This window comes from Gallinula chloropus (genome assembly GCF_964237585.1).
Source record: "Gallinula chloropus genome assembly, chromosome: 1".
NCBI classification, from domain to species: domain Eukaryota; kingdom Metazoa; phylum Chordata; class Aves; order Gruiformes; family Rallidae; genus Gallinula; species Gallinula chloropus.
Window position 1 is genome coordinate 150,094,242 of NC_140085.1, and position 240,342 is coordinate 150,334,583.

The window sequence follows — 240,342 nt, forward strand, 5'->3', positions numbered from 1 at the left end:
CGTGCACTGCTGGCACAATTCTGTTCGGGGAAATCAGAAGTCTAGCGAATCGGTCAAGGTCATTGTTATGATGATGCTTTCTTCCTTCGTGCCCCTGCTGCTGAAGGGATGCCTGCTGAGGTAATGAATCAGATTAAGTATCTTGATGACACTTTTGATTATGCTCCTTTCCCAGAAAGGTCATCAGATTTTGGCTGGTAGGTGGCAATCAGCTTTGGAATAGAAGCAAATTTCAGATGCACAACCTGCCCCTTTTTGATACCGCAGTGACCTAGTAATGGTAACATACACATTTGGGGCCAGAAGGCTTGATTAGTGTAATTCTGTCTTAGCAGGACATTTTCAGTGCCTGCAGCTTGCAGAGGGTTCAGAAGCATGTATGCACACTGGAGTAGGCATCACTACCTTCATGTGAACTATGTTTTTGCTAGGGCATTACCTTCACCTCAGCCAGTGGAGCTGCTCCATAGTCACTTACCAGTAGGACTCTTCAGCTGGACTGGGACAGCATTTGGGAAGCAAAATCTTACATCTGAAAGGCAGCTCTATCCCCATATATTCCTCTGTTATGTTAGGCATTTGTTAAGGAGTCAGTGACTTCGCCAGGACCCAACACACACACACCACGACTCAAGACATGAGGACACAACTAGCTGGGTTATGTGGCAGAGATACATCCACTTGGTTCAGGAGGGTCATGGTGAAACATTACTGCTGCCTTTTTCTGCAGCTCCTCTGAGCAGCTGCCAGCTGAAACAGCATGGCCCCACAACCTCTCTCAGGCTTCTTGCCATGCCCCCATGGGCATCACAAGCTGTCAGAGGACCAGTCAGCCCACCTTGTCACCTTGGGCACACTTCAGGGCTCTAGCTCTCTATAAAGGATGTCTGAGATGCAGGGTTATCAGGAAGGAATAGTGAAGCCACGGCTGTTTTTTGGATTTAGTGCATCAGGTGGGCATAATGTTTCAACTGAACAGGCAAATGTGGGCTTACCTTGTTGGCCCTTAAAGATTCATCCAGCTTTACATCTGGCTGAGTTTTTCCATACTGGAAGTTTGAACTACTCCACAAGTAGATACTTCGGCTCTCTTACTTGAATGACTCCAGGCCAATAGCTGTTAGTCAAAAACCTGTTCTTCCACCACCGCTGGGTTTCCAGCTCTGTCATGCCCTTTGCTTGTTGGGCAGTAAGGGCATTTGGACAAAATCACACAGACATAGGTGGGACCCGAGGAAGCACATCTATTAAAAAATAATATCAAACATGCAAAAGTTACCTTTGTAGACACCGAGCAGGTGTAGACTTTGCATGTGCAGAACAGGTTCGCAGAGTTTCGAGAACATGCAAATCTTGAGGCAAGTTTCCCAAACTTGCTGTACTTCCCTCGTGTTCAGATCCCAGTGATTTAGTTTCGCAGAAATTTTGCACCTAGATTAAAACACTTGAGGACTGTTCACATCCCTAGTGATACACAGTGTTTAAATAATTTCCTAAACCAGGAACAAGAAGCAGATACATTTAACTATATTTTAAAATTTCTTAAACCGAAATTATGGCATTGCCCAAGTGCTTTAGAGGGAGGAAATTTGTGGAAGAGTATGTGTGCCCTGGCCATCTTGAGTTCTGGAGTAACTTTTGTTGCACTGGCAGATGGAGTTTTATTCGTAGTTAAGTTGCTGGGTTGCTGTTTTCACTTAAAACTGCACTCAAATACTGCTGGCTATGTGACTGCCCTGTTCTAGGACCACAATGCAAGAGCAATCCACAGGAACAAACACAGTTTCTCCTGTTCCCAGTTAACTTATGTGCCACAGGACACACAGAGAAACAAACCCACTGGTTCAGGATGCAATTAGTGTGCTGGGTGAGTACAGACACAGCTGGAAAAGGCACTTTGTGCTTTAGTCCCGAGCAACATCTTCAACATCTCATCACTAGATGGCGGCGACCTTCACAAATTTCTAATCAATGAGAGCTTTATTCTCAAAAAGCGCCTGCCCAAACCCTTGCTTTCTCTCTTTAAAGCTTACTAGCATCTCCTTCCCTTCTATTTTATACACTTTTCTGCAGAATGCCTTTGCAAACAACAAAGTAGGTCTATTTTCAGCACACATATTTTTGGAAAATAAAGGTATGTTTTGCTAAAACAGCATTATGTCTTTGGAATATATCCTATCTTGCTGAACAAGGAGCAGTAATGCTGTTCTGAGCTTACACCAAATTTCTTTAGGAGATACCTCTTTTCATATTCAATTCTGTGTGAACAGAGTGTTTGCAGGATTATTTTCTTTACCCTGTGTTACATTGATGGGGCTACCCTATCAGGGAAAGCTCTGTGAATTTTCCTAGATGTTTGCAAAAGGGTCTCAGTTTGTAGAAAAACAGGGACACAATACACAGAAAGAGCACATTGGTGTAGGTCTCCCACATCTCCTCAGGAGGTCCTTTGGCCCTGTCTAGCAGACCTACCAAGTGTCACACCTTACGTGTGATATCCACCTGGCCCAGCTTCACATTCCCTCCTGCCCTCTCTCTGCAGGCCTGGGAACTCCTGCACCCCACATGCAGTACTCTCACTCCAGCACCACAAGCACCAATGTTTCATTGACATATCAATCGAGGTACCTCACACATGAGACCCTGGGGCTGAGAAGAGGCTGCAGCACTGTAGAAGCCCAGCACTTGGTGCCTCTTAGCAGGGACACATAATCTAAGGAGCCTTGTTGGAAGATGTATGCGTCCGAGTCGCAGGCTTCTACCACAACTCCTCCATCCCATCACCTGACCTAACTTAGAAAAGGCACATCCTCTTCATGGGGAAGAGGTCCTGAGCCTCATGTACTGGGTAACGACTGATGGGCATTTAGTCTTTTTTTTCCATGCTAAAGATGAAGCAAACTAACACAGAACAATTCTCCACAAGTGTCAAAGGGACTGAACAGCCCATCAGATCTGACCACAGTACTGAGATCACATCAGACCTGGAGCCAATTCAAAGTTCAGACCTGGATACCACCTTAATGACATCAACCTCAGTGCAAAAAAACTTTACTGGGATCAGAGCAGAAAGAACGCTTGTCTAGAAGAAATTCCACTCCTGCTGAGCAGGAGGCAAGCATTGAAAATATATGGTAAGATCTAAATGTAAGAGTAACAAACTGAAAGAAATAGCATTTGTTAAAATAAATATATGTTGTATTTCTAATGTTTTCAGCATGTTATCATGAAAGGTATGCATAAGACTAAAGCTTAATCTGTTGAACAGTAAATCTTTTCACTACATATTTACAGTCTTGTAATGTCACAACTATCCCATGTTTAACAAAATGATAGTAAATAAATGCACTTAATTTAAAGACACTGTTAAGTTGATGTTTATGGCTAACAGTAAGAACAGCTTACTGTCGTATTATGCAGCAAAAGTTAGATTTCCTTTAGTGGTGTTTGTGACATCGGTGTCCATTGATTATCTGAAGACTGAGACTTTTGAGACTTTTCTCAAAGTTTGTCACCAATCCTCCCCAACTTAAATATCTACTTAAGATCAGTTGCAAACATTTACATAGGTAAGAATGACCGTTGCAAGTCAGGGGACAGGCCCAGTCACCGGTGGCTGATGAGATAGTGTGGGAGTAGCCCAGGAACACATGGAGTGAAGAGTGCAAAAATGCCAAACCAAGCATGAAGTGATCCTTCTTCCCCCAGAGTGCATAGGCTCATGTAACACAGATGCCTGCAACTGGTGAGCCATGGACCTAGCTCACATTCATTGAGAGGGAAGGCTTACCAATGTCTGCCCAACATTTCAGTTGCTGGACATTTACATAGTCAATGCAGTGTAACAATGTGATAGTTCATATCTCAATTCATGAGGCCTTCCTCTCTTTCCACTTCACTGTAAGCTTCTAAGAGACTGCCTAGCCTGGGAACACAATTACCTCCTTTGCTGGTGGAATAAATCTCCCTCTCAGAATCCCCTTTTCATCTCTTCATTGACTACAGAGACTGCTTAGGATGACTCTTCATGTGGGCACCTCTCTGAGGAGCCTGAAGTTAGAAGACCTTAACACCTTTCTGATACTGCACTTTGCTTTCAGCCTCTGTGAATAAGCATGCATAATTTATATACTTTTTTTGCACTGTAAAGCAAATCTTAACTAACTTCAAGGGAGAGCATTTTTTTACACTGAGCAGAAAATCACAGGATGGTAGGGAGGGACCTCTGGAGATATCTAGTCCAACACCCCTGCCAGAGCAGGATCACCTGGAGCAAGGTTACACAGGATGGTGAGTAAGCAGGTTTTGAGAGACTCCACAAACTCTCCAGGCAGCCTGTGCCAGTGCTCTGCTACCCTCACAGTGATGAAATTTCTTCTCATGTTTAGGTGGAACTTCCTATATTCAAGTTTGTGTCCACTGCCTCTTGTCCTGTCACTGGGTACCACTAAGAGTGACCCCTTCCTCCTGACACCCACCTCTCAAGTATTTATAAGTATTGATAAGACCCTCCCCTCGGTCTTCTCTCCTCTAGGCTAAAAAGTCCCAAATTCCTCAGTCTCTCTTCGTAAGAGAGACGTTCTAGTCCCAAATCATCTTTGTAGCCCTTTTTTGTACCCCCTCCCTCAGCTCTGTGCCTTTTTTGAACTAGGGAGCCCAGAACTGCATTTACCAGTGCAGAGTGGAGGGGGAGGAGAACCTCCTTTGTCCTCCTGGCCACACTTTTCTTGATACAGCCCAGGATGCCAATGGCTTTCTTAGCCATGAGGGCACATTGCTGGCTCATGGCTAACCTGTTGTCCACCAGGAGTCCCAGGTCTGCAAGCCTCCTGTAGAGTATTAATTGCTCTTTTCAGGATTGCAGCAATGTACAAGGTATTTTTATTAGGAATGGCCCAAAGTGAAAAGGTTTGAGTTTATCAAAAGCCAAGTGTTTCTGTTGTTCAAGCTATCATTATCATCAACCCTCTCAGACAGTTTCAACTCCTTGGAAGTCTGAAGTTTTGTTTCCTAAACTTATGAACTGACCCCTATTGCAATAAGTCACCTTATTTCAAAAAACACAAAATGATACAAGTTGTGATAGTCAGAAATTGTGAGGCAATCATCCCTGCAGCTTACTCTAACCTGCTCCTTTGTTTAGCAAGGTGAAGCCTGATATGAATTTCTCCCCTTTTGATGTACAAACTTTCACAGTGGTCCTTTTTTTTTTGTTTTACTTGTAGGGTAAAGTCTTGGCTTCTGCTCTTACGTGTGCCTTTGCAGAATAAAAGATGCTGATGCAAAACTCCTACCCATTAGGAAACTTAGGTATTAATATGATCTACATGGTAAAATATTTAGGCATCACAATAACCTTTAAAGTATTTTTGTTACAGAACATCTCTTCAAAGTACAAAAGTATTTTTGTAGCAATGAAGTAAATAGTCTCCAGAATCAAATATTCTCTTTTTCCCTCAGAAGGAACCAAAATACCCATGGCAGTTTGTATATTTTATAGCCCATAAATATTTCTAGTTATATATGTTATTTTATAATGTGATATAGCCCTCTGATACCTGCTGTGATCAAAGCTGGATTGCTGCCTGTCCCCTTAAGTACAAACTGGTTTTGCCTGTATTGTTAAGCCAAACGCTAAACATAGCCTGAAGAAAAGTGAAGCAAATTAAATTGAAAAATTTATTCAAGCAGCTCTGTGGCATTTGTCTCATCTCCAGCTCAAGTGGAAGGATAGATAACAATTTTTAAAGCCTCAATGTAGATTAAATCATTCTTCTCCCACCCATCCCTGCCATTGTTTGCTTCTTTTATGAATACATTGAAATCAGCCACTTCTCTCAAAATTAATTTTGCAGGCACCAAATATGTGTTGTTTTCACCTCCTTTCATACAAAGGGTTCCACTGTTTCTCGACCAGACTCATAGACTCCTGCCATGCCAATTCCAGCTTGAATTCACCGTTTTTCTTAATGCTCTTAACCCTATGCAATTATTATTTAAGAACAGCATATAGCTTTCCTATCTCACTATCTTCTTGGCATTTCCATTCTGTACCAACACCGTGAGCAAGCTTTCCACCTCTCACTTTCGGTCCCTAAGAAAGGGTATGGATATATGCCCAATTATTCTTGAATACCATGCCAGTTTCTGCATTTGCTGTTCTATTGGCTAACACCTTCTCCTGAATCACTGGTTGACTCAGTCAGGAGGCAGACCACAGTGCTGAGCAGCACCAGCTGGTCTGCAAGGTTTGTTAAGGTGAGCATCCGTTTCTTTCTCCTTTGCCACTGATCAATCCGACAGTAAAGGTCAGCAACCCACCACAGCTCGTGCTTCAAATGCAACTCCTATTGAAGCCCAAGAGAAAGACAGGCCAGCAGTACAGAAGTTAGTTATGGGGGACAGCAAAAGGAGGTAGACCTTAGAGCTAACACCTAAGTCTCGCATCCCACATATACTCCTTTCTGGAACTAACATGCTGATTGAAAGGTTTATAGTTTATTGGGTGGTGCTATAAGGCTGGAGGCAGTATGCAAAGGCCTCTACAAGCAACCTACAACACCAAAAAGTGGGATTCGGGAAGGGGTTGGAGAGGGATGGGGTAAAGAATGAAGAAACGTTAAACCATTTCTGATGTGAGTCCAAGGAGTGAATAAGCCTCCGGGTAGGAAAAGTCACTGCAACAGGATACCCACAAAGGAAGATTACACTTGTCTGAAGTTCAAGGTCATTGTTAACCCTCCTCCACCTTCAACACACATGCTGAATTGATGTGTAGGCTATAAAGGGATAAACTTTTTGCCAAATGTTGAGCAAAAACAGAAAGGAAAAAATATTTATAGATATCCTTGTGTTATTTTAAAACTTAAAGCTACAAACGGATACATACCCAAAAGACATTCTCAACCTCTGTCTTATTGGACTGGAGTACAGGCTCCAGAGTTTCTCTGATTTCTTCAATGAGTTAACATGCTGAAAGCACCATCCTGAAGAAGGCCCTGACATAACCCAGTCAGACAGCAGTGTCACAGCCCACAGGTTTGCCAAGATCTGATTATAGCACCAACCTCAGCCAAGGATGGCAATGGTCGGATTGCTAGCACTGTTCCATAAATATAATGGAAGGATGCTATGCCCACAGTGGTAAAAATTATGACTCAAATCACTAAGTCAAATACATCATAACTAAGGCCTTTAAGAAAAGCGAACAGTTCAGTCAAATAAGAATCAAATGGCATCATGGGAGATGGAAAACAGCAAGACTTAACTCCTACTGCTTTTCAAACCAGCTGTCGGGTGAAGCTCTGGTAAGAGTCTTAACCAGCTCAGTTTCACCTCTCTTCACATATATGATGTCCAGCAACACTCCCTAGAAAAACAAAGCAAGCCAATTGTTCAGTTAGCAGGTAAGGCTGTTAGTAAAACCCCAAATCCTCAGTAAATATTTTTGCAAAAGCTTCCTTCTTTATCTCACTGGACTTTATTTTCCTTGGGATAGTCCCAATATCTCAGATTCTAGTTACTTACATATACTTAAACCTAGTTTTCCTGAGTTACAGTATTATTGATATATTTATCAGTTCTATTTCATAGGAGATTTACATTTGTTTTCAGCAATGAAGTTTTTCAGGTGAACATCAATACTTTCAAGACTGAAGCCTAGGAACTGCTGTTTTTGTTTATTTATTTATTTTTGCCTGCACTAAGGTGATAGAAAAACAAGACGTTGTGAAAGAAAACAGTTGATTGGATGAATCTGCTTTCCACATTTTGCAGAAAACTGAAATAATAATATTTGTATGGATCATTCACTATCTAGTGAAAGTGTCTGTGTGGTTTTAGTCTCCCATTGCATCTTTTCTATTACACTGTAACTTCTAAGGCTCTGGTCCCGAGAAAGGAAATCCCATGATGTATCAGAGGATTATTTCTCAATTGGGAACTCAGCCTATGAGACAAAAATGAAAGCAGGATGTCCTTGAGCTACAGTTCTGTGAAGCACAGTACATGATTTTTCAACTCCAAAACTTCAGCTTTTAATTGTAAGTTTTCTTATGGAAAATATCCTCCTGCTGCCTTCAGTGCTGCCCAGAGATCAGTTGGACATAGACTGCTATTTGTTTTGGCTAAACTGCTCTGGTGCGACTGAAATTCAAGATTGTTATTTTCCCCTGCAAGAATCATAACACTCAGAGACACCAAGAAAACTCAGGTCATGCAATGAAGTTAAACCAAAACTAGGTAATCAGTTCTTACTACCTCAAATCCCCATCTGGAATCTCGAAATCCCTCTATATAGTTGCTACTTGGTTTTGCTGGATGGGCCCTGACATCTCATACCTTGTAGCTGAAATTACTTACTTCAAAACTTTAAGAGGTGCTAGACTTCCAGGTAGCTCAAGAGATTAGATGTAGCTCATAGTGAGAATGGGAAAATCCTATTACTTTAACAGGAAATGGGACTTGTGCTGAAAAGCTGCTTTGGGGAGTAATACAGGCTGAGATTTTAGGTCACTTCTTTGGTAAAAATAAAGTAAATATAAAAAGGGAGGAGGGAGGGAATTGTGTTTTTTTAAAAAAGAAGCCGCCACCATCACTTCCAACTTCTGATTTTTCTGAAAACTTCTAAAATCTTCCTTTTTCATACATGCAGAGAAAGCTTTCAGAGGCATAGCAGTGAAAGTGATTCTATATTTCCCCCTCCAGCTAGTCATTTGATATTCAAACTTAAAACAGAGACAACAAAGAAGTCTTTATAATCAATTAAATCCTTTTTTAAAACTTTTTTTCCTTTTTTTTTAAAGCTGATCATCATGTATACATAAGGCTTTTGCTAAACACCATTTCCTTGCTTTTAAAATGTTTTTCTGGTCAAATCAATCAGAAATTAAAACCAGGCAAATTTCCTCCAGGTGTGATTTGAATTATGTTATTTGGAGCACTTTGATACTTCAGCATGTATGAAATTATAAAGCTGTTAATAGAGGAATATCACTGTTGTGTGTTGGTGTCACTCCATGAATGCCCACGCTGGCAAGTCAAGACATCTCTAGCCAGCTGAAACACCCATGCCAACGTATCAGGAAAGCAACTGCAGGCTAACAAGTAATCAAGCCACGTGCATGACATGGGGCACTGAGTTCCTTCAGATGATGTTAGGTGATGCAGGAAAATGGCAGACAAGCCAAAAGAACTTCCCACAATGCACATGTGCCACGTTTGTCCAGAAACAATGGACAAAATGAACAATGATTTCTGTAGTACTGGAGTGCATCACTTTCATCCATATGCCCGTGAACAGGAGTGGATTATCCCCATTTTTGCGGATGTCTAAAAGAGAAGTTAAGGACATCTTTCTAATCTCAAAAGAAACTAAAAACCTGGGGACTTGATCTAAATAGCTTCAAGGAATCTGGCATTAAGAATTCTGACATGGTCACATTGGATGTTGGGGAAGAACAGAAAGATCAACCACATCTCCTGACTCCCAGGTCTAACCATGGGATCACCATTCTGTGGATGCTACAGTACAAAGCCTAAATTTGAATCCATCTCAGTGTGAAGCAGTATAACTGCTCTTGTACCTGTAGCTGTCTAGTGTGACATTTCAGAGAAGGGTAAAGGAGATCTTACCCCTGTCTTGCCACCAGATGACTTCATACGCACTCCAGGACTTCATATGACAGCTGGGGTTGCACAACTGTGACATGTAATGTAGCACTCTTGCATCTCCCAGTCAGGTCATGGCTGTGTTTCCCCTTTCTCCTCTTCCCCTGTCACTACTCTGCATTAGTCCATAGTCAGGCCTACAGAGATGCTGCAACATCAACGCAATAGTCCAAAAAAATAAAACACTGAATCACTGAAACAAGAACAAACTTAAACTCACCTGACACTGAAAATTCCCTGCATTTTCCAAACGATAAGAAAATTGTCCAGGTTCTCATTAGATGAGTAAGGAGAAAAACAATTGAAAACAATTATATTAAAGCATTTAACTGGGTTAATAGACTCGGGAATATCAGCACCTATTAGCTTAGTTTAAAACAGCTATAGCTTCTCTAAATGAGCTGATGCATTATAAGAGAATTATTTTGTACAACCTTAATGTAAACAATAAGTACAAGAGTTCAAAACAAAAGCAAACCTATTCATTAAAGACACGTATAAGACAAACTTGCAGGGTAACTGATCCTTCTCCCTGTACCATAACTTTTTTAGACACTGTGAAAACCAGAGAGGTGGTTCAGCCTGTGTTGCAGTGGGATTCCCTTGACTCCATACCCCACTATGAAATGAAATAAATGCTTTTAGATATGCTACAAGGATGATACCCTCTGTGGAGTTTCAATAGCTGCTATTCACACTCCCTCTCCAGCAAGCACTCTCTAACATATCTTTGGTCTGCACATGAAAAAAAAGTACATCAGTTAAAGCTCTAGTTTTTTATGAGGTCTGTCCATACAGGTTGGTAGCCTCTGGAACTCCAAACAGTGGTAGAAAGCAGTAAGAACACAGGCTGTGAGCAGCATTACTGACTGTTCATCCTGCACTCACATGAAATTTGGTCCCAGAAGCTAAACGCGCACAGACAAGCTCTATTCTAACTCTCTCACCTTCTCTTCCCATCCAAACACTCAGTACTTGGTGTACACCTGTTTTCTGACAATTGTTTTCTCCTACCAATGCCAGGCTTAAAAATAAAGCTACCCCCATTTTCAGAGCATCCTCTCTATGGATGACCTCCTTTCACTAAAAGATATCAGCTAATCTCTTGTTCCCATTACACCACCTCTACTGAGAGCAAGGAGGGAAAATGGGAGCTCACTCATTTTGGTCGTTCTCAGCACCTGCTGCAGCCTGAGCACACTGTCCCCACCTGCTCCTCACCTTCAGCAGTGCAATGCAGGAAATAACCTACCACCTGTTGAATGGATTAGAATTACAGAATCACAAGGTTGGAAAAGACCTTTAAGATCATCGAGTCCAACTGTTCCTGTCCTATGCCAAACCATATCCCTGAGTACCTCATCTACCCGTCTTTTAAACACATCCAGTGATGGTCACTCAACCCCCTCCCTGGGCAGCTTGTTCCACATCCCTACAACTCTTTCAGTGAAGAACCTTTTCCTAACATCTAATCTGAACCTGTTCTGGTGCAGCTTTGTGCCATTTCCCCTTGTCCTATCACCTGTCACCTGGCTGAAGAGACCATCGCCCACCTCTCTACAACCTCCCTTCAGGTAGTTGTAGGTGGTGATAAGGTCTCCCCTCAGCCTCCTCTTCTCCAGGCTAAACATCCACAGCTCCCTCGGCCGTTCCTCAAATGATTTGCCCTCCAGCCCCTTCACCAGCCTGGTTGCCCTTCTCTGGACTTGCTCAAGGACCTTGATGTCCTTCTCATGGTGGGGAGCCCAGAACTGGACACAGCACTCGAGGTGCAGCCTCACCAATGCTGAGTACAGGGGCACAATCACATCCCTAGACCTACTGGCCACGCTATTTCTGTTACAAGCCAGGATGCCATTGGCCTTCTTGGCCACCTGGCTCATACTCAGTTCGCAACGAATGATGTGTTTTATGTAAATTTCAGAATTAATTCCTTGAAGTGATTGGGACAGCTGATGGAACTATATTGCTGTAGAGATTTACTTTTTCCCTGTTCTTCAATGGAAAGACCCCCTGACTGCCTGGGCCCAGCCCAATATTTTGCGTAACAAACAGATGCCACCGTTGCTAGCACTAAAGCATTATGCAGTCCAGCTAAGTACACAATTGGCTGTATGGCAATTACATGGCCTGCCCAGGTAAGCAGAGGCAAGCTTTGTTTTCAGTGATACTCATTGTCTTTCCACTATGTGAAATAAGAGCACAACTTAACTCGAGCGAAACAAAGGCTTTCTAAAGTCCTTCTTAACACAAAACATTGGCAAATTCAGGACATGCAAGTTCCTGTAAACATCTCACTGTGGCTGTCACATGCTTGGTGTCAACTTCCTATGGCAGTAGAAAGTTATTACATCATTTAGATTTTCACAAGTGGCACAAAATGTCACCATTGTGCCTGCAACTACACGCTGAGTGCAACCACACTAAGAGCTCCAGGCTCCCACTGTTTGATTCTGTCTGATCAGAACTGACACTCTCCAAAAGGATAAACAAAAAAGCTGTGTAACACTTCTGACACTTCAGCACTATCGATCAATAGCTTTCTCTTTCTGCTGCACATTAGACCAATATTCTTTTCTCAGTATTTCTCTGTTGCTACCGGTACATTTCTGATGCCTTTTGCTAGTTATATCTCATTTTGTTCCTCTGGCATTTCTGATGTTATCTTCCCCTGTTTATGCTACCCTTTTATCCTCTCCTTTAAAATGAGATGCAGTCAGCCTGAACTGTGTTGTTCCCTTCTGTGTAGCAGAAGTCAGATTTTCCATTGTCTGTGTTTTTCAATGAACCTTCATCTTTTTTGTCACTCCATCTCTGCCCATCATGACCATTACTTTTTTATTCTTTTGTGTATAACCACTAAGGTTTATCTGTGTTTTCCAGAAATCCTGACTCTGCTACCATCTTCTAACTGCTTCATTTTTGCTCCAGCTTCCTCTCTATATAACACCTTTTAACTTGTTTCTTTTTGAAGCACATTTTTTCATCATCTAAGTATATTTAGCTTTCCAGGTTAAGTTTTCCTTTCCCTGTAGTGAGCTCATGAGAAAACTGGGACTGTTCACTTTCTTGACTGGTAGGGAGGAATTTTTCCTGCCCTATCTTGTATCTCAATTCACACTACTGGGACAAACCGTGGTTCAGATGCTATTCCTCCAACCACAGCTACTTAAACATTTACAAATGCCAAATGTGTGTTATATCACTGCTGGACAAAATGCCACATAGACTGACAGTGCTTTAAGGATTTACCTTGTTTCTTGAAGTTGGTTGTGCAGGGGTTGCAAGTATGTACCTTGGTGAGGTACAAGGTCAAAGGCTCCACATTATATGTGATTCACTTACATGAATCACACCACTTATATGAATCATGCAACTCTGTCTTGATGTCTTGCATTTGGAAGAAATTGTCTTTATAGGACCCTCTGTCCACAGGACAAAACTGAGAACTAGCAGATGACATATAATGGCAGACAGAGAAACACTGACGTAGTCCAACAAAGACCTGCTCCGTACCTTACCTTGAACAACTGAATGCAATCACATGTTTCTGGAGCATGTTGCTATTACCTGGAAAGGATGGGTCACCTGGGCACCTCAGACTTTCAAAGGCTCCTTCAGATTTCTACCAGATATAGCACTGGGCGGTTCACTGCTGGATGCATTCCTCTGCTTATCCTTTCCTCATAGTGGACATGCAGCTTGAATCGTGAACTTCCCACGTCAAGCAGAGCTAACAACTTCTGAATCTGCCTGTCCAACTCTGTGGTTGCTTAGCAAACACCTTGTCCTCAAGAACAGCAAAAGGTGGGAGGACGCAGATAATGCCACTGTTACTAGGTCATATTCCCACCAATAACATCCCGTTTTGTTTCCTAACGGTTCCTCTATCGTGACTTCATAGTACCATTATTTATCTGCTCCAGCACAGAAGCACACACCTCAGTCCCAAGTTCTTTCTAATGCAGACTGGAGAAGCTGATTAAATACTGCCAACAGTGTAAACAGCCCAGTGGCCCAAGTCAAAGATGTTTATTGTATGGCACCTTCTTTTGCATTCAAGAAGTCCTATACAGCTTTAGCTCTGAAAACAACTTACTTCGATCTCAAAAAAAAAGAAACAAATATTACATACTCTATGCAGAGACAAGAAATCTCGTTTTTCATAACAGTTTTCTGGCCAGCTCCAGTTTTATGACATTTATTGATGTACCATGTCATCTCTGCTGTTTGATTTGTTCATGACACCCACCATAACTGGTGTTCCCAGGTCACAATATTCCAGTGTCATTACAGGGCACAGTCAAGGACATGGAGGGATGTTACAGCACAGGGAGCAGCTTAAACTGGAATCTCCTCTGGGGGCTATGCTTTTAAGCAAAGTCAGTAGTAGTTCTCTTTAGAGAAATTACAGAAAAGCAATCACAAATGAAAACCACATGGGTCATGTTTTGAAATGTACGCTTTAAAGGGTTGGATCTTCAGAGAGGGAAGGAAGGTACACGTTGTTTGGAAACCAGATATTACAATTACTATTTAAGGTCACAAAATCTCAGTTGGTAGTTTCATACTTGTGAGACTTGCCAGCTTCTTATCTGTACCTTTTTTTTCATCTTATTTTAATACATGCTAACAAAACAAAACAGTATTCTTGTATGAATCAGGAAATACCATTTCAAAGTTTTAAAAGATCATCAAAAAAATCCCAGAAAGGGAGAGAATAAGGATTCTGAAATAATACTGCAGCCATCTCCACATCTATCTCCCCTTTCAGGAAAAACAGCAGAGCATGAGGGTCTCAGAAGAAAAATTACTTTTTTTTCCCTATAGCTTTTTATTTGATCAGTGAAATAAGATAAGCATCCACAATATGTAATGAAGTTTGGTATGAAAATGTAGAGCCTAAGCCTCAGGAATTGTTAAAACAGATGACTGGCGTGTACTTGGGCAGTTTTCTGTAAAGAAGCATAAATTTTAACCCAGCAATACTTTAGATGTAGCACAGCCCATGGCTTTATCCAGCTGCGAGTAAGAAACCTGAAAGCTTTTCTAGCAGATTGGCAGTAAATAAGGTGTTGCTCCATTTTGAGCAAAAGCAAAAACTCAACCAGGGTTCTGTTGTACAACAGCGAGGAATTATTATTGCATATTACACGTTTTAAGGGGGGAGGGGAAGTCTGCCTTAGGAAGATCCATACATAGTTATGTAGGCTACAAAAATTAATCCAATTCAGTGTAATAAAGAAAATTAACACCCAGAAAAAGTAGGGTTGTGAAGTTTCATGGTGACCTAGAAGTGGAAATGGCAGCAGAGACAGACATCCTGGGCTCTTTCACACCACACAGTCTGTGGAGAAAAGCAGACAGTGGCATCACTAAATTCTAAGCACCATAAGACTGAGAACAATAGTGCTGCAACATAAACGGGGCTTTGACTATAAAATGACTTAAGAATCTTTATAAATATTATGTGTGTCTCCAGATACTTTTCTTTCAGGCTCACACCGAGGTGCTTTCTGCTGAGTAGTGAAATAACCGCAGTGCAGAATAATGTTTAACGACCTGTTTCAGAGCACTCATAGAACGCAGTGCTATTAAACTTCAATACTTTCTGATTCCTTAATGCTAGACCTGTAACATTTGGTAGCGATGGGAAAGATTTAACACTCCTGTCATTCAGAGATACAAAGATTTCCATGGTTCCCGTGGGTCTTAATGAGCAGGTGAACGTAATTCTGAGACAGATATACAACCCTGCTTTGCGTACCATGCTCCATAAGACATGGGCACAAGACAGCTACCACTCAAAAGCCAGGCAGCTGAGTGAGGAATGATTCCCTGATCTTGAGATAACCAATTTGGAGAAGACTGCTACCGCGTGGAGTTGCTATACCTTCATTTAGGCAACCAGAAGACGAGCACTCTACAGGTGATGCCCTCCGCACCTACAGTTGATGGAGAGAAGCAGGCATCTCCAGCAAACAATTCCTTTCACTCCAAAACTAACAGGACGAGTGAACTAGTTCCTAAAGGAGCCTATTTCTCCATAATATTTATAAGAAGTTCTGGGTGATTAGCTCAGAGGTAGGCCTCAAATGTGGTGTGGGATGAACTCCACGCATAGTTAACTACAACAGCAATCTACAAAAACAATCCTACCCATAATGACCAATACTCTACCATTACAAACCATTTCTATTTCCCAGTTTTTTGTAAAAAGAAATGTAGTGTATTTACTCTAATACCGAAATGGCTGCTAGATAGCATTTAAATCAGCAGGTCTTCCCCAGAACAGGTATTTAATTCAGCACTGCGATGTTCACACATCTCTGCGCGGCTGTATTTGCTGCAAACACACTCAGATGAAAAGGAAAGCATTAATCCATGCCATGCAACACTGTCAAAACCCACTGACCTCACTCTTCTCTTCCAGTGCAGCTTGACAGCCAAAGGAAGAAGAACAAAAAGCTCCCACCAAAGCTGTAGTAAAAAAAAACCCCACCACATTTTCTCATGGTGTTGCTATGGCCTTTTATAGTTCCCCATAGCGACTGACACTGTCTTTGAGAGCTGAGCAGAGAAGCAAGAGGAACATTTCTGGTTCTGCGTCACCTTGGCGTTAGTGCTCTGTTAATGTGTTTTCCCTTTCAAGTCACTGTTGAATGGAGAGCACGGTGCTCTTGAACTAATTTCGCCTCCCAAATAACAGGTAGAAAAAGCAAAACCATCCTGCCTCACTTTCTTCATGCAGAAAATAAAAAGATCCTCTGTACCCAGAAAAATTACCCTCAGAAAAGGACAGTGGCATCAAAGGCCTCGACGTGCCTCCAATATCAAAACACGTTTTGCATGCAAGCAAAATCAGAATATTATCCTGTGATATGGATAAGAAATCAGCCAGATACATGCCTTTTTCTGTAAGTCCACTGAAATGTAAAGTTTGACTAAGGAAAATGGGGCAAATTTCTGGCAATGCCTTTAGGATGAATCTTTTTCTCCCTGCTGTAAACCAATAGTATATCTACACTATTCCATTCTACTGGAAAGATATAGCATTTTTCCACACAGGCAGACAGTTCAGAAAAGAAACTAGAGCATCCATTTAGGGTTTAAAGAGCTTGGCATGATCTACCACAAGAGGTCCTGTGCTCCTCAGGGCCATATTTTCTTTACTGCCATAAACCAAAGCAACAGGAGAAACGTACAGCTTACTAAAGATGATTAGTTAAAATGTGGTGCTGCCTTCCCAGTTAATATTAAATCACTCCTTTTGAAAATATGATTAAAATCTACAATCATTTAATGTATTTTAATTATTCTGAACAAATAGCAGAGTCCTCCTGGAGTTCATATAATTAAAATTGGAAGTTTATTTTGGATTCGAAAAGGGAATAGACTTGTAAAGATTTAATTACTGAAAATATTCTTGACCACAAAGTGCATTCAGCTAAAAGGTGAAGGAACACAAATGGAGGCTCAATGTTTTCTCATCTGGAAGATTGACTGGAGAGAGAGTCTAGAAGCACATTTATTTTTACACTTCTGGAAGGATTATGTATCAGGTACTGGTGCATCTTCATCAGGAAGTTGTCCTACTACTATAAGTCATATACATGTACTTCTATAAAAGTATATGGTATTTTATTTTAGGTATTATATTCCAAAATACAGTTTCTTCTCCTGCAAATCTGTTGGAAAAGTTATTTCTCTGACATGAAAGACCAGGTTAAACACTATGGACAAGTTGAAGGAAAGCGAAGTAATTTTATTTGATGACAAGGAGAAAAAACAGTTCCTTTGTTCATCTAATATTTTCTGGATTTGTGGAACCAGAATGGGAGTAACATCTCACAGCTACATTCCTTTGCTGAGAGTATTCACAGCAGCTCAGGCAGGAGACACCATTGCATACCACCACGCTGTCTGTGCTGTGAATGTCAGTGATAACAGCTTTCAATGAAGGCTGCTGTACCATTTAATCAAATATTCAAATTGTTGCCATTGATGTTTGCTTTTCCTTTTCTTTTCTTTTTTTTTATGTCTGGTAGTAGAGAGCTACCAAACAAAACCAAACGTTGATGTAAATTACAGCCTTTTGGCTCCCTGAAATCAAATTTACTGAAACAAAGATTCCTTTGACATAATGATTCTGACATCATAAATCCCATGGGAGGTTGCTGTGCCAGAGCGACAAGGGAAAATGCTTTACAGACACCTTTGTGCATCTGATGCATATGTCCCTGTCCCCTAAGTAGAAGTTTCACCAAGGTGGCAGGGAGAATTGTTACAGTGATGTCCTAAGAAATGCCTTTTGTAGGCAGGCCTGTCAGATCGCTACCCTAAAAAAAAGTTATTTAGGGGGGTATATAAGTGCATGCAAAGAGTGGGCTGGCACCAAGCAAGGAGCCCTAGGAAAAAATTCACCTGATCTCTGTCTTTCTCCCCCACAGTGAAATGCTCTCCTCACTGGCGAGTGCACAAAGGGTGTGACATAAGGGAGTTGTAGTCCATGTGCTGTACAGATACTCCAGTTCCTCCTGCTGGTCACAGGATCACAGAATTGTAGGGGTTGGAAAGGACCTCCAGAGATCATTGAGTCCAACCCCCTCAACCAAAGCAGGTTCCTTACGACAGAGTTGATTTGTGGTCTGCTGCCTACGTAACTGGACACTGAGTTGAGGGCTCTCGAACACTCTGCGCGATCCCTGCGCTCCTCAGGACCAGCCAGTGACTGTCCACAGTCACAGCTTACAAACCCACCCCCACTTCTGAACTCACAGCACATGTTTGCCAAGCCCCACAGAGCACCAGTATCATTTATTGCAAACCTTCACATTAAGAGAAAGGAAAGGAGAGGACAGAGATATGGATCCATACGAGGGTGAACTGGGAGAAAGAAAACAGCACAAGTTATTAAAGGAAGAAAGCCCTTTGAGAGGTGTGGGTGGTATAGACACAGATGAACACATGTGATATACTTACCTAAACCCAGAGCAAAGCTGTGGCACTCTTGTTCGCCATCCAATTATCCATGATAAGACAAAGGACTGTTAGTTATAAAATATAAACTCTACTTCAGCAGATTATTTCATAACATGCCACTGCAGGCTGGCAACAGCCTAAAAAAGCTTACACATCATTACAATGGAGCTGGTTCTACTACTGCTTAGTTTAAAAGTGTTATTCAAATGCGGATCGTGTGTGAAGTCTGGTGCAATGGGTAAGCAAAACGGGAACGATTTACGTTCCTTTGGACCCGCAGCCTCCTCAAGACACAGTGAGATAGCCCGTCATAAATATGTCCCTGGAATAATATGAAAACATTGTCTAGTCAATGTGCATTCAGCAGCAATATTGCATTCATGTTATTTTCATTTTATTAATTTTAATATGGAAATCAGAGCTTCATTACCGAGCCCCGAGAAATACACAATGATATAAAATTTCAGAGCGCACAAATAAAACGATGCCTTTCCCAGCTTTCATTTCCCCACAGCGCTCTGCAAATAATACAAACAGAAGTAGCGTTTCAGGATCGGTGTGGCATAACCAATTTTGCCCAGGCGGCGAGCCAAGAAAACACAAGTTCTAATCCCTACCCTCGGGCTCTCGATTCCCCAAGGCACTTACGTCCCGATGTGACTTTAAGAGAAAGCAGCGCTGTTGAGCTCGAGGAGCCCACTTCAGCATATTCATGCTCCTTTCGGAGTGCTCTGCTCAGCTGAGGGGCTAAGCTCCTTGATATGTCATTTGTTTCACTTGTAACAGGAGCAATACTTTGTCGCCACAGTGCTGCGTCGTTGCTCGGCTGTATTCCCGACGAACCGCTGCTGCCTTAGCACCACGGAACACCAAGGTTTCCCAGCCTTTAACACATTCCTTTGTTAACATCACTTCCATTTTACTAAAATAACGCCTCCTGACTTTAAGCAATGCTGAGCGCCTCTGTCTCTCCTTCACATCGTCCATGCTGGAGATGTTATTACAAGAGAGCAGCTGAATTCCCTTCCCACCCTACCTGTCTTTGGTGAAACCACCTAAACTCTGAGGCAGTCCCTCAGCTGCTGTGAACCCGCCATTGCTGTCTTCCTCCTGAGCTTGTACTCGAGGTGTTGCCTGTCTATGCAGACACAGCGCCATTTTTGGGGATCTTATTAATGTTTATAAATATCTGAAGTGTGGGACACAGCGGGAATGGCCAGACCCTTTTCAGTGGTCTGTAGGGACAGGACAAGGGGCGATGGCCTCAAGCTGGAGCACAGGAAGTTCCGCACCAACATGCAGAAGAACTTTTTCACAGTGAGGGTGACAGAGCCCTGGGACAGGCTGCCCAGGGAGGGTGTGGGATCTCCTTCCCTGGAGATATTAAAGACCCGTCTGGACACTTCCCTGTGTGACCTGTCCTAGGGAACCAGCTTTGGCAGGGGGTTGGACTTGATCTCTGGAGGTCCCTTCCAATCCCTACAGTTCTGTGATTTTAAAGCTGGACCAGCCCTGCCAGTGCTGTGTTCCTACAGATCTTCAAGTCTCTCCCTCCTGCTTTGTACTAGCTCTTGTCCCAGTTCCAGGAATTTTCCCCTTCCTGCTCTTCACAACAGTCACCCCAGACCTCATTAAATGTATTCAGGTCACTCTTACTAGGATAATCTTTCAAAATCATCATCCTGGCTGCTCTGATCCACTCCAGCTTGTCTCCATCACTTGAATGGCAAGCTCTCGTTTTAAGGCCACCACCACACGGAGCACCCCGGTTCACCTCTGATCCTCACCCGATCCCTGACAGTAACAGCAATGCCAACAGAGTTTTCTTGCTTCTGTCTGAAGTACTCCTCCACTTTTTCAAGCTGTGCTAATTGTGTTTATTTCCTTGCTAACCTCTCATTACCTCTGGCAAATCCCTCCTTAAAGCCATCCTCCCCCTTCTGTCATCAACAAGGGAAAATATGAACTGAAAACTTTGTTCTTCTGTAAAATTCAATGTTACCCTATGCCCTCATTCACTCCAACTTACCTTTTCTGTTTCTTCATGATTTTGCCTTACGTGCAGCTGACTTGTTTTGAGGGGTAAGATCTATCTTCTTGGTTGCTTGTGGCTACAGCAATATCTGCAATGGATCTCCAAACCACAGTTAACCTTCATAAAGCTCTGTGAAAAAGTCACCCACAATTTGTTGGGTCCAAACCATTTTCTCACTGCCTCTATTCCTCCCCAAGTGGCATCCTCTGTTGGATACTACCAGCATGTGCTGTGCTAAGAGCAAATGCTACTGTCCAGCTGAAGATTACCAGGAGCTTACTCCTCAGTGTCACTGGGGTGCTGTTATAAGCCCATGGCTGCTATGTATGTTTTATTTTGGTGAAATTCAAAGCCTTTCCAAAAACTTTCAGATCTATAACTAGATGTAGAAGCCTGTAATGTTTGAGAAGTTAGGCTGGAATTGATTCAAACGTATCCTAATGAATAGTAAAGCCCTGCCTATTAATTTTTTTTAAACTGCTTGGTTCTATATATGCTTTCAGAGTTCAAAGCACTGCAAACCTGCTTGCAAAACACTGATCTTCACCATAAATGTTTGTTACGTATTTCAGTTTTGCACCAGAAGTGGCAAAACACTGTCAATAGTCAAGGCCCATTTCACATATGAATACTGGATTTGTTTCACAGCCTCACAGCAGGGCAGTTGTACCCTACATCTACTTGGAGGCGATCCTCTTTCAGACATCTGGCCTCATTACTGCAGCTGGACTACTACCCATGTTTTAGTGAATCCCTAATTGGCTTTGATGTGTCTCTGTTCAAGACAGCCTTACATTTAATGACAACTTCTTTGATGTAATTTAAAAAATTAAGGTAGGCTGACTATAGACCCTCAGAAGTACAGTGCTGACAGCATGACTACATCTTAGAGGTTGTCTTCAGTGGGAACTAATGGGCCAGCCAAGCAACCCACCCTACTGTGGTTTGCACCCATGTAACTCTGTGGATCTCCTGGAAGTTTCACTAGCATATAATCAGCACAGGGAAGAGAAAAATCAAATTCACTGGCTTCTCTGCTATCCAGAGGAGCTCAAGAGAACACACAAGATGTAGCTGCTACATACTGACATGGCTTGCATTCACAACTTACAGTGTGCAAACAGAGGAGGAAAAACAGCCTTCAATTTTTAGCACACTTCCCAGTTTAAGCTCACGACATTCCCTTTATTACAAAGCTTCCACCATAAATGAGACCATAAATAAATGAGCATCTGTGCACAGGCCTATGTGGCTGTATGCACCCTGAGCAGCAGCAGAGCACAAGAGTGCTTGAAGCATTGCTTCACTTCAGCAATGAAAATATTTCGGCCCCTGGTAGGCAGAGGGACAGGAGTTCAGGATCAGTGTTTCTTCTGCAAATAAGAAAATATTCACACCCTGGGCTGTGTTAGAGACAGTGCTGTCAGCAGGTAATGGAGGTGATCCTCCAGTGCTGGTCTCCCCAGTGCAAGAGGGACAGAAAAGAGCCACAAAGATGATGAAAGGCTCGGATCATCTGTCATATGAGAAGAGGCTGAGCTCAGCACCATATTGGGCATTTTCTCAGGTACAGGGCACAGCATTTCAACTACAGAACGATTTCTAAGGTTTCTTCTTTCAAACCAACCTTAACATTGCATTCCCAAACTAACTCCTCTCAGAAAACACAGACACCATCGAAAATGAAAAGAAAACAGGACCTCACTAACCTCTAAAGTTCTAAACTAATCCTTGGAACCTTCACTTCTCCACTGTGAAGTTTGGCACTGGACAGAAGTGAGTCATAAAGGTTCAAGCATCACAGTGTTAAGTTGCATTTGTCCTGTTTTTCACCTTCCATCAGGTTGGACTTTATTCTGAGTGTTCTGGGAGCTCCTAGCCTAGGCAGGCAATAGAACTGTTGCCCTCATTCTCATAGAGACCAGTCCAACACTCTATCACATGAGGGACTCATTGGGTCAAGCCTCCAAAGCATATAGAATTTAGTACATTGAATAACATATTATCCAAACTCTTCCAGTTCTGGGAAGAAAAATAGCATCTCAGCACAGCCCTCCATCTTTAGATTTATCTTTTGTGCCTCAGAAACAGGATAAGACTGCTTGTATGTTATTTTTTTCTCTTTTCCATATGGTCCACTCCTGCGCAATCAATACCCTCCAAGACCAAAGGTCTGTCATCCAACCTCTGACAAATCTACAAGGGAAACAGAAGGCAAAGTAGACAATAAAAAGAGAGGTCCTAGATGCCTCTCAAGAGTTGAGCTTGTGGACTCATGAGTAGAGAGGGCTTTTTACACTTCATGAAATAATAGGGCAGAAAATACAGTAGAGCCTTGCTTGAACCTGAAAGTGGTAAAAAAGTTTTGCTACACAATAAAAAGCTTGGAAAAGCTGAAGGAACAGTAGTTAATAGAGAAGAATACCATGGGAATAGCTTTATAATCAAATACACTCCATCAATGTCCTCCTTCATCGATGCACAGTGGTTTCAATCTTTTTTCTATCTAAAACCACCTTATGACCCTTCATGAGCCCTAAACCCAGTTGTCTAACCACAGACAAGCTGCCTTGGCACAAGAGGGATCTTCAGCATATCAGCAGCTGACTGGACAGTCTCGGCAGCACAGTGGTAATGGTTTTTCCAACTTATAATACAAACTTTATTAAAGTTTTAATTCATAGTTGCACAAAGTTCTGTAGTGGAGATTCCTTCACAAACTTTCAATAGTGCTCTATTAAACACGAAATGAAGAGCATAAGAATATGGTCACAATCCATAAAAAGAGCACTCCTGATTATGATTGTAATATTTTATATTCCTTCTAAATATTTCAGTTAACACCTGCAGTTTTTCTATGAAATATTTATCATAATTTACATTCACCAGTTTGAGTCCCAGTTTTCAAGGTTAGCCTCAAGATAGGCATATGTGTCACCCTGATTGAGAATACCTGGCTCAAACTGACCTTCATTACTGAAGAGTCTTGCATCAGGTACCTTGCAGTACTTTTCAAAAATCCCATGGGCACAGAACAGTCCCCTTGCATTAGCCCCAGCAAAGGATGAGGGCTCAACAGCTCATGGGATTTTTGTTTTTAGTGCCAAGTTTGGAAAACCCTTGGCATCTACAGACAAAGATTTTGTTTCTAGGTGAACTCTGCTTCTCCGTGCATCATTCAAACAGCCCACATGCTACCATGTGTCTGCAAGGAGACTTCCCCACAAGAACAACTGATAGAAGCTTTTCATATAAAAGAATGACCACTACCTGAGAGAAAGCTTGTAAATTTTCACAACACATTGTATTTGCAGGAAAAAAAAATAGAAAGTAATGATGGAAAAGCAAGCTTTGTTTCCTCAGTCCTCAGCAAGCAAACTTTCTGCTACCTTCAGCTGAGACATGAAAGCGGGCAATTAGTCCTCAGGCTGGCAAACAGGTTTCTGTGCTGAACAAAGAGAAGTCATCACTCATCACGACTCCTCATGGGCTAAAAACCAAGCAAAGTGTTTGCAGAACTGCAGTATAATGCGCCTAATGAATTCATTCCCTTCACTACTGAAAAAAATAATTAAGACAAACAATTAAGCCATTTCCATTTTAAAATTAATACTGACTATGTAAGTGGATGGTTTTCACAAGTCATTTTCTAAATTCTAACAACTGCTGTTCATATAAGTCAAACGCAATTATAGATGAGCTACGGTGCAAAGGTAGAGAGCAGGTGTTGCAAGCAGTAATTCTCCTTTCTTACCATGTTCTTGTTGCATTTTCAAATGTTCCCAAAAACCAAACACCATAGCTCCTGAAACACTCAGGCATAAGAAATTAAATTCCATGTTGGTTTTTTAGGTGTGAAAACGTGGCTCCTGCAGCAATTAAATGGAGGTGTCTGTGAAGATAAACCAAAAGAAGACTACAAGTAGAGAGTTACATATATTCCTCAAGTATTTTTTTTTAGTGTCACCTTACAGACAGTATGGCTATTATCTTTTTCTAACAACTACAACAGAATATGGGATACCTATACTTCCCAAAGTAGCATATTTGCAAGTAATACATTGCAACTACTATTTTTTTAAATTAATTGCTCATATTTCTTCCTGGGATCCAGTGATGGGATGGGTGGGAATGGCTGAAAACTGCTCCAGGGGAGGGGTTTTTTGACATTAGGAAGCATTTCTTTACTGGAAGAGTGGTCAAAGATTGGAAGAGGCTTTCTAGAGAGGTGTTTGATGCCCCAAGTCTGTCAGTGTTTAAAAGGCTTTTGGATAATGCCCTTAGTGCCATGCTTTAACTTGGTCAACCCCAAATTGGTCAGGCAGTTGGACTGAATCTATATCCTACATTGTAGTTCCCTTTCAACTGAAATAGTCTAGTTCTATTCTATAGAAATTGGCTATCACTAATTGTGCCATCTATTAAACTATCATTGTTGGATCATGTCTCTTATTGTGTTTGATATTACACCGACTTGATGAAAATAAGAACATTTCAGGAATATTCCTACTGTTGGTTACAACACTCCTCCATTTACAAGCCACAGGTTGTTTCTAACTACTGCTGGGTTTTATCATGTGTATTTAAGAGAGAAATGTTTGAAAAGTTAGCCTCATCTGACTAAGAGATGTGAAAACATGGCAATACTACTTAGCTTCAACGTACATGGGGAAAAAACTGATAGAGAATAAAGCTGATGGGAGTAATTTGCTCAAATCCATTTTCTTCCCAAAGTAGAGGGTCACGAGAGCATCCAGTCTCAATCAAGAGCAAGCTAGGAGATGTGCATGTTTACGCCCTTTAGCTTTTTGCATCAGGTATTTTTGATTACAGAAAAATACATGGCTCATCGGAGAAAACATTTTTCACTCACAAATGCACACTGCTCATTGAAGGGTGATGAGCAGGTTTTACTCCTCAATGAAGCAAAAGGAAGTTCCTGGCATAACATAAAACATCTTCAAGGATGTGATTCCTCAGTTAAGACAAATATCAAGACTACCACCCGAAAAACAATTTTAAAGATTTTGTCTTGCCGTTCTTAGATAGGTATCTTAAATTAGTGTCTCAGTTCCCAACACAATCTTCATGCTAGTTACAGAGTAAGTACCCACAGATGCACAACAAACCACGTGGTAACCCAGGGTCAGGAGAGGAAGAAGTGTGTATTAACAACCAGCAATGAGCAGGAAAGCTGTCTGACAGGCCACAAGATATTTGAGACCATGCCTGTACTTTGAGCTTGCCACGTGAATGCTTATAGGTGCTGGAATCCAGTAATACTCACACACTTATTCATAATCCCTCCTGCGGCTCTGAGCTCCAGATGAGCACAACATTTTTACTGGCATTACCAGCAAGGTGCCCCCTTGACACTAAGTTCATCCTCATCTGTATTTAATTCTTCCCGGTGCTGGAGACTAGGATGAATCTGCTACTAAAACGTGAAAATAGGCATATGGAGAAAACACAACTTCCCTGTTGCTTCGACAGGCCGTGTGGTGGTGTGCCTGCTGTGTGGTTTGACAGAAATCCAAAGTCTCTTCTGATGCTCAGACACATCTTCTGTGAAAAGCGTGCTTAAAAAAAGTACTGCAGGACCCGGGACTTAGAGATTTTCCCCAAGTGCTCAATTTCTGAAAGACATCACACGAGAAGCAACTTCTCTGTTGAACTTTCTGCAGATAACCCGTTCAGTTGCTGTGTTCATTCAAAGAAGTATTAGCTGATTTAGTACATCACCTTTCTTACTTCAACTTTCTTCAAAGCCCCGTGTGCCAGCAGATCTAGCATCTGCTGAAACATGCTCAGTGTTTACTTGAAGTACTAAATCGTGATTCAGCCTTAATAACATCTTAATATGAGCCCAAAGTACTCTGACTGCGCTGAAACAAGGGCCTTTGTATCAGCTGAGTAAGCTAAACATCCTGAACCTGGTACTTCACGGATTCATGGCCCCCTGTGTAAGTTAGAAACCAGCTTTTGCAGAGCTCCATCCTTCATGAGAGTATGAGTCAGTAAGATGGAAAAGCTCTCTTCTTGCTATCAATGAACAGCTGAAGACACTCCAGAAGCTCATGCCCACAAATACATCAAGGAAGCTAAAGATGCTTTGCCAGTGTCACTGCAGCATCTTCCAAGCCGGTTTGAGACCACGTAGTTACTGTAAGTTCACAGTGGCACAAGGCTGTCAACAGCCTCAAGGCCTAGTAAGACATGGCAGGATTTAAAGGAGAGAAAAACAATGTGGAGATTCGTCCTCTTCCTTTGCTAAAAGCAAGAGGCTTGAGCATCAGAAGAAACTAATCTCTGTAGAGCTCATAGGATCCCAAAACTTCCTTGCCAGGAGATAAAGCAAAGCCAGCAACAGAAGAGAGATTTAAATTGCCCCAATTTAGAGAGGCGATTGCTTCCTTCTTGACCAATTTCTGTATGCTTGCTGGCTTTTCCTTTCCCCAGAGAGAGATTCAGGCAGAAGAGACTCAGTGCTTCCCTCTCTTCTTCCTCAATATTAAAAAGGAGCAACTCCTGACAGCATTTTCCTCTCCTCCTTTAAGGACCCAGCCCAAACTACATGAGCAGTAGTTTCCCTCCATACACCACAAAGCCAGTCCCATTTGAGGACGGTGCTGGTGAGGAGGGGAGCACACCATTAGTGTTCTGCACAACCCAGGCATGGGGTGGCCTAGGCAATGCTAACTGCCATGCAGCCAGCCAGTTCCTTCTACCCACCCTCAGCGCAAAGGATGATGCACTACCACACAAGGTCAGCATCCCCATGACATGCTACCAAAACCACCTGGCAAGCCCTTGCTGCTACTTTTCACAATCAGCTTCAATGGAGCATAGGACATTAGCCCTTCATCTATCCAGAGGAGCATTACTGCATTAAGCCAGCAGATATTTCTCCCTCTGGCAGAATGAAAATCATGGGAAATGCAATGTCCCCTGGATGCTGAGAACAGAAATGTAGTCTCCAGATAACAGCCACTACAATACATGACTGGTGCTAGAGCTTAGTAACTGAACAAATATCCTTCTATCTTTAGGTTTCCAAGTCATAACCAGCCTGGAATGAGAGCAGGTGTAAATTATTACCACGTATGATTGTGCCATGGGCGATCCCTCATGAACAGTTAGTCTCAAAGCATTTCTGTTTGTCAACATTACCCAGGAAAATAGTCGCTGGTGACTTTCCCAAGCTGAGAAAGGAAAAGAGCTCATAGGCTTTAGAATCACGTATATTTCACAACAAAACAGATAGATCCATCCTTTCAAACAACAAGCCTAATACGCCCTTCAGAGATAAATCCAGTAATGCAAGGGTTTCAATCTCTGTCAGTTTTGTGCAGTAACTGTCACCCTCTCCCAAGTTATGTGGGAAATTAATGAAGCCCAAACAGTCTTTTATGCTCTATTCAAGGGTTATTTGGGAATTTCCTTAGCTTTGCCAGACCCAAGTCATAAACTGTGCAGTGATAAGAGGTCACTAACTACCTCCCTGAGTCCGCACTACCCACCACACATTGGTCACGTGCTGAATAACGTAATGAAGAGTTCTCTGCTTCAGCACATCTGACCCTGCCAGGCAGAGACAGCCTTCAGAAGCACAGAGCACATCCACAGAGTGATGTCCATTGCCCAAGAAAAGACACGTTCTCGGAGAATACAATAGGAAATTTGTGAAAGTTCACAGAGCATTGCCAGCTTCTGCAGTGGCTTCTAGATGGAACTGTCAGCAGCCTTTCATCACCATAGGTGTCCTTCGGTGCAGGTTCTCCGTACACAGCTACACTCTTACTTTCAGACAGCCCATTATTTTGAAACCATGGACTCTTTGCAGCGTAAAGACTCTTTGCTTCTTTGAACAATATTTTTCCTTTTGCTGCGCTGCCATCTGAGGCAGCCTTTACACACAAAAAAGCTTGATCTCCAGGGACAATGTGAATTCAGTGTTCCAAACAGTAAGGTCCTTTACTAAATTAAATACTTTGTTTTTAGCTTTAAAAATAACTGCAAAGTTCATCTTTCTAAGCTCTGTATTCAACGTTGAGAAGCATACTGAAAGAGGATCAATGCCCTCTTTCTCCTACTCATACAAGTCTCACTACAAATACCCAGCTAGACAGAATTTCTATAGGGTGATATACTGGTGCTAATCTGGAGGGGGTTGACATCAAAAAGTTTACTCAAGCACAGTTTTTCAGGAGGATAAAAATTCAGACACTTCAAAAGTTGGATTTTTTTTTTTTCCACCTAGTACCATAAAAGTTCTGGTCTGTCCTGGATTAGGTAAATGTTGAAATATTGAGGCAGAATCTTCAGCAAAATGCTCTTTTGTAGCAAATACAAGACAAAAATTGGTCTCCTGAAATTTGACTTTAAATGGTGAGTTTCTCACTAGATTAGAGATCCATATCAAATGGACCCTTTTCTATATCCAGCCAACCTAGGACATCCGCACTCAAACTTCAAGATTTACAAGGATACAGCAATGTCAAACTCTCCAGTGCATGCCTCTAATTCTAACTAACTCAACTCACATGTTCTTATTCTATTAGACAAACCAGAGTATTAGTTGATTTCAGGTACTGCAATGCTTCATTTAAGATAACAGGCGGTACAGTCATTCAAACTCCCGTCCTGGTTTGAAGGCTTGTTAGAACTGTTCAATTTGTTTTAAAAACTCACCACACTGAGTGTTCTTACAAGCTTTCAAACCATTTTAATGGTTTCTGTGCAGTTATGTCAGCTTATGTATCGTTAATCAGCAGTCCATTATCCATTTTATGTATTTGTGACACAGCCCAATAAAGCAAGTGTAAAGTCCAATACCATTTTATCCTCTAACATTTATTGGCACATTTGCATTGGTTTCGTTAAAAATTCTCAATTAAAGCAACGCAATGTCTCATTTCCAATATGATTCAAACCCAACATTTTCACATTTCCAACGTGGTTAAGAACTCCTATGAAAGGCCTTGATGAAAGCTTAAGACCAGCTCCAAACAGACACTAGAGATCAGCTCTCAAACACATAAAATCAAGGCATGTTTTACTCGCTGCTGTGGGGTATGAAATATTTGGTGTGCTTCATAAACGCTTCGCAGCTGGATGTTCCATTTCCCAGGAAGGCTGAAATTACATTTTTGTGACTCTGTAAGTTTTGTGCCTTGGCTGATTGGTAGGAGCGGAAAGCTGTGCTCCTTCCTCAGTGTAAGCACTGTATAGAAAAAGGCTATTTAAGTGTCTGTGGACAGCTGTTTAATACTTCAGATGTGCTGTCAAGCCTAGCCCTGAAGATGATTACCCAAACACTCTGAATAATGACTGTTCTTAAAAGTTTTCCTTTGGCTATGTTGCTACATAGTGGATGCATCACTTACATCTTGCTCCAATTATTCTGAGACGGTGGCTATTTCATTGGCTTCACTGTGGCAGCGATGACATGACTTTTTCTAGGCTCCCTTAATGCTACCAGGCATGGCTGGCTTAGGGAGAAAAACAGAAAAGTCACTCAACTTCAAAGCTTTTACACTTGACAATAAAGAAAGTCCACCTGCAAAACTTCTAGAAAGCTAGCATTTCACTCTGAGAGCAGACCTGATTTCCCAGTGTTTCCCATCTCCTTCTTACGGGCACAGATCTGATTTCAAATTAGTTACAGAGATTTGCAAGTGATGGGATGCTCTGAGGGGGGAATCAGGACCAGTTCTTTTAGCAATGACAAGCTATAATTAAGAGAAGATGAAATGGTTTTGCATTGAGGTCAGAAAACCAGTGAGGAAAAAAAAAATTCCACGGATGGAAAAAAAAAGAAGAAAAAAAAACTATCACAAAGGCACAAGTAAATTTAGTAAAAAAAAAATAAAAATCAAGTATTTCATGCTGTGTGGGAGTCTCCTCTAGATTCCAAAAAGCTGTCAGTTTCTATTTCCTCCCCTCAGTGTTGTACATACTCAATATACCAAAGAACTATTGGTCTAATTTTGCCACATGCATTCTCGCTGCCTGGTAGCATGAGAGATGATGCCGGAAATATTTTTAGAGATCATTTGATCAAGGATTTACTTCCTTAAATGTCTGAGCCTCATTCTTCACAGCTGAAGCAAAGTGACTTCAAACTCCCTACAGCTGCAGCGGGCACTTATCTTACATTTACCCAAGTAGCATGGTGGGGGGTTGACTGTGGCCCCAGAAACCTGCTGTGCCCGACCACCCTTTCTTCCACCCTCACCCCGTTTTATAACCTAACCAGGAGGATGCCCTGAGCTTTGAACTGCAATTGCAGCTGCCATGTCAACCTGTTTTGTACCTCCTTTCTGATATCACCAGAAAATGCACAAAGTACCAGACAGAGGGTAGGTAGGATCTTGGTTTCCCATTTGTAACAGCAAATGGGGGACTTTAGCTTCAGCCCACTGTTTAGGTGATTTTCCTCTGCTTATTTCCAGACCATTTTGAGCCCCTAAAGTGGGACTCCAACTTTCTTTCAACTCCTGAAGCCCTTTGAAGTAACCTGACTGCCAGCAAAATATTTTACTTCTATTGACTTATTTGTACTGTACATGAGACCCTCGAAGCAGAAAGATGCTGTTCCAACTGTCTTTAAGAACAGCCTTAGTAAAATGAGTTGAATTATACAGTAAAATAAGGTTACCTTCAGGGCATCACATGTGCTGAGAAAACTTGAGGGACCAGCTCTCCTCATAGAGTAGGCTCCCATTTCAAAGCCAAATATTGATATTTGAATAGCTACAATAAGAATCTGCTCTGTTTTGGGTTTTTTTCTGGCCACATTTCCGAACAAGAAAAATAAGAATGTGTTAGAATAGGTAACAATCCAAGGCTTGAGCACTGGAAAGCAAAGCCTTGTTTACAGAGCTCTTCCTGGATGTCTTAGTAGAAATACTCAAAGCTTTTTGGTTTACATATACCACGTGGGTTCAAGTACACCGGTATGGCAGAGTGCACTGAAAGCTGAGAAAGCAATAAAAATTGAAACCTGCTAACCTTATATTTTGGTAGAAAACAGAAAGTCACTCATAAACAAGCTCTCAGTTTTCAAGGATTGAAGTAGAGAGAGAGAAGAAAGTATTGAAAGTTTGTGCTGCTCTGAACTTTCATCCCTGCAATTTACAGAAAGAAGTTCACAAAGCATTTAATGAAAATCCACAAAAGTTTAAGCAAACATAAGAATCAGAAAAGCTAAAGCAGGAAGGCCCCTGAAACAGCTCCCTGCAGACATTCATCCACAATATGGGTTGCAACTTGTCACCTTCATTAACACCATTATTGATAAAAATTCTTTCATATATTTTTCCACTTTATTATTATTTTTACACATTTAAAAGCCTATCAGATCAGTCTGGTCTCAGATCTATTCTAACATCAGAATTCTAATATTAATAAATTATCCAGATATGCCTTTACTGAATACTCAAAGAAACCAAACAAAAAAAAACCCAAAACCAAACAACCCCCCCTGGATGCAAACACAGCCAAGGTGGCCACAAACTACTTGAATTACAAGGCTGAAAAAATTCAATACAGTTTGTGCAGAGAAAGAAAATGTGTCAAAATACATTCACAAGTTCTCCCACTTAGACTAATCTTACTCTTAATTCACCTTGTTTGCCTTCTTATCTTAAAGGTCAGCTCCCCACCCCGTCGTCTCTCCCAGTGGTAGGATACATTCATTAAGTAAAATTAAAAACAATAATTAAGATCAATTTGTTTGCCTTACTTCTGTAGGTAAATCCTACAGAATTCATGCTCCAGCATCAGCAAATCCTGGACATTTCAAGGCAAATGTACAGTACATCATTCAACCAACTTTGTCAACAGTGGACAAATCTAATTTGTGCTTTGTAATAAGTAGCATGTAATTTATGACTGCATAGACTGGAAATGTGTCCCCTTGTGAACTTACAAATGCTAATTGCAACTGAAAATATCAACTTTCATGAGTTACCGTGGAACAAAAAAAGTTAACATTGGTAGACATCATATTCACTTCCATGTATAGTCTAACATAGGCACCAAGAAATGAGTTTGGAGGTCTGAGAGTGATTCACTGCTGGGTAATAACTCATAATTCATAATACTGCAAAATAACAGAATAGTACTTGGGCATGAGATGTACCCGCATTTCTCACATGGAAAGCTTATACTTTCTTTAGCATCCAGCTGTCCCACTCTGGTGTTATCAGCCTGGGAAATATCTAATGTTAGTGACATTTAAAGACTGAGCCTGCTTTTGAGGAGGTTTATGCACATACCAGAGCTCCATTAAAGCACCGTACACCTAAGTGCAGCATCCTTTCTGCATGACTCCCAGAACAAAGCATGCATTTCCATGACAAAGGTGAATTCAGCATCAGAACCATTAGGAAACATATTCCACTTCAAACACATTCAGTAAATCTTATTTAAATACAGTGAGGGAAAGCAAACCCATGCTTTCTGAAGCTGTAGATAACGGGGATCCTCTGGAAAACTTCTTGTACCTATTTGACCTGTTTGGTGCTAGGATAACAGCACCGTCCAACTACAACCCAAATCTTTGCTCCTAAGGAACTCTGATAATACAACATACTGCAACTCTGATAAGCCTGTAATTAAAAAGCTAAAATCACCATCACATCTGTCAGTTAAGTAGTCTCCCAATGAAACAAATGCCAACACCATATTGCTAGATAGTTTATTTTTCAACCAAAGAAAAAGGGTGGTTGTATTGAATAGGCTCTCTGTTCTTGCATTAGCAAGTACCAACAAATGCTCTATTATATGCTAACATGCATTTCATCCAAATGCACTCGAAAATTTAGTTGTATCATCTTTCTTTTAAACACAAGCAATATTATTTATCTCAATTCATCTTTGGATGCAATATACACCAGATTTTCCAGCCGTGAAGCAGGCTGGAGTTGAGTGCATGCTGCATTTTGTCTAACCAGCATCTACCCGCAAAAACAATTTTTAATTTTTGACATTTTCTTCTAAGGAGAGCTAATCCAATGAGCAACACAGATGTTAAACACACATAATGTGCAAAAATATTACTCCAATTACAGCAGTAAAACACATACCAGTCTTAAAACACTTTGAGAAATAAAACATCGTATTTCTGAGAGCCAAACACAGAGGTATGTTAAGTGAATAATAAAAACACACTTGTGTGTACTAATTGGATAATGACATATCTTGCTTTGACTGTCAGTTACCACTGTGCCTTTAAAAGTTCCCTTTGTTAAGCATGTAATTTCACTGTTAAAAATGAATAAAAACCTATGCAACTGCCTCAAGACAGCCTTACATATGGTACAGAAATAACTTCAACGTTACTTAGAAAATAATCCCCACTGTAAGTCTTTTCTCTTTGCATTCCCGTTTACTTGATATCTGCCTAGGCTGTGTTGTGGTTTAGGTGGGGGTTTTTTAAACTTTTCTGAAGCCCTGGGAAAGTTTCTGAGGAGAACAATACATCTGGTATTAATCCATTCCTTACTTCAGTTAGAAAGAGTGGGGTTTGCAGAGTCCAGATTACAAATCCCTTCCCTGTAAGAAAGCCCCCGTGGCAAAGCTGCTTGTGATGTGCCATCAAGACACAGTCAGTCTGTCCTCTGGTCCTCCCCACGCAACTGAAATCCACAGGTAATGGCACAGGTTTGACCTCCCCAGGCACTCTGACGAGTGACTCCTATCACCCAGACAGGGAGACGGGTCAAAATTAAACTAAATCCTGAAGCAATCTCTCACCTCAGCGTTGGGGAGACTGATCAGGTCTGCATCTCGCATGTAAACAGACCCCAAATCAGCATTTTTGACTGTCTGTGTCTGCATGCAATTTCTATTTATCGTTTTTTATCACCGCCCAGAGCTGAAGACTACCAAGGCTATCAACAATTTAAAAGCATACTCTGAGGGAGAGGAGGGGGAGGGAGGTAATTTCAGGTACTCAGAATGAAGTTTAGCCTCCACTCCCTGCGAGCTGAGGCAAAGAAAAAGTCACCGCAGACAGGACGCGCTCCCAGAGTTTTCCGCCAGCCTCCTGCCTCTGCTCACACAGCCCATCTGGGGAGCAGCATCCTCTGCCCATACTGATACCTTCAGCACCGAGTCGCAAAACACGGGCGTGACAATAAGGTACATCCCAAAATGCGAACAAGCACCGGTGCCGGGTCGAACCTCCAAAGGATCACCCGGCTGGTTAAGAAAAACCCCACCGAACCCCGAGGCAACATTTCCAAGAGCAACCTCGCCATGCAGATGGAAACCCTCACTCCTTGCCCCTCACGTCCTCCCCCAGCCCCTGCTCAGCTCCAAAGTGACTGAGCCCACACCGTCCTCCCCGGGGCTGGGAGCCCGCTTCCCCCCACCACACCAGCGCTTGGGGGGGGAAAAAACCCCAGCCAAGTTCGCCCACCATGCTCTCCACAGCCCCGCTGCACGCCTTTAACCTTACCCTAAAGAGAGGGCAGGCAGCCTACCTCCCCGTGCTCGGCAGTCCGGTTGCGTGCAGGGCGCAGAGTGATGGAGAGCAGGGAACTCTTCAGTGATAATCAGCGCTGAGAGGCTGCTCCTGTGAATAGTGTACATCCTGTAGCAGCAGGCTCTGTTTCTAGCAGCTGGCAGCAGCCTTCGCAGGAGCAGTGATGAGCACAGCTTGAGATCTTCCACAATTAACCAAATATTGTATAGCAGCAACAAATCAACAACTAAAACCCGGCTCGCAAATAAAAGCAAAGTACAATTTCAGATGGGAGCTGAAAGCTTAAGTCACCGAATGCTACATTTCTTCTTCAAGATTATTCCAGCAAGCTCCTTCTGCTATTTTTACTGTACCATAATGCACTAGGTCTGGCTTTTACCCTATTGAAAGAACATGAATATATTATTATCCACACAAAAGAGCAGGTTATTGTTTATGAATTACCAGCCTTCCCAGCAACAAAGGCTATTTTCATAAGAAAACTCAATTTCATTTTAGCTCCAATTTGATTACCAGCTGAAGAAAAGCAGCCCTGCGCCTAAACCTCAAAGGATTTTTATTCATACCATTGAATGGGCTTTATTGCTTCCTTTTCAAAACTGATGTAGAAAGCTTTTAGAGTAAAACATTGACAAAAAATTATTGCGCTGCTATTTTGTGCAATAACAGAGCTGAAGAGGGGCAATGATTTCTCAGTCATCCTTCACTGTACTTCAGAACAGTAAAGGCTGGAATTAATGACAGACCATAGAGAGGAGCTAAGCCAAGGTCTCACAATGCATGTCAAATCTAAATGATCACTATACATTGAAAAGACCCAAAAAAGCCTGCAGCTGATTGATTCATGGCTTTCACAAGAAAGACAGGCTTGAAGAGTTTATTGCACCACAATTTACTCTGAATTATCATAAAAATGAATGTAGAGGCTGAATGTCACCCCGGCACACTCCAAAAACACACATCCAGGGACAAAGTTCACCCAGGAATTATAGCAGTGCTGTTCATGCTACTATAGTTAAGGGTCTGTCACTTTTCTCCTATTATAGGGGGTTTTAGCTCAGCTGTAAAGCTGTGCTCCAGAATAAAACTTGGCACAAAGGTCTCATTTTGAGGGAATATAATTTTTTTAAACAAATGTAAAAGAAAAAAAATAAAAAAGAAAAAAAAACCCTCTTCCTGGCTGTTTTTAAGTTAAACATTTCTAAAAGGTACTTGCTAATTTCCGAGGCTTTTTAACAATTGTATAACTCAAGACTGGGTTTAGGATTTGGATAATTTTTCTTCTTTAAGATATAAAAATTAAGCTGTCAGACCATGAAGGGCACAAATTGGTTTTGCTGTATCAGACAAAAAGATTTTTAAATTATTGATTTTTTTTTAAATGGTTTATAGAACATCTAGAATAGAAAAGTGGAATTGAACTGTTAGTACATGGACTTTGCCAAAGACACCTGGATGCTGCATTATGAAAGCAGCCTCTGTACCACTATGATTCGAATTGCCTCAGTCACTAAAGGAAATAGTCTCCCAAAAAGCTCACATACAGATCAGAATGACCCAAATGCAGCAGGCTTAAGACTACCGATTCCAAGGCAATTTCTGCCTCCTTTCATAGCTACAGTAAAAATGCAATTATCTCATGTTCATCTTTCGATGGTTTGACATCAACTTTTGCAAAGCAAAAGGGGAAAATAAACTGCAGTTGCTGCTGTAAGTCCCTTCGGGGGCTCTTTGACTAACACAGAAACTTTGAAACCTGAATCAGTTTGAAAAGAAAATGTAAAATTCTCAGTTCATGCTGTATTTTAATTCATTGTGCATTTTTTAACATTACCTGGCCTGAGCAAACATTCACGTTTAAGGTAGTCCTCTCAATCTCCTATGGATTTCAGGGGGAAAAAAGGATGTCTTCTGGTGTTGGCCATTCATAAATAAAGCAAAGCCCAAACCTGCAATTTGCAGAATGATCTGACCTTCCTTTCTGGTTCTCTTGCAGGATGGACACAGCTCACACTGAAGAGCTGCAAGAGTTCTGCTGACACTAAAGGAAGATGAGACTCCTGAGGTCCAAATCTGTTAAAGGCTAAAGGAGCTTCGTTCCAGATGCTAACATCAGTGAGTCAGAGCTTCTGTACTGGGATGATCAGGCTGCAAAAGCCCTTTGTGAAATGCAACTAAGAAAAAAAACAAAAAAATATATAATCTGTTCTTGTAAATTTTGGCAAGGAGCGCTTTCACTGGAAAATATCTAAAGAGCTTATAAAAGCAAAAGTGGCCTGAAAACCCCTGCTTCAGCACAAGAGAGAGTGTGTATACATCAAAAGAACTATGTTTTGAGTAAAATATCATAGTTTGCTTTTGTCAGAGCTATTTCTCAGAGTCAGGCTGCTACCTACAAAAATCAGTGTACTTGCAGGCCATTGTCAACTCACAGGAGCCGAGTACAAAGAGGTATTTTAAAATTCCAGTATACAGCTATACATGCTACACAGTCTCATCCTACTCACACCTTCAAGTGTTCTCGTTATTTCATTTTCATTTCTACAGTGCTTGGAACATTTCTGAAGAGCTGGTGGGAATGGCTATGCATTCCCTCGAGACACAGCTCAATGCTGTGGGAAACACAGGAGAAAATGGTGTCTGGACCAAGGGGAAAAAAAATAAGAAGAATGAGAATGGCATAGACCATGAACAATTACTCAAGTAATCTTCAAATTCAAAAATTTCTAATCCCATAGCTCCATAAAGCATTGAGAAAGTTGCATGGCTGTGTAGGTGTGCCTGAGTAGAGAAAAGGCAGCTACGACCACTTACATTTGGAAAAATGGTAGCATTTTGGGAAATATGCTGTAACTATTGAAAGATACTTGTTCAGATGCAGCGATTGCAGCTCCTCTTCATGAGGATTGTTGGTACATCAAGGCTTCAGAGCATCTGTACAATACCACTACCCAGGGAAACAATTTTTTACCACAAATTCTTGTATTATATACACAAATTCTTGTCACTATTTCTGTGTGGAAAAGCTACTGAAAATCAGAAAAGTACTGAGCATCCAAAGAGATCTACCACCATGGCAGAAAGTATTTAAATGCACCCATGTGGCACATGCAGCCTACCACAGTGGTCTCCATATATACCCACACACAAAGCCTGGCCAGTTTGGCAGTGCTCTCGTGACTTGTGTGCATCTATTCCATGCAGTCAATGCACACACGCATGTTTGTGTTTACAGCAGATGCTTTCTGGAAATATCTTTTGTCTCTAATCCCCCATTTTTTAAACATAAATCACCTGACAAGGCTCAGGAGGTCATACACGAAGGCAGCATTGTACCGCGCTACTGTACCAGGCTGAGCTGAGGCAGCGTTTGGATCCTCCTGGCAATGGCTGCACCCTGTCCCTTTTCCCACTCATTGACATTCACTATCGTAGCGTTGAGGGCAGGTGTGAAAAGCCCCTTCACATAAGGCAGACCAGCAACAAACTGGTGGTTGAGTCACCATCCCTAGACGTATTTAAAAGACAGGGAGATGAGGCACTGAGAGATACAGTTTAGCATAGGACAGGAATGGCTGGACTCAGTTATATTTAAGGTCTTTTCCATCCCAGTGATTCTGTGAAACAGCCTGCTGCTGCCTGTTGTAAAGTCCCTTCTGGAGAGATGTGGCAACATCTGACACGGCACTAGACCAGCGGGCAGCTTCGTTGTGTGAAGGAGCAAGTGGAGGTGGGAACCCCTGGTGGATTTCAGTGCCTCAATGTACACAAGCACCTGACATGGTAGAGGAGGGAGATGTCCTTCAATGCAATAGTCACAGAGGTGTATTAAGTGCTCTTTCAGGAGAACAGTAAGCAGGTAAATTGCCCTGGGACTTGTCCACTAGAGCATTGCACAAGGAAAGCAAGAGAAGCTGGCAAATCATCAGATGTGGCTTCAAACAAGAGATGTTTAAACAAAATGGACTTGCTTCTACCATATATTCCTCATTAATCTTTCCACAAATATGGACAGGGTCATCCCTTATACCTTCATCCTGCCCCAGGCTTCTTCATGCTCCCATTTCATTTTGCCACAAGTGTTTCCCTCCTTATCAAGTCCAACTTCAGCAGCACCCTTAAACCACCTCCCATCACACCTTCCCTCCAAGCAAAGGCTGTGTTTTGACTTCCCTGCAGGTGCTGACCTTCCTTTTCCCTTCACCAGCTCTCACTTACTAGACTACAATGGAGTAACCTAAGACAGGAGAGAGGGGAACAAGCACCTCTGGCTGTGAAAGCTGTGCTTACTTAAAAATAAAAATTAAAAAAAAGGAAAGAAAAAAGGCAAAAATAAAAGCTAAAGTGATTGACCTGTCAGATCTTGACTAGTAAAATCACTGGCCAATAGTCACAGAATTTTAGGGGCCGGAAGGGACTTCCAGAGATCATTGAGTCCCAGAAAAATGGTGTCCTTCTTTAAGAGAGGTTAATTAATGAATTGACCCTTTCCTATTCCCATCTTCTTTTGTGTGCATGTGCTCCCTAAGAAAGGCCTGAGACTTTTCCCTAACCTAAAACAAACATCCTTTCATATTTTTATTCCTCCCACAGCTGAGCCTTCCCTGCAGCCTTCCAGCCAGCAATGCTGCTCCCTTGCTCACCACTTTGGGACCAAGCTCAGGAAGAGACCAGAGACATCCATCCCGTCAAAGTCCATGAAGAAGAGATAAAAAGCAGTAGAAGCTGTTACAGATGAGCTAAAAGTACTAGCATTGTGGTCATGAAGGGATAAGTAGGTGTTCATCAGTACTTTGGGTTTTTTGGATGTGGGAGCAGGAGGAGACATGGCTATATTGTCGGTCAGTGCTATTGGCAGTGGTCTCCCAGCACATCAGGTCCTTAATCACATTCATGTTCTTGCAAGTAATCCCAGAGACGCTGATTTTCGGATGGAATTTGGATCACAATGTGTTACTGGTAGAAAGTAACCAGCTTTCAATTGGAGGGGGACAGGGAAGCATACATTACCCGCTATGCAGTCTCATTAACAAAGAGATGGTCAGATAATGTGAACCTAAACACCAGTTTAAGTCCTTGTAAGGATACAGGCAATTGTGTGTCCCTTGGCAGAAATCCCCTCTCCCTAACCAGTGAGGTATTTACTTTAGAAAAGTAAATACTATTTATTAGACATGCTATTTAAAATCAGAAAGCGAAACTCTCTGAGAGTTAGCTGGCAGGAAAGCCCACGCAAAATAATGTAAAAAGAATGTAAAGAAAGACTAGCTGTCAGTGGGAGGAGTATTCAAAGACAGCAAGGAAAAAAGGGAAGCTGAGTTCCAAGGAAGGTTGTGGTAAGTGGCTGCCCAGAGTAGATTTAAGTAGAAGATGGCGACTTAGAGACGCCAAAGGAGACTAATGCAGAGGAAAATGCACCTGAACAGTAGATAGGTAGTTAAGAATAGTTTAAAAAAACCACAGCAGCTGTTTTGGGCCAGTCCTTCATTTCTAACAGGAAAGGATTCCCAAAGAAAATGATTCTCTGTAATTTGTCTTAATTGTGACACCGGGCAGGCAGTGGCGTCCTGCTTATCTGACTCTTCTCCTCCGCATATTAACATGCTGAGAATGGGTGTGCTTGACAAAAACGTACTCACTGTGGCACTGGTCCACTCTTTTTACCTTTCTTTGTAGCATCTCAGGAAGAACAGACCCAGGAATACCTTTCCTATTGATCTTTTGGAATAAAAGACGGTTCTCTAAACGTCACAGATATTGTTTGTGACAGGATGCGGGGACGTCTGGTGCATTGCCACTGGAAGGAATTACCTTGGTTTGTAGCAGAAAGGTCTTTTCTTGAAAATGAACAAGGAGAATTAAAGAGAAATGGAAAAGGAAGCTGATAGCAAAGGTTGAGGAAAACACAAAGGGCCTATTGGACAGCACTTCTATTCTTCTCTGTATGGTGCATTAAGTGCATTATAGCAAAAATGAAGGAGATTTCTTTCCTTCTCTTTAAAGTCCGTTATTGAACTTGAAACCTGTAACTGTGAGCAAAGCTGTGGTTTTTCTTTAATACAATTCTGCTATTGATTTCTTCATGCACTTCATTGGAATGATTCTGACAGTTTAAAAAAAATACATTACCTTGATGAAAGATACAATTTTTCTCATGGAGAAAGGCACTTGAGTAGGTATGTGTGATGTACGAGGCATGTGAATCTTAAATATCTCAAATGATGCTCTGAAGTAACAAAAAAAAAAGAAAGAAAAGAAATTTTAAACAAAGGTGATCCAGTATTGAGACTCTGCACAGACAAGTCCCACACTGCATTAGAGAGGTTCATCTTTTTCAAGAACAATCACCTCTTCTTTTCTACCCCGTTCCACTATCCTAAATTCTTTTCTGGTCTGCAGACCTCTTTTCTATTGCTTTTATCTCCCTTTGCTTGGCCTTTTTCATTGCAACGCTGCATTAATTTCCTCCTTATGCAATCCATGGAGTTTTGCCTTTGCTTAAAGGGGTACATTTAACATGTCTTAATGTCCTAGCACAGAAACAACCAGCTACACTTCTACCACCTCACACCCAGTATAGAAAACAATCCTCCTATTTCCCAATTGCACATGTGCTCACTCGAGACACTCTACACCTTTAGTACATGTTTACAAGGCTCCTTCTCTTGGAGAGAGGAACTAGGTGAAACCCACAGACTTGAAGGGCAAAACCAATCATCTTGTCCAACCCTGGGCATTATGCACACTTGCAGATTTTCCTGGTATGCCTTATTTCAAGATCAAAAGGCTTTCTTGAACCAGAATATGTGCCTGAATTCATCTTGAGTTGAAGTTTGTGCAATGAAGGGCATTGCTGCCCTTGATAAATTACAACCAATATTGAGAGTTTCCTTCACTGTCCCTTGTTTTAAATCAGAATTAGTCTTTCAGCCATTGAGGAGAGACTCTTCTGAAGCCACCACAGCAGGAACATGTCCTGGTTTTGGTCTTATTCTGAGGACAAATTCATCTGAATTTGCAGTGCTGCCATCAGCCTCTTTTTTTCCCCTCCCCAACACATTTGAGTGAATGACTTGTCTTCCCAGTGTGCTGCCAGATGACCAGATGTAGGTCTCAAGTGGTCTGGTAGAAGCGTGGTATGATATCAACAAGACCCAAGTTTGAGAAGATATAATTACAGTTTTCACTTTTACAAAGTTACCTCTGTGAAGGTGGCATAGGAAAGGATTCCCCAAGCAACCTTAACTAGCCCATTGATGCTCTTCCGTGAATCAGTATAAGAAATCCTACATGTTTTCATTCCAGGAATAGTAAACTGACTATGATGCTCCTAAGAAGAAAATTTGAATATTTTCCTAAGAATATTAAATGATTCCATATCTACTCTCAGGAAGAGAAGAGAACGTGTGTTTGGATGAACTCTGCTGGGGGCCTGGAGCAGAGATTTTCATTTTCATTATGAGATGTTCACATACTCAGAAACAGCTGCTCAGACTGCAGTAATCAAAGTTCAGCAGTCTTTAAGCCTGTTATTCTGCTATCCCACCCACCTCTGTGTAAATGTAGAAGCAAGGAAGAAAAAGAATCAAAATCATACCTGGGAACGTGCGTGTCCTGCTTTTTAGCTGGTATAGAGCTGATTTTTCAGAAGGACCTGGGAGGTGGAACAGTCAAGAGAGCTGACTTGAACTAGCCAGGGGGTATTCCATACCATGGCACCATGCTCGGTATACAAGGGGCCAGGGAGAAGGGGGTTGCTGGCCAGGGGTAGGGACTGGGCATCAGATTCCTGGCAATGAGCAAACCCAGTTTGCATTGTTGCTGTTATTTTCCAGTGGGTGAGCACCACATGTTGCACAGCCACTGGCTGGGGCTAAACCTCAGCAGTGCAGCACGGGATGTGGGGGACTTTGCTCCCTTTCAACACTTCCCACTCCAAAGTGAGAAACCAAAGACTGTGCACACAAAATATTCCTCTTAGAGGCACTTCTTTTATCTTGTTATGTTCCCTGAGACTTTTCTGGACTCACCCACCTATCCCGTTGAAGAATCAATGCTGTGAATGGACACATCATGGTCATTTCAAAATGGCTTTCAATCCTTTCTTTCAATCAGCCAAGCTAAAGTTACAATCAAACACTGTTTGACCCTCCTAAAACATCCACTTTGTGTTCCATGGAGGCCTGTAGAATGACCCTTTCTGGGCTACCTATTCACTCACACCACTGCTTAAAACAGTTCCTGGCCTGGTTTCACACCTTGCCTCTACTTGTGGGTGAGCACCAAGCCAAAAGTGCTTCTGCTTTACTGAGCTGCCAAGCAAGGAACACAGAGCCTCAGGCAGGACAGACCAAGTAATGAAATACAAACTGATTTTGTGTGTGCAACTCAAGTCTGGGGAGTACACAGCAAATGGAAGATATCCTGTGCAGAGAGGTAACATGGAAAAACGTGAATGATGGAAAGCCTAAGACAACATGAACAGATGCTTGAGTCTTGGCTGCACATGAATACAGAGCCACTGGCAACAAGTATGTAACCAGAATAAGACCACTAGCTTGTCACAACCTGATACTGAATGCCCATTTTCTTCCAAGTGGATTTACTTAAACTCTGCTCAACAGGAATAAACTTCTTTATTCTGGGTAGAAACCCTCTATTAAAGCTGTTGCCAAGAAGTAAGTAGTGCATCTTAAAGGCTTTCCTCATCCTTGAAGGAGATTGTCTCCTTGGAAGCACACTCCAGTGGAAGTTCCCATTGAATTGTTTGGAAAAGCCTGCTCTCCTTCAAGAAACAAGTCAAAACCTCAGCATCTTTCCTTCTCTGTCGTTCTTATTACACCAATAAACCCAAACCCACTACCTGAAGCATTCCCAATGCTAGCAATTAGATTTTTATGAACACACTCTTAAAAATCAAGAAATAATTTTTTATTTTTCCCAACTTAACTCACAAAACCTTTAAATTCTGTGTACAATTACCAGTGCATCTGAAGAAGTAAGCTTTCATTCTTCCTGTCATGAGCTCGCCTGGAAAAACAAATTCATAACTGTCTTATGGTGCCCTTATAAAACTGTTCTGATAGGACATTCTTGCAACATAATGCTTACAAAAGTCTTGACAGAGGTCCAGAGTGTTGAGGTTACCCAGTTTTACTGTAGTGTTACTTCAGTGATGCTCTTTAGTCCTCAGGAGACAAAAGAAAGATAAAACCCCAAAACTAATGAGGGCAGGAGCCCATTCTGAATAATATCCTGTTTCTGATGTTATCTGGTAGCCAGAAATATTTGTCCCCAGTGTGTACTCCCAGTCTCACTGAGAAGCACAAGGATTTCCCAAGGAAAGGGTCACAGTCAAATAACTACTTTCAGTAGCCCAGACACAGACCTACCCTACCTTCTCTACATCTTTTTAAGTAAATATGTATTTTCTATTTTAATGCATCCTGTGACAACGTGTTACATGATTTAATTATACACCATGTTTGTTGTAAGGACATGATGTTGATTTAGCTCTGTGCTCTATAGCCCTTCTTTGGTGACAAACAGTGAATAATAATTGCCTTGACATCTTTTTGGTCCACCTGTAATTTTAGTCTTCCATTCCAAGTCAGTTGGAGTTGCCTATCTGTAAACACATTATACATGAAATCTAGAAGATTAGCTGGACTCTTGACATCTAATTTAAGCTTACTCAAGTTAAAGAAGAACACAGAATCACAGAATTGTAGGGGTTGGAAGGGATCTGAGAGATCATTGGGTCCAACCCCCCAAGATGAATCCTACCTTTTACAGTCCTGAAAAAGATTGTCTGAATTTGGCTACTGGTACTATATGAACACTCTGTTTATCTTCATAATTTTGGTGACTTGCATGAAACCAATGAATCCCCCCAAGGTGTTTTGAGAGCACTGGAAATTAACACAGGATGTGATACCTACAAGCTGCTATGTATTCTATTGACCAAACAACTAACATACTATGTGTACAAACGTGTGCATTCAGTACAGAAACATGAACTTCTTTCATACCTATATGCCAGAAAGTACTACAGAAAAAACAAATGTGACCTTCTATTCTGCATTACAGAAACCTCATTGTCAGCATGTAATGTAAAATATCTTTGATGGGAATTCAAATTAAAGATCAGATTTCCTTTGTCATCCATCTGGAAATACATAAAATACCATGTTAGATTAAGAGCTGACGAGCACTACTGCGTCTGATTAAATAAGAGGGATGCATAAGTTTCATGTCATCTTTATTCAATATAAGTGTTCCTACAGTCGGCAACAATTTATAAAATTAGACCTCACTGCAGAGCAGAGGCACTGTGGTTTGTTTGGGGGGCAGAGGGGGGTGGGGGCAGGGTCATTGCAGGCATCATTGCTGCTTCATGAGGATGCCCAGCATAGGGTACCTAGCCCTGAAGTGCCTTGGTTGGCACTGTAGACTGAGCCAGGAGCCTCCACACAGACAGCTCCAAAACAGCCACTCAGTCCAGGATTCCTTACTGTGGGTTTTCACACAAGGCAGAGTTGTCCCAGCGTGCACTGCACAAACTTGTTCCTTGAACACTGGGCCCTTCATGGGCACGTAGCTGATAGACCAGGTGATCACTTACCTCCTTGATCTGGAGAACTTCACAATGAACTTGGGATTCAGGCTGAGACACCCCAAGTTGAGTGGGTAACTAGGAAGAAGTAGCTAGTGATGCAACATTGGATGTCAAAGCCTTAAAATCTACCTTCATTCCAGTTTATATGTCCCCATGTGCTGTAATGAATCCTTCCCCCAGTTACATGGATGCTTCAGAAATATTGCTTGCTGCTTGAATGTCTTTGCCCCACAGAAGCAAAAGGTAGGAGTGAGGAGACATTCTGCACAGTGCAGAAACCCAAACTGATTAAGCCTATCCATTAAAAAAAAGAGATTTTTCATAATAATATTAAGATTGGCATGAATGGAGAGAGAATGGGCACGCCTGGGTGTGGAAGCACCAGGAAGACAGAGACATAGGCCTGTAAGAATAGCAGGTGTTGACAGCACCCAGGTTATCACATTTGCAAGTTCCCAGCACCTGGACACACAACTTCCCAGAACACCCAGATGGAGAAAGCACCCAGATTTAAACAAAAGAAGTCTGCATTATGAGGTAATGACAAAAAGATAATGGAAAGGACTGGACTGTTAAGACACACAAAGATAAGGAACTAAGTAAGGGGAATAAATCCTAATGACTTGCACGAGTGGGTCAGGATGTCTCAAAAGACCACGACTGCTACCGGCTCCTGAGAGGCACATTTTGGTGACCTCAACTTGTTGACCATGTGCTGAAGAAAGTAGGAGATATGGGGGGGCAGAGGACATAATCATAGAATCATAGGGGTTGGAAGAGACATCAAGATCATCAGGTCCAACCCCCTATAACTTCCACCCTTCATCATCTGCACTAGCCAAACCCTCTGGACATGCAACTCAGTACTTGTGAATAGAGAAGCATGAGTAGAATTAGCCTTTTTAAAATGCATTTTCTTTTTTTAAAAGTCTCATGATGAGCTTTTCTGCAGTATCTCCTGGACTCTCTCTCACCAGCATAACCTCGGGGTTTGATTCCAGCTCATCCTCCCACAGAAGCTCTGAAAGCACTGAAGGTCCTTCAGTCTTCTTGCCTCTGCATTTCAGCCCACATCTTTCCTAGGTAAATGTTGAAATGAGGCATGAAGCGATTCACAAAGCCAGCCTGTCTCACAAGGGGAAGCAGATATCTCATGGAGGCACAAATCACAGGAATTATTTCTTGCCTGACAAATGCGCAGCTATCAAGCTTCCCATTTTGGAGATCGATTGCTGAGAATCTGGTGGTTATTCAGAGTTTTCACAGTAGATCAGCCAGCTGCTGTTAATTAATTTTGGGGGATTGTATGCTTTATACTTAGGAGGATACCAAATTATTCTTGGTCATCAAGGACTGACTCCCTGCGAGGTCAGAGTCGGTCACCGTCAGGTTAATGGAAAGGAAGCACTGGGACAGCTGGTAGCTGCTGCCATTGCTCTCTAGCTGTTTACAAGCATTACATTTGCAATTTGTCCTGTGCAACTCCCCATGAGCAAGTTAAGTGCATTTGTGTACCTAGGCTGTATTTCAGCTGTGAAGTGCTACATGCCCAGGCTAATGGGAAAACAGTCCCCGAGCCTTCAAGTGTATTTACCTGTGGTAAATTAATCATTTAATATAGGTATACATTTATGTAATATTTGCCTAAGAGTTGCTCTGAAATTCTCTTTGAGTAATACACAATTAGATTTAAATGGTTTCCTCAGTTTTCCTTTCATGAGCATATTTTCCGAATTTTCTCCGATAATTCATTCCATAGCTGCATTTCAACTGGTTTGTTAAATTTTACTAACTCACAAAGATATAATTTGCATAGAAATGAAATACAGACAAAAATGCTGAAGAAAAGAGAAGGAGATTTAAACTAAGTATAGCGTCACAAACAATTTCTTTCATAGGTGCTTTCAAGTGCGGTTGGAAACAGTCATTTAAAAGAATACTATCAAAGAACATGCTGTACCAAGAAACAGTATATTATAAACCCAATTCAAGCAGCCACATCTAAATTCCACATTCATATGGATTGAATGATTGACTGATTATTACTGGCATTTATTTCGCAGAAAGAGGGCAGCTTAATAAAAGTGTATTATTCAGTCAATGGTGTGCTATGATGGATAAAGAGGTGAAAATCACAAACATTTAAATCTGACAAAAGGAAGAAGCCAAGGAAAGTGGGAAGGGAATTCATCACTAAGTGATCATCTTTTAGACCAGCCTATTGATGGTCTACTCTAGCAACCAGTCCCCGAAAACAGAACAACAGCTTGACTTCACAGTCCAACCTGGGAGGAAAAGCTACAATGAATTTCTAGTCAATAAAAATACATCATACTAGTCCTTGAGCAGTCAAAGCATAGGAGTACCTTCTTTTTAAAAAAAAAAATAATCTGTACTTCAAGGTTTAAACAGAAGCACGTGCACAAACGTGCCTGGGACAGAATTTACAAATTACTATTGGGCAAGAAGGAGCAGCAGTTCCCTCTTTCTTTCTCTGTATTGTATCTCTGCTCCCATCAGTCTTTATTTTACTGGTAAGAAAGGTCTTTGTTGATTAAAACTTGCATGGGTTTCCTAAAAGCAAATAAAGTTAGAACAAATGTTGGTCTTGCATGTCAGGGAGCTGATGTGCATGTCAGCATATTGCATCATGTAAGCCAAAGGCAATCTTCAAACAACTCTTTAAAGCAACATTTCTCCATGCACAGAATTCTCTAGCTCACTTAAAAGGTGAATCCAGAACCCGAGTTGTGCTCCTGGAGGCATCTGGGGTCACCATTGCCGCTTGCAGGTCCCAGGAGTTCACGAAATCCATAAGGATGTCAGCTACATGTCTCATCCATGCTACATGTTCATATCATCTGGTGTTCAGACAAGAAGTGACTGACACCCATGGCCATTCTCTCTCACAGCCAGCGAGTTGAAGTGCTTGGCAAACACCTTCCCATTGATCCCTCCTTTCCCATGAGCCCAGCAGCACCCTGGGTCCCTGCAAAGCCCTGTCATCCCTCTTGTGCTTCTACGTGTCCTCCTGCCCGTCCCCCTCTGAGGCCAAGTATTGAAGCACACAAGGCAATGAGGGTACAAGACTGGCAAATAGCTCCCCTCTCAGCCACTCCATGGCTATAAAACAATGTCCCAGCACAAACAGCCCTGTTGCACACCAACTGATACCACATTCTGCAACAGCACTGCGGGCTTTTCTTGCTGGGGATATCCTGAAATATCTGCACATTTCACATCTCTCCTGCTCAAAAAAAAAAAAAAAAAAAAAAGAAAATATTTACCAGAAATCAGCTGGGAGGACAGAAAGGACACTCTAAACTACATGCTAGTAAAAGCTTAGCATGAAGAAATACAAGATTTGCCCACAAATATGCAGTGATCCATCACAGACCAAGGAACAGGCCCAGATCAATTGCTAAAAAATGTCTTTGTGTAGAATTCATTACACACTGATTTAGTTCAACCTGCCCTTAAAGCACAAAGGAAACAGCTTACCTCCATCTAGATCAAAACCACATTGAATATTTATTTCGAACTGAACAATTTTTTCTATTTTAACCTAACATTTCCAGACACAAAGAAGTCTTCTTTCACACACAACACAGTTTCTGAACAACAAGCACTGATTTCATCCCAGACCTCAAATTGTACCCACACTCTACTGACAGATCAGAGTAATTGAATAACCTGCAAAATGCAGTTCACGTAAGTTCAGGAGTTTGCAGTGTTCTCAGAATTGGTCTTAGGGAAGGATAGAGAAGATTTACTTTACTTTCTGCTTGCTATTCCAGTGCTTTCTCACACAACGCTCACACAAAGGAAGTTTAAAGAGCTGGTTATCTGAACAATGCTTCATAAATTCTTCCTAAAAACGGCATCTTCCTAGTATAACATTCAAGTTCTTCTCAGGAGACTTGTTTTAATGTCAAAACAAAAAAGAGATGCTAGAATTGCAAAGTGAGGAAAATGCAGGATTCAGTTTTATATTTCCAGTTACCTCAGCCTATTTGTGAAATATATACCACTACAATAAACTCTTGCATTAAAATTTAAAAACTAAAAAAAGAAGAAGTGACAAACCCTTTACAGGACATTTCTCATGGTAAAAGAATGGACCTGGGAGAGGTGAGGATGGCAGAAACTGATACAACTGACAAACTCCACTGCTCAGCTTTGAGCTCTTAACATTAACAGTCCCCAGTACTAAAAGAGATTATTTCCTGTATATTCCTTTAAAAATGAACCTGGCAAAGAAGCCCTGAAATGCATTGCCAGCTACATGGATCTTTGCAATAGTTCTTTCTTCCAACATTTTCTGGATACAGTTGGAGTTAACAAAGAATTTTCATTGTTGGCTTTTTCCTGTCAGACTTTGCATTGAAAGAAAAAGTTGGACCAGGTGATCTTTCAAGGACCCTTCCAAGCTATGATGCTATGAAATGGTCATTGTATACTGATTTCTTTTGCTTAATGGATGTTTATTTGGAAATTGCTGCCCTCTGTAAGTCTCCTTTTCGGTGAAAATTGAAGTGGGATGCCCATTTTGTCCTCACTTAACTAGCAGTGGTACATCTCACCCACTTGTCCACTCCCTCCAGAGGGGTAGTGTTCAAACTAGGTGTATCCTTGTGGTTATGCTATTGGTTAAGTCCAGGATAATATTTTATATTTTCTTTTCATCACAGCAAGCAGCCCAACAAGCAGAAAAAGAACAAAGACCAAATACCCATGGGGGTGTGGGGGTGTCTTATTAAGCATAACTAACATGAGCTAACAAGGACACATTATTTCAGTCTCTTACAAGTTTTCTATAAAGAGTCTGATGCTTTTATTATAGTGATAATACATGTTGCTCCTGTTTCTCCGGGTCATATTGTGAAGCTGGATCCCTGCAAAAAAATTTGTGAAAAACACTGATTATCTGCTCCTCATTCAGGAAGAAAGTAAGACCTTGAATAGACCTGAATGAAAACCAGAACGCAAGATTTGAGCAGAAGCTGGCCCATGCAACCTTACTGGGAGAAGGATATAGCAACTGCTGTAGATAGAGCAGTGATTGAGAAAGCTGCATGTCAGAAAAATACAGGACACAAAGGAAGAAATAATGAGAATACAAAGTATTTCAAACACAGAAGTCCAAGCAGACAAATCTTTGAAAACAGGCTTAGGTAGCCTTCACACATGAAGTTGCCTGGATATATTCCATAACTCACATTCAATTCATATGTTGGTTGTATGTAGACACAGCTGCATCAGAGAAATATTGTGTTTCCTCACTAGTTTTGCTCCTTTCCAAATGAAATTGTATTACATGCTCTATTTTTCTACCTACCTTCATTGCCCCTTGTAGCTCACCACACTTACTCATGCAACAGGCTCCTTTAGCAAGCAAAGCTACCATAACTGTTACTGTTGTGGGACTCAAAGAAATCAGAAGCCAGTTTGTTTCCACAGACCCAGAAGTCCAGCAGCTTCTTGGTCAATTAGACCTGCAGCAGTAACTTGAGAGAGAAGGTGCAGTCAAGCACACACAAAATGCACTTTTACTTAATAGACACTTAAGCCATGTGAAGCTTAAAGTTATATCCAAAAGGAGTGGGCAATGTTCTTGTTCTTCTTACGTGCTTCTTTCTCTAAAACAATGTCAGACTTCACCCTATTCAATGTGAGCAAGAATGACGTGAAGTTTGTCAGCTTCCAAACAAGTCCCTATCAATTAACACAGATTTTTCAGATAACATAATAAGAAGCCAAACTTTATTTTCTCACAATGACCCACTGCAAGAGTCATTTAACATCCCATTTAATACAACTCCAAAACTGCTCAGGTCTAGGAATTAAAAGCCACATCAGAAATAGGTATTGCAGGGATTAGCAGCCAGCAATACTTCAGAAGAGGTTGGAACTATTCGATGAACCTGAAGATTTCAGATGCCAGCTGCCAACACAAGGTCCTTTTCAGGAAACAGTCTGGTAGTGACAAACCCCCAATAGGCTGGAGAACACCTACAAGAAGGACTCTTGGCAGCAAGGGAGAAGCTAGTTGCTCTCAACATCTGGCCTAATGCTACCTGATATAGTGGAAGGTAGCTTCTGCTCCTGGGAAACATTACTGACCACTACCATCAACCTGTGCAGAGATAAGCAAGCTGCAGACTCCTAGCAGGGAAGGCAAGAGCACTTCTCTTTGAGCTACTGCTCTTTGTTGGGCTTTTGAAACATTGGGAAGGAAGAAAGGTGAAATAAATCCCTCTCAATTTGCATTCCACCTTACCCCATGGAAGTGAGAAACACGATTGGAAAAAAAAATAGGAAGAAATGCAAGTGTATGCACAAGGAAAGGAAGAGTATTCCTGAAGATTAGGGATTCAGGAAAAGGACCAAAAGGAGATCTTGCAGCCTCACTGAACAAGGAAATGTGTGGGAGTAAGATAAGAATGGGAGAGCCTGGAGAGGGATGGTGGAAAGACTGGTACAGGACAGATTCAAGATATCACAGAAAACAGTAGACAGAAGAGCACATGCTGCCCCTGCTCAAAGCTGAGGAATGTCACCACACCTTTGCTGTCAACCATGCACATAAGACACCTCTTCAGTCTCCAAACCCTGACCTCACTCATTTAGACAGTTACAGTCTGCTAGTGTTGCACAATACTTGGTTCATTCAATGGACAGTGTCTGCACAGGTGATTTAGTTGAGCCTGATGATGATCTATTACTGCTGACACTTTTCTACATTTCTGGAAGGCATTTTATGGGTGGTTGGTTTGGGTTTTTTTAATGGGGTTGGGTAGGTTGTTGGTTTTTTTTTTTTTTTGGGGGGGGGGGGGAAGTGGTCTTTTAAAGAGTCACAGGAAGCCCTCTCTCAGATATACACATATACAACTAAAGCATGTGATTAGCTGCAAAGTTGCACATGTTGTACTATGGATGTGTTGAATTCACCTGCAGCACTTCTGTAAGGCTTTGCATGTAAGGACTATGAGCCCTCCTTCCATCATCAGGATCTGTGTATGGTAGGACCCAGGTGTATGTTGCACCCACTCCATTGCACTCTGTTTTGCATTTCCACTCACAGCACTCTGAGATGTTAATCACATCACACTCTCATGCCAGCCACCTACTTCTGATATTGCCTCCTACCCCACAAGTTCAAAGCATACATTTCATCTAACAGAAGTGTCTAAGCAGCTAATCTTTTGGGATCATCTTGTTTAAGACACTGAGACGTTTATTCAAGACAAACAAAGCTTTCTAGAAGAGAAAGAACAACAGATCAAGAGGAGCTATGGTTTTCAGACAGTTATTCTAGCCAAACTGAAAGCTGTCTGCTTGTACATGTGAAGGCAAGGCCTGTTGCTTATGGCCAAGGAATGGGTGAGGAGCATTCAGTGTACCTTTGCACCTCCTGGGTTTTTTCAAGTTGTTCCAGTTCTTTTATGGACATGCTGACAATGTTGTAAGTTATGAACCTCGGACGTAGGTCCTTAAGATCTGTTCCTCTCTGAATAAGGACAGATCCTGAGAAAGGATGAGCAGCCTTCTCCACCCACATACACCATCAGGAATAAATGGAGCAAAATGTGTTTCCAGACAGGAGACCAATGCATCCTGGCAATGACAAAGCAAGAAGCAACAGCTACAGCTTCCCGAGAGAATGGATATTTCAGTACATTACATGGTCTGACTTTAAACATGAGATCCCCTGCGTTAGCTAAGGGTCTCTTCACTCCCTGCCCCCTCCCCGCTCCCCTCTCCAGACAGCCAAGTTTGGCATGTTCCACACTGGGGGTTTCTCTCTGCCATCCATTCTGTAACACTCCACACCTGGGCTGCCCCTTAATTGATAATGTAATTATCAGCATAGTCATATTACTTCACACTACGCATTTTCAACCATTTATCACAATGTTGATCTTTATTTTAAATATAAATCAGGCAATCATTTATGTCTTTTATCTTCTTTGTATTTATTCAAGAATATTTAACTGTAGACAAAAGGTGACTTATTCATTATTCATCCTGAACAAGGCAAGTATGGCAATTTGAAAAGCCTGACATTTGAGCTTTTTGCCAACACTAGCAAAATTATATCCTTCCCATTGTAAATCAATGAAGTAGAATCATTGTGCACAAAAGAATTAAATTGCCTTGTCACTTTAATAAGGCCACCTTATATACAACCTTCAACCAATGCCATTGTGCAGAAAAAGGGTGCATCCTTTGCCTCAGCTGCCTCAGATCTCAGTAGGCTTTCCAATTAAATGAACATCCTCTTAGTCTTTCACTCCACTCCACTCTTTCTCTTTTTTGAGAGGCGATGTCAGAATGTCATAGGCATAACTTGCTATCAGTGGCATGCACACATCAATGCGAATTAACTTCCTCCAACTCCTGCTTTCTTTTGGCAGCCTTTTTAACTTGTTTGTCAATTCCAAAATGATGGAACACCAAAGAAAGGGGATTTTTTTTTCTTCCTTTTTTTTTGGTTAATTGTTTACTGGGCTGGGATAAAAGCTGCAAACAGCTATCTGCAAAACAAGAAAACTAGACAAACATGTGACTCCTTGGCCAGCAATGGAGATAATGGGAAATGGCAAAGAAACAACGTGTCCAATCAAGCAGAACACAAGTGGCGCGCGCCAGAAAGGGCCCAACTTCGCGCCGCCTCACTTCACGGGCCAGGACCCTATTATTACAATCAGACCTGATTTTTTTTTCCCCATCTAACACCCCTTGGATGCATTTTTTACCCTGTGAGCAGAAACCTTTAAACCAGCCACTTCCAGGCTGTTAAATGACTATCCAGAACAGCTATTTCATAATTCAACAACAGATGCCTGCCTGGCAGCCGCACGCCCATCCCTTCCTTTCAGTCCTAGCCTGAGGAGGTTGAAAGGCTAACTTCAGCCTGGATCCCTCCCTCCAACCCCCCCCCCCCCCTAAGAAATGGAGAAATGAAAACAATGAGACAAAGCTGCGGAAGCCAGGAGCCAAAACAGAGCAACACGCGCAAGTCTTGCTATTTCAAAACATGCTCAACACTCTGCAGCTTTGCAATTGTTTTGGAGTCTCAATATTTGGTCCTGTTTTGATAGTTAACTGAAAGGTGGATGGTAAAGAAAAAGCCCAGGCAAGTCTAGAAACGGTGACGGTGTTCTCGACGGCGTTAACATTTTGAGTTTAGTCAGAAAATGTTAATAACAAATGACCTTTTTCTGAAGGGTATTTTTAAGGAGGCCAAGCAATTTTCTGTAATGTGGTTACCATAGTGATTGGCCCTCTAAAAAGACCAGGGGGAAAAAAAAAAGGAAAAAAAAAAAGAAAATAAAAAGATGTACATCTGTAATCAACCAGCTACTGCAATTACAAATGGTCTGATAGAGCAACACTCTTGAGTTTAATTCCGAACCAGAAAGATATTGGCTTTTGAAGTTAAGTACAAAAGAAACTATGGGTGGAAAATAGGTCCTCTAGTAACTGCTAGAGAACATTTCTGATGACTCAGAAGGGATTTTCCTTGAAAAATACATTACTGCACAATAGATTCTTCTTTTTTTTTTCTTAGAAACTACTTCACCCTCTGTACTGTACTGAGTCATTCAGAAAAAGAGCTTAGCAAGCACCTGGGGATGGCAAATAGGAACCTCTGCCTCCTCCACTGACTCTCTCTTGCCTTTCCTAGAGCATAGGTGGAAAATCAGCAGTTGAAAGAAGTGCTATGGTTTTAAACATTTCTGCAACTACACTTACAAACTAACTCCTCAAACTTTTCAGCCTCCTCCCTTGGTAAGGTTGGTGATCACCACAGAGCAGTTAAGGACAGGAACTTCAGATGTTTGAATACAGATCACATAACTTGTCATTGAAACACAAAATTAGAGTTTTAAAACTTTAGCCACCTTCCTAAATCTCTTCACTGCTGCTTAACTCCTGGCCAACACCACAGACATCACATTTTCCATGATAAAGTTCCCTGGCAGCCTGACATGATATGCCTGCCCTTACTCTGTGAAGCCCTTGTCATGCCAAGGTGCTGCAGCCCGAAACCACATGATGCCCAGCACCAGATACCTCTCCCTTCATAACCTACAAGCCTTGGGATGTATCTAACAAACCCCAGAACAGCACTGACAAATATTAAATAACTTGTTTGCTTTGTTTTAAAGCATCTGTAACGAAATTATAAAAGCAAAAAGTAGATCTTCTTCTAATTGTTAGCAATGCAACACAGAAAACGAACGCAGCACAGCAGCCCACCCTCATGGATGGGCCTTGGGCTAGTTCTCAGCTGGGATGGTTTATGTGACAGAAGGTCCCACAAAGGAGAATAAAGAGCAATAGGAGGCAGATAAACACTCCCAAGCACAGACACCCTGTCCTGGTCACTCCCAGGGCTGCCCCAGAAGAGCCACAAGCCCTGGCATCCAGACATGGAACCCACCACAATTAGTCATTAGGAGCGTCTTTCCACATTCCCTGGGATGTTGCTTCTGAGGGCTGGGACACGTTATGAGATGCAGGGAAAGAGAAGTCTGGCATTATCCAAGAATTACTATGGGACGCTTCAGGCAGGAACCAAATGTGGAGAAGGGAGGCATCTAGGTGATCTGGGGAGAAACCAGTTGGGAAAACAGAGAGATAAGCAGGTAAGAGGGGCTGGATGCTTGTGTCTTGGTTTAACACCAGCCAATAGGTCAGCCCCATGCAGCTACTCACTCACTCCTTCCCAGAGGGAAAGGGAGAGAATCAGCAGAGTAAAAGTGAGAAGACTCATGGGTTGAGATAAAGACAGGGAAAAACAAGGATTCATTCCCCACTTCCCATGGGCAGGCAGGAGTTCAGCCACCCCCAGGACAGCAGGGCTCCACCACATGTAACCATTACTCAGGAAGACAAACACCATCACTCCAAATGCCACCCCCCTCCTCCTTTTCCCCCCAGCTTTATATGCCAAGCATGGTATGGAATATCCCTTTGGTCAGTCAGTCGGGATCTGCTGTCCTGGCTGTGTCCCCTTCCAACTCCGTGTGCACCTCCAGCCTACTCACTGATGGGGTGAGAAGCAGAGGAGGCCTTGGCTCTGTGCAAGTGCTGCTCAGCAGCGATGAAAGCATCCCTGTGCTATCAGCACTGCTCTAGCCACAAACCCAAATCACAAAGCCCCGTCCTAGCTACTATGAAGAGAAGAACTATTCCAGTGCACTTTGTATCTGTCTGGGTTGACCCACGTAGCAGGTCAAATGCTTTAGGTTGGAAGGGACTTTTACTATTAAAAATTGAAGTGAAGCATGCATTCAGTACCAGTGGGATGGGCCATTTCTGAGCTTAAAGGAGACAATCCTTCAATATCAACTAACTCTCCTGCATGTCTTTTATCTCCAGGACCATCTCTCATGGGATTATTCCAAGCAGATCCCTGAAAAGGCTGAATTCTAGGGTTGTCTAGCTTTTTGACCTGCTCCTTCTTATAAGGATCCTAAAGACCACTTCTTCCAGTTTTGCAACAAAGCTTCATCTTCTACTTCTTCCTGACCAGGCAGTGTATAGCAGACACCTGCTGCAACATCACTTGTGCTGGTTTGCCTCCTAACCCATACCCATTAATGCTCTAAGCTGGCTCATCACCCTCTCGCAGGCAGAGCTCCACGGAGTCCCACTGTTGTCTCTCATCAATGGTATCTCCCTCTAGGTAAAAGCTTTCCCCTCCATGCTGTCCTGTAGGCACTTCTTTAGTTATGTGCATACCCTTAGGATGAAGCCCTTTCAATCCTTTTTGCTGTTTAGAAGGTCTCTCTTGTCTGTATCACCCTGCACCCTTTGCTTGCCAACCCAGTTCACTTTCCCACTTGAATGTGGTTGTCCTCTCCCTCTCCTGTTATTTCTAGTTTGAAGCTCTTCACATTAGGTTAGTTAGTCTGTTTGCTGAGATGCCTTTGCCCTCCCCTTGGTCAGGTGGATCCTCTCTCCTCCTAGCAGCCCTTGATCCTCAAAGAGGTCCCATGTCTTAAAAAATAAATCTCTGTTGTAGGCAGCAGCTGTGGAATGGGAAGTTTCAGAAATGGCTAGGTCTGAGCTGTTTCCTGCTTTTAACTAAAATAGGACCACCAGGTACCTCCTGAACTTTCTTTCAGATATGATGTTAGAAAAGCTCTTCCTTTTGTGGAGTCTCTCTATATTAGGGAAAAGAAATGTATGTTCTTTCCTTCCATAAAGCTGTTGATCCCACCCTTACCATCTTGAAGTGGTCAGCTTATGTTTATTAGTCTAGATGACAAATTACACAATCTAGATGTGATGTGACTCCACAGATAAGCATTCTGGGCAGACAGATAATGGACATTTAGTTTAGGAGCATAAGAACTTGAAAAACCCTCTCTGTTTTCTGATAACAATAAATAAATTTTTGTGACTTTGGACAGATTACCAAGGGTCTCTCTAGAGACCCTTTAAGAGTTCTCTTTAAGGAACATGAGTTTTCTAAACAAACATGAGTTTTCTAAACAAGTAAAACAAAGAAACCCTGGAATTCACTGGGGACGTGAGCAATGTGATTGAATACAAGTCAATGTTTTAACAGCCATCCCATTATTTTCTTTTCCAGGCATCATTTAACTGACCTTAAAAACAACCATTTATTTGGATAAACGTTCAAAGTCTTACTATATGGTATTTAATCAGGCATTAATGATGAGTTTATTACGAGAGTGTATCATGCTGCCAATGTTGTTATATTAGTTTGACTTGATCTGGTACTAAACTTCTCTGGATAATTTGATTATTTCAGTATCAAAACATGTTTGGTGAAAGTATATCGTTGGAATGATTGCCAAGGTCTGTGTGTATGAAATGAATGTCAATTATGGATTTATGTTCAACCACAAAACAAGTCCCAGTCTTTTTTTGTTAACTCACAGAGACTTTTCTTTTTAACTAAAATACCATGGTTTTCATTTTCCATGGGTGCCCTTCATGCATGGTGGCCTGGTTCTGGCCAAGCCAGAGTCAACCTCCCCAAGCAGCCAGCCCAGGTGAGCTGAGTCAGCCCAGGCTGTTTCCACACCACCTGACATCACTGCCCCATAAAAGGGGCTGACTGGGGAGGGGTACTTCTGGGTGCCTCCAAGACAGTCTGAGTACAGCTGGAGTGTTGTGCAGGTCCTTGTGTTATTGTTGGGTTGGTGAGGTACCTCTTCATTGAAGACATGGTGAGGTGGCCAAGCAAGTGGACAGCTATGGAGCAAGGTATTCAATACTTGAGGAGCTTCTCAGAGAGAGGCAGTTCTGCACAGCTCTGGTACAACAACGGTCCTCTTTTCAGTACCCAAGTTGGGGCTTGAGTTCATGACCCTAGCATTAGGAGTCCCATGCTCATCCACGGCCCCCAGCCCTCTGAGCCCCCTTTGAGCTCAGATGTGAAAAGTCAGTTTCTGCAGAGGTTCCCAGAATGAAAAAACAGCACAGGAGAAAGGTACACCCTGAACTGCTAATATTTAAAGAGTAGAATGTATACAATAAATAGGAATATTGAAAATGAGAGAATGACCAAAAAGCAAGATAAAAGCAGGCCTGGCATGACCTCAATTTCTGGGATTTTAATTTAGCCTGTGTCTCTCAAACAAGGAGGAAAGAAATTTTCTAATTATCTTCAATGCCCACCCCAAATAGGATAGGTTGTGAGCCTCGTTTGTTTTTACTAAGGTTAGGGTAATTAACTGTTATTGTGGACCTTCAGGACTATTGAAAAAACAGACAAAAAGAGAAAAGAGAATTCCTGAAATAAATCAGCAGCTTTTTTTGTTCATTTATGAAAGGAAAACAGGGAGGCAGGGTGAATCTTCAGGAGTGTACAGGGTTTGTGCTGCAAGGTTTTGGTAGTGAGGGGGCTACAGGGGTGACTTCTGTGAGAAGCTGCCAGAAGATTCCCCTGTGTCTGACAAAACCAGTGTCATCTGGCTCCAAGATAGACCCACTGCTGGCCAAGGCCGAGCCCATCAGTGACAGTGGTAAGTGCCTTGGGGATAACATAGTTAAGAACAGGAAAAAAACAACAAACCCCCACAACAACAAAACAAAAAGGAGCAATTTTTTTCATCTAGAGAGAGGAGTGAGAACATGAGAGGAACAACCCTGCAGACACCCAGGTCAGTGAAGAAGTAGGAATAGGAGGTGCTCCATGTTCTGAAGCAGATTCCCCTGCAGCCCCTGGAGAATGATGGGGGAGCAGGTATCTACCTGCAGCCCATGGAGGACCCTACACCAGAGCAGGTGAAGATACCTGAAGAAGGCTGCAACCCCATGGAAGGGATTGTGAACTGTAGCCTGTGGGAAAGACTCACATTGGAGAAGTTCATGTCAGACTGTCTGCTGTGGGAGGGACCCCAGGCTGGAGTAGGGGAAGAGTGAGGAGTCCTCCCCACGAGGACGAAGAAGGGTCAGATGCAATGTGTGATAAACTGACCCCAACCACCATTCTGCGTCCCCCCCCCCCGCCACTCAGGGCGAGGAAGGAAAGAAATCAGGACGGAAATGAAGCCCACAGAGAAGGAAGAGGGAAGGGTTTTTTTTAAGATTTTGTTTTATTTCTCACTACTGAACTCTAATTTGATTGGTGGTAAATTGATTTTCCCCAAGTTGAGTCTGTTTTGCCTGTGATGAACGATCTCTCCCTGTCTTTACCAGGACCCATGAGCCTTTTGTTACACTTTGTTTCCCCTGTCCAGCTGAGGAGGGGAGTGACAGAGTGGCTTTGAAGGGCACCTGGCCTCCAGCCAGGGCCAACTCATTACAAGGAGATGAGAAGAAAGTGCCAAAACAGGAGGCAGCATGAGAGAAGGCACTGAAAAAACCTTGCCATATCCCAAAAGCGCAGAATCCCACTTCAGAATAAGAAAGACTGGCCAAGCATTCAAGAAGTGAACTTAGCAGAGCAGTAGAGGAGACTGAAGTACAACTAAGCCCTCTACCTGTGGTACTTTTCACCTTACAAAGCCTGGAATATAGTCCATATCGTAAGATCAGCATCTTGATCAACAGAAACGAGACTAAGTCAGGCTTGAAGAACAGAACTCCTCCAAAAAAAAGGCACCATACTGAAAACGTGTCTGACCATAAAGCATTACAGATAACCATCAAACATGGGTTGTCCCCTCTTGACATTCCATTAAGGTAAGATTTGTGGGGAAAGATGTTTTATAACACCATCTGATGAATTTGAAAAGAAAGGTGAGAGCTTTTAGGTACATAAACCCTTCTTCAGATCTGAAGAAGCAGCACACTTCAGCCTAAAGACAGAACGAGCACAACACCTGTGAGTTTAAATTAAATATGTTAACTAAATAGTTAGAAGCAGTTGATACCCACAGAGCAGAGGGAGGCTGGCAGCAAAAGTGGAAGACTAAGGCAAAGGGGTGGGGGGGAAGGTAAATACCCTTTCTGGAAGGCAGAGACCATAACAACAGTAGACTGCAGCAAAAATTGCAGTGTGGAGAAACCCAGATTTGCTAATACTTGGTTTAAGTAAGTTGTGTAACAGGAAGAATAACTTTGGTCATGATTGAGTCACAACCAAACAGCAGGACACCCAGTGCTTCCATGGCCCCACAGCTCACACCCCGAAGCAGTTCTAACAGCAACAGAAGATGTTAGAACCAAGTTCACAACTTCTTCCCCCATTCAGAATTCTCAACAACCTTTGCTGAAATAGATATCCATCATAAATTTTAAAAAAACCCTGCACTTAGGATTACTAAAGTTTCATAAAGAAAATATATATTACCATAGGTCCAAAATTACTAACACAAATACCAGAGAACTTTATATAATAGGGTCACATTAAAGTGGTGACCAATACCTTGTAGATAAATGCCTTTTGTGGATGAATTAAGAAAACCAGAATATTTTTAGTAGATTTCGTAGATTTTCTTGGTGTTAGAATTATTTTTGGAGCTATGCAGATGGCAGCCAGAAGGGTGTCAGACAGAATAAGATTCCAAATGCTGGTCTATTATGTTGTGCTGCGTGGAGATGCATCAGTGGAATCATCAGTAGAATTCTTAATTCCTTTTTTTGATTCTTGTTATGTTATCTTTTGGCCTTCTACAAAAAAGATGACATTGTTAGAAGAGTAAGAGCCTCCTCACTTACCTCTGCTTCTAATACTTTAGTGTGTAAGTAGACCAAAGTGGGCTAGGATGGCTGTTTTCAGGCAAGACGTGGGCTGAAGATGGAGTGCACTCAACCCTCCACCAGTTACAAATAAAGGCCAAAGCTAGACAGAAAAATTGCCTGTGGGAGATGAAGGTAGGACAGCAGCTATACCTTCTACTATGAAAGTCTATCAGTGAATACTGGGAACTCTGTGCCCATTTCCTGTGGTCTTGCAAGGACACATTGAACTGCCCATGCTTTATGTAACTTTGAAATCTAACTCATAACTTAGGCTAAAATGATAATTTTTATATATTTATAATATTAGAAGTTGCATTAATAGCAGCAAGGAAAGCCACAGCACTGCTACATTACCAAAAAGCAAGAAGCAGGCACTAAGAAAGAAAGGACTAGGGGTGTTCTGTCTGAGATTCAGTCACCAGAATCTAGGTGCTGACATGAGCTGGTTGCCTGAGCTCCCATTACAGCCAACACAGAGGTAGGGAATTGTTCAGTTGCTCACATGTGGGGATGTGGTATCAGCTGAGATGAGTTTTCTGACTGGCTTCTATCAGGGCAGAGACTTCCCATTGGTCCTATAAGACATCTGTGTGAGGCTGGCAGGTGTCTTACTCATAGAACATGTTGGGTAGGAAGGGACCTTTAAAGGTCAGCTAGTCCAAGCCCCCTGCAGTAAGCAGGGACAGCTTTAACTAGATCAGGTTGCTCAGAGCTTGACCTTGAACGCCTCCAGGGATGGAGCCTCCACCACCTCTCTGGGCAACCTCTGCCAGTGTCTCACCACCTTCATAACAAAGAACTTCTTCCCTATGTCTAATTTAAACCTACCTCACTCTATTCAAAACCACAGCCCCTCATCCTATCACTACATGCCCTTACAAAGAGTCCCTTCCCAGCTTTCCTGTAGGTCCCTTCAGGTACTGGAAGGTCTCTATACAGTATCCTTGGAGCCTTCACTTCTCCAGGCTGAAGAAGCCCAGCTTTCTCAGCCTGTCTTTGTAGGAGAGCTGCTCCAGCCTTCTGGTCTTCTTCATGGCCCTCCTTTGGACTTGCTGCAAGAGGTCCATGTCCTGCTTGTGGTGAGGTTTTCTAGAGCTGGACATGTGCCCCAATACCCAGGGCATTAGATTGTGCAAGATATGCTTATATTTAGGCAGCTGGATAGAGTTCTGCTAATCAGCAGAGTTTCATCTCACCCCCTAAAGCAGACATTAGAGACAGAGAAAGCAGACATAGAGAGCTGCTTAGCTCTCTAGGCTTCACCAGCTGTACTGACTAGCTATCAGGAGAGATGGGACACCTAGCACACACAAAGGTGCCTACAATTAGATGTCTTAATTGGCACTGCACTGCACAGTCAGGACAAGATCCAGCTGCCTAAGCAGCTCAGACCCATCTGAAAGGGCACAAATAATTTTTCTCAAAGCTCCCCTTCAATGGGATAAAGTTCTGTCATCCTTTTTTCCATGGCTGAAAGGAGTTAGTTGCATCAAATCCACATCCAAATTTATGGGGCTGGATACTCAAACCAGCTTTGTTGTGGCTTACCACACAGATAATTCTCATCCCTCACCTTCATTCTGTATTCCCTGGGCAGGCAGCACAGACATTTCTGGGGGTGGATTAAAAAAAAAAAAAAAAAAAAGAAAAATTCAATATCTGTGAAAGCTCCTATAAACTTGAAATCAAGTTATATGTGGTATTAATTCAATTTTGCCAAAGTCAATAGGATTACATTTTCTTTATAGAGTCCAAGCACTCACCTGCTGTACACAAACACAATGAAGAAGAGCAGGACAAGCATTATCAAACTGGTGAGCGCCTTCCCGAACACCGAAAAACAATTACACTTTGTCAGCTACAACTCCTCGACATTATTTCTTCCTCCTCCTTTGAATGATGGTGGCAGCAGCCTGCACCTCGGCTGGAGGGGCATCAGACAGTGCGTGGTGAAAGACAGGATTAATAGTAGGTATCAGAGGAACAGCTTGTCTCTTCCAACGTGCCCCACTTTTCATAAGTCAGAGAAACAGCTTGGCCATGAGCCAGCAGTGTGCCCTGGTGGCTAAGAGAGCCAATGGGATCCTGGGGTGCATCCAGAGGAGTGTAGCCAGCAGGTCAAAGGAGGTGATCCTCCCCCTCTACTCTGCCCTGGTCAGGCCCCACCTGGAGTATTGTGTCCAGTTCTGGACTCCCTGGTATAAAAGAGACAGGGATCTCCTGGAAAGAGTCCAGAGAAGGGCTACGAAAGTGATTAAGGGCCTGGAGCATCTTCCCTATGAGGAAAGGCTGAGTGAGCTGGGACTGTTCAGCCTTGAGAAGAGAAGACTAAGGGGGGGACCTAATTAAAGTTTATAATTATCCGAAGCAGGGGATGCAGGGGGGATCAGCCAGCCCCTTTTCAGTGGTCTGCGGGGACAGGACAAGGGGCAATGGCTGCAAGTTGGAGCACAGGAAGTTCCGCACCAACATGCAGAAGAACTTTTTCACAGTGAGGGTGACAGAGCCCTGGGACAGGCTGCCCAGGGGGGTGTGGAGTCTTCTTCTCTGGAGATATTCAAGACCCACCTGGACGCCTATCTGAGTGATATGTCCTAGGGAGCTGCTTTGGCAGGGGGTTTGGACCCGATGATCTCTGGAGGTCCCTTCCAACCCCTACAGTTCTATGATTCTGTGATTCTATGAAACTCCCGGGGTTCTGTTGAATAGATACGAAGAGTTTAAACCCTTAGCTGAGACTTCCTTGTAGTTTTTTTTACATGAAGAGGCTGGTCTCCACCTTCAACTAGCAGCAGAGGAATTACCTTAAGCAGAAAATCAAGAAGTGACTGATTCCTTTGAGATATGCACAGAAACAAACACGCAGAGAAATGCTGCTTTCAGCTCTTACAAGCTATTTCATTTTTCCTGCAATCTGAAGGATAATTCTACCTTTCAAACCCCACACAAAGTCAGACTTTTTAGCTTTGCTCCTTGAGGAAAAAAATAATGAAAAGTTTATGCTAGAAGGTAGGATGCCAAATAAAAAAAGTTCCCAAATGTATCATTAGAAATAGCAATAATATTATCCTAATTGCCATGATATTTTGAAAAACACAGGTTGTAAAAGGCTGTAGGTTGACTGCTGGCAAAGTCTCAAAGGCACTTTAAACCCCATTTTATTTATCACAGAGGCATTAAATACCTGAATGTCTTTCTACTGGCATTTCAGTACAATATGAAGCATTTCAGTGTTCTGCTCGCACAGCCAAAGCAAAGGGTCACGGGGTTCCCACCCGCACTTTATGGACTCGTGTCAGCACAAGGAAGGTTTGAACCCTGCATCCTTGCCAGCTGGAATATTCCCTGGTCACTGGGTTATCCCAAAGTACAGGGAAAAAGGACCACTGCATCCTTCCTGCATGGACAGCACCTGCACTTGCCTACAAACCCACCCTGAAACGCTGTGGTGTTTCATTACCAGGTCATTTGAATCGAGCGTTAACAAAACGTCATGTATTTTCCCCTCTTTTTTTGCCAAGACTATTCACCCAGTTCTATTGGGATGTGAGACTCAGAGTGGCCTCAGTGAAACCCCTTTTTGGCAAATAGAGTTGTCTGAAAACAAAGTAAAATAATCTTTTCTCTGCAGAGTATTTCCTTTAGCAAAACCTCATCCTGAGTCTGAATTAAAGGTGCCCTATGCCAGAAGAAGCAATACCACACATCATCTTCCCTGCATGAGCCTGTTACATTGACAGTAAGTGAAAATAAGTGGGGAAATGGAGAGAAGTAAATTTTACACAGGATAAGCCAGTTCTCAGAAGAGGATACTGAAGCACACGCATACGTACGAGAATGGGTTTCACACTTTTGTTTCACAAAGAGAAAGGAATTAGAGGGAGACAAAATAAAAGACTAGGGGCAGGTTGGGGCCAGGGAGCTTCTAATGCTGTAATCTGAAGGTGAAAATTTTGTCTGCTGTTCCTTCACTATCATAAACTGTATATCAGAAGCATTTTTCTCCACTTTGGAACTTAAGTCTGCTAAGCAAAGCAGAGTTCCTCGCTTGCGTGGCTCTTCAGGATAGAGTGTCAGAGGTCAGTAATTGTCCCAGGGTTTGAGTTTCATTCTACCTTGTTACCCACTCCCACACAGATACTGCCTTAATTTTAGTGTCATTTTAAGAAATGCTATCTTGTGTATGGCATTATACCACTATTACTATTATTATTTATTATCATTTGCCCAAGTTCCTTACACTGATCTGGCTTAATGTTCTCTTGTTTGACAGTCCAGGTAGCCTCTTCATATGAAAACCAGATGTTTTCAACCATAAGGTTTTTAAGAGGGCAGTACTTTGAATATCACAGAATTGCATAAATACAGATCAAACTTATAAGTGGAGAACCCATATAGAAAAAGGTAAAGGAAAATTGCCCATGCCCCTTCTCTCTGAAGGTGCTCTTTGGCAGATTTCTCTCCCCTTCACAGGGAAAACATCCCCACTCTACATTTTTACAGAATCCCTTCTGTCATTTTTCTAAGTATATTTATTTATGGCCCTTTATTCACAAGGATATTGTTCTCTTTTCTAACATGTCTCTGTCTTGTCCTGTGGCTCTGTGGGAGGACCCTGAAACCAACCCTCTGAAATCTGAGGGAAAATCATATCAGGAGCAACTGACGGAGCTGGGGATGTTCAGCCTGGAGAAGAGGAGGCTGAGGGGAGACCTTATCACCGCCTACAATTACCTGAAGGGAGGTTGTAGAGAGGTGGGTGATGGTCTCTTCAGCCAGGTGACAGGAGACAGGACAAGGGGAAATGGCACAAAGCTGTGCCAGGGCAGGGTCAGAGTAGATGTTGAGAAAAAATTCTTCACTGAAAGAGTTGTCAGGGCCTGGAACAGGCTGCTCAGGGTGGGGGTTGAGTCACCATCCCTGGATGTGTTTATAAAAAAAAGGGTAGATCAGGTACTCAGGGATATGGTTTAGTAGAGGACAGGAATGGTTGGACTTGATTGTCATAAAGGTCTCTTCCAACCTTGTGATTCTGTGAAATTCAAGTATGAGTCAACTTATGAACATGAGCTTAAGTTTTGGACAGAACAGAAACACCTGCCAATCTTCAGCAGTCTCCAAATAGGCTGATTTCTCAAAGATTAACAAACATTTAAACAGATGAACCTCTAAACAAATTTTAATTGGAACCTGGGTTTTATTCCTGCAAATTCTCCTCCCACATTATCCACACGTCTGAAGGGAGCTCTCTTGGTTTGTTTGGTATCAACAGTGTGATGCCAGTCAGCAGAGGAGGATGCAGGGGTGTAATGAGAATTACTCAAAATGAGAATGGGGAGGTTGCAGGAGGCTTGCACAGGCACAGGCCCATCTCTTTCTGCCTTAGACATGAGTGCCACACACACAGTCTGTGAAAAGACTTAGCTCCAAAGTTAGAAGGAAACTCTGATATTTGAACAGTGTTGTCTTATTTTTTCAAATAATCACATGGCATAGGGTTCAGGTTGCCCTCTTGCCTACAGAAGGAGCAGTCTGTGGTTGCATACACCTTTCCTGGCCCTTTTTTGGTGATGTGTTTCATAAACATGGAGATTGCAAACTACAAAATAGAAAAAAAAATAAGAGAAACAGAAAAAGAAGTGAATTTAACATCAGCTTTTCATTTACTTTCACTGAGAGTAGCTGCATTATCTTCACAATCACTGAAAGTGAAATCTGTAATGAGTATCTAAAATAAATTAAAGTTTGAAGCAAACAAAATAAGAATTGACTGTTCACAGGAAGAGGTAGAACTGACTGTTCATCACAACACAGTCTTCAAGTCGTAGTATGTGTCAGCGGAAGACTTGCTGATACGATTCTGAATAGTCCAGCAGAGCACAAGGCAGGCTAAATACAATAGAAATTTTGAGATTCAATTTGTAACATATAATTATTCCATATTTCACTGTATTATAAGTTTAAATTATCCACATCAGAGGATTTTTAGCATTTGGAGTCTGTGTAATAGAAGGGAAATTTTAACTCCCATTTTGACAGGAAGGACGGAAGATAATTAATATGTACTACACAAGAAGATTAAAGAGAAGTACCAATTCTGTGACTGACCATTTTCAATGTATTTACAAGTAGTTTAACATTTTCATCAAGAAAGCTTCTTATAAATTGGAAACAGAATTGCAAAATGATTACAACTAGGAAAAAAACCCTAGAAATGGGGTGGTGGGGGGTGGTGGTGCGGATATGCTGGCACACCCAGGGGCTCACACAAGGCACTGTCTATGACAGAAAGATCATGGTGAACCCACAGCAGGGGACATCTCCCTGATGCCCAGCTAATATTAATCAAACATCAATAAGTCAAAATTGAAAAAGGATTTTGTCTCAGCAGAAGCCCTTTAGCAGCAGCAGGTTTGGAGGGGTCTGTGGTCCAGAGCCATAGGTGGGAGCTGCATACCTGCTTCCCCTTAACAGCTGAGAAGAAAGGGCAAGCCCATTCCTCATTTCAGCAGTCAGTGGTACCACAATCCTCAAAGACAGCCTCAGCCCAACTCTGTGCCAGTTGTTGCCATGAGCTCTGTCTCATACAGCACTTAAAACCCGCTGTAGATGGATATAGATTACAGAAGCACAGGCACCACAGTGCATTTCCATCTCAGAGTACTTTATGCTGGAGAACACAGTGTGATTGTGGTACAGGAGCACATGCCTTGATGCTCAGCATGAAGCACATGAAGAGCATACCACGTTGTTATCTGAGCTAGGACTGTGCTGCAGCCTTGGAAACCTGCTCAGCCTACCTTTAATCCAGCTGTTTTGAGTAAAGTTCCTTCAGGAGCATCAGCAGCTGAAGCCCACTGGGTTCTCTGGTTAGATTTACACTCCTGAGGGTTTGCTAGGCCAAATTGACCAAAGCCCTGAGCAATTGCATCCAGGCTCAGAGCTGACCCTACTCTGAGCTGGACTAAAAAGCTCCTGAGGCCCCTTCCAGCCTGAATGCTTTTATCCATGTACCTAGCCCACATCAAAGCCTGTGTTGCTTTAGCTAATTATACCATCAGTGCTCAGGTGGAGATGATGAGGTAGTTGAGTTCAGGCTTGTTCCCCTGTACTAGTCACATCTCTACTTCCAATACAGGCCTATAAATTCTGAAAGTAACAATTCCAATAATCCTGAGCAAAGGCCCATTTAGCACCTCTTAAAAAAAAAAAAGAAAAATCACCTGGCAACCCAGTCTAAGAGTGGGACTTATTCAGCATGGGTTTAAAGGCAAATCTAAGCAAGAAAGCTAAGTAAAAGAGGAAAAGGTAAGGATTAGAAGACCAGCCTGCTTGACATCAATCTTTCTCACAGCCAGTAGGGAAATTTTTGAAGGTCTGACAAGATTCAGATCCCGAAACCTCCTTGAACAGAAACAGGACCAGTGGCCTGGAAGGCCACTCTTTTTAATATGAGTTCACTTTTTCTGTCCCTCACTACTAACACTGGAAGGTTGTTTCAAGTCCCCATTCCAACTCAGAATAAAACCTCCCAGTAGTTTCCAGCACCATTGTTATGCTGCAGCTATCCTTGATTGATGCTAACTGTAGGAAGTGATTAGGGTCCCCTCTGGGGGAAAACGACAGCTATGGTGACAGAAGTCATCACACAAAACCACAGACCTGCCAAGTGCTGAGGAGCAACAAAAGAATTTTCCACTGAAAATTTACTAGGAACACACAGGAGGCTGGATGTGGAAAGATATGGTGTCTGCAAACCTGTGAAGTACTGGAGGCCATACTAGGTTTGGGTGGAATCTTTTCTTCTCAGTAGCTAGAATGGGGCTATGTTGGGTTTGTGGTTAGAGCAGTGCTGATAGCACAGAGTTGCTTTCATTACTGCTGAGCAGCTCTAGCACAGAGCCAAGGCCTTTGCTGCTTCTCACCCCACCCCACCAGCGAGGAGGCTGGGGGTGCACAAGGAGTTCGGAGGGGACACAGCCAGGACAGCTGACCCCAAATGACCAAAGGGATATTTCATACCATATGGCATCATGTTTGACATATAAAGCTGGGGGAAGAAAGAGAAATGGGGGAGATGTTTGGAGTGATGGTGTTTGTCTGCCCAAGTAATGGCTACACCTGATGGAGCCCCACTGTCCTGGGGACGGCTGAACTCCTGCCTGCCCATGGGAAGTGGGGAATGAATCCTTGCCTTGCTCTGCTTGTGCACACGGCTTGTGCTTTACCTTTTGTTAACCTGCCTTTATCTCAACCCACGGGTTTTCTCTCTGTTACCCTTCTGATTTTCTCCCTCATCCCACTGTGGGGAGTGAGTAAGTGAACAGCTGTGTGGGGTTGAGCAGCTGGTTGGGGTTAGCCCACGAGAGGGCAGGCAGAGGGAAATGAAGAAAATGTCAGTGCAACAGGAAGGCACCTTGAGAGAAAGGATTATTTGGGAAGATTTTCAGCATGGTCCTGTTTAAAACCTTCTTTTCCTTGACTGCTGCTGCATTTAGCAACTATGTAACTAGCATGGATCCAAAGAACTCAGAGGATCCACATCTTGAGGCTACTATGTAAGTACCAAATAGATTTACACATCTGTCAACACACAGGACTCAGGATTCACTTAGATATGCTGAAATGCGCATCTGCCCTGCTCTCCCCTGAACTATACCCCGTGCCTCACATTGCTCCCCTGAACCCTGCCATGACCTGTGGACCTGAAACACACAGCTGGGCATCAAGACCTGGGATGCTCAGCATAGTACGGAGAAATAGTAGGAGTCCTTCCCTTTCTGAGTTGTCCCAAATAATTCACTTTAAAACTACTAAAAATAACAGAATCCCAGGATCACAGAGGGAAGGGGCTGGAAAGGACATTTGGAGATCACCCAGTCCAGCTCAGTTGCCAGAGCAGGATCACCTAGAGCAGGCTGCACAGGACAGTGTCCAGGTGGGTTTTGAATGTCTCTGGAGATGGAGACTCCACAACCTCTCCACAACCAGCCTGTGCCAGTGCTTTTCTCCCCTCACAGTGAAGAAGATTCTCCAGATGTTTAGGTAGAACTTCCTATATTTAAGTTTATGCCCGCTGCCTCTTGTCCCATCACTGAGAAAAGACTGACCTCATCCTCCTGACATCTACCCCAGCAAGTATTTCACAGACGCATAGAATGTGTAAGGTTGGAAGGGACCTTTAGAGGTCATCTAGTCCAATCCCCTTGCAGTAAGCAGGGACATCTTCACTAGATCAGGCTGCTCAGAGCCCCATCCAGCCTGACCTTGGATATTTCCAGGGATGAGGCCTCCACTACGTCTCTGGGCAACCTGTGCCAGTGATCTACCACTCTCATATTGAAGAACTTTTCCTAATATCCAACCTAAATCTCCCCTTTTCTAGTTTAAAACCATTACCCCTCATCCTATTGCTACACAGCCTCATGAACAGTTCTCCCCCAGCTTTCTTATAGGCACCTGGCAGGTACTGGAAGGTACCCCTGGAGCCATCCCTTCTCCGAGCTGAACAAGCCCAGCTCTCTCAGCCTATTTATAAGCACTGACAACGAAAACAAACTAAAACCCCACAACACACCCAAGACGAAGGCGAACTAAAACCCTACGGGGAAACGACACCCACCTCCACCCCAGGAGGCCCGGGGGGAGGGAAGGGGGGAGCTGCCCTGCCCGGCCCGGCTCGGCGGCGGTCCCGGAGGCAGCTGCCAGCAGGAGGAGCCCCTCCACCGCTGATGGCGGCCCTGCGCCTCCCCGGCACGTCCTCCTTCGCCAGAAGACAAGGAGCCACCGCGTCAGAGCCCGACGGCACAGCGCAGGCCCCGCTCTCCTTTCGAGGAGGGGTAGAAAGCCAGAGGGAACCGCGGTGACAGGCAGAGCCTCAGGCGGACCGGTCACGGTCAGGGTCACGGTGCTCTGTCGTGGCCTGGGCAGGCAGGACCGTACGGGATTTGGGGGAAGAAGATGGATGGGAAGGAGCCTCCCCGGAGTTCAGGGCTTCTTAATGCCTTCTGCTTTTAATTTGAAGGCAGCTATACGGATTTCCCAGAAGCAGTGCTGCTCCGGCGCTCCTGGCTGATGGTTTGGTTGCTCCGGGTATCTACTTCCCTCACCTCAGGCACAGAAAGCCCTGCAGCTTCCTCCCCTTTCCTTGGGAATCACATTGAAGTTCCTAAGACGTTTCTTTATTTTACTGGTACCCTGTACACTGTCCTTAACAGGGGTGATTTGCTTCCCACCGCTGCTCCAGTGTGCCATGTGTTCTGTAGGGAAATGGAGTCGTTCCCACCCTGGTTAGTGACCACCCGGGCGTGGAGGCACCTCAGAACTGCGAGCGTTCTCAGAGCTGTAGCAAATGGCACGTTGGAGGACACAGATGTCCAAGAAAAAAATCCAGTTCTCTTTAGAGAGTTCACCCAGGCTCGGTGCTCTCAGGTGTCAGCACGAAACCCGCCTCTCGCTGTCTGCTCCGGGCACAAAGAACCTGATGTCGGGGTAAATACAAGTGAGAGAAGAGGGGCTAGCAGACCTCCAGCTCCCCCAGCCTGTACTCCTACACTCTGGCTGTGCACAGCTTTTGTTAAGATTGTGCTCATTCCGGACATCATGTTTTATGACAACCTCCTCTAGATTTAGTTTCTTTTTCTACAAATTCCCCTATTCCAAAAAATGCATTATGTGGGATTATTCATCAGATCACACAGTCTCCTTATGATACAGAGTCTCATATCATCAACAAAGGCAAATTAGAGTTTGGTGAGGTGTTCTGTGAACCTTATTTGTTCATCATGCTTCTAAATCTAATAAATTGCATCAGAATTCAGAAACACTCAGCTTTTTTGAGGACTCTTTCCTAAAGTTGTATTTTCCTAATGCATAGAGGATTGAATGTACCATTGCACTTTTGAATCCTGTTTACTGCTTTACCTCAGTTCAAAGTAGCAGCAAAGACTCACTTACAATATGTACAATTTTGTGGTGAAGTACTACAATATTGACTATTCACATTTCAGAATTCTATCTCATCAAATGTGCTTTTTTTTCTAGCCCTGAAGACAGGTTGTGTCTTCCCCTTGTGACCTCACGTAATGGAAGTACATTATTTACTCTTCCTACTCTAAGTATGTAAATCCAAAGTAAGTATTTTCATCCAAACCTGTCTGCTTTCTATACCACAACTTACGAAAGAACAGCTTACCATCTATCACTATTTCAAAGGTGAGTGTTCTGAAATAACTTGCTTTCAGTCATCCTCCAAAGCCTGGCAGGAACTGAAGTTCATGGGGTTATCAGTCTTTGCGCTCCAGGTATGCTTTACCATGTTCCCTTTTCAGTTCCATGTCAGCTTAACATAGACAGTCGTGTTGGTTTCATATCCATTTAGTCAAATTAATTTAGAATATTTTTCTTTAAGCAACCCGAGGAATGGCCCTTGCAGAGCCAGTGAGATGAAGACAAGACACTGCCCAGGACCACATGAGCCAGCACAAATCCCATGAGCTCTGTGCAGTCAAGAACCAGCAATCAAAGAAAGTGTTGGAGAACAGCAACAGACCATGAGCAGAAAATCTCACAGCACCAGAGAGACAAGAGAATGCATGTCTGTGAACTCATCATGCATGAGGATGCACGTCTGTGAACCCAGCTGAACTTGGGTTTCGGTGAGCAAGTTCTTTTGCTGTAGTCACCTTTGCTCAAAGTGCAGAGGGTATCTAAGCCAGTGGGTTTCCCCCAATCAGTATTCCTCGACTTCAGTTAGTTAGTTAGTTAGTTAGTTATCTATTTTCCCCCTCAAATATCCATGGCCCTACTTCACACTGAGCAGGGGGACAAAAGTCCAGCAACACCATTCTACAACTGTTGGGTAGCTGTTTTAAAACCAGACCTTGGCAACTAAACAAACTTAATAAAGGGTTTTTTAGCAAAACAGCGAATATCCACGTGACATTATGGCTGCCCATGGGCGCAGCCTCCAGCAGCTGTCAGGCTTCAGCTGTGCCAGGCAGCAGCCACAGCCACACAGACCCCCATGAAACAGCAGTGACTGATACAGCCCAGCTCCATCAGGTTATTTTCACAAATCATAAAATCATGGACTCTCAGAATGATTTGGGTGGGAAGGGACCTCAAAGACCATCTAGTTTCCAACCCTCTTGCCATGGGCAGGGATACCCTCCACTAGACAAGGTCGCCCAAAGCCCCATCCAACCTGGCCTTGGTCAGTTGTTTCAGGAGTGTCAAGCAAAGGCATTTTTCATTACAAGTCTGTACACACCGTTTTTACTTCCATTTCCTGAGGTACCTACACAATCCCTTGGCCAGCTCCCCTGCTTCCCATACACTCTCCCAATATGAACAATTCTTTAACATCCCAGTGGACTTCAACCACGTTTGACAAAGGGGCAGAAAGCTCTGTAAAAGATTCTCCTTAAGATACAAACAGATTCTACCTCATTAAGGCTGATCACGGAGCACTTCCAAATGCTGCACGACACAGTCAAGGCAAGAGGCAGAACATCCTCACAGCAGCACGTTTTTTGCCTAGAAACCAAGTAATAGTTTATCAAGTAATTTAATATATTACAACATGCACAGTCACTGCCTGCAAAATGCATGAACACTCAGACTGAAGTATGTCACAGTGCTCCAGTCTTACTGGGGAAGCTGCTCTGCAGGCAGCTTGGACATCTCACCTGAACACCGACAGTGAGTTTATGGACAAAGACACTGCATGACTTAGAGGGGAAGAATTTCAGCTGGAAATGAAGAGGGAAAAGGTGAGGGGGATTCCAACATGGTTGAGAAAACCAAAGCCTTCAGTGCAGCTCAGGTCAGTAGCTTCAAGTTTAGGCATAGTGACTTGTCATGCAGCTCAGGACCTGGCTCTTGGCATCCTTCCCTTGTGGTGTGGAATGATGCTCAGTGAGGTACACGGTAGCCCACATCGCATTACAGTGGCCAGATGGACGTGGGAGGCAAAAGGTAGAGGAGAAACCATGTAGAAAATGGTAGAATGAGGAGCTCATGCTCTGTGGACAAAAAGCCATCCCAAAATGTCCACCCCCATTGGCTGCACAGTGGTTTTGGTCCTGTTTATCCTTTTCCCTCAGATAAAGCCTATAAACCCAACCTCTTCCTATAGCCAAGGTTTTGAGCAACACCAAGCTACTCCTTGTCTGTTGCTTCCCACTCCAGTTTTCACACTCTTGTTCTTCACAGTGTGCACAGCACACAGGACATGCCATTGTGCTGAAGGATCACATCAGCACTTCCCCTGTTAGGATAAGGAGAAAAGGGTGTTTTCACTGTGTTTTTCTCACCTCATCACTCCACCCCATGCAGTAGCTCTCTCCCTTGTCAGCACAGGTAACGCACTCCCGTATCTTAAATTCCCAGCAGAAAACTCCCTTGGCAAAGCAGTAGTAGAAGGATCACCTGTTGCACTGTCCCCAGTTTTCTCAACTCTCTCACACTGGAGACTTCCTGTGGGAACTGGTGAAACTGGTGCTGCAGCAGTGGATGTTTCTCCATCCCTCTGGAATTCTGCCAGCCTTAGAGAGTAAGTCCAAACACCACAGCTCGACTCCTTGCTTAGTTTAACATAAACCATAAATCAGGGCCAGCGTTACCTCCACATCACATCACGCTGAACAAGCCCCTCTGACAGTGTAACATCTGCACGTTCAGCAAGTCACACGTGCTGCAGGGAAGGGTTAAAAAACCCCCAGATAAATCCCATGCACAGGGCTGGGTCAGACCCTTTGCAAAGGATTTCAGTTGTGACCATCTGCTTTGGTTCTACGGGACAGAGGGTTTACAGACTGTAGTTCCCAGAGCTGGAAAAGCAGCTCCAAACTCAGGCTGGTAATAAAAGCATAGGAAAGTATAAATATTTAAGAAATTCGGGGAAGCTGCAAGCGGCTGCTGACAAAGGAGAAGCCGACACAGTCCCCTGGTGGAAAAGCCCTGCCAAACCATGCTGCTTCTGTAGCGCTGATCTATCTGTGCCCACAGCAAACACGGAGCTAGTGGAGGCTGCTGGTCAGGCAAGAGCTGTCCAACGAAACCCGAGCAACACACTGGCTGAATGAAATCAAATTAAATAATTGGCTGGGGAATCTCACCAAACCTGCATGTAACATCAGCCTGGAAAAGGCTCTTCACTGTGAAAGGTGGTTCGTTGCTGTAACAGGCTCCCCAGGGCAGTGGTGACAGGATCAAGCCTGCCAGAGCTCAGACAGCATCTGGACGACCTCATTAAGGATGACGCTGTTCATCATGTGGTTTATTTTCAGGGAGTCCTGCGAGGGGTTGGACTCAAAGATCCTTACAGGTCCCTTCCAACTTGAGATGTTCTGTCATCTCACACAGTGTGCACCACCACATCCCCAGAACTGGCACACATCAGCTTTCTCATTGCATCAGCCTCTGTCACCTGTTAGGTGTCAGCCTAAACCCACCCTCACGGCAATGTTGTTCAGGTGGAAGCACAGAAGCGAGCTCTGCCATGCATCAAGGAGAGCCTGCACATGTTCAGCCCAGGGGGACAGACACCAACACGAAATCAGTGAGGAGGGTTAGGAATGAATGGGACCATCTGAGCAAATTTGGGGCTGCCAAGGTCTGCGTTACACAAATCGCAGCACAGTTGTAACTGCTCGCAGTAGCTCAAGGAAGCGCAGCTCTCATTTTCTTCCAACAAGGAGAATTGGATTTGGGCCTAAACAGGGGCTTGAGGGCAGCCACTCAAATTAATGAAAAGCTCAGGAGGTTAATTTAGTTCCAAATCCAGGCTCAGCTCCCCTTCCAAGGTGACATTTGATTCGTGAGAAGTAAAGAGCAAGCTCAGTCGCAGAGCACAGCGGCTGGAATACAGGGAGCCTGCACCTCTTTCCCAGGTTATGGAGCCCGCCTCGCAGAGCAAATTCATCTCAAATTTCATCTCAGCATTTCTCCAAAGTGCAAATTCAACATTCCCAGGATCCTTCAGCATCAGCACCGTGGGACTTACGGCATACACAGAGATACATACACGCTTCACCCACAGCTCTCCTGCCTTAGGCCTCTCACTCCCCTCATCAGTAATGGCTACACGCTCCTTCCTGTCTCCCTATCATAGTGAGCAAAGGCACCTGCTGAAATTAGGTTCCGGGTGTAGATTTCTCAGCCTACTAGGTGTAGCAGCTCCAACAGGGTATAAATTAGATTCCCCCCCACACACACACACTTGGAGGAGCAGCAGCAGCTCAGAGCCATGGCCCTACATGGGAAACACTGGTGGCTGTGGGCCTGTGTGGTGAAAAGCATCTCAAGATCTATTTAGACTGTTTCCTCAGAAATCCATCTCACCATGTGGTGAAGTAACAATTTGGGCTGTGCTGACAGTAGGATACAAACTCATCTTTTATCTGCTGCCTCTACCAACCCAGCCTGTAACATCATCAACATTCTCAGCTCCAGATTCAGCACTACCTGAAGGAAGAGTGCCCAACGCAGCCAATTTGTTTCCCTCTCCTTCCCAGTTCAAAGGGCTTCCATAGCACTCTCCTGAAATCATCCCCATCTCTGAACCATCAGTCCTCCTCCTTCCTACCCCCAGAACGCTGCAGATGTTGACAACGTGCTTTCTTCTAGTTGTCAGAGCACACCACACCCTTGGAAAACACTTGCCAGGGCTTCTGGGAGGGCGAGTGACAGCTACCTGGCAGGAATTATGAAACAGAAAGTAGCTGGTGGAGTAGGAACAGTAAAAACACTTTTCACAAACAATAATGACATAAACACTGGTGTTACCTGCTGGACACAACATGTTGTGATCTGGAGAAATTCTGTGGGGGATTAAAAAGCAACAAGCCAATGCCGGTCAGCCAAGGAAAGAGCAAGAAATAGGAAACTTGCCATCTGAGGAGGTAAGGGAGAGACTTTTTGTTCCCATTCGACTAACAGATCCCTCTCACATGGTGGGCATCTACCCTCCTAACCATTCTCAGCCCTGCCTTGTGTCCCAAGGTTGCAGGCAGAGCTCCAAGGCTCAGACATAGTTATTTAAAATAAAACTTAATGCTTTAGCTGTTACTTAAGGTTTCAAGGTATTACACACAGGACCCAGGGAGCTTTCCTGAACCCAACTCACCCACTTGCTCCTGAGCGTTGCTGCCTGCACTGGGTTTGTGTGCACAGCTGCTGGCAGCTGGGACCGGAGGGGTGGCCGAGAAGGCAGCACCTGAGGGAAACCGTGTTTAATCCATCAGAAACAATCCTGTGAAAGCCCAGGTCACAGCAGGGAGGTGACATTCTCCAGGTCCTGAAGCAGGCACCCCAGCAGACCATGGAGATGGTTACAGGGCAACAGGTTGCTCCACCACAGCCTGTATAGGACCCTACCAGAGCAGATACCCACACTAGTGCCTGGAGAAACAGGAGCAGGTGCCCTGAAGGAAGCTGCAGCCCATGGAGAACCTGAATTACAGCAGGCTTGTGGCAGAACGGCAGCCCGTTGAAGCAGGTTTATGCTGAAGGGCTGTGACCCATGGAGGGGACCCAACTCAGAACAGGAGAACGAAGAGGAAGGAGCAGCAGTGAGGAACTGTTATGGACAGACAACCAACCCCACCCCCCTGTGCTGCTGCTTAGGGAGGGTGTAGGGGCAGCAGGAATTAAATTAAGCCTGGAGAAGGATGTAGGAGGAATGTGGCTTCAATTTTGTCTTTGGTCTTCACCCTGCAATGCCATTTTAATTGCCAAGGAATTACTTTCCTCAAAGTCATCTGTTTTGCCCATGAAAGTAATTGATAAAATCACCTTTATCCCAACCCACAAGCTCTTCCATCTTACTCTCTCCCCTAACTCCTGCTGAGGAGGCCTTAAGAGAGCAGTCAGCCAAGGTCAACCCCCCCACAACACACTCAAAGAAAATCCCCAAAACGTTTCTTGAGCATGGAAACTAAATGAGGATTTCAAGTTGTGTGGAAAACCTGCCCTTACAATGATGAACCAAGGGAAAGTTTGCAAAATACAGGATTAAACTGAAGAGTTACAAAGTGCCCTCACTTCTTTTTAAACATACCTCATAGGATACAAGAAAAGTTATTAATCCCATGGAATGCCTTGTCCAAAGCCACCTTTTCAAACGACTCCCCATACTTTCCATCACCCACCCCATCACCTTGCATGTAGCAATACCCATCATGTTCCTACCATGAAAATCCCAGCCCCTACTCCACGTGGCACCAGCCAAGCCAAGCCTGTGATGCACACTGCCCACAGACTCCAGGTCTGTTAAGATAAACCATGCATGTAGACAAGTATTTATGTGGCAACTTGACGTTCTCATGTTACCCCCTCTACCCCCTCCCCCCATCTTTGATCTCCTGCATTTACTTACATTCCCCTAGCAGGCCAGGCTGCCCAAGTGAACGCTGCCCGGTGTGAGACAGTTAAGGTCCTCCTCCTCCTCACTCTGTTGGGTTCTCAAGGCATCTATTTTTTATTACAAAACTTTGAAAAGGCCCTTTCCACACAGTATGCCAAGTATTAAAGTAGGTTCCCTCATAGGAAAGGCCAAAAAAAGGGGCAGTTTTCCTTCAGAATCTCCTAGCCTAGGTGTCAGATGAAATGTAACACTTCATAGGGTAGGGGGGGAAATCATGATTTAATTACAACAACGTAGCATAAACACTTTAGTAGTCGATACCAGGATATTATTGTGACATCTAGACTAAACTTGAGCTCTCCACAGGTACTGTAAACAGACACTCTGAATTCCCTAAATGATTGGCATGAAGAAGGTTTATACAAAGGCGGTCAGTTGTTTAATCTTTTAAGATGTCATGACACGGTGAGACAAGCACACGTACATCGGTAAGTACAGAGAAATGTTATGCTACATTTTGGACAGTTCAGAACTGAAAAGTGCTTCACATCTACAGGATAAGAAATGGCTTCATCTCCTCATCCCTAAATGATGAGAGCAAAGAAATAACCCTTCAATAGGTTAAATAAACAGTGCCCCATTTATCCATGCTTATATAAAGTTTCCAACAATTCAGAAGGTCCGCGGTGAAATTTACAATCTATATACAGTATAACAAATTGTCAAAGGAAAAGTTCAGCTGTTCCTCAGTTCCCAAAAGCCTGAAGCTCACTCTCTGCGCTAGAGACAAAAGCTACCTACAATATTAGGTGGGTGGTGGGGTGCTTGGTTGGGGTTTTTTCTCCTCTTTTCCTTTTTCATTTTGCTTTTTAAGTCATCATCCCAATCCACCTCGATTAAAACCCAGTCCCTAAATCCCAGTCGTATTTAACAACTGCTTAATCCCAGCGTTTAAGGCATGTTCATTAGATGTCAGCACAGGGGTACTGTCAGAAATGGTAATCATCATAAACAGGTACTAAGAGTCAGCAGATTTACAAAGCCAAGCCACTCTTCACAATAGGATGTGAAAACAAATTGTTATGACGGAAGCTGTTCCTGAGTTAAAATTTGCTAAATACTGCTAAAGATTCACGTTTTCCTTTCAAGCTTCCTTCTTCTGGAATGTCCTTTCACACATGCTTAATTGAAAATTAAAATTCACTCTGAAAATAGCCTGAACATCAGAAAGTAAAAATGTTAGCACAATTCTAATTAGGTTGGCATCCCCAAAGCTAATTTTAGCTGAGGTGTTATGAATTTGTAGGGTTTAGTATCACTTAGCTTTTAGGAAGAGCATTTTCTAAACATGAAGATGATTATAAGCATGAGTCCACATTTTTGTGCTAAATTTTGGTACCGAAGATGATCATAAATTCAAAGTTCTGTAAATACATGTAACATAGATATTGTAGACTCTGAGTTTTCTCATCCAGTCTGCTCCTTTAGAATTAAAGGAAGATGTTTTTCATCTGTGGGGCCACAAATTAAAACACCTACAAATATATTTCATTTTTAGATCAACCAACTAATTGTCTATTCAGATTCTTATGTATCCATCCCCACAGAACTGCTCCTCAAGCATGCAATCATTGACATTCTTTCCTATTTTTTTTGTTTTGTTTTAAAAACTAAAGCTGTTCTTGGCTGGGAAAAGTGGATAGCTTTAAAAATAGATTTCATTAGATTCAAAATGTGTCTGACAATTCCAACCCTCCTGGCTCCAGCTCACTGAGGTTCATATAAACACTTGCTTGTGTCCGAGCACTAAACCAAAGAGGAGCTGAAGGGGAAGAGAAAAGTCAGGGTGACAAGAGGTGCGACTTGGGTCTGTTGCCATACCTGCACTTCTGACTGTCAACTCAATTACAACCCCTCAAGACAACTGCACTGACTGGAGCTGGATCTGAAGGCTGCCCAGACTGGTGAAGCAGTTACAGTGAGGCTTCAACAGGACTCGTATTGTAAGTGCTCCAACTGAAGCTCGGTGCTTGCAGCAGCGTAGCATCTCCTTCTCCAAATACAAGGGAGGACTGAGGCAATTGCACCTCTCAGACTAGGGAATAAATCTTCATTTCTGCCTTTTCAAATCTGTCAGCAGTGCAAATTAGGAATTACAGTATGATTTTTAAAAAAGAAAGCATCTAATTTCCAGATTTGTTTCCATTTAAATTCTAGTAGGACAGAAACCACCAACACGCTGAGAAAGCAGGGTGGGAAAGGAACAAATCTTCTTCCATGTTCTGGGAATTCCAAACAGAGTCTGATATAGTGGTATAAAAACACAGCTCCAAACAAAGTCTGGCCTAGCCCATGTGTCCTATGCACAAAGGCTGGCTAAAATGCAATTGTTGTGACCATAAAATATAAATAGCAACAATTTATTCACAAAATTCTGGATTAGGTTGATTACTCTTTTTTTTTGTGTGCTGGTTTTGCTTTAACAAACTAACTGTATGCTCTATTAAATTACCTAGCCAGCTGTATGTTTAAGCACAACAATAGAAAATGCAGTACATAAACACCTAAAAATCACAGTCATAAAAAGCAGGCAAGTACATCAAGTCTTTCTTTTTTTGGGTGATTAGTCTGCCAAACAAGTGTACGTGAGCAGAAACCACGGGCATTTGTTCTGTTAAGAACTGTTTCTACTGTTAGGAAAGGATTTGCTGTGTTTTAATACTGTTCTCTTTAAGAATTGTAAACGGCTTTAAAAATGTATGCACAGACATAAATAACAGCAAAGGATTTAAATACAGTGGTCAATAGGAGAGAGGAAAGAAAAAAATAGGGTTTGAAATCTGCACGTGTGGTGAGTGGGTAATTTGGAACAAATCCATAGTCATCCATGAAGAACTCCGACCTTTCTTAGGTGAAGACAGTACTGCTGTCATTTCTAATGCTTGTGACTGTTATAACAACAAGAGGAAAAAAAATAACATATTGGCCCTGATACATCAATCACATATGCATTCAAAATTACAGATATTTACAAGAAAAATATATATTTAATTAAAAAGCCACTGAAAAACATGGACTTTTAGTCAGGTGCTGCACTTTCTGCAAAATGAGGTAATTTAGATGCAAACAAATTAAGTTTAGTAGAGTTCAGGATCCACGGTCTCCACACAGATTGCTTCAGTAAATGGCTTGACTGTTTGTCTATGTTCAGAGCAAGAAATCACTAGATCCAGTTAAATCCTGTTTTGTAGTGCTCTTGATGCAACACTGACTAATGTCAGAAGGCTTCCCAGCTCCGTGTTACAACTGGTCTTTCAATAGAAAGGGGGGGGTGGGAGGGGAGGGGAAGGGGGAGAAAAAACAATTTAGTTATAAGTTGGTTTCATCCCACGATGGATCATTCATGTTCTTTAGAACTTTTCTAACAAGCTTCTCCAAGTCCTTGCGAGCTCTTTGTTCTTCTTCTAACGACTTCTTCATCTTCTTGTTATCCTGTTGAATAGAGGCAGAAATATTACTGGCTCGGTTTTATTTTGGTTTGGTTTCTTTCTTTAAACAGCCCTTTTCTGACCATACATCACTGACAACTACAAATTCTGAAGGCTCTTCTCAGTAAGACTGCTATTAGCTGTGGAAAAGCAAAGCCTCCTATTACAATTTCACCAGTTACCCACATGATGCAACAAAACCCACCAAACAGAATGAAGCTTCTTCCTATTCATACCAGGGGATCCTTTCTAATGCAAGCACTAGTAACCAATGGCTAATAATCTTGAATTCTTTTTCTGCTCAAAACTGATCAACAGAATGTCTTTGTCACTCATGGAGAATGGAAGCAGAGCAGTCAGTAGAATAAATATCCCCTCTGAGAGCCCCCCCGTGGTAACTGGTTTCACAATCTCAGAAAAGCTGCTTAAAACTTAATGCAAATTAAGTTGCTTCATTAGGAAAGTAAATAGTTGAAAGGAGTGTCCTGAAAACTATTATGCTCTCTGGAGTGTTTTGTGACCAAATTTTAAACTACACAGGTAACACCAATGGGCTAAAAGGAGTCTGAATACACCACTCCACACACATATTAACAAGCCATCAGGTAACATCAAATACCATGCAGAATGGGACTGTAAGGATGTCACTGAGCCACAGTAATGCTTACATCATTGAATCCTGTACAGGCCAAGGTGATGCTGGTACCATCAAGCAACCAGAAGATAAGACAGTATTGTATTAAGGCCCCAAGACAACGTGTTCACAGGTGTTTAACAAGCACAGGTCTGCAGTCTGGGGGTCCTACTGGACACAAATCTATCTGCTGTGGTTTACAGACATTTCTAGAAACAGCTGTGACCTCCTGAACTCCATTCCCTGCTCAAGTCTGCTGAGAAACTCAGGCCAGATTGGATGGGGTCCTGGGCAACCTGTGCTAGCTGAGCGTGTCCCTGCCCATGGCAGGGGGGTAGAACTAGATTGACTTTGAGATCCCTTCCAACCCAAACCAGCCTGTGGTTCTATGAAATTTAATACTTTTAAGTACAGACTTAATTTATTTTCCATTTATTTATTAACTGCCAATTCAGGACTGCATAGTTCAAGAGTAGTGGCTGTGGAACAACAGCTATGAATAACCTATGGAAGGTGCTATGTGAGGCACCCCACCTTGCGCCCACCCACTGGCAGTCTGGGGTCTACACAAACCAGTGCACAACGTGTTCCTGGAGAGCTGCTGTCACTTGGGACCAGCTTCAAGATTGTTTCTGCCACTTCTCCAGTTGGCAGCATCAGAACAGCAGACCAATAAATGCCTTTAAGCTGAGATTCCTGGTATACAAAAAACCAAACCCGGGCTTTAGTAGGTCTTGGGTCTTGGAAGATGAGAGATTCTGAAAAGACCATCTATTTGGAAAGGCATCAGAAGCTGTTGCTTGAAGTTCAGAAGATGGTGGGTGACTTTTTGTTTAGGGTCACACAGATCTGCAAGGCCTCAGTGAGGCAGCATGCTCATCCTTTGTGCAGAAGCAGCCAAGCCACAGGAGTATGATGAGTGGGTTATTGCTGCTTGTATTAAGTGAATTGTATTTTTAAATACACTGTCAAATTTGCATCAAGTCTGGGGGTACACATTTTGTGTGTTAAGAGAGAAAAAAATTAAGCATTTGAGATGCCAACTATCCTGATCTCAGGGAACATGTATCACATTCACCCCTAAAAATACTGGGCATGCTTTAAGATGAGCAAAGAATTCAAATTCACATTTTGTAGCCCAAAACCTACAGCCATTTGAATACAAATCTATTTCATGTTAACACAGGAGATCTGACTTCCTGAATCACAAATCTGTTAGGCCAGTTGGCAAATCTGCACATTAGAAAGTAAGGGTAATTCAATGTTTTTTCACCTACACATTAAGCAATGACTACATGTGGCAGCATTAGTGTGGTTTAAATAGGCTGCGTCCTGACAAGAGAGAAACATGTTCAAGCAACTCATTTTGGATACTTAAAACACTGCCTGTGACTTCCATACCAGCAAGGGGATCCTGCACAGTTCCCCCAGGTGACAAAGCAGCACCCCCAAGCTAAGCTGAAGCCCTCATTAAAAAAAAAAAAAAAAAAAAGCCTAAGAAACACTGGGAAGGACGCTCGTCGCTGGAAATGGGGGTTTTTAAGAACTGTTCTGTAAGAGGTGCTCAGGTTATACTGAAAAAAACATTAATAAAAGCCTACATAGATCCAGACCTATATGCCTCTAAAATCACACGTTTAAAAATACTATTTCAGAGTCTCTACAAGCTTATTTTGCCGGCAATACAGGAGAACTGAATTTGCTTAAGGCTGCCAACATTTCAGAAGTTGTAACATCCAAAAAATAAACAAAGCATAACACAGTAAGGCACCTCAGAGACAGGATACTTAATGTTCTTTTAAAGGTTGGAGCTCCAAGGACAGATGAAAAGCAGAAAAGAGGGTGCTTTTTGTCAAATTGGTGTGTTTTACTTCTAAAAGCGGATTGCAGGCTTTTAACTCCACTCCAAATTCAAGTTCATTCCTGTCCAAGAGCATCAACTTGCAAGCCATATTGATTTTCATAGTAAGCCTTCCATCTCTCCATTCTCCATGTTGCTATAAATGCAGCAAGTTACTCACCTGTCTTAACTCCTGTACTTCATCCTTCAATGCATATACTGTGTCAACAAGGCTTCTAAAATGAAAAAGAGAAGATCATCTGTTACAACAGATTGCAGAAATACGGGTCTAAATCTATTATTAGACAAAACTGTTAAGTTAAATACATCCAGAAACCCCAAACCCCACAGCTAATAGCTGTGTTAAAAAAAAGTCTCTTATCCCAATTTATATTCAGTGAAGCAAGGACCAGTTACCAGCTTCTGTGACATGATATACCTCCCAAACATGTACAGACCTACACTGGTTTCTGTATTTACAGCTTTTTATTTGCACCAGAACTGCATTTCCTTTTCAACATACACCTTACCAAACACCAGAAGGATGGCACACGCTGACTAGAAAGATGAGACCAGTTTAGCACTGAAATCCTACAGCACTAGGAGAAATTATTTACAAATGAAACCTATTGCTTGGCACTGAAAGAAGAAGTTGCAGAGCATATACAAAGAGGCCAGACTACAGGCATTTAAATGATGGTCAGCAGCACTTAAAAGGACTGGCAGCATACTCCAAACAGCACTGTTCCCTACTACTACAAGTATGCCATACATTTACTATGGTGGAGGAGGAGGAGGAAGAGTGCAAAGTTTACTATTTTAACTCATCATTCATTAAATATTCTCTTACTTCTCTTCTATAACAGTCTGACCATTACTTTTAGTTTCTTCTACAATAATTTTTTCTTCCTCTGGAAGCAGGACTTGAGGAGCTGATTCTTTACGGGAACCTGTTGTAAAAATAAATTACATAATGAGCACCTCACAGATACTGCTGGGCCAATTTAAAGATTATTATTTCATTCATGGCATGATACACCTGCATGGCCAAGATCTATTGCTTTCCATTTCCCTCTTCCCTCCACCCACACCCGTTCCTGACACATTTTTTACATTTGAAACCACAGCCTTACAACAACAAAAACCTGTCTGACATTCCTATCCTGCTGCTGACATAACTCCCACACCATCAAGGGGGATGTTACACCGTTCAACAAATGGTGCACCGAACAATTATTGGAAAAAAACATAAAAATTAAACCATATCTGACTCTGAAAAAGATAGATGTGTTTTATTAACAGCAATTTAATCCTCAAGGACAGATTCTGATCTCACACTGATTCAAATCCAAGAAATAATTCCTTCTACATCAATTACTCTGTAAGGCACAGAATAGTGGTGTCATATGATGGAGTGATGGAAGCAAAACATTAAAACCCCTTTCCCCAGGAACATTATAAACACCATAGTTTAGTGTGTGTGTGTGCACACACACGTATACATAGACACATACTTGCAGAGAGCCTTTTAGTCCTATAATAAATTCCTACCAAATGAAATACGTACTTTGTATTTAATGTTTTTAAAAGCACTTAATGGTTTGACAAGAAGAACTCAACACATTCCAACATCTTCAAAACATTTCCCACAATAATACAGTTCATAACATCAAGATAATATACATGGATTCTAAAAAAGTAGCTCTGAAAAGAAAAAAATCCTACAGCTCGAGAGATATGCATCCATTCATAAAGTATGTATTCTGGAAATGTTGTTTAATTAGGCTGCAACAAATTACAAGCTTTTTTTTAAAAAAAAAAATCTGCAAATAAATTGCTAAGTATTTGTTCAGAATTCAAACAGAGCAGATAAGGCATTAAAGTTCTTGCATATTTTAACAAACAAGGTACACTTGCCTACCAATTCACTGTCATGAACTTCCATTAACCAGGAACGTCTTAATTCTAGTACGGTTTGAACTGATAGCTAGGTACTACAGGGTGCATGCCTGTCAGGAGAAATTGGTTAGCTCTTGCTGAACAGCTGCTTTGTGATAACAGTCCTTTTCTTTTATGGTTCATGATAAAATACATCATCTAAACACACACAGAAAAAGAAAGAAATCAAGCTCATCAAAAACCACTGATGTTCCCGAACAGCTGCGGTCTCCAGTTCTGAGCAGCCAGGCTGTAGAGACCGTGGTTTAGCAGCAGTAGGTGTTAAGCCATTTAAACTCCCTCAGTAACAATGACAAACATTCTCTAATGAAGAAAACAGTTTCCTTGAGGTGACAGCAGAGATCTAACATATTGATACACACTGGTCAAAATTTTATGGAATAAAAGTAACTGTGGATTAGAGAACAGAACCTCTTCCGTGAAAGCTGTCAAGTTCCTCATTTTACAGAGTGAAGATATCTTTTAAGGGTTAATACCTGTCTGACTCCCACTTATTTTCCAGGGAAGGAACAACCTATAAACCAAGCACATCCAAGTTCCGTATGGAGCTCAAGGACATTTCCCTGCTTGCGCTGTCAAACTCCAATTGTAAAAAGCCATCTTATGTTCATTTGAGTTAATTGGTTACTGCTCTGCTTCATTAGCCCAAGTGGTATCACAGAATACCAAACTAAATGTTATTTTAGGAATTAGTTGGCAGCAGATGACTGCATTTTGGGTCTCTCTACCAATGTGGAGCACCTCAGCTCAGCACACGCCGAGGGAGAAGTGGACCCAAGGGAGAGAACTGCCATGTGCTTCTCACCCATGGCTCTTATCAACCAAATGGAGCAGCGCCTTATCTTTATGTCTGTACAGGGCCGCATCCAATCGTCTCTGCCTGGTCAGAGTAACACAGGTCCTTGCAAAGCAGAAACAGGATGGATTAGACAGCTTTAAAAAAAGAGAATAAAATGTCCCAGCTGCACAGTTATATACACACGTGCATGCAAAACACATCTACACCAGCGTATCTTGATGTATGCAGAGCATAGCACAGTAAACACTTAATACTGAGAGAGAGATGCAGTTTCATTAAAAACGTAACGTTCACTGACATTACAAGCACAAGGAGACCACACAGTACGCACACACACGATGCAAAACTGCTGCTGCAAACACTGACCTTCCTGGGCCACAAAACACTGACTACCATGGAATTCGGGAGAGCGCAAGTTTCACTCCTGCCTTCACTGCACCCATCCTCATGCAACTTCTGTATTGGTATCCCAGAAGCCTTGCTGCCCTCAGGGTTTGTTCTTAGGCAAAACCCACTGTGTTCTCCTTTTCTTGGTTTGGCAGGGCTTTTTTTGTCTGTTCATTGCAAATTATCCTTTTTCCTAAGCCCCACAAGCAGGACCTGCTAAGCATCAAAGGTGTGCATCTCTCCTGCAACAAAGGGCCCTGACATCAAATGAGCACTGCACAAGTAACATCTGACTTGATGTGTCAAGTTCTGAAGGCAAAACAAAGCTACTTCACTGTCCTGCTTTTCTGCACCATTTATGCCAGGAGCTTTTCCTTTTTTCAAGCCACATTTTCTGGCAATTATACATCTAGATGGACCTAAAGAGTCAAGTGACTCTCACAAACAGAGTCACCTCATTACAGGCACTCTGCAGTATTCCCTGAACTGGACCATGTGCTTCCATCAGGTTCTTTGTGTCTGTTCTCTGTGTGGCTGTTTCTTTTCGGAAAAGTTTACAAGCTACAGCTTTAGGACACGACAAGAGGGTTGTGTTGTAGCACAGCACGTATTTCACAGAGCATTGTACTAAAAGGAGAGTCTAGGACACTCCTGCAATGTAGAGAATTCAAAATGTATTTAAAAATACATTTAAAATGCATTCCATGCTTTCATTTAGTAGAGCAGAATAATCAAAAGTTACTTCAGTCTGTCATTTCTCAATCCTCAGCATCCAAGTTTCATGCTGAATTTTATTAAGAAACACTATTCAGCCTCATTTCAAGTCAAACAGAACAAGAGGCAACGTTTAAACTGGCTTCCAACAACTCTGGCTTTTCATCACCTTGAGAAACCACAACCAACCATACCAGTTAAAAGAAGAAAAAGATGGAAGGGTTTCATTTTGGTTTTGTTTCCCTTTTTTTGGGAGGGTATTAGTGGAAGTAAGGTGGATGGAAGAAGAAAAGATTTGTGGCAAATCTGTTAAGATTAGCAAATAAACCTTAAGGGTAAGTCTCTGTTAACTTTTCAGTGGGGAGCTCCTAAATCCAGGGTCTGCTGTATACTGAAGGCCAAACAAGTGAGCACTGTGATGAAGATTCAACTAAGTCTTCACCAATTAAATTCCATCAATAAAAAGTATCTAGTCAGTAACAGTATTTCCCAGCCCTACAGTGGAGAATAAATAATTATAATGCTTTTTGCCAACACCATACCCTAAATTATATGTTTAGCCAATTTAGCCTACAGAGTGAAACAAACGGTAACATAACCCACATGGCACTCCCACCAAGGCTACAGACCTTAGCAACTCCTACTACATCACATGCTGCAACGCCTCAGATACAAGAACAGGCCGGTGGGTAAGAGCCCCCTGCTTCTAGTTGTCAGTGTCTGATCCCCTTTCCAATCAGCCAAACCAGCAAGCAGTTCTGAGCATTTCTGGAGAAAAAGGAAAGTAGAAAACTGCTCGGATATTTATGTGGCTGAAAGACTCCGTGACAGAAGTTGACTTCACACCGGTCTGAAACCAGAACATGACTCCTTGCCCTGGAGAATGGCCTTAGCACCAAAATGGGAGGAAGTGAGACCGCAGATTGAATGCCACAGAGGCTCTCAGTGATGTCAGTTCACAAAGGTAACTGTGTAACCCCGGCCTTTTATTCATTCTCCTCCAAAGGGAGGGAGATGTCTTAAAAAGCAGAGGATACGGCACCACGCTGGCTCCTGGCAGAGGCCAGGCTTCAGAGGGAGCTGTACCAGCCATCAGTCCGGTCCTTTGTTCCGTATCATTTAGCAGACACATCTGGAGGGAGTCCATCCGGCAGGAGGGATTGAAGAGAAGAAAGGGGATGAGATTTAGATACCTCTTCACTTACAACAGATATTAAGTCTCTGCCTATGTTCAAAGGCCTTGTCTGTCCAGGAACCCTTTAAGCCAACAGTAAAATGGAGGTGGGTATTCCCATCACCAACTTAAAGGCCTCAGTTAAAAGCTTGCTCTCCCCACTCAGTCAAGGGGTCTGTCTAGAGAAGGCTCAACCTAAGTACTTTCACAGCAATACTCTACAAAGGGTTTGCCTTCTTCCAGTGACTATGAACATCCTAATTTAAGCTATGGAAGTCACATCCCTGATGATGAGCAGTTAATTAAAAAAGTAAGAGCACAGCATAATTTGAGGCCATCAGCGATGATTCTGTTGCACAGCTTTTAAGTACTGCTATTTTCTTCTCTTTTGCATAACTTAATTATTGTGATTAGGAGAGGTAAGAGGAGAGCAAGGCACAATAAAGGTCAATAATTAGAAGCAGTAGTTGTAAATATACAATTCTGCTTTTCACCATTTTTTCTAGGCTCTCTTACTATGCTAAGAAGCTCTTTGAAATCATCTGCTTGAGTTTCAAAGACAGAAGCCTGACTTGCCAGTGCAGGACAAGTACATGCACAGACAACTGTTTAGATCTACCATTAGCCACCAGTATGCAGTGGCAGGTCCATTTCCTGGAGAAGCAAACGTTAGACAAAAAGGAAAAATTAAAACATTCAGTGTTTCATTGCATTAATTACATTTAGGATGTCACAGTGGACGAGCAGACCTTTCAAATTAACCTTTTCTCAGTGATTTTTTTATCAAGTCCTAATATGAAGAATCCTAAGAGGCGATCCCAGATTTTATGTGTATTGAAATTAAAGGGTTGGGAAGAAAAAAAAAATTAAAAATCCTTCACGCTACAGATCTGCCAAAGCTGAAAGTGAGCCTGTCAGTATTTCCTACAGCTAAAAAAAGCAGAATCCAAGCACTAAGATCAACATCAGTTCACTGTATAAAAGACACAGTTGTTTGGCAAATTCTTGGGAGTAACAAAAAAAGGTTGGGGCATGAAGCGTTTTGGCTTTTTTTAAAAAGCTAAGAGTGATACACCAACAGGAGAAAGGCACACTGATTCAGATGACAGATCTATGCAGCACACAGTGTAAAGCTCTGAGGAGTACAATGAAAATAATGCAAGTGGACTGAAGCACACACAACTCTGTGTGTCAGTCATATAAGAACAGAACAAAGACTTGGACAGACAGGTAACACCATCTGAAGTGGGATTACTTCTAAGACAAAATTTGGAAAGAGCTATCCTGGTAAGCTTCCTGTATTTCAGTAGCTGATACAAAAACACCCAGCCAGAGGGCCACAGGGCTAAAACTAGAGCTGAGAGAGTCACAGCAAATCACGTGACAACCTTTTTATGGAAGTAGGCAATTACTTCTGTTTGTTCCAATGCAAACATTCCCACGTGTGTGTTAGGTTAGCGCATTCAATTAGCTCAAGTATGAGCATCTTTTAAGTAGAAACACTGAAGATAACTCATTTTGAAGAAAAAAAAAAGTAGTAATATTAACTCTTGAAAGTATTTAAGGTTACAGAAACAAATATGACATCCAACAACACGACCTACAAAAGTAGGGTTTAGACTGTTCCAACCATTCAGCCTGTGTTTTACTGAGAATGCACTAATTAAAAAAATTAAAAAGAAAATAAAATCAATTAAGGGGAGAGGGGTGCAACAGAACAACATTCTATAGATGGCAACATCTCTGAAAAGTTATTAAAAAAAGATACAGAAGGATACATACTTCACATTACATTGCATTTCCTGCAGTTGTCAACTACATGTAACAAAGATTACACACTTCTGTCAAAAAAGCTCTTTCATTTCAGTGTTTGATTCCTTCAGGAAGAAGGAAGGGAGAGAAAGGAGGCATGGGGAGAAGAGGAAGTGTTAAGTTACAAGTTATGCTGTCCTTTCCCCCTGTGTAATAATTAAATATTAAAGTCACAGTCTAGCAAATGCAAAATTTATTTCAACTGTACATAACAGATGTCCTTTTCATATAAAACAAAACACTGAATTGATATATGCAACCACAAACAATATGCATACTGTACAGTACAATGCAACATTCAGATATACATCCATTTTGTATTTTCAAAAGGCAGTAACCTACTAAAGATGGCTTCTCCCGTTCACAAATGAAGTGCACAATATATATTATTTGTTTCTATGTTTTACGTCACTATATATACATTACTGTGTTTTGGCAAGATTATGCAAAACACCCAATTAATATTGGTTGGTTTTTAATTTGTGGCAAATACTATTTTATGGAAACACTGTGTAAGCTGTGTGAAGAGGGGCTGACAATGGCTTGGACCTACCTTCTAATTCAGACTCTCCATCCTTCCAGTGTATTTGTAACTGTACACATATATTTTACAGAATTTGCATAAACAGAAGGTACTAGTATTACCATGACTAAAATTCCACAAAAAATAGAGACACTGAACCTTTGGACTGAATACCACCATTTCCACATTTGCTTTTGTTTGTTTTTTTAAGCATGTTGAGTTAATACTCTTGTTCAGTTCACAATAGCTTATGGGCTGTAACACTGAAGACACGGAATGATTTTAAATGTGTGGTGATGTTAATGTGAGAGATTGGAATTATGATAAGAGTCAGTGGCTTAAATGCTACAATAATTAATGGTGGTAAACTGTCAAAGCTTTGGTGCATAGAAAGTCAATAAAATCTCCAGATCTGGATAACAAAACATTCTGTGTGATAAGGAAAATTCAAGTGCAACAACTGTATTTCAAACTCATATTTACACTATATAACATGAAACAGACATAAAGGAGTTATCGTTTACCCAAGGCAGAAAACATTATGCAACCAGAACACCACAGCTTAAGGAACAGGAAAAAAACCCAAACAATCCGTACTTTCCATATACGTCAGGAAAACAAAAACTGACTGAAAGGAAGAGGGGAGTGAGGTGGGTTACAAATGCGCCGTGGAATGGTATGGAGCACACGTAATCAATCTCATTTCTCTAAGCAACACTCCTCCACTTTGAAAAAAGTTCAACTTACACCAGTTCCTGGTCATTATGTCAATTATAGGACTAGCAGTAAATAGAAGGTAACCCTGAAACCCCTCCTCAATAAGCACTGCTGCCTTTGCTAGTCACATTTTTGAACGCCAACAACAGTGAGAGAGGATAAAGCAGGTGATCAAACAAGACTGAACGCAAATCTGCAGATGTGAACTGCTTTGAAATAGCTTCTCTATGCTGACCACATCCTGGAATCATGCATGTCCAGCAACTACTGACTTTCTGATCATTCAACCTGCAGAAAGGCATCAATTATCTTTTGAACAGTGTGGTCAAGCTGCTGGGCAGCAGTTAATTGCAGCACGCTTATTCTGAACTCGTTCACAGAGTCATATCTGAACACTGGGTAATAAGTTGGCTTGAAAAGGGGTGTGGGAATTGCATCTGGGCACCCTGGTGAAAAAAGGCACTGTTTCTGTCCTTTTATCACACCCTGCTCCCTAATGCTAACAAAGATTTAGAAAACATGGCGTTTTGGTTCGGATGCCAACTGTGTTAAGCCACAAGGCAGAACACACACGCTTCACCCCAGCAGCGCCCCAGGTGCAGGTTCGAGACCTTCAGCTGTGCAGAGTGTGTCACAGCTCTCCGAAAAGCCAATGTGACTGGTTAAGTGAGGAGCTGCTGCTGCAAACCAACCTGCTCGTGAGAGAAGTTACAAGACAGGGTAAAGCCCGCCCCAGATACACTCCAAGCAGTACGACCCCAAAGCCAAGCAATTCTCTTATTCAGAAGGTGAAACAAGCCGATGCGATCGCAGTTGTACCTAGAGTTTCAGGTGCTGAGCACTCCAGCCTCCGTCAGGGGAACCACTTTCATCTCGTCTTTTCAAGAGGAATGGTCAATTGAGAGTTGACAGCTGTGTATTTTAACAGGCAAGTAAACATCTAGACCCTGCTTTCTGCCACGCTACTGCATACAGTAAAGTGACAGCATGGCCATAGGTAACATGAGGTTATCAAAACACTGCATGTAATGAGCATGGACTGCTGGGGTTTCATGACAAACTGCCAGACTCGGGGTGGGGAGAGCAGTGCAGTCCTCTGAATAAACGCCCAAGCAATGAGGAAAAGACAGCAATATAAAAACAGAAGTTTTCATGGATTAGCGAATGCTCTTCCAAACAAATGGGCCAGATATGTGAATATCTGAGCGGCTTTACGGCTCTCGTACTGCTTCTTTCCAAGCTGCATCATTTCTTATGCTACCAGCTTTGTAATTTCTTAGTAATATGTAGAAAACCCAACCACTACTGCTAAGGTATTTCATATTGCTGGCACTTGGCTCACAAACCAGTACGGTTTCAGTACAAAATACAAAAAGTGCTGTATCCAAAATAAAAAAAAAAAGAAAAGAAGAAAAGGACCTGCTGCTGCTGCTAGACTGACCAAGTCAAAAGGAAAAAAAAAACCCAAGACCCCAAACCATTCAGAGCTACAAATTAACATCTGTCAGTTAAAAAAAAAAAAAACTCTCAAGAAATATCATCCTTAACAGGATATACACTTGTTAGAATGACTTATTTGTACGTGTATTGAATTGGCCATAGAGCCTTCCACCAGGTATAAGTGAAGTTTCAGAAGCTCCCTCAGAAGTTGTTAAAATATCACATTAAAGAGACAAGGAACAGCAAGAAAACATCTAAGAAAAGCAGGCTGTGATACAACAAGCATTTGTTAAGAAAAAGCTCAGAAGTGCATTAGTTCTGGTGAGAGATATATGAGCAACAGCTCTTACGAGATGTAGACCCCATTCTGTAACTATGGGCTGTCCATATACTGTCATAGTCAGAGTCTTCTGAGAGGTCTGAAGGCTCCAAACGAGAAAGACTACTGCGACGACCCAAGGAGTCTAGACTTGATTGGTCATCATCAGCCAAGACGTGATTATGCATCAGGTCAGTGCCTTGCCATGCTAAGGATGTATAGGTGAAATGAAATGGTGGATGTGGATAGGCAGAGGTGGGATGAGGAGGAGAACGTAAGGAATAGCCACAACCAAACACATGAAATAAAAGCAAAAAGGTGATGGGAAGAGAAGGAAAAGAGAAAATATTGTTAAAAAGGCACCAAAGTGGTTTTTTTTCAATTTTTTTTTTTAAATTTGTTTGGGGTGTAGGTATAAGTTACACTCAGCATATAATAACATTTGAACTGTTACAATACAATTTTTGAAGTTTTTTAAGCTTCTAGGCAGCCTCAGTTGACAATTTTGAGTAACCAAAATCTTGTTTGAAAGTACATTTTTTTGGAAACGGGCATTAAGATTCTTTTGAAGTATGGAGTCAGTTCTGGTCTGCGGGGGGTGGGATTTGACCGGGGACGCAGCAATAAACACAGTAAGTCAGCATGATCCAGTGCTGATGGGAAAAGCAACAGCTCCTTCCCCACCAAACATCTGTACCTCCACATCCTTTCCCTCCCTTGCAGTGACACAGTCATTTGTACGGCTGCTTGGTGAGCCAGGTCAGGGAACAGTTTCAGATGAAAACCAGCCCCATAACAGATTATTTTTCAAGCAGGTAGTTTCCCCACCAGCTCACAACACAGCCACAGAAGCGCCTGTGTCACCACTGTAAAGAGGAAAATGCAGGGGGAAAAAAGCAAAGGTTCTCATGCAGAGCAGGGCTGCTGACTTTCTAAATCAGCTGTAACATCCTGCACCCAGCCAAGGGCACTGTCAAACTACAGCTTTGCTGTGCCTGTACCCCTAATTATCTGTTTAACCACGCAGTAAATTAGCTCACAGAGAAACAGGGCCAAGAAGCTAACAGCAATGCAATCTGGTCCATTCCAACTCCTTACACATCTCTGTCTGAATCTACCTTGCCAATTAAATATGTCTGGGGTAGTTGTAATTGGTCAAACATTGCTAAAAAAATAAACTCAATATGTAAGAAGCAGCAGGAAGTGAAACTCTGCTCTTTTCTTTGCACACCTCCCCAAATTACACCCCACATCATCTCCACCCAAACTGAAAACAGTTGTTCTGCTGCCTTCTAATACCACCTCTCTGCCAATTTCCACTGGCCAAAAGCAGCACCCCTTGGGTTTAGGATTAAGGTGCAGGTAACAGAATTGCCAAACAAGTGCTGGGAGGGACAGGCAGAATATTAATATGGAGGTAAGAAGGGAGTATGTCAAAAAAGGGCATACTTCACAAACAACAGGCAACTCTTTCGTTCTGTTCTCCTATGCTGACTACTGCTGCCACAGAAGCAATTCCAACATGTTTGGGTTTTTTCCCCCCCCATGTCCAATTCCAGTCTACAAATACATCTTCTGAAACTTGAATTCTTAGACAACAACACGGTTCTTTCCAAACAATGCAGCCTCCTGCTTAATCAATTAAAAAAATATATATATTTCTTGCTGCAATTAAGAGCAAATAAAAGCTGCTGGCTTCTGATGTATGCAATGGTACCCACAGCACTATGTATATTTCTTAAATATACATAGAAAGAAAAAAATAGGCAAAAAAGCGCAAAAAAATCATATCCATTTTCTATCTGCACACACACACACTGCTGTGCAAGTGCAAATCTTTCCCCAGCTGTTTCTTGTTGCATTATTCTTGTAAATAATCAAAAGATCACATTCAACACGTTTAAAACAGCAACCATCTCATTTAATTTTGTTTGGAACAACAGTATATCTTCAGAAATTTTGAACACATTCATTTCCTTTTACCCAATTCAACACACTACTGCAGTGACTGCAGGGCTGTAGATTACTATCGATAAACATTAGGTAATAGCAGCTTAATTGCATCACCTCAGAGACCTACAGTTCTTCAAGAGGGGAAAATTAAAATGAAGGGTTTTGCTGTTATTGCAGAAGTTTCTGCAGTTCAAATTAGGAGGGCCACATTCCCATTCCATAGTACATATGGAGACAAAGTAGCTGGAATTTTTTTCAAGGCCCAGCACATAGTAGGGAAGAGAGGGCCACATTCCCATTCCATAATAAATATGAATACAAAGTAGCTGGAGTTTTTTCAAGGTGGAGCATATATTAGGGAAAAACCAGGAACTGTGCCTGCAACTGCATTTGGAGACTTCTGAGCTGCAAAAGCACATCGTACTGTTGGCTGAGAGCACTGTGGGTAGCACTAACAGCTACTATTCATCTTTTAAACAGCTTTAGCAGACAAGGAATAAGCTGTAACGTCCACCCTTCCAGCTCCTGACAACAGCAAAACCAGTCAAGTGCTTCAGGATGGTTATACTGTGTTCCAAGGATCCCCAAATTCAATCAGCATTCAGCAGTGCAAAAAAAAAAAAAAACCCTGTGCAGAATCAGAACAAAGGCAACAGCGTCTTCTCCTTCCTGGTGTCAAGGGAACAACACATGCTGGTGGGCTCCCCTGCTCTGCCCAGCGCTTTACTTACAAGACAGAGGAACTCCACATGGCAACCTTGATTTGGATATAATGAAGTAGGACCCCAGAGGCACGTTACAGGTTTTCAATAAGCTAGGTATTGATCTGAGAAACTAAAAATGGCTTTAAGCAACACACAGATCCGAGAACAATTTCTCCAGAAATGATGAGATGGGATAAAAATTTGCAATTAATGCTAGAATCAACTAGTGGTAATAAAATAAAAGAATTGTTCATAGGTCTAGCTTACTTTTCCCATAGTGGAAATCTGTGTTGAACAGAGAACAAAGACAAAAATACAGTCCTTCAAAACTGTCACTACTTTTTCATTCCTACTTACCAGCTTCTTGACATTTATCAAAAAGCATATTAATCAACTGTCATATTAAGTTCAGACATCTGTTCATTGGGAAAGGTTTTGTACAATTTTAAACCACAGAAAATAGGAAGTTGGGGAGGGTTAATTACTGTTTTGTGAGGTGTTTGTTTTGTTTTTAAATACTGAAATAATTATAGTCTCTAACCACAGTCCTTGGTATCCAATACTTAAGCACTCAGCACTGATATTAAGCCAGAAACAGGATGTTATTGCTTCTTCCAGGTCCAGCTTGCTACTTGCAAAGGCCTGAGAACATACACCTCTTTTTTGTAAGCTATCTAATTTGTGGTTTAGCTAGCCAGTTCAATACTTTCTAACTTACTTGAATTTAGTGTTTGACGTGTTTTGGCACTTGTGCAATATGCTTCAATGACTTTAAGAATTTGAGCATCTTCTTCTAAAGCAGCTGTACCTAGAATCAATGGGGAAAAAAAGAGTTTTAAACATGGTTATGTTTAGTAACAAAGGCCTCTGTAAACCACTTTGTTTCAGTTGAGTCCAAAGTTCAGCCTAATCAACCCTTTAAAATTATATTAACCACCCCAGTTAAAAAAAAAAAAATCACAATTCAGTGAGGAAAAGCAACAGTCTAAAGAAAAAATACTAATTTGAAATGCTTGAAAAAACAGCCCCACAAATTTTATGAGCACGTGAACTTGCACAGAACATGTTCTAGAGAGTGATCACTCTGCCAAACAGCTAGTAAACTAAAAAAGCCACATGTATACATCAGTTAATACACATATAACATTTCATTATTTGATCAAAGAAATAAAGGAAAATAATATTAATTCATAGAAATTTTGGAAACTTTTTGATCTTGTATATATGTAAGATTTATCCCTTTCAACAGCACACTATTGAAAGTTAAACTCAGAATTAACAGCATAATAAATGCATCAGTACAATTTCAGTCCAGTGTGCAGCAGCAAAGATGTTGCTATCACATCAGTGTGTCTGTGAGAATTAAAACTTCTCAGACCTTGAAGTAGAAACAGCACTACTAAAGAAAAAAAATAGATTGTAACACTTCAAATTTAACATGGTAAAGTTTTTCTAAGTGTAGAGGAGCTCCTCAGCAAATCTTCTCCTTGCAGAGTTCAATACAAATGCCGTTAAATTGTTCACTGGCAGCAGAGTGAAATTCCAATCAAACTGACATCTAGAGGTACCTCAGCCATGAGTTTAGGTAAAACAGAGAGTCTACATGTAGGGCAAGGTGATTTACTGTTTTAAAAACATTTTTACTGTTCACCTCCTTGAAGAAAAAACTAGGCTTTAAAATGTTCTGAACTGCCTTCAACATGGAAGTGCAGCAGTGTTCTGTCAGCCAGTGCATCCTGTTAGCTTTTGTGATCTAACACCAGAACAAAGCCAACTGTCCAAACATTTGTCAGGATCAGCTGACAAGCTAACTGTTGAAGAAATGTTCTTGGCCTGACACAGTGTCCCCACAGTTTAAGAGGCAAGGGTACTCCAAAGTACAGGTTCTTTCTCTTTCAAGGCAGAGAAAAAAAATCATTGAGTTCTGTTGAGGTTGGAATGCAGCACTATGTTACTAGAGCAGCCAGAAAAACATTTCACTTCTGAAATGAGCATCGTGAGGGCACTCAGTTGAAATACCTTATTTTGGTTTGTGTCTTGTAATGCTAATTTGACATAGCAGTCCTTAAAACACAGCCCATAAATCCCTGGGATCTCACAGAATATAAGTAATAAAAGCCAAACCTATTTATCAACAAGCTTTAATTTCAGCAGAAGCACCTCAGTGAAACACTTTTACAGTTCCACAACCCGAAAGGGTTGAAGGAGCACTAACATATAACCAAAAGCTTCTAATTACTGACACAAGGCAGGGCAAGATAAATACCAAGCATCAGTACATAGTTCTGTAACAGCCTGATTTTAAAGCCACCAAAAATCCCTTTACCTGGAAGTTCTCCTACTTACAAAATACTGAAAGGTGTTAAGCAGGAGTAAAACATTGTGTTTGCAAGCTGCAGACACCCTCCTTCCCCCCAAAAAGAACTCATTTCCTCTTACTAAGCATTCATCAGTAATTCCTAAACCTGCAAGTTAGCAGTTTTACCACTGTCATTGCACCTACCGAATCTCCATCCTCTGACATCCGAAATGATACTGTATTGCAGTACCTAAAGTTCTCCTAAACAGATACCTTCCTGTAAGGATAAAACATCCTGGACTGAAACCTCCACTTGTGCATCCATGAACATGGGATTGTGCTTATTCAGTACCCTGACCTTTGCCATGAAACTGAGCACATAGGAGGACCTCCACTGTAGCCAAGCCAACAGTGCCCTGAGGAAAAGCTTTCTCTCCAAACCTAAGCAAACCAGGAAGAGACTATGTTCATAACATACCTTGTATACTGAATGCTCAAGATACAGCCTCTACCATTGTGCAGAGGGCAGAGAAGCAAAAGCTACAGTAAAAGAATCCAGCTTTCAGCTTAATCATCCCATCTTTGAATAATGCAATTGCTTGTATTAATAATTCACACAGATTTCTAAGGAAAAATTGGAGACCCTGACAACTAAGTGGATACTGTGCTCACTTGCTAACATTAATGGTCCCTCCACCCAACATCCAGGTTTTGACTCTTCTGCTGCTTTTCTGCGCTTTCATCAGCCTCTCAGTTCAGCATGGTTCTTCAAACTTCAAGCACTCTAAAGCTTATAATTTACTCAGACGCAGACACTAGTAAATGACCTTATTTCCTAGGGATCTAGATCTTAGATCTGAATCTTAGAAAAGGGGACCATGGAAGCATCTAGTCTTCAAACCAGCAGCAACACCCAGCTCAGAAGAAATTCCTATCAGGATCAATTTAAGAACATAGCTATTTGTTCTGCAAAAGTGGGACAGTATCTTCAAATTGTTTACAGCATTGAAAGGCAGGTTTTACCTTACTGAACTTTACATGGCTCTACAGTCAACCTCACTTCCCTCTGATAGGCTCTTCACGAGCACACATCCACCACAGACAACAGTAAGGCTCTAGAAAGCAGCTGATCCCATCACGAAATAAGCTCTTGACTACAAGAAACCATCATCTGGAGATTCCTCTCCCCTGACAGAAGAGAGGAAAGCAGATGACTTGCTTACACTGTACATCTAAGTTTCACAGAACTTAAATGGATAACTCCAGCTTTTGTATTATGCAGACATTTGTTCAATTCCTTCTTACTTTTTCTCAGTGCAAACTCTTCATCTGATGGTTTCCGCTCTGGCTTGCGTTTAGGAAGCAGCTTTTTCATGGTTTTAGGGCTTTTACTGAGATCCTGTGCAGGGAAAATAAAAATAGAGCTTATTTACAGTATTTCAAAAGCTTAACTTCTAAGATGCATACAGGAGTTACTAACCAAAACGCAGCTTACTAATATTTTTTGGCACATCTGATTTACCTGAACTGGTTGATTCTCCTCCAATTGCACACTAAGTCAGATATTTTATCTGGTCTAGTAACAGAAACATACAGAAAAGCTGCTGCAAAAGCATGCAGGCTGTTCAGGTAATAGAGCAAAAGGAAAAGGCAGGCATACATTAACACTGGTTTTCTTCCCCCCTAAGTTTTTAAGGGACAACCCACTTCACTTGTCTACTTGTAGCAGGTAAAAAAGGACCTAACAAGGATGCTTGGCAGCTAGTATAACCTTTAAAGACAGAATTTGTGATTTATTTTCTTTTTTAGGTCTGTTCTTACAATGTTTTACAGCAAAAAAAAAAAATACAGCAACAAATGCAGCATTTCTGCTCAAAACATGATCATGCTAATTTGCAGGATCAGAACTAGGTGACAGGAACAGAAAGGAGTATACTGGTCTACCCCCTTACCTTAAGGATGTAAATACACAGCAAGAAAGCAAAAAAGTGAATGAGCAGGACAAACCAAAGAAAAGGAAGATGGTTTTGAACACCACTGTATTGTGAACACTGTAAAGATGACTCAAATTATACTACACTGGAGAATTTAGTGCCCTACACATGAAAACATGAAAGGAATTTAATAAACAAATGCATAGTAGAGCCAAACAGAAGAACCTCTTGTAGCTGTTAAAGACTGAGGTTCCAACTGCAGATCACCTATCACTTTTTCCCCCCTGTTGATTAGGGAATTTACAAAAGAAGAAAAGAAAAAGTCACACACAGAGCTATGAAAACAAAATGACAACAAAAAGAACCCCAACGCAGCCAGGCCACACCAGAGCACAGTGTTTATGCTACAGTTTCTAAGCAACTGCAGTTTATGTGTCTGCAAAAGAGAATTTTTTGTTTCTGTCAAGACCTCATTCTTGCAGAATAAAATGTTCTTAGGCAAAACTACATGATTCTGCCTGGGCCCTGATGCTTCACACTAAATTAGCGTCATATGAGAACACATGACAGTGATACTGGAACAGGAGACATCACCACACACACACATCCAACATCCTTACCTACATGCAGGCTTCTAACACAAATCAAACATTTTTTTACTATTTCCAAAACCACACAAAATGTAGTGGCAGGACCAAATTCACCTACCACTACCATCTGTTTGTGCTTAAAACCACCACCTTTTATTTCTGTCGGAGCAGATTCCTGTTTCATACAACAGCATCTTAAAATCTAAGTGCCTTTTTTTTTTACCATTAACCATCAGATTCTTTTGAGTACCAAAAAAAAAATTACCTACACTGTGACAGTTACCTGTTTTTAAAAACTATGCTATTGTTACCTAGTAACAGTGGTAAATACTGAGGAACCAGGAGTCAATTATGCCACCAGAGCTGTTTAGAATGACCTGATACAGCATTTCAAAGCACCATAGGATCACTTATCCTAGATACTTTGCAGTGTGCTTAGCAAGTAACTTACTTGGCAATAAACCTGGATGATCAGTGTAACAAAGGAACTGAGAGTTTTTTTAAAAAATTGAAAATCTTGACAGGATAAAGATTGGATATAAGTGGAAACACTTGGGGGAGGCAGAGGAAGCCTCTCCTAACAAGCCTTAGTATATCCTCAGCTGTAAGACAGGCTAAATCCCTGTTAGAAACATTGGCTGTTAAATCATCTTTTTATAAAAATACTCACAACACTGTAAAATGACAGTGTGTGAAACAGAAAGCTAAACTTCCCACTGCAGGCTTGCTACAAAGTCGTATTTCTTGGCTGCTGCATCTCACCTCTTTGTAACACAGAGCTGCTGAAGGCCGTAAGGGAGGCGCGGGCCGTAAGCAGCTCAGACTCCAAGGTTTAGGGGTTTTTGGAGGTTCCAGAGGTCCCCAGTTTATCGTGGTGTGCGGAGTCCCGTGATGCGACGGATGAGGGAGAGTGTGGTACGCGGGAGTCAGTGGTATCGGCTTGCTGTCTGAGTGCTTGCTGGAAGGCGTTACTGGATGGGAGGGAAGCTGTCAAAGACAAAGGTGATGGGAAGGGAAAGAGAGGATACTATCAGAATAAAGGCATCATATCATCAAAGACTGGTGAGAGACTCTCATTTGCTTTCTAGTGCTTCTGCTTGTTGAAGTTGGCCTTTGAAAATTTTGACACTAAATTATTCTTTGCAAAAACGGAGCTCAAAGGAATTGTTGCTGGCTGCCACAGACAGAGCAGGCACTCAAGAAAGAGCAACTATGAGCAGCCCTGCTCCCTCTTCTCTCACCACTAAGGACACAGCTAAGTTTAGATCCATTCACATCCAACCAACCCAAAAGATGGTACTTAATGGAGTTGTTCCTCCACAGCCTGTCAAGTACATCACCAATTAAAACCCTACTGTTCTACAGATAATTAAGAGATGGTGATGTCTTCCTTGATCAAAATAGAAAAAGTAACAATAGCCACTTTTCTTTTACTCCATTAAACTATTACACCAAGACATAAGCATTTTATTCTTTGTTGACAATTAAAACAAGAATGATCTTTTGACTCATTAAACTCCTGTCAAAACATTGAGTTCTTGTGACTAATGGCTAAAAGAAAATGCTTTACACGATGCTGTATTTCCCATATAATCTAATTCTGCATGCAGAGCTCATTAGATTTTATTCCAAAAGCTATTTCTTACCGTGTGAGATGGCACAGAGTGAGGTTTAATGGTGGGATTCCCAACAGTTGTGACTTTGGTTTGTTTCTGCAGGTGATCCACCCATTCATGTAAATCTTGTTGGTTGTTACAAGACACTAGTATCCTTTCAATCATATTTCCTAGTTGACAGAAAACAGAACATGTAGAAAGCCACCAAAAAACAGCTTAAGTCAATCTGACACAATTATAAGGAGACTAATTTCCTAAAAGATTATATCCCATAAGTACTAAGCAAGAATTTTAACCTGTGTTTTCAGTACAGCAGCATCTCACTTTTCCAGGCTGTAACAGACATTTCCTCTGTATATTTGTTCTTGTGCCAAGCACAGGAGTTCTCATTTTTTCCTCACATCTAATAATTAAACAAAACCTTTAATGACCAGAAATAGATCTAAGAGACAGGCTTATCTAGTAGCCTTACACTTTTCCATGTTCAGAAGGAAAGCCACAGAGCCTAAAATGTCATTCCTGAGTCTGCAAGCTGAGATACAGAAAAAGTTATAAAATACAGTTCACTGATCTTCTCTTAGAAAAGGCATTAAGTTAGTCTGAATCTAATCTTAAAGCTCAGGCAAGAGTCACTTGGGAAAGCAATCTTAACTAAAGATTAATTCAATTTCTGCAGTTAACTCCATTCTAACCCATCACATTACTCATCTGAGGTCAGCTTCATAGCTACTACCTCAGGAAAACATCAACAGCATCTGCCCTCTGCCTCATAGCACAGACTTATGATATCACCTGAGAGGATCCAAATCGCTTTACGTTTACTTAAAAGCTTGGAGGCAGAATTGATCCCGGAAATGAGTGAAAACGTGAAGCTCCACCATGTGGACCCTGCTCCCACTGCCCTTTTAATTCCCCAAGGAAATAAGGTACATTACAGAGAGGAATTACAGAGCAAGCACAATGGCAGCTGTGATTAGTAGAAACACTGAAGGTCTCTCAGAAAGGGGTGGACCATTTCTAGACAAAAGTTTGGCTTAAAGTTCTTCCAGAGTCTCTGGAAATCTTTTTCTTCCAGTGAGTAGCAGACTTTGAACTGCCTCATTATAAAGGACCTTTTCCAAGACTACTGTCTCCGTCCATTAAAAAATTTGGGGATGAACTCCAGGCAAAGACAGTCAGTTACCTGCTTCAGACAAGCAGTAAAAAACAGCTTTCGGTGAGGTTATGAGTAGCTGCATCAGAGGATTTCTATTATCACAGGATGACTGTGGATGGAAGGGACCTCTGTAGGTCCTCCAACACCCTCCTCAAGCACAGACACCTAGAGCTGCTTGCGCAGGACAGTAGCCAGAGAGCTTTTGAGTATCTCCAAGGATGGAGATCTCTCCTGGCAAACTCTGCCAGTGCTTGGTCACACTCACAATGAAGAAGATTTTCCTTCTGTTCAGACAGAACATTTGAAGTTTGAAATAGCATATCCTGGAATAAGCAGTGAATAAAAAAATTTAGGGTCAGTACCTGATATTTCAAATGCATTTTTATGGTTTTCACTGTCTTCTAGCTTTGTGATAGTCATTCCTGTCATTGGCAGTTTTCCCTAAAAGAACCAAACAACAAAAAACCAACAGTGACATTGAAGTTAAATCCAACACACACCAAAATATTACCAAGCAAAGAACAGCATAGAATCACAGATTGGGTTGGGTTGGAAGGGACCTGAGAGACCATCTAGTTGCAACACCCAGGTTGCCCAAAGCCCCATACAACCTGGCCTTGAACACTGTCAGGGAGGGGGCAGCCACAGCTTCTCTGGGCAGCCTGTGCCAGGGCCCTACTGCCCTCACAGGGCAGGATTTCTTCTTAACTCCTAAGCTAAACCTAACTTCCTTCATCTTAAGGCCACTACCCCTTGTCCTGTCACTATGTGCCCCTGTAAACAGTCCCCCTCTGTCTTTCTTGTAGGCCCTCTTCAGGTACTGGAAACTTAAACCTCTGAACAAAGACCCACACAGCAAATTAGCAAACACATATACACACAGGCTTTAGAAAAGACGTTAAAATCGCCTCAAGCACCTGGTAACAGAAGCTTTTAAAACGTCTGCAAATGATAACTCTCCCTTCAGCAAGCCCAATACCTACACAGACTGTGAAATCCATACAAATGAAACAGTGGTCATTCGTTACAGCCTCAGGCCCTCGGAACAGAGGCCTTCAGGGTCATCCGTGTTCCATGACTAGAAGCAATGGTGACTCATCTTTAGGCACAGTAGTTTTGCAAAATGATTCACTTGCAAAATAAGGTTTGTGGCACAAGTAGAAAAATTCACTAAAACACATCGATATTTACTGCAGATTTATGTCCCTAGTAACTCCACTACTAAATTCACTCTCAGAAGTATTTGGGAAGAGAAAACAAAAGCAGTAAAAACACCTTGAAATTTGTAACGTTTCAGAAGAACACATTAACTCTGCAGAAGATAACTTCTCATTTTAAAACCAGTCAAGCTGGGAAAAAAGAAAGAACAGTCAGTTTGGGGTAACTTCCTGACCCTTTCGAAACACAGAAGAATAAATAAGACTCAATATTGTCAGTAATGAAAGGGTTTACCAAAAATGCAACTTTAATAATAAAAGTTCTTTAAGACAGATCCTGTATTCTCCTGCACAGAAACACTATTCAGCACATGCTGGCAAAAGTGCAAATACTATGTCCTGTGGAATTTTGGCTCTAATGGAGGGGGGGGAAAAACCAAACCCAAAACTTTTTTTCTTTCCTAATGACTGCAGAATAGACAAAGGTTTCTTAGAAGCTTGGCAACTAAAAATTACTTGATATTCTGTATGCACAGAGCATGCTCAAACCCAAGATGGTAAAGAGAAAGGAAGAGGGTTTTTACAACAGCTTCCCCACCAAAGGAAACACGGTCATGTTGTGCACTAAAACACAGCCTAAAATTCTCTCTTCTGTTTTCCTGCATTTGCTGGTTCATGAATAACAGCCTACAGCCATGATGAGAGGTGCAAGAACTGCTGACACAGGTAAAAAGGGCATATGGGGACACATCAAGCAAATACTGGTGACAGAACAAGGATCACCTGAGTGACAGAGGGAAAAAGTACAGAGTTGGCAAAATTCAGAGAAAATGGAACTGAACTCATGAATTATTCACATTCCCTTTCTTTCAGGCACGCTGGGAAGCCACCTTGTGAGTATGGCTTCTGCCTCTTGTGACATCAGTTTATCACTGCTAGAAGTTCTCCCTGCTAACTCAGGCAGCAGATAGTGGCACTATCACCCACAACATCTGAAGCCTGCTGCTAACTGGAACATTCAGAAATACAGGGAGGATGTAGCATAGGGATGCTGCCTCCAGTGGCATCATTCCCCTGGAAATGATTGAGGACTGAGTGTTGGACAGCAAACACTAAGAAAGGGTTGTGGTCATACTGGGAACCTGAAGACAAAGGCATGGAAAATTCTTTATTTACTGAACAGGATGCTGTGCACCTGTGGGACAAGGTGGGAGAGAAGAAGAAGAAATACAAATGACATACAATAAGAGAGCAAAATTAGGCCCAACAGATCCACTGTTTGTCAACATTTGGAATTTCCAGTCAGTTGCCTTTGTAACCAGTACATAAGAATCTCCTTCTGTCAGGAATTCTGGATGTGCCACTTGAGACACAGAGCTCACCTGCTTTTTCTAATATCTTTTTTCCATCTATGCTGAGATAAAGCACTGGCCAAAAATTCTGAAGAGCTGCACAAAGCTAAGAGAAGCTTGACTGGGCATTTGAACCACCTGAAGTCTCAGACAAATCTGGCTCCCACCACGGCAGATAAGATATGAACACAAACATTAATTTTGGAATTCAATTGCTCTTTAAAAAGTCACTGAGTGAGTCTGTGACTGGAAGTAGCCAATAACATTGGAACCCCAAATTACTACCCTTCAGCGTTCCTTCACATGACCTAGAGCTACAGGGGAGCCAACCCAATAAGCACTCATCTTTCTGCAGTACAACAGAGCTGCTATTTCTGCAGTGGGAAGACAGGCAAGAAGTATTCAGCTGGGAAGCTTGCTAGAGAGCTCAAAGACCATGCCTATCAGCAGCAAGGAGTGGATTTGTGAAGTGAAAAACCTGGTGCTAAGGTTCTGAAGGTCACACAATATGCATTTTGGGTGGTGTTACACTAGTCTAGCTCTAGGCTGGGGTTATGGACAGAACACCATCCCATGTAGAATCACAGAATAGTCTGGGTTGGAAGGGACCTTAGAGATCATCTAGTTCCAATCCCCCTGCTATGGGCAAGGACACCTCCCACTAGAGCAGGTTGCTCAAAGGACCATCCAGCCTGGCCTTGAAACTTCACCTGCTCCAGCAGTTGTAGCAGATCGAGTGCACTTTTGGAGCACTCCTTCCAGTTCACCTTCATCCAGAGGGGAATCCAGTCTGCAAGCCCTGAGACCACCTCTACATGAGCCTCAAAATAGCAGTGAACAGGGAAAACTAGAAAAGTGCTCTGCCAATTCCAGGGTAAAACACTAGTGTCCATATGCCGAGAGAAACAGATGGCAGTACAGCCCAGCTCACACTGATGCAAGTTTAGGAGCACTGTGTAATCTTGGGAAAACTCAAGGAGTAGGCAGAGGAGCACTAACAAACCTGCCTGCACAACAATGTCCTTTCCCTCTGTAGCTGTGAAAGGTTTCCTCTTATTAGCTACTACTAACAAGGTTAAAAAAACCTTCCTGATAGAAGCCTGGGTATGATTTCTGTAGCTGTGACTATCCCAGGATTTTATAAAAGAGATGACCAGATCTTATTGCAGAATTACCTTTTAGTTTTATAAGCACAGTTTAATAATCTTTCCAAGTTTCTAAGAAATACTATTCACAAGAAAGCCATCCCCCCCCAACACATTTACACAGAGATGCAACTGTAGTACTGTACCTGATAGATAAATCCACTCATTCTTGGGCTGGCAGACAGCATTAGCAAAATGTTAGGGAAGAGAAGAAGATACCTTTCATTCTTTTCCTTATAAAAAAAAAAAGGAAAAATAAAATTTAAAAATAAATACAACATCATAAGCCCCCTCCCTTCGTTTTCTGTTTTATATTGCTAAAAGCTACCATCAAATGTTACAGCTCCATAATTACACCACAAACATTTGCTCCTGATGAAATTACCTCTCCACAGAATTAAGAAAAAAAAAAAAAGTCAGAATGGTTTTCTATTTAGAAAGTGCTAGTAAGACCTGTCAACTCTTCTTCCTGGAGAGTACAGCCTAATATTTTAAAACAGGGGGTTTACAACCTGTGTGAAATACCTTGTTTAATAAAATAACGACTGTTTTGCTGATTTCAGCAACACCAAATGACACATTGAGTATATTTATAATACAGTTTAGATGGATGCTGTTACAGTAACATGAGTACTCAAATTGCAGAGATCAGGTTTTTGTGTGATGTTGGGATTATGCCCCAAAGTAGAAAAAGATGATAAAGGAAAAATAATGCTTATATTTGCAACAAAACCCCTCATTACTTTGTTTGTTTGTTGTGCTTCTGTGTTTGATTTTGGGAGTATTTTTACAAAAGACAAAGTTTACTCAATCTACTGCTACACACAAACAATGAAAGAGAGAAACATTAACAAATAGTATTTTAATTTCATGACAAAACAAATATATCTATTGATAAGGTCACCATCTCAGTTTCAAGCACGTCTACCAAACAATATAAGTCCTTACCAAATTTTAATGTTTCTGTTTTTCAGCAAACTTCTACAAATGTCAGTATCAAAAAAAGAAAAAGAGAGACAAACCCAAACCAATTGCTTCTGCAGATATGAACCCATTCTCTATCTAGTCAAAAAGCTCTGCAGAAACTTCTAAAAGTCCATTCCATTTGACATTTTAGCTCATGATGGGGTGGGGGGAGGTAGGATGGTGTTTTGTGTTGGTTTTAAGACTACAAGGAGAGACATGACAGCAGAAGATGCACTATCAGCTCTACTGAATCTTATTTATTTTGACAAGTAACAAAATATCAGAGAAAAATATTAGGTGATGAACTCTGAAATATTCAGTTGCATAAACATTTTTCACTTTCTTCATATTTACAGACAACTTTGTTCTAAGGACAGCCTTTGTTCTAAGGGAGGAAACTGACTGAATGAGGTTGCATTTCAGAAGCCCCCCCAAAGTTCAAAGCTTCATTGATTATACAAAGGGGATAACTTACACAGATTACTTGCATATTTTTACTGTAACATTTCCCTTCTGTTAGCACTTGCTTTTCAGATTATTTGAGCATTATTACTGGTAGGGCGACCTTTCCCTTGTTTTGCTTTTTTTAAAAAAGAAAAAAAACCCAAAACATAAAACCACCCCAGATACTGCAGTGTCACCTTTGACTTTCTACTGTCTACCCTTACTTTATTTCCCCAGAACCACTTGGCTCTCAAGCTTGTATTTCAAAATTTACTACTTGACCAGAGTGCTCAAAACAGCAAGGGAAAAGGTGCCTCAGATGCCTTAGAATACAAAACTTGGAAGTCCTTGTTTATTAAAACACACTGTAATAACTGATACACAAAATGATCCTGTAACATAGCAACACACGGAAAATCCTTCTTAATTATGCACTTTACAAACAGTCCTGCAAAATCATAGCCATGTTTAACTGCTACACTCGGTTATGCTTCAGTAGATTTTAGTGATGAGACCACTCACCCCAAAGGAAATGTATTGCACATTTTCTAACAAAGGCCTTGAATTAGCAGAGAAAGGTTTTAGTCGGGATTAGTATCTCTGAAACACTGTTTATTTCTGCTGCATACTGACAATTAATCTTATTCAAAACGACAGTGAAAGATGTGAAGGACATTACCTCACTTCCAGCACACTGAATCATGACCTGGGACATGTAAATCACGTTGCCGAGCGTTTTAATGTCCTCTCCCTCCCAGCAGCGGATCGCCTCCGTCAGGATCTGCAGCTCAAGCTCCTTCCGTTTCCGTACTTCTTGACATTGTGCCTACCACAGACAGGGAAAAACATCATCTCTTATCAACTCCATCCGTCTGGAGCAGGTTAAAGGTAGAAATACAAGTACAGTTGTATTTACTGTTGTGCCCGTAGTACACAGAAGGCGGCACCTGGCTCACAGCATGTCCATTCAGATGGCTGTCACCACTATTTCTTACAAAACTAGTTTTCCTAACTTCAGAATTACTGCTTTTCATTTCAATACACTGACTTCAATCACTACTTCAAATTCGTAGTCATAGCTCTGTTTCTCAAATTTCTCCTGCCTTCACAATCTTAACTCTTGTGCTTCCAACCAAAAATGCCCAGGCTCAGCAGAAAGCTCAGCTGCCACAAATACACGCTGCTGTGCAACAAAGCATCTTCCTTTAGCAGAAAGAGCCACACCGACTGTGCAACCTATGAGCATGTACAACCTCGAGCTCCGACTGTTATCTGAGGTGTCCAACCTGCTCTACTAGCTGCACTCCCACTCATTGGAATTTTTCCTCAACAAGATCGTTCCCTCTTGTTTGCAAAGCACCCAACAGAACGGGATCCCCAAACCTCTGCTGAACACAGACAGCAGTACATTTCTGCTTTAAAAAATAAAAAATAGTAAGTGGCAGGTTACCCCCAGCACACACTCCTAACAGGAATTGCAAAACATTAAGCTTATTGTAACTGAGATTGCATTAAATACATGCTTATTGCTATTGATATTAAGACATTAACAGTTCATCTGTTCAAATCAGGCCTTCTACTCCAGTTACTACTACAAGTTTCACATCTTGTGAACTTCACTAGCATTCACTCTGTCCCCAGGTCCAACACCACTCTCCTAGAAGGAATGTATTTTAGAAAGACTTCAGAAGTTACACTCAAGTGTTGTACAGAAGCCCTTCTGCAGGATAGCAGTTAGGCTAGGGCTAGTAGAAAGGGAGATGAAGCATGAGCAAGAGAGCAGAAGGCTTGCAGGGCTCTTACATCAGGTCTATTTGCTACAACTCCACAGTAAGTTACCACCCTTTGCCCGCAAACATCTCCAATTTCCTGACTTTCAAAAATTTCTTGTACACATTTACAAAAAAGCTGTACTTCTTAAAGCAGCAAAGGAAAACAAAATTAGAAAATATTCTACTTAAAAATACATTCATCTCATATCATGCTTACAGAAAGATTTTTGAAGGCAGTCATGGATTTTTGAATATCAGGACGATCCGGATGATAATCCTAAAATCAACAGAGAAAACATACAATAAAAACTTTAGTTCTAGTACAGTTAGTAAAAAAAAAAAGTTGAGAGGCTTAACTAAAAACAAACAACACTGTAAAATAGAAGTTACAGGCTTATCTGCTCTCTTTTCACAGCTTTCTTACTCTTATATCAAACACGGGTGGCTTGTAGTAAAAATGGTCACTTCTAACATTCCTACATATGCTTAAAAAGAGAGCTGAGGAAGTTTTACAGGACCTAGTGGCAAGAAATTTTGAAATCCTAATAGAAACGTGGGGGTTTTTTTAAGAGAGTTTTGCTTGGCAAATTAACTTTGTCAAACCAGATTCCTTACCGACTACTACGTTCTGTTGTCTGACTAGCAATCCAAATTGTGTGACAAGACAAAGACCCATATGCTTTCCATTTCTCTTCCTACTTCACACTCCAAAAATCTAACCTACTGAATGCAAAGGGAGAGACAACAGCTCCTCAAACACCTTCCCACATTGGAAAGATCATTTTTTAACAGCATTCAGTAGAAGTGAAAGGGACTATTTTGATGATGTCTGACATGCTGAAGGGTTGTAAGATGAGAAGCAGGGCTCTTTCCAGAAGATAGTCTCAAGACACTGAATGTGTCTCCTGCGTACTACACGTCAATCAAACACCCTGCAAGATGGTTCTAAGAGTGAAGACGAGCTTCCCTGACTAGCTTTACAGTAAGTGTTCAGCTTTTACAGGAAGCTTTACTGCACCAAGTTTTAAACCATTGCAGCCAGTATTTTAAAAGGCTGGTGAAGAGCAAACAAATGTAATTTCGGGTCCCATCATGTTTGACATGTACCTTTAAAATAATTGTTGTCAAATCATCATTAAGCTGGAACATAAATGCTGATAAGATATACCTCCATGTGCCTTTCAAGTTCTTTGAGTAACGTGGGGTATTTATCCAGACGCATAAAAGGTTTGCTGAGGCCCGTGGTCAGTACGAGGATCCCAGGGCTGTTGGCACCTTTCATCTCCATGAATTCTCCTAGCTCCTCGCTGTATAGAAAGACATTTAGCAAATTAAGATCAAATTACGAGACAATTTAATATTACCTTGGATTCTTCACTTCATTCTTTCATCCTCAATGAATGTTGCCAATAAAACAAGACATCAATAAAGCAGTAATTCAAGTACAACTCCAGTGCTGAGATCAGTTTCTGCATTAAATAAAATCCAACGACATCTGCAGATTTGTGGTCCATCCAGGGAACAAAAGGAGCAAATCCACAGTTCTAAGCAATTGATGATCACAGACAGCTCCTAAACGCTACCTCACCTGAGCAAAGGCTGCAGAATCAAGCCACTGGTGCTACATTTTATTACTCATCTCTTTAACAAAATGGCACATGACCTTAGAGGTAGTTTACACAGGTAAGACATAAGCATGAGTCAATGGCTTCTATTTAATCAATCTTCACTATTTTTATGGTGTCAGGCACTAATGGGAAGACACAGAATGTTTCACTACCTTTTTTCCTCCCACACTTACATGTTCAGTGACCTCATCTCACACATCCAGGGTGGTACTGCAAAGGGACCAACTAACAGCCATACAAAAGGCAGCCCTCAGTAGAAAGAATTACTGAGCAACCTATCCTCAAAACAAGTCAAGGGTTCACTGACATGCTTGTCCTGAGAGCAATGCTGCTGTAAGAAATCCATGCTCTCCAAATACCAGATGGCTTTTTGTATTTCAATAATTTCCACGAAGTGGCCCAGCCCCTCAGCTTTTTACATTAACTCAGTTTAAAAAGCAGCCCATCCTGGGAATTTCAGCTCACTTTGCTATCAAGGAAATTTAAAATAGCTACATCTACTGCTTCCTTATAAAGGGAGTGCTTTGAAACCTCCAGAGGACCATGGTGGAGGACAAGATATTCAAGAATTTAAATGATCAGGAACAAAATCAGCTCTCTAGATGGGGAAAGGAGGGTACAGCAGCACCTGGGCTAATTTCCAGGCTTCAGAAAATAGAAGGTGCAAAACAACAGGGGAGTCTGGAGAGAAAATCTAGATAAAGGAAATTCAGAAAGCCGCTTATTAAAAGGTAACATCATCTTGCATTCAAGCTGTGTCATTCTAGACACCTGTAGATGGGGTTGTTCATGTTTTGAGCTGTTCTTATAGTGACAGAATCATCAGGTTTGGGAGGGACCTCTGGAGATCATCCCATCCAACCCCACTGCCAAGCCGGTTCACCTAGTGCATGTTACACAGGAACCTACCCAGGTGGGTTTTGAATGTCTCCAAAGATGGAGACTTCACAACCTCTCTAGGCAGTCTGTTCCAGTGCTCTGTCATCCTCACAGTGAAGAAATTTTTCCTCTCATGTTGAGGTGAAGCTTCCTATGTTCCAGTTTGTCCACTGCCCCTCATCCTACTGAATAAGTGAACTAGTTCTCTAAAAAACCCAAACAAAACCCCTAAAACATGCAACCAACAAAAAGCCCCACAAAAAGAAAACACTATTCTCATGTGACAACCATGTGAATTCTAAGACATCCTGAAAGTCCTTACTTTCTACTGATTAACATCAGTATGTAAGTTAAAATTGCTATTTAAACATTTGTATCCCCTCCGGGGTTAGCGCTACAATCTAACTTTCCCAAGAAAACCTTTATCCAGCAATCAGATTCAGTATTCTTAGGAAAAGTGTGAAACAGTATTTAAAACAACAATAGAGGAGGAGCACTTGCACGTTATGGCCGCTTTAACACAACGGGAAGGGCAAGGATCTCCAACCAAAGGCACAGTGTTTCCACACAGAAGTGAAAGCAAATCTTCATCTGCTCAATTTCCCAAGGAAAAACCAACCCAAACCTGATAGGACCCTGCCCATAACACACATGCTCAATTATCACCAGTCACACTCCATAAAAGCATTGCTTACGTCAAGGCAAAACAGACCTCCTTGTTTATGTCCCCCACCCCAAGACACATACACACCCTCCTACCTTCTCATTTCAGAACAAGTGACGCTTGGCTTATTAATGTCAGTTGTCCAAACAGATGAAGAGAGCAGAGCAAGAACATGAAGCAAGGCCTTCCCATCCCTTCTTAGTGCTTTCTACCCATCATCCCACCCAGACCCCTCTTCCCCTGGCTGCTAAAGCTTCCCTGAGTTCACAAAAGCGAAGGTACTTTTCCATACAGCTTATTTCAATGTTTACTTGTCTTCAGATGAGTTAATTAATATTTACTTATACTACCTTGCTTAAATACACTCAGCACCACTTCTGAATGGTCAGGTTTAATGTAACCTTACACCACCTCTTCTGGAGAGCTTCATCCCCATTATAACAAGGCCTAGGCACCCCAGGGTGCACATCCGTGAGTCTTTCCTGCTATGCTCAACTGCAGAAAGCCTGTAAGTGGATTTCCCAGCACCTGCTTTGCATTTTAAAGATGCAGAGAGAAGGGCTGGGCACCCTTGAGAATGCCCACAGCTCCATCTTGCCACATCCCTCTCAAGCAACATGTATTAACAACCAGCCTCCTAAAATCAGGTTGCAGCCAAAATTAAAAATTCCCTCAGCTAAAGGGAACCAGCTGTTTCCAACAAGGTGCTGGGGCAGACAAACAAGGGTACAGCACCCAGTTTCCACAAAAAGCTTTAGCAAAGCTCATCCATGAAAGCCCTCAAGGCATTCAGTGATGTCAAATTTCAATTCACTGTGTATATGACACTGACAGTGTGCATGCTGCTGCTTATTTTTGTTAATCCCTCAATTCCTCCTGTAAGCACCCCCACGGGTCTCAGCATTAAAGTGAGAGTACCTATGGTACTTGATAGGTATCTCCAAGTAAACATTGAAACTCCTTCTTTGCCTTTTGTTTGCTCCAGCCAGATGCAGGGCCCCACTGCACAACTTTATCTGACACACTATTCCCTTTACAGGTTTTATCTGCTCTTCTTCCTTATTTCAGGCAGCACAATCCATACGTACATCTCCACAGTGTCTCTCTTCTCCCCAATGTACCAGTAACATTCTCCAGTACGTGTCAATCACAAATACCACTGGCTGACAGTCAATTTAACACTGCTCTGAGCAGTGCTGATTTTTGCCTTTAGATAGCAAAGATGCAAAAACTCCTCACTCCTAATTCCTTCAGCCATCTCTATGCTGCAGGGTGCAGACAAGCGCATTGTATGAATGGTATTTGCTGAGCTATCCACTGAAACAATGCTTTTATTTCTCTTTTTTCCTTTTTTTTTTAATTTAATGCCCCTAGAGTGGGAGGAACATTGGTTACCATTATCACTCTCCCATTTCTTCCTGACTTTGGCATTATGAAACAGGTGTGCCAGAGAACAGGGGAAAAAACCCCATGGTAGCCTGAATTCAAATTGTTTATGTGGAAACCCGAAATAAACCCATGATATTATCCTGTTTTCACTGTCTATTCTACAGTTCCTTTGAGCCAGATACACCGTGGCTCCCCAGCGTTGCAGCAGCTCCCAAGCTATTCACTGCTCTTGGACGGATGAGGCTTGGTTGCTTATCACCTCCTTTTTATTTAATCACTGTATGGAAACTTACAGAGCAAGTTTAGACCTCACTTGAAATGTACACAAAGTCCTGAAAAACACGCTTAGCAATGGCATCATCAGGAAGCCTTTTGCACAGTGTAAAGAGGTGTAATTAAACCTGAATGACGTAGTTTTCCTCCCAATATTCCCACGAAGACAATGTTTTCTTTCATGTACTTCTTATGCTTCCTGCTGACAAGTTCTGACATGCCAGCTCGCTCCAATATGAACACGCACACACTCTTTTAATACAGTCAGTATCCCAAATTTTACCTGAGCATCATGGAGACCCCCACTGGCAGCCTACTCACACTAAACCAACCTGCTACCTCTGCAGCTTCACAGACACAAAGTATCTGGCAAAATGGATGGTACTCCAGCTTAAAGTTCGCATCCTTCTTTTATCCACAGACAAGTACAACAGAACAGAGAGCTTTACTTTCAACAAGAGACGTGAGGGTTAAAATACTGTCTGAATATGACAACTTTTTCTTTTTTTAATTACTACCAGTTAGATGTCAGTGCTGTTAGCCTAAGAGCACAGCTGCTTTGCCAAAGACAATGGCTCTTTCATGTCACAATCATAATTGATGCCTGCAAGTGCCACACTCTCCTAAGCAGTATATGCTGAATAAAACTCCGGCCCAAAGCTAAGCAGTATGTTTTAAAAAAGGTATCATTTAGCTGAACAGGGAAAACTTTTCAACAGTGAAATCATCAACTTAGTCATCACAACTGCCTAAATAGCTTTTCAGAAGGAGGCAGCTGAGATTTGAATTCGCTACTTGTGTCGTTTTATAGAATAAAATGCAGAGCAGCATACAAAAGCGTCGTGCTTTGTTTATCCTGAAATCTCAAGCTGCTGAAGAGTTCTCCCTACTCCAGACTAGTTAGTTCACAGCTTGAGATATTTTAAAGGTCACCATGAAAAGTGTCTTTAAGCTCTACTAATGTATTCAAATCTTTCCCAGTGCAGCTGCCTCCAAAGCTGCAAATCAGACTAAGGAGAAAAAAGAAAAATTTCAGTGTGCCTGCAGGAACAGGGGGTGGGGGTGGGGGGCTAGGGGGGAAGCCATTTAAACTCAAGGAAAGCACACCCAGAAGCTAAACCATATACATTTAAAATCACAACTTACACTTCTGAAGCAGGTCTCTGTTTGTAATAGATGGAGCAGGAGCTATCACTACTGAGGGGTCTGAGGACTGCGCACAGGCACCGCATTTTGAGAGCGTTGTGGCTGAGCAAACCTTCAACTGCAGCTTCTAATTTCCTAGCGCTGAACTCCCCAGTCCAGCTCCTCTCCCGGGGACTGTTGTTTGGTGTATGACATCAGCCTGCACACTTGCAGGCTCAGGGATGCACCCAAGTGGGGGAGGCACAAAGAGTTTTCTGACTCAAGCTGATCTGTATTCCACGCTCCAATTACCCGGAGTAATTGTGGTGTTTCAGCTCCACAAATTTCATCCAAACTACTAAGCCTGTGATGCAAGTGTAGAATATGCTTGGGACACGTTATCTAAGGGGGCAGAAGAATCTTGCAAAATGAATGTTTGAACAAAGTTTTATGTGCAGCTTTCCTCCAACTGAGCAGTGGCTCAACACTTGCCACTTGGCAAAGTTTAATAACAGCAGGTGTATGTTACTAATTTTTGGCTGCCTCTTCTAATTAAGTTTTCCTTTTAGAAGGACTTTTTCTCCAATCTTTATTTTAAAATAAACACAGGGACATTTAAATAAAATAATAAAAAAAAAGCTTAAGAGTTTTCACCCCCCAACAGTTACATACTTAATTCTGATTACATTAGGTCTGTGCTTTCTGGATTTCTTCAGAAGAGTTTTAGTTCCACTTATCAGTGGGGCCTGTCAAGACTTCCCCCCCCCCCATTATGTTACCCATTCTTCAAGCAAGTTCTGCACTTAAATATCTGTCCTCTTGTTCTTTTGGATGCAGCCCACACAGTCCCAGTCCTGACTTCTGCCTCTGCTTTTTCTCTGCTGGATTTTTTTTTTACCCTGTGCTTGCAATCTTCCCCAGGTAAGGAAGATCTCATGTTCCTGGGACTCCTTACTCCACTACAATTATGTATTTTGTATCCAACTGGGTTTTTTAATTTATTTGAGGGAGATTCATTCCTTCATGCCTTAGGTTGCTCATCCTGTTTCTTCTCTTACTGGAAGGCAAGAATATATCTACAGAGGCACACACAGCAATCAAGGATACTTTGACTAAACACTATGCCCTCCAGGCAGTTTCTGCTCTCACCAACTACAAAATTCTCTCAAAAAAATAACACCTACCCTTGGACTTTAACTGGGATTAACTAAGAAAAACTAAGGGGCATTAGAAACTGAAACCTCACACAATACAGCCAAAGAGGCCTGACTGCTGAATGAAAGAAAATAAAATGGGGATTGTGTACAGTAGCACAGTAGCCACAATGAGAGAAGGGAACAAGGAGAACAAGCTGAGAGGCAGTAGCAGAAACATGCAAAATGCTGATCTCTGCTGCACCTGATGAGCTCCACCTCTTCAGCTCCAGCCAGTGCCTTTCAACACAGTGACAGACCCAGGGAAAATGCCTTAATTCTTCAAATTCTTGATTCATTACACGGAATTTTACCTCTAGAAATAAAAGGCATGCAATTGCTCTGGAACAACTCCTGAGACAAAAATTGCCTACCGTATGTCAAGACTGTATGAAATCAGAAAAATTATGTTGAGTATCACTGTAACACCTGGATAAGACTTAAGAGTGCCCCATCTTGAACCAAGAAGAGAATCTGATCACAAACCTAACAGAACAATTTTGTTGTTCTTGTGATTTTCAGAGGCAAATAAACCTCAAATATACAAGTGTGGAACCTGAACAGAACCCTGTGCAGGCTACACTAGGTTTTACTCCCATTTCTGCATATTCACATGCACTCCAGTCTCCAGAGATGCTCATTTCAGTAGTTTAACTATTAAAAATTAACTTGAGGAAATGAAAGATGTTTGCTGCTTTGAAGATCTGAATGTAAAAAAATCTTATCCATTAATATCATTAGCCCCCTTCACCGCTAATTGCATGTAAGCCCCCACGCTGCTGCTACATAGGATCAAGCAGCAAATGGCAGGCAAAAGAGGAAACACAGGCTGGCATTCATACTGAATGGCATTTAGGGAAAAAAAAAGGACACATTCCAAGTGAATGCCCCTTTTAAATCTCCAACCCCATCCCCAGCACTTCTATTTAGAATTGACTTTACAAAAATGCTATTCAGAAAACAGGCTTTTGACTGGAAGTCCAAAATAATTCTGAGGCAGTTCATTATCATCAGGTTTTATCTAAGCATATGCATATGCACACAGTCTCAGATGTCAATGGTATTTTAAGGTATTATAACACTGTTCAAGGAGCATCCTTGATGCTTCAGATATGACATAAAAACCACAGGTGTAATATTCCAAACCAAATGACTGCTTACAGTATTGATGTTACAGTGATCCAATTGGTTAAAGAAACAATAGAGTTAACGCTTCACAATGACAGCCAATTTCCTTTAAGCTGTTTTTTATCAGTGACTGTAAAAACACAATAGCAAAATTAGTATATTTTGTAGAATTAAAAAACAAAATAGAGGTAAAGTTTCATGAAGTGTCACCTAAAGGAATTACTTAGAAAATTTTGGTTTATTTTTTTGTTGGTATGGTTCCCACCAAAAGGAAGTGAACTTACTGAACTGCAGAAAATACTAATGCTGTGATACAAAAATCTGACTTACAATGACCTGCCAGGTGTTTTGCAGAAAAGCTTTCAGAAGCAGAGCTAATGCCTGGGTGTTCAGTTGATGAAGTGCACAGAGCTCATGGTGAGAAATAATCTGCTCTAGACAGCAAGAATGTATGTTCCAAATCAGACTGCTCCAGACAGTTCCTTTTCCCTAAAATGCTACTGAACAGCACAGGCATTACAAACCTGATATTCAAATCCAAGAATCCAAACAACACTCTCACATATTTTTGCTAGTATTAAACCACACATAATGCTTCTGGACTGTTTGCTAAAATGACACCATAAAAATGAGCCAACAAATCAGTGTTCCTTATAAGGCTCTGACATTCCTGAAAAAATCCAGTTCAATATTAATCCAGTACTTACTGCAGTGTAGTTGCTTCATTATTATTACAATCATGACTATCCTCAAAACTCACTGTAATTTTTGCATTAAGGTTTGCTAGGGATGCTTTTACACAATAAAAACATCTCAACTAAATAGACAAGGAAATAGCACTGAGTGTTTTCCTTCATGCCTTCAATCAGTTTGTTATTATTGGCAAAAAACTCTTTTTTTCACCCCTACCTTTAAAGCAGTGTAATTAAAAGCTTTCTAGCATTCTGAGAGGAAAAGGTTTGGAACTGCTTAAAAGCACCTTGACAAGCCACTTGATACCTTGGAGTGGGTTGGCCCTGGTTGGAGGCCAGACACCTCCCAAAGCTGCTCTACCCCTCCCCTCCTCAGCTGGACAGGGGAGATAAGATAGAAAGGCTCGTGGGTCAAGAGAGGGACAGAGAGAGATCATTCACTAATTATCATCACAGACAAAACAGACTCAACTTGGGGAAAATCAATTTAATTTATTACTAAACAAATCCTCTCCCCCATGTCTCCCTTCTTCCCCAGCTCAACTTCAGTCCCAATTTCTCTCCCCCCTCCCCTTCAGCGTCACAGTGGGATGGGGAATGGGGGTTGTACTCAGTTCATTTGACATTGTCTCTGCTGCTCCTTCTTCCTCAGGGGGACAACTCCCCTCACCCTTCCCCTGCTCCAGCTTTGGGTCCTTCCCATGGCAGACAGTCCTCCACCAACTTCTTCAACCTGAGTTCTTCCAACAGGTGGTAGATCTTCACCAACTGCTCCAGAGTGGCCCATTCCATGGGTTGCAGACCCTCAAGAATGCACTGTTCCAGCATGGGTCCCCCTCATAGGGTCACAAGTCCTGCCAACAAACCTCCTCCAGCCTGAGCTCCTCTCTCCACAAGGGCTACAGGTCCTGCCAGGAGCTCACTCTAGCACAGGCTTCCCATGGGACCACAACCTCTTTCAGGTGTCTCCACCTGCTCTCGCCTGGGGCCCTCCACTGCATGCAGGGCAATCTCTCCTCCAGGGTCCAGAGTACCTCCTTCCCCCTATTCACTGACCTGGGATGTCTGCAAAGTTGTTCCTCTCACATCTTCTCACTCCTCTGTCTGCAAAAGCTTCCTTAAATATATTATCCCAGAGGTGCCACCACCATAACTGATGGGCTCGGCCTCGGCCAACAGTGGGCCCATCTTGGAGCCAACTGGCATTGGCTCTGTCAGACATGGGGGAATCTTCTAGCAGCTTCTCACAGAAGCCACTCCAGCGGTGTCCACCACTAACAAAAGCTTGCACATAAACCAAATACATACCTACAGCAATGTTAGTAAGATATAACAAAGGGCTTACAATGAAATAGGGGTAACTGAAAGGAAAAAACCCCACACCATTCACTTCTGTTGACTCATGCCTGGTAACACAATAGCATGAACAGAAAGCTATTTATCACAACTCACCTCCCCCTGAGCTATCTCTTAGAAACAATACAATTGCTTTTAACCTACTTCTGAATCCACATTACTTCACTGATGTGTGATACTTACATTAACTCCACCAGGATTTGATATCAGACTCTACAGACCAGAAGCTGAGTTCTTATTATGACAACATATGTCCAAAGCAATGCAGAAGAGAAGAAATGCTACTCTTCTCTATCTGTGGAACTTTCCTTCCTCACACTTCTATCACGGTTTCTCAGACAGGCTATTCCTTCTGTTTTTCAAGGGTTCTGAAAGTTAGGATAACCCTTTACAAATATTTCCAAGTGTCAAAAAAGCAGGGATGATCATTTTGCTATCACTTCCCATCTTCCATCAGTGGATTGAATCCCAGACCTTGGCATGGAAAGAGCATACAGGGACAAACAAACATCTAAGCCTAAGAACATTAAAAAATCCATAGCTGTGGATCACCTCAATATTTTACCATTTACAGAAAGTGGTACTGAAACAGGCCATTTGAAAGAATACAAGTATTAATGGGTTCCATCACAGGGTTTTAAACATACTTTGTCTTAATTCATCATTGCTTCTGAAGAGAAGTACTACACCCGCCTTCTCCCTAAATCTCAATGAGAATTCATGGCTTGATTTTTCAAAGCTGGGTTGGAACATTGTTGCATGTCCTACATAAGTGACAGCTCATGGTAGTTGTAGCTAGAAGGGTTTTTTCTTTATACTATTATCAGTAAAGCTGACAAACAAGTCACATACTGTTGCTGTTAAAACAAATAGGTGAGTTCTTGGAAGATGCTAACACTACAGAAACAACTCAATTGTGTTCCTCTTTCTTTAGGAAAGGTTAGGAATATTCAATTACTTTGGGCCAGCACAGTAAGACTGCACCAAAAAAAAAGAAAAAGGAGGGGAAAGCAAAAAGAACAGATACCTGCTAGAATGTGTCCTACATCTAACCTTCAACAGAAGGTCATGGCTCTGTCCTGCACCACAAGCAAACATAAGCAGGCCCCAACTAACAGCTGCTAGAGCATGGCTCATCAGGACAGACAGGACAGGTCTGTGAAAGCAGATGTCTCAAATCAAGTTTTGGCCTCAACTTTCTTCCCTCAAGGTGATAAAAGGGCATCTCGTACGTAAAGTCAAGGTCAGCCCCAAAGCTCCTCTGACATGTTACCTCAGCCTGCTACCTCTTACACATGGGAAATACTCATTTTCTTAACTTGAAAAGCTCACACGCATGTCACTCAGAAATAAAGTTAAGGGTATAACATTATAAAGTTAAGTACATACAAACCTACAGGCTTTTACAGGGCTAACTTAAAATTCACCAACTGCCTACCAGCAATCATGTCAATTATGCCGTAATTCCAAAACCTTGTTGTGATGGACATTTTTTAAACAAAGATGACAATCAGTACACTTTGTTTTACATTCTCAGAGTCCAGCATGTGTTCTTTAAATGAGGAAAATGCTCTCAAATAGCTGATAACACACTGCCAGAAGTGACAAGCTGGTCCCAGTCATGTGGAATAGCTTTGTGTTGTAGGGGGTTTTGTCTTCTTTTAAAAAACACACTATTTTTGCTTTTAAACAAGCTCTACCATACCAAATGCTTGTCAAATGAGACATCACAGCTTTGCAACACAAATGTATTTTATACACTTTATTTTTTGCTCCTATCAGACTTAAAAGACAGCAAAGTGAACATACCTGTGCTCTGTGAGAACATTTACTGCTGATGGGTGGTTGGCACAGTATGCGAGGTACAAGCTTTTCATTTGTGGCATCAAGTTTAGAAAACATCCTCCAACCCTCTGCTGAGCTTCAGGCAACCTAAAAAACAGAGTAACAAATACAAAATTACTATATAACCACCACCAGACACAGAAATTAAAGTCTGGAAAAGCAATGTATTGGGAGGAGGAGGTGGTGTGTGAGTGCTGTTTGGGTTTTTTTGTGGGGTTTGTTTAATTTCTTTTAATACAGACAGATTTCTACAGTCACAGCCCAACAGCCAATGCTTTTCTCTTCTTTCTTTACAGCTTCAACCCTGTAACTGTCAGGCCTGATGACACCACCACTGTACAGGCAGAATACTGCAAGTATGTACAAGATGCTCATTCAGCAAAACTTTTTCAAGAATTACTGGTAATTAGCATGTTCTTCAGAAGTTCAATTTTCAGTCAACATACCTACCTGTTCGGTTTACTATTTATTTTTATATGCCATGCCAAATCTTAAAAGCAGTTTTTCACCACTCATGATTCTTTCCCTTTGCCCTACACCAGCAGAGATGATAGGCTTGAAATACTCATCTAAGTACCACATTAAACTCTGATAGCACAAATAGAAGCCAGTTACAGTGCAGCAACAGGCTGGTTTTATACAATTATCATTCATCTTGCTTATTAAGGACCATATAGCACTTTTATATTGGTTTATAACCAGGGCAAGAGTGCTGCTTTACCACCATCAGTACAGAAATACTTCTTACAACTCATACTTTCTTTCACCTTTCATGCTTGAAAGCACCACATTTGTTAAGCAGCAAAGGAAAATTTCACAATTCCATTCAGAAGACCTCACTTTGTCTAGCACAAAAAGCTGCTTAAATAACAGCAGCCTCAATGACTTTAGGGAAAAAATAAAAGACTCAGCAAAACAATCAGCATTTAAAAGAAAAAGCTCAGGTTCACCAAGACTATGTGAAATTAATCCATTCTCATCAGATTTGTCAGAGGAATATGCACACATTTATTCACAGAAATGGGGGGCTGAGGGGTGGGAAAAGACAGGGACAGGCTACGAAGAGGATATGAATATACACAGCATATTCTTTTAAAAGGTTTTTGCAGAAGCTGTCATTTCTAAATGAAGTAAGAAAACATCTGGAGTATAAATGGTTGAAGTTGGCTGTGTGGGACCAGGTTAGAACTAGTACAATCAGCAGAAAGTAGAAGCCTGACTCCTGATTTTCCATCTGTATAAGCAAGGTGGGGAGAAATCGCAACCCTTCCAGTCGTATTCTCAGTATCTCCTGAAGTGACAAACTCCACATGCAAATAAAGGCAAACTCACATAAAACAATCTGAGTTAAACACAAACTGATGGGAAGACGTGTATACTCTAACCAGACATGCTTCCTTACTGCCACCCTACCACCATTCTCAGAACTCCTCAAAAATATCCATGCTAGATTGCTTCCTGTGTGAGAAGTTGGAGTAACAAGTGAATGATATCCTAAGGGTGCTGGAAGGGACGAAAGCCTATTTTCTACAGAGCAGCTCCCACTTGAAGGGCTGAGCCTCTTCAGCAGTAGGTTATATGGCCAATAGTGGATTGTATAACCCACACTGAAGTTCACCAGCAAACAGGACACTAAGTTTTCAGTAGTCCTGGGCTACAAGCTTATTCCTTCTGCCTTGTCTAAACCCACTGTGCAACATGTGCAAGGAAATATTTCAATTTCTTCATATTATTCTTCTTTCCTTGCATCTCCTAACAGAAAAACACAATGTCTTCGCTTCAACCTGTTTGCAAGATGAGACAAACAGTGGATTTTGGTTGTTCCCTCCTATTTAACTACTATTAAGACCTGAATTCCACACTGCTCTACAGCTGAAGGTGGCCTCAGGAAGTACTCAACATACATACTGTTAGCACAGTGAAAGGGTTTCATGCTAATGTTAGTTCCAACAGTTCTCCTGGAAGAGTATGTTTTTTATTTTTAAGAAAACCTTTTTTTTTTTTTAATAAGTCAAGATTTTTCTGTAATTGTCCTGGATATGTGCATAAAATGTCTAGAAATCAGTATTTATCATATTCACTATGGGAAAATGAGAAGTGTTCTAGTGATCTCCAGTAGAAACAAACAATTCAGCTTTCCAGGACAGCCACTCCTCCAGCCAGAAGGTGTTCCCACCCAGCTCAAACACAGTACTCTTTTCCCAGTCCTTGGGTTTGCTCGTAGCAGTTAAAATTCAGAGTTCATCCCAAAAAACACTCCCCCAGATTTCAAAACAAGTTGTCCATATCCTGCTAAGCTGCACAAGTCCCTCTGTGAAGTGTGGGGAGACCTTCTCAGTATCAACTCAGAATTGTCTGTACAGGTGTTCTAAACAAGACTCAGGGAAGCAGGCTTCCTTGTTTGACAGCAGTATTCACTACAAACACCCAAAAAATGACAGCTGAACCCCCAGTTCACACATCATGCCAGACACACTCTGCTCACATTATCAGTCCTCCTTATATTACAGGATACAGCACATTTTTTATTGTCCACTTTTTTTTTTTTTGCCCTTTCAAGTGAAATTCAAATTCTAAAATTAGTTGAGCAGCTGCTTTTGCAGGTATTTAGGGGAAAACCAGGGGCATTTCCCCAGAATACCATGGGAATGCTATTCTTACAGCCTTCTAAGCAGCATTTCCTGCTTAGCAGCTGGTCTCCTTTAATAAATTTAAGCACGAGCTAATAATACATTCTTCAAGCAATAGATGCAGCAGAAGTCTCAAACTCCAAAGACATACTCAAGGCATTTAACTCCATATGAAATAGTAAGAGGTCCCAATGAACAGTTGCTGAAAATGGTTAAATTGCCTTTTCATACTGTAGTGCTGGGGCTGGGGGAGTAATGATGGCTGTTCCCAGCAGACAGACATCTGTGTCTCCTCAGTCTGCTGTCCTTTTAGCAGAATGAAAGACTGACATTATTCTCTTTTACACGTTGCACATGCACTGCAACTTTATAGTGCACATTCTTTGCTGAATTAAGATGATTAGAAGACTTGATGAGAGGGTGGCAACTCGTGTCCCTTGACTTTTCTAATCCATGCATCATCAGTTGTGAGTGTTCTACTATTTTTAGAGGAACAATTAATAAGTTATCTGTATCTCCAATTAATGGCTGAACAAACACAATTAAAAGCCTATCACCACATTATGCAAAGTTTTTAGTAATTAATGTGCTCAGTAAAGAGCATAGTTATTTTACAATATATGCTGAAGTTGTCATCCCAATATTCTTCTCATATTTGACACTTTAATTAGCAAGAAAACACATAATTATTGTATTTATATCTATATATAAATGATAATAACTCTAGTTATAAAAAAGCCAGAGACACGTTTTAATTTCATCTACAGAACTAGGGCACCACAACAAAGTCTCTACCGTTGTACAAATGCTACAGGCATCATCATATGGGTACATCTAACAACCTAACAGGTTACCTCCTTGTTGGGAGTTACATCAGATAGCTACCAGTTCTGTTTCTCCAGACATAAAACAGGCTCCCACTGCATGACAGTTTCAGAAGAGAACTAAAGAAAATGCCTCACTGCTCAATCACACATCATTTAAGGACTCTGATCATAACCAGCAATAGGAACTGCACTAAAGCCAGACTGGCAGCCAAGGGAGAAAGACATTACAGAGCATCCAATTATGTCCTGCACGCTCTGAAGAGATCTACTTCAGTTTTGGTGTCAGTGGACATTACTTCAAGGTTCTGGGGAAGGCTCTGGAAACTGCAATGAATCCAGACAAATGTAAACACACATCAACAGAGGCAATTTTAAAAGGAAAGTGATAACAAAATGTAATCAGCACTGTATGGTTTCTTTTTGCACAGGGGAGATTAGATGTCCCTAAATTTCACTTGACTGTGTGGTTACCCTAAAAGTGTCACAAAGTAATCTCTGGCTAAATAGACAGACATAGACATACCTGCAGAACCTGACAAAACCTGGAAATTTTCAATTATCTGGGTGGAATTCTCTGCTCTTCCCCATCTCCTCCCACAGAAAGATAAACTGCAGAAGTTCCTGCCCCTCTGGAAGGAGCCAGAGCATCCGTCAGTTTGCTGTGTTCACAGGAGATCAGTACAGAGAATGTCTTGAACATAAAGATGACAGCTGAGAATACCCAGACCAAGTGAGTGCCTGCAAAAATCACTAAGGGCTAATTGTAATTAACAACTCCAAGGGATGCAGTTGGTGAAGAAACAAGATTAGGTGTTACTTCCTGAGGCTTCACACAGGTTAACAGGGTTACTGAAATAAGGGGGACACTTCACAATTTTCTGAGACACTGCTTTGACAAATTGAGGTGGTACTCCGTTTATTTGCAAGCCAGTAGTCTAGTTCCCAATGCTGTCCTCACAACCATACCCTTCCCTATTTGTCTAACCTCTCAGACAATCATTTGTTAGACAAAAACGTGCAGTTAATTTGCACATTTGTTTCACTTAACACTGATAACCTTATTTCCTTTGATACAGTAACCAAAAGTGAGGGAAGACACTGGGATAAACCCTTGAAAGACCTAATTTGTACCTGCACTCCAAAACCAAACCTGAAACACTGATTAGTTTGGGATTACATTCAAATGATCTCCCTCTCACACCCTGGCCTCCTGTCGTTTTTTGAAGCCAATACTACACTCCAGTATTGTCCCAGCATCTGCTTGCACTCAAACACAAAACAAGACAAACACCACAGTTACTGTGACTGCAATAAAGTGCAAAACCCAGCTACAACTATTACTTTGCAAGGGAGTAAGTCTGTGAAGCTACAAGACAGCCAAAGCCTTCAATTTGCTACCAGAGGAGATGGTGTCACCAGCCAGTCTGTGGGCCATGTGCCCCCTCCCTTCACTGAGGGGTACAGCCATAGACTGACAGCTTCTATTCCCAGGTGAATAGAGTAACATATTTTTTAGAGCAGGAAACACCCGTTCAAACTGATACCAAACCACCCAGAGCACTACTTCCAATACAGGTCATTTTGATCCCACCAGAGATCACCTGGAAGACACCAACTTTGCTCAGAGACCCCCCTGCTGTGTGAGCCACTGCAGAACCAATCTTTGGCACTGGATCTCAGAGCTGGAGAGAGACCCAGAGCACTGGACCACTTTCTGTCTTTTAAGAGATAGATCAGAGCACGGAGTGCTCTTGCTCTGTTTTACTGCCAGGTATCCCCTCTTTTCTAACTGAAGACTCTGGCAGCATCTCTCTGCCTCAGTTTCAGCCCTTTTCCATCCATCACAATAAAGTCAACTTGAAGCTGATCTGCCAAAAAAGCACTTTTGAAGTGGATCAGCCAGCAGATTCTCACTCAGCACTAGACTCAATCCATACACTCCTTATGTTGCAAGTGAAGAAAGGCAGTCAAAGACGTAACCCCAAACAAATCTGTCCGATAGCACCCAGCATGCCTGCAGACAGATAAGAAACATTCCCAGGCCTGTGACAGATGGAGCAGCCACAGGAGGACCACTGTGATACTGCAACAGGCTGGGGACAAGGTGGCACATGACTGAAACCCAACCACATCCAAAAAACCGACTTTCCTCAAAGCATACAGAGCACCCACTGCAACATTATGTGTTCTGAAAAAAAAAAAAAAAAAAGAAAAATGTAACCTAATCTTTAGCAAGAGGAGGATTAAGTAAGCTAAAAAGAGGTGCAGGCAAGAAGAAAAGCACCAGAAAGTTTGTGTCACTGAAGAACATGCCAGGATTTGTTAAGAGAAAACTCAGAACTGACTCAAGAAGGGAAGGGAATTCAAAACACATTCAACTCTCACACCCAAGAACAGGAATTTGTCAGGCTGGCAGCACTGCAACTGGCAGGACGTCAGCATCTGGTCATCCTGACAAGCGCTAGAAAAGCCCACCACTCCACACCGGGTGCTGCAGCATGACTCGCCTCAGCCACGCAGCTACGAACTCTCTGCCAGAAGCAAAATAAAATGATAAATCTATTTTCAGCCCAGAAGCTACTCTGAGTTTACAGAACAGGTTCACTGGCCAAAAAACCATGGCAAAATGACAAAAAACCAAGGCAGCAGGGCAAGTATTCTTCTAGAGGATGGAAATTATGATGGATGAGGTTCAAAACAGGAGGAAGCTGAACGCTCAAGTCAATATGCTATGATGAAAATTAAACTGAAAATACGACCAGCATATTTATGAAATGAAAACAACACAAAACATTTGCAGTAACCCTTCAGTAACCCTGGGGCACCACCTCCTCTTCTCACCTACCAGCATCCATTAAGTTCCTAATTTTTAACATAGTAACGTTTCACTTCACAAGAAGGAAAAAAGACTTTAATGAGAAGGTGCTGTAATATATCAAGAAGGGAGTTCTAAATAAGCTTTCTGAGCTTGAAGCAACATTATGATATCACATTGACTTACACAGCAAGATAAAAAAGCTTGCATTAGTATTTGTTTAAATGCATATGCTCCTTCACTTTTTCAGGGCTACCTTCATCCAAAGTTTTAAAATATGACAGGTCTGTTCACACAAAGTGTTTCATTTCCCTAACTTCTGATTCACAGAAACAAAATCATGGTAACAAAAGAATGAGACAACAAATGGAAGGGAACATTTAAGTATGTGGACAAACTGTCCTTGGGAATTTAAGACACTTAACTCATCAAGTCTAACTTGCCAGAGAGAATATCCTCCTTTCTCAAACACAGCGTGGAAGAAAGGCCATTTCAAGAATGTTTCCATTCCACTGCTGAACAGTCATTTGACCTAAACAATCCTCCTTTCCATCCTCTCCAGTCTAAGCTGTCCAGGGTCAGGACATGGGATTCAAAGTCAGCAACACACCCAGACACAAGTTACTGCCTAGTGGAGATGCAACTTATACTTGATCATGACAAAGCTCTCTCTTCACACACGTCAGGTCAGAGGACAAGAGGAGGGAGAGGTCTGAAAAGTCTCACTGAGCTGCCAAAAGAGGTATTTTCTCCTCTGAGACATCCATTCCTCCTCACAGCCAAGTACTCCCAGAAGACTGAAATGTGTCTAAGCCTTCGGTAGCAAGTCAAATGACTAACTTGGCAGAAAACAAGCCAATTTGAATTAGCAAGTTGCCTTAGCTCACCACATGGTGAGACAAAACCAGAACACAGACAAGGAAAATCACACAACTGAGGTCAGGAACAGGAACTCCACTTTCAGGGGAGTTTCCACACTAGAAAATTGTTAGGACAATTCAAGTGGGATATAGTTGCCTTCCTTCTTACACCTCCAAGCACCGAGTTACCATCTGTGATATATCCAGCCACCACTTCAGCCTAATCCATGGAAGGAAGACAGGTGTCTTCCTCCTCTTCTGTGCTTCACGTTCCCTACATGGTACAGTACAGGCACAAAGACTGCTTTTCTTGGGATTTTTTAAAATACACATTGTTCTTTCTCCCAGCACATTCTGATGACACCATTGTTTGGGACAGAAGAATACAAGATACAAGCATTCTCATACAGCATCCCTCACCCAAGTTACTTATCCCCCTCCTCCTCCTCCAATGTTCCATCACAACATAAGCTCCTTTTGTTATTTCTCTTACTTTAAGACTTGCATCATGGAAATTAAATTCTTTCCAAACCACATCAAAATTCTTACCTCTGCAATTGTATCCTAAGGCCAACATCTATCTGCATAAACAATCAATGCATTATCCAAACATCTACTATTGTACTGCTGTAGCAACTATCCTTAAAGTGAGAGGAACAAAAATTATCATCTCAAACATATGTGGAAAATATTATAATAAGACATATTTGGTTGTTGCAATTTTACAGTATCTGGTATGCATAGTACTTACTTGGTGCATTCTTCTAGAGACTGTACAAGCATTTGCTGGAAAGAACTTATTTCTTCCAGATTTCCCATCAAGTATGAAGTACTTGCTGAGTTTAACCTAGAGTCAAGGTAAACAAAAGGTGTTTAGATTTGCAGTTATTCACTAATTGTACTTTAATAAAGCCTACAACCTTAAAATGTTTACTGGCTCTTAGATGAAGGACCAGACTGTCTTAGCAAGCAAACTGAATAAAAGCAAGCCCTGCCTCAAGGATCTCCCGGTCTACACGAGGAAATACACATTAACATTGAAATTGAGGCTCGGACCACGCAAACCCTCCCCAATACACAGAGACCTTAAGCTTAATTTTAAAACACCAAAACAAACTCACATACTTTTCACTGGCTTGTAATGGTCGCAGGTAGTTTGAAAGCATTGTTTGTAGCTCCTTAGCATATTCATTTTCTGTTTCTAATATGTTTTGTAGCACCTACAATAAAAAAAGCTGCTAATTGGTATTCTTTTGAATACATCAATACCAGTTTTAAAACATCCTAAAGTTTACTTTGCATTGGGAACATTTAAATGAATGTTTTTGTGTTAAATTATTAAATACCAGCAAGAAAGTGTTACATACTATATATTTAAGAAATTCACAGGGGGGAAAGGAAATAACCCAAAACACCACACACTCATGATGAGCTGTCCTTTAGCCATATACACAAAGAGCAGCAAGCTAACAGGAATTTCACTGGACTAATAATTTTATTGTAAGATTTGAGAGCTATACAGAGCGTTCTTCCAAAGTTAGAATTATTCCTCCTGCATACTTCAAAACAGTCAGAAGACTGAGAGGTTGGTAAAGCACATTAGAAGTTGTAAGAGAAACAAGCAGTGTTGTTTTCTCGGTCTCAATCACAGCACACAACAGTTAATCTTGCTGGCATAGAGTTTACTTATCTGGACAAGCTCTTCTATCTAGAAGGTCTGAATATCAACAGATTTATAAATATCAAGTAATTGTCAGCCTTACTTCACAGTATGATTAGATTATTGCATTCTTTTTAAATGGGGCTGCCTAACTGTGAGCCAAGACTGCAATAACATACACTACCACAAGAGTCACAACAGATTCTGCTCTAAAGCCAAGAATTTATAAAGCACAGCACACGCTTGGGGGTCTTTTTTCCCCAATATAAATCCAACAACAGGAACACCCCCAAATATGTACAAGAAAGCATTTTACTGGGCCATCCCCAAGGAGTCTGCTTTAGGACATCCTCCAATGTTGTCACACTAAGTTCTAAGTCTACTTCTAGCACACAAAGCATTTTTTGCCTCCAAAAAGTTACTTATTTAGTAAGACAGTCACGAGAACCAAGTGTAGTTCAGTGAACACATATGAGCCTTTAAAACCTTTTGCTATTCATTGGTCATAAGCCACACCACAAACCTTCTCAGTTTGCTACATGCCTTATTTGTCAAGCCTACAGTAATATCTCATTTCAGCATTTATAGTAACGACTGTAATTGAGTGCATTATTCACTGTTGTAGTCAATACTCTTTCTTAGGAAATAAAAAAGCCATTCATTCCTAAATGCAAACCTGATGAAATAACTTTAAATAGTTCGGTATGTCAATGAAGAATTCACTGTTCCTTTCATTGGTGTCATTGATTCTGCTTATTCCTTGAATGCTTCTATTCATTTGGAGACAGAGACACAGAGAGAGAGAGAGACCACTTTTGAGTTCATTCTTTTGTTGAAAATCTGAATCCTGAACTGATGATTAAAATGTCTCCACTCTGTGCTAAACACTACGACAGAAGAATGTCATGAAGAAGGAAAGTTATAGCTACTAACTGGGAAACTACAGTATAATGTACAACATGTACAACACATTTTTAAAAGTGGGTTTTTTTGGACCACTTAGACCATAGAAAAAAATTTGCACTGATAATAGCAATAATTAAACCCCACATCCTCTTACACATATATAAAACAAAGGCATTAAAATGTTAAAAAGAAAATGTAGAGTACTCAGGATCCATGAGGTTCAGAACTAAATGCAAGACCAATCTTTGCCAATATGGCTCTTCCTACAAAAGCATTCCAGCCCAAAGTCATTACAGAGCCATCAGCAGAGAAAAAGATCCTGAAAGCCAAGGACTAAAACAGTGTCCTGATGAAACAAACAGCATTAAAAAAACATTCAAAGATGAAAATGAACAAATTTGCTAAAGATCCTGAAAAGCTGCATCATTGCTCTACTCAAGAGTATTCCCATTCTTTGCTATAAACAGCTGTTTGAGAAGCTTGAAATAAAACTACTTTCACGTTGTGCACAACTCTCATTTCCTGTGCTGCTTTGGATTTTTATTTGAGGGCTTTCTTTGCAATATGGGGAATAAGAGATTAGAGGGAAATGACTTAAAGGATGGGGGAAAAAAAGCACAGGGAAGCTTAAAAACTAGCATCAGCGACCTGATGAATTACTGGAAAAAGGAAAATAAATGCAATTGTAAATATGCTACAAAACATATGCAGAGCATTAGACATGCTTACACTGCTTTATGTTATTTCAGTAGTTCAGCATTCACACAATACATCTTTTGAAAAGAATTCTTTCCCTTGCATAGCTCCAAAACATCCTCCCAGCTTGACTTACCTACCTCGCAGAGAAGCTGTGAGGATTACGCGCTCGGACTGTGCTGGGAAGCGATAAGCAGTCAGCATTACAAGGCAGGATTTTGGCAGCAGAGCCCCCTCACATTCCCAACAGCCACATCTCGCCCGCACGCTCTAATAATCACCTTTCTTCCCTTTCCTGCTTTCTGCGCGTTCTGGCTGCTGCAAGACCCCATGAGACCTCAAAGACCTTGTTTCCACAACTCCACCACAACATTTGCACAGATAAGACCGGGCACCAAAAGAGCAGCATTGAAGTGGCAGCTTCTGCAACCCCTAACGCTGATGAATGGCAGGCACAGACAACTGAGCTCACACAGCACAGCCCTCTCAATCACAGGGCATGGAAAATTCAGGCATGGGTAACGATTCTGTCACACAAAACCCCAGCCATTCTCCCTAAGGCAAAAAAACTATTACCAAAAAATGGATTCTAGGTGACCTACATGAAGTTGATCACCTTCCAAATCAGAGGGAGAAAAGGCAGATTTCACAGCTACACCCAGGCACGGTCCTGTAGCACATTCCCTTTTATCAGGGTAATATGGCACTCAGCTGAAATGCCATGTACTTGAGCACAACGGTGATCAATGTCTAATTTTCCTGGATCATAAGAACCCGAGAGATGAACTCAAGAGAGGCCTTTGAGGGGCAACATAAAGCACCACGCAAGTACACCATAACTCAAGGGTCCTTAAAAACTCCTATGAACTTCAGTAAACACAAACTCTTGACCCAACTTCAGAGCGCGGCCTCCAAAGGAGTGTTTATTCTCCATCACTTCGCAAACACTTAAGTGAAAAATGAGGTCATCCAAATACTCATACTATGGAAGAAGCTGCCCATTTCTTCATCTGCTTTTGGTACAGCTCCTTAATCGAGGCAATTGTTCTGTAAGCAGAGATGGCAGAATATATTTTGGACAGCAATTTTTAAATTCAAGGCATTAACAAGTAAAAATAAAACTCAGAGTAACACCTGCTCTGTCTTCAGGGAATAACCTGCAATAATGTGCCCACTTCAGTAACAGGTTACTAAATTACTTCTGCATGAAATATGCTTCATGCTTGATCACCAGTCTGGTTCATATTACACACTGCTGTAGGCCTGTACCATTTTATTGAGGACAAGACCTTGTAGCACTAGTCATTCTCTACTAACCTGCATTGCTGAGCCTGAGACAGGCAAAACGTAAGCATAAACTAAACATGCTCTGCCTTCTCACCAACACCTACAGCAAGGTGCAGCCAGTAAAGCACACAGACTAAAAGGTATTTCATTTGTGTTATGAGCTTCAGAACGAGCTCTGTGAACCCATAAAAAATAAAGAACACCTTTACAGGGGAAAGGAGCAAACGCAATCTCCTCTTCATATTAAGGACCTTCCATTTAGCCTATTCCAACCTTCCTCCCAGAAAGAAATCCAGCAGAGCCTCTCCTACCACTTCCTGACATTTCTCTGAACCACACTTGGATTTTGTCCTCAGCCCAACAAATGTACCCATGGGTGCTGCCTGCACCTGCACAAATCCTTCCCTAGGAAAACCAGCAATAAATGACCATGAGGTTTCTAGGACATCGGCACATACCTTATGGCAGGAGACAGCCGCAACATACACACAGCACAGGCCCTGACTGCCAGCCTAAAGTCACGCCTGGCTGTCAAGAGAGCCTTTAACACAGATTTTAACCTTGACCTCAAATTGGGTTACACCCTTTTTAGCTACCAGCTACCAAAGGTTTATTTCTGTTTTAACCTTAGCATGAGCTCCGTTTTGTTATCAACGCACACTGGTGATAAGAATCCCAGTGCAGGGAAGTCCCATGTCTGCAGCTTCCGTATTAAGATGGAATAAAACCTCAGTTCAGATTAACCTACTTTCACTTCAGTGAACGGTTTTCTATTTGCCTTGTTTACACATACAAATCATTACATATTTAGTGATTATTAGAAATATTTTATAGTCATATTGCCAGAAGAACCTAGTTTTTTTAAAAAAAACCCTAGATGCCACCCAGTTTACATTTTAAGGACAGCAGCAGAGTCTTCATTCTCTGAAACAAAGTGTGTGCTACAGCACAGCCCCTCGTTCTTTAAACAAGACAGAGAAGATGGTGAGCTTAAAGGAAGTGGGGGGGGGTATGTCCCACACTATGGAAAACTGTTAAAGCAGGACAGTTAACCAATTCACTGTAGAGAGATTTAAGAACAGCACTGAGGCCAGTGTTCTAATTTATGATATATAATATTATGAACTGGCTGTTCACACACACACCCCCCAACATAAGGTAAATAAATAACCAGCAGTCAAAACAATGGAAATCTTATTTTATTGGTTTAGTGCACCAGAAAGTTCCACCTGAGCAAGATAACAAATAACCTACTTGCAAGAGTAGGTGTGACAGTCACCAGTTTCACTTTTTCTTTTAATTAAACTACTTTTAAAACCATCTATAGCTACCTGTTTCCTGAAGTATATGGCAGCATGACCCCCTACGATCCTGATAATAGGTTATCCAGGGAACAACTATAAAAGGCACAGAAGCCAAAGGTGGTATTTCAAAACTGTATGACCTTTTATAACTTGGTTGCCTTAGCTATGGTTTTATGCAAATTCAAAATTCCTATTATTTTTCACTGAAGTACACTATCATTCCCCAAAATGGCCTGTATTGCTCCTACAAAGTAAAATACACCACCACAAGACTCATTTCAGACACAGTCACACTGGACTTTCAGTTAAGCCCAAATTTAACAGCTGTAACTCTTTTCATCCCATTAGTATATACACAGCATATATTTACCACTGACTTAAACAACAAAAACAAAACCACAAATCCCCCTCGATCGAAACAAAAACCCAAAACCAACCCCACAAACAAAACACCCACCACCAAAACCAACCAAAATCTAAAGGATTGGTGTTTAAGGGACCTGCTCTTCTTCCATAAGAGTCTTCTGCCTAGTGAATTAACTAAATCAGGTTCAGATTAGATGTTAGGGAAAAATTTTTTACTGAAAGAGTTGTCAGGGCCTGGAACAGGCTGCCCAGGGAGGGGGTTAAGTCACCTTCCACAGATGTGTTTAAAGGATGGGGAGATGAGGTACTTAGGGATATGGTTTAGCACAGGACAGGAATGGTTGGACTTGATTATCTTCAAGGTCTTTTCCAACCTTGTGATTTTGTGAATCCTCTTTGCTGCATTCACTTCAGTTTATTCCTACTGAAAAATGTAGGTTCTAACATCAAAACAGAGAAGGCATCTTTTCTACTACACACTGCAGCAACTTTGAAAAAAATAGTTAGAAATAATCACCAAGAGATTTAGTGAAAAACAGAAATAAAACCTATCCTGTATTTTGCTGCTGGATGTACCCCAACAAGATTACCACTTCCTGCAGTTTGAAGGAGGTTGTTCCTGCACAGGTACTTTCCCGTGTGACCAGCAGGTGTGGGATACAGTCACCAGAACACTGCAGCCCACCCTGTATCACGGAATTACGCTACCAAAAGGCACCAGGGAGGCAGAGGCAGAAGCAGGAGACGGCCCCATTGTTTTCAGGTAGGGGACTACATGCAAAACCCCTCTGTTCGTCCAGGTGGCTGATATTACTCACACCATTAACCCAAAAGATAAAGCATCAATTCATAGAATTGACGATTCCTGCTAAAAACAGACTAAGTGAAAAAACAGTGACAGCTGCTTCAAAGAATTGGGAAGGAGACCTTGCGTTCTGGGCTTCCACCAGCAGGGAGCAGTGGTCAACAAAAACAGGGAGATGATTGTCACTTCCCATTGTAACCACCGTCAGTAAATAAAGGATTCTCAAAATGGTTACAGCACCGCGCGGAAAGGCAGTTTGGTACGTTCCTCACACGGATCCTCTGAAGGGGTCTGAACGCTACGTTAAGGATTCCCGGGGGGGTGTTAAAGGCTGACTTCGGCTGTACCCTTTTTGCTGTGACGTCTATGCACCAGCCTGAAGGGAGAGGTTCCCATAGGTAATAACAGAGTTGATTTACAAGCATGAATACAAAGGAGGAAAATTCATTCCAATTGTCCAGTCTCTTATTCAGAGGACAGAAATATTCTTACATCATTTTATCACAGCAGAATTTCATTAGTTTGTAGAGATTAGAGAAGACTGCACATTTGGGGGGTGAGGGAGAAAAGGGAAATTATTAACTAGCAAAGCAAACAGAATGAAGGGAATATATTACAGAACTGCCTATTACTCACTTTATAATTTTGCATCATGCTTAAGAAGCCATATGTATGTTATTCTATTAAACTAATGATGATCTCATCTATATGAGAATCCACTGAAACCCCTACCTAGTGTTGTCACTAAGGCTCTGACAAGACTGACAGGTTTTTTTTATGCAGACAACAGCATTTAGTTATATACAGTAAAACGTCATTTAACTGCTCACATGGATGAAAAAGGATCACTCACCACATTGTAATAGCTTTTGTTAATTGCAGACGTATCAAAGCCTTTAGGTGGACTCTTCAATGTACCTGATTTGGGGGAGACTGGTTTTTCTGAAATGCAAGATAATTTTGTGTCAGTGGGGTGCAGTTTCACAGTTCAACACTAGAGGTCAAACAAACTGCTTTAAAATATTTATCATAAGATACACTGAAACCAGAGCTTCCCTGAGAAACATTAATACTTTTGCTTGAAATTATTGACAAAGAATCTAATTAGTTTATATATTTACAATGAGTGAAACTCTAGACTCAATGAAGGCAAGCAGAAAAATGCCCGATCTTTTTCCTGCAACCAGAAAGTCATTAAATAAAAGCACTTTTTCCAAAATTACTTTACAAACAAGTGTTATCAAGGGCTGCAATTAAACAAAACCAAACCCCACCACATGATGGCATTTCCAAACACTACAAGCACTTTCAAACAAAAGTATTAAATTATAATATAAATTTAACGAAACTAGTACAACCAAGTGACCAAAGGCTGGAAATACCAGGTGGAGGACGTTACACTCAGTCTGACTGAAATAAATAAATGAAAAAAAAAAAATCAAAACACTATACAAGTAGTAGAGTGACTTACCAGATACCTAACCCAGAAAACTGTTTTAAACCAAATTTTATTTTACTGTGAATGAAGTAAACAATTAAAATGCTTATGCACTTGCAAACAGAGTCCATCAAAACACTAAATGCAACCCTTCCTATGATCCCATAGTGACTCTACCCTTCAGTAATTCATGCTTTTCCTGGAAGAGCATCTTAAATCTCAAGATCACAACAACAGTCCTGAGAATTATCTGGGCACTGACTCTGAGAACGGAGAGGCACAGAAAACACACTCCCTAAAGCCTTCCCACTACTTCCCACCTCTACCATTCCTTTAAGTCAGTCACAGAGGAGCAAAGATGAGGGGAAAGACAAACACATCACACCGCATGCTGGAGAACCAGCAGGTAAGATCTACAGCATCTCATTCTGCCTTGTGACACTTGGCTTTGCACGTGACTGAGACAGCTTGTAAGACTGTATTTGTCAGGACATTATGGTGTTAGGGGGTTTTTTGGGCTTTTTCAATAAGCAGGCTTGTCTAACATGCAAATTTCAAATAAGCATTTGAGAAATTTGTATCCAAATAATAAAATGGCAGACTGGTATAAACCCAAAGACACAAAAAACCAAAACACAACCAAACCAAATCCCACCCATCATCAAAACATGCCCAAAGTTTAACTTTTATTTTAAAGGCAAGCTCCTGTTTCAAACACATTTTAATAAAGATGGATGAATAATTCCACTCTAGTTTACCTGATACCTCAGGCCACTACAAATAAATTATTCAAGCCTCCAACAGAGACCTGTGTTTCCAGGAGAAGCCTATCCAGCCCAGCTAAAGGCCAGCTACAGGACATTCCCATGGACAGTAAAGCTGACCAGAGAAACACCACTGTAAGCAGCAGAGCCCATGTGGCACCAGCCTCTGCTAGACTGTATCCTGGGAAATTGAGTGTTTCTTCAGGCTGCTCAGCTGCAGCCTCATGGATGCTGCAGGCTCAGGCAAGCAGACTACAAATGCAGGCCACCCTTTTGTGTGTCCAGTGCCAGGAGCACCGTGCAGGCTGGCTGGACCTGAGGCTTTAGCTGGCAGCCCATATGGAACAGCTCACACCCCATGAACATGCATGTGGTATCTTTGAGGGGATTTTCTCTGTATTACACTGGAACTCTCCTGAAAGAAGCTATTCTAAAAATAAAACATGGTTTTAGATCTGCCAGACACAGGCAAAAACATTTCTCCTCACCATGTTCAGAGATGACAGTAAAATCCTTTCAGTTAATATCCCACCACCCCCACACACACACAGCCCCAAGTCAGCTATAAGCCGACAGACAGCACAAAACCCCTTAGCCCCAGCAGTTATTCAGCTGGGAACACTGCTGCTCTCAGCACCAGCCCTGCAGTATGAACGTGCTCTGCTATACAGCCAAGTAATTCCAAGTGACAGGGTTCCTCCCATCCCCTTAAAACAAAACCACAAATCCAAGCAGATTTGTCATTTAAACACTCAAATGTGATAACAGCACCCAAAGTCATGTTGTATGTACAGCTGCTATTTATATATTTTTATATAACATTACTCATTTATTAGACAATTGTAATTTGTTTCTTCATAGTAAATGATGAAAACTATGTAGTTTATGCAAATTTGGTAATTTGCTTTCATTCTTTGCAGAAGCTCTTGGCTTACATTTTTCACACAATTTACAGTGACTTTCAGGTTCATGAAATATCTAAAGGTTTACTAATCACGTCCCAAAAAAGCATGAAAGTAAAAAAAAAAAACAAGTGTTAAGGAAAAAGGTAAATACTTGTCACTGAATTCCATCATAATACGGATGTCTGACCCTTGTTAATCTGGAGAATACTGGCTGGTCATAGAAATCTGACTCTTCTTCCAGGTACTTTGTTATCCCAAAGGGTGTAAAAATACATCTCTTCCCCCTAACTTTTTCTTCCCTTAAGCTTCTGAAGAAAGTGGGAGAATTTTTGCTGAAATATGTAGTCATTTATATTCCCAGCTGTTCAGCTGATTCAGTTATCTATCAGAGAGACACCATCACATTTGGATTTAAAAACAGGACACAAAAGAGAATCGCACATTCAAATCATTTTGCCTGAACAGTCATCATCAACATTCAGCTTTTAAAATGCAAAGGCCATTTCTATTGTAGAAACACAGAATTAGACACAGCAAATCAGTCCAGCTGTCTATCACGTCTGGTATTCTGCCTCCAAGCACTGCTCTGCTTCATAAGGAGGAATAAGAAACAGGCTTGTTGCAATTAGCTTATTGCACAACGTGTTACACAGAAGAAAATCCTGATCTTGCACATAAGAAATCACTTTCTTAGCGTAAACAAAGATAAGTGTTACTTGTGTGCCAACATACAGCATAATTTCTTGAACATCTCAAGCAGATGTCACTCCTGTTCAGCATACTGGGAACATATAAAGGTCTTACAGATCCACTGGTCTATGGATTCCATAGGTTCGGAAAACAGCAAAACAACAGTACCTTGCCCACTCCAACATCTAAGTTCTGTTTATCAAAGCACTGGAAGAGAGCAACCTGAGCTAGACACTGAGTCTTCCCATATGGAAAATTCTTCCCACCTCCCCACATCATCCCCCCTCCTCCCCCACAGTTGTAAGTCTGTTTCATTAACCCTGAAAACAGACAAGAACACGTACAGCATACTGTGATTGTGTATCACAAGGTTGGAAAAGACCTTTAAGATGAAGCCCAACCGTTCCTGTTCTACGCCAAACCATATCCCTAAGGACCTCATCTACCCTTTCTTTAAACACATCCAGGGATGGTGACTCAATCACCTTCCCAGGCAGCCTGTTCCAGGCCCTGACAACTCTTTCAGTGAAGAACATTTTCCTAACATATAATCTGACCCTGCCCTGGCACAGCTTTGTGCCATTTCCCCTTGTCCTGTCACCTGGCTGAAGAGACCATCGCCCACCTCTCTACAACCTCCCTTCGGGTAGTTGTAGGCAGCGATAAGGTCTCCCTTCAGCCTCCTCTTCTCCAGGCTAAACATCCCCAGCTCCCTCAGCTGCTCCTCGTAAGATTTTTCCCTCCAGCCCCTTCACCCACCTGGTTACCCTTCTCTGGACTCGCTCCAGGACCTTGATGTCCTTCTTGTAGGGAAGGGCCCAGAACTGGACACAGTGCTTAAGGTGTGGCCTCACCAATGCCGAGTACAGGGCCACAGTCACTTCCCTGGGCCTGATGGCCACACTATTCCTGATAAAAGTCAGGATCCTGTTGGCCTTCTTGGCCACCTGGGCACACTGCTGGCACATATTTGGTCAGCAGTCAACCAAGACCTCCAGCTCCTTCTCTGCCTGACAGCTCTCCAGCCAGTCTCCCCCAAGCCTGTAGCACTGTACAGGGTTGTTATGTCCCAGGTGCAGGACTCTACACTTGACCTTGTTGAACCTCATCCCTTTGGTCTCAGCCTGAAGAGGCTCCCTACCCTCAGGCAGATCAACACTTCCTCCTAGTTTAGTGTCATGTGCAAACTTACTGAGATAACATTCAATCCCTTCACCCAGGTAGATCAAGATGTTGAACAGAACTGAGCCCTGGGGGACGCCATTTGTGACCAGTCTTCAGCTGGATTTGGCTGCATTTATGACCACCCTTTGGGCCTGGCCATCCAGCCAGTTTTTAACCCAGCAGGGGCTGTGCCTGTCCAGGCAAGTAATAGCCAGTTTCTCAAGCAGAATGCTGTGAGAAATGCTGTCAAAGGTTTTAGTAAAGTCCAAGCAGACTAGACCCACAGCCCTTCCCTTGTCCACTAAGGGACTAACTATGACCCACTAAAGGTCATCTTGTCACAGAAGACAATCAGGTTAGTTTGATAGGATCTACCTTTTGTAAACCCGTGTTGACTAGGCCTGATGCCCTGGCCATAACGCACATGCTGCATGATAGCTCCCAGGACAACCCTCTCCACGATCTTCCCCGGGACTGAGGTCAGACTGACAGGTCTGTAGTTCCCTGCATCCTCCTTCCCACTCTTCTTGTAAATGGGTGCACCATCTGCCTGCCTCCTGTCAAGTGGAATTTCCCCAGTCCGCCAGGAGTGCTGGTCCATGATGGAAAGGGGTTTGGCTAGCACATACAATCAAACCCACAGCAAACAATCATCTGCTCAGGTACTGGAGGAGGCTGCACCCAGCTGACAACTGAAACCAGAAGGTAAGTTACCACTATTGGCTGCTTTCCTGTTCAAAGCATTATATTCAAGTGCACCCAGCTACACATGGCAATGCTAATGTCTAGTGGCTAGTAATTAACCAGGTATAATTCACTCAACAGTGAACATCTCTGGGTGGAGAAGGAGGTTGGCACAGGCTTCTTAACACTGCTCTTCCACCAATTAAGTATTCTTAGTATAAGCAAAACAACTTCGTACAGCTGCTTCTGTAACCTTTCCCTAAGAGTATGTGAGATGCCACAAACTGTCTGAAATGAAGACAAGTTACCTCAGCCTTCAAATACCTATTTAAGCGATGGTAAAAGGACAGTTTACCCAATTATTCCCAATGCTTTGTTTATTCTATTCTCTTTTCATGAATACGCAGATATTTCTTTTACTTGCCTTCAAATTCCTTGTCATTCTCACGTTCCCTCCTATCTCTCATCTCTCACGTCACCAGTTTACATCATATTCATTTTCATGCAACAATCTATTTCACACTACTCCACAAAGCACTCCCCTCACTTCACTACAGCATTTCACTGCACTGCTGGTAGATGCAAAGATACAATGTGGGTGGTGAGAGGGCAGCTGGAATATTGTGTCCAGTTCTGGGCCCCTCAGTTCAAGAAAGACAGAGAACTCCTTTAAAGAACCCAGCACAGGGCCACCAAGATGATTAAGGGAGTGGAACACCTTCCTTATGAGGACAGGCTGAGGGACCTGGGTCTCCTTAGCCTGGAGGAAATCAAGAGGTGACCTCATCAATGGCTATAAATACATAAAGGGTGAGAGTCAGGAGGACAGTGCCAGGCTCTCCTCAGTGACATCCAATGATAGAAGGGGCAATGGGTGCAAGCTGGAGCACAGGAGGTTCCATGTGAACATAAGGAAAATCTTTTTCACTGTGAAGAGACAGAGAACAAACTACCCAGAGAAGTTGTGGAGTCTCCTTCTCCAGAGACATTCAAAACCCACCTGGACGCATTACTACACTACTGTACACGACACTGCTCTGGCAGGGGGATTGGACTAAATGATCTTTTGAGGTCCCTTCCAACTCCTAACATTCTGTGATCCTAAATCTAGATGCAAAGATACGATGCAAACTAGTTCATCCTACAGTACAGGAGAAAAGAGGTCTCAGTTGGGACATCAAAAGCCATACAGTCCCTATTAGTGAAGTGCTACGAGCAAGCTCTGTCTTCAAGACTAATGGGTTTGAGCCCAACCCCACGAAGGTAGACCCAAACTTTTTCCCAAGTTCTCAAGCTGGTTCAGGCATCACTAACTCCACAACACTGAAACTACAACCAACACTTCCTTCCTAGTAGCATTCACTGGTCCCAAACTCTATTATACAGATGGGAACAGGACATACTCTACTGTTCCACTACACACTACTTTTTTTTTTTAAGTATCTAACCAGAAGAACATTTTTAACACAGTATCAGCCCCAGTGCAAATTACAAACACAACTTCCAAGAAAGCATAACAGAAGCCAGGCTGCAACAGCAATGACATGTTCATTTCTGTGAAGAATTAGAATAAAGTTTGTGACATACCAAATGTCCTTTTTCAAAGCTCTATTCCCTTCTGCATCATCTCATGCCATTTAAATGGATTACACTTTGATAAAACCCAGCAAATGGCTATGTGATTTTTTTTTTTTTTTTTAAATCTGACTAACATTTGACAGTAGCTAAGCAAGCACATCCCATCCTGGCTAACCCCCATTCTTTTCATCACAAGAGAACTCTCAAAACTAAGCCTCCAAATCTCTCTGCTGCATGAGACAGAAGCTGCAGTGTAAGAGACAAGACTCCACCTACACCTTCACCTCTTCATGTTCTGTTTTATATAATAAAAACACCTCAATAAGGACACACTGTCAAGTATCTTAACAGGTTTATGTAGTATAAATCTCTTACCCTCTGCCATGTGTAACAGAATGGCAGTCCTCTCCTTTCAAAGTACTTCCTGATCAGTGATCAAAGAACATTAAAAAAAGCAAGCAAAATGTTACAGGGCTTAAAAAGGGAAATGAAAACACACACACAGGGAAGGAGGGAGAAACAGACCATCTTTTTGATCCTTACAGTGTAGGCACATACCTGAAAAGAAACTACTCAACTATTTTTTTTTTGTTTGTATATTTGATCATAAAGCCAACCATTTCAAACAAATAAACTGGAAGGGGAAGCAGGGAAAAACAACATACACTCACAACAGCAAAATAAAAAATAATAATAATAAAAAAATCTTCTGTCTCAACCAAATTAGCTTACCCCAAATTTACAGTCACTACCTTGCCTAAGAACACTAAATGCCATACTTTGCCCAATTTCAGTATCATTCCTAGGACCATTCACAGTGCCCCTCACACAGGTATCAGCATTCCTGCTAACCCTAGTCACTTGGGTATAGCTAAGCAAACAGGTTACACTGCAGCAAGCACGGGCAGAGCTTTGCCATGTTTTAGTTGCTGCGATACCTTATCATGTACCATTCTCTGCTATATATAATGTATATAATATCGTTTATATACGTAACATAGTTTAACTTTGTTTCAAAAATCTTTAAGAGAGAGTAACGAGGGTAAAGGTAGTTCCCATTATTAAGGAGCCCATCAAACTGGAGCATTTGTTTCCTTCCTGGCAACCCTTTCCTACAGACAGTATTCTCAGGTCCCTCTACTACATCATAATCTCAGACCTATCTAATTTTTCAGCTTCCCCTTCAGGATCTTTCTTCTTTTCCTTGACACCTAACTTCAGAAACAGAGTGCCACAAAACAAGAACCACGAACTGCAAGTCATAAGAATTCAGTAAACTTAAAAATATGGGTAAAATACGGTTCCCACTACTGACAATATAAGAAGAAAAGACTCCCAAGAATGGCACAGTCCTTTAAAAATTATGGGCTTCTCAAAGGAAGAACAGCAGAACAGCAGAAGTAGATGCAAATTGATCAATAGTGACATGACGATAGCGTCCTCAAACACACAAAAAGAAGCAAAGTAACTAGACTCAGGTCACCAGATGAAATACATCTAACATGGACATAAGGTTAGTAGTAGCAGCAAAACATTCCATAGCATACATACATCACTTGGAAAGTGGAACTGCAACTCAACAGGGAAGGAGAGTTATTAACAGACATCAAGAAGCTCTAAATACATCATGCTTCCTGCTACCACCTCCCATCCTCATTATAAAAAGGTCAACTTCAGACAATTCAACCACATACCTGCAAAGGCATGAAAGCAGATAAAACCTAGTATTTTGATAAATTAAACAGTACCTGCCCTCTTGATTTGGCAGGAGGACTAGCTACATCCATGTTTGAAATCACAGAGGACAAGTGAAGCTCCATAAAGTACAGGAAAAGGCCAAACATAAGTAATTGTCTTTAAAAAGGAAAGGGAGAACAGAGAAGGCTGAAGGTCAATGTATTTAACTTTTCAGTAGTCAGTAAACGCACAGAAAACAAAAGCAATGGACTCCCACTTCCTGAGAAAGGCTAGGGCACATATTCCCTTCCAGAGAAGGAACTGAGCATATGAGAGTCCTCCAAGAATGCAAAAAGTCTTGCATAAGCCAGAAGGATCAAGCCCTTGTAGCCCTGGGAACACACCTACACAATGGAGGGAAAAGAGCTTAACAGAAAACCTTTCTGATTATGAGAAGTGAAATTTAAGCCAGGGACTGGAAACAGCTCATGTCAGATCCCTCAGAACTGGACAGTGTTGCAGGGACTGGCAAGAATCAAACTACTATTAGTACTACCCTCAGCCCCACAGCTTGATGGCTTACCTGTTTAGGAGTTACTGCACCCAAGTGAAGTACTCTCAAAAACAACCCCAAGAACCTTAACTTCAGTTGCTGGCAAGTTTTGTTTCTCATATGTTCACTGTTAAAAGCTACTTACATTGATCTGGAGCTTAACTACTGACCCAGGTTCAGGTCCTGAGAGTCAGAAGACATCAAAAGTGATATAACCCAAACAAGACCTCCACAGCAATGTTTCAAAAGAGTAATGATGGGACAAGACAGTCATCATGGCTGAAAAGATTGCTTTAACACTACAGGCAAGAAAAGACAGGCTTCAGGAATTGTTTTTCAGAATAAGCCACATCTGAGAGATCTCTGAAAAACATTAAAGCCCAAGAGGATCTAGTTGAAAACAACAAAAAAAGTTAAGAGATCTAAGATCACAGCATTCTGCAAAACCAGGCTGCAGATAGCAAGTCAAGGAAGAAAATAAGAGGATACAACTCGAGGAGAAAGAGTAAGTTTAGAAATTGAGTTTTACCCTCACAACTTCAGTTTGCAATCACACACCTCTATGGCTGCCTAAAAAGAAAGGTCATACCACTGAATTTAGCATGGGCCTAAACACTTTTGATTGGAGCTGTGACAAAGGTAAGAGAGGTGAAGCCTCTCAGACCACCCCTAGGCAGTTTTATCCCCAGTCTCTGAAAAGCAAGCAAGAGACACGAACAAGATCATGATTTAAAAACAAACAGATTTTTTCTTTTTCTTTTTTTTTTTTTTTAAAGATAGATGTCACCACCTACATCAGGGTCCAGGTGGATTAAAAAATAATGTCAGTTCTGATATTCAGTCATGAAGATGATGTTTACAGAAGGAACCTTCATGGCATGAAGTTCAAAATAAAACTTAAGAGGTAGAGCGAAGTCTTTATAAAGACAAGTGGAAGGCACGTGAACAATAAAGAAGAAAACTCACAAATACCTGATGTTTCAAAACCTTTTGGCTAGATTTCAGTAGAATTGAGGATTTCCCTTGCATGTGTTTGCTTCTAAGTAATAGGGCATGTTTACAGATCATTTTGTGTAGTTTTCTTATTGCTTCATTGGGGAGTGGTTGTTCAGGTTTTTTGTTGTTGTTTGTAAAGCCATTTGCAGGAAATCTCAGAGTATTTAAACCCCAAGCACCAGTTCAAACTATGTCAGCACCAGATTCAAAATCCAGCTGTGACACCAACAAGCAAACAGACCAGGGGGGCTTCTGAATTAACAGTAAACATGCAGGGAGGTCCCAGTGCACTCTATATAGCAAACAGTGGTGGGGAAACAGGACTTCCTGAGCATTAATGATTGCTGTGAATGAAGTTCAGGAAATATAGTCAAGCTTAAACAAAACACATTACAATTTTTTAATTAAACCAACCAGCTATCAAGCCCCATCTACCTGAAACCAGTCTTGGTGCTAATACCTTCTCCTTCAAAACTCACCATTTGATTTTATTTCTCGTACGTAGTTACTCGGAAACCATCCTGTTTTGCCATTTAGAGTTCCTTCCCACCAGCCTCCTTCTTCCACTCTTGTAACATGAATAATATCTCCTTTTGAAAAAGAAAGTTCATCTTCATTTGTCTGTTGAAAATTAAATTTTGCTCTCACCACCAACTGATGGTTGCTGTTATCTGTCATGTCCTAGTAAGTGAGAATACAAAGGGAAAACGAAAAATACATTAGAACTTATTAGTTTCAAACAATTATTCTGTGAACAAAACAGAAGTATCCATAAAATGGAAATAGCTTCTCTTCCACAAACAACATGCTCCACATTTTTCTCTAAGCATTTCTAAGGGTTGTTCTGTCATTTCCATTATTTCTGTCATTTTAACGTGTGGATTTGTATCAGTCCAGGGAGTATACTGTCTTATTACACAGCCTCTCTGAATGAGAAAGGTAACACAGCTGAAGTGAGAACAATTGTTATTCCCTCCCAAAAAATAATAAAGAAATAAATTTTAAAATCACCTTCTATTTTCTATATATAGTATAAATTAAACTGCCTTTGGCACCTAGAAAGAAACAACAGTTTTACATTAGAGACGGTTCTTTCCTAAAACTTTCCAGGTTGGAAGGAGGGTGGAACTGAGTTTAATTTAATTTAATGCTGGATATAAATAGCTTGCAGCTTAAAACTTTGGGTTTTTTTCCTGTAACAGATCAGGTTGGAAGTTTCTACACCTGAATGTGCAAGTCCTCGAGGCCTGCCAACGGAGAAAGGCAGTGTTCTTTCACAGAACCTATGAAACCATTACACAATTTACCTTCAGTAAGTACTGACAAGTTGTCTGCTTCAAGGTTAGTATAGCTGCAAGTCTGCAGCTGTGTGCATATATATACACACACATATATATATATCCCCTATCACAGATGTGAAGGCAGATTTTCTCTATTTTAACAACTGAATGTTAACAGCTCCATCTCCCAAGTCTTTCAAAATTAATGATGTGCAAATTTTGAACATCATTTTGTTCTTGGATGTCAGTTTTGTATATCTGCATCATTAAGTGTTTCATGAGAGTTATATGATGAACTTTTATGATAAAAATACTAAATAACTGGGTAAGTAATACAAATACTTAACCAATTTGAGTATTTTAAGATTATTTTAAGTAATCCAAATGCATTACACTGGCACTGAGAGAACAGGACTAAGTGATAGGCATCGTGTAGCATCCGAGGTCAATTCATATCCACAGCAACCATGTTACTTTATCACAACTCAATTTAACAATTGGACTTTTAGTGGCTAAGATGACATAGGAAAATGAGAGCAAATTCAACTTGGAAAACAGGCAGGAAGACCCAAGGTACTGTTAAGTGACAATGATCAAAAATTAGATCAGCACATTTTCAAACAAGTGCCTCTGCCTTAGTCCTCTGTGTATCACATGCATTCATCTGCTAGGGTTGCCCAACAAGAGAAAAAGTTTTGCCTTAGTGAATGGCAGAAAGCCACAAAATAAAGAGCAACATTGCAAAGCCACACCAACCACAGTCCCCCTACTCTGCCAGGGCTGCTGTCCAGTAGAGGAAACCATGTACAAATTTGGTGAGAATGGTTCCAAATTCATCATCTAGAGCAGTGAAACCCAAGTAAGAATTCTCCAGGTTTGGCCACTAGCTCTTTCCCTCCTCCTTGCACTTCTCTGCCCCTTTGTAACTTTCTGCAGGGCTGCTCAGCTCACTGAAGCAACAGAAAGACTTAAAGGCACTGATTGCTTCAGTAACATGGTTAACAGCTCGTCCCACAAACAGCTGCATCAGCAGAACTGAGTGGGTGGTGAACAGCAGAGTGGGAGCTAGAATTAGTGGCCTAAGGCAAGTACTTGCAAGGGCTCTGCTACCAGAGAAAACACATCAAACCGTGCTTAAGAAAGCTTAAGCAGAGCACTGTTTTACATTTCACCTAGCAATCACCACATAGTTCACGACAGCCTCCTTCAAGCATGGAAAAAGAAGTTTAGAGAAGGGACCTGAACCCTCCTAGCAAACCTTTTAGTCACTGAAAGCATCTTTAATCACAGTTTCAATACAACACTCCATCCCGATTTCAACTGTGCTGTAGAACAGCTGCCTATACCACTCAGCTACCTGAAGGCTAGTTGAAGGATTCACCTTCAAACACAACAGAAAATAGGAATAACTACCAATACTGCCAACATTACTTTGCTGAGGTTTGAGTGACCTTGAGCCATCATCCCCCAAGCTCAGGGACATGGAGAAAATGAGATTTTTTATTTTTTTTTTTTACCTTTGGAAAAGCAAGTCCTTACACTAAAAAGTAAGAAAGGAAGATACTGGGTATGCAGACAACGTGGAGTGGTGAGGAAAGAATAATTACAAGTTCAGAGAAAGCTGTATGTATTGTGGAGCATCATATAAAAGGCTGTAAAATTAGACCATCACAGGTTTAAAATACAGAGATAAAAGAAACACTTTGCTACGCTATTGCTTGCTTATAAATCTCATCAAAAGATAAAAAGAGACACTGCAGCATGTTTCATTTCTTCCAGAACTTACCAAACTCCGATACTGTCCCTGAAAGAGTTTTGAAGTTCTACTATGTAAAGACTGGGATCCCAAAGAATCGAAAGATTTTATCCGATGAGATGAGGGACGTGCGCATACAGAGTCACTGCCCAGCCCTATGTCTGGAGGAGGGGGGAAAAAAATAGAGTAAATATCAGAATTTGAGGAATTTATACAAATTTCTGCTTACTTCAGTAAAACTCACGTGCTTACAGCAGATTAGATCTAACTGTAGTTGCTCAATTATTCAAGATTTTTTAAAAAAGCCACCACAGTAGTAATTGCTCTGAAATCCTCAGACACATGAGGTTCTTCCCCACACAGACAGGAAAACAATTTGAGATGTTTAGGAGGAGGAGGAGGGTTAGGGGTGTATTTCTCCATTAGTACTCACTACCAGTCTATTTAAAGGTAATTAACCAGCATAATTTTAGCTAGTGACCAAGAATTTCAAATACATAAAAGTTGCTTGAAGCAAAGCCAGCCACATCTGTTTCTTAGCTCTTCTCCCCCCACCATCTCCCTTTCAATTAAGGCATTCCTTCCACTGTCTTTTTTCCTACGTTCCTTTGTCTCATCCTTTTTTGCCAAGTAAGCTATTTCTTCTTATTTAGAGGGTGGGGGAGGGATAAGAGGCATAGAAAGGAAGAAAGCTGCTTGCTTCAAAAAACACACACACACACACACACACCCACACACACACCCTTCCCTCACAAATCTCTCCCTTTTCGTTAGTCTCTCCTCTGAGCAGTGCACCCATTTAAGATGTTCCTGGGAAGTAAGGGCAGCATTAGGTGTTGTGTGGGTACCACTGGGGTCCCTGAGGGCTAGGAGGCACCAAACGGGTGGTAGGGGCAGGGTTCATCCCACCACCCTCCCCCCGCCCCACCAACCAAGAGTGGAGGGTCTAGAGCTGCCTTGGTGGACACTGGGAACCTCCCTGGCCAGGGTACTGGTCCATCTGTGGGTGGGGGTCCTTGTGCAGATTAGCAGACCACTGCCAGACAGGGGCCAGATCGCACCCGAAGTGGCTTGGAAGAGCTGGGGTGAGTGCTGGCCACATCCTCCCCGAACGCTGCCGGGAGCCTCATCCCAGCATTACTGTGGGACAGGGTCAATTCCCAGCTGCCGCAGCTCCCCCAGCCCCCACGGGGAGGGGGATGCTCCCAGGGCCCTTGCACAGGTGACAACACTACAGCAGAGAAACGTTGCTCCTTTGCTCAAGTATCATTTCTTTCCCTTGTGTTCTCACATACAAGGAAATCATTCAGTTACCATCTGAGCCTCAAGGAGCCCCCAAAGCAACGCAGTATTTTCCATCCAAAACTTGGGATGCTTGCGTAGTCTAGTGAAACCATCTAACTTCTCTCCTGGTTTTTATGCCTCTGTTACTCTCTTTCCTTGCTCTGCCTTTTCAAGACACCACCCCCCCATCAGAGGTACCCAGACAGCTACAGTCCCTCAGATACTTTCAGGGTAAAGCAAACAACGATTATGCAACCTGAGTTATTTTTTGGTCATGCTGTCCCATGAGGAGATTGGCAAACAAAGAGCATCTGCTGTTCCACATCAAATCAGAAGGGAAAATTCAATTCATCTTAACTGCAAAGCTTTGCAACTTCAGCACAGCATCCAACAGCAGCCAAGATGGAGGAAGAGGGAAAGGGTTTCAGAAGAACAATAAGCACAGAAGAAAAGTGCTGACCAAGGATGCTCCAAGTCCACAGTGAGCATAGAACACTTTCCTTGGCTGCATCTTTTTAAATGACTATCATCCTTCAAAACTCATTATCCTACAAAAAAACCCTATAGATATATGCTCCATAGACAAGTAGTGCAGTATTATTCATTACATTATTCATGTTAAGTTGCATATTACAAGCTGAAGTCATAAGTGATGTCACACTTTATGAGCTTGTTTTCCTAAAAGCATTTGAAGGACACTGCATTAATATAAACACTGGTGATTACAATCCATCACAAAAAGAACATAAACCTCTGTTTTCACTGACTGTCAGGAGAGAAACAGGAATAGATCATGGGCTTTTTTTGTAAATAGTAACTTTATGGCTAATTCTAACGTTCCCAAAAACTTTAGAGCTGCCATAACCATCAATAACTAAAAGGACTGAAACATTCAGTAACCTGAAGCATCACTATGTTCAGTCTCCTGTTTCCTATCTGCAGTCAAGTAGAACAGATACTCCAACCAAATCCAGCATTATACCTTGACACAGCTCACACACAAAAACAGGATCAGGTTTTGTCATGGCAGTGAGCTCCAGCCTCTGGGCAACCCTAAAACACCCCACCTAAAAATTGCAGGCTGATTCCTGAAATTTTCCAGTTCACACAGCAAAACCCAGTATACCAACACCACCTTTTGAGGCTTGAAATAGAAACTGCATGACTGAGCTGAAAAGGGGGAAAACTATTACAAGCCACATGCAAATTGCAAGTATTTTTACCAATAATATCTGAAGTATCCATTACAATTTCTATTAAAATACCAAATAAACATGTTCAATTAGTTCTTCAACATTATTACTCTCAGAAAATAACTCTGCTTCCAAAAACTCAAGAATCTTGACTGGCAACAGAATGGGGGTATTAATCTATTCATGCCTGGACCAAAACAGCCACACTTTTTCTCCCTGTTAGGAGACAGCTATGGCCAGCACACAGCAGCTGTGAAGGTGCACTGAAACAGTTCACATCTGCACCTGCAGTTAAGATGAAAGGCAGTATCTGCAAGTGCTGTGAGCAGCTTCAACCTTGTCAACAGTATTACTTCATGCCAATTTCCTCAGAACTAAGAGTATGGTTGTAAAACTCACTCCTGAAGGGTGATTTCTAATGCAAGGAAGAAAGAAGCCACCAAAAATTGCTGTGTTGTAATGGATCAGAGGAGTATTATAAAAGTGACAAGACACTTCTCATATTACAGTAAACAAAATTACACTGACCACCACTGACTTTCCTATCAGCTTCCTTTTCCACCCCACACAAAAATTCACAAGCATGGTCCATTTCTAAATGAAGTCTCACTCACCACAGAATCACAAGGTTGGAAAAGACCTTTAAGATCGAGTCCAACCGTTCCTGTCCTGTGCTAAACCATATCCCTAAATACCTCATCTACCATTTCTTTAAACACATCCAGGGAAGGTGACTCAACCCCCTCCCTGGGCAGCCTGTTCCAGGCCCCAACAACTCTTTCAGTGAAGAACCTTTTCCTAACATCTGATCTGAACCTGCCCTGGCACAGCTCTGTGCCATTTCCCCTTGTCCTGTCTCCTGTCACCTGGCTGAAGAGACCATCACCCACCTCTCTACAACCTCCCTTATGGTAGTTGTAGACTCCAACCTGACGACCCTTACTGGAACTTGCTGCTAACACTGTAAAACCCCTACACACAGAAAGACAAAACCAGGCAATGTTAACATTCTTGATTGTCCTGTGGCCCAGCTGATGTTGTTCAATCCAGCCTTGCCCTACCAACAAAGCATGGACACCTCTCACCGGTGTGTCATTTCTACAGCGCTCTCTTCCCCCTAAGGAATTGGAGTTAGGTGGTTTGTGACTCCTATCTGCTGCCTACATGAAATATGCACAGATTAAGGGATCAGAAACGGTGGCTATCTTTTTGGTACTGGTAAGGAAGGATGGTGCTAGGGCATGAGGGCCAAAAGGAGGGCAATAAAAACCCTAACACAAGTGTTCAAACACATGAATGAGAGTGGGTCAAAAGTAAAATTTCAGTATTTCAAGCTAAAAAAAAAAAAAAAAAAGAGAGAGAATTAAAAAAAACCCAACAAAAAAGAGAGGGCTTTTCCAATAATTCTTGCCAGCTAAAAGGTTTGGCCTTAGCTCCACTACAAAGCTTCTGCAGAACAACAAAGGAGAGACACCAGAGAGGCCGCTGCCAAAATGGTTACAAACTACAACAAAGCATGTTCATTTTATCATGACTATTGCAACAGGTGTAAGTACACACTGATGAGTTGAAGGTAAGGTGAGAGCAAGCATCAGGACAGAATTGTTTACTTACCTGCAGTCACCTTATTTAAAGCCACAAGAGAGCTGAGAACTTTGCTGAAATTCTGTCCCTGATACAGGTCATTTGCATCAAAAGTCTGAAAACAGAAAAACATACATTAAGTTGCAGAAACAGGCCTTTAAAATAAGCATTTTATGCTATCAAGCAAACAGTGACTGTAGGAGTTCCTTCCTGATCAAGGCATCAGCCTTTCAGTGGCTGCTATGGACCATTAGAAAACTGAAGGGCATGAGGGTTTGTTTTTTCTTAAACCCTCAGTTTTAATTAGAGAATATAGAAACAACTATAGAAATAGCTGCATTAGAGGAAAAAAATGAAGAACATAAGCTTTAAATTAAAGTTGAATAAAACATGGTTATCAGAAGAGAGAAACTCCTCAGTTTGGCCAAAGAAGTTACTGGGTACCATTACCCATGGCACATTCCACTTTCTGCAGCAGCTCACAGGCACTATATCCTTATTACATTATTATCTTTATTACTTATTTCATAAAATATTTTCAAACTTACTACAAACACATTAAGAAGTATCACAACAGCATAAATGCTAACTCTTTAAGAGACAGGGGAAAGCAGCATTCCTTAAAATCAATGAACTTCACGAAGAGCAGAGTTGCTAGATAGGTTAGATGGAGAATGAGGTTTGGGTAGGGGAGGGTTTAAAGCGTGGGTTGGTTTGTGTTGGATTTTAACTGTGGGAAAGAGATCCAAAACTCAGTATCTTGTAGAAAACAATCCAGTAACTCTCAAGAACTGGGTGATGACCTTAAACATCTGGATTTTCAGGGGGAAAAAGGAGATTTTAAAAAAAAAAAAAAAGAGACCCATAATATTTGCCTGAGGTAATGGAAACACTCATCCACTCTCATGAAAATAGCTCTTGCAATAGATTCTGCATAGGTTGAAAGAAGTCACAGTATTCCCTTGTGCAAGACTAGAGAGAGGACAATAAAAGGCAGCTATTACAGTTGTTCCAACAGATTTAAGAAACAGAAAGAGATTCAGTTTCCCACTGCACAGCAGCTTTTATCTAAAAAGTCAACAAAAACCTGTTTATTTTCCTGATAACAGACCCATCCCACAGGCACTATCAGAAAGTCTGTACCACACTGCAGAAAGCTGCTTTCAGAGGCAGGAGTGGAAAAACCACAAATTCCCAGAGGAAAATGAGAGAAAGTGACAAAGAAACCCAAGATGTGAATGTTTTCATGAAAGCTACATAAAATAAGCACAAAAGCCAGACCAGTTGTGACAGTTTATGTGATATACTGACAAAGGTACAGCAGATGTGGATAACGCTTAATGACAGTGTCATTCAGTAAGGGGAAAAAAATGTCTCCCAAAGCATCCAGTGTTTGAGGAACTTGTATATGTTAATATGCATATTTTTTTCCTCTTGGACCAAGGACCATCTTTGGTCCCAGCAAGCAGCTGTTCTACGTCAGTTGTAGAGGCGTTAACATCTCTTGAGCTCAGGTAGCATGTAACCCCCTCTACAACTGCCTGAAAGGAGGCTGTAACCATAAGTTGAGTCTCTTCTCCCAAGTAACAAGCAACAGGATAAGAGGAAATGGCCTCAAGTTGTGCCAGGGATTGGATATTCAGAAAAAATGTCTTCACCAAAAGGGCTGTCAAGCTCTGGACCTGCCTAGGGAAGTGGCTGAGTTACCACCCCTAAAGGGATTCAAAAGACTTGTAGCTGTGGTGTTTAGGGACATGGTTTAGCAGTGGACTTGGTAGTGTTGGTTAACAGTTGGACTCGACGATCTTAAGTGTCTTCTGCAGCCTAAATGAGCCTATGATGTCTGCACAAGGTTTTAAACAGCTGTTTGCCAATGGCTGAACTCAATAGTGACACATTGAAATTTTTAAGGCTCAGAATAAACCAGTTCCTAAGGAAGAAGAAGTTGATATAGTCAAGAAACTTTGTAAAGAGTTGGACTTGATCTTAATGCTCTTTTCCAAACTAATCAATTCTATATTTCTATGCAAAACAGATGCAGAGTCAAGCAGAGGTAAACACTTACATACTCTCCAAGCAGTTATCACTCATATAAATTAAGTCAAATAACTATTTCATCAAGCTTCCCTGGGCTACAGATAATTTTAAAACTGCTCTTATTTATTTGAAGCTGTAAGGAGACAGACTAGGGAACTGTCTAGATGCAAATTTTGTAGGGTGTTTCCTGAAAAATGAGCAGGTATTTAAGAACTACATGCACAATAAAAGACAATCAAATACAGTATCTGTTTTTACACAAAGGAAACTAAAGATAAGTTATATTAATAATATCATTTATAATAAAGCTAAAATTCCAAGAAGGTATCGGAATACATAAAAGCCAAACCAGACTGGAGATGACTTAACCACTGCTCAAACTGGGGTAATGATAAAAATAAGATTAAGGTGCTACAGGAGAAGAAACCATCAGGTGTGTAATACCTTTAGTTGTTAGCTATATGCATACTATATTTGCTTTTAAACAAGCAAACTAAAAGTATGAACACAAAGCAATGGCCCCAATCCTAATAAAAGAGGAAATAGAGACAGGCGCTTATGTGGACACCAACATTGGCTCTAAGATACTACAGGGAAGAGAAAGAACTAATAAAAAAAGAGGGAATGTTTAAGGAAAAGGTTAAACACTATAGTTTAAACTTACACAAACTTAAACAAAAAACCCCCCACAAATCAAAACCTCAATGAATTTTAAGCCTACCTTCATTCTGGATTCTGATAGAGCCAAGAGCTCCCCAAAGCCAGGCTAACCGGAGAACAACAGGATGCGAGGAAGCCTGGCTTCCTGCTATGCAGAGACTATAGAGGATACGGGGAGCGATTCGATTGGAGCATCCCAGCACAGACACTGCCATAAAAAATCCCTGTATCCAGGACACACATCCAGTCTGCTACTTCAGAGGAAACAACACAATGGGAGGATACCAGAAACATTTGCTTCCTTGCCATTTTACAAAAGCAATGCTGAGGGTTGGCTTCCTGTCACTATTGATAAACTGGGGGAGGGGAGGGGGGCAGGGAGGGGACATAACACCTTCCAGAGAGATTTTCTCCTAACTTAACAAACATTTAAGAATAAAATCACGTAGAGAATTAAGAAGTGAGGAACAGAGCTTAGATGCTCTAATGTTTTGAGGCTAATCTATTCTGAACTCAACTACTTGATTATAAAACCTTGTTTCCAAAAAAATCAAAACTAAAACCCATACAAACCCCTGAAACCATCCACCAAAACCTCACATCCTTGCATTTTAACAGAGCTTTCTCAGTTCACAATGTGTCTGAAAACTCTGACATGATTAAAAGCACCAAGAAGCTCCAAGAGGAGCTTCCATTGGACTGCCAGAGAAAAGAGTCTGCTCCAAGTTTTAAGACAAGTCTGATTTCTTCATTCTGGTTTTTATGGACAGATCAGCTGTAAGAACTGACACTTAAAACATGTCTTGATGTGAGAAAGAGTCATTCAGTAACTTCCTCCTTCAATGTCACCGGATGACAAACATCCCCCTCAGACAACACCCCCAATTCTGCGACTGCAAGAATCAAGGTTGAATTCTGAGCTCCAAGTATCAGGCAAAGTTATTTTTATATTGCAAACTATTATCACATAACAAAGTCCATATGCTAAATCATCTTCTGTAATACTAACACAACCCACTTCTCAAATCATGTTAGAAGCATAACATGAACTCAAACTTGGATATGCTTACGACAGCTCTTAAAACCTAAAAATCCAAACACTTGGGAAGGTATTAAGCTGGAAATACTGAAATCTGTCTTTTAAACATTATGTGACAGATGTTAAATAAGGCTTTTCTTAACTCTGCAGATTCCACCTGCAACAAAGTGTACCCTCTTGTTCATCCATCCTTACCTTTCAAGACAATCAGATAAAACATGAGTCAGGATACAAGTATAGGGTTTTCATAAATCACATCAGATGATGAACCAACCAAGCTAAATCTTATCAACAAACTACATTTACATAAAATACCTTTGTTTTTTAATACCATAAAATTGACCACCTACAGACATGTCTTACAGAAGCATTAATAAAATGCACACCTAATCAACAGAGACAGAGCAGGACCCTGTATCAGGAGCTTTTGGCACCGGTAACACTTCACAATTATAAACAGTTACCTTGGAATCAGTGAAAGTCAAGCTTAGCAGGCTCGTGCCCATATGCCTTATCTGCCAGTTTTCCTGTTCTTTTAACTTCTGTCTCACATTCTTCTGCTCTCCCCTTGATTTCAACATGTGAGACACTGACAGCCCAGACAAGTACCGTACACTGGAAGCAGCCCATACCATCACGCACACACTCCAGACCACAGTAGCTCTTTTGGTCACAGGATGCCTGACTGCCAAAGCCTGCTAATTGCCTACCCTGACCCACAGTTCTGGCTTCCATTTCTAGACCACCCACCAGTTTCCTATATAAAAGCCTGGCTTTCTGTACCTACACCTGCATTTTTTACCCCCAGGTAAAAAGTTAGCTGCAAACTTTATGACCTCTTGCTGATCATCAATGAATTGTTAAACATGATTGAGTACCCATGACAGCAAATCCCCTATAGCAAGGTGTACATAGGATGGTCATTTCATATTTGTAAAGGTATTAAAGTCTATTAAGTAGTAATTAAAAAAATTAATTTCAAATTAGGCATATTGATTTTTCCATCATTGACATTTCTTAAAGCACCAAACAAAATGCCTTAGAGAACTATTCCATCTAAGTACAAGCTGTTCAGCTACCAAATCCATCCTCTCATTTTAAAACCAGACTGACCTCTGCATGCATCTGCTTAAACTCCATCACATGCCAAGAGGCCATAGTAACACATTCAGGTTACTTTAACTCATCTAAACTACCAACCCTGAGAAGACAGAGACTTCTGTTCAAATGGTATTTATGATCTAATAGCAATAAGGAAATAAAACTAAAATAACAGTGCTCACCCCTCACATCCCTGCAACAACCAGCACCTACCAAAATTGGAAAAACATTAACTAAGGAATGAGTGAAAGAACAAGGAAATTAGAAGCTAAGGTTAAGAATGTACCTGGTGAGTGCAGGCTCAGGCACACAGTAAGCCTGCAGCAGCATTCATTTCTTCAAGTCCACCAGTTTTAAGGCCTCGAGTGCTCTTTATTTTATTCCTCCCCTTCTACCCCATTAAGTCAGAAACCAGTTAGGGAGGAAATATTTTAAGTGACTTGTCCTGATAACGATAAAGCAAGTTCTACAACTGGAGATGGAGAAGAAATAAAATACTGGGGGTGGTTCAGCCAAGCTGCCAGACACAAACTTTTTCTTCAAATGCTTCTTCTATCAATCTAACCTTGTTTTTACCCTTAAACCGCCTGGGTTTTACTAAGGCTGTATCCAGCAGTCACAGTAAGAAGAGTTCATATACTGGTTAAGAGCAAAATAGAAAGATTTTTCTCAGTAAATATTTTCTTGCTAGACTAGTGCTTTGAACACACACAGGTACAGTATTCCCAGCGAAGATTAACATTTTAATCATCTGACAAAAACAGATGACAGCTTTCTTTACAACACTGCACCGCAAGCTGCAGCAGCTGAGGAGCTGACTTACGAGCAGCCCAGACATCTGTGCAGCACAGATAGGGCTGTCGCTGCTAACCTTGCCAGCCAGCCCCAAAAGAAACTGTAACCCCTAGGCTGCACGTACCCAACTGGCAGGACACTTTCCAGCTCAGCTTGGTGGCCTCCGGCCCCTGGCGTAAAAGATTGAGAGAACATTGGCTTGCTCAGCCAGAGGAGAGGGAAGGAACCGAGCAGGGTGGCTTGGCAGAGCACAGCATGACCACGTACAACGTGTCGCTCCACCTGTTCCAAGCACACAGGCTGCGGCGTTTTTGGCCACAGGAACATGAATACACAAGTGGTAGGAAGAAAACAGAGAGAAAAAACACAAACACCTCATGGTTAGAAATGGGTGACCTTCTTGAAAAACAGTAAGAATCTCCAGACCACCATCACCTCCCAAGCACATTTCTACCCCTACAGCAGCTGGCAAGAGGAAGTGACAGTCCAGTCCACCCTCCTGTAATGACACCTAATATGACCAAGCTGGAAAAAAAAGCTCCAGTAGGTAAGCCTACATGCAAAGCATAAATTTCTTAATTTATTCTCACATTAGGTCAGCTGTAAGTGGTGCTGAGCCATTCAGCTATTATGCAGCAGCTGTTCCCCGTGCTGTGCATTATCATCTGAAAGCTGCAGCAGTAAAAAGAGAGATAAGAAAAGCAGGGAACTATGACAACTGAGAGGGGAAGGGGGGAGAAGGGGAGATGATTACTAGCATTCTGGAAACCTCTATGAAGCATATTGCTGCCCCCATGTAGTAATGCACAGCACAAGGGAGAGCTAAAACAGAGAGTCCTACTTCAAAAATTAAGAATAAGACAAGAGGAAAAGTTTGGAAATAACTGGGAAAACAGACTTGCAGTGTGGGATTTCTGTGTGATTTGGTAACAGTTCACAAGAGAAATTAAAACTCAGAAGTAAAGAATATATAAAACTGCAGATGAGATCTGGAATAAATTTTACTGCTCTGCTCATTAAACCTGTTCCTGAAAAGTAAAAACTTAGTTGTACTAAAAAACCTCAACATCACCTAGAAAGCTTTAATTCCTAGAACTAGCAATGCTTGTAAGACCTAACATGTTATCTACAAAAGCAGGCACAGGCAGCACTGAAAGTGTACATGGGAGTCTGTAGTGCCTGTGTGCACATCTGCCTGCTTGTATAAAAACACACACAACAAATCAAATCTGAAGAGGACAAAGGTTAAAAAAACTACCTTGGCTCAGAGTCCCTAAAGATGTACTAAAACCTTCCCTGCTCCATTTTTTGTTTTCTCCCCAAACCAACTGCATCAAAGCACTAAGGATTCTGCAGAGCATTAATTTCAAATATCACGTAACATTTTACCTAGGGCACTGCATCAAAGTCAACAGCTAAACGTTGCCAAATCTAAACATATACAACCTATTTTCTAATCAACCACGGCAAAAAAACTGCAGGAAAATAGATCTACACAAAGGAATAATTAAGTTCCTTTTTGGAGATGAACTTTTGAAGCCTTCCAGATCTGTCTGGCTTTATAATGTGACACAGCAAGTTAGCATCCTCAGATGAATCCTTTAATAAGGAAGTACTCACATTTGGCATTTTTAACCATAAACTTCTAGTAGCAGTGAACCACAATAACAGAAATAGAACGTACATCAAACAGAAACAGAAATAGCAAGGTTAGCTCTGCCTACATTGGTATGAGCATGTAAGAAAGTGTAAGCCCATTTCAAATTTCTACCTGCATAGAAAATAAGAACTGTATCTATCACACCTTCATCCTAAACCACTTCCAAATTGCTGATGGGTTTGAATCTTAGAGATGAAACCACACGATGATAACCTTATCTTCCACTGAAAGAGACACTCAGCAGCATACAGTATCGATACATGATTCAGTACTAAGGCTTAAGGAAGTTCACATTCCTAGAACTACAGGCAAAAATTCAAGTTGTTGGAACAAAATTGCTCCAGATAAAATTTGAGTGGGACACTCAAGTGTCCAACACAATAGGTTATACCTACATGCTCAGCTGAAAACACAGCAATTGCACCAGAACCTTCTAGTGCCTACAGAGAGAGGCACCTCAACAGGGATTCTTGGCCACAAACATACCACAAGAAGATTCAGCCCAGTAAAACTAACCTCTTTCTGCCATGCACAGACAAGAACTATGTAAACTACTCTAAAATAAATCACAACACACAGCTGTGGAAATCCAAGCCAAAATGCAGGGCTAATGCTGCAAGAACGATGACACAAAGGACTGAGGAAAAAAAAAAAACCCTCAAGAAATACATGCCTGGAAATAAATACAACAGTTCTGCTATGAAGCAAAGTAAGCACTTTGTGATAAAAACAGTAAAAATAGTTTTTGACTAATCAGTGCTGCCAGTGCATCTGATAAACGAGGACATGGTTAAATTAGTCATACGTTCTGGGAAAATCACAAGAGAAAGGTGAAGGATAGCCTACTGAACTATGACTAGCTTTTCATTTTAGAAAAAATGGAAGACTCCACCTTCCCCTTCTCCCAGTGGTTCCTAAGAATGAAAGAACTGAAGACATTGAATGAGGAGTAAAAGTTCAACCCAAGCACTCCACTTGAAGTACAGTGTCCACCTGCTTAGATGAAGGCCTGCTGCACAGAACAATGATACATTCATATGACCAAGATCAGATGCCCAGTTAACTACAAGTCATGTTAGTTTCCTAAACTTACTGATGGTTCTACTTATGTGCACTACTAAGCAAGCCATGCACTCTAGCAACACTTCAGTTATCTCAAGTCTCTGCACTGACAGAACTGCTTCACAAGAAACCAGCAAGAAGTTTCTCAAGAGTATCACAGAATAAGCTTTCTTCTTTAGCATCTGGATGATGCGCTCAGCCCCATGCTCTGACTTGGTTGGCCCTGTGTGGAGCCAGGAGTTGGACTGGATGATTTTTATGGGTCCCTTCCAACTCAGGAGATTCTAGGATTCCTGAAAGTAATTGTGTCATCTGATCCTGTAATTAAAAAATGCTGATTTCTACAGTGCTTATGAGCATAGATACCACAGAAAAACTGCAATGTGTCAGTAACCTTTTGCTAGAAAGGTGGCTCCTGCTTCCATAGTGTTCCTTTTGGACACCACAGATAACTTATTCAGCACTACAGGGTGCGAGTGGACTAGAAGCCAAAACTGCCGTGGGCACTGGATTACAGTGCTGCAGGGAATAAAAAGGCTGGGCCAAATTTTAGAAACAAAAGCAAAATGGCAGCAAAACCCACAGAACTAACAGGAGACTTTCCCAAAAGAAACAGGCTGCTGAGAATGAAAGCACCAAGTATCCCAAGAACAATACTAACATCTTTGCCATCTCTGATTCTGAGGCTGGATGCTTACACTTAATGAAAGCAGTTTCTTCTTGGATGGAGAGTTCATTAAAAATCAATGTAAACGGAAGAGGGCTGTGAAGTCAGCTTTTAGGCCTTTCTATGAGACAGATGATGGTAATTAAGTTTGTCAGTAACTTGCAATTACAAAAAAAAAAAGAAACAGCAGGTTTTGGTCTTCCAAATTCACGTGATGTCTCAACAGCATCAACTGTTCCACAAGACCATGGTCCCTGTTGGGTGTGAACAGCTGCAAGTCATGAGAGCAGCTGGTCATCTGAGTGGCACACCTGGAGAGGGGTTTTTGTTTGTTTTTAAAGTTTCCCATTTAAAGGTATAAACATACATTGTGACTCTCATTTTCATACACTCTCTCTCCCCCAGAATAACTTAGAATTAAGTTAGGAAAACCTTAATGAAAGAACACAAAAAATGGCTCTGCACAAACACCAGATCAACACTTCATGCTAATGAAGTTGAGAGCACTGAGAAGACAGACCTCAAGCAGATCACAGAGTCACAGCAGAAATCAAAATTACAGGTCAGCAATGACAGTTGCTTAAGATTACCAAAGTAGTCTGTCAAATTGGCCTGGCCAGGGTCTGAAAGCAGATATTGAATATAAGCATTCAGTATCAAATCAAGTCCCAGCTGACTGGAGGACAGAAATGTGATGCCCACAGAAGGGCCAGGAGGATCTGGGGAACAAGCAGCCTGCCAGTCTGACCTTGGTGACAGGGAAGGTTATGGAGCAGATCATGTTGAGCATCATCACAGGGAGCGTAAAGAACAACTGGGTGATCAGGCCCAGTCAACAGGGGTTCTTTGACTAACCTGATCTCCTGTGACAAGGTGACCCACTCAGAGGATGGGGAAAGGCTGTGGATGTTGTCTACCTGTAAAGCCTTTGACACAGCTTCCCACAGCGTTCTCCCGGAGGAGCTGGCTGCTCATGGCTTGGATGGCCATACACTTCCCTGGGTTAAAAACTGGCTGGATGGCCAGGCCCAGAGATGTGGTGAATGGAGTTACACCCACTCAGCAGCCAGTCTCAAGTGGTGTTCCCCAGGGCTCAGTGCTGGGGCGACATCTCTTTAGCACCTCTATCAGTGATCTGGATGGGGGAATGGAGTGCAGCCCCAGTAACACCAAGTCATGCAGATGTGTTGATCTGCTGGAGGGTAGGACAGCTCTGCAGAGGGGACTGGACAGGCTGGACCAGTGGGCCAAGGCCAACTGTATGAGGTTCAACAAAGCTTACTGCTGGGTCCTGCACTTGGGTCACAATAACCCCAAGCCTTGGGGAAGCATGGCATGAAAATTTTTAATCAAGAGAAAGTAGGAAAACCAACTTATTTGGGTGCAAAATAGGCAGGGTAGTGTTACCTGCCATCCAGCTCTTCATTTGCAAAACAGGGAAAAAACAGTAGCTAAATATCTGTTTAAGTCACTACCAAACTATCCCAAGCACATAGTAAGATTGCAGAGACAGACTTTTTGTTTTAAAACAGCTGCATTCATAGACACAGACACACCCAGATCATGCTGGGTAAGAGTAAGAGCTGGGGGGCAGGGGAAACAAGTCACCCTACTGCAAAAGGATTTTGTACTGCATGAGGTTATCATCTGCCCTCTTAAAATAGCCTGCTGGCTATTTTACTATACTACCACATGCTCTAACCACAACTTAAATGCTATCACATGCTCACGTTTCATCTGGAACAAATGCATAGGGCCAAGCGGTCAGATGATGCACACACTCAGCATCAATGGAGAAAGGAGCTGCAGACAGAGCACGAGCCAGAAAGACAGCCCCACTGACCTCAAATACACTGTTTCACCTACAGCTTACCACTGTGCCTCGCAGTCCTATCTTCTTCTTGTGTGCACACACAGGGTTTCTAAAATACTTAAACAGAATAAACAGGAAAACACCTGTAACCTTGAATATGTATTAGTAGCTGGAGGAGGAAGACTGAGAGGCTGTTGGTATTTTGAGATTTCTGGCATGGGTCAGGACTTGACTAAGTAGAATTAGATGCGTGGAAAAGAGTAGCAGAGGGAAAGAGAAAAATAATCTAGAAAAAGGAGAAAAATTTAGAAAGAAAAAAAAAAAAGGAGTGCTACTCCCTTCTGGTACGAAGGGGCTGATCAGACATCTCATTTGCTTCCTGAATATATTGCAGAAAGTGCCAAGATTAAGAATAAAGGCTGACTGAATTTCCATATAGCCTGCTGGAAGTCTTCATTTAGAATCACCAAATTGGGAAGAAAAAAAAAAATCCATAGTTAGCAGGAACAAACAAGCCCCAAAACCCAAAAATACAAGTTTCAGTCAGACCAAAGTGAACTAATTTCAATACTTCTTTTTTAAAAGTTCAGTGAAGAGCACAAAACTGCATACCCAGCCCCTGAGCTCCTCCAAAGCAAATCCTTTCCCATTCAGAGCTTACCATTTTGATTTCAGCCAGTACAAACACTGTGAAAAAGGAGCTGAGGGCTGGCTCACTCCTTTTCTCCCAGAAACACGCAATAACATGATCCAGGACCGTCCACCATTTAGAGAAGTGGGCACAGGACTTCATCCAAGACACAGGGGCCAGCCTCAACACCACCTGCTTTGGTGACCGCTCCAGCCGCAGGGCTGGCAGAGCTGCCTAAGGAGCAGCAGGGCAGTGGGAAGGCCCAGAATCTTTGGGCAAGGAGGATGGAAAAGCAAAGCCAATTGAACACACTGGCCTGCGGCCTGAGGGCACTCCGCAGCTGCCAGGACGGCAGATGCAGGCAAACCACTCCTGCTCAGGATTCGCAAGCCCACAGATAAGGCTTGGTGGCTGAGCCCCAGCCGGGCACCGCGCACCCCCACCCCAGGACGGGGAGGAGGAGATGGGCTGGGCAAGAACCGCGGAGCGGGGGGTGGGGGGTTGTTGGGCGCAGCTCGCTGGGGCAGCGCAGGGAGAGGGAACAACCGCAGCAGGGGCCGGGACAAGACCCGACGCAGCGACACTCACCTGCACCCACCGGCACCCACCTACCTCCGCCGGTCCAAGAACCTCCCCTCCCCTCCCGACCCCCTTTAATGGGGGCGTGACGTCACGCGGTGTGTAAACAACCTGTGCCGCTGGGCTCACCTGTCCCGGCTCCGCGGGAGAGTTAACTCCATCCTTGCCGGGACCAGGACCTCAGAGCGAGCTTCAGGAGGGGGGGATCTCTGACACCACCTCACACTCCTTTCACTGAGAGGGTCAGGGGGTCGTTACCCACCATCCTCCCCCCTTCCCACCTCACCAACAATCCAGTTTCATCCGCTGACCTGGCAGAAAGTTAATCCAGGGGGAAGTTTGCCACAAGTTTCACAGGTCAAGCCAGTTCAGCGTGGGTCGGGATTAGCACCTGCACCAATGCACTGGAAGAGAAACATCTTGTCTGCCAGGGGAAAACACATCCATCCACCTGAGGTGCTGGGAAGCCTCACGGTTGTTCAGGTACTTTCCAGTGGGGCGGGGGGGTAGATTAAAACCCCACACTATTTAGCTACAACCCATCCCAATCACCCGGCATCATCCTGATGTTCAGTAATGAATTCCTGTGAGAAATTCAGGCTTATGGTTTATGAGAGGATCTATAAAAATTTCCCCATTCCTAGTATTAACAAAATATGGCCTCCAGCAGGTTGCAAGCAACAACAAAAATGAAATCCACAACAATTCTGCTTATTCACAGCAACGCCTGGGGACACGATCTGAAGGAAATAGCAAGAACCTTTCCAAGCAGCTAGCTATTGCAAGGATTGTATAGTTCTGATTCATCACAGCCGATGGCTGGCAAAGGCTGTATTACTAGGGGCAGCCAAGGCCAACAGCTGATCTCAAATCTTCCTTTTCTCCTAAGTACTCTCATCTTCAGGATTCTTCCAGCCTCATGCCACCACCTTCCCCACTGCAGACACCTTAACTTCCATGCCCGCTCCAGAACACAGCTGCTCTCACTCTCCAGCCTTCACAGAACAGGGTCCTAAATCCAGCCACTTATTTCCAACACATTAGTACATCACCAGCACTGCCTGGGGCCTGATCTGGTGGCCTGATCCAGAAGACAGGTCCTGGGTTTCCACAGCAGACACTGAACAGAGCAAGCTTCAGCCACCATCTAATCAGTGGTACCCAGACAGACATACCCTGTTCCTATCACCTCCATTCAGCCAGTCAATGCCGAGGAGTCCGTACCTGTGGTAGGTGATGCCCTGTAAGGTCACAATTCTGTCTGTCCATAAGCAGCAGCGCTTGGGAGCTTCTGATGAAGGCTCAGGTATGCTTACCATGTGCTTTTACTCGTCGTAACAATTCCATGACTGGCAAAGAGTGTTTCAGTGTGAGCTCTTTTGCTAATATAACTGCTGCTCATGCAGGTCCCAGGAGTTAAAGTTGCTCCTACTGGTATTTCTAGCAGAGGGCCATACACTACTCCAAGGAACATCTAGGGATGCTGTCTGTGGAATCAGGACAAGCCCCAAAACCTGCATTCTAAAAGTTGCCAATAAGGAAGAATATAGAAAGTCAATTATTACACAGGAATACTTAACCAAGATGTTCTTCTAATAGTCTGTGCCTTGGGGATTACCTGCATTTAAAAGCTTTAAATGCATTTTTCAGATTCCTCTAGTTGCTTCTGTAATCCATGTAATTTCTGTTGCTACAACAGTTCAGTTTCCCCACAGCTCAGAGTGAGGAATAACTTCCCTTCATGTGTTACCACCTTGCCAACTGCTTGCTTTTTCTGAGTAGCCCTTAGCTCCAGTGCAAGGAGAAAGCAGCCTTTCTACCTTCTCCATGCCATCAGTCACTGAGACCCTATCAACTTCAGATGCACATCTATTTTTGTCAACAGAAGAGTCAATACATTTAACTGCAGCTCACATGGACTCTATTCCTTCCTTTTCTTGTGTAGCAACTTCTGCTAAGCATTGAAATGCAAATTATTCAATTTCATCTAAATATAGCATTTCTTCTGCGCTAAAAATACAATTAATTTTGATGCTACAACTCCCAGAATAGTCAAAAGACAGCGACCAAACACAATGTATTTGTGATTTGCCAGGACTACATGATACCTGTCAGTTTAAAGAACTCAGACAATAAGGTAGTTTTAACTATAGCATGAAACATAGTACTTGGCACAGCCTCAGTAGTGCAGGAATGAAAGGCAGCAAACTTAAACAAAGCCTTTAAAGATCAAGGAAAGAAAGAAGGGAAGTGATCCAGAGAACTACGGACCAGTAAACATGTGTCTAAGCCTAGTAAATTTATAAAAGTTACAGTAAAGGACAGAATTGGTGGGGTTTGCATAAATATGGAAATAGAAAAGAATTAAAATTGATTTGATAGGACGTAATTTTTCCAAAATGCAGCAGTCCAATTAATGTGCCATATCTGGATATCTCTTGAGAACACAAATGAGACTAAAACAAAAACTGCCCTTGATGAAGATAAAGAGAGGCAACAAAACCCAGGAGATTCCTCCTGAAAATTCAAAGGTGCTCAAGATGTAAGAAACAGCTGTATAGATACGATTGGTTTTCATTCTGGAGTATCAAAAGCATCTCAGAGAGCTGGCTTAGAACCCACACTACTCAGCACAACGGGCACAGAGTAAACTCATTTGTTGAGGGTACAAAACTATTCAAGGTAGTCAAAACCTGAACTCAAAGCAAACAGCTACCACATGATCTTGTGGATGATCAAATGTAAAAGTGGCAGGTGAAATCTAGTACGACCAAGTCCAAAAACTGCCCTCAGTCAAATTAATTTAAAAAAAAACCCCAACAACTCAAACTTTATCATTATGCTCACATAAAAATGAGTTCTAAAATAGCTATTCCCACTGACAAGTAAAATATGGGGTTCAGCTAACAACTTCAGATCAAGGATCAGCCAAGTCATGAAGTCCAAGAGAAACAATACTGGAAAATTATTAAAGACACAGGCAACAAACAGATGGCTTTTATTATTTCTGCAGTATCTCTGTAACTTAAATACAGCTCTGGTCAACCACAATAATACACAACAAGAAAGGCTACAGAGACATATCCTGTTTAAGCCAACTAAATTAATTCCAAGGCTTTCATACAAGGAAAAGAGTAAATAAACTCAAAGTGCTCATATTGGAAAGACAATATAGGATACAGCAAAGTATACTAGTGATGTATGAAGTCATGTAACACACAAAGAAGATCCATAATATAAGAACAGTCACCCACTGCCACCAGCTGCAGCAGCTGAACAAACAAAAGGAAGTTTCTGTAAAGTGTATAATTTAACTCCGGAACTTACTGCCAAAGGATGCTGTGAGAGTAAAAAAAGAAAAGCTCAACATAGCTTTGGAAAGCTATTTTAAATAAATAAATAAATAGAAACACCACACCAGAAGCCACAGAAGGAGGTCCACTGAGCTGTTAAATACCCAGTGATGGAGATACCATCCCTGACTCCTCAGGAAGCTCCTCAGCCATACACTGCCAGAAGCTGGGAAGATTTAACAGAAGGCATGACGTCATATTTTTACAATGTTTTACACCTTTTCTTCCAGTCATCTATTACAGACCTTAACTTTACAGGATAAGGCAGCAAAACAACCTTCAGTTGAGCTTGTATAATCATCTCTGGGTCATTAAAGGCCATAAAACTATTTCTACATTTTTAATTTCCAAAGCCAATTTAGGCAGTAAAAGTTTATGCTAACTTAGTCACTACAGAAAACCCCCTGGTAAAACACTGCTTGAGCAACAATAATTAGCCTTTACTCCCCAAATTCTCAAAACCATGCCTCAAACTTCGTTTTACAAGTAGCATGGGATTTAAAAGCCATTGCAGTTAAGCAATTGAATAGCTGCACTGGAGGATGCAGAAACGTTATCATGACAGAAATTACCTGCCAGAAATTTGAGAAAGCGTTTTGCCTTAGGTCAGTGCAACTGCACCTTGTTACTCAAGGAGGCAATGCTGACTCAACACCTCCCACAGATGCACCCCCCCACCTCCCCAGCATGGGATCTGGCCACAGGGTAATCAAGGGGCGTGTCAGTTCAGCAACTGAAAACTTTCCATAAGATCATCTCACTCAAACTCAACTCTGCAACTGCAGTCTGTAGAACTGACACCAGGGAAGTGGCAGGACTGTGTTTAAAATGGGGATTATGGGGAGCTCCCTTCACAAGGGCAGCCCACAGCTACAACCTTCTGCTGTAGGAAATGTGTGACAAACCATATTCACCATTAAAAAGGTGCAAACACAGTAATGCCACTATCACTAAAATACACCACTCAAGCACTGACATGAACTTTGCATCACTTCAAAGCTAGACAGTAATTATGCCTTGGTTTAAACCATAGCAAGGAGACAAGAAGAAACAGCTCCATGTATCACTATACCAACACATTAAAGTTATGGCACAGAACAGCAAAAACATTGTTACAGATACCATGTGCCATATAGTAACACACGGAGTTCCCCAAACACTTCACCTTTGCTATGGAAGTACCACAAAACCCAGCCTCAGTCTAGAAAAACAAGTTATGAATTATTATACTGACCCGTCACAGTTGATACCTGAAAGTTGAGATACTAATGGGAGTTCTGCTGGGGACTCAGGATTTCCTCCAACGCATGGAAATTCAGTACACTGAGTTAAGGATGAGGCTTCAAGTGTAACTGAAACCTCTACAGGGAAGCACTTAAAACTGAAACTGTCATTTACATAACCCTTTAAGAAGAAAGGATACCAACTGAGCATCCTCAGACACACAATTCATAGAAGTCATCACTGTAAAGGCATAAATGGCTGTCACATGCCCGGCAGAGGCTCAGAACAAGTCAAAGAGACCATATAAATCCTTTTCATATTGTCATCTCCATTACAACACCCCCAAAAATGCCTGCTGAGAATACAGATGTGACTGACACCAGTCTTAAGACCTCAACCTTTTATCTGAGTAGATATCTTGTTATTACCAGTCACACTGCACTAGAAACAGAACTTCTATGAGAAATGAAATCTGGAAGGCATACTGCTGTATTAACATAGAAAGTATCAGTGCAGCACAGAGTTCCCAACTGAATAAAATAAACAAAACAAAACAAAAAAAAAAAAGGGGGGGGGGGGGTCATGCGTTAAAAATCACAGAATCACAGAATCTCCTGAGTTGGAAGGGACCCATAAGGATCATCCAGTCCAAATCCTGGCTCCACACAGGCCCAGCCAAGTCAGAGCATGGGACTGAGCACATCGTCCAGACACTTAGGAAGCTCAGCCAAGCTTGATGCTGTGGCCACTTCCCTGGGGAGCCTATGCCAGTGCCTGATCACCCTCTCAGTAAAAGAACCTCTTCCTCATATCCAACCTAAACCTGCCCTGTTGCAGCTTCAGACCATTCCCTTGTCACAGTAACTAGGACAGTGACTGTACAGACCCAACCTCGGAGGAGTTCACCACACACATAAAACCCCACCAAGGTGCTCTGTAAGCGGGAGAAACAGGCGTCACATCATGCAGCGCCCAAGGTGATGACCTCTCATTTCCCTTGCTTCTAAAAAACACACAGACAGACATAATGGCTCCTTGCACCTAACCTAGCTGCAAGAGAGAACAGCCTTCCTTGTGTGACCATCCACACCTAAAAATAACAGCCTATCCAAAGATAAGAGGCTACTAGCTACTGCACTTACCACACTTTAAAAACCCAGTGTACATAGTGTCTTACACCCATCAAATAAAAGCAAAGGCTTCTCTTTCCTGTGAATGGGAAACAGGGAAAGTGCTGAGGCCACCAAGCTGTCACCAGAGCTGGTTGTGCACTGTGGGGCTGCTCCTGGAGCAAGGGTCAACTGCCAGAGTTTTTAATCCAGATTAGGGCTGCAACTATGCAGAGCAACTGGACACATAAAGCAATTAAAGCATGATTTTCTTCCTGGCAAACACAACACCTAGAAAGCTATCAATACCTCTTCAAAAGCACAACAGCTTCCGTGTGCAATACCATGTTTGTTCCCTGTATCTGGAACAGTGATGACAGTGCTCATTTTCTGTACTGTACTTTATGCATCTCTGGCTAATCCAGATCTCTCCAGGAAGGTCTTGGAAGGTACATTCTCCTACTTCCCTGTCAACAAACATTTGCAAGTTCTGACTGCTTTCCAAAGCCCTGCTGTTTCATGAAAATCAAGTGATAGATCCTGCAAGCTGGAAGAAATTAAATTAGAAGAAAATACAATGGGGGAAAATGTACCATTCTAGAAGCAGGCTGATAAATTCAGTGAATCTTTCCAACAGGATGCTCCAGAAGCATTTAGAAAACATAGACATGCTTCCAACAAAGCAGAATTGCTTACAAATCTCCAGCAACATCCTCTCAAAAAGCTGGTGCTGCAAACATGTTATCATTATGGAAGACACCACCAAAGTAATTTGTGTTCAAAAAATAATTTAAGTGCTACAGGTGAGAAACCCTTTCAGATACATTGCAAGAAACACAATACAAGTAACAAACAGCAAGTTAGGACAATGTTGGCGTTTTCTAAGACATCACAGCTCCCAGCAAACACTTCCAAGTGAATAATACAACTTTTAACCTCTGAGAAGTAAAATAGCTCTGAAAAGCATGTAATTTTTAGACAATCTGACACACAACTACTAAAAAGCACTTAAGAAAACAGACCAAAAATGTGTATTTTGTACATTCTCTCAAGCCAAATTTGTTTCACATGAGCTTTTCAAAGGCTTCTAGAATAGCTCGTCTTATTTCGTACGAAGATTACCAGGTGTGTGCACTGGTTGCCATGCTAAAGCAGTACCTGTACAGTAGATACTCCTCATATTTAGTGCCATGCAACAGCATTAATTTTAGGGTACCCAGACAATAAATCCAGCTATAAAGATTGCTCGTAAAGCACGCAGCAAGCAGTTGCTTCAACAATACCTTTTACCAGTTATAAAAGCATTTCCTTCCAGACATTCACACCATGATCTCCAACACCATCTTTTAAAGTGGAGTTCCTACAACATGCTTCAAAAAAAGCCATGATGTAGAGTCTGGGTCATACCAAAGCAGTGCAGGTTCTGCTCCACGGCAGCTTACCACCCTAAACTCCGTGATCCTAGCGGTTTCCAAACAATTTAACTTACATGATCCTACAGAAAGCCATGTAGCTTCCAACACAAGACTGCCTCCTTTCCAGCGTGGCCCCGACGCCCCAAATACTGGCCAGGGCATTCTGTCCAAATCTTTCCAGCCAAGAGAGCAGATGAGCAGCTGTGCTCTCTGCAAGCTGCTGGAGCAAGAAGTTCTCCGACTGTCAAGCAAGGCACAGGTCACTGTCTCAAGAAGCAGGCTGTGTCTGTTTGCAGGGATTCCCTCGGAGAGACTGTTTTAAAAAGGCAGGAAAACAAAGGAGGAGTGAGCTTCATGTTGTGAGGTGGGATTTTGTGTCCTTCATTAACTCACAGGAAGGGCACCTGAGGCTTCCTCTTTAGGACTACAAAGCCTCCGTACTCTACAGAAGCAAAGGAAACATACGAAGATGAAAAAGTCATCTTAATATTAAAATAAGGATTATTTCAAACAACCTCAACATACCTCACTTCAAGCACTGCCAGTTACCTGAGGGTAGACACTGCCATGAAAATATAATTATTTCATTTGGGTATCTACTGAAACTATTAGTATTCAGTAGGCAGTGACGATGCTCCTTGATGAAACCTGTCTTAACTACTATGATGAACAGCCTCAAACTTCAGAGCAATTACAGGCAGCAATTAGGTGGAATTCAGTCCAGCTTCAGGACTTTTAGTAGCAAAGCAAAACCACTAAGACTTTATTTGAAGGGCTGAGCACTGCAGTACATCATCAACAGTTCAAGTCTCTTCAAGAGGCACTAGCAGAAGTCTGACAGGTTTTACTGCAAATCACCAGTCAGACAGACCAGGACTTGGTAGCCCAGTCAATGCAAACACTTTCCACTACTTTCTCTTAAGTTTTCCTAAACTTCAAACATTTGAACTAGTATTTTTCATGTTGTGCATGTGCCTCACTTTATCACTCTCAGTACTTCATATAGAACTTCTCTATCCTGTCATTACCAGAAATGACACCAAGGAAACAGTGTTTGCCAGAATTAAACCTTGGGAAGTCCAAACCTTGAAACAATTCGTCTTCCTCTGCTTTGGCACGAATTTTTTAAAGGTTCTTTATCCTCTCTGTCAAAATTTATTTCCAAAATATGCCAGAAAATGTCCCCAAGAAAAAAAAATCTACTCAATTTTGACCAGCTTAGGACCCTTTGTCTTTGTTGTGTTCATTTCTTCTGTAGGCTAGTCTATACACATGCTCAGGACAGACTAAGCATGTCAGAGATTCACAGAAGAGTCCACCTACAAAGCATGAAGCAGAACAATTCCCAGTGGTCTCAACACAGTTTGGACACTAATTCCAAAAGCGAGATCCTCCAAGAGAAAGCAACTGCCCAATTCAAATGCTGTGAAACAAATGCTAGATCTGGAATTGAGAAGTTGGAGGTGGAAGAGTATCACCAAGACTAAGAGTCACCTAATTTTAGGAAACTTTTTCGTATGTCTGGATCCATGCTGTCTTTTTGTATCCCTAGAGGGGCACACATCCCAACCATCATAGGTCATCCTCTGGAGAGGCCTCTGTTGTTGACTATAAAAGGAAGCCTCCACAACTAACTTGAGCTGTGGCCCAGGAGACAGAACTGAAAGCAAGAAAAGGGGAGGAAAGAATACTGTTACACAGGACTGCAGCCTATGGAAACCCCACTCCTTCCACACTCTGAGCTACGAAGTTGCACCCTCCCTTTCCCACCAGTTTCTGAGCCCATCACTCCCTCCACTGTAACAAACTTTTTGGATATTAGGAAAAATTTCTTTCCTGAAAGGGTTGTCGAACATTGGAACAAGCTGACCAGCAGATGGTTGAGTCACCATCTCTGAAGGTGTTTAAAAGAAGAGTAAATGTTGTACTTGGTGACACTGTCTTGTGTGGAACCTAGTTGATCCATGATCTTGAAGATCTTTTCCAACGGAAACCTTTCTATGATTCTAGACTAAATCTGCTAGATTAACGCAGTTAGATTTTGCTGGGATAGTTTCCTGCTGTTTCAAGGGCCTGACCAGCACAGGAATACAGTGAGTAGCAGGAACAGACAGCAAAACATCTTTCTCTTTGAGCAGAGATGACACTGACTTACTTGTCTCAGAGACCTGGGAAGTCAGGGCTAGACAGCTGATGCTAGGCTTGGGATAACAGGAGGGAGGGAACACCGACAGAAACCATTTGTGAAAACACACAGAGAGGAAGATCAGGAGTTAAAGCCCAAACAGGGAAACAAAGCCAGCAAGAAAGGAAGAGTAGGAGAGGAAAAACAGAAACAGTTGTCACAACCTTGGTGTAGAAGCCAAGTCACATCATCTCTCTGCTATCAACAAAAACTTAGCAAACAGCAGTTGAGCCCGTGCCCATCTCTCCTCAGCTCGGCGCAGAGAAGCAGCACGAGCTTGCCACCGCTAGCAGACACCACCGCTGGCAGACACACTGACAGCTCGGATGCAGAGGCTGAGCAAGATAGACAGCAGTTCTGCTCCCACACACCAGCATGCTGCTGCCACAGGGAGCTTCCCCACCCTCCTCTTTTTGTTTTTTAAATCTAGGATCACCCAGGGATGGATGATCGGCACATTCAGCGTTTCATGACCAACTACTCTTGTTTCCCTTGAGATCTCTGTCCCCGTTCAGGATTTCGGACAGAGCTGGTCAAACGATCCATGAGGAAACTTTTAAAAAGAATTTCCCTGTAAGGGCATCTTCCCAGACCCCAAATCTCTCCCATCCAGGAGATACTCCGAGTCACCACATTCTGTAAATTACTCAGGCATATTGTTTCTCTTACCTGGATTAAAAGCAACTTTAGAAAAATGTGTCCTGGTCCCAACTTAGATCCCAAATTAATTGAGTTTGCAAAACAACGTGGCTAGTACAGTGGTGGGCTGGGCTAAACTAGCATTGCCACCAAAGGCTAGAAGCTCACAAAGCCTTACTCCTTTAAAAGATGCCCATGTCACTACAGAACCAGAAGGCATGGTATGAAGCCAACAAACTGCATCTCGCTGTGAAACCAGCTGACAGCAATAGCAGAGAAATTAATTTCCTGTATCTGCCACAACATTGCTAGAGCACTACAAAAAAAGAGACACCTAATTTTGTTTGAGTTGATCCAATGCTTCTATCCTCATGTGCTCAGAAACCTAGGCCTTGAGTTAAACAAGAGTTTAAATGCATACATTTTAGGCAGCACTGCAACTATCCTGCCACTCTGTGCCAGTCCCAGCTCCCTCCTGACCCCCAGACTGAACCAGTTCAGTGTGAGGAGAACAGGTTAGTAAGAGTTACTTCCACCAGCCCATCTCCCTACATCTCACCTCACAGTCTGCCAAGCACCCGTGGCTAGAGGAGAGTAGGACAAGGAGTATGCAAGCAATAGCAGGAGTTGCTGCAATTGGTTTGGGCTACCCTAGGACCACAGCCTGAATCACAAAGTTGGAAAAGATCTTTAAGATCAAGTCCAACTGTTCCTGTCCTATGCTAAACCATATCCCTAAGTACCTCATCTACCCTTTTTTTAAACACATCCAGGGAAGGTGACTCAACCACCTCCCTGGGCAGCCTGTTCCAGGCACCAACTACTCTTTCAGTAAAAATCTTCTTCCTAACATCTGATCTGACCCTGCCATGGCACAGCTCTGTGCCATTTCCCCTTGTCCTGTCTCCTGTCACCTGGCTGAAGAGACCATCTCCCACCTCTCTACAACCTCCCTTCAGGTAGTTGTAGGTGGTGATAAGGTCTCCCCTCAGCCTCCTCTTCTCCAGGCCAAACATCCCCAGCTCCCTCAGCTGTTCCTCATAGGATTTGCCCTCCAGCCCCTTCACCAGCCTGGTTGCCCTTCTCTGGACTCGCTCCAGGACTTCAATGCCACCTGGCTTCAGTCTGCTCTACAGCAGGTTTGGCACCCACAGCTGCCTCTAAGGTCCGTGGGAGCCAAATCCAACTACGGACACTTTAGCCTGCGGCTCAGGCACTGTGAGATCAGAGTAATACCACTGCTTCATAAATCAGTATTAAAACCAAATGGGAAAAGAATTGCATAAATATCTGACACTATTGTGGAAAGCACTGCAAAATATCCACACAAAAGCTACCAGTTCTGCCTCCAAACTAGGACTTCACGCCTACCCGAGAAAAGCCCAAGCACATCCAACAAGCAAAGGAAGAGCACTGACCAGCCTCCCTGCTGAAACCAGGCAAGCTGCTCAAAGAAAACTCAGCAAATACCTACCATCACAATGAACATCAGAAGGGGTGGGGGAGAGTGGGAATAAAGCTTTGGGGTTCTGGCATCACAGGTTTTCTTTACTTAAAGGCTTAGTGGCATCCACAAAAAAAAAAAGATTTGAGGAAATCAGGGTGTGCTGAAGTTGGTCCATGGTGACTCTGGTCCCGAAATGCTTTTACAGGTAAGTGAAAAACACACACACACACACACACACACACACACACACACACACACACACATATACTCCACTCACCTGGTAAGAACCAGTTAACTAAAAATAAAAAAAATATTATTTACATCTATGCAAAACAAGCCTGAATGACACACTTTTGAGTGTATCAGTGCAGAAAAGCAGCCTGTGGCATTGTAAGTTACAATATTCTCTCATTTCTATGCCAAAGATTATTTCCCTGAGATCTCAGAGTTTTGGATTGCTCTAAAGGCACATCCACATTTTTCTCTGCATTTGCTGACAGCAGCTATAAATAAAACTACAGTCATTCACTTAATTCTGAATTATATTCTGACATTTCAAAGTTAGATACTTCTAGCAAGCAACATTAACAAAAAATTAAAAAGAGATAAGCCATCTTAATAAACAAGTACAGGCGGGAAAGAAATCAACAAGCTGACAGGCATCTTCAAAACTGCAGAGCCAACTAATTAACTCAGGCCATAAATAATATCTAGATGTGGTCAATTTAACTATCAGCAGTTCACAATATCAAAGTCAGCCAATTACAACAACTTTGTATCGTAACAATGAAGAATTGCTCTTTTCACTGCCAAGAACAGAAAATGCTTTAGCTGTATTTATACATGGAAGTTATCTTTTGCAAAACATTAATGTGATACCAGGGTGAGGAACCACCCTGAGGCAAGTGGTGTGAAAACCCATTTTCTTGCGATTTACTTTATGCTGCTCACAAGCCTGAGGGGTGGATGGATTTAAATGGCCTGTTTGAATAATGATTAGTGTATATTAGCACCCTGTTTCACATTTGTAGTTCAAACACTTTCCTAAACATTGGGCATCAATCTTGAGGACTAAAAAGTGGGACATCACCCAATCTCCATACATTTAAATGCTTTAACACACTTGAGAAAAGAATTTGATCAAGTGACAGGAAATGATGACTCTGTTGTGATCTCTCCACTGAGGCTACTTTTAGACAAAACATGGTAACCAGAGTGTATGTTTTGGAAGGAAACCTACATAGTTAATAAACATACAAAAGATGCAAAGAAATGTTTCACCATGTTTTGCATGGAAAACCAGTTAATTTAACAAATAGGAAGAAGTAATTGCGTTTCCTGATTTAAAACAAACTGCTGCTAGGCATTTTCTGCAAACAGATTTTAGAATTACGAACTGTCTTTTTCTTCAACCTCATTTTTATTCATTAATTAAATGAACAAATCTGGAGGTGTGGGGTGTGATAAATTCCACCCCCTCTTCTGGTCTCTTTGCTCTGTGACTGAATGAACTCAAAACATTTGAAGAATAGACTGATCCAGCTGAAAAAAAGTAAGTAAAGGTCTATTTATTTTAGGTTGAGTTGCTGCTGCCAAAAGAGGAGGTGCCAATCCCTTCCCTTCTGTGCTGTGTCCTTTGTGCCATAGTCACTCAACTGATCCCCTCTGATCCAGTTGGGGAGGGGGGGGGTCAGGTGGGAGGGGTGTGGAGTTACACTGGAAGAATGAAATGTAACCCACCAGAGACTGGCAAAGAAGCTGTGAATGATGAACTGGGAGCCTGGCAGTTCATCTAAAAATAAAGCAAGGGATGTTTCTGCTCACATTTCATTAGAAATAAACATGAAGCAGTGTAAACTCATCTAGGTGAAGTAAAAATAATACTCGGGGCAGTAGATGCTGCCAGAGTTGCAAGGAAACTCACCACAGCACTGGTGGGTGCCAGGCGAAGGGTGTTTCCATCGCAGCTCACACTAACCTGAAGTGGTGTGTGGCCCCCCCCCACAACACTGCCTCCTGCTCCCCGAGCAACCAAACCTTTACACAGACACGCCTGGGCAATTGCCCATCAACATGATTCTCAAAAAAAAACCCGAATTAATATTAGAACAGGTTTTCAAATTCCATCCAGACACCAGCTGAAATGGCCCAGCTCTCACCAGGTGTCCAAAATACCTCCCTCGCACTAAGCCCAGCGGGGGCTCAGACCCTGCACTGAGGCAATCCGGTTTCCCATCCCAGCAGCAGCGGGCTTGGGGTAAGCACAATTCTTGGTTGTTGTTGGGTTGTTTCAGTAGGTTGGCCTTTTTTGGGGGGGGTGTGGAATCGGGGGGTGTGAGGGTTGGCTTTTTACAGATTTCCTCAGGCAGGTGGCTCCCACAGGCAGCTGGCACATGTGAGAACCGGCAGAAGATGGAGTGGCCACGGCAGGGAGGGCAGGGGAAAACAAAGGCTGGGAGCAGACCTCCTTTTTGGCAGCGGCAACCAGTCAAATTGGCTCCCTTTGTAAGGCGTAAATTCACCACCAGTAACCCTCGCACTAAGCCACCAAAATGCCGCTATCGAGTATTTTCGTGCTGTTTCAGTTCCATTTCACTTCTCCAGGCTGCAGAGGAAGCTGCCGGGCGCACAGCTGCACACAGCTGCCCACCGAGCCGCTCAGTGCCCTGGGGAGCTCTGCCCCACCGCGCTGCGCTCAGCCTGCCGGGCAGGTGGGCAAGGGGAAAGCCTTAAAGCGGTTTAACCAGCACTCAAACCCTGCTCTGCGACACCCACAGTCCCCGTGCTTAAAATTTCCTGAGGTGAACTTGATAGAGAAGAAAAAAACTTAAGGAAAACCAAAATGGTCGTGCTTTCAGCAGAGATACCAGGAGTCCTACACAGACAAATCTTGGCACACGTAAGTCACCCTAAAAATTAAAGATTTTAATTTGTTCCAACACTGCAAACATCATGAAAAGAAAAAGGCTCCTCAGACACACCACTTCCAAACATCCACTGAGTGATCTCAGTGAAGGAATCAAACCAGTTAAGAACTCTTTTCACGGAGATGGAGAAAAAAGGAGGAATAATTTAATTAAAGCTAAAGCAAGGTCTGTTTTTCAGCAGCACCCACCCAAGGGGACCAGAGCTACTGCTCTTGATGTCACTTCCAGGTAATAATTCCCTAAAATCGTCTTGCGGAACAACCCAGGGGTTCTTGCAAAGCAAGAGTGGACATCACAGAGAGAAGACTTTATCAGGTATGAATTTCACAAGGTATTTAACAAGATGGAAACAATTAAGCATATCATTAGCGGTTTTCACTAACCACCACTAGCCTCTGATAACGACTCTAATGCACTCCTCAAAAAAAAACAAGTGAAGGGTAGGGGGTAGAAAAGTGGGTAGGCAGTAATTTATTTATTTTTTTTAAATCACTCAGCACTATCAGGAGAGGATCCATGAAGGTGTCCTTCACAAACAGTAAGTTCACTGACTAGTAATGGCACACATTAGTTGAGTTTTTATACTCCCCCCAATTTTTTTCCTTTATTATTTTACCATAAAAGGCAGCTGCACTGCTACACTCTACCTTTCCAAGGGCTGGTGAAACAAGTAGCTTTGAGGATTTGTATTGGAGCAGTGGCTTGGCTTGGTTTTTAATGTTTTGTTTCTAAATTGGACTCAAAGGCAACTGCTACTCAATAGCTTCTAAATCCTCTACTACATTCAAAGAAGTGCAGCCAACTGGGTGATGGAAGAGCAACACTGTGCTGTGCAAAACACGACAGTCAAAAACCAGGAAGATGTGCTTCGACTTCACCTGAAGTTTAGGTGGGAGAATCAGGATTTCAGCTGCTATGTACAAGCCTTTAGCCACAAACAGCCCTTCGGCAAGCACAGGGTGCTCAGAGAACTCCTCGCTCCCTGCCCACTGGTCCTGAGTCGAAGAGGACAGCTGCCATGCTGCTCCTCCCAGAGTCGAGGCTGCCAGAGGGGCAGAGACACCTCAGGACAGCCCAGAAGGGACACTGACCCCTCTTTCCAAGCCACCGGTGCCCAGGCTCAGGGTGTGTTTGCGCCTGGCCCACAAGACGGCACTGACAGAAAGACTTTGCTCCCTCTATTTCCCCCCTCTCCCCCTGCCTTCCTCTGACACCAGGCTCACCACTGGCCCCGAAGCGATTCGGAGGAGGACTGCCACCTACTGAAGCATCGCGTCATCTCATCCCCTCCTCACCTGCCCTCACGGCACCCAACCGGCCAGACCCTACTGGCTTCAGCAGACAGGCAGCAGCGGTCTGAGGCACCACAGCTGAAGACAGCTTATTTTCACTATTCAGCACTCTAACTTTCTCTGCTACCTAGAATTTTTCAGTATTTCCTGAAATACTTGAGTAAGGCGGTGTTTCCCACACAGGCAGACTCCAGCTTTCAGCAACACTGACAGGCCCAGCCCAGCATCTGATGAAACATCTGAACACAGCAAAACAGGGGGTTCAAGCTGGAACATGTGAGTGCTAAACCTATCTGGATATCCAGCTGAACACACTCAGATAAGATTAACTCCTCTTAAGGAAAAATCACCATATTCTAATATGCCTTTTCCTCAGAGCTAGAGGAAGTGAGCAAGGGCCTTTTCTCCTCTCATCAACACCATGTTGCAAAACCCAGCCTGGGAAACCTCCTCTCCCCAGCAAAGTGTCTCACCTTTCCCACACATGCCAAGACACTTACACGCAAGCAGAAGTCAGCAACATTTGCAAAGCTGGAAGCTTTTGAGAAATCAGAACAAGTCATAGAAGACCTGTATGTGACATTGCATCATCTTCACATAACTGAAGTGATTGATGTTGACTCAAGTCCCAAGCAAATCAAAAGACGACTCTGCCAAGATCACAGTAAACAAAAGCAGTGGCCTGTTTTGGGGAGCTGGACTCTCTTTCGTGTAGTCCTCATCTCAGGTAATCTTCAAAGCAGCCGTTCTGCTAGAATTCCTCCCTTGATAAAGAGGTGGGGCACAGTCAGTTGTCACAAGAGGAGACAAGAGAGTTCCAAGTTCCTGCAGAGACAGAGCACTGATGTCTCCTGTGCTGCAGGATGCACATCAGCTGTACAAGGACCTTATTAGTCCAAAAGCATATGTTACATCTTTAGATCTGCAGGTACATATGTTTTCTTCACACAGAATACCAGCACCTAAAACACAGTCTGTATACAGATAAATCTTTTGCTGTCACCGTCACACCCAGGCTTGGGAAATTCAGCTGACACCTAATAACATGGTAACTGTGGTCAGTATATGCAAGTGCAGATGTAGAGCACAAGCTTTATCTGCATTTCTATTTTCAGTATGCTTGTCAGCTAAAGAATTTCTTACAAGTCCTCAAAACTATTCAAGAGAGGTGGGGGGAGGGGGGGGGAGGGGGGGGGGGGGGCAAGGAAGTCCAAGTTCAACTTCAGAAGCCATTTATAAAAGCCACAACAGAAACTGACAAGACCGTGGCCATTCCCTGTGAAGGAAAAAGGCAGGCTGGCCCCCACATGTACTAAGACCTGCCCTCTGAAACATACTTGATGGCTCAGCATCCACCTCACAGCAGGTGCATCGCTGCCCCAATGCCAGCTCCATTCCCCTCTCTCACCACCCAACCTACCGTACCCGCTGCCACTCCTTTGAGAGGCAGGATGGAGCACCTCACCCACTCTCCTCACACGTGGCATTCCCACCACCCCTGTGCAGCTTGCCCCTTGCTCAGGGCTAATCAAAAGACCCTGCTCAGGCAGCTCTCACCCTTCAGAAGGCCAGCAGATGAGCCCTTCTCACTGTGCTTCACAGCAAAGGGCCAGAGGGGAGGAGAGGGCTAAAGAAATTAGAGAGCAAGAACTCCTCTGACAAGTCAGGAAAACAGCCTACGTCAGCAAGCACCCTCTGCATTCTCTCCCTTCTTTCTCCTCAGGGACTCCAAAGCTCTGCCCAAAACCATCCTCCCCTGCAGCCTTCTTCTACCCACCCTTTTCTCCCAACTTTCCTAGTTTCCATGCTTTTGGTCCCACAATTAACTCCTCGTTTATCAGAGCAGCACTGCAACCCTTTTGTGGAAACCCTTTCCTATATTTGAGTGTTAAGAGTACAATGCTGAAATCCTCTGTGCATTCCAAATTAATAGTGTAATATATTTTAATTGCTAGATGAAGGCTCATTTTCTTCTTACGATCCAAACGAACGCCACAAATGAAGCAGCTGCACAGAGGCCTCTCCCAAACCACACAGCAACTCCTTCGCAAAACTACTCTGAACAAGATCCATACTGGATAACACAGCAAAGTGCAGCGTCTCACTGCAACTCATCTTGTACTCACTGACCTCCAGAACACGATTGGATGTATTTTGACATGCCAGACTCTACCTTCACATACGGTCCCTGCAGCGAAGACAAACAGATCTGCACCTGTGGCAGAGTCACAGTGCCAGACAGACCCTGCGTACACACATTTTTGTGTTCAAAGCACCCTGTCAGCGTGCAATACAAAAGAACTGGCAGGAATGAAGATATCTATGGACCAATTCAAAGTAAATGTATTAATTTTCATTTGGGAAATATTGAATACAGTAGCAAAAAAAGAGAAAGACTAGCACATTCCCCAACCATGTTAGCTGCAGTACTCCTTACAGAGGCACACACTTTTAATCTATCTTTTCTTATTTGCTACCTTGTTTTTTAAAAATAGTCTTCTTAATGTTTTTCAGTGTCAGGTGCTTTTGAACATGTGCTCCACCAAGGAGAAGTATTCTTCCTATTTAATGAAAGCCACTGGAGCCACTTCAGTCAAGAAGCGATAGCACGATACCACGCTACTGGTGATGCAACAGGCTTGGCAGAACCACAATAAATAAATTCTCATGGGAAGAACAGGAAGGCTCAAGTGAGCAGGGAACACTGTGACGATCTGAAATGCTACTGTGCTACATTCACGTTTCAGACTGTGTTTTACTGGATAAAACTGTTAACAGCTTCTGATCTCACCATTCCTCCCTGCCCAACACCACACGTTACTGCCTCTGTGTCACCTCCTCAGCACCATAACACCGTGTAAGATCAAAAAAGAAAAGTGGTGCACCCTTAAAAAAAGCCAAAAAGACTCACACTTCTTCCACCACTATTTGTAAGACGCTCTTGAAGTGGCATTCAAAGCCTTCTCCTCAATGGGAATGGGAATGCAAAGAATTGGTAAACACATGAAACGATCCCAGTCCTAGGATACTTGTGCATTGTAAGAATTCTTTGTATCATAAAAAGAAGCCGTTCTATAAAAATAATGTAAATAGTCAAGTAACAGCACCTTCCTGTCTTAGAAAGGTTCCCAGACGTGCTAGTGTAGCATTCCAATCATGCAAGTCAGGCTCTACTTCTGTTAGGTGTGACAGGCAAAGCAGACCAGTAAGAAAAGACCTGAGGACAAACTGCACAGAACACCTGTGTTTAAGAACTGTCACATTAGCACATGGCAAAAAGGACAGAAATCAAGGGAACAGGAGGCAGCAGCCACGTCTTGGAGGCCAGTATGTACAAGGTGAATTGCAGTGACATGCTGCACTTTGCTATAAATATTACCTAGCACGGATCTGTTCAGAGCAGTTTTGTGAAGAACTAGAAAACAGGGAAGGGGACACAGCAGTCCCTCTTTAATAGAAGACCTAACATCTTTGCACAAGTTTTCCCTTTCAAAAAATTTACCAGTAAGACTTCAACCTCTAAACAAAACTTTCCATGTGTGTTCTGTAAGAAAAGAACATTGATTTTAAAACATCAACATTCTGGGAAATGTTTCTAAGAGAATCAGGAAACTGTTTGGCCACAGAATGGCAGTGGCACCCCTTACAAACTCTTCCCCAGGGCAAGGACTCTACCATAGACATCTGTATATCTTGATGCAATTCATAGCTCTTGAGATTCAATATCCAAAATTTGCATGTGGTGTTCTGAACCTTAAGGGCAAATCCTTCTCACAGAAGAGATTTAATAATATATGAACAAGGCATCTTCTTAGCCTGCATGAGACTGCCAGGTTTGCTTACTACTTTGGTTAGTTTACCGTAGAAATAAAATCCTTGTTTTGGCATTGCTGCCTCTGTAATAAAATTACCACCCTGAATCCCAGGGCCAGGCAGGTCTCTTGGCAGATACAGAAAAGCTTCTTGGATCTGTGGCTTGTCAATCTTTTTCCATCAGCCAGTTGCCATCTCTCCCATCAACGTAAGAGAAACACAAAACATTTTTGAGCTCGAGAAACCTGTTGACATGAGATACTTGCAGACAAGCAGGCATTAATCTTTCATTTGATGAAAGCCAGAAGTAAAACGCTGCAAGACACTACTCATGGAATCCGATCACACAGAGCTTGGTATTGTTCACAGGACATAGCAAGCGTTCTGCCCTTTAAAAACAGACACTGACACAGTTTTCCATTAACCTATTTTTACTTATTATTTTACATTTAGCTGCTCCCCAAACAAACTTGTCTGCTGTTAAAACTATACAGCGGTTTTTCCAGGTTCTCTTTTTGGCCCTGCAAATTGTCAAGCAGCTCTGGTCAAAGGAATGAGGAAAGACAGCATTATATTCAGGAAGCTGGAACTTCTCTGAAAGGGAACAAAATGGGAGCAACACGACACAGGTACAAGACAATCACTACAGCAACACTTATAAGCAGCCAGAGAGGAGCAAATGGTCTGTGACCACTGCCTCTTCATCTCTGTGTCTTTCACCAGGCTTCTGTGGAGGATACTGTACACCTGCAATGAATTTCCACATCAGCTGTACCTACCCACCCATATTCTTCAGGAACACAGTCCATCAAGTACAACAACTGCCTAGAAGGCTGCTTTGAAAAGCAGGTCGTTCTTCTCAGAAGGAAGTACAGTAAGATGTCTTCCCACCCAAAGATAAAACTGCGAGGGGAAAACAGCCTTTAAACCAAAAATGGCAAGAGGAGTATACAGCAAGTATCATCTGCCTCGGGAAATAGTATGCAGTAAGTTGTCCCTTCTATCTGCATAGACATGCACTGCAGGCAGTGAAAGCCTCAATGTAAAATAAACTACTTGACACTACAACTCTCCTAAGCAAACACTAACATTTTCCAAAAGGGAAAAACAATATGGAGTTGCAAATTCACTCCCTAGTTGAGGTCTTAGGAATATTTTTTTTTCATTAATAAGTCTCAGCTCTTTGTATCTGCATATAAAAACCTGTATTTAAAAAAAAAAAAAATGAAAAACCCCCACAATACTCACCAAACCTTATTTTGGTTATTTCTTCACACTTGCTCTGCTTTACCAACCCACATTTCACCTCACAAAGGATTGCTGCAAGCTCCTGATTACATACTCTTTTTGCTCTAGAACACTTAAACATAAATACTGGGGACTGTGAGAAGGGAGACACTAGTTCCCTCTGAAGAACAGCCACCCTTCTCGTTAGAATCCCAAATATCCTTTCTGACTACCTTACTGTCTTTCTAACAGGTCAAACTTCCCGGGAAGTAAGAGAAAAAGATCAGAACAACTTTCAGACACCAGAACACTTCGAAGCCATCAAAGTTTCTCACCTCCACCCCTTATTTTTAGGGTGCAAAGACAGCAGTAATCATGTCCTCTAACAAAGGGACAGCACAGAGGAAAGCGTCTCAGAGAAGCCATCTACTGCTGTGCAACTCTGAATTAACCACAGCAGTTTATCAATTCCTCAAACAGGCCACAACAAAGTCTCCAAAGCTGGAGCCATACAGAGCTCCAGCAAGGCAAGGAGCTCTGACACAGCTTCACAAAAATACAGTTCTGCTACTTCCAAGACAAGTTCAGATTTGGGAGCAAAAAGTGCTTTTGCCATGATGAACCTAGGCTAAGCACTGCATTTTTACCATACTATCAAAATCAAACCACTGAGGATCCACCCGATCCATCTACATACAAGCACAGATTCAGCATCAGGTTCAAGCACAGAGCCATGCAGAACTCCACACTGGGGTGTACTTATTAGGAAAAGCACCACCTTACTGCACAGAACAAGGTCACATCTCACACCACTCTAGAGCTTCTTCTGATACCTGTATTACCTTAAATAGCCGAAACATTTGGATATCACATCCACCACTTTGTCAAGTATTTATACTCACCATTAACTCCTGATTAGCTAATCTGCCCTCTCTGAGAACACCCCCTTCACCGCTTCCAAAGACTCTCTTCACACTCTCTGCTCGATATCAATCTCTAAACCTGATTCCAACTGAGGAAGCATTACGTAGACACTGCGCAGAGGAGCTATGGCATCTCCCCAGTTCCCACGGTGAGGAAGGCAAAGATCCACAAGGGCTGACTCACACCTTGTTAAAGGAGATGGGGGGAAAGGGCCCAGAATTAGTAGATAGCCAAGAGACCCCTGCCAGCTACTGGCTGTTTGAACATGGGTCAGCATTCCTCTCATCTCTGGCCACAGCTAGGGGGTTGGAAAAATTAATGAGAAAACCACAGGGAATGGCCAACATACAAGTCATAAATACACACACAAGAGGCTACATAAGCCCAAACATTTGTGCCCCTTCCTGCCAGCCTCTCAAGTCTTCTGGTAGTTTGGGAGTAATTCCTGTTCCAACATGCTGAGCTGGAAGCTACTAGAGCCAGTTACCTCCACGTAAGAAAGGAGTTTCCGGCAACCTTGCTGAGAAGCCCCTGAGGCCAGGTTAACAATTTGACTATGCCCAAAAATATTCAGGTTCTCAGAGGAAGACCAAAATTATCTTTTCTTTTCATCATTTTTCTTCACTTGCCTGTCACTCTGGAGGAAAAGAGCTGACAGAAGCTTTCTGCAACTACAAAAAAGACACCAAACTGCAATGCCTTAACTATGCCCAGACATCCTGACTGTAAAGACTTGAACCTTAGTGAGAGACCTGATACAGGAAATGAGTCAAGGGGAGAGTGGGATATTAACAGTGGCTTTTTTCCTTTCTTTTGCTTAAACATTTGCAATACTCAATTTATTTCTGAACTGAGATTGGGATTTGAAGTGCCTCCCTCCCCAGTTCTCTCTGGCTCATGCACATCTACTGCTTGAATTTTGTATCACACGAATGTTCAAAACATGAAAAATTTAATGCAGTTTTAGAGAAGGCAAATGGAGAGATGGTTGCTTAAAGGCAAAAATAAGAAAAAATACTTGACAGAATGCAGAGTTCACACCAGAACATGTTTTCTGAGTATTTTGTAACTTAATTTGGCTTTTGTCTTCCAACAGGTGATACAAAATTTTCCTTACTGGGGAAGGAGGGGTGGGGAAAGGCAGGTAAGAATGCAAGGTCTTATTTCACAAGGAACAGCACTAAAAGGTATCTTAATTTCCATCTTTCCCCACGACACAACCTAAGATTAAATGCAAGTCCTGTAAGTACCATTAATTTCACTAATGATACTTCACTGTTTAAAGGCCTCAGGAAAGCAATCAGACTCTTTTTAATGACACCCTGATACCACCTGGTTACTCTGGCAGGACCAGAGGTACTGTAAGAACCTGAGAACTAATTAAGGCAACACTTCACTAATTCAAGTTCAGAAGCACCAGAAACCATTTCTTTGGGTTTTTTTTTTCCACCCAAAAGGCCTGTAAGAACTGAAGTCACAATGCCTCTTGCTTCCCAAGGCAGAGAAGTTGCAGCCTGTTTTTAATCGCATCAGCTCCTTCCCACACACACACACACACATCAAGTAAACTCGACAGCAGCGTGTTCTTGCTATGGCTAAATATACCGGTAATGTAGCGCTACCTAATCTGCAACCCTGCGAACGCACGTTGGGAAAAGATGGCAGTTGGCTGGGCTTTTATGTAACGCAAGTTTTAAGCAGCAGAAGCAGCACCAGCACCCACCATTTTTCTTAATTCGCATCTCGTTTGCCTGTTACCAACTTAAACCTCCGCGAGCCGGGGCCAGCGCCTCACCGCCTCGCAAGAGAGGCGGGTGCCACGCACACCTTCACGGCCAAGAAGCCGTCTGAACCTTTGGGAAAGCACCGGCTTTATCCGCACCGAAGCCAGGCAACCACCACCGCCAGCACCCCCGGGCACACGGAGCTCCGTCGGCGTCTCCCCGCTCCACAGCGGCGGAGGGGCCGGGGCGCAGCCTCCCCCAGCGCTCGCTGAGGCGAACCGAGGCCCCTCCATGCCCCTTCCACGCGGCACGGCACCGTCCGCAGTCGCGCCGCCGGCAAAGCCGTGCCAAGGGCCCGGCCGGGGCGCCGCCGCCACCGGGAGCCATCGGTCAGCGGAGAGGCCGCGGAGGCAGCCCCAGGCGGGCAGCGGAGGTCTCACCGCCGCCTCCCCCCCGCCCCGGGCCCGCAGCCAGGGGAGGGGCGCCCGCCACCATCTTGTCAGCCACCGGCCGCCCCCGCGTCCCCGGGCACAAAGGGAGGGCACCGACGCCTGCCGCGGCACCGGGAGGGTAGAACGAGGCGGAGAAACACCCCCCCACCCCCCTCACTCCACGCACCCCCGGGGATCGAGCCGGGCATCCCCAGCCCTGCCACCCTCCGCGACCCCGCCGGGCGCTGCCCGCCGCCACCGCCCCCTCGACTCACCTCCAGGCGGAGGGAGGCACCGCAGCCCCGCAGGAACTCGCGGATGTTGCTCAGACACTCGCCCTCCGTTCGCGGCTCTGGGTACACCTGCAAGAGAAGAGGCGGACGGCTCAGCACGGGGAGGGGAGCGGCACGGAGCTGCGCTGCGCTGCACAGCGCGACGCGGCACGGCACGGCGGCCCCCGCCCCGCCGCTCCCCTCACCTCCCGCTCCCTCCGCAAACGGCGGCGGCGCCGATCGCTCCCAGTGAAGGGGTTGAACCGGGAAGTAAACACGGAGCACAGGAAATGGCGTGCGAGGGCAGGGGGCGGCTGGCAGGAGCGCGGGTTCGGGTGCCCCGGCCAGGCGCGGCCCCGGGCGGCTCTACCGCGAGGTGGGAGGGGAGGGAAGGGGAGGGGAGAGCCGGCCCGGCCTTCCTCTGCCCCGCCCCGGCTGCAGCCGCGGGTCCAGCCGGTGGAGGGAAGGCGGGGAGACCCGGTGGGAGCGCCCGCAGGCCTCGCCGACGAGGTGTGGTTTGATTTTTAATTTTTTTTTTAAATAACACTACACATTCTGCAGCGCTATTACGGGTTCGGGCTGCGGGGCTGTAGGAGGGGCGGCCGGGACAGCCCCTCCTCTGGGTGGTCCGTGTCGGCCCTAGGGCTGCCGGTCACCCCGTTGTTTTGACTTCGGTTCACCCTTAAGTACCGGGTTTCTAACAAGGAACTCGATTAGGAATGGCCCAAAGACCTCGGCAGAAACTACCAGTACCCGGAGTTAATAATCTACCGATTCCAGGGTTAATGAGCTCGCTTTGTCTGTAAACAGCTGCAGTCACCTCCTACCCCAGCAGAAAAGACATGTCACAAGGATGCAAACCTTGACTGGACTTCAGGGAGAAGGGCTTTCAGCAGCACAGCCTGCAGCAGGGTTCGTGCTGCCTTTAGTCCAGTCTCCATCCTGAAACTGAAGCGTAGACCTTCCACGGAAATACAGTTCCACGGGCTTAAGGTACCGCAGCTTACTGTGTGTGCACCTTAGGCATCATTTCAGGCCAAATTCATTGACTTCTATGAAGCAGTATAGCGAACAAAGCATTGCCCAAACTGAGAGGTAAGCAGCCCTGCAGCCCTGGACACCTCGCTCCATTGGAAGGGGAGAGCCTGGCCCAGAAGCACACTGTGAGGCGCTGGAAGCTGAGGTGGCAACGTGCAGCGTCAAGCCCTTGGATCATACATTACACTCAGAACTGTACACTCACAAGTGTAACCCCTCTCCACAGCACTGGGAACTTCACATAAGGTTCACTCCAAACATTGCACCGAGCAGAAACCTAGGGAGTGCCTTCCCATTTGTTCTTACAGTATCAAACCTATTTCTGGCCCTGGAATACCACAAAACTTAACAAATACAACAGCATGACAGAGCAAACTTGGTACAAAGAAATTTGAAACGCAGGTCGCTATCACTTTCCAAATGCCAGAAGTCAGATGAGTTTTGAATGAAAGCCACTATTTCATAACACAAGGAATTTGGTAGTAGCATGAGTTGAACAATTTTCCTGTCCTCAAGCAAGCATGCACGCAGCCACCACCAAACTCCTCAAACTGTTTGGTACTATGACAAACCACTGTAGGTTTAAGAATAACCCTTTTAGTCCACAAAAAAATGTAAAGGGAATGCCAAAGAAGTCCTACCTGAGTACAACAGTCCAAAAAGTTATCTCAGTAAATTCAGAAAGTGTACAAACGGTAAGAGAACTTTTCTGGAAACACCAAGAGCTTCGTTCTTCTTTCATTGTTTTGCTCGATTCATTTTATTGTTATACTTTGTGATTACTCTGATTAATTTACTTCTTAATTTAAGCAAGAAATCTCAAGCTTAGTCAATCATGCGAACCTCCCTTGTTAGAAAGGGTTCCTGAGAACCCATTAGTGCTTCCATGGAAGTAGATGCTTCTAGTATGCTCCTTTCTCCATATCCATAATACTTATACAGTAATAACATAGTTGCAGTTTATAACTTTTTTATTCTTAAGGCATTTGCATAATACCCATTTTCAATCTCCCTTTATAATACAGGATTACAGAATTTTAGGGGTTGATCAACTAGTCCAAACCCCCTGCCAGAGCAGGATCACACAAGACCATGTCCAGGTGGGTTTTGAATGTCTCCAGGGAAGAAGACTCCACAACCTCTCTGGGCAGTCTGTCCCAGGGCTCCATTACCCTCACAGTGAAAAAGTTCCTCCTTATATTCACATGGAACTTCCTATGCTCCAGCTTGCACCCGTTGCCCCTTGTCCTATCGCTGGCCATCACTGAGAAGAGCCTGGCTCCATCCTCCTGACACTCACTCTTTACATATTTATAGACACTGATGAGGTCACCACTTGGTCTCCTCCAGACTAAAGAGGCTCAGCTCCCTCAGCCTCTCCTAAGGAAGGTGTTCCACTCCCTTAGTCATCTTGGTGGCCCTGCACTGGACTCTTTCAAGGAGTTCCCTGTCTTTCCTGAACTGAGGGGCCCAGAGCTGGACACAATACTCCTGATGCAGTCTCACCAGGGCAGAGTGGAGGGGGAGAAGGCTCTCTCTTGACCCACTAACCACACCCCAGGATGCCATTGGCATTCTTAGCCACGAGGGCACATTGCTGGCTCATGGTCATCCTGCTGACCACCAGGACCCCAGGTCCCTTTCTCTTATGCTGCTCTCCAACAGGTCTGTCCCCAATCTATACTGGTACCTGGGGTTGTTCTTCCCCAGCTGCAAGGCTCTACACTTGCCCTTGTTGTGTTTCATTAAGTTTCTCCCCGCCCAACTCTCCAGCCTGTCCAGATCTTGCTGGATGGCAGCACAGCCCCTTCCGTTGTGTCAGCCACCCCTCCCAGTTCTGTGTCATCAGCTTCCTCAACTCTTTTGTGCTCCCACAATTTTCTGTGTTGCTTCTGCTGTGTCAAAGCCTCTTTTCATTCTGAGAAAACTTAAAATTACTTCTAGTCTCCGAACAAGAATAACCTCTAACAAAAAACTCACAATGAATCTCTATTTCTCTTTAAAAAGGAAACAGCTCGTAACATAACCCCCATTAACACTCCTTACACCTAAAGCCAACACATGTCAAGTGTAGAACTCAGTCACTCTAAGAAACCCAGGTACAGGTACGCTACCTCCTAAGAGACTGCACATACCTCACAGGAGACTACAGAATACCCAGAAACAGGCACAAAAAAAAATGGCTAAGGAGGGACATCTGACTGGAGGAGGGAAAAACTTCCCAATTAAAGATTAAAGAAACAACAAGCAAAGAAAACCCAAACCTTTCAAATTGTCTCTGTTCAGATCTGGAAGTTTAGGATTCATATCAAATACATGTCTGGGAGACTTCAGCCCTACCAGCACTCCAATGTGTGTTTCCAGCTTAAAAAAAAAATCACCTTTCCTCAAAAGAGTAAAATAAGTCACTTAAATCTTTAGAAATGCCATTTCTTCTCTCACAAAACAAAGGAACAGATTTTGGGGTGATGGGAGAAGCAGACTTTGTTTTCTCAGCTCTGTGGATACACTGGCATTTTTATCCAACAGGAGTCTGACGTGGATGGATAAAGATTTTAAAAATATCTTAGCATTTCTATCCTGCAGAAAAAATAAAGTGTTAATGATCCCATAAAAAGAAGAAAACCCGTTATTTACCTGGGAAATCTAGCAGGTGATTCTGGCAACCATCTCCCACAGCCAGCTGAGAATCACAGTCAGGGACCTGAGTGACAAACTCAGCTTCCCCGACAGAATCCCAAAGTGCCATTATGTGGGCCAAGCCTGCACTACAGTCATGCTTATGGTATATGAAATTGTTTACATACAGCTATAGGAAGCGCAAGAGGGCGACCTCTCTCTCACAGATGACATCTGTACACTTACAGACCATTCAGAGTGAGACAGAACATAAACCACACGCAGACCACAGGCAGGTAAGTCACAGTCTGCCTGAAGGAGGGCAAGCACATTCAGAGAGAAAGGACAAACAACCAAAATAAGATTCAAGTAGGGTGATACCCCAGAGTTACTTAGCTTAATCAAAACTAGACTGCATCTACATAAAGGCAAGGAAGTAAAGGTTACATCTTTTCCTCTCCAGTGTTTGCTTCACCCTCTAGCTTTCACAGACCAGCACCACTAGTTCATTAGCAGGGCCTGTCTTCTCCTTTTGGGTCTGTACAACTCCTAGTACAAAGAGGCCTTGGTGTCCAACTGAAGCCTCTACGTGCTGTAGTAATATAAATAAAAAAGGTTAATAATAATTAGAAAAGATAAGGATTCCAGAGGGACCTGAGAGATTCTTAATTAGGGACCAGGGCTCCACAGTGGAATCCAAAGAGACAAGTGGAAGGTAATACACAGAGCAGCCACGGTTTAAAGCTTCTTCATGGTTCAGGGACAGGTTCTGATTAAGACTTAATCTCTGAGGGAGTCGTTCTGAAAATCAGGGATGCTTCAAAGAGGACACTTATGTGACACACTGCAGCTACCAGGAGAGGAACACACTTTCTTCTGTCCGGAAAGGATGGAGAGCAATGCAGGATACAAATAGATGGTACCTGACTAAATGTTACATCCCTTTTGATCAATTTAAATCTATGATTTTAATCAACAACATCAAGTGTGCAGGAAAGGACAATGCAGAGACAGGTAGTATCAAGAAAAGGTATGACTGGGGTGCTCTTGTTAAAAATGAGAAAGCCTACCTTTACTGGATTTTGATGGGTTAAGTATACGGAAAAAAAAGCAAGGAATCTGTAAAATAAAGAGTTTAAAAGATAAAATAACCTAAAAACCCAAAAATCCTAATCTTTTGATTGCAATGAGTAAACATGAGAAATCAGTAAGAAGTAGGAGAAATCTTCAGCTATATGTATGGGAAACTAGCTGCTTACTTGCATTTGAGAGATGGGCCAAAGCAAATCTCATGAAGTTCAACAAGGCCAAGTGCAAGGTCCTGCATGTGGGTCAGTGCAGTCCCAAGCACAACTACAGGCTGGGCGGAGAATGGATGAAAAGCAGCCCTGAGGAGAAGGACTTGGGGAGGCTGGTGGATGATAAAACTCAACATGATCCATCAATGCAAGCTTGCAGCCCAGAAAGCCAACTGCATCAAAAACAGCATGCCCCGCTATTCTGCTCTGGTGAGACCCCACCTGGAGTACTGCATCCAGCTCTGGGGAGCCCAGTACAAGAAAGACATGGAGCTGTTGCAGTGAGTCCATGAAGATCATGAGTGGGCTGGTACACCTCCCTTGTGAAGACAGACTGAGAGATGGAGCACGGTGGCACAGAAGCAAACACACCCTGCACAAGCACTGCAGGTGGGGGGTTGTCACCAGGCTCTGTGCTCAGGGATATAAATGAGATTAAAAAAAACCCCAGGTAACAGGGAGGAAGCCAGGCCAATCTCACACTAACCTGGGCTGTGAAGCCGCAGGTGATTCACTGTCCAGCAACTCCAGCAGGTTACTACTTCCTTCCCACCACTCCCAGTTGTGTCACTTCCTGTCTGCTCCTGCACCTGTTCCCAGCAGGGCCCATCCCCTGGGACGTTCTAGTTTCCTGCTCTGCCCTCCACCCCTGAGCACCCGCCTTCACAAACTGCACCCAGCAGGGACTGTAAAGAAAATCTGCATCACAGCAGCATCTCCTGTAGCTACCCAGGAGGACGTCGTCTGCTTCTTGGGGAGGCACCCATTGCTAGGGACCAACGGCAGGTTCGGCACTTCCTCCGTAATCTGTGAGCAGTGCTGGGCTCAGAGGACTGCAGATCCAGCCCCATGCTCCTCCCAGGACAGGAGGAGTCACAGTTGCACTTTAAAAGTCACATCTTCCACATCTCTAAGTGAAAAGCACACTGCAGTTGAGCCCAACCACTCTACGGATCACACGCCCTGCTGGTGGTGTTAGATGACATTAGCAGAATGCTATATTTAAACTAAAACCTCAGCAAGGCACAGGTTTGTTTTAAAATTAAGTGGGTTTGCAGAGCACCAGATCTTACCATGATACTCTTGCTGCGATACTGTAGCTCTTTAGTACTTACTGACTTTCCCCAACCTATAAAGCCCGCTGTCCACAAACTCTGGAGTAAGTCACGCTGGAGGAAAGCCATGCTGTGACACCGTGGGAGCAGCAGTCAGCACACACCGCATGGGCTAGAGCTATTTAAAGACTGAAGCTCTTATAAGCCATGCACTAAGGTGCCCAAATTTTAAATTTCCAGGGTTCCCCCAAGAATTCTCGTAGGCTCTGCACACAGCACAGCGGGGAAGGCAGGGACCTTAAAATGCACACTACCATTCTTACATGCTGAGCAGGATACCCAGCCTTGAAGTTAACCAAGGGCTAAGACACAGCAAAAGGCAAAAGCACGAGTGTTCTTGACCCCACTGGGGATTTTAACACAGTGAGCCTTCTTCTGCTTAGTGTCCCGAATTCCAGCCATCTCCTGGACTTACAAGAGTACTTTGCATGTCCCTTGGAAGAACTCAACAGCACACCCTCTCTGAGAAGTGGAATAATTTAGCATAGAGGTTCCCAAACCTCTTGTTCTTCGACACCACTCATTAGTGACAGCCACAGCAGCAGCCCTTAGATTCCACTGCCTCACTCCACAGCCTCCAGCATGGCTGACCTCACACCTGACACTCTTCTGCTGCACACCTTCTAATTGACACACCAGTCCCTGCACCCCATCCTTCCATCTGTCCCACGTAAGACCACATGACACCACCTTCCAAACCAGCAACTCCAAACCCAAACTCCAATCCCACATTTAGCCCTATTCTTCTACCACAAAACCTTATCCCAGTACCCTTCCTTCACTGTCCAACTGGCCATACCAACGCATCAGCCACAGCTCCGCACTGCCTCAACTTCCACCATGCTATGGCACCTGGAATCAAGAGCACTTCGTTTGACTGATGACTCCACTGGCTCTTCAAGTTCTTTGTCTACAGGTAGAATCACAGAATGCATTAGGTTGGAAGGGACCTTTAAAGGTCAACTAGTCCAATCCCCCTGCAGTAAGCTGTGACATCTTCACTAGATCAGATCACTCAGAGTCCCATCAAGCCTGACCTTGAATGTCTCCAGGGATGGGGCCTCCACTACCTCTCTGGGCAAGCTGTTCCAGTGATCTACCACTCTCATATCAAAGAATTTTTTCCTAATATCCAACCTAAATCTCCCCTTTTCCAGTTTAAAGTACAGAAATGCTCATCTGCTTCTCCAGCCTTCATTAATAGTGACCTACATCCAAACACAGTCACGTTCTGCTTTAGCTGATTGAGCCCCTTGTTGGAAATAGCCCTCAAAAACTATGTTAAGCTACGTTCGCAAAGGAAATTGAGAGTTTGGTTAAAATGCCAGCCAGGTCCATGGCAGCCTTGATAAATTGGTTCTTTGAGTCTTACACTACAACTAGAGACATGCTTTCCCTTTAATTTGCCCAGTGAAAATGATCCTGTAAAATGATACAGCTGTTTCAGCTCATCCTTTCAGATGTGCACCTGTACTAAACAGTGCTCAGGGAAACAGTACGTTCCTTGCAGTGGAAGTACTGTGCTTTTGTTACTTCCCTTGGACCCTGATCAAATTCCCATCAAAGTCTATAAACTGACTCCCACAAAGTGGGTACGTCACCGGGCCCTAAGATACAAACACAGTAACTTAAGGGCAATGGAACATTCCAGACAGTACTTTTGCTTTGTCAAGTTGCGATTATATTTTTATATTTCAACAACAACAAAAAAATCCACCCAAAACAATCCCCATTAAGATAGCATTAAGAAACCAAGAATGCCAAGCACACAAAACCTGTTAAATACAAGACTGGCAGCTGCCTCTGCAACTGCAATTACAACCCACTTGCAGGCCCACCTTGTGAACTGAACTTGGCTGGAGTCCTACTGCAACACATGCCCGGGAGCGTGCATGAAGAATCTTACATATACACGTAAGAGGATCCAGTTACAGCTGGAGGAGTAATCTTCTTTCCAGCGCTCCCTAAACGCTGCAGTAATATTCCCAATTCTCATGGGTTTGCTTATTTTCTTGCTGTTTTAAAGAGGAACTCAACTAGCGTGTGATTGTCGCCGACCCCATCGAGTATTATCGGCCTCACGGTGCTCGCAGGAAGAGGTGTATTTCCTCAAAGTCAGCGAGTGGAAAAAGCCCAACAAAGTGCTGCCAGAACCTACCTAAAGTGGTATTTTGGGAGCCCCATTCGCTGGCATTGCCCTGCAAAGGGTGGCTGGCAGGTAGGGAATTTGCCCTCCCCCTCAAGTAAACCCAGCAGCGTTTCCCACACAGCATCGCTGTTTGGATGCAGCACGAGCTCGGGCTTCAGGAGTCCAATCACTCAGGGTTTGTTTACACTGGGAGAGCTCTGCTGCTAGATATGCTGGCATCGCTCCTCAGTGTGGATGTAACATATGCCAGAGAGGGAATTCCTCTGCCAGTCTAACGGTACCGCTTTCCCCAACGACATTAGCGAAGCCAACAAAAGCACTTCTCTGTCAGCACAGCTGCACCGGCGGCTGGAAGGGGGGCGGTGTATGGATTTTACTGCTTTTTCACCCTCTTTCTGTGTGTGAAAATATTCCACAGGACTACCAACGCCTTACGGTGGAGACCCTCTCCTGGGCAAGCTGCCAACATCATCCGACGGCGTGTGCTGCAGAGCAGGTAAACGGGGACCCCAACGAAATGCTCTTAAACCTGGGCAGCACTTCGCGGTCCGAGAGGAGACGCTCCCCACAGAGTGCCAAAGGTCTGTCCGTGGTGAGGAGCTGTCCGATGGGAACCTCTTGCCGATGAGGGACCGGCCACCCCTCCGCCGCGCCGGTGGTGGGTGATGGCGGCAGCCACGTTGTACGGAGAGATGCGGAGAGAAGGTGGCTTTGCTCCACGCAGCCAAGTCGGGGGGGTGAGGGGGGTGGGGTGGCACGGGAGTGTCACGCTGGCTCAGGATCAGGGAGCAGAGCGCAGCCAGCCAAGGTGCAAGACTGACGCTGCATCCACTCTGCCAGCTCGCAGGATTTTTGCAAGCCCTGTCGTGCTTGAAATGCTTTAAGCTTCCAGCTCTTCAAATCACAGCCACTGGGCAACGACTAATTAAAACTGTTATTTAAGAAAGATGTATATTGAATTCTCCTCAGTGGCTCAAAGCCAGATTTTTAAGTACATATATGTGTGTCTGTGTATATATGTACAAATACACTCATATACATATGTAAATTGCAAACTTTCACTTTCAAGCCAGACTTCCAGTTTTTCTAAGGCTCGAATTACAATCTAAAAACATTTTCAGCTGAACGATGTGGTGCCCTCAGCCACCAGCACGCAGCAGTAACCAGAGGGAGCGTGCCGGTGGCACCAGGGAGCGTGCTGATGGCATCCCCACAGCTCCTCCCTTTCCCCACGCAGGCACAACATTCAGAGGATGGTCTGGGTAGCGGCAGGGCACCTGAGGGCTAAGGAATTGCCTTTCCTGTTGTCTACATTATACACAGACATGGAAAGAACACACCTAGAAACTGTGGAAAGGACATTAACGAGAGCAAGACCAGCACAACTATGTTATCTCTTTGTATTTTCTCACAAAAACAGTTCAATCACCAACAGTTTCCTCAATTTCCCCTTCCAGGAAATTTCCCTTTCCAGGGCTTGGACTGTCCTTATTTAATTCAGTGCAGACCCTCATGCATTAACAGGGTCTAATTTTCAAGGAAAAGGACAGCAAACACAGAGATACAAGCCCTCTGCTTCCTCAGAGCACGCAGGCAGACTGTGTTTTTTCTCTGGATGAACATCCCAGTCACCAGGACTGCAGAGCCAGTGCACAGAAGGGAAAAGCACGGGCGCTCACCGGCATTCTCCTTCCGTGCACCCGTGCACCCCAGCTCTCACACGGCGTTCAGAGTAACATGGCAAATGACAACGTGGCCAAGTCCATAACCGGACCAAAGAATCCCATGGGAAGTTCAGGGTAACACTCAGGAGAAAAACATGTATTGGGGAAAAAGGCACTCCTAACAACTTTGCTTGGGATAACTTTCCCCTGGAGCTCGGCTGGACTTTGCAGTGCTTCCACCCCGGGGCAAAAGCACCCGCAGGCACGCCAGCACCCCCAAAGCATGCAGCCACAGCAGGCACAGCTGCCCAGCGCGGATTACTCTTGCCAGAAGCACAATAATCTCCCTGGGAGGCTCTACGTGAGGACTGTTGCTGGGAAGGGGGGGTGGAGGGAGAGAGAGAATGAGCATATGCACATTAAAATGCAGATTTTGCTTCCTGCCTCCTAGGTATAGTCCTACGATGACCTTCTGCTGCTGCTGTTGTAATACCAGCGTCTGCACTACCTTCCTGATGGATTTCCGTCAGCAAAGACAGGACAGTCCTTTGGTTCAGCCAGGCAGACCCCGGTAGCCTCAGCGGGGGTAGAGCCATCCTGCCAAAAGAATCTCCCAGATTCAGATCGCTGGGGGCCTGGCAGCTTCTACCTGAGGAGCAACCTCTGCACCGCTGGTGGGATGCTCTCCACAGATCCTGAGCTCTGCCAGGGCTCCACAGTCAGTTTGCAGCCAGCACTGCACCCTCTGCAAAGGTTACCAGGCTACAAAAATTACCACTTGCCATGACCTCCGGCTCCCCAACACCCTTCCTTTCTTCTCCCTTTGCAACGCCCACATTTAGGGCACACCTTGTCACAACGTGACAGGAATAGTTGGCCCTCATACCTCCGTGTGAAACCAGAGACAAGGGAAGATAAATCTCCCTTTGCCAGAGCTGTAGGCACACACTCTCATTGCGGGGACAAGGCTGGCGATACGGCCGCCACGCATGGCAGCCTGAACACTCCTTTTGGGGACCCTGACCCTTTTTCAGTGCTTGCGCTCACACGCAGCGATTCGTTTGCCTTGTGAGTCACAAAACCACAGTTCAGGACACCTCAGCTAGCCACAGACCTCCATCATTAAACAGAGAAGGATACTAATGCACCCCAGCCTTCAGTCCTGTCAGCCCTGATGCCATCCCAAATAATAACCAAATGAACCTCAACGCCAATGCCCACCCCTCCGCACGGAGGACGAGATTCTCTTCCCACCAAGTCTCAGCCAGCAAGAGACAGAGATGGATTCATCTTCCCGGGGTTGGCCTCGCACCGCTCCTCTCGCGCCTCGGGAGATGCGGGAGCAGCGGGAGGAAGCGGCTGTGTTTTGGATCGGCCTCCCACGCACCGCAGAGCAGCTTCTGGGTTGTTTAATCCTACGCTCGGTGCGACGGCTGGGGACAGTCTGTTCGACGGAGCCGTGGGGGGGGGGAGGATGCGGGGGGGGGAGGGGGGAGGCAAGACGTGCGAGACCCAGCACGCTTCCCCCTCCCCTGCCTTCAAAGCGCTGAGCCAGCTGCTCTCATCCTCTCCAAGGAGCCCCTAACAGGGGAACGGGGAGGGGAAGGGGGAGAAACAGACCACAAAGTGCCAAATGGCCGCTGCATCGCATCCCCTGATGTGTCTTCCCTATTTTCCCTGAACAGAACGAATCTGTCCTGAAAATGATGCTTTCTGTCGAACAGCTGACCAAAAATGAAAGTACACACAAAACTTAATGGAGCGCGAAGCCTCATATGACAAGGAAAATTCCCGCTCCAGTTTTTGATCTCTGTTTACAACGTCGAAAGTGGGTCAAACTGGCCTGCAATGGAGGAATCTGTTCGGAAAATGATCTCCGTGAGGGAAAGCATCTACGGCGGCAGACAACCGCGCTGCGGTGCTTCCACCGGGATCCTCTCTCTCCCCTGCCACCGAAGGAACTCTATTTTACAGCGCTGGGTTGAAATCCTGTAACTTGAAACCGCGTCTTTTCATTCAAACACCTAGAATTCGTCAATCCCCCATCCTTTAGGGCAGATCAACTGACCAGCCTGCTCAGTACAGATGTCCACGCTTTAAAAAAACACTAAGACATGGCTGGGTTTGGTTTGGGTCATGATTTTTTTGTTGGGTTTGGGTTTTTGCTTTGTTGTTTTCAAGTAACTGCTCTCCCTTTTGTCCCTTTCCCATGTCCATGATAAGGTTATTGAGCAGTACCACCAGGCTGCCTAACCCAACTGTTTTGTTTTACCCTGTCACCTTCCCTCTCAAAACGCAGAGGAATCATACTGACATTAAATGGGAGCCCAAAAATAAGAGAACCCATCTGTAACACTTACTTCCCAAAGTATCTTCACCCAGATTTTTTTGGAATCTGGTGAATTTAGCATCTGTCCTTTGCTGTCGTTCAAGATGGAAGATGACTGTAATGTAAACAAATGTTGCCAAAACTTCCTGCCCAGCAGCTCTGAAGGCTGTTCCGTGCAAGGACGGCACAGAAGTCACAGCAATCTAAAGGAAGAACTTCCTAACCTGCCTTGAAACCCACTAATTTGTTTTATCGACTTCAGACAAATCTGTTCTTTGACCTTCAAGTGCTTGATTCCTTTTATGGTCACACAACCTTTATTTATTAAAAACCTTCCACTAATTACTCTCAGGGTACCCACGGGGAAAAAAAAAAAGGCACAAAATGCCAAAAACTATATTCTAACATTCCCATACAAATAAAATCCTCCTTCTAAACAGTTCTTGAACAAAATAAATGTATGTATAGCCTTTTCTAGAAAATAACTTAAGAAACAACCAATAAACATTCCTTATTTATAATTTTCATATTTTTTTACGTTCTCTTTGGGTTTAGTTACTACTTTGTATTCACAGGAAAAAAAATGAGCTCTGTGAGTCTTCAAAGTGTCTGCTAATGTCAGATATTTATAGAAAGTTATGATCTCAAATGATTTTTAAGAACTGAAACAGTCTGCATCTGTGGGACAAGCTTTGCATCTTTCAGACTTCAAAACTGTCCAGTTTGAACCGGAGGCTTTCAGGACATGTGAGGAATAAAAGGGCTTGAATTTAAAATGCACTCGGTATAAAAACATACAATGTAAATGAACGATAGTAGCAAAAAAAAAACATTGACAAAAATAAGGGGAAGGGTGTAAATTTTGTTTGCTTTTGTTAGGAAAAAAACCCCCAACAAACAAAAATGAGACAGAAAAACAGGGTATTGTGGAAACAGCTCAGACTTATAATGGGCATGAAAGAAGTAAGTGGTATACACTCTGAGTCTGTAGAAAAAGAATATTCAAAAAGCTGGATGGGAAAACGAGTTCATGAGTCTCTCGGGCACGTCTGTGAATTGGAGAGCACCACACAAAATGCCCACAAAAAATAAGCACAGCTCTCCTCACAAAAAAAGCACCAAAACAAAAAATTAAATTTAAAAAACAATTGCAAAGTGCTGTTTCTCCACTAAGCCAAAGCCGGACGAGACGCACTAGGTTGGCAGGGACCTCCAGCTGCTGCCAGTCCCAGCATCCTGCTAGATGTGGGGTGAGCTCGGGGAGGTTGGATGTGCTCTGCAGCTCGCCCCACATCGAGTGAGGTGCTGGACAGTTTTCCTCCCCCTCCAGCTGCCGTGGCAGCCTGCACATCACCTGCTACAGACCCCACACCTCCCCACCACAGGGTCCACAAGGAGTCCTCCAGCAGCTCCTTGCAGGCCAGGCTGGGAGGGGGGCTAGGCTGAGAGGAGCTGTACTCATCTACAAACACCCCTCTGGGTGTGGGTGCCATGAAGGGACCCCCTGCCCGAACATCAGAGGTATTCACTCTTCTGACGTGAAAAGGGAGCCTCTTGTTCCTGGTAACTGAGATGCTCCTGGTTATACCATACACAGAAAAGCACACTCAGGGGGAAACGCTGCTCTAACACTTCTTTCCGTCTTGCTTCTTCACTTACTTCATTGTTCAGTAGACATCGTTTCCCAAATTGAGTTCAGAACCCCGTTTTACTTGGCTTGACATCTGCACAAGGGGAAAGACCTTTTCTGCCTCAAAGCTCAGAACCCAAAGTCCAAGATCTCAAGAGGCTGGAGCAATGTGGTGGGATGGGATGCCAAGACCCTCCTCAGACTTGGTGCCACCAGGCAACAGATCCTGGGGACAAGGAGGCACAAGCAGACCCTGCCAGAGCTGGTGAGTGGCCAGACAGGGGATCCCCACGCTGAGGGAGTCCCTGCCCTCAGCCCCATGTCACAAACCTCCCCCTGGAGAATGAAGCAAGACATCTATCGGCTTCAGAGCCACAGCTTACATCCCAGCATACTGAACAGCACCTTGCACCTCGCATAACATGGCCAAAAGGCCACACACTGTCTAGAGAGTGAGAGCACATTATCCTCTTTGGCTCTCTCATACAGACAGACACTTTTGGGAGAACAGTGGTGAAGAAAGCTAAAAGCAGCGGCTGTGGCTTCAGCTGTCCCAGCAAGTTCCCAAGAGCCACCATGGTGGACCCTGAGTCACCCACACTTGCACCACTGCCAACACACCATCCCTGCTTTCATCACTTCCATCACCTGTCTGTCCATGGCACCATAGGCTTCAGTGTCCCCACGCAGCATCCGAATTTGCTCGTGAATTTAGGGGGGCAGGAATGACCTACTCCATCCATCAGAGCAGGACTCCATGCCAGGGCCAGGACTTCCACACTACAGTACAACACAAACCAGTAGCAATCCCAGTTGGTGGCAAACTAAAGAGCTGAAAGGAGAAATCCCAATCCAGTGCCCTATCCAGCTCAAAGCACTGGTTCTCTACTTTGTGGGTCAGCGGACTACTTGAAAAAGAGCCACAAAAGGTAACAAAAGCCCATTGTCAGCGGGCTCCAAGGCGTGGGGTGTTCTGCCAGCTGCAAAAGGGGCAAAATAGGGTGTTACTTTCAAGCAAGGAGCTCTCCTATCAGCATGGCAGACGACCTTCATTGATCTCTTCACCACCTCACGCTGCCTCACAAAGAAAGTTTTGCCAACAGGCGGGTCGCGACATCTGCTCCGTCACTGAGCACCAGGTGAGACAAGGGCCCCATCCCAAGTCTTGAGGCAGGGTGTCGAGAACAAAACCCCTTCCCTCCAGCTGAGCTACAGTGGGAACTGTGGACACGCCGTACCTTAACGCATGGAAGTCACCCGACAGAGTGCATTCTCCTCAAACGCAAGGCAGAACAGAGCTGTAACGTGGTTTTTCAACCCAAAAAAGAATGGGATTGCTCCCCACACACACTCCCGCCCCCACCCCCCCCCCGGCTTCCAAGCAAAAAGACCCACGTAACGCTAGACCAGCCTTCAGGAAAGCCAAGCATCAAAGAGGAAGATGTCCTTCAGAGGCTGGAGGGGATGAGCTGACGCACCTCCCAAGTGAGGTGAGGCACCGACTGTTCCAGCAGTTGCGTAGACAACTTTGCGGCCAGCTCCTGGCACGCCACAAAAGGTCCATAACACGCACCACCCCCCCCACCCCAAAACCGTCCCCCCCCCAAAAAAAAACCCCCACCCACCCCACAGTGCTTCTTCCCAAGCACATCCAGGACTTCCATGTGGAGAGCGCGGAGCACATTTTTTGTGTGTGAACCCCTCGCAGACCCGTGGCCCCGAAAGGGGAAAGCCCTCTTCGGCCAGGCTCTGCCCGCTGCCGCTCCCCGCTCTCGCCCCGGCCCCCGCACCGGGGGGGGGCCCCGAAGGGGGTGACCCCCTCCCTCCGCGTCCCACCGCGCCTTTCACACACACACACTGGGGTCCGGGGGAGACCCCCCCCATTCCTTCCCGCGCAGGCGGTGCGGGGGGCCCGGCGGCGGGCGAGGCCGGGTCCGGGGCGGCGGGCCCGGCTGCACAAAGGGCGGCGGGAGGGGGGGGGCGGCCGGAGAGAAAGGGGGAGGCGGGGGAAGGGGGGAAAGAGGTGGGGGCGCACCGGGCACTTACTTTGTCTATGGTGCCCGGGAGCAGGCGGTCGAGCAGGCGGCAGAGCACCACCCCGTCCTTCAGGGAGGACTGGAGGAAGCCCTCGGGGTCGGAGATGGTCTTTTTGGGCGACTCCAGCACGCCCAGGGCGATCAGCCACGTAACGGTCTGCTCCGCCGAATTCATGGCGGCGGCGGCGGGGCGGGGGTCGCGGCACCCCGCGCCTCGCGTGGGTTTTGTGTCTCCCCGGGCGGGGGCTTCAGGCGGAGGCCGGCGCCGCCCCCATGTGAATGCAGATGACGACGCCCCGGCCCCGCCGCCGCCGCCGCTACAGACACATGCAGCTGCAGTGCCGCCTCCTCCCCGCCCCCCCCCCCTTTCACCCCCTCCTCCCGCCACCGCCGCCGCCGCCGCCGCCGCCGCCCCATGACATCACCGGCAGCGGCGGCGGGCGGCCCCGCCGCGCGGGGGCAGCGCAGCACCCGCGGAGAGCCGCGCACCGCTACGCAGCGCTCCGCGGGGACCCGCACCCGGAGGGGCGGGCGGCGGCTGCCCCCTAGCGGGCGGACAGCGCCTCCGCGGGCGCGCAGCGGGGAAGGAGACGCCGGTCACCGGTGACCTCCTCGGGGCGGGGGGGGGTGGCGGAAGTTACCGGCGCCCCCGGCCCCTCATCGCCTCCTCGGGCAGCGCCGCCGCCCCCCCCCACGGGCCTGTAGCGCTAGGCTCGGGGCGACTGACCGCGTACCGCCCGCCCCTGGGAGCGCGGGCAGCCGCTTCTCGGCCCGACCGATCCCGTTAGCGCGGTTTTTCCGCGTGTCCTTGCAGAAGCAGCCCCGCCAAAGGAGCCCCGGCCCGGCGGCCGCCCGCCCGGCTCGCCTCGGCGTGCTCCGCGCCCGGCAGCTCGCCATGTGCCGCCGCGGGCTTCTCCCGCCGGCCGCCTGCCCCGCGGCCTGCCGCGCTCCTCGGGAAGCCCCGGTGAGCGGAAGGGCTGCGAGGGCTGGGCTGAAGTAGGAAGAGGGAACGCTGCCCTACGCGCTTTATTCCGGCCGAAGCCCGTTCCTCCAGACACTGCTTGGGCAGGACCCCGCGGGCGGTCGGTATTCCCTTGCTAAGACCGGCCGTGGGCTCCCCCCGGCCCCTCTGCCGCCATCGCCTGGTAGGGAGAGGTGAGGCTGCCGCGCTCTCCCCCTTTCCCCTCGCACCCCGCCGCAGGCTCTGGAGGGGCAGTGCCGCCTTCACGGCAGCCTTAGAGGGGTGGCAGCCAGCGCGGAGCTCGTCTCTCGAACCGGAGAGCCATGCTGCCAGCCTGGCTCACCATGTCTGCATCACCAGAGCAGCATCCCTGCTGACTTCTCCTGGTCCAGTGTCCCCTCCTAGTCTGTGGGCCAGCCCACGTGCATCTCAGAAAGTAAGCAGTGCCTTTGGATTTCAGCCCAGATAATGTAACCCCAACCTGCAGTCTTCTCCTAATCCATAATAGCAACAGATCTTCTTAAACTCCGGACGCCTGAGGTGTGGTACCTCTACCCAAATTTGTTTGCATCAATCATTCAAAACTCTGCCATCAATCTGTCAAAACTCGTATTTTGACTCGTAACTTGTAAACTCGTAACTTGTACTTTGAGCAAAGGCTCCCCACCTGATAGCCAGGGCCCTATGGAGAATGCAGACACAGATCGCTTTTGGAAAGCCATGTGGCTGTCCCACCTGGAGACCTGTGAGAGACACTTGCCACAGCTGGGGAACCATTTCCAAATCGTTAGAGGGGGAAAAAAGTGACAGTGCCCAAAAGATGTAGGACCATGGCAGGCTCTCCCTGGCTCCCTTCCTCGTTGGACTTCTCCTTACAAGGTATTTTCTGCAGACAGCCCAAGCTCTCCTCACCGCTCCCTTGTTTTATCCTTTCCTCTTGCGTGCCCCTGTCCCGAATGTTCAGACGGCTGTTTGGCATCCACACCATCCAGCGAGTGGGACCCACGCTGCGCTGGGAGTTTTGAAGTAATGCAAGCAATGGAACATGTCATTATTGCCAATCCTCACTCTGTCATCTTTGTTGCACAATTAAAGCTGTTCTGATTCTCTTCTCTCCCGACTTTGGTTCCACTTTTGCTTCTAAATCAGAAATTGATGGTATTACTTCAAGCAGCCACTGTGATAATGTTTGAGCAACCTGAACTTTTTCTGAAGGCACCAGGAGGCATGATTTTAACTACCTCTTTCTGCAAAACTTGTTAAATATATGCAAAACTGAAAATGTTGTTTTGGTACTGACTCTCGTAAAGGATAGATAGGGAGCACTTATGTAGGGTCAGGTATCTTGCAGCTCTTAAATCTCTTCACGCAAGCAAAGAGATGTTTATATTTTGATTTTCACAGTAAGGGTGACAGAGCCCTGGGACAGGCTGCCCAGGGGGGTTGTGGAGTCTCCTTCTCTGAAGATATTCAAGACCCATCTGGACGCCTCCCTGTGTGACCTGTCCTAGGGAACCTGCTTTGGCAGGGGGGTTGGACCCGATGATCTCTGGAGGTCCCTTCCAACCCCAAGATTCTGTGATTCTGTGATTTGGTTTCCAGTTTAATAATACCTGGACTGTTGTAGGGTTGGGGTTGGGGTTTGTTTTGAAGAAGAGAGAAGGAAATCCAGCAGCCAGCTTTGGCAGAGATTAGAAGATTAAACGGTGTATTGTTTTCCGTAAATAAAGATTAAGACAATTTAAGATGGCCTTTCCCACGCCTTTGTCATCTTCCTGTGAGGAAACCAGGTAGGCATGAGGGAGAAGGTAGATTTCTGCCATGGATTAGAAAGTGGTTGAAAGACAAAGCAACAATAAAAAAATTACCAGTTGTCAATTTGGCCAAAAAGTTACCAGTGAAGATTATCTTCTCCATTAAGTGGAATTACGGAAATGCATCTCCCCTGTGAGGAAAGGCTGAGTGAGCTGGGACTGTTCAGCCTTGAGAAAAGAAGACAAAGGGGGGACCTTATTAATGTTTATAAATCTTAAGTATGGGATGCAGGGGGAAATGGGCAGCCCCTTTTCAGTGGTCTGTGGGGACAGGACAAGGGGCAATGGCCTCAAGTTGGAGCACAGGAAGTTCCGCACCAACATGCAGAAGAACTTTTTCACAGTGAGGGTGACAGAGCCCTGGGACAGGCTGCCCAGGGGGGTGTGGAGTCTCCATCTCTGGAGATATTCAAGACCCGTCTGGACACCTATCTAAGCAATATGATCTCTTGAGGTCCCTTCCAACCCCTATGATTCTGTGGTTCTATGATACTTCTGCAGGTCTTACTTAGTCTTTTAACCTGAGCAACAAGGTTTATAGAGGAGGGAGAGCAAGTGAGAAAGGAATAAGGAGGCTGCAAAAGCTGCTGCTTCGTTTTGGACTCCTGTTTGTCATTTCTTGTTTTCAGCTGTTGGTACCTCATCTGCCTGCCCCCAGAGCAGTCAGGAGATGCTTTGGCCAGCCACTTGACTCTCTGCTTTCCCGGTGCCTAACCAAGGTCAGGATTTCAAGGGGGAGGAGACTAATTAAATATTGGTCCGGCTTGAACAGAAATTGCCGTGGCAGTCTGTAATTATGTATATAGGGGTCATGCTGGATCAATCGCTGTGCTGGGATCCCTGTCCTATTTGTAATTATCTCTCTAGTTTCAGCCTAGGGAGGTTTATGTCCCTCTGAGTAAAAACCTAACCCCAGCAAAGCAGCACTTCTGTATTAAACTCTGAACTGCATTTCCACGTCTAATTAAACCTACCTTTCAGAAGTATCTTGAGATTTGTAGGGGAGCTAGTCTTCTGCAGTTACTGAAACCAGCTATCACAAGCTCGACATCGCCAGCTCTCTTTGCTGTTGATTGACTACCTGTCAGCTTAAGGTGTCAGTTAAAATCTATATGCCAGAGATGGTGCTGGTGAACTCGGGAAGGCAGGTCCATGAGCTGCGGGGCACTGGAGCAGGTGACAGTGGAGGAGAAAAGAACACACAAGCACAACCGAGAACAAATTATTTCATTATCTTCCAAGTTGGGGAGTATTTTGATAGGCAGATGCAAAATTCCCAGTCCTGAGAAGCCCATCAATCAAGCACAAATAAACAAGTACCACACAGAGTGCAGCTCGAGTGCTGATGCAGAAACACAAACGTGGGACTCTCGGGGTGGGTGTTTGCCCAAGGGCTGCAGCAGCATCAGACTTGGGGCCGGAGGACAGAGTTCACAGTGTGCAGTACGCAGAAATGCCTGAGTCAGTCCCAAAAAAAGGAAGAATAAAGCACCCCAAACAAACTTAATGAACAAAGGAAAAGGTGCTTCTAAACCTCTTGCTGTCATGGGGGCTGCAGGGGGAAAGCAGGGATGCTGCAAATGGCTTTTAGCTGGGAGAGAGATGCCCCAGAGCTTGACTCATTCATTTCCACTGGCCTATGATTTCATATCTCTCGGGCCTCTGGCCCACTCGCTCCACTACTTCCTGAGCAACTGCCTTTGGGGTCTATTCAAAAGCAGAAATACTGTCACCATGTCTTTATTTTAAATCAATGCAGCCTATTGACACCGTGCTCTGATTGAGCTCAGCGTCCTGGCTGCTGCCAGATCCTTGGAGATCTCAGTCTCAGCAGTCGAAACATCTGCTTCATTTGACCGGGCAACCGAGACAGTTCTCTGTGTTGTGAGTTTTCTTGCTGTCATCAGTGCTGCTGTAGCTTTTACCCTGGCTGTGATCTCTAAATGGAAATACCCACAGAGTCCTCTGGCGAGTCTTGCGATGGCCCAAAATGTAGCTCTGCTTCCGTGCTCCCGAGAGCATCAATTCAACAGCTACGCTGCCTTTGTCTTTTAAGTGCAGCTCAGGATAATGGCATTGATCCACGACATCCTTTATACTTTCAGAAACCAATAATAAGCATCTCTGCTCTAGGCAGAGATGAATATAAAGCGATGGTCCTTGCCGTGAAGGGCTTAGTCTAAATCACAGATGATAGAAGATGAAGGATAGGGAGCTGAGAAAGGAAGAAATGAAGAAGGACAATGGGCAGCAGTGCAGTCGCACGTAGGCTGTCTCCACGGAAAAAAAATATAAAATCTATTTTAATTGTCACTTGGAAAGTCTTACTCACACTTAATGAGGACTGAGAAACAAATGAGGGACAAAAATTGAATGGCCAGAAATCAAAATAGCTAAAATGACTGAAAATGTTTTGAATTTAAACACACACACACAAAAAGCTGAGATTTTCAGATATTTTTTAACACACACACACACCAAATCAATGGTATTTGCCAAATTTTTGCACTGTATTTTGTTAGGATGAGATGGAGTCAGAGCTTTTCCAACATTGCAAGCCGGGCAGAAGCAAATCGGTGGTTCCCTGGGGAAGGTCTTGGGGGAGGGGAGTTGGCACAGAGCTCCACCGATTCGGGCCAGGCACAGAGAAAGCTGTGTCCTGCAAACTCAAGTATCGGCTGCAGATCCCCAGCTGGTGGAAGCTGTCACAGCCCCCTTGAAGGTGACGAAGCAGTGACAGTTTTTAAGCAGCAAGCTCTGAAACTTTTGGTCCAATTACAGACATGACTGAACATAAAAAGGGCAAATTATATTCTAGGATGTATCTGATGAGAAATTTGGGGCAGAGGAAAGGTAGGGAAGAGTGTTAAAGAGTCATCAGTAAAGCCTCACTTGGAGTATAGCACAGAGACCTGGACACTCATGTTCCAGAAAAATTAAATCAGACCGACACAGAGTCATTAGAAGACTTGACAGAGATCTTATGGGAGCTCAGCTTGTTTGCCCTGGTGAAACAAAGCCTGAGAAAGGGGACAGGAGGACTGTCTATAAATACATCGGTGAGTGAATACCACAGACAGGCAGGCAAGAAGCTATTTAAGCTTAGAGACAATGCTAGCACAAGAACAAATTGATATATATGTAGCAATTTATGCTGAAAACCAGGGGAAAAAAAGATATTCGAGTCTTCTACCCAGAAAAATCTTTAATTCTGATAAGAAATAGTGGGGAAAATAACCCAACTGGTTTTTAAGGGGAGCGTAATGAGTGAGTTAACGTGATTATAAGACTTGAGTGTGGCAGCGGGGACTGGACTTCGCCCAGGCTCCATTCCTCAGCAGACTTCACGTTATGCCTACCAGAATCAAAGTGGGCCAAGCATTCATCATGATGGATAAGGTTTAGTGAGAGAAGTCAAATAAGCAGAACCACAGTCAAAGCCGTTCTCTCACTCAGAGTGAATGCTAATGACACTCGTTCATTGCCACGCAGAAAACTCGCTTAGTAAACTAGGTTAGTGGAAGAAAATCCTCTTCTCTGAGATACGGGCTTGTTAGGTTGGAGGCTACATGTAGTGACCCGTGGAGACGTATTTCATAGAGTCCTTTTCTATTCATATTTTTCACTCCTATAAAAGTTTGCTTTTTAAACATGCAGCCGTTACCAGAGTGAAGTAGCGCCCTGCTGCTCTTGTGTATAGCCTGTCCTCCACTTTACTCCAAAGTCCTTGGCAGAAGACAGACAGTTTTCTGAAGTACAGGAGGATGGAAGGGAAACACATGGGATGAGCATAGTCTGGAACACAGGAATTTCCATCTCCATATGAGAACAAACTTCTTTACTGTGAGGGTGACAGAGCACTGGGACAGGCTGCCCAGAGAGGCTGTGGGGGTCTCCTTCTCTGGAGATACTCAGGACCTGTCTGGATGCTGTCCTGTGCAGCCTACTCTAGGTGATCCTGCTCTGGCAAGGGGGTTGGACTAGATGATCTCCAGAGGTCTGTTCCAACCCCCACAAATCTGTGAGTCTGTGGGAGAGGGGAGGAGAACAGGGAGGTGCTGCAGGCTCTTGGTCAGTGCATTGAGCAGGAGCAACAAAACATACATCTCTCCCATCAGCATGTTTATGATAACATTTCCACACTTCGCTCAGGTAAAGAGGAAGAGGACCGAGCAGGTAATTTGGTGGGGTTGGTTAGTTGGTGAGGTTTGCAAGAGGATTCTTAACTCACTGTTGTACGTGTGGTCGACGTAGTGGCTACATGTGGGAAAACTACCAAAGGAAATCACCGTCTCCCCGTGACACAGCAAATGTTATCAACTGCTGGGTCCCCTTGCCGTGTTTTGGGTGCAGGGGTTGAACTGCACAGTAATGGCAGCAGGGCATGCCCAGGGGAGGGAACTCGGTCCCCTTGGCACCTGGCCAGAGCCCAGCTGGGCATGCAGCAAGGCTCCGTGCAACCTCCGCCGGCTCCATCAGGCTTTCAGGTGCTCTCCGGACTATTTTTGCAGCAGACCACATGAGCTGCTGGAGCCCTTATTTTTAGTTCTACAGTGGGATTTGTTGACTAGGTCTGTTTCCTGTGCAGTAGATAATTGAAGTGCCAAGGCGATGGAAGCCTTTTAATGATCTGTCAATAAATGTTACGGTCAATAAATGTTACGGTCAATAAATGTCACCATCTGCCTTACAGTTAGCAGCTGCACCCTTCCAGCCCTCATGATCCCATATTTATATGATATCCATTTAGGTCGTTGACCTCTGCCTCATCACCAGTTCACTTCAGATCTGTTTCTGATGCTCTCAGCCAGCAGTAAGATGTTCTCCTAGTGCTCCTTTTGAAAGAAACCAAGTATTAAAGACACTTTTCCAGCACAAGCCCTGCTGAAGGCTTACCCTGTCCAGACTGAAGGGCCTGCACTGGTGCTGGGTACCAAGAGCAGGGCAGAAGGCTGGCTGGGGAAGGTGCTGCCTGCCCTGTCAGACAGGACACATGCAGAGGATGCAAGCGGCAGCCAAAATCCTGTGTTTCAATGCCCAATCTCCAGGCACCTCTGTCTGCTCTCCTTTGTACTGATGAAAACTGCAGCCACACAGCAGAGCCAGGTTAGGTGACGGTTTTTCAGTTCTGCCCGCCTGCCTTTCTTTCTTTAAAGGTCCCAGTGATTAAGAACCCCAATCTTACATATTTTTCCTTGGCTTTCATAGTCCTGTTTGCAGGGGTTATTGCTTTCAGTGCTTTCCATTTTGGCCAAATAAAATGACAATGTACACTCTGATAAATTTGTAGTCACTTGACAAGCAGCTTTACCAAATGAGGTCTTCCAGAAGCCTTGAATCCTGAAGACCTACAACTTGATAAAAGCCAGGGTGCACACACACAGTCACACCCCAGCTCATCAGAAAAGAGAAACAAGAGAGTCACTGACATCCTGGATTTCCTAGAATTCCCAAGATCAGGTGACATCATCATTCAGCAATCAAACCACCTGTAAGGTCTGCCCTTGTGCACCATATTCTCCTGGTGTTTCAGGCGTAATCCCACTGAAGGTATTACCCCCTGTGAAAACACACCTTGTGAGGAGAGCGCCAGGATTTCATTACTCAATGGCTTTGTTCAACCTCGTGTTTCCAACAGAGTAATGGGATATTCCTGCTTTGAAACACAGGGACTGGATTATAAAACATTGTTAAGGAGCCCTGTCTGAAATTTTTGTCTCCTTTGTCCGTATTTGCTGTGCTCCCAGTGGAGAGTTTCTGTATGCATGTAAAGTATACTCTGAAAGGCAGCCCTGCAGTCAGTGCTTCTGCATCTTTCATCCAGTTTCAAGAAGGTCTATTCCAGCTGCTTGTCACATATAGCTACAGAAAGGAAAGACATTGCCCAAGTGTCATGGTTTAACCCAGCAGACACCTAAAGGCAGCTGTTTGCTCACTGCTCCCCTCTGTGGGATGGGGGAGAGAATCAAGGGGAAAGTTGTGGGTTGAGATAAAGGTTTTAACAGGACAGAAAAGGGAGATAACAATAATATTCATAATAATAATAATATGATTACTACTAATAATAATAAGGTTACTAATAACAACAATAATAGTAATAGAAAAAGATGCAAGACAAGTGATGCACACCACAGTTGCTCACTACCTGCAGACCACTGATGCCCAGCTACTTCCCAAGTCGCAGTCTAAACCCCTGGCCAGCTTCTCCCAAGATATATGCTGAATATATCATCGTGTGGTACGTAATATCCCTTTGGCCAGTTGGGGCCACCTGTCCTGACCATGTGTCCCCTCCCCAGTTTCTTGTGCACCCTCAAGCCTTCTCGTTGGCAGAGGGGTGGTGTGAGAAGCTGAAAAGTCCTTGACTTGGTGTAAATATTGCCTGTCAACAACCAAACCATCAGTGTTTTCAGCAGCATTCTCATCTTAAACCCAAAATGTGTCAGTATACCCGCTGCTAGGAAGAAAATTAACTCTTATCCCTGCCAAAACCGGGACAATAGGTAAGATAAAAATCTCTTTTTAAATTAAGCAAAATGAGTTTTCAGTGTTCACCTTGGATTGCCTAGAGCACCTTAAAAGCACTGCAGATCTCTACATGCATGCTGCATGTAATGACTCGATGTGGTGATATTTATAAGCCTGTCTTACATTAATCAGTAATTGTTATAATGGATTGACTCTCTTTACCTAGTTACTTTTCAATCTGGTGAGAGTTCAGTCCCAGCTCTATTAATAATCTCTATCTGATCAGTGAAACAGACCATTATAAAAGCTGAATAAGAAAGCTTCCTTCTTTACTAATTGGAGTGGACTTGGAAACCAGAGGCTTTTCTGGGAGCACTGCCTATTTTCCTCATAATTATTTGCATATTCAGTTGAACAGCAAAACAAGTCTATAATTGTTCAGTTCAGAAATGAAAAGCTTCTTGCCACATATGTCGGTCAGAAAAGCACATGTGCAATCGCTACATCAATGACAAAGAGTACTAAATCAGTACTACCTGCACTAATTTAGGATTAGGAAGTGTATTAAACAATAACTTGAGAAGCAAAAGACATTAAGGGAAGGAAATGGGGGTAGAGACATTGTTTAATGTATCCTTGTTAGTACGAGGAAGAATTTTTCCACTGCTCAACATGCAAATTACATTCAGCAGCTAATCGCACCAATTGAGGCAATCTGAGGTAGTTTAACATTCAGAAATGTTTTCTAACCAATTCATATTTGATGCATAACTCACAGCAGTATTGACATCAGCTTTAAATTTAATAATATGGGTGGGGTCAGACCTAAGCATGAGCCTCCAGCTTTGATGTCTGACATAACTAATGTACATGGAGATCTTCAAATGCTGCTTGGCTGTGCTGCTGTGGATTGAATGTCACGACTGAATGCCACTGGGAAGAAACAGCACCACCAAAATAACTCCATCTAGCTATTTAATCTTCCAAATATAAACAGGAAATGAGACAAACCCTAAAATAAAAAAGAAAAAAGTTAGAGTGGTGGTAAAACAGAAAAAAGAGAAGCTGAAATTGAGTGTAGCTCTTGTGATTCAGACCCATATTGTTTTAATTTCATTTTGTCCCATTCAAACTCACAGGACTGGCCAGACCAGTAACAATTAGTTTAACATCATTAAATTCCAGCATATACATCTGTCTACTGGTCAAGCACTTCTTGAAAGGAAAATTATTTAATCAGTTGATGTAGAAGTCAAACTCCAAAGTTCATGCTCAAGCAAGTTCTTACAAAGTAATGAGGAGTTTTACATGACAAAGGAGTGACCAAATAAAAAAAATCCCACTCTGCATCTATCTTAAATTTCAGTACAAAACAAAGGAAAAGCAGTGCTTTAAACATAAAGTATGAAACCTCATCTTATCTTGTATTCAAAAGCCATCATTGCTGCAGACAAATTTCAGCTGTGGCAACTTCTGCCCCAACTTCTGTGGGTGAGAATAAACTTAGAGCTGAACAATATTTCCAAAGTAACACCTTATATTCCTGGATGTAGTTTCCCAGGCTCAGCAGCTGGTTGTGGAAATCTGTGTGGAGTGAGCACAAGTAGAGGACACAGCCTGTCACTGGGGCTACTCCACCTTTGATTTCAAGCTCAGGCAACTCAACCAATACGGCACAGATGAGGTTGTGCCACTGGAAAGACGATCTTTCACAAATGGGCTCCCCTGTTGTTCTTCACATTAAAGCTGTTCAGAAATTACCTTGGAGCTTGAGTTGTTTCCTACACCAGCCAGGAGAAGAACGCAGTCAGCCACTGTCACGCCTGAACCACTGCACTCTAGTTGCTCAAATGAACCTAAAAAGTTAGTTTTTCGAATCCTTTCCATACAGACACAAAATATTTCGAGAGTAAAGGTGGTTTCCTGTCAATCATAACATTGTGAAATGGCAAACGAAAAGGCAGAGACATAATCCAAGGTCTTTCTGCTATTCCAAGGGGACCTGGACTGTTGACCAGCTCTAGTAAGGCAGCAAGCCTCTGAATCTGTGCTTAGCAGCTTTCTGGGGAGACGCTTCAGACCGCACACCACCATACTGCGCTGTCGTGCCCTGTACAGGCTGGATCCAGAGGCTTCACTGGGTGCAGAGGAAGCACAAAATCACGAGAGAAACACAGGGGCAAGAAGACTCTGTGTTTTCCAGGCTTCTTACCTCACTGTTGAATACTGGTTTCAGTTTTCCCAAATTAAAAGTCAATGGAGAGACCTCCAAGGGGAACTTTATAGGGGTTTTCCTCCCTCACTCCCTCCTCTTAATGTTAATGCATGAAGAAATAATTCATGTCCGTGGAAAATTGTTCCGAATCTCTCTGGATTTTGAGTATTGATGTAAATAAAGGTTGGTCTTCACACAGAAGTTGCAACAAAATAATCATTTAACAAATGCAATACAGTGTTTGGACCAGAGTTAAAAATGTTGTATGCATAAAAAATAAGTAATGAAAACAATAAAGTAATGAATTTTGCAATTACTTGACATCTTTATCTATGCTCTTTCAACTAGTATCTGTGTTTCTTCAAAGGCTTAAGCCTTTGAAGACTCCAACTGGTGAGAATTCTGAATCAAGTAGTCCAACACCATGTATACTTATTTAAAACAGTCCATCATGCATTTGGCTAAAGTATTGCTTCAGTAGCTAGAGTGCCTCCACAATTTTTATTCAGCCCTGATAAACACACTGAGATCTTTGTCTGAACAACTGTAAGAGCAGATCTTCTGTAGTAGTAATGAAACATAATTAAATATGGGATGACAGAGCTGGATAGTCTTATTTACATGGAGAAAGACTTTACCCCTCACACAGCAGGACTATTTCAGGAACAGCTACTATTCCATACCAGAAAAAGATCAAAATTTGAGCCCAAGACATTTTTATTTAAGACTCTGATTGTACCTTTTAATTTGCAAAGTACACGACAGACTATTTGTTTTATTTTAAAGTACATGTTAGGGGGGTGTTTATTCAATGGCATAGGTCTATCTGAAATATACATATATATAATTTACAGCAAAATAACCTAATGAGGCGTGAAAGAAAAAGGACGGGGCAGCATGTCTGCAGGACTGCAAAGCTGGATATAGTTTAGCTTCCTCTTCCAAAAGGCAAACTCTGAAAAAACTGAGCAAACAAACTTTGAAATAATTCAACTTTTTGTAGTCCAGTATTGTTCTTTATTAGGTTTGTAAACACTGGGATCTCGCACAAGAAAAACTGTGTTTCAACAAAAGCATTTAATTGCTTACTGCACATTCCAGCTGTATATATTCTGACCCCCATTTCAAGCCAAGAGAAACCTCGTTCCAAGTTAAAGGACCTAAAAATAAGATGACTATCAAGAAATTTCCACCTTTAGACCATGAACTTTGACACTGCCCTTTAGTCTCAAGCCTAAGAGAAAATTAAAAAAACCCCTACGTGCTACAACTGCATTTCCTGCAACATATGTTCACGGTCAGGGTACCTCTCCAGCACAGGACGTGCTCAGACGAAACGGAAACTGCCCCTCCGTGACAGCCAGCTGAGCTCCCAAAATAAAGCCCAGATGAGTTTGCCGACCGGAGCGCCATTAAGCCTCAGCCTTCTGCTCAGATGGGGAGGTATTAATACACTGACCAGTGGGAATGCTGCAGATCATCTGAATATTCAGTTACTGATGCTGAGACGTATTCTAGAAGGAAGCTGGGATCTGCAGGCAGCTCTACTGCTTTGAAGGCTTTAGACACTGTGAGCCCACAGATGAATCCCGGTCCAGCATGGTCATTAGTTACCATGATTCTGTTTAAGCGCCGATGCAGCTTGTGGCACCGGTCGCACGAAGGAGTGAGACAGACTGTATGAGAGAGGTGTTCAGGTGGGCGCTGAATAAAGGTTACATGCATGGGGGCTAAGCAAAAAATATTACTGGTTCTTATAGGAACAGCCTGAAGCAAATGGGGTGGAAAAAAAAAAGAATAAAATATTAAAATCCATACTGAAATTTCATCTGACATTTTAACCCCCCTGCTGCCTCGTGTGCTCGGTGTCAGAATGCAGCCAGGCAGCCAAGGAAAGTGAGTTGTCCTGTCTTTCTTGTCAGGTTATTCTTCCCATCTGTGGGGGCACCACGTGGAGTGGTGCATCCCATCCCAGACTCCCCAGCACTAGAGACTTGCTGACAGTCTGGAGCTGGTCCTGGTCCAGGGGCTGAATGAAGAACCCAGTGCAAAAGGAGAGAGGCTGAGACAGCTGGGAAAGAGCTGGCTCCATGTACCTCAAGTAGAGGAGACCAGACCAGACATTTGTAGTAGACTAGAGACCTCCAGAGGTCTCTTCTGACCTTATTTCATGGTTCTGCTCCAGGATTATGTGAAGTGAAAAGATCCAGGTCTACCTCACAGCAATCACAGATGTTTCACTGCTGGAAGCTGGGCATGGCAGGAGAGCACCATCAACAAGAGCTGTCTTCAAGGGGCAGGCTAGTCCAGTTCCCTGCCAGCCAGTAGCGTATAGCTAATTTGAAGCTAAATCTTTCTGAGGGACAAGATGTATAGCCCTGCTGCTGAAAGGTCTTTCCCTGGAAGGAAGGACACCTGCACAAAATTGTTCAGTCTGATACCCTAAAACCAGAAGCAAATGTAAGGGGATACCTACCTGCTTTTCATCTGGACAGTATTTTTATACTGGGTAACTGAGAACAGCAATCAGTACTTTAAAAAAACCCAAAACAACCAAAACCCAAAATAAAGTATTTAAATTTCAATGACTTAGCAAAAATTCTTGATATATTGACTTTAGAAATCTTGTGTCTCTATCAGTATGAGCTAAATAATCCAGCTAGAATATAAAAGCAAGTTTTGATCACTTGCTATCAAGAAGTTATTCACTGTGAATGTTCTAACTTTAAGTACTTGAGGCAAAAATGGAAGAACATTAATAAACAACAGAAACGTGTCCTAACAAAGCTGCTCATAACAGCAAGGGGAAAGGGAGAACATGAAACAAGCACAACAGCACAGCACACAAAGTGTATGGCCTGTGTGAAAAGATGGAACAGAATTTCAAATACCTGGAAAGGCTATTGCAAAGCAGATGGAAGGAATGTGCTTTCCCTGTCTGTGGTGCACAGAATGAGAAAGAACAGGTTTAAACTGCAGCAAGGCGAATTCAGGCTGGACACTGGGAAATGTCTTTACAGCTTTTCTGGGGAGGTGCTGTAGCCTCAGCATTGTTAGCAACCTTTAAGAAATCAGGAGGCAAGTATCTGTCAGAAGTGATATATCTATACATGTTCCTGCCTGGCAACAGGAAGAAGCACTAGATAAACTCCAACGTTCTTTCAAGCCCAATGATTTCATACAGAAGCTTCTATATATCAAACATAGGAATAACAAAATGCCACTAAATCTAAATTACAGTCTAAAATATAATCTGAACTGGAATTACAGTTACAAATGAAAGATCAGTAATCAACACAGTTTTAAAGAAAAATAGCTAATCTCTCCTTGAGAAGGCATTTGCTAATGGAAATTCAGAGTAACCACTTTGAAATTAAAAAAAAAACAAACCCAAACAACTACATAGGAATAAGCTCGAGACATTTTATTACTTGGTACTGAAAAAAACAGATGAGACAGCAGCCAGTTATCAAATGAAGCCTCTATGACTGTGACTTCAGGTGTGACCTGTGTTACGGAGAATGTCAGGCTAAATAATCATCACTCTCAGAAGTCTCGGGTCTTAAAATGCAGGCACAAACCAGGATTGCTCTGTGGTCACCCGTGACCAGAAAGACTGGAACAATTACAGTGATTGCTTATGATTTTCCAGAACGAGAGGTTGCATTGACAAGAATGGCTCTGATCTGCTCTTCAAGGATTTCCAGGGAAACAAACCAAACCAGAAGAATCTCAGTTTGTTAGACACAGAAAGCAGCAGCCCAAGATTAACCTCTGGGTGTTAGCAAGAGGCTCTGTGATTTCTTTGGCAGCATGATGGCAGGCAACTAGCATCTTTTCTTCCTTCTCTTCCTCTCAGCTATTTCAAAGGGTGACCTCATCCATGTATCACAAAGGCAGCAAGGCATCGTGCGCTGAGCTCACCGATGTTCTTAGCTCTGTCTCTTAACCATTACTTTTATCTCACCAGTAAGATGAGCTCGATGAATGGGAGTTAACTTTATTATATATCTTTGCCAGAAGCGGCTTCTGCTTCCTGTCACGTTCCTGGGGGTGAAAGGCTCTCCCCAACTTTAACTGTGGAGTTCAGGCCGCTCTGTGCATACAAATTCTTTTTTGCATTTTCATTTGTGTGACTTTTATCAGTCCCCACAGGCTGATTTGACACATAGATGTGTGTAACAGTACCTCAAACCAATACAGTCACCCCATTATTTTCTTAATTCTCTTGCAATGTAATCGTCCTTCTGAATTTCAGCACAGAAGCATCTGTGCAAGCAGTTAAAAATAAGTATATTTGAAGGCTAACCTGGAGTAAATAAATATTAAGACATAAAAATGTTTATATAAAGGTCTTATAGTTTATATAAAGGTCTTAAATATCCAAACATAACTAATGGTTAAACATGTTAACTTTGTAATTGTTAAAATCAGGTTAATAAAAAGAATAATGTTTCTCAAGACTTACAGACAGTGGCATTTGAACAAATACTATTTTTTTTTTAAAACACCAGGTAAGGACCAAGCCCATGTCATGCTGACTTTTCCCTAGCCTTTAGCTGTACAGATGGGAGCACATGACACACATAAAGGCTGTAGCACAAGCAGAAATGACTCCATGCCTTTATTTGCATTTGCACAGCCAGGAACAATTTGGGAAAACAGAAAAGCCACAGAGCTGTAGTGAATGCACTGAGAGAAGCAAATATGAATGATGTCTTCCTGGAGAATATCCCCTCTTAGGTATAGCTATCACTCAGTTTTATTTAATTGGAAGGTAACATGGTCTGTATAAACTGTCTTAGGCATCTTACCCAACATCAGGGTTAGGCACCCAAATCAGTAAATGAAGGGGAGGTCCAGGATCAAACCCTGAGTGTGATCTTCCATCTCAGAGTCCAGTCACACGGCACATTATTTCCCCCTCTCTTGCTGGATGCTCACCCCCTCCTTCATATTTATTTTACTTGTCTCTCATGGGTGTTTTTTTCCTCATTTTTCTTATGTCATTATCAGTAGCTATTGTGAAAACCTCAATTTTTCTGCCCGAAGAAAAAATTGGGAAGAAGAAATCCCAAAAGATTTAACTGCAAGTGCATAAAAATCAGCAGTTAGCACTGCCAAAACCATTTCTGTAAGCAGAGTTTGACCGAGCTTTGGATTTTAAGGGATATGGAATGCCAGCAATTAACACCTCAACCACTTTTTTAAAAAGATGTTTACTAGAAATTAGAAGTTTTGGCTGGGACAAAAAGTTGCTATTTTGTCTGCTCTTCAAAACTGACTAGTAAAAACGCCTTCTAATGGGAAAGTGTGACATTGAACGAGTACAACTTTCCCTTGAAATCTCATTTTTAAAAAAAAAAATTATGAAAGTTTTATTTTAAATGTAAATACTTTGGTTTTCCCAACTTAAGAGCCAGAATCCAGGGGCATTTTTCAATCCAAAGTTTTACTTTTATGTAGTGGTCCATACCTTGTAGGGAAGGCAAATCTGTTTGGATTCGTTGTCCAGCTAAGCCTAGAGATATGTGGAGCATTTCTTCCTTTTGAAAAAAAATAAACCTAACACTCAGGATTTGTGTTCTCACTTTTATTTTTGTTGCCATGACCTTCCCTTCTTTCCTTCATAACTATTAGAGGTCTTATTCTGATGTGGTGGCTCATGCATGTTCTCAGCTGTACTTCATACTCACATAAGGGGAGTAAAGGCTTCTGGGCTTGGTCCAGTTGAGTATTTTTTTACCCTTTTTTTTTCCTTTTTCAGTCATTGTATCCCTGACTTACAGCTTTGTGGTTTCTGCCAGGGATTGGTAACTACAACCACAGCAACCAGCTGGCCTAAATAGTTGTTCCAAACAATTTCCAAAATGTAAAGGCCCTCTACCAGCTAAAGGAGGAAAAAAGGAAACCCCAACACCACCTTTTCCAAATGTAAATGCTAAATCACAGATGACAGTTTGGAAATCCCTGCCCCAGCACGGACACACTGAATCGGTACATTCCTCAGCCCCACCAGCCACCTCTCCAGGTCGTGAGCACACGCAGATGGGCTGCACATCCCTGGAAGCTGTACCCAGCAGGGCTGCTGCAGGTTACATCCAGTTCTGCCCCAAAGTGTTCAGAGGGGCAGCAGAACCAGTGCAGGGCAGAGGACTGGCAGACAGATTTTCTGTGTAATGAAGCGATGACCAGCCAGGGAAGTGGGAACAGCGACAGCAACTGCAGTTTAAAAAAAGAAAGGGTCTTGTGATTACTGGACACAGGCTCCACACCCAGGCTTGGATGCCTGAGTTTGATTCATCTTTAAGGCTCTAGAGTGTCAGCATAAAATAATATATGATCAATGGAATCCAAGCAGGCAACATGTATGTTTAATAAATAGCTGAAAATAATAACAAAAATCTGACAGTGTTGATAGCTGCCTATTTGGCAGCTTAGAGAAAGCATGAATGATTTTACAAATCGCTGCTCAGATACAGTGACAGAGTTCAGCTGTCCAAGTCACTCAGTTGGACATTCAGCCCTATCTGCATCATCCTTCAAGAGGGTAATGTGAACCCATTACTAAACATGATCCCAAAGCGTCAGCGCTCTGAAAAATGCCCTAATCCTTCTGCTACACTCAAAGAGCTTCACATTTTATTGGAAATATTACACAGATTTAAAAAAAAATAAATAAATCTGGGAAAGGAAGATGGATAGACACATGGTGAAGCTTAGCTGATTTGAAGCAAGGTATAAATCAGGATTTTTTTTATCAAGCTTGCTCTTCCGTTTCTCCATGCAAGTTTCCCAGTCATGCAACATGATGTAAAATAGCAGAGAGCAGAGTCACCACAGAGGACAGTGACCTTTTTTAAATGGCATCATACCTTTTATACAATCCACTACAGACTTGTTTAGAAAACAGGTTTTCTAAATGTTTTTAATTTATGCATACTTATGCCTTGGTTCTCCAAACAAACTTATGAAGGGTGGGATTTGTCCTTTTCAGGACACAATCCTTCCAGAAAACCTATCAAGAGAAATTTTTCTAGCTTGTGAAAAACTCCAGAGATGATATCAGCCTCTCTATGAACTGATGGCAGAGCTTCATCCATCTTTGACCTAGATATAAGACTCAGTGGAACGTACAAAACCCAGCTCCCTGTCACCAGATTAAGGGTAATAACAGAGGATTCTCTGGAGGAATGGCAGATAAGGGCATCCATAGTATTTCCAAATCTTGCCTCAGATCTTCATCAGAAATGAAAAATGCTTTAAAAGAAAAATCACGAGGTTGGCTTTAAAATCATGAGATTTCAAATATGAATAAATTTGGAGCTATTTATCTGCCATTGAGATTTTGAGCCTCTAGAGTGTGCTCCAGTCATATTTTCAAGTATTTCCTTGGGAACAGGAACATGTGGATACTTCATTTCCAATGAAGGCTGGGATACACTCATAAAGGTAATAATTCAGTAGTTGAGGCCGTCAAAGAAACGCAAAGTTTTTTTAAAAATCCTAAAATTACATTATTAGCAATACAGTAGAATGTTAGAAATGTAATAGAGGAGAAGAAACCCACAAACTGACAGCAGAAGGCCTGGAAACACATTGGCATTTCTGGAAAGATTAAGAATTTCTTGTGGAGCCAAGAAACATAAACTCAAAAATTTAGGGGGTAACATAGCAGGCCGTTAGGCATACCCATTCAGTTATCCTCTCAATAAGCATTAATATCCACCATCTGCAGCACGAGGAGTATTTGTAATGTTTTACACCATTACAGATTCTGAACTGATTCTTCAAATATGGATTTGCAAAAAGTCTTAGATTTGCTTGCCAGTAATTCATTCTCATGTCCTTTTATTTGCCCTCCAAGGATCTTACTACACTATTTTTAACATTTTCAGGCACTTCCATCCAAATTCTATGGCCAAAGACTTTACTCTTATTTGAAAGAAAACAGGTTTTTGAACAATCATAGAACCACAGAAATGCTCGGGTTGGAAAAGACCTTGAAGGATCACCTGGCCCAACCTTTCATAGGGAAAGGGAGCCACAATGAGATTAGCTAGCACCCTGTCCAATTGCATCCTGAAAGCCTCCAGTGATGAGGAGTTTACCTTGACCCTGGGGAGGTGTTCCAGTGAATGACTGTTCTCACTGTAATACAATTTCTTTCTTATACCAAGATGAAACGTCTCCCAATGCAACCTACACCCATTGCCCCTTGTCTTCTCCACATGGCAGCTTGTGAAGAGAGAGCCTCTGTCCTCTTCGTAGCCACCCTCTAAGTGGCAGCTGGATTACTGTGATGAGACCCCCTTTGAGCCTTCTCCTAACTCCTTCTGCTTTCCCTAATAGGGCAGGTTCTCGAGCCCTTCAATCATCTTCGTGGCCCTCTCCAGTCTGTCTTCATCTTTCTTGAATCGCTGGGGCCAGAACAGTACTCCAGGTGCTCCCAGACAGGTGCTGAGTAGACTGAGATGATCATGTCTGTATCTCAGCTTTTAATGCCTCTGCTGATGCAGCCCAGGATCCTGTTTGCCTGGGCTGCTGCAGCAGCACACTGCTGATGTTTACTTTGTTGCCCACCAGGATCCCAGGTCCTTCTCAGCAAGGCTGCTTCCCAGCTGCACAGCTCTTAGCTTGTACTGGGCTCTGTGGGTCCCAGGTGCAGGACTTCGCACTTGTCTTTTTTAAACTTCATACTGTTCTTGCCAACGGGCTCTTCCAGCCTGTCCAGCTCTCTCTGTAAGATGGCTCTCCCTTCTGACAAGTCCACCTCACCACGCAGGTCTGTGTCATCAGCGAACTTGGTGAGGGTGCTTTCAGTCCCGTCGTTGGGAGGGGTTGAACCTGGCTGGAGGACAGGTTCCACCCAAAGCTGCTTTATCACTCCCCTCCTCAACTGGACAGGGGAAAGAAAATACAACAAAAGGCTTGTAGGTCTAGACAAGGACAGGGAGAGATCATTCAACAGCTACTGTCATGGGCAAAACAGGCTCAACATAGAAGAAACTTAATTTATTACCAATCAAAACAGAGTAATGAGAAATTAAACCAAATCCTAAAACACCTCCCCCACCCCTTCTTTCTTCCCAGGCTCAACTTCACTCCTGATTTTGTTCCCTCTTCCTCTCCCAGTGTCAGAGTGGGACAGGGAATGGGGATTGTGGTCAGTTCATCTCACATAGTCTCTGCCACTCCTTCCTCCTCAGGGGGAGGACGTCTCTCACTCTTCCCCTGTTTCAGTGTGAGGTCCCTCCCATGGCAGATAGTCAGTCCTCCACCAACTTCTCCAATGTGAATTCTTCCCACAGGCTGTAGTTCTTCACCAACTGCATCAGCATGGCCCCTTTCCATGGGGTGCAGACCCTCAAGAACACACTGCTTCAGTATGGGTTCCCCATGGGTTCACAAGTCCTGCCAGGAGATTGCTCCAGTGTGGGCTTCCCACAGGGACACAGTGTCCTCCAAGTGCCTCCACCTGCTCCAGCACAGGGGAATCTCTGCTCCAGTGTCTGCAGCACCTTCTCCACCTCTTTCTTCCTGACCTGAGTGTCTGCAAAGTTGCTTGTCTCACATCTTCTCACGCCTCTCCCTGGCTGCAAAAAAACTGCTGCTCCTTTTTTCTTTTCTTTTTTATTACTGAAATATGTTATCACAAAGGTGCTGCCATCATGGCTGATGGGCTCAGCTTTGAGCAGCAGTGGGTTCATGTTGGTGCCATCCGGCATTGGCTCTGTCAGACATGGGGGAAGCTTCTCACAGAAGCCATCCCTGCAGCCAAAACCATGCCATGCAACCCCCATATAGTCATTCAGATAATTTATGAAGCTGTTGAACACTGAAGGGCCCAGTATTGCTCCCTGGGGGACCCCACCTGTGACAGTCTTCCAGCTTGAGTAAAAAATATTGGTCACCACCCTCTGAGTGCAACCTATTAGCCAATTTCCTACCCTGCTCACAGACCACCCATCCATCTTGCCAGTCTGTGCAGGAGAAGGCCATGTGAAACAGCATTGAACACTCTGCTGAAGACCAACAAGAGGCTGAAGATTTAAGGACCATGCCAAGTGTTGCAATAGAGTCATGAAGGTCAGCAACCCTGCATCTTCTAACCTGAGCGCTACCTCGAGACCACTCTGATGTGAGATGGCAATGCCTGTTGGCTCTCTCAAGTCCACGCCGACTCCCAACTGTTCTGTTTATAAATAAGAAAGGAAAATTCTGCATTAGATGTGGAATGCAAGTTAATCATGCCAATAATCTTCTAATTTACCCAGCGGTTCTGCAATAAGTATGTAGAATTAACCATGGTAACATGCCTATGTTCAATTAATATTGGTTCATTAACACGACACATTTGCTAACTGAATGACTATATGATAATTTGATAAACTAGAAGCTTCTAAGTGGGGGAAACAGACAAGGTCCTGTGCATGCTGCTCAGACTCAAAGATGCCCCGTTTATTTTCTCTGCAGAGTTCATGTAAATCTGAACCCATGTTAGTTTTCCTACTGTCCCCAGGCTGAAGGTGTAGGACTTCAGCTTCTCTTCAAGCTTTCCATGTTCCACAGTTGGTAAGTTTCAACAAGAAGTAACTACCAAGAATCAATATAATCAGATGCCCTTTAGTGACCTGGAAATGCTACAAATTGCTGTCAGGTTAATTTTACCTGTAACATAAACCTGTGGATTTACCTATTAATGAGGGTGGTATTTAACTTAGGCCAGCAAATGAGGATGAAAACTCTTCGTTCCTAGCGCAATATTAAAGAATAAAAATTCAAGCACCCCTTAAAAACTAGATAGATTCAGATGTGGCAGCAAGTAAACCGTTGAACTGTAAAACATGACTCCCCAATCATACTATGTAAGTCACCTAGCCCTCACCCAGGTGACACTCCCATCGATGTGTTCCAGAGATATACTCAAGCACTGGCTCTGCTGCTGGTGTGCACACACGTTGCAGTGCAAAGCCACACAGGCTGGCATGCAGCCTGATTTCTTCCTGGTATGGAACAGGTATTCATCCTGGTATGGCAACACAGATTTCCCGAGGGGAAAAAAACCCCCACAGCGCTCCTGCTGGGAGTCTGACAGCCGGTCCCAGGTAAATACGGCAGTTCAAAGGCACACAGGTGTGGCGAAGGGTGATGAACAAGGGATGGCAAAAATACCGTGGCAGAGGCAGGGTCAGGAAACAAGCCCACGTGATGTCAGGACTTCAGGGTGCGTGGCAAATCGCTAACAGACTCTCATACAGAAAAAAATTAACAGGAACTGGCATCGGCTTCCATTTTCCCATTCATACCCCGTGCAGGGCTCTGTCAGAATAGCAAACACAATGCCTCAGCTCCGAAGAGAGTACACAATAGCCCCATACCAGGCCTGTCGATCTTGGAGAGCCTTTAGCTTCTGCAGCCTCTTGATTAGGTCCCCAATTAGGCTTTTTTTCATTGCGCTAACACAAAGACGCACTTTTTTACCCAGTGAGTTCGGCTGCGTCCTCCCCTTCCCTCCACCCGCAGCATGTGCTGTAAATGTTAGAGAGACAAGGGGCTTGAAAACACTTCTAAAGTGAGAACCATAATTCAACACCGTGGTGAATTCCATTATTTAAATAAAATACCATTAATAAGCAAATCTCACGTTGCTCGTGAGACTGTGCATCAGCTTGTGGTTAGTCAAAGTGATTTTTAGCTGGGCTAAAAGGGAATAGAAAACAGGCTGGTAAATACCAGAAAGATGGAATTGAGTTCAGGCGGCACTTCACACTGGTACAACGTACAAAGAACCAAATAAAAAAGGAAAAAAAAAAGCTTTTATGAACCAGCTAATGAGGAGTGTTACTGAATGCACACTGCTAGTGAGCTCACTTGGTGACTGACCTTATAATCACCAACTACAGAAACACGTGCATGCAGTCAAATAACACATCCACAGGCAATCAAGTTACAAAAAAAAACCAAAACCAAAACCCAGCAGGGGATATGATTTTGGCCACTCTAAAAAACAAGAGAATTTAAAATACTCAGGAATTACAGTGAAAAGGGAGAATCAATAGAAAAGCAGGATGGAATCAGATCAAAAATGTACAGGTGAATGACAATGCAATATATATGACTTTTCACCTCACAGTCACTAAAAACAATCTTGGTAGTGTGTGAAAATAATTATTGCCTGGTAGCCGTTTATTACAAGTGATGACTGATCCATCCCAACAGCCTCTAGCCAAGCCTCCATGGGAAGGTGCATAAACTACTGATTTCTTGTTGCATTTGGTAGCGTTTCTGACAGAACACGAACTACAGTAAAGATGAACTTTCCCTTTTTACCACCAAAAAAGGTGACCTTAAGAAGCTGTCTGAGTGCACCAACCGCCATGCAGAGTGAAGAGTGGCTCTTGCCTCTGTTTTGTACTGGCTCATGCTCCAGAGCATGCACATGCAAGCACCTGCAACATTCTTCTCCAGGCATTGCAAACAACCAGCTAGCTCCTTTGGTTTCTCATCTCACAGGAAATTATTCTGTCCCTCTCTCAGTTCATTACTTCCTGCCTCTGTTTTCCTTCAAAGCTCAAGTCAGCCCCTTCCTTATGTAAAATAACCCCCACAGAAATTCTGCAGCTGAGCTACCTTGACTAGTACAAATAAATCTCCGCCAATTTCTGAATATTATCCAGTAAAGGTCATGCAAGTGCTTATCACAGTTTGCTATGCCTTTATCTAACACACCAGGCAACTGATTTAAATCTGCTTGATTTTTAGGTTCAGATAGGTAAGAGTTCAACAGCTATGGGCAAAGGCAGATCATGTGTAAAGTACAGACCATTTATTAGCAAGCATTTCTAGCTGTAGAAAAATGTAGGGCAAATGTCTTGGCCTAATTATATATATATTATATATATATCTCCTTGTTGCAATACATATTTCATTGGCCAGCTATAGTAGCATAGGTGACTGCCTTTCCCCTAAAAAACCTACTAAGAACGAGTCACATTTCTAAGCATCACTGTAAGAAGCCACACAAGTTGTTCCCACTCACCCATGCAATAACTGCTGTATTCTGTGAGATTTTGACACAATAAAAACGTCTCTGATTCTTGCCAGATATGACAAAGCCATGAGAAAACAAGTTCAGTTTTCTACTAAAAGACATGCAAAATTCTCTTCTAAGGCTACATATGTTTATCTGAAGAACTGCACTACAGATTTCTCCAATTTTCTGAACCAATTTTGTGAAACTCAGCTGAACTGGAATAACTATGCCTTGGTCTCCCCGTAGATATTCCCAATAGCAACAAAAAATAGAGTGACTCTTCTAGTATGCCGATTACTTCATGATCTCCCTCTCCCCAACCCTCCTGCTCTAAACACCAAAGCAGCCATATGCTGATGCAGAATGTGCCTTTATTAAAAAGCTGTCCTTTCCTCTAGATTGACTGCAGGCACAGAAGTTCAGCCTAAATAGCTTGTTCAAAGTTTGTGTCTAGACATACACTTTTCAACATATTCCTCATCCATAGATGGGCTTTTGGCTTTCTGTACTTCTGACCATCTGTTAGGAGGGCAGGATGCCCACTGATATGTTAGCCAGAATCTGTGTCAGTTGCCAAAGGAAGGGGATATATAGTCCTGCAAGTGACATCTGTTTCACCAGAAAGCCCCTTTCTCTCTGAACAATGTTTCTGCTTAATCTCGGCCATACTTGTTAAGAACAGCATTTAAAAGACAAACTAATGAAAAACCCTGGAAAGCATTGGGAAGGAAGGGCAACACAATGATGGTGAGCATAAGGGTATGTTTCACAGACCTATGGAGAATTCTTTCAGTATTAAAATGACAGGACTATCGGAAGCAAATGTTAGGTGTGCTGGCTATATAGGCAATATCACGGCAGATGAAGTCACCAAGGGATAAAGTGAACCACAAAGGAATCACTATAACCTAGCCAAGGACAACAGCTGGGCTCTTAGAGAGAACACTGAAGGCAAAGGCATGACTGGATGATTTGTAAGAGAATGACTTTTCACATGGCTGAAAGATACAAAAGAGAGCGAGCCATTATGTACCCTGACAAAACCCATATTGACACAGCGAGTCACTTGACAGTTTGCTTGTGGGAGAAGGGACACCAAATGATGCAGGTTGCCTGCATCATGCTCATAGCCAAACCAACACGTCTAAGGAATTGAATCCATAACATAGAGCAGAAACTATCCAATCCACTAATATTCATCAGATTTCTGCAAAAGAACACGAAGGCTCTGACAGTTACGTCCCAAACAGACTTAAGTATTACCAACAAATGGGAGAGAGAAACAGTGACAAAGGAAGAGGCAGAGAACATTGAGAAGTCATTACAGAAATAGAGAGATGAGTATGATTCATTGACTGTTATTCCTGGAATGGTCAATGAAAGGAGCAGATATAATCCTCCAGCAAGATACAAAATTGGTCTCAAAGCACCATTGATGGTATTTACTGAATCTTTTGCGCATTAAGGTTGTACCTCAGCTGTAGTAATCCATACTGCAAACATCTAAATGCAGCTCTGAGCCTGGAGCCAACTCCCATTCTAAGAGTTCTGATTCACGATCAGAGGTGACTTTTCCTGGACGCCTGTAGCTAGGTTAAGGCTAAGGCATGTACTGTCATGAAAGAGCCTGGGGATGCTCCTGAGCTTCTCAGGACAGAATACAACATAACTTTTATCCCACCCAACACCTTGATTCTTTGGGGCCATTGATAAAAGTCCCATCTCCCTTTCCCCAGAGATTTTTGATTTGGTTACAATCACATCTCAGTTGCAGAACAGCTGCTGAAGTTCTACAGCTGATGGACCAATGTTTTAAGCTAAGCAAAAAAATGATTTGGGGTTACCTTAATATGCTTGGCTGCAAATGATAGAAATTCAGCAGCTGCCAACATGAGCAGATGAACCATCTCTGCACTAGGGTGGAAAACTGCATGTCATGGGACAGAAAGGATAGCTGGGAACAGCTGTCACAGCCATGACTAGGTGAGCAGCACCTCCCATGTGCCAGCACTCTCACTGCTCCTATTCTTGACATGCTGCTTTGACAAACACAGTTCCGAGCAATAGGGTTTCCTATTTACGTTTTCAGCAGTTATGTCATATGTATAACAGTAACTGTAAAGTCTACATAACACACATATATTGCACAAGAATTACATCAGTACTGCAAGAAAAAAATCATAAAGTATCATGCAAGGTCTTGACAGTTATAGGTTCTTTTCCATAATAAAAGACACAGAGGAAAACTGAGTTACTCTCAGTTAAACTGCCTGGCAGTAAAACCATGGAAATCCTGAATAAAACTGAGCTAACACTTCTAGGAAATAGCAACGTACGTTCCAAATCTAGACTGCTGAATTCAACTTGAATAATGGAAGTTATTACGCAAAGCCTGCCCTGGCAGAGCTCTAGCCTTTGGTCAGAGTGGTACAAATGGGTGGCTAGGGGTGAGAAACACAAAGTTAGGCTCAAACAATCATTAGTTTTCCTCTCTGATTCTCATTTCCAGGGGACATCCCATTAGTTTGAGACTCCAGCGCTGTGCCCATTCCCAAACTGTCCTCTAGCTACATCTCACTCCTAAATGCCCTTTAGGCCTGACCACAGTGAACTTCTGAATTCATATTCCTGTTTTACTTAAGCTTTTTCCCCAAATTTAAAAGTTTAAATATACTCTTTTCTCATCACAAGCCCTATACATTTTGGAAAGCATGCAGATTCTCAGATGGGGTCCCAAATGCACGTGGTACATGCGTAACTTTAAGGTCACTCACCACAACACAGTGAGTCTAGCATCTTCAAAAACATCAACAGTGGCACACATCCTTTTTTCTTTTCTAGCATTTTGAGTGAAAACTGCAGGTTGAACAGATGTTGACAGTGAACCATGACAATTTTAGCCTTTGGTGAAGGCTGAGACAGGTTGACAGGGCAGTGATTCTCAACAGTGTATTCCCGCTGCTGTCTTTGCCATTTCTGTTCTTATACAAGGGATAAACCTGATTCCCCAGTCAGCCATCAAAAACCTTACATGCTAGTTCTACAAACTGATTTAGGTGTAGCACTACACCCTCTAACCTTGGATGTTTTTAATCCTGGATTGGTGCCTCGGTTCATATATAGTGCAGCTTGGATTGGAGAGGAAACCCAAGCCAGAGTGAGAAGCTTAAAATAACAGATTTTGTCCTTGCTATTCCCCAAGAGTGGATATGGATCCATTTGACCCATGGTAGTGGCAGCCGGTCAAGAGCAAACTGGATGTAGCCCAGAAGAGTGCCATGGTGTAAATTTCTTTCAATTGTAATTCAAAACAGACAGTATGCTGAAATGGGGCTGCCTGGACTAGCCATAGCGATTCTGGGGGAAAAACCATCACTCAGATTTTACACCACATGTACCTTCAAAATTGATGCGCCTTAATCTGAGCTCCCATGAAGTGCTATTAGCGCTAGTAATTAGTCATCAACATCGTTCCCTTCAAAAGGCAGCAGAAATACTTTTAGAAGAGGAGAAAACGTGACAGTGTTGCTTTTCTTTCGGAGAACAGATGTCATCTGGTGAGAGAGCATAAATCCACAAGTTCAAGTCACATATTAAAAAATAGAATCAGAAAAGTTATTTTTAAAAGTGAAAAATACTCCTGCTTCATTCTGACACGCAGGTGAACGAGTAGTTGTTTTGGTTATGATTTACAAAAGTTGAATACAAATCATAAATTCCATTAAGAAAATGGGTTAATAAATGTTTCCTCATATTACCAAAATTTCACATAATGTTATACTGGTGGAAAGCAAAGACCAGTTGTTTTGTATAACAACTGCCTGGAATTGTTTCAATACCAGTTTTCTTATAGCACCAAATTTGGGCGTTATTTGAGCCAAACAGCTCTTATCCACAGACAGCGCTTTATTTTCTTAGCCTTTCATTGAAAGAAAACAAAGCATTTTCTAAACATACAACAAACTTATAGCTTGCACTTTTGTTTGTTCATTTTTTTTCAGTGGTTATAGAATAACAGAATCACAGAATGGTCTGGGTTGGAAGGGACCCCAAAGACCATAGAGTTCCAACCCCCCTGCCACAGGCAGGGGCACCAACCTCCAGGCCTGGATCTACACAAGGCTGCCCAGGGCCCCATCCAACCTGGCCTTGAACACCTCCAGGGATGGGGCATCCACCACCTCTCTGGGCAGCCTGTTCCAGCACCTCACCACTCTCTGCAAAAAACTTCCCCCTGATATCTAATTTAACCCTTCCCTCCTTTAGCTTTACTCCATTCCCCTTTGTCCTGCCATTGTCTATGCAGATGTAACTGCTATTTGAAGTGGATTTCAGCTGCTACCAATAGGAGCGAGAAGCCTTTGTGGATCTGGACCAGTATGTCTTATCCAGAAGAAATCCCTAAGGGCAGATGAACCACACCTGTTCCACCACAACGCAGGCTGGTATCTGAACTAGTTGGATATTCCTCAGCTTCTCAAATGCCTGAAAGTCAAGGCTGCTTTGCAAGTTTGGTGATCCATTTCATTACTGTGATAGGCAGGCAATTTTTCCCCATACAGGGAGAGAGCTATGTGTGTTTCAAAAAATGTAACGCATTTTAGCCACTGAATGGTACTACCCGTCATTTTAAAACCTGTCATGGCTAAAGACTTCAGCGTTAACTTTCATGCCAACACATGATATCAGACAGTCTGTCATGTCCTGTCTGATTGCTTAAAATAACACATTGCCATTCCTTTGGGGTTACACCATTACTTTATGTTGATACAAATCACGGCTGGGGTTTAAGCTTCCTCGTGAGATGCTCCATAAAGCTTGCTAGGGTCTAATTTCACAGATTTCTTCAGAATGTGCACCAAAACTAAATAAACCACATCTTTTCTCCCTAAGATGTATGTTGTGTCTGTCAGAGAAAGTCTGGTCAATAAAAAGAATATCTGCATGTTAGGATAGTAGATTTTGATGCACAAATGTCACTACTACAGCCAGAGTAAGATCATGTGCTAGAATAAATACTACCACAAGGAGAGGCTTCAGGTTAACATGCTGGTTTGCATTGCCTAAAGCTTTTGCTTGCAGGCCACTTGGTAAGTTCTGCTCAGAATTGTGCTACTTCAGCAAGTGTATGCCTAGCAGATAGAGGAAAAGGTACTCAAGTTGCATATAAGGCAAAGTCTTCACAGTAACAGGCTGCATAGCTGATTTTGGGCTGGAACCATTTCTTCAATCCAGCCAACTAGTTATCACTGGCAAAGATTTATCTAGTAAACTTACTGATCTAATGAACAAAGTATTTTGTTTTAAAGCTGTTCTGTTTATTTTGCTGATGTCAGTGAAAGTTCACCTCATTCCAATTAGATCAAAACTGGACTTAGATATTGCAGAAGAGAAGGCACTAGTGAAGGACAAGCTGGAGCCTGCAAGAGCCAAGGGTGTTTAATAGACTTCAAGCAGTGTTTAGTTGGTTTAAATGATGCCTACCATCTACTTGGCATGGTCATGAATATGCTGTGCTTCTCAAGATTACAGTTTTATAAAAATAAAAGGAAATTGAAGTGTTCACTTTATTACACTATAATACCAAAGTAAAAGTCAAAAAGAGACAACACTGGAGGTGAATTCACGGGAAGTATCACTGATTAACTGCCATGAGACTCTCACACGGTATGTTCAGTACCATGCATACGATACCTGAAAGCTTTTCAGCGTACAAACAGAGCTCATGATTCTGCATATATGTATGAAAAGTCTCTCTGTAACAAAAGGATTTTCTTTTTTAGCAAACCAGTAGTTTACTACTGAAGCAAAAGGTTTCAGTCAAGCAAATTAGATACTCATTCAACATGCCAAAGTGGAAAAAGGAGCAGGGAGACAAAAGGTTTCGTGTTTGGACTAATTTCCAGATGATGGCATTCCAACAGTCTCTTCCAGATTCTCCATTTAACTATTTCACAATTCAGTTTCAAAATGCTTTCCTTACTGTTTTAAATAAAGCAATTTCTGATTGAAAATTCAGTGTAATCCTAGTTAATAGGAACAAAAGAAGATCTCTGCAAAGTACAGGGGTACCTTTAAGTCTGGTCTCCTGTAAGCTTACATAAACAGTGGACAGCAGTGATTTATACCTAGGGAAAATCTTACCCTACTTCTTGTTTATTAATATGGAAGTGCTGAGCTAGGTAGAAAAAAAAAGGTATCTATGACTACGACTTCACCTAGCAACAAGACATTTCTGGAAGTTGAATCTAGGTAATACTAATAAACTCACTTTAGTTCTGTTGATATGTGAGAATACACTGATAGTTTTCAACAGTTTTTGTAGAGTTTAGACATTAGAGGGAACACAACACATTAAAAACGTATTCTCTTCCACACATTCTCATACATGATCCGCTTTTAACTTTATTACATGCCACATTTCTTACAGTGCATATTTATCCAACTCAGAATTTACTGCTACTGCCAAAGTTCTTGATTTTTACACTTCTTAACATCAAAGACATTGCACAATTACATCAGTCTGGGACCTACATCTGATTTCAGTTTCAACCAAGTAAATCCCTGTTTTTGTGGAACCACAAAAAATAACCTGTTTGCTTCAAGTCCGGCACAAACATGTAGAGCCAGAGGTCAGGCTGTGGTTCTTGACAACTGGGATGGTTCACTTCAGAGGTGAACAGAGACTCCTTTTTTTAAAGCAAACTTTTTGCATCCTAACACATAGGGAATTGAGGCAGGTTAACTACAAAACCACTTCTTATTCTAACTGTTATATTTAACAGTTAGATACTTATATATTACCTTTCAGAATCCTGCAGATTTAAAGACTTACTTTCCTATACAGCAGCAGATTGTGTCAGAAATAATCCCATATATATTTTGTCTTCATTACTCCAGTGCTCAGAACAATCATCACTGTCCCACCAGCACCACTTATGGAGGGAAGACACTTTCACTCACTTGCTTTTAACTGATTTCCTAAGCAAGATTCCTTTCCTCTTTCATTACAGAGATTGTCTTACTTTTACTATGTGCGAGACAGCAGCAATAGAATGTAAAGATCTAAGATGATACCTGAAACAACAGGCAACAATTACTGTTGCTTACAGCTGTTCAAATATAAACTTACAGAAAGATTACATCAAAATCTTATGTAGTATGATACAGAATCACAGAATATCCTGAGTTGGAAAGGACCCACAAGGATCATCCAGACCAACTCCTGGCTCCACAAAGGGCCAGTCAAGTCAGAGCATGGGACTGAGCGCATCGTCCAGATGCTTCTTGAGCTCAGCCAAGCTCAGGGCTGTGACCACTTCCCTGGGGATCCTGTGCCAGTGCCCAACCACCCTCTCAGTAAAGAACCTCTTCCTAATATCCAGCCTAAACCTCCCCCGATGCAGTTTCATGCCATTCCCTCAGGTTCTATCACTGGTCACCAACGAAAGGATGCTGGTGCCTGCCCCTTCGCTCCCCCCTGTCAGGAAGCCATAGACTGCGATGAGGTCTCCCCTCAGCCTCCTTTTCTCCAGGCTGAACAAACCAAGGGACCTCAGCCTCTCCTTGTAAGACTTCCCCCTCCAGACCCTTTACCATCCTCGTTGCCCTCCTCTGGGTACTCTCCAACAGTTTTGTGTCTCTCTTGTACTGTGGTGCCCAAAACTGCGCTCAGTACTCAAGGTGAGGCCACACCAGCACAGTGCAGAACGGGGCACCTTTGATTTCCCTATTCACATTCTCTACAAGTGTTTTGCTCCATTCATTGAAGCTGTTTTCTCAAAAGTGAGGTGCTACCTGACTTTTTAATCTTATTTAGAGCAACCTTGGGAAG

The 240,342-nt window shown here is 43.0% G+C and overlaps 1 protein-coding gene across 5 annotated transcripts; it reads right to left on the reverse strand.

The window, feature by feature from the left end:
* Positions 1 to 82,632: 82,632 nt before the first annotated feature.
* ARHGEF7 (Rho guanine nucleotide exchange factor 7) lies at positions 82,633 to 208,189 on the reverse strand (the record flags this gene model as incomplete). 5 transcript variants are annotated; one of them, XM_084276396.1, is made up of 22 exons in its annotated part: positions 82,633 to 82,834; positions 85,486 to 85,540; positions 86,155 to 86,254; positions 95,180 to 95,356; positions 98,524 to 98,613; positions 101,410 to 101,503; positions 103,391 to 103,615; positions 104,275 to 104,414; positions 105,763 to 105,841; positions 109,201 to 109,287; positions 111,144 to 111,290; positions 112,454 to 112,513; positions 113,405 to 113,543; positions 124,373 to 124,495; positions 132,292 to 132,387; positions 132,666 to 132,760; positions 139,418 to 139,506; positions 149,493 to 149,694; positions 152,080 to 152,210; positions 156,141 to 156,225; positions 192,140 to 192,226; positions 208,025 to 208,189. In XM_084276396.1, the coding sequence occupies 22 exons, from the start codon at positions 208,187 to 208,189 to the stop codon at positions 82,712 to 82,714; spliced, it is 2,589 nt and encodes an 862-aa protein (XP_084132522.1). The 5 variants fall into 5 exon arrangements, with proteins under 5 accessions (XP_084132522.1, XP_084132523.1, XP_084132526.1 ...); XM_084276397.1 differs by lacking the exon at positions 95,180 to 95,356; XM_084276398.1 differs by lacking the exons at positions 82,633 to 82,834; positions 85,486 to 85,540; positions 86,155 to 86,254; positions 192,140 to 192,226 and having other exon boundaries at positions 95,142 to 95,356.
* Positions 208,190 to 240,342: the final 32,153 nt, after the last annotated feature.